Source organism: Amblyomma maculatum, chromosome 5 (assembly GCF_055883805.1).
Source record: "Amblyomma maculatum isolate TAMU_Amacu chromosome 5, ASM5588380v1, whole genome shotgun sequence".
NCBI lineage: Eukaryota > Metazoa > Arthropoda > Arachnida > Ixodida > Ixodidae > Amblyomma > Amblyomma maculatum.
In genome coordinates, this window is record NC_139348.1 from 136,466,431 (window position 1) to 136,754,788 (window position 288,358).

General features: G+C 46.2%; 7 protein-coding genes and 1 long non-coding RNA gene across 9 annotated transcripts; 5 read left to right on the top strand and 3 right to left on the bottom strand.

Annotated features, from left to right (window-relative positions):
• Positions 1–244: 244 nt before the first annotated feature.
• LOC146189676 (uncharacterized) lies at positions 245–43,251 on the bottom strand. 2 transcript variants are annotated; one of them, XM_084604449.1, is made up of 3 exons: positions 42,837–43,251; positions 11,565–11,684; positions 245–5,169 (listed from the first exon to the last, which is right to left on the bottom strand). In XM_084604449.1, exons 1-3 carry the CDS (start codon positions 42,943–42,945, stop codon positions 4,583–4,585), a joined length of 816 nt encoding a protein of 271 aa, XP_084460575.1. In that variant the 5' UTR covers positions 42,946–43,251; the 3' UTR covers positions 245–4,582. The 2 variants fall into 2 exon arrangements, with proteins under 2 accessions (XP_084460575.1, XP_084460576.1); XM_084604450.1 differs by lacking the exon at positions 42,837–43,251 and adding an exon at positions 35,087–35,359.
• Positions 43,252–44,039: 788 nt separating this feature from the next.
• LOC146189677 (TATA element modulatory factor-like) lies at positions 44,040–82,726 on the bottom strand. Its single transcript, XM_084604451.1, has 25 exons — positions 82,525–82,726; positions 81,049–81,182; positions 79,874–80,140; positions 77,165–78,301; positions 76,677–76,729; positions 73,732–73,835; positions 71,583–71,700; positions 70,476–70,531; positions 69,603–69,673; positions 67,823–67,919; positions 64,681–64,766; positions 62,896–62,957; positions 61,769–61,833; positions 60,518–60,616; positions 59,653–59,803; positions 59,005–59,059; positions 57,155–57,256; positions 56,404–56,596; positions 55,439–55,505; positions 53,971–54,063; positions 52,666–52,752; positions 52,308–52,469; positions 48,700–48,825; positions 48,089–48,199; positions 44,040–44,351 (listed from the first exon to the last, which is right to left on the bottom strand). Exons 2-25 carry the CDS (start codon positions 81,173–81,175, stop codon positions 44,322–44,324), a joined length of 3,519 nt encoding a protein of 1,172 aa, XP_084460577.1. The 5' UTR covers positions 81,176–81,182; positions 82,525–82,726; the 3' UTR covers positions 44,040–44,321.
• A 10,137-nt stretch (positions 82,727–92,863) lies between these two features.
• Positions 92,864–95,452, top strand: LOC146189678 (uncharacterized). Its single transcript, XM_084604452.1, has one exon. It carries the CDS (start codon positions 93,050–93,052, stop codon positions 95,165–95,167), a length of 2,118 nt encoding a protein of 705 aa, XP_084460578.1. The 5' UTR covers positions 92,864–93,049; the 3' UTR covers positions 95,168–95,452.
• Positions 95,453–103,385: 7,933 nt separating this feature from the next.
• LOC146189679 (uncharacterized) lies at positions 103,386–168,083 on the top strand. The gene is made up of 3 exons (XR_014707676.1): positions 103,386–104,105; positions 165,098–165,162; positions 167,799–168,083. It is a non-coding gene; the product is annotated as an uncharacterized LOC146189679 (long non-coding RNA).
• Positions 158,132–162,974, top strand: LOC146189680 (uncharacterized). Its single transcript, XM_084604453.1, has 3 exons — positions 158,132–159,476; positions 160,566–160,648; positions 161,175–162,974. Exons 2-3 carry the CDS (start codon positions 160,586–160,588, stop codon positions 161,646–161,648), a joined length of 537 nt encoding a protein of 178 aa, XP_084460579.1. The 5' UTR covers positions 158,132–159,476; positions 160,566–160,585; the 3' UTR covers positions 161,649–162,974.
• Positions 167,838–206,736, top strand: LOC146189681 (neprilysin-2-like). Its single transcript, XM_084605321.1, has 11 exons — positions 167,838–168,089; positions 171,278–171,472; positions 173,788–173,982; positions 177,916–178,134; positions 179,400–179,594; positions 181,131–181,349; positions 181,819–182,181; positions 186,462–187,627; positions 189,460–189,705; positions 191,355–191,631; positions 206,587–206,736. The coding sequence occupies exons 1-11, from the start codon at positions 167,838–167,840 to the stop codon at positions 206,734–206,736; spliced, it is 3,477 nt and encodes a 1,158-aa protein (XP_084461447.1).
• Positions 206,737–221,706: 14,970 nt separating this feature from the next.
• LOC146189682 (P2X purinoceptor 7-like) lies at positions 221,707–229,550 on the bottom strand. Its single transcript, XM_084604455.1, has 3 exons — positions 229,288–229,550; positions 229,004–229,204; positions 221,707–225,207 (listed from the first exon to the last, which is right to left on the bottom strand). Exons 1-3 carry the CDS (start codon positions 229,548–229,550, stop codon positions 225,048–225,050), a joined length of 624 nt encoding a protein of 207 aa, XP_084460581.1. The 3' UTR covers positions 221,707–225,047.
• Positions 229,551–274,060: 44,510 nt separating this feature from the next.
• Positions 274,061–276,483, top strand: LOC146189683 (uncharacterized). Its single transcript, XM_084605322.1, has one exon. It carries the CDS (start codon positions 274,062–274,064, stop codon positions 276,276–276,278), a length of 2,217 nt encoding a protein of 738 aa, XP_084461448.1. The 5' UTR covers position 274,061; the 3' UTR covers positions 276,279–276,483.
• Positions 276,484–288,358: the final 11,875 nt, after the last annotated feature.

Here is a 288,358-nt window from a genome sequence, read left to right on the forward strand (position 1 = left end):
GTACTTTTCTACGAAAGCTGGGCTGCTTAGATTGGCACAGTTAATACGACTACTATTTGGTCTGATATTATCAGCTCTTCAACGACTTTGCTGTACTGCGCGTCAGGTTCGTCGGGGCATTTGAAGAAAAAAAAAAAAGGAAAGAAAACTATCATAGCACTGATCAAGCGACACATGAAAGTTATGCGCCCGCATTTTAAAGGCGCTTTACAGGTGCGCGTTTGATGAGAAAACAGTGGCAATATTTCTGGCTGGCATACCTTTCTTTTATTACTCCATGAAAAAAACTCGACTCTTCCACACTCGTGAAAATATAACACACAACAAGCAATAAAATATATTTTTATAATACGCGCACACAACAGGCACATGTACTGTGATGCACACAGGCAAGAACAGCATAAGCGACACGTAACAGTATTTAAGTCCACCGCAGGCGCCTCGCTCTATACAGTTGTCGCGTGAGTACCTTAGCAATAAGTCGAGGCGCCTCAACGAACACTGAACACGACAAAGGCCCGGGCAAAACATAGCAGGTGAGAGGAAAAACGATTGGAGAGCACTCCAGCTGGAAGCCCCAAATTTGCATGCATGAGATGAATTTGCATCAAATGACCGCAGGCCACAGAGTGCTCTACATTTGACATTCGGCGATGTAAAACTTGTGCGAGACAACTCACAGATGAAATCGGCACACATTAGAACGCCCACGGTTTTCGTTTCTGCCAGCTTGCACGTACAAAAATGCTTCAAGAATGGTTATGACCGCCGAGATGTTACGTGCTCAAAAATATGATGGTGCTGCTTTTTTTTTTTTTTTCGCTTGGTGTGGTTACTTTAGTTGATAATACAGTCCACTGAAGTAAATGAAAACATGAATGAAAGAGCCTCGAAGCAAAGTGAATGAGCGTTGTGCGGCTTGACGTTTCTTTGGTCACCGAAATGGCCCTCAATACAGAAATGAAAAAGGCAACTGTGCCACAGACCAAGCAGCGTATATAGCAGTACTGTTCATGCAGGTACGAATGCGGCCATATGGGGAATTGAATGACCACCTTGAATATGGTTAGATTTGAAACATCCAGCTGACATAAAGTAGAGGCCGCCGTGAATATCGCAGCCAATAGTTACTAAGATTCTGCCACGGAGAGCAGCGCTCACAAGCGGAGAGCAAAAGCACCGATTCTTTTCGTTTTGAGACTGCTCTATTGCGCCCTCACGATGTCATTAAGCGGCCGCTATGAAGCACATCTCAAGTGTCATTCGACAAAGCTAAGAGATCATGGTTTCCAAGGGCAGTGGCTACACGACAGGACCCTCGCCCTCATAAGTTCGTAGGCGGGAAGATTGCCGTGGCAGAAGGCAAAACGAAGGACGACTTTCCGTTGAGGGCAAGCGCGAAAGACACCGCGTCACGGAAATATGCTGTCCAAACCGAACACTAGTCTAAAACAAAACATAGGGCTCGTATAAGGCACTGCCGCAGGTTCCAGAAAAAAGGCGCGAAGTCAACCTGCGAAGTGGAAGGGCGCGCTTGCACTCAAAACTGCGGCACATTGTACTTGCATATTTTTAATATCAGTGTCACAGAAGGTGCTCATAAGCGCCTATTCCATATCGAAGACGAGGAAACAGCACACGTCTTTTAATGTCTGATGTCACTTGTATAAGCGTGCCGGAAATACTTCCAGTCATATTTCTCCAGCAGCGAAGACTAGATGGCTGTGCACAATGTTGCGCGCACTTCGGAGCTTAAGGGTGCTGCTCTCTCTCTCGCGCACGAGGCGCCTCAGCCCGTACGCGCAACACTGTGTTTAATTCGGAAAGGAAAACCTTTGACTGTTGACAAAACATGCGATGGTAAGCAAATGAAAGGTTTCAGCACTGACGGCCTCGAACGTGCCCCTGCTCTTTCCAAGCGAGAATCAAGCGTGGTCATAGGAGAGCTCAGCATATAGCTACCGCCAGCCGCCAAGAATCCATGCGCAAATAGCCCCGATGTGTCATCCGCGCATGCGTATTGCAGGCTCGCAGTAGGGCTAATTGCCATACGTATTGTGTGCAGGGTCATCCACTTCTAGTTATAACACGGTCACTGCTTTCAAAGTAATATTGTCTCCGACGCAGGCGCATATCGAAGTAAAGCAGAGCAAGCACAAAGGGACTCGGGGGCGGGGCTTCGCATGGTTTGCCACTTAGCCTCATTGCAGGGTGAGGTCGCACGCAGTGACACTTTGAAGGCAGTGAACGTGTTACAGCTAGAAGTTAACGACCCCGTACATGCTTAAACCTCATGCCCCGGTGCTAGAGTATTTCTCGTCATAAGGTATTCAGGTTGATCCTATACGTTGCAAGACGCACGTAGAACGACAAATGCGCATCCCCGAAGGCACGTGATGATTTAATTTGTGTAGCATCTGTGAATTAGCAGTTCAATGTGAGCGGACCTGTAGACCGAAACCTACGCACCGAAATGAAGTGTTGCGTATGACCACATTAAAATGATAATAAGGTCCATGAAATAAACAATTGTGACCCATGAGTCTTGTGAGTCAAAGAAGGTGCGGCCCCTCCGGTATAGAAAGGAACAAAGTCTGAGCTTTCAGTTAATGATCATACTCCTACATTATGAGTGAAAGCATGTTTTTTCTTCCTGCTTTCCAACTAGGTTTCCTCTGGGCATACAATATCCAAAAACAATTTTCAACTTTAGCAGAGAAACAAACATAAAATAGTCTATTTGTTCCAAATAGTTGTTCCTTTTCATATGTAATGGAGGGACCTGAACAATATAAGGTAAATGGTACTAAGGAAAAAAGAGCACATGCATATATTTTTGAAATCATAAATGAGGAAAAGATGTATTCTTGATGAATGTAACATAGAGTAACTAATTTTCATATACAAATAGCTTGAATATGACTGTTCAAAAAAACAAGAACACACATACACATACTCTTGACATTTTCATGAAATGAAGTGTTTCTCGGGTATCGCGAAAGTGTACGCCAAAACTTTTGTAACATGAGAGGGTGCAAGAAACACAGAACCAAGTACTTTTTCTTCTACCCCTGGAGCTCCAAAAAGAAAAAGAAAAATGTACGCGTGAACTATCTACAGAATACACAAATCTCTAAAACAACATGTCATATGATAAGAGCAACGAAAGATGCTTGCTTCCTGCAGCTTCTCAGTTGATTGCTCAACTACACTACCGTTGATACTATTCCCTGCTTGGCAGGTGTACGCCTTAAAGTCAAAATCTGTTTAAGACAGCAGGGCTTAGCATATTGGAGCCGATGTTGCAAAAAGGAGACTCTTTTGCATCATAAAAACAGAACCATTGGGTACAGCCATGACCAATCCCAAGTCAGAATGGAAACAACCGTCCATATCTTTTGAAAAGAAATAGATTATTTATGTGAAATAAGAAAACGAAAATTGCATTTCTGAAACAGTAGTTTCACAGTTCTACATTAAGTGCGTCCCTCATGGCCTGAGTAGCTTTGGGTCGTTAACATAAACAAAGCTAGTTCTCCTTTAAGCATATTCTTTGTCAGTCGGATACCTTGAGTTTGCGGCACCTATTATGGTAGACTAATCACACCGATTTTACAACAAGACGTTATGGCCAATATTTTTTTTTGTAGACAGTAGATTTTGGATGCTGAGTGGAGGCTGCCCACAGCACTGTGCAGCTACATAGCATTTATGGCACATAAGCTCAGACGCTGCCAATGCTTCGGAGCAGAGGCAAGCGTTGTGTTGAGAGATGCTGGCAACCAATGCTCAAGAACACTGCATTGACTGTCATCCATTACGGCGATGACATCGGGAAGCATGAAAGAGGCACATTCTATCCCTGCATTGGCGTGCCGCAGTCAAATAATTTATACAGCGCCGTTACTGTTTAGAACAGTGTCAAATTTTTACCGAACATCTCGAGCTCCTCTGCATGATTTGATGCTCAACATGACATGCAGCAGTAGATAGCAACGATCACGGGGCTTGTGGCCAGTAAGTTTCTACAATTATAGATGGCGAACAATGCTTCGGAGACGACGCTTGCACACCCTAGGAGAACAAAGGTTCCCCCCTCCTCCGTCTCTTCCTCCTCCCCTTGGGGGCGTTATTGCCAAATTCTGCTGCCGGCATCCTGTGAAAACACCGGAAAAATAGATTCTGGTAACCGGCTGAAGAGGCTCAGGGAAGAGTGGGATAGCGAACAGACGAAAAACCATTCAAGAGAAGCTACTCGTATCCCTGACAGTACCGACCGCTATACGATCATACCCGTCACAAAATCCCTCAGAGGATCCTTGAATAATCAATCATCTTCCATGCATTTAATGTGGAAATCTCACCACTTTTGGCAGCCATATCAAATCTGTATGACTGCTGAAAAAAAAATATTTCGGGAGGCCGCCGACAGCTGCTTTTGGGTACCACCTGCGTCTGCTAGTTTATGGAAGCTGGCCATAGGAGTTTTCCCGATTTTCTACTCTTAATTTCGTAACAGGTATGATGGAAACACACTGCAGAGTACACCAACGATCGTCCAGACGAGAGCAGCCTTCATTTTCTACCGTCTGCTCTCCGCATCTGCCGTGTTGCCCCCGTCAGTGTCACGGTGACGGTGAATCCGTTGGTGGTTAGGCCTCTCTGTGGTCGTGGTCGTCGCTTCCAAGGACTCCCCACCGACCGCCTCTTCCTGCGTCCTGTGCTGGCGATGGTGGTGGCTGTGATAGCGGTTGTGCTCGCGTTCGTGCTGCTCCGAAGCAGACGGCTCCCCCTGTTCACTCGCAGACGACGCTCCACTATCCGTTGCAGACGACCCGGCAGCGTGCTGCTCTCTAGCAGACGACGCGGCAGCCGACGCGTAAGTGTCGTAGCGGACCCGGTCCCGGCGCTCCAGGGCCACACGGTGACAGCACTTGTGAAACAGTACGCCATGGTCGCCCACAACGCACTGTTCGAAGGTGCGCATTAGCCGGTGTCCGTAGTCCGGGATTCGGTTGCGGCCGTAGAAGCCCATCTTCCGGTTGTGAGCCCGGTTCCGGTTCCTCATCCGCAGCCGCGCGGCGTAGAACTTGGCGAAGCAGTGGTAGCCCTTGTCGCCGGCGATCTGGCCCAGCATGCAACACGTGATGTCCCGCTGGTTCTCCCAGCCTGCGAGAATCAACGAGAACGAAAAGAAGGTGTTGGAGGCCATTGAGCTTTCTTGTGGGTTTGCGTCCACAACGTCAGCAACACGCATCTAAATTTCAACCGTACGTTTCACCTGTTTAATTTCCCCTACTGCCTTATATTCGCACAGCAGTGATGTGCCTTTGTGGGCGCATATATATACTGCGCAGGACCAACCTCCTAAATGGCTGCCGGTTTCTAGTGCATGCATATTTCTCCCGCTATTTCGATGTACGGCTGGAGTGTGCTGTATGATGACAGGAGGGCGTGTGTTGGCATCACTAGACACTACTCGTGCATATAAGGCATTTTGCAGGCCAGCGAAAATTATTTCCACACAATAAAGAAAATATTGCGCCGATGGAGCAGTCTAATACAGCGGCTAACATAGCTGACTTGCTACCTTCGTGGCGGGTTCAATTTGGTTTGGTATACGGGGTACATATCTAAAAGAGACTCAGGCTATGAGGGACACCGTAGTGGAGGGTTGTGAGAATTTTGACCACCTGAGGTTCTTTCAGGTGCACTGACATCGTGCAGTACACGGGCAACTTGCTCTTCGCCTCCATCAAACAGCGGGCGCTGCGAGAACATGCTCTTTCCCATGAGGTAATGGTGCACTCTAAAAACTGCAACAGTGTCTTCGTCCCTGCTCGTCGCTCAGTTCGTGCTCATAATTCACGGCTCTATATTTGCGATCCGCCGAAGACTGTTGGGCTACGAGAGTTTACAGGACGCGGCCGTCGCTCCGAGGAAGGCCTCACACCCCTTGCGCGTAAACATGTTTTCCTACTCCTTCCGCGCATCGCGCACGCGAGCGAGACTTGTCTCTCGCGGTGGCGAGGGCACGTGGCGACCGATAAGTGCTCCACTAAAACGACCCTCCTCCGGACGACGCGAAAGTACTCAGTTTTTTTTTCTGTGCCAAAACATTGAGAGTCTAGAGTGTGTACAAACTTCATGCTTGAAAATAAAGGACGGAACTTACGGCCCTTAAAAAAAAAAAATAAAAAAAAATGAAAAAAGCACGCTCCAGAGGGCTCATTGACAAACAAACAAACAAACAAAAAAAAGCTACTTGTATTTTTTTTTTTTTTCTTTTCAGAGTGCTGGGAGATTTCTGGGCTCGCTATTTTTGACCTGCATAGCATAGCCCGCCAGTCGCAAGCCGCATATATAGTGCAGAACTGTTAGCTTATCGTTTTATCTCCAATGCTTTTTTATTGGGAAGGACACATCGTATCATGTTGACAGTACCATATAGTGTACTTCTGCACTTCCTCATCATCAAGGTCCTTCGATTTGCCTTTTTGCATTTGCATTGACCTTTGGTCATCGACCTCTGTCCATAGGTGTCGTCCCAATAGCGAAACTGCCGACTAACATCAGCAGTCGAGCGACGTAGCAATGTAACTTAAGGAAGCTGCCCTTTTGCGTGCCACGGCCGGTCTCGAGGTAGAGCGCGCGCTCTTAGCGCGCTCTCCCCCGAGACCGGCCGTGCGCGTGCTCGTCAGTCTACGCCAGGGTAGAGAGCGATGAGGGTCTCTCTACCATTTCTAAGGAGGAGTTCCGCCGGGCACGGCGCACTGAGATATAGCGGAAAAGAAGACGTAAACGTGAGTCTGGTAATCCCGAAGATGTGACTCGAGGAAGAACTTGCGAAGAGGCGACGGAGACGACAGGCAATGATAGCGGTCGAATCACAGGATCAACGAGCAGCTCGACTGGAGGTTCAGCGAAATCGTGATGGTGCAAAGAGAATAGGAACGGCTTTCGCAAGGATTTGCTGGTTTAACCAGTATAGACTACGACTAACCATCATTCACGCATCTGAGCGTCTTACGTCTGCGTGTTTTGGATTTTTTTTTTTTTTTTTTTTTTTGCGCGCGACGTTCGAAATAATCAGGTGCCCTAGCTACAACATACGCCTAAACGCGTTGATAAGTGTGATGGCCAACTGTCGCTCCTTGCGTCTAGAACCGCACACATGGCAGTGATAATGGCTTAGTGAATAAAAACAAAATGACTGACAATTACCATACTCGGTAATGCTAAATTCGAGCGCAGCTTTGCAGGTATTTTAGATTTGTAGGGCTGGGTTAAAGAAGTTGAAAGAGACGCTTTCCTATATAAGCTGTTTAGTACATCACACGTCATGTCAAACGTATGGTATGCAGTCGTTAGCTGACACATTATGTGAAAGGCCTCCTGACGTATATATTTTAGCCTTCCGAATGGCCTTGTGCCCCACATGTCTTTACTTGAGACTCGGAGGTCCCGGGTTTGATTCCCATATCACCTTTTTCCAATGGCACAGGTGAAGAGTTGACAGCTGGCCTATAGTCTATACAACCTTAATGCATGCAATACATGTGACCTGCCAACTTCCACATGTCAGGGACATATGCTCGGGAGTTTTCGCTGACGACGCCCGCCGCCGCTGCCTATCCTCCTCTTACGCTTTCCACCTTACACCTTCACCTTCCACTCTTCCATCGCCACCCACTTCATTCTCCAGGTGCCACAGAAGTATACCACCCACAATGCTTAAAATAGTTGCCACCCACAATCTCGGGTGAGTGCAACTAAGCTTCGCTTAAAAATAGCACGCGGTAGCGCTCAGCAGTCCATCAGGATCCCCACTCTCCCATTCACAAGACTGCCCGAGATATGGCTGAATTCCGGACGTGCCTCACCGGGTGCGACAACATCACAACAATGCGGGGAAAACCTTCCACGACCTAAGTTTTTCATAAAAACACACGCATACTGGCTGCCGATACGGAGGTGCTCCCCGTTAGCGTAAAGACAGGGACGATATGGGCAGGAAAGGTTGGCGCGAAAACCGTATAAAAAAGTCGGACCGGGGGTGATGAATGTGTTCAGCTATATATAGATGTCGACGTGTCACTATCTGCGAGGTTATCAACTGGTGGGGTGGCGGTTGTTTGAGTTGAGTGAGCGAGCGTTGAGCGTAATGATGCGTAAAGGCTTTCCAAATAACTGTGCTTGACCCGTAGCCATCCGTCTCCCATACGCCATGCAATGGCGGGCGTGGCTGCAGCCTCGGTGGCTTACGTTGACCAACTGGCGCTGGTCTGCTGAGCTAGAGAAGAACGTCTACATTGGTCTCCACACACACACACACACACACACACACACACACACACACACACACACACACACACACACACACACACACACACACACACACACACACACACACACACACACACACACACACACACACACACACACACACACACACACACACACACACACACACACACACACACACACACACACACACACACACACACACACACACACACACACACACACATATATTTGGCCTTCAAGAAAGTACTTTTCTCTCTCATCCCTTTCTCTATACTGCCGGCAGGCCTTTCAACACTTGGCAAATGAACAAATCTTAACGCGATAGAACATTAAGGGTCCCGTTCAGTGGGCAACCCGTCGTCGGCATGTAGAAAATCCGAAAATCGAAGCTGATAATAACGTCGCAACGTGACTCTAACATCGTTATGAAGGGAGGGCTTAGGGGAAGCCTCGACGCACTAACCAACGTTTCGACAAGAATCGTCTCCGTCTGGGCGTAGAGACGTTGGTTAGCGCACTGAGGTTTCCCCTCCACCCATGTTTATTACAATTTGTCCTTCCAGACTTCCAGAACACCACCTTCCAGCCTTTTCTCTACCACGAATCTAAGGTCTTTCGGACATAATAATAATGCTTTGTTCATTTCACGACGATGATTCAGGACGCGGACAAGCCAAAGCCACTATCAGGCTTGTAATAATGTAAATTAATTAAGCTGAAAAAGGACAATAAGATGGGACTTGAAACCGCTGCCCTTGGAGCCAGGGTTAGACACGGTACCCCAAGGCCACCGATACATTATTTTCCTTTAAGGTATTTATTGCACGTCTTTATGAGCAGAAACGAGCTAGTATTAGGTCTGACCTTATAGCCGCTAGACAAATGAGGCAATTTTGTCCTACATCGTTAAATGGAAGACGTGTAAAAAAATACAAATAAACAGCGTCCGTGACTGCGAAGTTGTAGGCAAAGTGGACTCCAGGCCGTTGAAGGCGCCCATCAACGTTATCGCTTCATATTTTCAAGATGGAGCTTAAGTGTCCCCCTACATTTCTTTTGTAGAGCTTCAGTGCCCCCGACTTTTCTTGACTGTTCTTCGCATAGCTTAAAATCCCTGGACCCTGACCTGAAGCTCCGCTTTCCACCTGGCCTACCCCGACGCGAAGAAAGTTTGCCGTGCCGCCTGTGGGTTGGTGTAGCATTCCCAAACTCGTGTTCTTTTATGATAGGCATGGCAAACAGCCCTACATGTACAAACTGTGGATGCGACGAGTCTATAGGCCACATTCTTTGTGAGTGCCCGATATACAGTGAGGAAAGGAAGTGTCTGTGCCGTTCGCTGGAGCTTTTAGATGGACGCCCATTGAGTGAAACTAAGCTTTTAGGTCCCTGGCCACGGCAATCGTCTGCGGCGAAGGCCTCCCAGGCACTGCTCCGCTTTATGAGAAGCACAGGCCTAATCGAAAAACTATGAGTTTGCTATGACATGACTGTAACGTGATGTGGCGTGTCTGTTATGTGACTGTATTAACTTCAACTATCCCTCTCTCACAACTTTTATATCCACTCATCCCCTTCCCCCAGTGCAGGGTAGCAAACCGGTTGCTTTTACTGGTTAACCTCCCTGCCTTTCCTCCTCATCTTCCTCCTCCTCCTCCTTCACGTAGCGACAGAGGAAACAAGCGTGTTTTCGGACGTTTCTTTCTTCTTCTGGTTGGTCTCAAGTGACCAAAAAATTCAGGGCCGCGATACTGCCAGGATGCACAAAGCTGTCTCGGAAAAGTAAGACTCCCCATCGGCTAGCCTCTCCCGTTCCCAGCGCCTGTGGCGGCGTCAAGCGGTGAATGCAAGGTTGAGTCGTCGCGGTTCACTTCACTTCCGGCCGAAGGCTGTTTTGTGTCGCCTGCTTCCGTTTGTGTCGTCTGCTTTCGTGTTCACCCATCCGACGGGTGACAGGCGCATTCATCAACCGCTAGGTTCGCTAGGTTCGGCCATTAGCTCGGTCAGTCCCCTTCAAACTTCGCTCGCGCGCCTCGTGCGAAAACATTTTTCTTCCACCGCGAAAAGCTCCAAGTAACCTCAACAGCGCTCCTCTCAGCAGGCGGTTGAAAGATGCGTGCGGAGACGACTGACAGGCGACTGGAATTTAAAGAGGCCAGCTAAGGAAGTCAGCGGGGCGTGAGGAGAGCAATGAGACGTCACGAAAAGAAACAACTCGGGAATAAGAAAAAAAAAAAAAATAAAGGGGGCAGGGAAGAATGAGTAGGCTTGTTCTCATGCACACCAGGGCAATGCGCGTGGAAAAACAAGAGGCTAACAAAGGCCACCACTAGCATAGAAGGAAAAAGTTGCCCAGGTGTGAAGAAACAAACACTCGAAAAGAGCGCGTTCAACGACCGGTCTTCGGAGACAAAGCTGTCAAAAATAAAACGCAGGTAAGAGACAAAATGATGGCAGAAAGAGCGATGACAACGGGCACAAGGCTAAAACGACGCGCGATGACAAGAAGAGAGAATAAAATTAATTACACACGGGACGTAACATGGGTGCTGGTCACAGCTTATTTATTGAAGGAAAGATTAGAGCATATATATGTTCGCACACTGCACGGGCGCCACATTAGAAGGAAGGCATGGTTGGTCAAACGGACCCTTTCCGCCACACCGGCCAATGGAGGACAATACTATATAGAGTCCCACGTACGTAGTAGTTAGAGCCGCGTGGTTAGCCGCGGTGGTTAGAGCGCTCGACTGCTGTGCTTAAGGATGCAAGATAGATTTTTCGATGGAGGCGAAAAGAAAGGCGCCCGTGTGCTGTACGACTGCACATTAACGAGCCCCAAGTGGTCGAAATTTCCAGAGCCTTTTACTAGGCTGTTTCTCATAGCCCGAGTCGCGTCGGGAAGTTAAACTCTATAAACTAAACCATACGTTAGCGGCTTCCGCAAAGAATATTATCATTGTCGAGTAAGCTAGCGTTCATATTTTTGACGCAACTCATTTCATGCTTACACCTACTCGGAACAGCGCAATCGACTGGATTTTTTTTTTTTTTTTTTTTTTTTTTTCAGTTCTCCACCGATATGCAACCTGCCGCCGGCATTCGGTCCAATAGATATAGATGCGCCCTCGTGTGCAGCTGAACTAGCCGAACACCGTGACAGGTTGGAAGAATTTCGCAGTTGCCCTGAGCAAAGTGATTCCGTTCGAGGAATCTCATACGTTTGCGGGTAGCGTCGTTTGCCTTTCCACACTTACTCGTGGTCGTGGAAGGAGTGGTCGTAATGCTGCGCTCCGCAGGGCTTCCACTGTCCCCTTCTGAGGGCGTATCATCCGTGATTATGGCCTGCTGGTCAGAGTCCATATGCCGAAGGTAATCTGCGAAAGTGAACAACAAAGGTGTAAGCAGGTAAGAAAAGGAACAACAAAAGCAGACATGCAAATTGACCCCATCATGCCATGCGCATAGAAAACATATGGTTCATGGCACAGACGCTCCTGTACTGTCCGGAACATCGCGGGATGGCAACACACACACACACACACACACACACACACACACACACACACACACACACACACACACACACACACACACACACACACACACACACACACACACACACACACACACACACACACACACACACACACACACACACACACACACACACACACACACACACACACACGTGTACGTAAGTAGGTACGTTAATATACAGCAATCAATTATCGCGCGATGCTGTCACCCCGCCTCCACGATCGGCTGAAGAACCGCAAGCTATATTTAGTCGGCGTTTGCTACACGAGAAAAGAACCACACCAGACGGCCAAGGTCCGGCGATAACGCAGCCGCGTTCAAAACACGTCACTTGGCGATGTCTCTCTGTGACAACACTATACGCCCGGCTGGACGGGTGCAGAAGCGATATGGTCGCATGCACTTGAAACTACGCACATTTTTGTTGCCCAAGAATTACGCAGTAGTGTGACGGTCTGGGCCGATTAAATGGTAGTACACATGACGTATATGCCCCAACGTCGCAGTTGTGATGCAATGGCGCAAAGCTGCACGCGTATCTGATTGGCTTATGGCTGCCTCCTCAAGTTTGCAATGCCGAACGCTTCGCGTTATACTACAAAATAATTCCCATGACGTCACTCGCAAGCTTGCAGAACGGCATGTTTGCGGACTAGATGGTGCGATTTCGTTTGGGTAGGCCATCTTAAGCATTAGGGCACGGACCCATCACTGCAAGAAAAGTATGACAGAATGTCATGTTTTCGGACTAGTTTTTACTGGTAGGAACCGACGTGTCCATTTTCACTCTCCGCGCCCACGTCGCAACGTTCAAGTATAGTCCACGCAATCTGTCCTGCTTGTCTTTCTATGTCCGTGCATCCATGTCCGTGTGTTCAGGGTGCCTCACTCACCCAGATGTGCTAAGACGGGACAAATCGCTCATTTGGAACAGTGTGCTACGCCTGTCAAATGTGCAGCAGTGTGCGAAAAAAAGACTGACAGTGAAAAGCGAGGTAATAAAAAGCGCCTTTGTGTGCGTTGTAAAAAAAAAAAAAAAAGCTTTTAGAGCGCTGCAGAACATGCACTGGAGAAATGCGAAAGCCTGAGCGTTGCTGCTGTAGTTGCAACACTAGGCGCGTGGACACCATTTTTTATTTTTCTGTTCTGTCATGCCGCCTAGTGGATTCGCCCGGTACTACGCTTGCGGAGCTCGCCCGCACTCGTCCAGATGCCGTATGTGTATGGCGTACTTAGGCTAAACGAAGGCGCAGCGCAGATTGAAGTTCATGATGACGACGATGTTCACTGCACAGCGCGAGAGCGTGTTGCAGTTTTAAACGAGGCGTGATTGGCTAAGGCGAGCGTCCTCCAGTGTGTGAGCCAGGGAAGCTGATGTGTTCGTTCTAGCGCGGGTTTGAAACCCTGTCGCAGTAGTGCTGTTTTCCTTAACTGTCAGTTAATGCGGACGCGCTCTGATGACAGGCTATGTCCACAGACACCCTGGTGACGTCACTTATGAGACAAGAAATGCGTTCGCGCTAAAAGTAATGCCTACGTATGCACAAAAACTGATGTGCACAGCATTCTACAAATTAAAATAATACGGATATTGCATATACACAGAAAATAACGCGGTCAGCATTCCAACCTATTTGTTTTCACATCACAGCCATTTGCTACACCCGCCGGGGTGGCGCAGTGGTTACGGCGCTCGACTACTGTTCCCAAGGACGCGGGATCGAATCCCGGCCTCGGCGGCAGCTTTTCGATGGAGGCGAAAGGCAAGGCGCCCGTGTGCTGTGCGATGTCAGTGCACGTTAAAGAACCCCAGGTGGTCGAAATTTCCGGAGTCCTCCACTACGGCGTCTCTCATAGCCTGAGTTGCTTTGGGACGTTAAACCCCACAAACCAACCAACCATTTGCTACAATTCCTTTCAATACCCGCAATACTTGTGTCGAAAGGCACTGCAGTTATTCCATTCTAAGGCCACGGTGTCTGCAATACCTTTCAATGCAATGCAATATACCGCTGCATCATGGCCTCGCATCATGTCAAATACCATACGTATTCGTCACACTTTGTTTGGTGTTTGGAGAAAAAACACCGTGCGCGTTGTTATAAAACTAGATAATCCTAATAAAAACAATTTATAACACAGTCTTATTCAGCTCTTTCTAATAACGCTTTTTGAAACAAACCTTCCTGCTTGAAGCATCAACAGAGCTGGCTCCTCATATGAGCGATCGAGGATATAATTTGCATCAGAATGCATCCGGCGTTTAGATCCTCTAAGCGACTTCCGCAGCGGTCAGGGACAACGGAAGTCCGCCTTTTGCCGATATCCTCGCACTGCATTTAGCAACGGGAAGCGAGAGATCGGGACCTGGTTTCCTTGTACGCAGACACCCGCAAAGCCTTGTTGGGATGCGCGCAAGCTGGTCCGGATGGTGAGACGTCAATAGGATATAAAACGAGACAATAGGACGAGGAAGAAGACGGCAAAACAGACGCGTCCTGCTAAAACACCACGAAAGGAGAGGGATTAAGGACACAATAGAAGCACGAGGCAGAAGGAAAGACACCACACAGGGATGACGATGGCGGACCGCTGACGAATCTTCCTCTGCCGATTCATGTTTTTTTTTTTTTTTTTTTTAACACAGCTTTTAAAGAGAGCGTTAAATGTACCGTTCGGCGGAATATCCGGTGTGAGCGACAGCGTGACAGGAAAATCCAGATTGGTCGGGAAGGGTGGCAATATAGTGATACCGCTACACGTAGTCACGCCGCTTAAAGAAGAAATGATAGCCAAGTACTGGAATAGAACCTCCGAGCCTGTCGGTCTCAAGTCCGGCACGCTGCTCTCGAGAAAAGTTAATTCATTTATCGCACAGCAGGCAGCACAACCGCACTGACAGTGTTCCAGGCCTAGCTAACAAGGCCGCATTCCGTGAACTCATCATCACATCAGTATCCTGTAGCACTCCGCCCGCACATCGAAATTTCGCGAGGCACACACATCTAATGAGCAAATGGCAGCAACACAAGAGGTCAACACTGCTCAGCACCCCCCCCCCCCTCCCTCTCTTCCCAAGCACTCTGATTACAGATTTCTATAAACGTGGCGACTCTGCGTGTCGATCTATCATGCGGCTCATCCACAGGCTAAAAAGTCCCATGAGCACAAAATGAGAGTCTTCTACTGTAGGCAAACATCTTAATAGCACAGGGCTTATCTGAATGTCATTCATGAGAGTCAGTTGAACAATGACACCCCCCCCCCCCCCCGAAAGAGGAAAAGAAACACAGACAAACAGCGAGATAATACACGTCCCTCCCCCGCGTCCCAACATGTTTACATGAATGCGACAGCTAGCGCATCGCATCGCACCGGGTTCCTATAGCGCATCGCACTGATGTAAACAGGGGTAATGCGCCAGGATAGCGCATCGCATTAATGCGTCAGGCAGGGCTGAATTGAGAGGGGTTCGACTTTCTCCGTGCATGTAAACCCGGTCGCATCGCACCGAGGAAAAGATGGCGGCGTCCGGCGAAGCGGCGGCCGCTACCGCCACCAATTCGTCGTTGCCGCTCCACTGTGTCTCGCGTTCGCTGCAAACGAGTGATGAACGAAGCTTTTTATTCGTTTGAAGATGCCCGCACCACGCAATTCTGGCAACAAAACATATTTTAAGATAGCTTCAGGAATCAGGCAGGTGATAGGCTTAGTAAGCGTTGTTGGGCGCCATGGACTGAAAGCGCGGGATATTCAAATGCCTTCGGGTTGTATAAACAATAGAGAAGTATTTAATTTCGCTTCATACGCTGTTTTGGTATTTATTCCAGCTTTCCTTTTATTCTTGTACGTATAAAATAAATATTAAACAAATTTGAAAATTTTACAACCTGGCGCCACTAATGCTTTCGATATGCGACACCGTGTGCCGCCACCGCCGCGCTAGAGATGATGCGCTACATGTAAACGCTGTCGTATCGCATTAACGTGAGGCGCTACGAAATGCGATGCGATGCGCTACTGTCGCCTTCATGTAAACACGGCTATAGAGTGGGAGATGGTTTCTAGTGCTTATAAGTGAGTGCACCAGCTTCTCCCGTGACGCGTAAGAGCATGAGCGCCGAACTGCGCCCCACACTATTAACGGTCACGACTACACATTCATATCAGTGTTTGCTTAGCAAAAACTACACAGTCGATCTCGGATATATCGAACACGGATATATTGAATTAGCACTTATATCGAACTCTCAGGATATCCCCTTGAAAATTCCATGGAAAAGTAAAAGAGTGGTGTTCACGTTTACCGAACTCCCGTACAGCGGAACATTCGATATATCGAACTGCACCCCGTGCCTCTGCAAGGTGCGCTTCTCCCAGCGGCGAGCTCACGATCATTTTTCACGTGCGGAGCCCGGTAGGCTGCGTATTCTTAGGCATTTGATAGCAGCGCTAACGCTGTTTAAGCTGAAAGTCGAGTCCGCTTTTAATCTGGCCTTCGGTCTAGCGTGTTGTTTTCATTGCCACTTTGTTATCGAGCGAAGTTAGAGTTCGATGCACAGGACGTTGTGCGGTGAAGCAAGCTTTGCTGACTGAAGGCTTGCGGTGGTCCTCACAAGACTAATTGCTTAGCCGCTGAAGGAAAGGAGAGAATCAGGTTTACCCTATCTAAATTGAGACATTATTGCGGTTATAATGCCAGAAAGAAAATCAAACATCTTATTATCTGCGGTGGCATGTTCCAAAGCCCCGTCCGCAGCAGCTGTGATGTGGCGCGAGACGCGAGGTGCGAGTAAGGTGGGCTCCGACGCTCCGCTGTCTCCCTACCGAATATTTGGAGCGCGCACTAGGGTGTCGAAGCGGAATTTTTTCGGGTTCGGTACAGGTTCGCTTTCGGCTCCGGAGATGAATTCCGTTGCGGTTGAAACTGATTCAACCTTGCTCGAACTGATTTAAGCAGGTTCAGAAAAAAAAAAAAAAAAGATCTTCGGATGTAGTTTTTTTTTTTAATCAACTTTATTAATACCGAGTTTTCTTTCCTGTTCCAATATTAAGAAAAGCTCGAAATTCATACAGTAGTATGTCTGTTGTTTTTTCCATCAGATGTGACGGGATCCACTTGGTTCTACAGACCTCACCAAAATGTTTATAATGAGTGACCGACGATTATGAAGGGAAAATAATGATTATTTCTATTGGCACATAACTAACGCACCCAAAGAAAGTTAAAATAATATTTCCTGCTGCACTTCTCAGCAACACAAAATTTCACATAAATTTTATTTTAGAACGAAACCTCTGTTATACTACATGTACAATTTTGTTTCGTCCGGCTCCCACTAAACGACTTTGAAATCATATCAAGGTCAAACCAAGCACACACCCCAAGACTAACGATGTATGTACCATATGTGTGACCACGCTGGGGTGGCACAGTGGTTAGGGCGCTCGACTACTGTTCCCCAAGATGCGGGATCGAATCCCGGCCTCGGCGGCCGCTTTTCGATGGAGGCGGAAAGCAATTAAGGCTCCCGTGTGCTGTGCGATGTCAGTGCGCGTAAAAGAACCCCAGGTGGTCGAAATTTCCGGAGTCCTCCACTACGGCTTCTCTCATAGCCTGAGTCGCTTTGGGACATTAAACCACACAAAACCAAAACCAAACCATATGTGTGACTATATATCGAACAGCACGCGGACGCCATTGTATTTCGCGTTTATATGGAGGTGGAAGAGCGGTTTACAAGCAGCCATAAAAGCGAAGACAATCGAGTTATACATTGCCAGCACAAATGGGTCACAACCATACCGCAAACCGGTTCTTTTTCCGGTTCGGGTTCAGTTCCAAGATGGCGGAAAAAAATTCGGTTCCGTTCAGTTCCGGTTCCGGGTGAAAACTCTGATTCGGTTCCGGTTTTCGGTTCGGTCCCGATTCAACACCCTGGCGTGCACACGCGTCCAGGGAATGAAACGTGAAGGTTTTGTCAAGCGCACCCGCTTTTCGACGGCTGGCGCAAGATAGCTCGGTGTACGGGTGCGCGCGCCTACGCCTCGCGAATTGCTGCCCTCGCGGCGAGCGCTGGGCTCCAGTATGCCGGCAGGCAGCGATTAGCTGCAGGAACCCTGCCGCTGGCGTGGGTGCACCGTATTCACGCTTCTGAGTTAGAGAAAAGCTCACATCTGTTAACTGACATTGACCGAATTATTGAACTATTTCGAGATTCTCTTCGAATGCGATATATCCAGGACCGACTGTAAATGTTTGAATTCATATGTATTAACAATTAACCCCGAGGTTTCAGATCAGATTCCGTGTACCGAGAGCAACAACGCGGGTTCAGAAAGAGACCACTGCGCCAATTTCCGGTGTCTTATATTACGGCGTCCATCAAAGCTCGAGCCTTTTTTGGACATTAAGCAGATATAAACCGAATCAAACCATTGTGCTGGCAAAAGCCACGCGCCAGACATTGAAGCAATGGATTCCGGTTGAGGTATTCCGTATCTGTCAGTTCTCGCCATTTCTGGGCGTCATTTTGAGCATTTCCCGCTCGTGAAAAAGTGCGGGGTGCCTAACAGCCCGACTCGCGCTCGAGTAGTACGCATCCGGACGAGCGCACTTCAGCTGGCAGAGATGCAGCTCGAGTGGCTGTCATTCAAGATAACGCGCCCGATAAGGTATAGGCCCATCTACTACGCGTTCGCCTCTACGGGCTCTTGGGTGATGTCTCTATCTCAGCGGAGCTGAAATACGCCCTGCAGGGCAGCTAAGGGGCACGTGGAATATCAGTGCACGACGTCTCATCCATCATCTGCGCGGACTACCAGGGTGCGACGACGAATAATCTGCCCTTTCGCGAGCGAGAGAAGGGCAGGGTGAACGGAGTATGAGAATGAACGTTTGATTGCGTAATGACCGCACATCATTCATTATCATCCGGACTATATATACCCACAGCGGCGAAGGCCTCGGCCATATTCCTCCAATTAACCCGGTCACACGCTAGCTGCATTCACTTGACCCCTGCGAACTTAATCTTAAACTCGTCCGCCCACCTCTTAATCTTAAACTCGTCCGCCCACCTAACTTTCTGCCGCCCCCTGCTGCGCTTTCCTTCCCTTGGAATATAGTTTGTTACCCTAAGCGACCATCTGTTATCTCCTTTTCGCACTACATATGTCGTGACCATGCTCATTCCTTCTTGATTTCCACTAGAATGCCAGTAACTTGAGTTATTTTTCTGACCCACTCTGCACGCTTCCCATCTCTTAACGTTACCCCTACCATTGTTCGTTCCATAGCTCTCTGTGTTGTCCTCAATATAAGTATAGAACCTTTTTCGTTAGCCTCCACGTTTCAGCCTCATAGATAAGTACAGGTAAGATGCAACTTATACTTTCCTCTTTGGCGACACCGGTAAACTGCTATCATAATCTGTGAGTACTTGCCAAATGCTCTCCATTCCAATCTCATTCTGGTAGTTATTTCCCCTTCCTTATCCGGATCTGCGTTACTTCCTGTCCTAAGTAGACATATTCGCCTACCATTTCGAGTGCTTCGCTACCTATTCAGAACTGCCGTACCTTCTCGAGGCTGTTGAACGTTACCTTAGTCTTCCGCATATTTATTTTAGGCCTGCCATTTTGCTTTTCCTGTCTAGGTTATCAATGATAAGTTCGCGTACAGCATTATCCTTTAAAAAAAAGAAAGAAAAACACTTCTTTAAAAGAGCTCTCAGTCGCACCTATAGCCAGTTCAACTAATGTAACGTGAAAGGAAGACGGACACGAACAACCGAAATATACTCATATCTTTATCCGAGAGGGCTCCTAACATAAGGTGATTCTATCAACTAGCACAAATTACACCTATCAGGTTGAAATCAAACGTCCTCAACGGAAGTCAGTGTGTACGCGAGTGGTTTAAGTTGAGAAGCACATATAGAAGGCCGCAACTTCTGGAAGCCGGTAGTTCAATTCATCAAATCTTTGCCGCGGCGGCAGCTTTTCGATTCGGGGCGAAAAAGCAAGGTGCCTGTTTACTGTGTGATGTCAGTAAACGTTACAGAACTGCAGGTGGTCGTAATTTCCCTCCACCACGGCATCCTTCGTATAGCCTGAGTCGCTTGGCCACGTTAAATCTTAGAAACATAAACCAGCAGAACACCCTGTCAACGTGGCTCAATCAGGGCAGTAGCGGCATGGTTGGCGTAACACATCACGTGGCCACTCACAAATCATGGCACCACATGCAGACCACATGCAGCGTGTTTGATTTATATACTCAGATGTATTTTTAGATTCTAAGCGATAATTCATACGTATTTATGAAAACCGGCAGTCTTTCAGCATGCAAAGAGCGCGTTGCTTCGCCGAATGAAACCACTCGGACGTGAAAATAGAGGTGTCTCATGGGGGCGTGCACTCTCCTCCGATACTGGGCGTGCCAGTCCGTTGCACGTCACCATACGTCCCATGACGTCGCGACGCTCCTCGGCTCCTCATTGGTCAGTCGCAGACTCCTCCGCAGCTGGAGCGACGCTCGCCCTGCGGCTAGACCGACGAGAATCGCAGCGTCGCAGGGCAAAAATCGCATCATGTGAAACGGGCCTAAGGCTTGTTGAACTCAAGGCTGCTGGTTCGAATCCCGGCCTCTTTCTGACGAAGGTGAAGCGCGAACACGCTGGTGTGTTAAGCGCTTTCGGCTAACTTCAAACAACACAGCATAGTCTAAATTCGATCTGGGGCGCTCCTCTGCGGCCTCTGTCAAAATCTGTGTGCTGCATGGGGACGCTGATTTGCATACACTATACGTGATGTCACCACAAACTGCTTTTTCGTGGAGCCCTACATCGAGCGTGAACAAATACAAGCCACATAGCCCTAGCTGCAGCATATTGGTTCATTTTCTTTCACAAATACTATACAGACAGCAACGCTGCCAAAATATAGGAGAGGCTTACAAGTGCGTCAATAATGAGTTTTAAAACATATCCATATCTGAGCCCTCAGCAAAGCAGGAAGCCAGGCAATTCCAGCGTCCCATTCCGTGGCGTGGTTTAATAGAGATGTTTACCTTGCCGGAGACGTACTATAGTTTTCGTTTGCCAGTTTACCGGACCGCTCTTAGCCAGGCGCAGTGGCTGAGATGGCACCCACCCCTGCCAATGCACATGCGCAGAAGGGGTCCGGCAATACGTCTACAATAGTACGTCTTTCTAACATCGATCACTGATGTAAACGTATCTGTCACATGGTAAAATCCTTGTGATTCATTCAATAATCTAGCTGTAGCCATTGGATACGATGGCGGGAACGCAAAGCCATGCATCATACTTAGGTCATGCCGGAGAACATGCGGAGCAACATTGGAGCGGCAGGGACAGCAGTTAAGATTCATCATCAGCATCAGCCTGACTATACCCACTGCAGGGCGAAGGCCTCTCCCATATTTCTCCATTTAACCCGGTTTTGTGCTAGCTGCATCCAGTTGACCCCTGCGAACTTCTTAACCTCATCCGCCCACCTAACTTTCTGCCGCCCCCTGCTACGCTTTCCTTCCCTTGGAATAATCGGACATGCTACTGCGAAAGAGGGGCATCCTTTTCGGAGACAGAGTTGTGCAAGCCTTAACACGTTCAAAGGCGCGAGAACTAGCTACACTGCTCATTCCAGAAAAATCCACAGCGGAGGAAACGGCAGTTAAAACAGTGGTCGATGCGGAAGATTGTTACTCTAAGCGACCATGGGTTATCCTCTCTTCGCACTACATGTCCTGCCCATGCCCATTTCTTCTTCTTGATTTCCACTAGAATGTCGGTAACTTGAGTTATTTCTCCCACCCACTCTGCACGCTTCCTATCTCTTAATGTTACTCCCACCATTTTTCGTTCCATAGCCCTCTGGGTTGTCCTCAACTTAAGTAGAACCCTCTTAGCCTCTACGTTTAAGCCCCATAGGTGAGCACAGGTAAGATGCAACTGTTGTATACTTTCCTCTTGAGCGATACCGGTAAGCTGCTAGTCATTATCTGCCAGTGCTTGCCAAATGCGCTCCATCCCAATCTTATTCTTCTTATTTCCTTTTCAAGTTAACATTATGCTCCATCTATCGGAAAGAAAGCTATAGGCGATGTGACCGGTGGCGGCGAGTCGACCGAGTTGTTCGTTGCTCGGGTTCGATGAACCACCGTGATCCGTTGACTGCCGACAGCCCAAACCGAACAGGTCGGTCGCCTGGACAGCAGGCAATAACTGAAAGTAACGCGATTACCAAGCCTGCTACTCTGCTTGAGCAGAGACCAAGCCCGCCCAGGAAGTTCCCGAAAACGATTACGGCCGAGTCGTGTCACTGCGCCAACAAACCTGTTACAATATAATAAAAATAGAGGGAGGGAGGTCAGAATGCGGTCGTTTGCCACAGTGCTTGCAGGAGCAAATCTAACCTCTAAATAGTTAGGCGGCGCGGTGACAGGCCGACGCGCAGGCACCTTCCCATGGCCGCTATAGAACGGTGCAGCTACCTGAAGGTCGCGAAACGAGCAGAGGCGATCGCTGCTGTACACATACAGCTCATAGAAACCCTAGTAAACTCAGGAAAATCGCACTGGCGTAGCACCGTGACACCAGCAGCAGATACTCGCAGCAGAAGCAGACGACTGTGCGGATTCTCACAGCCGCCTACTTCTGTTTCATGATAACATTACACTCTCTTTCTCGCTGGAGCAGCGGATACTAATTAACAACAGAATAAGACGATTGTGAGACAGCAACACAAAACACACGGTGACGAAACGGCAAAGTCGTGGCCTCTTGATCGTGTATGATGCTAGCGTCGAACAGCTCGCGTGACTTATCAAAGTCGCTAAGCAGGTACCCAAAGTTTTGAGACAAAATTTCGGCAGCGTTGCCCGTGCATGCTCAGTTAAAGGTTACAGCGGAAGGACACTAGACCACACGATGGAACAAATGTGTGTTCCACCCACTTGCTCCTTTCGCCGGAGTCTTCTTGCAGTGCAATCTAAAATTCCTGTGACCGCTGATTACACGTTAAAGAAACCAGCAAGAGAAGCAGACGACAGTGCCTTCGCGCGACCGTCTGCTTCTACCAGGGAGCAGACGAGCGAACACGCAACGGGCGAGGTGGTGTACTCCATCGCCACGCAGGTTACGGTAAACGCAGCAGAGCTTGAAACGTTGCATGGTCGTTGCGTGTCGGGCCCGATTGTGTGCCCGTAACATTAAGATACGCTCGAATGCGCTCGTAGCGCGGTGACAGTGCGCAGCCAGCGTGTCCGCCGTTAGCCCTAGTTTCTACGAACACTGCATCGTTTTATCAGTTCCAGCGCGAGAGCAACGGGGCATAATCGCTCTGCACTCTCGTACCACTCTCCGAGAGGGCGCGAAACCGCCGGCCGCCTCGGGGAGCTCCCTGGAAGTCAATTATTACGTCACACCGCACAGGACGCGCGAAAACACTGCTTAGGCACGCATCGCCAAGTGCAAGCGAGGTAGCACAGTGAAGGGGGTAAGAATGTGCGCGGCTTGTGTGTGCGGGAGGGGGGTGAAGAGAGGGTGCATTAGATTGGATAATGGCGGCCGGGGCGGGATCAGGACGGTTATGGGTGAGCACGTTGCCCGCTCATCCTGGACCCCCCGGGGACCGAAAGGCCAGCTAGGCGCGTGCGCGAGAGCACGTAACACAAGGGGAGCACCCTTGGAAGCCGTGCACCGTATAACTTCACGCTGTTTAAGCACGGTATCAAGACAGCACGTACTTCCACCCGTCGAGTTTACTTGGTTCAAGCAGTCAAGGATTCGACGAAAATTCGTCTGGCAATGCTAAAAAGTGAGAAAAGATACACAGTCACTGAGCAAGTAAAAAATTGTGAAAGACGTTTCGGAACCTATCATCATCATCATCAGCCTGACTATACCCACTGCAGGGCGAAGGCCTCTCCCATATTTCTCCACTTAACCCGGTTCTGTGCTAGCTGCATCCACTTGACCCCTGCGAACTTCTTAACCTCATCCGCCCACCTAACTTTCTGCCGTCCCCTGCTACGCTTTCCTTCCCTTGGAATCCAGTTTGTTACCCTAAGCGACCATCGGTTATCCTCTCTTCGCACTACATGTCCTGCCCATGTCCATTTCTTCTTCTTAATTTCCACTTGAATGTCGGTAACTTGAGTTATTTCTCTGACCCACTCTGCACACTTCCTGTCTCTTAATGTTACCCCTACCATTTTTCGTTCCATAGCCCTCTGTGTTGTCCTCAACTTAAGTAGAACTCTCTTGGTTAGCCTCCACGTTTCAGCCCCATAGGTGAGTACAGGTAAGATGCAACTGTTGTATACTTTTCTCTTGAGCGATACTGGTAAGCTGCTAGTCATAATCTGCGGGTGCTTGCCAAATGCGCTCCATCCCAATCTTATTCTTCTTGTTATTTCCTTTTCATGGTCCGGATCTGCGGTTACTACCTGTCCTAAGTAGACATATTCGCCTACTACTTCCAGTACTTCTCTACCTAATGTAAACTGCTGTTCCTTCCCGAGAGTGTTGAACATTACCTTAGTCTTCTGCATATTGCTTTTCAAGCCTACCTTTATACTTTTCCTGTCTAGGTCCTCAATCATTATTTGCAGTTCATCCCCCGAGTTACTTAGCAAGGCAATGTCATCAGCAAATCGCAGATTACTGAGGTATTCTCCATCTACCCTATAGGCGTTCGGAAACGTCTTTAGGCATCAAAGCATCCTTCTAGGGGCTATATGCGGAACGGCCTATACATAGAATCGCTGGTATGCGACATATAGCTTCTGTAAAATGTTAATTGGTTTATAAGGAAGGAAAGGCTTCCGAGAGCACTTCAGCGACTGCACTGGAGAAATGCTATAATAGCCTGAGACAGTTGCTGCTGCACACGGTACATCGCGCGCCCACACAGTATAAATTTAATTTCCATGGCACGCGTTAATTGCAGTGCTCCTGCAAGTTGTGGGAATGGCGGTATGGCGTCGCTCTTCGTCACGCCCCCTACGTTGCCATGGAGACGGCAGGAATGCTAGAAAAGGAGAACACATTTCGCGGACAGATCTCGCGTACGCGACATTTCACCACGAACCAAGAAAGCCTTTCGCTTAAAGAAGTAGTGTAAAACATTTATTTGGATTGCATGAGTTATGGGTTAATGGCGGGGTTGGTGGGCTCCTCAGTCCGGGACTCCGTTGGCTGATGCTGCTGCCCGAGCTCTAACCAGTAAGGTCCTTTTTTGTGCAGCAAGGTCGGAGCTGGACAGAACACAATTCGTCCACGTTTGGTTCTCTTTACGAGGTATGGCTTATTTTTCCCGGAAAGTCCATGCCATATGGCAAAAATCTTCTTTCTGGCCGCAAAATGTGCATTCAGGTGAGAAAGTACCCGGTTTGATTTTGTGCAGTCTAGCTGGGCTGTTGCAGGACAATGTTTGTAAACACATGAGGTGACACTCCTCCGATTTATGGAGTCCTTTAGCAGGTGCTGGGAATGTTTGTCTCGCTATGAGGACTTGTTGCAGTACCTCGCGATATGCAGAGAGGGGCTGGGGGTGGTCATGTGAGGCAGCTGGGTGTCTAGCAAACTCCTATTTTCAAAATACCTGACTTTTCCAGGTTCTCCCGATTATTTCAGTTCAAATTCCTTGACGGGTGAAGAGTGTAGCTGCTGATGACAACGAGCATAGACGAATAATTCGCAACAAAAAGGTTACTTATTAATCATATTCTGCAATTTACAATAGTGAAAAGGCTGTCACCACCGCCGTCACCGAGATTCCTCTCACCTCCTTGACGCGCTTTCCTGTTAGGTGGTTTTTATTTCATCCCCCCGTTCGCTCGCTACACGGTGGTTGTTCTTGATTGTTATTCCCTTGCCGTGTACTCGAGCAGTGCAATAAACTCTGTTCGAGTACGCAACTCGGTGTTTGTCCCCTCTGGCCCGAACCCGCCGCAGTGGCGATTTCTCGCACCGCGGGTTGGGGGTCACAGCTCTGTCTGCTAGGGACGTCGGGGCTAGAAGGCGAGTGTAGCGTAGAAGGCGAGTGTAGGACTCGTGGGAGATCGCGCCCCTCGAAAAAAAAAAAACAAAAAACAACAAAAAATACAAAAAAAGAAAACGTTCTGGCTACGCCACTGATGCTGATAAGTAATCACTCATTCATTGATCAAACCTATATCCACATATACCCTCAAGAGGAGCTTCCTTCTTACGCAAGAGAAGAAGCATGACTGCTCGCTGAGGCGCTCATCAAAATAACTTTGCTCGCATCGCCCCGCCTTGGCTGCCCGCTTTGCGCGGAGTTTATCTCCAGGGTCTTGATTCGAGCGCCATTAGATTCTTTTTCCCATATCTCTATCGGTCCGCATGCACCGCCACGGTGGTTCAGTGGATGATTACGATGATCGACTACTGAGTGCGGAGACCAGGGCTTGATCCTGGCCGCTTTTCGGTGGAGGTGAAAAGCAAGGGTCCTGTAGCCCCGTATATTGCGCGACGTCAGTGTATAGGTGGTCGAAATGACGTGGAGCCCGCCACTAAGTCGTCCCGAATTTCCTCAGCACCAACGTAAAACCCCGTGAAACCATAGCCAAGACTTATATTTTGAATTTTAATTAATTACAAGCCTGCTGCACAGACATTAAACGCTGCAACATCATCACCCCCCCCCCCCCCCCCCAATATTCCTTCCGTATGTAATTAGCGGCAGATGAGCCCTTTAGAAAGAACTTTTTTTATTCCTGGTTTTACCGAGTTTCTGGTTTGCGCGAGAATAGCATTAATTACAACCTTTTATGGACGCGCCTAGGGATGCAGACATCAAGAACAAGACGACTACAAGAGGCTGAGCGGTCGGCTACAAGGGATGAAGACCAGCACTTGTGGCTAATGGACAACGTTAAGAGCTTGCTCTAGTTCCTTGAAGACTATAGTCTACACAATGTACATTAAGTTAAAGACAGCCCCATTCTATGACATATGTCAAGTCTTCTTATAAAAAAGATACAAGAAAACGAAGATGCAGCAAACGAAGCATCGACAGGCGTTTTAACTTCTCCAGAAGGCAGAAATAAGAAGAAACGAAAAGAATTAAGCGAGCACGCACACTATAAAATATAGTGGAACACGTGTAGCGTAGTTATAGTGTAGAACACGTTACGCACGAAATATGAGGTGTCAGTGTGAAGCAACCCAATTAACTAGAACGGATCTCCAAGGCGGAGTGGGTTTCAGGTGATGCAGTAACTATGTCCAGCAGCGTCCACATGATCGCGCGCAGCCATCCAGATACACACATCTGGATACACACAGTGTATCCTTCGTAACCATATGGCTATATTAAAACGGGCACTGTTGAGTAATCCACCGACACACGTGACGAGCTGCTGGCATTGTTGCGCATAGTGATACACTCTGTAAAGCGGAGGACACACACGCTATACGGTTTGCAATATTTGTTTTCAAGCAGTGTTCTAGAGACTCCAGAACGAAAAGGGGGGAGGGGGGGGGGGGTTACCACTGGCTCTAGCATTACGATTCGCCTGCGCTATTTCCCCTCCCTCTTTTCAACTGAACCCACCGCTATCACCGCTGCACGAAGCGCTATGGCCCATTTTTTTTTTAGACCTACACCAGCTGCACTCGTGAGCAAAATACCATTGGAGATATAAGACTTATTGCCACTAGTGAGGAAAACACCATTGGGGATATTGAAGTATTTGCCCCTAGTGAGCAAAACGCCCTTGGAGATATTACAGTTCTTGCCACTAGTGTAGTAAAACACCATTGCAGATATTGAGGCTTTTGCCACATCAGTTTTAGCCACACTGGTGTAGCTGTTGTAGGTAAAAAAAGATGTGCCTCGGCGGGCCTGAGCGAAGAGGTGGTTTCCGCGCGCTCAGCTCTCCACACGATGCGCGCAACTACGAGTCAGCATGACGCACACCTTGCGGCGAGTGCAACCCAAGTTGTTGTTGTTGTTACTCGAACGGGTAGGAGGAGAGACAGAGTTGGAGAGGAGGGTGAAAGAGGGAACGTGGCGCCATCGGGTCACGCCACACGTGTTCAGCTTACGTTGGAGCCCCGACACGTGTTCTCGCGCCGTCCGACTCACCAGAGCGGGCAAGCAAGCAGCTGGCTGCACCGGTTTACGTAACCACAGTCCGCGCGGATGGAGGAGGTTGAGATAACACGTGACAGGGGATCCGCATGACCCACGCGCTCCTTTCAGGCGCGAAAAAATTGAGGACCGGACGAAGGTCACGGGGATCGTTCACACGTCAGGTCAATTCAGCAAATGCTTCTGGTGCTGAACAGCGCGAAGGCTGAATACTCTGCGTTGTTGCTTCGCTTCTGCTTACGTCAGTGCTGCCGCGCAGAAGCGTATATGAAGAGCGTTTCGTTTTATTAAATATAATTTTAAAAATTAAATTACCACTAAAATAGTAAATAAAATATAAACTTTGACTCACGGTTATCTGGGCTGACGGAGCACAGACGGACTGATAGCATTTATAATCAGTCTGTGCTGAATCAAAATGAAACACCCTGATGAAAACAACTACTCTCGTCGAAACATTTGCTTATGCTCTGAAGATTCCCCTCAATCACCGCCCCTTTTGCTTTCTATTATCCAAGAATCTTATCTCGCTGCACCCTCTATACCCTGCATATCACAATGAGCCCAAGTTCCAGGCCATATCAAGTAGCCGCCTGGCAGTTCGCTGCCTCGTCTCAGCGCAGATATCCAAGCAAGGCGTTCCGCATGCTGCCGACATATAAACTTGCGCATGTGAACAGATAAGTGAGCATTTTCTCTTGAACGTCACAGGCTAACGAAGCCATTTCTCCTACTTTTGCGAGGATCACCCTGGCCGTCTCGGTCATGCTTAGTCTCTCTAACTGGAAGACTCGCACTGCCTCCGCCAATTCTGGCCACGTCCCTATTGAAAAAACCCCTATGAGTCACAATAACATCATACAAATACTCATACTAAACTCGTACAAATCTCATATAAACACTAGCCTCATTCAGCACACCATAAGTATATGAGATTGTATGAGTTTTGTATGAGTTTGGTATGAGAAATCTGTATGAGGTTATTGTGACTCATACGGTTTTTTTTCACTAGGGGTGTTATGCACCCCGAGTTCGAGCACTGGGCATACGACGAGCGTCTGCAAAATTACGGGGAAATCATCGGCCATTATAAATAGGGACGTAGACTGGTACTCCCGCCAGATGTTAGACTAAATAATACAGAAGCTGTTGCGTGGAGGCGGCTACAAACTAATACGTTCATGAACCCGGTCTGGGCGTTTCACGCGCTACCAGACCTCGGGTACAATGATCAGTGCAAACACTGTGGCCCGTGGGGCGAGAGAGAGCTTCGACAACATAATTTGGGAGTGCCCACAGGGATAATACAAAATATAACAATTGTAGAGAAGCCTGGGATACCCTGCTGCGAAGCGCGGACCCTGCGATCCAGGCACCGTCCATCTGGCGGAAGAGGCCGCAACAAGCCAAGGGCTACCGCCAGCCTCTAATCCGCGGGCGCATGACTCCCCGTCTTCCTCAGCACGCGTGCCGGAGGCGGAAAAGAGGACGCCCATTTCTGATGGAAATAAAAGTTGAGCAACCAAGGCCATTTTCTCCTGACGCGCGACCAAAGAACGTGAACAATTCACCGTTCACGTGACGTGAGCGCCGCGATCGGCTGTTCACGCGGCTTTAGGGGCAGCCGGAGCAGATAAAAAAAAAAAAAAAAAAACGTGCGTTCGCAACGCAAACCTCGGCAGAGTGCTAGTACGTGGTAACCTACGCGATAACCGTGATATTCGCGTATCTTTTCCTCGCCCACTTGGCTTAAGCAAACACCGCGAACAGCATGCATGAATGCAGAAGACGCACGAGAAACGATATCACCCACTTCGTACGCGTCCCTCAGTGGCCCGTTACCTCGGCTACTAGCAGATTAGAGGAGTCCGTTGAAGGCGCCCAAACAGGTTTGTTCAGACATTTGCTTTGTTTGCATACGATGCAAAACACGTACTCTTCGCACTGCAGCAAACGCGAGAGGGGAGGTTTCTGAGGTTAGGTTAGGAGTCCCAGAGCGACTCAGGCTAAGAGGGAAGTCGTAATGGGGCGCGGCTTGCGATAATTTTGACCTCTGGGGTTCTTAACATCGCACAGTACAGAGATGTCTTCCATTTCTCTTCCATCGAAAAGCGGCTGGGATAGGACCCAGGTTCCACAGCTTATGGGAGTGCTATACGTAATTGAGCCATCGCAGTATAGGAGGCGAGCTGAAATGTAGCGCTGCCCTTTCCTCTTTGTTTAAACTGCTCTGACGTTACCGCCTAACTCGATGGACAATGCCGCTTCCTCACCCGGCACTTAGTCAGGAGGAGGCGGTAATCCTAAGGCAAATGCAAACCGGGTCACTCCTCGCCTCGGCAGTGCTACACGTCCCTCACCCAGACATCTACACGAATGATTTGTGCAGCGTATGTGAAGTGGGTTCGGCGGACCAATGGCACATCATGTGGGACTGTGCCAGGTTCCCGACCGAAGCTACATCCAAGACATACCCGCCCGAACTTCAAAATGCTGTGCACAGTACAGACAAGGACAGTCAACTATGGGCCGTCCAGCAGGTCCGGGGTGCGCTCGAAAAGCACAAGCCTCACGGCCCACCACAAACGGGCCAAAATGAGGTAATCCAGAGTAGGGTGTAACCACGGGTCGACGCAGCGTCACGACGCATTGAACCGTCGTTTGTCGGCATTTCATTAAAGTTATACACACCATACCACACATATTTTAACCATGAGCCCCGCTAAAGGGGCGCAGTAGCTAGGGCGCTCGACTGCTGCACACAAGGATGAGGGATTGAATCGTGGCCGCTTTTCGATGGAGGCGAAAAGCAAGGCGCCCGTGTGCTGTGCGATGTCAGTGCACGTTAAATAACCTTAGGTTGTCCCGTGGGAAAAACGGGAGGCAGCCATGTCTAGCTCGGATCTCGAGGACCAACAAGTCCTCGTGGAATGAGTGAGGGCGGCAGACTTAATTAGTCAACGGAATTCCGGACTAAGGATACGACCAGCCTTCCCATAAATCCCCCTCCCTTCTTCCTTCCAATAAAACGTTTCCATCCCCATCATCACCTAGAGCGCGAGCCCATTCCAAGAATGCCTCCGATTTTTCAGTACCGTTTACAGATCTACCCCGCCGGGGCTCCGCCGGGGCGGAGCAATTGTTATGGCGCTTGACCACTGTTCCCAAGGATGCGGGATCGAATTCCGGCCTCGGCGGCCGCTTTTCGATGGAGAAAAAAAGCGAAGCGCCCGTGTGCTGTGCGATGTCAGTGCACGTCGAAGAACGTTAGGTGGTCGAAACTTCCGGAGTCCTCCACTACGGCGTCTCTCATAGCTTAGTCGCTTTAGGACGTTAAACCCCACAAACCAAACCAAACCGTTTACAAATCTACCGGATGCCAGCTAATAGGAAGCAAAGGCGGTCGCCGGACACCAGTCAGTGCACTTAGGAAAACAAAATTGTCACGAGGAGTCATACGGCGGGCGGCCACAGGCGCTGACGGCGACGAGAAGCACGTCGGCGGCAACACCCCGCGCGCACCATATGCCCGCGGAGAGAGCAACCTTCGGCACGAATTCCCGAGCGCCAACGGTGGAAATTGCCCACTTGCGAGGACGCCGAGAAGCAGGCCAGCGACGCGGCTCATCACGGCGTGCTCGCAGGCGTCGACGGAAAAAGCCCTCGCCACGGCGAACTAATAGCAACAAAATTAAAGAGCACTGCAGAATCTGCATTAGAGTAATGCGAAAGCACGAATGCTGCTGTTGGCTGCTTAATTCACTTCGTTTACCCATTTTAGTCTTTGGTACTTTCAAATTGTCCCGCCGGGATGGTGCAGTGGTAAGACGCCCGACTACTGTGCCGGAGTACCCGGGTTCGAACCCGACCTCGGCGGCTGCGTTTCGATGGAGGCGAAACGAAGAGGCGTCCGTGTGCTGTGCGATGTCAGCGCACGTTAAAGATCCCCAGGTGGTCGAAATTACTCCGTAGCCCTCCACTACGACTCCCCTTTCTCTCCTTCCACTTTCACTCCTACCTTCATCCCTTCTCTTACGGCGCTCGAACCCGACCTCGGCGGCTGCGTTTCGATGGAGGCGAAACGAAGAGGCGTCCGTGTGCTGTGCGATGTCAGCGCACGTTAAAGATCCCCAGGTGGTCGAAATTACTCCGTAGCCCTCCACTACGGTTCCTCTTTCTCTCTTTCCACTTTCACTCCCACCTTCCTCCCTTCCCTTACGGCGCGGTTGAGGTGTCCACAGAAAACAAGTGAGACAGTTACTGCGCCTTTCCCTTCTTGTGAACATCCCCACGAAGTATGCTCATAATGCCGCCTGAGAGGTGTCCACTTAGCATGTACTACAGACACATTGAATGCCGGATGTCGTGCACCGACAAAAGGAGTATACATAATCGATTACGCACATTTATCTTTCCTTTTCACTGGCTGCTTACAGATCGCATACATACGGTATATGCTCCGCATAGGAGCATGCAGTTTGAAGAGAATGCAGTGTAAAGGTCTGGCTGAGGATTCTGCAGTAGTGCGGACATAGCACCCTCTCTGTCCGTACCCAGCCCATGTCTCCGCGTCACCTAGGTTATTGAGAAGCTGCCATGCAATTAGACATCTAGGACTACGCAGCCTATAGCCAGCCTCGAACCCTGAAAAAAAGCTACGCCACCATCGCTTCCTACTCACACGCACACATGCCCGCCCGCGAACACAAGAGTACACACACGAACATAGCAGCGAATGGAAGCCCGGAAAACGAGGATGCCAGCTGCAGAATGTCAGAATGCTGCGTTTTGAACGAAAGGCGCGTATTTTTCCTTGCATATACGTACAATGCGCCTCCTCCTTTGCTTTCTAGTCTCCTTTTTTATACTTATCTTGTTTACCTATCGCTAATCGTCCATCCTACCCATGACTGGCCGCTGCTGTCCAGGTGCCAGTCGTGAGAAAGGCCCGACTCGAATACCGCCGGTCTCCGTGCCCCCCGGGACACGGACAGGGTGCACGCATACGAACCACCCCCCAGCGTTTAAAAGCCGCCCCTTGTAGGTCGGTCCGAATGCCTAATTCATTCACGCTTTGAAGTGGGGTTATCTCGGGAGGGGATCCCCGTCGTCTCCCTGAAAGCAGCAAGGTGCCGGCGGGAGACGGAGTTCCCTCCTACAGCGACACCTGAACCAACGCCATCTGGGTAAACGTGTTGGATCACGGGACAAACAGTGCAGGGACGACTACACGGGACGAAAAACGGCAAAGAGGGCGCACCCGTTCATCTTTTTGTTATTTGTGCAGTGACAGCCCTTTGGATTCTTGACGCCAGCGTCGGTGCCTTTGCACTGTTTTTTCTTTTCTCAGCGGATGCCGGGAAACCATCAGTTCCACACATCCAAGTAATCTGCGGATTGCAGATCACGTGATTTCTCACGCCATTGTCCCTTCTTTGCCTGCTAAGCCAGCAGGCTACGTGCGCTTAAGTGGCAGCCCTGCAGACGTCTCCGACTGACTGCTTCTAATAAAGGGCGGCATCACAATTTTCGATAGAATCTCCCGTTCCTCCAGCCGTGGTTCTTCCTGGCGAGGTTGGCGAGAGTCTCTTTCGCTATCACCGGTGTAGATGGACAACACTTGGAAGAATGCGCATACTAGAGTGACATCATTCCATATAATAGTTATTTACGTTTCTTCCCCTTTCTCAAGCTCCTAAACTTCAATACGTGCTTGCACAGCAGCTCAATTCATTCCCTTTTCCATACCCCCAGGGCAGCCCCATCTCTCTCACTGCCAGTATAAGATCGCTCACTCACCTGCACAAACTACAGCCTTCAGCCAGCTGCGTAATCAATACATAGGTTTAATACCAGCGCTGCACATGCACGGGCACAACTACAGATTAGCAGAAGCGCCGAGCGGGGACAGTGTGAACAGATAAAGGTCTTCACTAGGAATCCCGATAGATGGCACCATAGTACCCGCGGTTCTATAGGAAGCGGCCTGCGCCGTCTGGAGCACAAAAAAAAAAAAAAAAAAAAAAAAAAAAAAAAAAAAAAAAAAAGAAAGAAAAAAGAAAATCGCGGAAAACCATCAAAAACCTTCCAGAAAATCGCTAGCTGGTTCTAGCCCGTGCACGCATATTGAAAAAATGACAAATCACAGAGGGCTCGTTGCTAAGTGCCGCTAGTAATACAGGTTCTCGCCGCTATTGCTTCAAGGTGCGTGCTGGCTACACACAACCATCCGCGACAGAAAGTAGTCCGCTGTTAAAGCGTTTCCGGTTAACTAAACGAAACGATAAGCGTCCGACAGATTACCAGCTCAAGAACATCGGCGTCCCTGTCTTATCTGGTGATCAATTATGGGAATGACCCATTAAAGTTCGTTAACATTCGCCTTCCTGTTCACCGGTTACGCGCCATGTTCTTGCTCCGAAAACGGGCGCCAAAAACATTTCATGCTTAAACAAAAAAGATGCACGCGGAGCGGAATGACGATATATGCACGCCCACTTCTTGAATGTTTTGCAGCAAGATGGCGTTTCGAAAGCTACTGTTAATTAAATTGTGCCGGGACTCAATGATATGTTGTGTGCCAAGCAGGGGCCAGTAAGAGGAATAGTCCCCCCCCCCCTCCCCCCATTTTTTTTTAAAGAACTGGAGATTGTCGCGGTTTTAGGGATTTTTTAGGGAGCCAAAATTGTCTCTGCGAAAATTGCCGCAGTTTTAAAGCTGCGCTAGAAGAAAAAATGGGACGGAAATAGGTACTTCAGGGTCTAAGTGACGGAATTTTTCGTTATAGGATGTGCAGTCTTCGCCAAAAGTGTAGAACCAAGGGGGTCTGCTTCTGAGCCACTTCCTGCAGCTTGTACTAAAATTCCAGCGTTCCGAATCTCTTGATGGTAAGAACATTTTTTGTTCTACCCACTCCAACGGGAAGGCCCTCCGCTAAGGCTAAATCAGTGCCACTACACAGCTCAGGAGCAGACCCCCTGACTCTTCTCTTTTGACAATGGCTGTACATCCCGAACAAGCGGTGAACTTCCAACGTTCAAGAAACAAACAAGAAGACAAACACCAACAGCAAGGAAAAGACTTGAGGCACCATAAGCGGCTTGCCGGAGAGACGGGACAGTCTTGAACGAAGCCACTTCGAACATGGTAGGCACCCACAGAGTTTTCTCAGCGACGAGTGTGGTCCCAGAAAGCGCGTGACCAGCGATATCGGGCAGCAGATAGCGTATGCGTCCCTCCTTCGAGTGCAATAACCACGATGGTGTCGACGCAAGCCCTGCCAGTTCCCCCCTGGAAACGAACCTCGGAAGGGGGAGGCTTATCCAGGCTGCGCGGAGGCCACGCTCGATAACCTACAGCCCCTCGCGCGCATACTGGACTTCGCCGTCACGTGTCGGGACAACTTGCCGCAGGGTCATATGTGCCAAAGCAAGGAACCGAGCGCTTTTCGTAGCGAAAGTGCATGTCGGCAATGCGAGCCAGCTGGGCGCCGCTATCGTCAGCTTATCGCCTGACCAATGCCGATAACAAACACCTCACGGTGGTCGTTCCGGTGGCTACCCTGTCGTTGGAAAGAACGCGTCATCAATCGCAACTGGCGAGCTATGCATCTTAGAGATAACGATCGTGAAAGCCCTAAAGCACAGATTCCTTTCTACGGTCTGTCCCTCTCTGCTAGGACGATATACGTGACGTTATCGGAGATAAATGTCTCTAGGAAGTTCGGAAAGTGATTTAGACCAGTAAACTTCTCATTTGTCAGCGAACACATCATCTTAATACTACAGATTAAGGAACAAATTTTGACTCTCGGTCCGGCAGCTTATAACTACCGGATTCGTTAGAGGCTCACGCCTCCCCAAGATGTTTTGTAGCCGACTGTCCATCAAGCCCGAACACACTCACCATCAAACGACACGATACGCTATTCAATACCCTGGGCGTCCTTAGCGCCATATAATCGAGACATGTCCCGGCATCAGATTCATATAAGACCACAGCTCTTTGATCATACTGCGCGACTCTCATGTGGGTCACATGATTCCGGCACTTCTCTTGGCGCATGACATGTCTGTGGAAAATGTGTGCACCATCGCGTTCGTTTTCCTCGCTCCGCAGCTGGCATGAAAGGTTTAAGGCAACGTTTTCTTTTTAGGTAAAACAGCCACAGCACAGCACAAAGCGGCACCCATTAAACGTCGCTGCGCTGTCCTCTAGGCCTCGCATGAGTGCACAAAAGGTGATAGTTCAACAAATTGCAAAAATTATCGCTTCCTGTTTACTTCGCTATAGCTTTCTGAATCCGGCTGCCGGCAACTATGCAAGATTTTGATCTGTTACTTAGAATACCGACGTTACGAATGCAAATATGCACGGCGTCACACAACTGATTGTTGCACAGGAAACGCCAGTCAGCGGCAGCCTGCCAAGAACCTCAGGCATGGAGAGGAGAAATGCCAGAGACCTTTCGCGCTATTTACGGCCACTAATACGAACTTTTCAGCGCTGCTCAAGACATGATTATGGTGGTGAAAGAAAATATTTGGGAACACTTGAGATCTGTCTTTAAGGGTTACGATGTGGCAGCTTTAAGAGTTACCGTCTGCGGCTCCCCTTGCGGAACCCTATTCGTGTACACGGATTTTGATACTCGCATGATCATTAATCACTTAATATGCGACTACATTATATCACACATTGTAATTAGTCCGAAAATCCCGCTAAGAAACCAAGGAAAGCGTAGGGGTTCTTTTTAAAATGCCAACTCGCCCGTGCCATCTGATTTCGTAATGCCACACATCTTGACCTACGAGTGTCTGGCCACGTCAACTGCCACATACATGCCGTTTTTTTTTTTTTATGCTCACAATGCCTCTCGGTCATCAAAGGTTCCTATACAGCCACAGTCAATGGAGAACATGTGGCATCACAAGACAGCACAGGCCTCTGCGAGACCAACGACGCTACACCGTTACCAGTCTACCACATCAGCTGGGATTCAGGGGTACCGGTTCAAGGGTACGCTGCACCAATACACGAGCTCTGCCGAACAATGTCATTATTATGCTGGCGCTTCCGAAGAATGCGCTATGTATCATAACAGTTGTGACGTTGGTTATCGCTGCAACCGACGAGCCCTTGACAGTACGTGCATGCTAGATCGTTGGACAGGAGTACGAACACCAAATTTTGGTGTCATTTTTCTCCTTGACAACGATGCCTAACGTATTTCTCTATATGGATCAACACATAATTTTCGCAAGTAGCCGAGAGATGGCTGTGACGTCACAATCGTCTAGGTCACGCGCGGGAAAAAAAAATTAAGACATAATCGCTGACTCTTCACTTTTCACGATTCCTGTTCTTGAGGCAGGCTGGCTTCAGGGTTGTAGTGAATTCAAACTAGGGCTGCGCGAATATTTGAAATTTTCGTAAATCGAATCGAATATCCTCGATTCGTCAAACAGTGGAAAGTGTGAACTATTCGAAACTGTTCGAATATCTTCGCAAAATGACGAAAAATTTTCGAATGCTCTTGCATTAAAGAACGCCTCGGTTAGCACCGACCACTATCTCGAAGGCAGCGTAAGCTCCCGAGCACGTACAGCTTGCTGGTGCAATAAACCTACGCGAGTACCAGGGATTACTGTCAGGGAGCCCAGAGGCTTCAACATGGCCGCTACGTGGTCTATTCGTATGGAAACATTTATATTGTAGGCATATTTATGATCGGCCATTTCTAGAATCGCGGAGGCCACTTCTCATAATCGTGTCATGGCTCACGAGTCTCTCATCTGCCGAGAAGTGGCGCTATATGCTTATCCACCGAAAATTTGATTCACTTTCATCATCAATAGTTAGGTTAAGTTTATAGTGCGTGCGGCGCAAGACATGAAAATTACATGGTTTTGTATTTACATACATTTTCTGTGTCAGTTCACAGCAGTGTTAGTGCCTTAATCAAAGATTTTAAAAATGTTTGATGGCTAGTCGGAGAGTCTCAAACCACGCGAACTCTACTTGACTTTATTGAGCAGTAATGTTTTTTCCGATTAGTGGTTATGGTACTGCGCAATCTTTTTTGTTTTTGAAGTCAAGGTTGACGCAGCTGTGCATTGTTGTGAACTATGTGTCAAACAGCATTTTGAATAAAATTTGATTTTAGAGACTTTTTCATGTTTTGTAATCCGCTCAAAAATGATATGAACATAACGTGCATAGTGTTGGATTCGGTTTTTAGTTACATTATTCGTATTCGATTCGGTTTGGAAAAAAAAGTACTGTTGGCACACCCCTAAATTAAAACGACAGAGGAACGATTATATATATGTTTTTTCATCCCTCACGTGACCTAGACTTGACTTTGACGTCACAGCCATCACTCGGCTGTTGAAACCAAAACCAAGACGGGTGGCGAATGTCAAGTAGTGATCCATGTACAGTAATGTCATACGCACCATTACAAACGGTAAAACACGAGCACAAAAATTACATGTCGATACTCTTTTAATATCACTGGAAACGGCGGTCCAGAGACAGCGCGCTCTTTGAGCAAGGGGCAGTGAAAAGTTGACGCGCCAACGCATTCCACACAGCCAGCGAAAAGTCGAGGTGGTATGCAGCCTATACGACAACCGCTTCCACAGACAGCGCTCATTCAGTGCATGGCGCATTTTACGAAAACATTCGGCGAAGCATTTTCGCCTCCGCGACACTTGGTCTGTTTCGGATGCCAGTTGACGTAATCGAGAACAGATGGAACTCGCGCAGTGAGACAGTTCTTAATCGCATCACAGTAAAGCTTGGCGTGCATAGGTCATTTTTCCGGGCGATTCGCGAGTCCCACAACGGCAGCGTCTGAAACATCCGCCCTCTAGAGGCGCCATCCAGCAGTGGCACAGAACAGTGGCGGCGAAATCGAATGCATGAAGAGGACGAGAAGAGAAAGGTACGAATGGGAGACAGAGAGAGAGAGAGAAAGAGAAAGACCACGACGACTGGGAATTTTTTTTTGTTTATCCTCTATTGCTCATTGATAAGGAAGAGATGGCAGCCTGGACTCCTCAGATGCTGCAGGAAAGGTAGAAAGCAATGGTATAATTCTGCGGGACGACGAGTCACTCTAGCGGGTCAATCCGAAGGTAAGCAACGGGAGAGGGGCCGCTGTACATACGGCAGCGATCGACTCACGTCAACACGTGGAAGCCGTGCTGCTCGGTAGAACCCATGCTTTGTCAGCCAATCAGGGTCCGAATTCACGAACGGACCACGACTGCGTATGGTCGGCGCCCGATTGCGGTTGCCAGTTGCGATTAGCTGATAATACCGTAGCCAAGGCGCCATCCAGAAACCAAAGGATTTTCGCATGTCATCAGCCAATAGAGAGATTCAGCTTACCACGATCCGCCACCGTGACTCTACCGCGCGTGGGCGGGGCGCTCAAGCTGATTGGTCCCGACGCGGTAGGTCTGTGTGCCGACACCCAGTATGTAGACACGTTCTAGCGCATATGAACAAGGACGAGAGAGATGTAGACAACACGAGCGCTATCTAGTATGTAGCGCCATCTATTGGCGTCAAGGGGCTCTGGGCATGCGCAGTGGAACGCGCGGTGGCGGATCACGGTAAGCTAAAACTCTCTAGTGCACAGCTTTTGAGCGGAAGGTACCGCAATGGCGGCTTGTCAAATCCGACAGGCCGTGCAGCCTTTTACGACGACATGCGCCCAAGCCCTCAGTCCATATCAGTGCGGTTTTTCGAAGCCGATACGGTCTTGGCCTCGCTGCAGACTGGCCATTCTACGCGGGGATTGTAGCAAAACACGGGCCGCATAAATTTCGAGAGAAGCAAGATAAGAAATAGATCCGCGCCCCTTTTGCTTTGCGGGGAAAAAGAAAAACGCAGTTCGCAATAAAGTGAAGGCAGTACAGACGACCAACGCTGACTCGACTGTGCTCGGCGCCGAGTCCTTTCTGGGTCTTCTTGTTGGTGCTGTAAATCTCTACGCGGTGCTCTGCTACGCCCCCCGTTCGTAGAAAGCAGACCATGCCACCCCTCCGCCAGCCATTTGGCGGGCACTTCAGCGGAGGTCCAAGAAAAACTCACTCAAGGTAGTTCGGCCCGGTCGGTCGTTCTACCCCAGATAAAGATTTGTGTCTATGCAGAGTTATAACACTCACCGCGTTTCACTCGTGCGTTTTAGAAAGGTCCCCAGAAACGCCTGTTTGTCAGAAAAAAAAAAAATATCGTAGTTTTCGATTAACTCTAAAATTTAACACGCATGTACGTAGCACATTTCATTACGTTTGACTCGCCGTCAATAAATGTGTGGCGCCTTTTTCTTTTTTTGAGCATGTCCATAAGTTGGAAGAAACCACACTTGGGTACTGCAAAAGGTTGGAAGCTGTCCGACGCAAGTTTCTGCCGTTATCAGGTTTTGACGCAACTGAGGCCACACAGTTTGCAACGTCCGAAGGCACACTGACTTTGAAATCGACGGCTGGGTGAAGTGAGCCACGACATAAGTGGCACCTGGTAAAGGCTGGCGCATTGACCTACTGCAACAGCAAGGAAGCGACATATTTCGCGATGTGTCAGGAGGAATAGCAACGCGCCTTCTTTTCAGTCACTATGACAGTTTCTCCAGGGCAACGTTCGATAATTGCCAGGCCACCTATACTTGGGTCTCCCAAGAATCTTGCAGTACTGCAAGGCTTAGGCATCCCGTTCCAATCAGGATCACGAGCACGACAATAGGCAATTGTGGTCCTACGCACCCCCCCCCCCCCCCCCCACACACACACACATTGGCGGGGGTGACATTGGGAGCACGACTCTCTATTACATTGCGCAGGGGCGAGAAACACTCTGCCTTTCGCAGTGCTGCAGATATCTTGTGAGACGAAGTATAGAGCCTCCTCGACATTAATTCACTTGCAGAGGCTGCAATGCAACACGATACGACGACCGGTCTATATTTCCAAAGCGAACTGTGCGCAGTGCTTAAAGTCTGGCTCCATCAGAGGGTCAGGCGGAAAGGAACACAGACAGGGAGAGAAACAAAGCGTGGCCTGTTTTGCACATCGTTTTATACAAAGGGGAGAAATTGTTCTCTCAAAACTCCCCTGACTTAAGCCCTGTTTGTGCGGTGTACACTGTATGTGTACATGTGTGATGAAGGGCAAAAGAAGCAGATTAAAAAAAAAATGGAGAGGGGGGTCCTACGCCTACGCACAGTTTTTGTCATAAGTTTAGAGCTCAGGGGGTTGGCTTATTCTGAGCTACACTATGTGACTTGCAAATTAATGCATTCACAGTGTTTGAAATTTCTTGAAGGCAAGATTTTTCTTTTGTTTTTTGTCCTAGCCTCTCCAACAGGAAGAACTGACATGGACACTAGAGTAGCGCCAATACACGGTTTGGAAGCAGACCCCTCTGGGCTCTAAACTATCGACATAGACTGTACCATCACAAAACAGCTTATTTACGGGTAACTGAGAGTTAAATACACCAGAGTCGGCTCAAGGTGTAAATATGCCCGCTGTACAGGCGACTGAAATGTGCGAGCGTCGAGCACAGAAAAAGAGCTCTCCGAAAGATAAGCGTGAAAACTTTTTTATTTATTTATTTATTTTTTATTATTATTATTATTATTTTTTTTTTTTTTTTTGGTGTGCCAGCGACACGAACACCAACAGAGATGCATCGAACAGAGCTTATGGAGCTGGGCTGCATACTAGAGCAGTAGTAGCACCCCCGACCGGAACCCCAGAATCTGCTGGTATAAAACCACTTCCTTTTTATTGAACTTCGGTTCTTCCTTTTCCGTCGCGATAGACAGCAAAGTGCACCGTGGGAAAGTTTGCCGGTACTCGATCATCTTGCAGAGAGCAAATTGGCCAACTGCGAAACTGGGCCGGGGAAAGGGAGCGGGGCACAAACACCGACGCGACGAATTACAGGCACAAAGGGCTTCTGAAGAGTGAATCGCGTCACGAATTGCACGCCTCATTCGTCTGTGCCAAACGCTTTGCCCTTGCTAAGGCAGCGGCGGAAGGCTGACGTGCAAGTTTCGTTTTCGGATTTCATTTCTGGCGGGCTTCCCGCTGTTGCTATGGGGGAGCGCCGACAGGCGCGCGGACGGCTGTCGTCTGCATTCGCGGATTCCTCCTGCTCTTTTCTAACCCACTACACCTAACGCCCATTTTTTTTTTTTTTCAATAAAGTTTATCAATCAATCTGGCGTGTATCGCGAGTTTAGCCAAAAACGTTTCGGAGGCCGCTAATGTGTTCAGAACGCTCTTGGTTGCATATTAGAAGCTTCTTCGTCATCCATCGTCTGGAGATGAAGCACTGGTTCTGAGTTGCAAAAAGCAGCAACGAGAATACACCACACTGCGCAAACCCAGACCGCACTGCATTAACACCTAACAAACAAGGCGCAGCACGTTGTTTACTTTTGTTATCGAGCACGCACCTTGCAGAAACAGTGTTAGGCCGAAGATAATTTACGCTTCGTAGTGTCTGCTGAATGAAAAAGAGAAGTATGTTGAACTCATAACGGCAGTAAGTCCTGCAATCCGAAAAGATTAGGCGTTAAGGCGTAAAAGCCGCTACCTCAGTAAAAAATCACTGTGCGGTGAACTGGCAGATATAAAAAAATAAAAATAAAATGACAACTTGGTCTCAGCAATGCTTGAACCGGCTTGCAGACCACGTCCTAAAGACCAGCTCTAAGTCACACTCGTAGCTCCAAGGAGCACGAAAATGCCGCTGCAGTACAGCACTGGCACGAGCTAGTACGAGGGCAGTATGATTACACAAGCGGCGCGCGCGCTCACCTTCGAAGTGTTGATAGCGGGTCACGCCGTTGTGTAGTCCGAGGCACGGAAAAATCGTGACCACCACCACCAGGCACCACAACGGGCAGAACACGGCACGGGACGCCATGGTGACAACTGACCCGTGGGCACAGCAGAAGAGAAAAAAAAGCACAAGACACGAACGACCGACTCAGCCAACTACAAGCACGGCTGAAGAAAACGTCTGTGTAGGCTCCTCTCCGCAGACCTGACGGGCAACGCGAAACCTTGACGCGACGATGCACTACACCGGCCTAAAACCGGTCTTATCGGTGTTCAAAGGGCGTCCGGGCCTCTTTTATACACAACTGGGGAAAGGGAGCGGCGTTCTCTCACTCGGACGTTCCCCTCACCAGCTCCAACAACGGCCGCGGCGCGCCACGGGCGAGGGCAGCGCGGAAAGTTGTTGCTCCGCAGCTGTGAGAAAGCTTTTGAGCTCGCGGTTGTATGGTTGTATTACGACCGCACACGACGGCCGCTCGGTTCTCGGCAATCATCCAGCTGACGCGAACTGTCGTTGGTCTAGCATGGGCAGCTTCAAGAGAGGTTCTTTCTCCACCAGCCTCCAGTTTCCAATGCCCCAAAGCCATAACATCATTGTTGTGGAAGTAGGCGGTCAGCTCGACGCGGGAGGCGAACGTGGTAGTAGAGGGCTTTGAGCGCAAAAAGGAAAAGACATATCTGCAAGCTGTCCGCTACTCGCTCAGGGGCGCTGTCGTCGTTAATGATAAAATTTCCGCATTTTCTTTACATTTACATTTTTCACTCTTGAGCACAATTCATTTGGATTCACTGTGGAGTTCGAACGTCATGTGATATAGTCACTTTTTTTAAAAAACCTTTCCTGAAAAATTAAAGATGCAAAACCTCAAGTGAATCTGGCAGCAGAAGTATCAAGTCACAACAATGCCTCCAGCAATCATGCAGCGGGCTGACGAAACTTCAGTGACACCAATGAAATCAGCTAACTGGGAACATTCTGCGACATTATGAACCAGGGATATTCCATTGACAGCGACCTGACCATTTCCTTATGTAAACGATTATTTGATATTTCAAATGAGACCCACATCTCATTACATGTGCCAAAATAACTTCATTCTTTCACAGCAAACAACAGCTAATTCTAACCATTTTCAAGCAGCCTACAATGGTTCAATACAAACATACACCACACAAAAATTTTGTAACAACCGCTGATTAAACATCTTTATTTGCAGAAAGATCATTCCTTAATGAGTCAACTAAAACCCTCCCTCACTTTCACAACGCTATACATTCTCTTTCACAGCTCTATACAATCACGATAGCTGTGTGCGCACCTTGTTTATGTACATGCCCTGCACCCAGCTTTCGCTTTCCTAATTTAATACACTCCAGTGGACGACATGTGTGCAGACACCGACCGCCTTCGCCTGCGATGGTGAGTGTCCGGTAGCGCTCCCACTGGCAATGATGCAGAACTTATTGTTTGGCATTGATGAGCTCGTTTATCTGAAACAAAGGTTAAAACTAAATTTACTAAAATACTTAAAAAGGGGTTCAAACTTTGCTAGCTAGTTGTTAGTCCTAATGTTTAGCAACTACAAACTATAAACAATAATAACAAAATTAATTTTGAATTTGCAAGTTCCAAAAATATTGTATTTATACTTCTGAAAATTGTCAACAACACTTACAAGTGCAGCACACGACTGTCATCGTTTTTTGGAGGAACTGAGCTCACAGACCGAAAGAAAAGCTTTGTCGAGCCAACCTCCGAGCCTTCAGGGGTAGTAATAATCTTCTACAAGATGCCCTTCACAGCATACTTCACTTACTATTTCATTTCCTATAAATCAGCACCAATATCGTTCAGTTCTAAAACGCAGCGTGGAGAGCACAAATTGGGCGTGCTGTGTTTTGTAGCGCGAAAAGTGAACGAATCGCTGCAGATAAAACAAATGCTGTACAGCGGCATAGATTAGCTACAATAAAAATAAAAAATATTATGGAATCATGTTTGAAAAAATGCGCTCGAAATCGTCGAGACCGATGAACATAGTGGTGATTTGGCGCTCTTTAAAATACAATATGAGATGTTAGCAAAGAAAAGGGAAAGATTTGTTTTAGCTTTATTTGTCAGACGAATGCCTTGCTTTTTGCATTTATCGAAAAGTGGCCGCCACAGCTGCATCCTTGGGTTTACCAGTCACTGAGCCACCAAGATGCGTAACCAAGGCGTGGAGAAGCATGCTGTCACGGGCGGTGTAAAGAAGAAGAAAATAAAAAAGCCATTGAAGGGTCCGAAATTACACTCACAAATTTTCTTTAGCGCAAAGGCTCAGTTCTAACAAAACCGATAAGAGCCGTGTGTTGCCCTTGCAATCCAGCTGCTTTCGACAGCATGGTGCGTACCCATGCCGTAGCAAACAACGCGTAGAGACTCTGCCTCTCAACCGTCCGCGCAGTCTGCGCTTGCGCGAGCTTCCTAGCAGGACGTGATTTCAGCGCTCCGAATTTCCGTCTGTGAAACACCCTGTACATCTGAGTGCCCATATTTATTTATGTATAATGAGAGATAATATCCAGGCTACCTTGAATAGTACAGTCAGAGAAGCATTGTAAGAGTCATCAAGCAGCTTCATGCTACTTTGCTAATAACAGTATAAACTGACAGTCTGCTGGAGGCAAGTTAAAAAAAAAGAAAAACAAATATTCTTCTACACCTTTCCTAATATAACAGAAATGGTAGAACTTGCGATTTTGCTGGGGAATACTGCGCTACTTGATAGACAGAGACAAGTGAAAGACGACACACGAATGAAGCGCAATTTCGTGTGTCGTCTTTCACTTGCCTCTGTCTATCAAGTAGCGCAGTATTCCCCAGTATGATCAACCAACTGGCCCCCGTGTTTGCATTGTTTGCGATTTTGGCAGGGATTTGTATTTCAAATTGGCAAAGAAAATCAAGCTACAGTTGATGGTTGCTCATGCTGTTTAAAACTTAATGGCTTTCTAAGAAGTAAGGCAACATTGTCTTCATTTCAACACTTTACAAATAGGACCGAGAGAAATATCGAGCACAACATTTGTTACAGTTGCAGGAACAAATTTTCAAAATATTATTTTCTTCTCTCGCATGAATTATCTTTTTCTCCAGAAAGCAAGGCTGCCAAAACGCTGCCATTAACAATGCTGCAGGCAAATATCAGTTGGTACTGTCTATGGAAGATATGATCAGTTTTGTTTTCTTGGCAGTACTGTTGAAACCATGTTAACGATCTCAAAAGTAGGTTTAATAAAAGCTATGTATCTCGGCTGAAGCTATGTTTATTACCTGCATTGCACCCTGCCTAGGCTAATGGAAGTCAAGTCCATAGAGTCGTAGAGAGTGAGTATACTCGATTTTATTTCACGACCACCAAAACCAGGGCTTGCAGATGCTAGTTACCGCAATCAAGCGAGACCACCCCAAGGAAAAATTAGCTTTTAAATTATTGTCTTTTTTCCTGGCTCCGCAGATGGAAACTCGTTAATTTGCACAAGGAGATCTCGATTGGAGCAGAAGAAATAGTATGGTAAAGAAATGTCAGTAGGCTGCCCCTTTAACACCTTCCATATACATAACTATAAAATATTTTTAGGCTTGATTAGGCTGCCAAAATTGTAACTGATCATGCAGTCTTCATCTCTGCCACAGAACCCTTGTTGTTATGAAGAAAACTCAGGTGTGCTTGAGTCGCCTTGGGACGTTAAACCCCATTATCCAATGAAGTGCGTGAATATTAAAATTTTCAAATACAAAATGAAGCAAAATTGCCTTTGAATACTGTATCAAGTATCTGTCCAGTGTGAGAAAAAAATAGAAAAAGTACAACACAGGCCAATGCTGATGTTATTATGTATGTATATATATATATATATATATATATATATATATATATATATTGTGTAGTCACTGCAAATGAAATAAACAAAACAACATCGATACAGCATAACAGAAAAGAAAAACATAACACAGCAAAAATGAATAGTGTTTACTATGAACTGACACAATAAGTAAAAAAAAAAGAAAAAAAGAAAGGCTTGATGGGTAGTAAAACCTCTTTGATTCAGTGTTAAGAAAATCAAAAGAAAAGTCTGAATTACTCAGAATTATTCAAAGGTTCAGTTGTAGAATATTTACTCCCCCTTTATGCTATTGGAAAGAAAAATTTGTTGAAGATGAGAAAATGTGAACCCTCGTAAGCAGGTTCTATTGCATAAGCAGCCCATGACAAGCATGAAGTCTCAGTGTGTTGGAAGAATAACAAGAACTAACCGAGCAAAACGACAAAAGAGCTTCTAAATAAATAAAAAAAAAAAAAAAAATTCCCCAGCCACATGTTAGTTGGTATCTAAAGGTGATAAGGTGATGTGCAGCTGTGTTTATCAGATGGCTGGCAGATGTGTGACCGATAGCTGCAGTCACCATGGACTGATGATGAAGCGCAGAAAAAAAAAAAAAATCCATGTGGCTGAGCTATTTCTTGGCCTAGCAACAGAAGCCCTCCCTGTCAATGTCAGGCCTGCTGCTACTGGCAAGTCAGAGGTGCATGGGTACCATATAATAGGCGGTATTTTATTGCCCTACCAGAGAAGCCTCGACTCGGCCCCTCTTCAGGAATGTCGTGCAAAAATACTGCGAACGGCCTTCCCACATATCGCAATTCACCAAAACAAGATGGCAAAGCTCACGCTAGTCCAAGGCAGCAGGATTGAAGCCACAGGTGTGGGTGTTACATATGAAGACCATTATGGAAGGATCAAGCGATTGCTTGAAAAATTCACTCGGCCATCTTGTTCTCGCCATGTGCGGCATGTGGGAAAGTCCATTTACAAAACTTCGTATGCAGTCCAAGCCTCGCATTGCCGGAACATGATGGGTTCACACGACAAATGATAGAAAAAAAAAAAGCGAGAAGCACATCTCTGTGCTGCTTTCCTATTTTTGGATAATCTGCCGAGATACTGCGGTACTGCCGCAGTTGAATTTATTAAAATCAGTGCAGTATTATATTGCTGCCAATACTGCAGAGTTATTAATAAGCAGTTTGCCGAATTGAATATGAAGAAATAACAACACTCGATTCACTTTCAAAATTTAAATCGTCTGCCAACCCCTAAAGAAAAAAAAATATATGGAGTAGTGGATGGAGATGCTAAGTCCTCGTCAGAAAATCGAAGTCTAGCCATCATGCTGGCCTTACCTGAGCCTTGTACATGGACTTGACGTCCTCCAGGTCGAGGCGCAGCTCCTCCGCTTCCTCTACCTTCTCACCATACATTTGGAGCAGTGTGTTGTACTTCTGGTTCACGTCCTGCAAGCAACGTACGCTGCTCCAGGAAAACTGTCCTCTTTCTGAGTGAAGTGCCAGAACCAGTACACTGTCTCCAGTGGTGCCTTAAGAATGCACAGCACCACTAGAGAGAAATGGCTTGTAGCACAAAAAGGATCTGTCAAACTGCCAATTTGTTAAAGTTAATTACAACTGAGGATACTTCTGCTCCATCAAAAAGCTGTGCGAAAGTTAATGTGCCTCAAACAGATGGATATTGGGGTAGATTTTTAGTGACTCTCCTTAAAGACTTGAAACAAGTTCTACTATGGTGCAATGTTTTTAGAGGCAAACAGAGGCAAACTTCAGACAAATTCTGCACAGACCCTGTGGATTCTCAAATATTCCTCCCAAAACGTGTGCATGACCAGTTCCAAGCAACATACCAGGCTTAAAGAAATAAGGGAAATGAAGCAGGCTTTTAAGGTATGTGCGTTAGCTTGCGTCAGTTTGTGAGAATGAGCTGTGGGCTTGAGACTTGCCTCGAACCGCACCCTGAGTTCCCGTAGCTCATCGTGTTCCTGGTCCCACAGCTCCTGCTTGGCCGACAGTGACGTCAACTCTCGGGAGAGGGACTCCCGGCAACGTTCCAGCTGGCCAATCTGAGCCTGCCAAGACAACAATACACATGTGCATCCTTCAGGAATAGGGGCCCTCGATCACTCTCTAGCCTTGAGGAACAAATGTGGTTTCCAAGCCGTCATGAGGAATCCCACATGCCTCGACTTACCTCCCTCCCTCCCTGTCTGTCTAAAGGCCCACTTGCACTTGCGACTCATAGAGGATGTGCGACAGTTTTAGTCGAAAAGCAAGTCGCAGGTCGTTTGAGCACCTTTCAATTTTGCAGCCTTGCGACTGCTGGTCGCTGACTGGTAGCCAATCAGCGGCGCAACTCAAACGAATGAAGTTAGTTTTACATCTGATTTCTTGTTACTGGTGAAGAGTCATGATTGAAAAGCCTTGTTCCAAACGAGACCAATTCAGAAAAGCGACTTTTGCAAGTGTGAACATCAGTCGAGCTGAGCAGCTCCCCGGTCACATGACCTTTGCGACTTGCAAGTGTGAATGGGCCTGAAGGTGTGGGCTGTGACAGCCCGCACACACTTGTGACAGTTCAGAGATATGGCGCATCTACCAAGTTTTGAGCAGGGAAAATATATTCCTGCAACAAACTGTAGGGAACGATGCAGCTACCTAGAGCACATCAAAGACCTAACCATAGAAAATACTTATAATTATCAATTCAGCTGATTTGAATTGGCAAGCTGCCTTGTCATCGGCTACAGCTCAATAGTGTTTAGCTCAACGTGAGAAAAAAAATAATCAGGGCCCATATGCCTAGAAAAATAGGCCAATGGAAGTGCCCCTACAGTACCTTAAGTGGGTGAAAAGTTTTGAAAATTAAATAATCATGCTGAATCGCAACCGAGAAATGAACTGTGATTCAGTACTATTTCAAAGTCAGAACAGCATTCTATATCAGGTCATTGTGTGGCAATCAATTACGAATGTATGGATAATGACGAACATCTGATGTGCGTGCAAAAAGAAGGTCAAAGTCAGCCCACGCAGATGCGACAGTGTCTGACTGCCAGTGTTGACACCTCTGTTGTCCAGCATTCCGCCAAAAAGGCCCGCTAAATATTTTTGAAAACCACCAAAATAACCAATAGCACGATTTACAAATGGAAGGAAATGTACTGATCCAGTGTCACAGTCTTGAGCAGATCAGGCTAAGTAAGCAAAAGCAAAGCCAGAATACGAAGCGCCATCTGAAGTAGCGTCTGCTTGTGCGTGCATTACAAGCAGCCCCATGCCGAAAAGCTGACAAATTGTATCGCATAGCTGTGGCTAATAGAAGAGAACGATTTCTTTGAGCGTTCATTTGCACTATTTTTAGCGCATATTGCTCATAGTCAGTGTCCGAGGCAGCTCACATTACACAGCATTGTTCGTGCCTTTCAGCGAGCATTCTTCCCTCTAATTTGATGCTCATATGCAAGAGAAACTGACAAATAGGCTGGCGATTGTACCGTTCTTAAGCATAGTGCACAGTAAATTGCTAAAAGGAAGATGTGCATTTTTTTCACAGGCTTTTTAATGAACATTTTGAAATAGAAATGAGGATTACACCGGATAGGAATATCATATCACACTGCTCGCAATTAAAATCAGAATGTGAGAGGGTGTGTACAGACAAGATTGGCCAAAAGCAACGCTTGAAAAGCCTTGAAACACACTCAAAACACAAATCGGCATCATCAGAATACTTGTCATACACCTGGGAAATTGGCCGACACACAGCACTTCCTGAAGTAGACGGCTCGCTCAGTCCGCTTGGTATCGGTCCCAATGTAGGGTAATCCTTTCTGGCAGTTTATAATCAAAACATCCTTTGTTTTTCCTCTTCAGTCCCGTTCTGATCGCCATAATGGTGTTCACTGTAGCTGGTGCGAGCCTGTTTTCTAGTTTTGTTTTTAGCAAGTTCAGTAGGCTGAATGATCTTGACGCGTTGGAGTAGGGTAGCACCAGCATTGATATAGCAAAGTCCGCTAGTTGACCGAATGGGTTTTCGCCAGAAGAGTCTCTATAATTTTTTACTTTACACCAAAGTTCTCAGTCGATGATGTATTTATCCAAGGGACAGTTGTGATGCTCTTCCATTGGGTTTCTGCCACATCTATCTTAGCTAGCGTTGCTTCCATGAGTGGTAAAAGTGCAGGCTTCAACACAGACAAGACTTCCTACATTTCCAGCATGTGCTTTTCAAACAAACAGCCCAAGTGCGGCTTTGGATCAAGATTGTCTTCTACTTTGGTCGTGATTATGTCGACACTTATGGTCGGAAGCACCACTTTTTTTTTATCAGGACAGACAAAAGTCGTACGAGGTCGTACAGGAGCTTTGTCTGGTCTGCATTTTTAGCTTCAAAGGACTTGTTCACTCTTTGGATTTCCTGAAGTATTGGCTTCAGGAAAATCAAATAAGCTTTTTAGCGTTGTCACAGTACATAGAGTGCAGCACTTCCATGCTGTAGAATTTTTCCATCAGCCTAACAGTTTGGAAGTGCGCCTTCAGCTCATCCCATTGGTCCAACACTCGCTCCACTGCTGTTGCGATCGAAGCCATCTGGTCGAACAAGCTTGCACGATCTTTAAAGGCGCTTCCCCGCTATATAGCAGGCCGAAAAGCTTCTTGTAAGCTTGCTGCCGGGAAAAAGACCTAGCAAATCAATTGTCTCACTAACGAGGTAATTTAAGCTTCTTGGTAGCCCTTCTTCAACAACGACTGATGTCGCTAGTTGGAGCGAATGGCAGACACGCAGTGAATCAAAACTTGGTGTGGCACACCAGCCTTTAGCTGCTGATGAACACTGTTGTTCACACCAGTCATCACACTTGCGTTGTCTGTTCCGATTCCAAACAAATTTTCTAGTTTCAGATAGTGGTCCTTTAATGCACATTTTATGGCGTCAACAATGCCGTGCTCATCGCATGTTTCTAGCACGCAAAGGGACAGAAGCATTACCACTATTAATGACATTGCTTCACTGTGGTAACTCACACAACCTGAAAAATATTTTGTCACCGAAATATCATTTGATTCATCAACAATGATGCTGTGCTTCCTGCAGCATAACCTGCAGCCATCTCTTAAACCGAGACGAATAACAGAACTTGACATTTCGTTCATATCCACTAGATATAGACTGAAAAAGCCTGAAATCCACCAAAACAATGAGACCTGCCAAATAATGATTCATAATCCGCTAGCCACTAAATGCAAATTTTTTCCATTAAGGCTCCAAAAAAAAAAAAAAAACCCACTAAATTTAGCGGGAAATCTGCTAAAATGGAAACACTGACTGACTGAACAGGGTATCCCTATACTCCTATGAAAACAAAAACAAAACAGTATAACTACTGCACATTATGTTCTTCTTGTTGGATTCCACACCAAGTATAACTAATCAGTTCCCACTGCCTTCACTCTTTTTAACTCTGTACATTCTAGCCAGAACTCCAGCAAGCAAGCAGGGCTGGAATACTGTCTCTGAAATGGGCCAGCAGATGGTGTCACGTTTCCCTACCTGCAGCTGACCAACTTCGCCTTCCCGCATCTTGAGCTGTGCCTGGAGCGACTCGATGAGAGAGCTGCCCCCAATACCACGCAGGCTCTCGTACAGTGATGTGTGGCGGCTGGCTGGCGTCACACTGAATGCACTGTTCGCCACGCTCAGGTCATCTGGCAGCTGTGTGCACACACACAAGCATTTTTGAATGAGGAACATATAAAAAACTGTTTAAGGCTTATCAATAGAAAATTCCCTCTCTGCATTTGAAAATTCCTCCCAATAGGCACTGGAATTAGAACATTATGACCTTAAGGTGTCAATTCGTGCTTGCAAACTTTCGCCAAGTGGAGTTCAAAGACAGGAATCAACTCACTGGGTTGCAATTGAAGGTGTCGCTGACGGAACTGTAGTGCGATGCAGTGGGCGAAGGCGTGGTGGAATTCTCCAACCTCTTCTCTCGCTGGAAGATTCATGCGAAGAACAAAAGTAGCCAAGGTCAGGAATTCACGCAAGATGTCGCACACTACTCTGGCGATGCCGCAATTCGCTCAGCTACATTTCATCAACATTACTGACATGACAGGCATTCACCTAAAGTGTGCATGCCGTGCTCTAAAACATAGCAGGTATCACCAGTAAGTTCTGCTGAGACTTTCCGATCGTAGCGCTGGAAAAATAAAACACTTGGTTCTCATTACAGGGCTAAACTCGCATAAACATGACCTTTCTTTAATTTTGATCAGCTACAGTTACAGAAGGATTCACTGTTTATAAAGCCAGGACATTTCATGGTGAAGGCAAGGATGCCAGAATTCTCAAGTTGTCAGAAAAATATGGCGCAGCAAGCATCACCCGAGCAGCTTGTAAATAAGCTTGAATTTGCATGGAATTAAGGCGATTCGAAAACCTTCAACATTATTGCACAAACAAGCCTAACTGCATCCGAGGCCTTTATGTACAAGCTAGTTCAATATGAGAGAGATCAAAGCTTGGGTCGCATACAAATGATTATACACCAATTATATGTAGTAGTAGTAGTAGTAGTAGTAGTAGTAGTAGTAGTAGTAGTAGTAGTAGTAGTAGTAGTAGTAGTAATAGTAGTAATAATAATAATAATAATAATAATAATAATAATAATTGGTTCACAGGAAAGGAAAGGTGCAGTATCTGTAAAACTTGTTTTGTGGACATCTCAACCCCACAGTAAGGAAAGGGAAGAAGGTGGGAGTGAAAGCGGAAAGAGAGAGAGGGGTGTCAGAGTGGGGGGATCCAGAGTAATTTTGACCAACTGGGGATCTTGAACATGCACTGACATTGCACAGCACACACTTCCTTTCGCCCCCATCGAAACGCAGCCGCCGCCGGCCGGGATCGAACTGGGTACTCCGGCACAGTCGTTGGGCGTCTTGCCACTGCACCACCGTGGCAGGGCATGTAATAAGCCCACATTTTCACGTTTGCAAAACAAAATTCCTCTTGGCACATAATATTCAAGAGTCACTTTTGGTTTTGGTTGAGAAATAACAAATAGATTTGCCATTTTGCGCAAACTGATCGCCACCTTTCACACCGAGTGACTTAGAGTGGCTTGCTAAAAGCGGCTATAGAGAATTCAACTGCTGCCCGCAGCTGCTCGCTTCGGAGAGAACCAAACAAGTGGAAACCTTCTGTTGCTCACCTCAGCTCGGAGCTGTTCTTGAAGCAAAGCATTTTTGTGCTGCTCGCTGGTCAACTCCTCCTGCACGGTGCTCAGCTGTGCTGACAAGGCGTCCTGGTAGGGTGGTGAGAAAAACAAATCAACAAAACAAAATAATCGAAAATTCAGGGGGCACTTTGGCTCACTAAAGTGCTTCAAGGCAGAAGCCTTTCCTGGCACATTGGCGCAAAAAAAAAAAAAAAAAAAAAAAAAAAAAAAAAAAAAAAAAAAAAAAAAAAAAAAAAAATATATATATATATATATATATATATAAATATAAATGAAGGGAAGGAGGTGGTACATTCTGTACTCTGCGACGATCTAAGTGGCTTGCGATCCCAGCATGCCTGCAAAACAATGACTTGGCAAAGCCACTCTTAATCCTTTAAGCTTGACACCAACACAAGGCAGAGGCAAGCATTGAGTGGGTGCGGAACTGTTTTTCACAACAGATGTCTCCAGAACTGCACCCCATTTCTGCCCCCAAAACAGGTTCGGCCGTCAAGGTGAAGAAGTCTTCGCTGTGCAGAGAAGTCGAGTCGCAAAGTTTTGCAAAGTCTACAACATTGTCCCCAAAGTGTGCCCGAGTCCTCAAATTTCAGAACTTGAACCAGCCTTTGCACCCGGCAATGGTGATGACGACCATACAAATAAATGACAAATGCCAACACTAACACTGCGCTGCAAATGTAATGACGCTTTTTCTGCCACAATTTTCAGTCTCGAAGCCTGGACCTGGAATGCCCTGCATACGTTTAAAAATGAATTACAGGCATCCTCACCAATGGCTGCTTTCGTGAGCAAAGTGCGGAAAAGTCAGGGCCAGTTTTTGGTTGCAAATCTTTGGCTAGGCCACTCCACCGCAAAATTTCAACGATGACAGCCGAGTGAGTGAGGTGAAAGGAAAAAACAAATCTTCTGTTTATAAACCCAAATTTTTCACCAGTAACATTGCACAAACATGAACAAAGCCAGAAAAAGCAAGAAACAAATTTCATTAAGAATAGATGGATGAAGCTGCCTTACAGTGTCCCTTTAAAACAGCATAATGAATACCACTTGCTGCCCGTGAAATGAGGCTACTTTTCTTTTTACTGCGACAGCTGCTTATAGCACAATTTAGCGTCACGGCATGCAATGTCAACTCCTGCCTTCTTTGCTCAGCATGAGATGGCGCTGCAAGTCTGCTTAACAACAGATGGCACAGCCACATTCTTTATGCCCTTGACTTGAGACTGTACCTTAGTTTGCTAAACATACCAAGACACTGTCAACCTTGCTCAGCCACAAGATAGTGCTGTTAAGCGAATATACAGCCAGTTGTCCTTATGTGGTGATAGTATAAATAGAACTGATGATTGGGTGGAAGACTGAGCTTGTGCCACCTCGGTTCCCACTGTGTTCATAGCCGATCGAGGTGATAAGCACATCTGTATTTTTTTAGGCTCACCTTCTCAGCCCTGAGGGTCTTCAGGGCCTGCTCGAGCCGTGCCTTGGTCGCCATCAGGCTGCTTTCTCTGCAAGTCACAAAAACAGCATACTGTCACAACAACGTAGACTAGGGTCTGCATCACAACTGTCATAAAACTCGGGTAGAGCCATAACTCGACAAAAACAGGTGACAACCTTCACCAATGCCCCCTCGAAACTGAGTACAGCAATGGTTTCAGCCATGTCACATAGCCTTTACTTGTAGTACTGCAACATTACAGCTTCTAGGTCTCACACCAGCTCTCATTCCCTGATCGTATAACCTGACCACATAGTGAATAACACAAAAGTTAACAATGCAACATATAGGACAGAGAAGAAGACATGGACGTAGGTGCTGTGTGCATGTCTTTTTCTCTGTCTGATTTGTTGCCCTGTAAACTTCTGTGTCAGGTACCAACTGACCCAGCTAATTCCTCTCGAAGGAGTAACCTCCCAACGACACTGTCACAAGACATTCCAAAGCTACAAACAAGCATTTTGAACAAGAAAAGAGCAACAAAACCAACTGGTGAAGAAACGAAGTTTAGCCAATTAGAGAGTTCAGCTCCTGTCAAAGCTATGCTTAACCCACTGTGGAGCTTCACATGCAAGGCTTCCATAGTGGGTTACACATAGCCTTGCCCTACCTTCCTTACTCCCTTCAAGCCTCAACCAAACTCTTTTAAATAAATTCTTTCCCCTCTCTCTCTCCAATGTAGGCACAGATCTATTTCAGAGGTGGTCCACACAATTTAGCACACAAGTGTAAAACAGAATCGCAGCAAATATCAAGGTTAACTCAACCTTTCAAACTTTAAAACTAAAAAAATTAATCTGTAGAGCTGTCTCGAAGAAACAGCAAATTAAATAAAAGGAGTAGGCTTCAAGTAACAAGATGCTATTTACCGGCCTTCCAAGCAAGATAAGGGGTGCGATTCTGACCTGCGCTCAAACTCTTCCAGGCTCCCCTGCTTGTCGCGAAGTGCGTCGCACTCGGAGGTCAGCTCCTGCTTCTCCCGACGTAACGCGGCGTTCTGCGTTTCAAGTGCGGTCAGCCGCAGCTGGAGGTCGGCGCACTTGTCGTTGAGGGCCCGTTCCCGCTCGGCCAGCAGCGTCGCGTGCGTCTGCGACTCGTCTGCCAAAAATACGGAGACAGAATTAACAGACCGGTCAAAGGAACAACAAAGGGCAGCCCCGTCCAATTCATGCTCCGAGATTCTTGCTCTGCGTTTGGCTCCCCTATGGCCATACTGATCTCTGTTTGGCAGTAAGAGGCTACATTTGTTGCTTGCAAAACTTAATTTCAAGGTTGAACATTGCTTTCCCTGCAATTTGCTTAAAACCTGCAACATCAATAAAAATGAGAACTTGCTGATCACCGTAAACTTCAGAGAATAGGGTAAAAAAAGAAAAATTAAACTGGCCTGAATTAAAATAGTCTCCTCGCAGTTTGCTTAAGACAGGAGGTACTGGAAGCAAAACTTGCATTTGAATTTCACATTGTAGCATATGAAATCTCCTTTTTCGGTAACAGGCCTATTTGTTTTCAGGACGTGGTAATCTACACGGACTGCCCAAGTTCAACTCGCCCTCGGCGTCCCTCTAAGGGAATAATGCACCCCAGTCACACTGAACACACAGTGATATATCAAAATGTCAGCAAAAGATGGCGCAAGAAAAGAGAGAGGCGTACTCAGGCGGTCTGTGAGGCTCCGCTCCACCCTCTCCCAGGAGGCTGACTGCACACTGAACGTTGACTGGAGATTCTCAATCTGACGAAGGAGAGGCCGCGTCGCTGCGACAAAGATGGCGGCTATTCATCACATGGGCAAACACTGTTTCTTTTAGGCTGGTTCATTATTAAGGCGAAAGCCTCTCTTGGATCGTGAGTGGCATCCGCAGGAATATGTAAAACGAGACAGATCCATAGCCAATCCGAAAGCGGCCATATAACAAGCCAACACTGGCTACTAAACAGTGTGTAATCAATAACCAAAAGCCATAAAAAAACAATAATAAGCAAATTAAAATTAATAAATATGCGAAAATAATAACAATTAAAAAAAAACAAAAAAAAAAACAAAAACAAAGGCTTTTTTTGTGACACAAAGAGGAACAGGGGAGGGGGGCCATGAAGGCACACGAAATAGGTGCTGGTCCTGTTGTTTTCATATGCCTTATTTGGTCCCAGTTTGCACCATCATCAGAGTAGTATTTAAGCATGGTGTAGAGGACCAATAAAGGTTAGTTTGGGTTTATGGGTTAACAGCCCAAAGTGACTCAGGCTATGAGACACGTCGTAGTGGAGGGCTCCGGAAATTTCGACCACCTGTGGTTCTTTAACATGCACCGACATTGCACAGCCCACAGGCAACTAGCTTTTCGCTTTCATCGAAAAGTGGCTATCCCAGCCGGGATTCAATCTTACATCCTTGGGAACAGAAGTCGAGCGCCCTAACCACAGCCCCACCATGGTGGGGCTGAGAAACAATCCAACCTCTAACTTATCCAAAAGAGCACGTGCAGGCATAAGAGTTTTAGCTGCTAACAGGCTGACATGTCATCATGAAGTGCAGTGATATGTGCCAGGGAGCCTCAAGTGATAAGGAAAGTGAAAATGAAGTTGAGAAGTAGGGGGGGGGGGGGGGGGCAAGAACGGCTCAGCAAATGAAGCACCAGTCGGGAAGAAAGATGTGACCATAAGCTGGGACCGTTCTGTGAACCTGTATGACATATAGATGTAACTGGAAATCACACCTTTTCAGCCGGTTGATTGAACCAAAAATCATAATTAGCTGGAATGTTCTTATTTCCAGCTGGAAAATTTACACCTTCAGTAGAACTCCAGCTGGAATCTCATCCCCTTTCAACTAGATAATGACAATCCAGCTGGGCATTCAAATAGAAAAGTGCATTTCCAGCTGAAAGAGGTGCCCCTGATGAAAGTCTGCCGAGTGTTCTATTTTCATCTTGGTTTCATGGGTTAGAAAAGTGTTGTGCTAAATGGTGTTCTCAGTTCATTACGACTATTCCCGACTGTGCCTACAGATCACAGCACCATTTAGAGATGGCCGATAAAAGCTATTGCCTACAGTAGCCATTAACTTTTAAAAAGATTGTTTTTGGCTTATTTACCTCTTAATTTATCTGTTGGACTGATGTGTAAACGAATTTTGATACTGCATCTGTTTCATTATTCTTTTGCAATGTGGTAATGCGTTTATGCAAGATTTCAGAAGTTTTCAACCTGGACGCAATTTACTTTAGTGGCCATAAGTGCTGCTGCGGTCTGCAAACACTGAAATTTCGGCCCAATAAGACTGGCGTATGTTAAATATGGACCCTACGGGAAGCTTTGTGAATGGTTAGATCAAAGCGTTCTACTAGTTGCCACAGGTCATTGTACTCACTACACTTGGACCTGCCCTTTGAGGCACACCATGCAGCACATAAGTGCAAACAGCACATAATCATGCATCACACAATATACAGGAACTACAAGCACAGAAGGAAACGGGAGCACTTGGCGATTCCAGAACTCACCCGAGGACAGGTTCTGTGTGATCTCTTGGTTCCGAGCCTCTGCCTCTTGAAGTTGCTGAGTGAAGGAAAAAACAAGTAAAATGATACAGCAAGCAGAGCACACAATGGTGACGGATGTCAATAAGCTAAAAGGCCCTAAGCTGAATTTCTGCACCAAACATGGTAACTAGATTACAAGCCCCTTCAAAGCAGCTGAAAATGGTGTGACGGTTGTTCAGTAGGAACACTTCTGCCTTCTGCATGTATAATGAAAGGCTTCCAGTTGTTTCGTGACATTCAGCGTCTGCACAGGTGTCACTTCACAACATTCAGTGTCTACACAGGTGTCGTTTCATGACATTCAGTGTCTACACAGGTGTTGCTTCATGACATTTAGTGTCTGCATGCGTCGCTTTGTGACATTCAATGTCTGCACAGATGTCACTTCGTGACATTGTGTCTGCACAGGTGTTGCTTCACGACATTCAGTGTCTGCACAGGTGTACCATGCAGCTTCGCACACAGACAAATGGACACACAAAAAAGTGAGCGGACAGCTGACAAATGAAAGCGCCAATGACAAAGTGTAACCACATGATGCACTTCATGCACTACAGTAAAAAATAAAGAAGGCCACAATGCAGTACCAGAACAGCCCAAGCAACCCACCTGCTGCAGTTCTCGGATGCTGGCATGAAGAAGCTCCTCGCGGCGCTCGCCACGCTGGTCCGCCATGGCAAGCGCCAGTTGCAGCTCCTCAATGCGCTGCAGTAGAGAGGTCTTCTCGGCGAGCGCCTCCGAGCGTGCCTGGTCCATGGCCCTGCATAGGCACTTTTAAGTGAAATTCCACATCCCCACAGTTATCTACACTTTCATACACGAACCATCTGACCATGCTACATCCCCAGGATGTTGTGCTCACAAGCGATACAGCCTCTTCACAAGTGGCCTGGGTGTGGGCACCTGTTGCCTGTCAGCGTCATGCAGCAGTGCGCATTTACCACGCACAACAAGTTGCCACAAAAAATGAAGATTGCATGTAGAATAATTTCTCATTTATTCAAACTCACTTGATTTATACCTCTGTTTTATTTCAACTGATGTTGTCTGCCTCAGGAACGTCGGCGATATTAAAAAAATTTGCATAAATTTGAACTTTGTACAATTTGGAGAAATTTCCAGTTCACTTTCAAGTTGGGATCTCGGAGGGTCGACTGCAATAAGGAAAAAAAGACTGCACAGAAGAGAGTTGCCGAAACAGTCCGAACACGGGCCCTGCTCTACTTGCTCGAAAATCGATGCAAAATGTATCGAGGCACCTCACAATGACACAAAAAGCATATAATTGTGGAACCACATTTCTATAGGTCCCTCAAGCTCTAACCACTATATATAAAAAAATTTTCAAAACTCTGCTGGTATAAACTGTCTTTTTTTTTTAACTGCATCTGGCCAATAGTATAACCTCGATTCCAGTTCGAACACTCACAGGAGTGAACAATATAATGTGCATTCTGTGGGAAACAGCAATTACCTGCGGATCTCTTCACCAGCAGCCATCTTCGCACTCAAGGATGCCTCTTCTGCTTGCCTTTCGAACTCTTCGTTGGCTTGCTGCAACATTGCCATCTCACTGCAAATATGCATGCACAAGAAAAAGTTATGTACACGTGAGTACTGAACGCCTATTCTCTCTTACGTTCCATCGCTTAGTAAGTGTAGGAAAGAGGACAGCACAAAAAAAAAGGAGGTAATAAGAAGAAAAGCATACACACGACAGTAAAAGCTTGTTTATTCGACTTTTACGAGGCCAAGAAAAATGTTCTAATATTCAAATGTTTGAATTATGGAATAGCCCTGAAGACTGCCAACACCATTTGCACTGCAGTAATCTTATTTAACAAGCGCCTGGAATAAGGCCGTCTATACATTTGTGATGAAACCTAAGCATAACGACGATACATATTTCGTAGTTGTGAAAATTGCACTGCAGAGCCCACAGAGTTACATGGGCATTGGCTAGGAGCGTGCTAAGTACTAGGCACCTATACTTTATCTAAGAAGCTGCTTGCAGCACTGCAAAAGGCAGCCCCCTAGACCTATCCTGGAACCTCTTGCCCCTAAGCACTATAACAGATAATTATGGCCCTGTAGACAATTGTGCCCCCGCTGTCACCCTCGCCAATTTGGGGGGTGAGAGTCGCATAGGAGCACAATTGCGCATCATAGTTTGCATGACCCTGATTGGGGTGATCCTCATTGGGCTTCTGAGATGGAGTATAGTTCTTCTGAATTTCCCAGATGAATTCACAAATTAATGTAGTTAAATTAGGTAACTAGATTTTGCCGTAACACAAATGGCAGAGAGCATGTGGAATACAGGCTCTCCTTCCAGTGCCAGGCCCTGCCGAGTGCAACACTGTGCTATAAATGTTACAATGCTCTCGACCAGACTCAAGGAAGTTCGGTGCAGAAAATCATGCATCCACGCAGTTCAACTTTTCACGCAAGCTGTCCCGGTGTAACTAGTAAGTAAAACTGCTTCAAAATTCTGTACCAAACTTCCATTCCAAGTGTCCTAATGCTATATGATAAAAAAAGAAGGCCTAGTAGTCTGCCTTTCATTTTACCAAGACTCAAGAGCTAATTTCGCGGAGATCACTACGTGAATGTCTGCCTGTCATGTACTCAGAGAAGCAGGGCGCGAACAACTCTGTACAGCGTTCATGAGCAATAGCGTGTGCAATGTTGCTCTAAGCTGTGCAATGCAGTTTGAGTACCATACCTGTAGGCAGCATCCAGCTTGTCTGTGGTATCTGCCAGTCTGCTGGTTGCTTCATTGAGGGACTCCTTGTGTGCAAAGAACAACAAAGGTGCAGTGTCAGGAAGATGACAGCCAACCAATTCAGAGCACTGCAGTTCCTGAGCAGAGGGTTTGCAGGCTAGATAGCCAGCATGATTTTGAGGTTCGGAGTGGAAAGGCGTAGTAGAGTGGCTACTTGTGAGAACAGAGAGAACGCAGTTCTCAGTTGGGCCCCAGTTGAAAAGAAGAAGGCATTCCACCAATGCTGGCCAGTAAGTATAATTTCATTTAAGGGAACATTTAGTCTTTAACTCTCTTGTCATTGACAGAAGTCTAGTTGCAAATTCTATGCACAACATTAAAAACCATGCAGAAAGCTGTGGGATGTGAAACAGACACAGACGCTGTTTCCTATACTTGGTCACAGAGAAAGCTACGGAGGCAGGAAGATGTAACTGCATCCCTCTACCAGTAAGTAGCTTGGTCTCCAGGAGAAATGAGCTGATACGGCTGGCATTTTTGCTACGACTCCCTAACTTTGAAAATGCATAGTTATGTTACAGAAGTAAGCATTAAATAACAGGCAATACCAATTTACTGGGTTTATCATTTTTTAGGAGGAAGCTAGTGAACTGTAGCCGGGGGCTATATTCCGCTGCATAGAAAGAGAGGCCACATTATAGCTGCCTAGCTCTGGCTACATTGCCAAGAAAAGCCCTTGCGGACATCTGCAGCTCTTCCGCAGGACATTTGCTCTTAGAGATTCATATTTAATGCCCCTGCAACTCAAGTTGAGCATTCTGATCTTTATCACTGGCATTTTCGTGAGCACCAGTTTGATATGCACAAAATTATGCGATAACTGAAGGTTCTTATTTTTTTGGTCAAGTATTCATTGGCTGCTTCGAAACACATTCGCATCGTTTAGTGTCATAAGTTTGCTATCATACTAGGGACTTGCATTTGAATAACATATGCAGGCATATAAATAAAATTCAAGATCTCAAGTTTCAATTTGAATGATGACTGATAAGAAGATGCACTATCCCTCAGGCTGATTACTGATAAAAAAAAAAAAAGAATATAAAGAATCTGTTGAGCTGAATCACCTGAAGTGCTGTCGCCTCCCTCTCCAGCTTCTGTGTTGATGACGTCAAGTGCCGAATGGTGTCTGGAAAAAAAATAAAATGCGCAGAAGCATGCAGCAAATACTCAGTTCTAGTTTCCAAGTGAAAAATTGCCCCAAAACAAAGACAACAAGATGATTTCCAGTCAGCTGTTATTGAACGTTGGTTAGTTAATGGCATTTAACATCCCACAACGACTCAGGCTATGTGAGACGCCGTAGCGGAGGACTCGAGAAATTTCGACCCCCTGGGAGTTCTTTAACATGCACTGACATTGCAAAGCACACGGCCGCCTTGCTTTTCGCATCCATCGAAATGTTACTGAATGTTCGTGGGCAGTGAAATCCGACAATAGAGAAAGATCGAAGAATTAAACCTGACTCTGCTCCATGTGTCCTGGTTTTGACACGAGTTGGTAAAAATCTGAACACTACATGAACAACAGAAGCCAATACTCCCGTCAAACATGGCTGAGAACGACCGTATAAGCAGTTACAGCAGACATGTGAAATCGGAAACTGTTGAATTTGTGTGCAGGACTGCAATATCAAACACGGGAGGTTTTGAATACCTAAACTAGTTGCAAAATGCATTGGAAATTCAATACAACTGAAATACATCCCAGACACTTCTTTGCACGACACAAGATATAACCGAAATAAAGAAAACGAAGAAAATACTGTTATGGCTTACAGCAAGACAGTAGAGAGTGTGGCATGGCAGACTGTAGAGCAGTAAATCCCAAGTTTACAGCAACCTTTCCAACAAGCATACTTAGTGGAAGAGTTGGCACAACCCAAACACAGCTTTGCATATATGAAGGTCACTGGTAAATTGTTTCATGGCATACAGAATGGTTTCATTTATGGTTTATGAAATTCAACGTTCTAAAGCAACTCAGGGATGCCATAGCGGAGGGCTCTGGATAATTCTGACCCCCTGTGTGATGGGAGTATAAAAGCCTGGAGGGCCCTTTGGAAGGTGTGACTGCCTCCTTCAGATAGAAAACTAAGGCCGCAGAATATGAGGTACTGGGGAAGAGGCCTTGTGTGCAGCACAAGTAAAAAAGGAATTAGCATATACACGTGCATAAAAAAAAAAAAGGCTCCAGTGTTTTTTTCAGCACCGATAAGGCATAGACTGCAATGGTTGAGCACAAGTATGTGACTGGGTTGCGATTAAATGATGTAAAGTAGCATGCATGGCAGAAGCAATGACGAGATCCCGCTTATAAGCACAGCTATAAAACAAACAAGCAAACAAACAAACAAACAAACAAACAAACAAACAAGCACTGACCACAAGGGGCATTCTCTGAACATGATAATTTCGAAACTGAGACTGCAGTGCATACTATACCGCATTCCTGTACTCCGTTTCCTAATTTTGACAGAACACTATGTGGAAACTATCTAATCAGTGCGCTGAAAGAAACGTGGCATCATTCTAGTGCAGCCAATTCTTCCTATTACACAAAAAGTATTCGGCAGAGGTGAGGAGGTTAAAGGGCAGGACGCCAAAGAAATTGCAAGGAACAGCTGATACACACTGCAATGCTCAAGTGTTTCCCTGCAGTCAAATCAGCAGATGCTTGCATTGTAAAGATCACAACACCAGCGATTAAGCCAGGTCTCATGAGCAGACTGTCGTCTTCTGCTTCGGACAGATGACAAAACATATTACAGGCAAAAAAGCCAGAGAAGGCAGATGTATTTTATTTTCTTTAGCAGCTGGCAAAAAAGTAGCAGTAGGGAAAGCAGAACTCACCAATGTGCTTCTTCTCCTGTTCATCCTTGGCGCTCAGTGACCGTCGAAGCCGATCGAGCTCCTTGCTCTGTTCTTCCAGACGCTCCCTGATGGCAAGGAATAAAGAAAGGCACGATTGAGACCAGCTTCAACACTACAATTAAGAAGCAGCATGGCCTATTCCTTATTGGAAATTAAAAAAGAACAGTGATAAAAGGCTTTTCAGTTTGCTCTTGAGAGTAGGACGTCTTATGAGGTCAGAGATCTGGACCCTATTCTATGAAAACCTATTATCTAATCTCCATTTCAGATTCATTTGATCTGACACTGGTAAATTTTGCTGGGATGGGTTTTCAAGTGGCCGCGAGAAGTGACGACCAAACTAGTAGCTCAGTGGCAACCAGACGTCAACGGCGGATACATGGTGCAACCAGGGGCGTATATGCAGAGTTGTAAGGGCTGTCATTGTCAATGGGGTCCGCTACCTTGTGATCTCAGTGATTAACGGCTCGCTGCTTTTATCTGATGCTACCGTCAAGCTGATGCGACACCAAATGAAATAAAAAGAAAACGGATGTCAATTTCAAATTGGCCAAGAACATGGGCCCTGGATCCGGTTTCAGAGCCGTATGAAGGAATGGACAGAAGCTTTAAGATACCCTCAATAGGTAAGAAAATACCAGAAATTCCAGAATTTAAAAGTCTTTTAACTTGTTTTTCACAATCCTGGAGCTTCACAGCTCAACCAGTATTTAAAGACATATAAAACTAGAATGTCTAGACCAATGATGCCACTGACCTAAACTATGCTGTGCATATGTAAAAACCCGCGTATAATACGAACCCGAATATAATACGAGGTGAAATTCTGGAGACCCGAAATGGAAAAAAAAAGTTTTTACCGCATATAATACGAGAGAGAAAAAACAAGACATTTATTGAAATCGGACCTCACACTTCAATCACTTTCATCTTCAGCAGCGCTTTCCTCGGAAATTTCTTTGTCGGACAAATCATCCCACAGGTACTCATCTTCTGTGCCATCGAGGGCGTTTGAGATGCCGCACTTCTTAAACGAACGGCGCACAAGCTCCTCTGGGATGCTTGCCCACGCGTCCACAATCCATTTGCGCAGCGTGGCTGGCGATGCTCGCTTCAGCCGCCCGGCCGGCGTCACTGCAGGCTCACCTGACCGCATCCATTCCGCGTAGCATCGCTTGACTGCGTCCTTGAAGGGTTTGTTGACACAAACGTCGAGAGGCTGAAGTTGTGAGGTCATTCCACCCGGAATCACAACAAGTTCTGTGCGGCAGTCGCTTAGCAGCCTCTTCACCGAGTCGGCCAAATGGCAACGAAACGCGTCCAGCACGAGGATGGATGGAAAGGACAACAGTGCACCGGGCCGTTTGCACCACACTGACTCCACCCAGTCGAGGACAAGATCCTCGTTCATCCAACCTTTTTCATGGCATCTCACGATGACATTCTTCGGCAGCTCCTCACCTTTCGGCATTGTCTTGCGCTTGAAGATGACATAGGGCGGGAGCTTGCGGCCGTCTGCCGTGCACGATAGCATGACTGTAACCCGCGTCTTCTCGTTTCCAGTAGACCGGATACAAACTTGTTTAGAGCCCTTCTCATGGACGGTGAGGGGCGATGGCATGTCCAGGTAAACCGGCGTCTGGTCAGCATTGCCTATTTGCCCCAGCTGAAAGTTTTTGGTCTTTCGCAAAGAAATCACGTGGCGCTGAAAAGCCACCAGCAGCTCTTCGAAGGATTCGGGCAGCTTTTGTGAAATCGAGGTTCGCCGGCGTAGCGAGAATCCAGCACGGCACATATAGCGATGTATCCAGTGCTTGCTTGCTTTGAAGGCGGAGCTCGGAATTCCCTTTTCCCTTGCAAGCTCCCTAGCTTTTGCCTGCATAAGCTCTACGCTCACAGCTAGATGCGATGCTCGCTGTTCTCGTACGAACTCCGTCAGAGCGAGTTCAATTTCCGGGAATGCGCCATTCTTTGGCCCGCGAAAGCTTCTTCGCATTCTCTTGCACGCGAAAAGGGCTTCTTTCTGTCGTTGCCATCCGCGAATGCTTCCCTCGGTGACGCCAAACTGCCTCCCGGCCGCACTGTTGCCGATGTTTTCAGCAACTAAAATCACCTTTCTCTTAAAAGCAGCCGAGTACTGTTTCCGAGACCCTGGCATCTTGCTCGTTCACTTAAAGAAAAAAGCGTGCACTTTTTCGCGAACCGTGGTTTGCACGAGAGCACATGCGCTGATGCTGTGCGCACTCGACGACTCAACAACGAAGAGACGACACCTCGACGTCGTGGCCACTGCAGGGTGCGGCCACGTTAGGGCAACGAAGCCAAGCCGTAGCCGCACATCGATAACAAAGCCAAGCCGTAGCCACGCGGCTACAACAAAACCAAAACTTCTCGCAAAACTTCGACATTTTGGTTGGGATCCGCAAATAATACGAGGCGGAAATTTGGAACGCTGAAAGTTGGAAAAAAAACTCGTATTATACGCGGGTTTTTACGGTATGTTAAAATTAAAAAGCTTTTATGAAAGTCTTGTTTTGCAAAGGTCTTAGAAGAGCAATAATGTAAAAATGCAAATAACATGCAGTAAAAGGTTTCGAATTCTGATTCAGTTAAGTATTCTGGCAAAAGAAGCTTGTAGAATTTGTAGAAATTGTAGAATTTCAGCAAGACTAACGAGATGTGAAAGAAAAAGGCACCCCAATTACGATACCCCAACCTTATGACATTTCTAACAGAAAAAAAAATGGTACATTAACTAATTTCCAGCTTTCATATGCCTGACGTCTCTCTTTAACAAGCAAACTGGGTCAGAGGCTAATCACAGAAACTACTTCTTCCCACCTGTGTTCGCATAAATAATCTGCTTCTGAAATCTACGTCTTAAGAACTCACAGGAGCAACAAGGTACCTGAGCTATTCAACAATAATAAAAGATCCGTTACCAAGCACCCAAAATAATATTTTGGCACTACTCTTCTTCGTGTCCTGAGTGTCCCAATGTGAACTGAAGCACATTAAGACATGCGTTCATCGTCGCTTAAAAAAAGGAGGACACAGGCAACAAACCTACAGAAAAGACACAACAGTCAAGGTTTGAAGGAGATGGCAAAGGCAGCCCTACTTGTGTGTCTTGATGAGGTTCTCCATCTCCCTCTCCTTGGTACGCAGCTTCTTGATGATGGTCGACTGCTGCAGATGCTGCTTGGAGAGCTTCTCACCTGCGGGATCGAATAGAGCATGCACCGCAACTCATCAGGGTCTGACTCACTAAAACACTGCATGATTCAATCTAATAAATTATCGTTTTTAAGATGCAAGGCTCACACGAACCGTTATTAATGCAGAGGGTTGTTCCCACTGGCATCAGTGGATGGAGTAAAGGTAAGTTATTTATAAACACATCTCAATTTACCTGCACGCACTGGCCACAGTAACCAGAGAAAGCAGAATACGCAATGCGCAGCTTTGAGCTACGTCCAGCTCTCATGTTCTGTGCGCTGCTGTACAAAGAGTCAGGGCTGAAGTAGGGACGTTTTTACATAGCGGCGGCTTCAAACAGCGAAAACAAAAAGGAACACAGCTACAGAAATAAGCAAGAAGCCGTACACAAAACACACTTGCATCTAAGTGCAAGCTTAAGCAAATCTTTTCCTGTAGCATGCACATGAAAATACAATTTCATAGCACTGTTAAGACTGCTTGTCATAAAGCAAGGCAAAAAATGTAACCGTTAAAAAAACAAAAAAACAAGCAGATTGTGGAGCGCCTAAGCCTCCAAGCGGTTTTTAGAGCGCAGCTCTTTGGCGGCCGTTCCTGGGTTTCGCGGCGGCGTCGGCCTCGTAACCAGTTCTGCCCCCCTTTCAGCCCCCCCCGTTCGAGCCGGCGCTTTGGCTACCGGAGCCTCGCAGGAGGAGGGGGGGTGGGGTACACTCAGCCGCGAATGATGGGGGCAGGAGCGCGCGCAGCTATTGGAGCACACGAGGAAAAAAAAAAGGGGGTCGCCGGAGGCAGCGCTAGCAGCGACTGAATGACGTCGCTAGCTAGTCAACACAACGTGCTGCGTAGAACACCGTCGCCGCCATGCAGAACGAGACCCCCCCCCCCCCCCCTCTTCCTGAGTGGAGGCGAGGGTGCTCTCCGGTTGTGGAAACGCCGACCCGCTCCGCAAGTATACGGGCGCACCGAGACGACCGGTCCGGAGGGGGATACAATAGCGCTCGCATCCTTCATCCGCAGAAAGCAACCGTACAGCGGCGGATCACGGTGCGTGCATCCCGTTCTCACTCGCTTCCAGGCTCGCTTCACTCGCTAGCGGCGTCAGCGAGTCGCTGCTATCTGTTCGTTGCGCAATGTTCCTATGGACCCACGCGCTGCCTCCCGCAACCTCCCGATAACTCAATTGCTCTCTTCATTTCTCGGACCACAAAGCGTCTTTCATGACAGCCAAGAACTGTTAGTGGAGTGTTTCTTGAAGGAATACGTGTGAAAAATTAAAAAAAAAAAAGAAGTATGTAATTGTGCTTATGTGCCTTGCTCGAAATCCTTGCCTCTTTTTTTTCTCTATTGGTTCACGGGAAAGGAAAGGCGCAGTATTTGTCACATTTGCTCTGTGGACACCTGAACCGCGCCGTAAGGGAAGGGAGGAAGGTGGGAGTGAAAGTGGGAAGACAGAAAGGGGAGCCCTAGTGGAGGGCTACGGAGTAATTTAGACCCCCTGGGGATCTTTAACGTGCCCTGACATCGCAAAGCACACGGACACCTCTTCGTTTTGCCTCAATTTATCGAAAAGATGAAACAGCTGATGAGCTGCGCTCAAATTTCGCATTAGGAAGTAACATAATCGTGGGCATTTTTTTAGTTTGTAAATCGTAGCCTGAACGATGAGAGAAAAAAAAATTCACCTTCTGACATGAGCTCAGCAATCTGCTCATCCTTTTCCTTGATCAGGACATCCATCTGGGAGATGCTCACCCTGAGAACAACAAAACAAAATGAAAGAGATGAAGGCAGATGTTCAATGTACACATTTTCCATCACGCGTGGTTTATTTTCACGCAAGCCCCTTGAGGTCAGTTTAATATTTCATTCAATATAACAACTGCCTAATGTATTGGTGTAGCACGTAAGAACAAGGTATACACACTATGTCTTGTCACAAGAGTACTCTATAATAAAGTTCACACATGACAGCAAGAGAATCTAATGAAAAAGACCTAGCAGGAAAACGAGGGCAAGAGATAACAGCTGAACCCATGACTAGCCGTACATACTATGCTTTTTTTTTTGTCAAACCTGTCGTATATGCATCTGTGATCCTTTTCAGTAGACGTATGGAGCTATAGATGCGCAATACTCCTAGATGTGGCCACTAAAGTAATGAGGCATGAGCATAGTTTTGTGTATATATGGGTCATACAGGCATACGGGACTTTTACGGCCTCCCATACAAGAGGGACATACAGGCACAGTTTCTTTTACTGGAAAAATAAGAAAAGTTGAAGACTTGAAACAAATATGTGCCATTCGTGCCAGCCAGGAGAGAACTATGCCATGTTATTTAAAAGAGCAATCCATGCCACAAGGCGGGAGAATAAGTTCTGCACCTTCCCGTGTTCCCCATTAAAAGCCCAAGAGACTACAGTGGCCCCCAGCTGCTTTTAGTTAGTCTCGTGATCTGATGAGCGCCCATTCTCCACTTACACATAATGATGAAGATAACTCAGACCTGCTGAAAAAACAAAGTTAAGGCAGCGTAGACAACAAGATGGACTCACTTGGACACAGCATCTTGCTGAAAAGCCTCAAGTTTTGCCTTCAGTGAATCCCTTTCCTACAGGGAAGAAAAAGAAAAAAAAAATGTTTCAAAGCAGATAAGTCAGCTACACCAAGCAAGTCTTGGTGAATAGAATATTATATGCGACTTGCTAGAGAAGTCTCATAACATACACCTTTCTTTTTGCAGAATACAGAGAAAAAGGTAAATATAGTAGCTATGAAAGAGCCAACAAGAAGGCTAGATAATTATACTATTCCTTGCTTCTGTAACAGTTATAGAAGGATACATACTTGCTCTGCTATAACGAGAAGCTCTCAAAATTCTGAACATCCTCCAGGTCAATGGGAATCGACAACGATAACTATTGCCCCAGCTATCACACCCGATAAGGGGCATGCAAGTTTCCAGGCCCCTATGCACGGACAGCCCATTCTCGGCACGAAAACGAACAAAGATTCATCCCAAAGTATCTTGGTCCATTGTGGTGCAGCTTTCTTTTCCAAAATGCTCCTGCTGCGCCAACTTGCCTACCAACGATTGAAGATAGATAAAGTGCAAATGAGAGACAGAGAAGCTTAGCTGTTAGCTAAGCTCCAATGTCAAATCCAGCCTTCTCGAAATAGTAAAATGCATCAGAGACACTTAATTTAAAAGGGATCGCTTTCACATATCGCATCGCATTCTACATTCAAAGAGCCCTCCCCCCCCCCCAGATTACAGAGGTTTTGAATTTTCAGCCATACTATGCGACCTTGCAGGAGATCACTGAGAACCTGTTGTTATGGGACAGCATGAATGATGCATACAGTAATGAGGGTTTTTTTTCAAAGCGTCGTGGGAAATTCTATGAACCTTGCTTATCCAAGTTTTTTTCTTCTTTGTGTGCATGCACGCATGTATGTGTAGTAAATGCATTTGGTACTGACGGATGGAAAGCTCCAATTATGGTTAGCAATAGATGCTGCTTTTAACGTCCATGAACAGCAACCTGAAATTGGTACTCCGCATACACTCCTGTTTCACAGGTGAAAGCCATGAAACAATCCCAGATACTTCTCACTTTCTGCCGTGCACCCCATCAAGAAGCTATTGCGTGAGCCCTCACCCTAGCCGTGTCCATGAGCTTGGTCTCGAGGCGGGCCAGGCGATGGGTGAACTCCTGTGTCAACCGTGATGTGTCCTGATTGTCCTTGATCCTCTGCTGCTCAGATTTCTGCAATGCACTGCACATCCAACAACAGCAGCAGCAACTTAGAGATATACACACAGAGACTCCTCACCCACAAAGGGCTCATAGATAGAACTTAAAGTAAGCCCAGCTATTTGCCAACAAGTGTGACTGAACTTTTCCTGTTTTTAAAGCTACTGTAAAGGAATAATTAAAAAAAAAAGACAAAAACACAGAAGGAGACATGAAAGGAAAAGGTGAGGATAGTGGAAAGAGGACAACAGAGGACATGACCCAGTGGTGTCCTATTCACTGAAGAGGACTCCTGACCCCACATGTATACGGGACTTGCCCTGTGTAGTTTACTTTCGCCGGCATAAGCTAGGAGGTCATTATGATAAAAGGAAACAACAACCTGCTGACATTCTGCATTAAGCTACGCTGCCCAAGAAATAAAGTGACCCTTGTGAGTAAGGTGTGCATGTCCCATTCATTTTACAACAATCCTTCAGAGTAGAAATGACAGTTGCCATCACAAAAATAACATGCCCTTATGTAAAAAGTTTTTTCCCAGTTGTATGTAGCATTAACTGCAAAGGGTAGGGAATGTCTGTACTAAACTTGCAGCCACTTATAACAGCACAATTTCTGACCAAGTTTTGCATGACCTAATTAACTTATCAAAGCCATACAATATTTGGCAAAACATTTAACATCGCATACTATGAACAACCTTACAAATCATAAGTTTCTACCTGGCTAGATATTACAATAAAATTAATAAGTCAATGGAGTAGGAATGACTGAAAGAAAGAGATAAAGACATCCTTTCTGGCTAGTAGCCAAGGCTTTAGTCCCCCTGCCCTACAATAGGTTGAAAAAATAACTGAAAGGACACCTATGCACCGCCTCTAAGGATTCTAATTAACAATGTGACAGCAATGATGGCTTCCATCTGTGGCTCTTCTTGCGAATTTTAGTTAGCATACATGCACTTTACTATTCACTTAATTGCCATCAGTTGCCATCACAAAAATAACATGCCCTTATGTAAAAAGATTTTTTTCCTAGTTGTATGTAGCATTAACTGCAAGGGGTAGGGAATGCCTGTACTACACTTGCAGCCACTTATAACAGCACAATTTCTGACCAAGTTTTGCATGACCTAATTAACTTATCAAAGCCATACAATATTTGGCAAAACATTTAACATCGCATACCATGAGCAACCTTACAAATCATAAGTTTCTACCTGGCTAGATATTACAATAAAATTAATAAGTCAATGAAGTAGGAATGACTGAAAGAAAGAGATAAAGACATCCTTTCTGGCTAGTAGCCAAGGCTTTAGTCCCCCCTGCCCCACAATAGGTTAAAAAAAATAACTGAAAGGACACCCATGCACCGCCTCTAAGGATTCTAATTAACAATGTGACAGCAATGATGGCTTCCATCTGTGGCTCTTCTTGCGAATTTTAGTTAGCATACGTGCACTTTACTATTCACTTAATCAGTGCCCGGCCATGTCCCCTGCTAACTACCAGCTACTAGAAGCATGCTATACCCTGTCTCGCAAGCTGTTTGCATCACTGTGGAAGATATGGGCTACCTGGTCCCATCTGTGTGGCATACACTACATAACTGTGGTCCAATGCCCATACGCTTTTGTAAATATAGCAGGTGGCTCCAACTATGCTATAAAAGGGAAGTAGCGAACGATCCACAGAAGGACCGCAGGCGATAAAACTGACCTGGCTGAAAACATGTTGCCAAAGGGTGGCATGTTGATTTCACCAGAGAATGGAATGGTCTGTGTACATTAAAGTACGCTTATCCGAACAAAGTTTTAAACTGCTTGTTTCATTTTCTGTGTTCTTGCAGTTCTGATTGGACCCGAGAGCTCTACATTTCAAAGTGCAGTAAACAACTTCTGAGTTTAAGTACACTGATATTTAGTTCCCAGTGCCGGCACTGATGATGCCAATGCTGACATTAGGTTTTTTAGAAAATGAAGCATTTAGTGCTATCATCCTAAAAAAAAAAAAAAAAGGCATCATTTCTTTCTTTCTTAAAACAGAGTCGCCACCTTTGAAGTGCGGCGTTGCTATCAGCCATCTCTGCCATCTCCTTGCTGAGCAGAAAGACCTTGCGCTCCCGGGCATCCAGCACACTCTGCAGCTTGTTCAGCCGCTGGAAAAGAAAAGACAGCTGATTGAAGCTGGCCAATGCATGTTGGGAGAGCAGCAAAAACAGCGGGATAATTATTTAACAGCTTTCTTGGGGGTACCTTCACAGTTCTTGTTTGCTAAAAACCTGCTTTGTGCAGTTCTTTTCAAGCTTTGTCAACATGAGCCGCATCAGCCTATGTACACCCACTGCAGAAAAAAAAGTTCTCCCATATCGCTCCAATTAATTTAGTCCCATGCAGACTGTGGCGGGCTTGTCCTGGTGGAATTCCTAACTTTATCCGCACACCCGACTCTCTCCACCATCCCTGCTTGCTTCCTGTCTCATGGCATGTAAGTTTCCTGTCCATGACTCCTTATACTGCTGTCAATTTAGTTTCAAGCCATTTATCTAGCCTCATTTCCGCCCTGTAGGTGAATAATAGAAAGTTACAGCTGTTACTTGACTCTTGCGCTTCTTAGGATGAGAGAAAAGCAGCAAAGAGAAAAAACATGAATTCCAAGTGTTCCCAGATGCTTTTTAGCTAACTTCTCACAAACTGATATTTTGATTTGCCTCACAGAGAGCAACTTCGCTGTAGTCTGCTTGCCTCCCATTGTAGTAATTTTTTAAAATAAAGACCTCTTCAAAATTCATGTCTGCATGCTACAATACCTTCGTTCAATAGAAATTATCCTTTCATGAGAGAACTCATGACTCTGGAAGAATACTGAACAAATGCCCAATGCGCATGTGGTTTCATGTATATTCTCCGTAATGAGGTCAGGGATGCCGCAAGTAATAAAATAAGTAGAGCAGTTAAAAAGTGAGGTAGTGAAGATTTTGTCACACAACATACTGAAAGTAATAAGGGAGTAATTACTCATTGACATCCACCCAAGCGCAGCCATTGACATCAATTGACATACTGAAAGCTATTAAATGATCACATTTTCTCTAGTATGCCCCGTGCAGCTGGTAATGACAATTATCTTACGTCACAAATTGGTAAGGTACGCAGAGTGTACACAATAACGTTTCCAGTTAAGATAACTTCGAGAAATCATCACTGTCACGGCAACGGTGCAGTACCTCTAACATATATGTGATAGTTACGCTATCATGCAACACAATATAAAAGCGACAGTTGTGGACACCACCAATCAAACAATCTCCAATGCCACGCATGGATCTGAGAGCTTATGTTGACGTGAGGCACAAGAGGAACCGCATGTCTTGTGCCAATGCTTTGTGTCTTCATGTCGCATATCCACCAGCCAGCCATCTAGGCCTCTGTGACAACTATTTCTGTAACACATCTACTAAAGCCATAAAAACAGATAGTGAAGCAAACACAACCTGTACGTGTTGTCATAATATGGGCCTCAGGAGGCACGCTAACAATGGGAGGCTGCAGCAGAAAAAAATAATGATCACTGCAGAATCTGCACTGTGGAAATGAGTAAGCCTAAGCGTTGCTGTGCTGTCTGCGAGATGTGTCAGCGGGATTTTGCAAACATCCACTGGACAGTATATCCTGGACTCCCTTGCAATCAGAATATCGGCTAACGACACAACCCTTCTCATCCCTCGACACATCCACCGAGAACTACTTATCAAGCCACTCCCGAAAAATATGTATCTATCCTACCATGACCACATCCGCACAGTCCGTCCAAAGGCGCTCCAAAAATATTATGGTGGTGAGTTGGATGCCGTATGGGTGGATGCTGCATGCACAGGTGATGAAGCGACCGCAGCCGTGGTGGATTCCTCCTCATTCCCTAACATTACCTCTCCCCCCAGACACCTCCCTAGAAGCTGCAGAGGAAGCCGCCATTGCAGTAGCCATATAACCCACATGGAAGTCCAGTACACTTTAACACATTCAAAAACAGCAATTCTAAGTTTTGCACGAGGCCAAGTCCATGTGCCTGCTTTTAGCATACTGGGCTCGTCTGATGCACCACCACCCTTCATGTGGAGCTGCCTGCGCACTCCGGAAATCCCAGAAATGAGGTTAGCAGCCTTTCAGCCCGAGGTTCTTTAAACAGGGCTCAGGTGACCTCTAATCTGGGATTCACGAAAGAGCCGATGCACTCGTCCAGAGAGCTGATGCAGGCCTGTCACCCCTTAACCTATACAACTACTATCCCTCGTTCCCTACTCCTGCCTGTACCCTGTGGCCAGGACCTTTTGCCCTCTGTCCGGCAGACCCTTCCCCGTGGGGACTAGAGTACTTCAAGACTTGGGAGGACTTGCATACCCTGCTGCACTCGGACGACCCAGCCGTGCAGACTATTGCGACTGGCCGGGCTGCCAGTGTTATGAGCCATATGGACAAACACTTGAGTTGCAATAGGGTCGTGTGGGGACCTGGGGACCTGTGCACCTGAATTCTTACGTATAAATGAAGTTTTTCTGTCTGTCTATGTATTCTATGAGTGACAGATACTGCGCCTTTTCTTTCTTGTAAACCAATTATAGAACGCTGGCAAGCTTTGATGCGTTCAACGGAATGCTGGTTGTGTTCGACAAGGGGTGCGCTATGTACCATGTGCAGCAGCAATGCTCAGGCTTTCGCTTTTCTGCACTGAGACATGTGACCAGAAGCTAAGAATTGAAACCAGTTGCTCTTAATTACACACTTATTTGGCTCTAATTAATAACCTAACCCATATCAACCATTTTGTCACTTGCACACCTTTCCTTGACGCTCTATTCGATGGTGCCATTCTTTTTCCGATACACCAGTTCCTCTTTTACAGCACCAACAAGGTCATGACCATGCGAAACCTGCTTACATAGCCATACAATGTTTACGCATTAATAAACAAACAAACAAATAGCAAAAGCCACACTTACTGCTCTAAGGTCCTCCACTTCTGACATATCTCCTAAATCTCCTGTGGCACTCTCTGCAAAAAGCAAGAAACAGTAAGGCGGCTTCAGAATGCCACAAGAATGACTCTGTGACAAACGAGACATAGAAGGGCAGGTCAATGACCTGCCAAATTTTAAGTTAAAATATGAATATAAAGAGAGCTAACAGCCACTGGAACCAAGGCAAACACAGATTATTTTTTTTTTGTGTTGATTAATGTGAAATAATAACTAATCATGGTGATAATCGATTTGAAATTATATTTTTACATCAAATCAATAAGAAAACAGCAGGAATCGTTATTATCGCTATCATTCTGTTTATAAGGCTTCTAAGCTTTCTCTTTTTTTGATGAGAAGAGAAGAAGCCAGCTAGAAAACTGAACTCACCAGAAGATGAGAAACTATTATGTAGACCCAAAAACAAGTGGTACATAAGATCTTGTCTTTTACCAATACAAGAGGCTCACCGAGAGGTAGGCCTAGCGAACCTTCCGACGTCCCTGCCGCTTCTGGACTCTCTGAGCGCTTCTCATCGTGCGCGTCGGACTGCATAGTCCACAGGTGCCTCGCTGGTGACACTGCACTGAATTGGTCGATACTGGACCCACCGTTGACTGACGAGATGATCTCGATGTCCGAAGAGGAGACCGTCTCCCCTTCCTCGTCACCTGATGGACTGCTGGACTTGCGAGAGTCTTCCGTCTCTTCAGTTGATATCCGCACAAACGAGGCCGACGAACTAGTTTCTGCTGAATGCGCACTGCCAGCAACCGACTGCGTTTCACACTCCTCCTTGACGGTGATGGCAGCGGTAGCAGTGACAGTGACAGGGTCTTCTCCTTTTACCGATGAAGAGTCACCGTCTGCTTGGTCACCGGGTTCACCTTCAGCTTGTTTCACTTCGGTGAGGCCAGTGACTTCACTATGCACCTCCGCCAACATCACAGGACCAATTACAGAGTCACCACCAGCACCTAGTGCATCAGCATCGTCGTCCTTCTTCTCAACTGTGTCTAAGGCAGCGTCGACAGCCACCCACAAGTCTTGGGAGAGGAATCCATCCGGCCCCGAGTCGGCTTCGGGCGCCTGAGCCACCTCGCTCGAATGAGGCACAACCACACATTCCTGGCCCACAAAGCTGTCCGAGAATTCAACTTTCTGTAGATCCGATACCCCAGGACTTTTCACATCTGCTGTCAACTCATCTCTAGATGAAGACCTGCTAGCCACCGCTGACGTGCAAAGCTCCTGATGAGGCACGGTCAGGGCAGCGCTATCTTCGGGAAGAGGATTGCTGGAGTCGTGAGCGGGTGACACGGCAGGGTACCCTGAGCTGGAAGCATGCTCCGGCTCACGGACGATCACACTGCCTCCATCCTTTGCTTCCTTGGAAGTGCCTTGCCAGTCAGAGAACGACTCTCGACTCTGACTAAGCGGAGAAGAACTGCTTGGAAATGACGACCCGATCAGTGTTTCCGTTGACCCGTCGGACTCGGCAGACTGCTCCAAAGTTGGGTAGATTGGCAAGTCGATGTTCAGCGGACTGTCCCTGCCTCCGCTCCCTGCTATCGCCAGTGTCTCAGAAGCAGCGGTCGGTGACAGCCCTGCACGTAGGAGTCGCAAAGCGTACATCATTTTACACGAAGCCCAAAAGAGTCCCCATAGAAAAAAAAAAAAACACTGGTAACATGCTCTGCATGTTAATGCTATAAAGAGTATTACTAAACATTAATTCTGTGTGTTGCGCAGATGGCACAACCTGCTCAACCTTCGTGCGCACATTTAGGGTGATACCATCTGACAACATGCGTGACGATGAACTAATGTACTGTTGGCACCATCTGTAACATTCCGGCACAATTAGTACAGGTACTGTTTAGAAAACAAAACATAAAGCACGGGACTTAGTTGTGTACGATGCAGAATCATCAACCTTAAATATGCTCATTTCCTGAGGTGGTTCAGTGACTTTGTATATCAATACTACAATTATCAGCTCCAAGTTCTCTTGCTTAGGGCATCATAAATCATGCACTGCATACAAAGAGAAAGCTACAAAATATCTGCAACACTGGATGCATCTTAGCTCTGCTGATATTAGTGATGAGCCTCTTTTCTTTTTTTTCATCTGCCAAGGCAGTTCTGAGGGCTATGAGATAGACACCGCCGCGGAAGGCTCAGATTCTTTAATATGCGCATTACAATCTGCGCATATGAGTGCACACTACCTCCATTGAAATACAGTCACCATAGCCACAACCGAAGCTGTGACCACGGACTCAAAACCAAACACCACAGCTGCTGAGCCTCAATGAAAAGGAAGCCACATTTCTAAATTCTTTGTAATGCGTGGACTAGAAAACAATGAGAGCAGAGTTAATAACTACCTGCCATGAGGCCAGGTCAGGAAACAAACTTGACAACATTTCGGACCCTTTACACCACTGTACAGGTAGGCATTAGAAACCACAGTGAGTTAGGAAACAAATAAGACTTTGTGACAACCTAGCTGAAATCAAGATGAGGAAATAGACAACGTTTTTTGATCAGTCAGAGAACTCCCCCCCTCCCTTTCACTTCCTTCTTTTTCAAATGTTTTACGTCAGAAGAGTCAACATAAGGCCCAGTGACCACCAGTGACCGTCGGGACCAAACCCTGTACATGAGGCAAGTGCTTAAATGAGTAGACACCGAGCATTCCTTGCATGTTTCGCTCCTTGCAATGAGGTACAAGAGAGATTATAATGTTTTCCTCATAATGTTATAGATTGCATATCAATCCCCAAATTATAGCTGTCATGTCAAGATTGAGTATAGGCCAAGTGAAACATGAAAAAACAGGAATATAGTTGCAGCTTTTTCCTTTACTATTATTCTGCATCTTAAAGCAGGCTTGCTTAATGCATCACATAACCTATACCAAAGTGTGAGGCCAAAGTTATGATCTGGCGGTTGAAATCAAAACCAAATTTGTATGAGAGAAGAATGTCTATTATAAGTGACTTAGCGGCTTTAAGTGAACACCATGAAGTGAACACCGTGGATCATGAAATGATCCACATATACTAGCGTCTCATGCATCATTACAAAGAAGGAAACAGGCAACCTGAAATTTGCTATCTATTAAAACCAATAGGCTAGTACTGCAGTAGATGCTTTGACTCTACTGAACTCACCTGTGTTGCTTGCCGGTGGCGGGATCTTGGTCGGCTGTAGGAGGATAGCCGAGGCATCTGAGAAAGGCTTAACCACAGCCGAAGATGTAGCTTCCAGGAATGACTCCCAGCCTGAGGCCAACTTAGAAGACTCGGTGTCAGCACTGTCTTGCCGGCTTTCGGGTTGTGCATCAATGTGGCGGGACGGTGTCGGCTGGGTGGATGTTGGTTTCTTGGACTTTGACAGCTCATCGCCAAGGCCAAATGACAGGAAGAAGGAGTCGGTGTCTGCACAAGCAGGGCAAAATATTCGGTGATAACGGCAGGGCAACTGATAAAATGGTGAACTATCATGAAATAGATACACGATAGCAAAGAAGTAAGCAGTTGTCACTGTGCCCATTCAGTATTAGATATGATTGCTGTTGTTGCATGCAAAATGGGGAAATGATAAGGGACACTATTATTCGGTGCAACACCCTCAAGCCCTCAATAAACCATGCCGTAGCAAAGATGAAAGCTGATCCGGTATTTAATGCGGTCGTCAATGATAGTATAAACAATAATCAAATGAAGGTTAATGCAATTTGAATAGAAGGAGCAGTGATCTTTAAAAAAATCCACATGGCAAGATTTAACAGCCAAGAGGAACTGTTAGCCTGCTTGATACAAATTACATGCTGGCATTCATTTGGAATCTGTCCGAAAGAAAGAATTATGCTTGAAAGCTTCACACAATGCATTGAAGACTTTAAGACAAGATGGTCGCCAGGGGTCCAGCCTGCACAGTTGCATATGACACAAAATGGCTGCTTTTAGTATAAGTGTGGTGTGTCCAAATACTTTTGGTGAAGTCTGTAAGTTTGTACTAGAGCTTGGCTTATAACCATTGTTATTATGTGTGTGACAACCTTCGGCCAGTCGCGACAATATAGTTGCACAGGGCATTTACAATGTCCTAGGTGCTCACACTTGGTGACCTCGTCTCCTTTTCTATTTTTTTTTGTTTTGTTTTGATTCTATGTAAGGGCAAGGAAATAAAAGCAGGGAGTGCGTAATGCTTGATGGATAAAGCACTACCACCTACAGTCAGCATTTAGTGGTTTGACAGGACTGCAATCAATGGAACTTTCATGCAAAAGTGGCAGTGAGGCGAAATTGTGGTTCCTACGACTTGTATTGTTGCGGGAACACACCATTAGGTAGGCTGAAACCAGACGCCTCGTCAGACTGGATGTCGAGTGCCCGGTCAATCCGTTTCTGGGCCGAGTTGAGGGCAGACTTAGCGAGGTTGGCGATGCCCACGGTGTCAAACCAACTCATGGGAACACTGCAAAGGAACGATAGCACATCTGACTATGAAACTCTAAGCACTTGTACTTGTACTTAAAGGACACTGTGATAAGCACGTCAACATGCCTTTGTTTACTCTTAGCAGCTTGCAATAACATAAAAAGTAAAACAATCCAAGTGTGACTGCAAAATCAGTGAAGCCGTGCATTAACAGAAGGGCAATGCCAGAATGAAAGATGCAACAAAATTGGTTATTTGTTAAACAACCACTGTTAATGAACTGCTTTTTCGGATAACTTAAAGTATCAGAAAAATTGGCACTGATGCATGAGACTGTCTAAGCGTCGGACTATGAAAAGGCATGATAAAAATAGTGAAATGCTATGATGACAGTTGCAAAGTCATGTGGGATTGTTTCAGCCATTGGTTGGTACTCATGTGTAAACTTGATTTTCCATAGCATACAGGCAATTAAATAGCTGCAAACTCACTAATGGTGTTCCAGGTCCCATAAAAGTTGGGTCCCTTGCTTGAAATGATCTGTGGCTGGGCCGCTTTCACTCTTATATGTGCAGGATGTGAACCAACATTTATGAGTATGCATGGAGATTCATTTTCATCTGCACTCTAGATCAAGTTAAACACTGCGTTGCGATTTTTTTTATTTCTCTTAAAGGCAGCGTTAGCCAAGCTTGATGTGGTGACAACAAGATTATTTCTATCGACACCGCAGTTACACTCCTTTGGTACTAACGAGTGGTCAGTTTCAGTACCGTAGCAATGACTGCAATCTCGACACAGCGGATATTTGTATAGGGGGCGCGTTTACTGGCCTGCGTAGCATGTTGCTGCAAACCAGGAAACGTCCACTATTATCAGGAGCGCATTTCTACAAACGTCTTATAAGAGGTTTCGGTTTACACTCAAGACGACAAGGTCGGCGTGCGGGACTTGCGATGAATGGGCTTCCTACGATCTCGTAGTATCACCTTAGTGTATATCGTTATGGGAAGGTAGCATGTCATATAATGACAAAGAAATGCAAGAAATGCGAGGATCTTGCAAGGTGTTGACAAAATAAAGGATCAAACACATGAGTGAACGACCTACATGAAGGTACTCGCACCGACTCGGCGCTGGTTTACACAGGAACACGAAACAACCGAACCGTGGGTTATAAACCATCATTAGGTCACAGACGACGCAATCCAGCGAACACGTTCATACGAATGCAACAGGGCGGTGCGCCAAACAACTATCCTTACATTACAGATACATTGGAAACCTGAAATGTCAAAACAAGGCTCGTGTCACAAGATAAACACGACTACGAGCACAGAGGCCATTACAGCGATGTCAACATAGGGAGCGTGGATCACCTTTTGCGGTCAGCACAGCATCGCTCAGAAACGACTGTGTGGTCCGCTGGGGTGTTGTATTGCCTCGCGGGACGAAGAAGACGAGGTGAGGACAGTTCCCTGGTTTACATTAGGATGCACACGTCGCCACGAAGCAAAAGTTCGCAACACATTTACCCGTGCTACAGCGGAACTAGGCGGAACGGCGGAACTCTGGGACGGGGGACGGGCTCTGTCAGCGTGGCCAGCCGCGTTTACGAACTACGCGCACTACGCGCAGTACCATGGCAGTAGGGCCAAGTAGGGCAGTACGGCGTACGGCAGTACAGCTGGCTGTACTGTGCTACTACTCGGCAAGCGGAAGCATATAGTTAGCGGAGGAGGCGAGCTCATTTTGGGGAAATATTAAAGTGTAAGTAATGCGCTGTAGTGCACTGACAGTATATACGCACGAAACGTAAAAGGCGCCTGTGTGCTATACAATTTCAGGGGATGTAAAAGATCTCGGTAGTGAAAATTTTACCTCTGAAAAAGAAGCGGTGACCACGCCGGCCTACACTTTAGGGATTGACACTTTATAACCTTTACCCCAACGCTTGTTCCTTCCCCCGCCTCTTCACGAACACCATGATGTGCCCGGCCTTCTTAACCACGGGAGTGTCTGCACTGTGGGGAAGGCTAGGTCCGATCGGACCTCTACCACGTAGGCGCGCGTGCCCTAACTATCTACAACGCTGCCCTTACCCCCAACCCGAACCCAAGGCGCGGAGGTCTGGGAGCTCGCCTGCTCCAATCTGAAAGCCCAAAAGCGACCGAACGAATGCATTGGTTCCGCGGACTCGAAGGGCACTAAAAAAGACCTAAGAGCGCCTGCATGTAACCCACTCTTTTCAAAAGAAATTAACGTTTTTGCTACCACCCCTTCACTACGGGGGTTACATAACTGTTCGGGAAGTTGTACCGTAGTCCGAAGAATATGTAGTCGAGCGCCGTAACCTGGTGCGCCATCCCAGCGGGGTTCGGTGCTAATGAAGCTGGCTCAAAAATTTTTGCGTTGGCGAGAGGATCTATGGAATATTTATTGATAGTGCGTGTTTTATACTTGTATTAAATGGCTTTTCATTTACCCTTCAATTCGGTTCCGGATGAGAGACGATCGAAAGATTTGCTGCTGTAAATGCACACATGCTTCTGACACGTTTTACACCTGCAATATAATCATTTAGTTCTGCGTTCATCCTTGGCTAAAAAACACACCTGCCGCGAGCGCGCTGAAGACAATTCTCGATTGCCATATGCGATGAGTGAAGTTTCTGCTTTATTTCACAAAGCAGACATTGGGGGCGAGTAACCGTATAACCCCTTGAAGGTGAAATCCTCCTCCCCTCTGACATCCGTGAGTTCATTCTCTGAATGGGTGGCAGACGTTCGCGCATGTATCGCAGCACTTGGTGTTTTGCTCGTGGTCATCCTGGCAAGATCATTGCATATTTTAGCGTTTGCAGCAAGTCGTCTTCGTCGCTTCGCGAATTTTTTCCAAGGTTTGCTTGCACAAATAGTTCACAACGTTGGTGCTTTCCAGTTCACTTTCACTGGCTTGGTTGGGAATATAGTGAACTAGAATACTATAGTTGGGAAGGAATGCCCTCATCATCGTGTCGGCTAGTTTGGTCTGTGCTCGATGGTGATGTTATACTTTTGCGTTTGGAGTATATCATACCATGCAGTCGTCCCGGTAATTGAAGTAGTCTTTTTTATGATGGACTGAAGAGGTTTGCGGTCACTGATGATCAGAGATGGGCATTTGACCACAAAAACCTGACCTCACCTCAAACTCAAAAATGTTTTGGTGACCTCATTAAACCTCACCCTCTTAAGGTAGAGGGGGACCTCGTCTCAATTTCTAGTGGGGTATGACGATCTCATTCAACCTCACCTCAAACTCAAATTGGGAGATTGAGGTCAGGCGTTCGACCTCAAAAAAATTGATACATTATTAAATTAAACCCCAACTAAAGGTAAAAAACGCATTTGTAAATGATCCTGCTACATATAGGCAAGCCAAAATAACTGTCATGAGAGGGGAACATGGACCCGGTTAAAAGGGGCGTCTCGCCGCGTCGGCGTACGAGCACCAGCCACTGCCTTGCTCGGTTGCTGCGCGTTGAGCGGCGCCGTCTCAGTGCGGATCAATGTCCGTAGCACCCTTCTTGACAGGGGCACCGATGATGTAGCCATACATAATGGTGGCCACGTGGCGCTCTCGCTGCCACGTGGGCCCATGACCGCATGATGCAGCGAGGCATTGGGCTTGAACAGGCGTCGCTCGCGTGGGGGCCACCGCAACGAGTGCAGCCGGAGCGCGGTAGGTATCAGTGGTGTGCCCTTGTCCAGAACACCGGGCGTATTGCAGATGGCATGGACGGCATGGTCAAACAGCCAGGGTCCTCCTGTTCGGGGAGATGTAGGCGGGTGGCCGGGACCACGGGGCACAGCAAAGCGGAGAGCCTGAGGATGCTCCCAGCCAAGGACGCCGCAACTACCGGGAGAGGGGACTCCATAGCCCTCAGCAGGTCGTCCACGGTGCGTCTGGTGTCGACCTTCATGACGAGCCCGGTAGACTGACTGCGCGGGGCCGTCGCCTTCCCGTGAAATGCTATGCCGCAGTGGGGGATAGTGGCAAGCAGCTCGCGGAAGGCTTCCGCACAACGAGCGTCCACCGCCACAACGTTCCGGGGCGAGTTGACCCGCTGCCAGGAACCCGGCCGCGCATACAGCTCCTTGTTGCCGGTGTGGTGGGTGCCACGTTGTCCGCAGCCTGAGCTGCGCCATTGGCGGTAGGCTTGCGGGCAGGGGGGTACAGATGACTGCTCGACAGTCACGTGCCTGACGTCCTCCGAGTTGCGCCGGGCGATCTCGGCTTTCAGTTGCGCCAGCGCGGCCCCGGGGCCGTAGGTCCCACTCGGGTGGTTGATACAGTGCTTCATGCACGGCCTGCGGCTTTTCCTCGGGGAATCATTGGGACGCCATGTGTTGGATAATGGCGTCTTTTCATCGATGATATCCACCGATCGACCTGTCATCCCCTTTTTTCTAATCATGACGTGGTGAGGTCTAGATGCGGCCGGCGTGCGCACGTGAGGCAGCCGCCGCAGTACGTGTCACGCATTTACTTTTAGCTCACAAACTTGGTTGGTTGGTTTGTGGGGTTTAACGTCCCAAAGCGACTCAGGCTATGAGAGACGCCGTAGTGGAGGACTCCGGAAATTTCGACCACCTGGGGTTCTTTAACGTGCACTGACATCGCACAGCACACGGGCGCCTTGCTTTTCGCCTCCCTCGAAAAGCTGCCGCCGAGGCCGGGATTCGATCCCGCGTCCTTGGGAACAGTAGTCGAGCGCCGTAACCACTGCGCCACCCCGGCGGGGTTTAGCTCACAAACTGTTTGCAGCTCTGCGAAAGGCTGAGGAGGCCTGGTTCGATCAGGATCATGCGCACTACAATAGGGAATCATGGTCCTATGCGCCTTTCGGCTCCTGAATTAATGGGGACAGTCGGAGCCCATTTATTCATTGTAGTGTGCAGGGGCGGGAGGCACTTAGAAGCCCAATTGCATTATAGTGCGCGTGATCCTGAATGGACCAGGATCCCCCATCCTTTCGCAGTGCTGCAAGCATCTTGTGAGACGAAGTATAGTATATGGAGGGGTAGGCCTTTCGCAGGAGTGCGGTATGGCGCGTCCGCGAACCCTGAACAGAATTCTGGAATTCAGGGTACCACCTCGCCAACCAGACTGAGACGAGCTTCCATGGGAACTTGTTTTCCTTTCAAGCTGAACTGATTAATCCTACGGTTGTGTCGTTCAAGTTGCTTGACCGCATTCATCGCGTGTGCATTCTGTCAAGCCGTTTACGCAGTTATTGTTGGATAGCTACAGCACATACAAACAAAAAAGGACGAGAGCAAGGAAGAGAGGCGAACGCGCAACACGGAGGGCCCGCGATCTCTGCTGTGGACACTCTCATCCATTCGCAGTCCGTCCGTATCTGATTCTGCTCATGCTGTTCGTGCCCAACTGTACCAATACTTCCCAAAAGCAGCGGCGTCTACGTGTCAACACTCTGAAAGGCTAACAGAGATTTGCCGTTTGCTACAAAAACAAAGAACTGAATGACCTCGCCGGTTGGTGCAGATGGGGATAGAGCGGTTGCAGCTGTCCATGGGCCTCAGAGCAAATGCCAAGGAAAAGGCCAACTGTGAGATGTGCGGCTCTGCTGGGCTGCAGTAAGTGATGCAATGTAACGTAGCGTAACCATTACGTAATTTACGCTATTTTAAAAAAAAGGAATGTACAAACGAATGTCACGTACCAAAAACAGGGAGGGGACAACTGCACTGCAAAGAGTGTACGTACGCTTAAAAGGCTTGGATCATCGACTCCCTACTACACTCCACAGCTCTAGCTAATGATCGATCTTGATTGAAAAAAAGAAAGATGAATCTTTGAATATATCATTCTGACGCCGAATTTTTTTTATTGTGATAGCAATACTGCGCCAGGTTTCGGCCCGTCGTTGTCTGTCTCGGGGACGCGTTTTATTACTCATTTTCTCTCCCTGATTTACATGGTTTCTTCCAGTTGTGGTTTTATGATGACAACTTGTTATGGCTTTCGGGATTGCGTCTAGTTTTCTTACCAGATGCACTCTTCCCGATAGCGTACTAGTGCTTCCCCAACGACACGACGTCTAGGAATTTTCTTACTATGTGTCTTGTGAAGTCCTTCTAGAGAGTCAACTACCAGGTCATAATCTATTGTTATGATACCCATGCTGTCTTCTGTCTTCCTTCCAATAAAAGGGGCGAGCTCATCTCCAACAATTACGAATTCTATAGGACATGCTTTTTCCAATCTTTGGCAACCTCAAGTTGGGCTATGCCTTTGGAACCAAATCTGCTTCCGTTCCACGTCTGCATTGCCGTTGCTCTCGCTCTCAGCTGCTGTGGCTGGACGTGTTCGGCTTTAATCGCATTAGCATCCGCTCCACTGTCTACTTGAAATTTCCCCTTGTTTCCGTTCACTTCTAGGAACGTGTAGACAGAGCTCGGCTTTTCACTGTTAACTGACCTCCAGACTAGCCACTACCCTGCTGCCTTAATTAGCATGCTGCTGTGGAGTGCTTCAGCTTTTTGCACTTCATGCACACTTGCTTATTACAAGCTTGGCAGGCCATGCTGAAACGGAAGAAAAGCAAATGAATGAAACTGAGTAGCAAGAAAACCGGCAATGTCCTGATGTGAGAGGGACGCGCGTTCCGAGAGCTGAGTAGGCAGTACGATACATGGGCTCCGTAGTTTTCACGGTGCACTTTATGGATACCCCGACACAGCTCCATATTGTTGCAAAGGCGAAGAAGAAGATCGGCAGTGGCGCGAGAGGAGCCCTCGCGCTAGGCCAGAAATCATCCTTCATCCTGTCGCCATGCTGTGCCGTCTTCTTGCTTGTCACTACGTAACAATATCAATGTTCCCAGCGATCTCTGAAGGCATCGGAATCACGTGGGCACCAAAATCGTACCAGTCCACCGCCATAAGCCTTATTTGCATCTCTTTTTTCCCAGACCAGGCCGCATACTTCCCCAAGCCTATCGAACTCGGTCATGGCGGGATCGCGTTCTCCAGCGCAGGGAACGCTTTCGCGCGCTGCCGAGCGCGATGAAGGCGATAGTTCAGGGCACGCTCCTCGCTCTCAAAGAATTTGAAGCCAGCGAATGGCTGAAACAAGTGAACAAGAGCCGTGAAGCTCGCACAACCAACGGGAACCCTATAACTCTCTCGCTTCCGGCTCTCAGCACCAGGTACGATCCACGCAAGATGAGAAACGACGCCCCCAAGACATTAAGAAGGCGGGCAAGCGTCTGCTTACCCCATCTCTAGATCGGTAAGAAAGTCGCCCCGAATTCTGTAGCCTGCAGACAAGACTTCCTAGCGACGCTCTGAAAATTATTGTATGCCTTCGATGAGGACGCCTTCTATCAAATATATCTAACCTTCAACCAATTCAGGCTGCCTGCTCGGCAGCACGCTTCACCAAGTCGGTCATTAGAGGCCAATACATTATGCAGGTCAATTACAAGAAGAACACGTTCGCGTACTGTACCCCAGCCGTGTAACGGGTCGAAAGGGTAATGCTTCTCAAGGAAGTAGTACTTAATGAACAGACTGGAGATCTCGGCCTACTACGTACTGGATGAGAGCCAAGGTCGCGGCGTGTACTTGCTCCTCGACCGACAATGGGTACAGGAAGAGCTCCAGGACCCACGGGCCACCCGTAGCGGACTTCCGCAACTCGGGAACACGATTTTTCTGTCCTACTGAACTTCAAACAACCCCAGGCTCCTATATGGATCTCCCTGTGGAACGTCCACCACAGAAGCAATCTGTTCAGAAATTCGAAGTTTGCTGCACATGCGGAGATCTTGGCCACCGGGCGGACGTCTGCACCAACCAGCACCGTCATCAAATGCAGGGGTTGCGACCTAAATGACTCCCCCAACTGACCGTGTCTGCACTCCAACCTGCCGCATTTGCGGGAAGCTACGTTTCACCAGATGCAGGGAAATTTCTTGTGCAACGTACATCTTCAAAAGAAGACAACGAGAAGCCCTGCACAAGTCGAGGCCGATAAGCAGCACCCACAGGCATCGCAGTGACGTGTGACCTTGCCGCGCCAAAGCTGATGGGATCTTCAGCGCTCCAACAGCGGCCAATGAACTCCCAGAGGTCAATCATTGCCCTTAATTTCATACTTTAGATAGAGGCTTTCCCAACAAGCGATCATCAAGTTGTCGAAGTCCAGAGTGGGCCCCACTGCTGTCCTGCCCCATTGACTACCACACTCTGGGACAACAGCGAGCGTGCACCTGGCTTCCATAATCGGTTGGCCAGGTAAGTGCGCTGGTATTGACTCCTCACACCACGACAAAGCAAGCTATCATAAACGAACAGCTCGTCTTGCCTTGCAGTTCGTGTAAAAAGTCAGTATACCACAAAACAACACATGGAAACATCAACTGAGGACATATCGCCCACCATAGGGGACTCTCTGGTCCAATAGACACCGCATCATCTCAACCGTCAGCTCCCAAACGCGGGTATATGAAGCAGCCGAGACAAGTCGGGTGATACAAAAGATCAAATCAGGCACCTCACTGGCTCACTAGATAATCCAACAGACGCATCACGACCCTAGAGGCCGCGATGGAGACGTACTTTCAAACACTGTCAGAACAGTTCACCCCACAGCTTCAAGCCAGACACTTGAGGCCCGTCGCAAGACCTTCGAAACAAACATTGCAGGCGCGTCGCTCCGCCCTCCTTCCACGGATGGGAGCCCACCAAACGATCACCGTCACGGCGATGTCAACGCGTATAACCATTTGGCAGTGGATCTATAGGGGCGCGTAAGCGCCCAATGCTCCAACAGTTCGATCTCTTCTATAAGGACCGACCCGAGATTCTAGCACTCCTGAAGGTGGAAAACGTGCACAGCTATCTGGCTACAAGACATACAAACAGATGTCACGAACTCCCAGGTTGCCGCTTAAGTGCTCTGCTTTAGTGTCATTCCCCCCGAATTAGGCTCCGACTTTCCGATAATCTTACGTGCAAACCCGTCAACATAGAACCAGCCTGTTTATAGCAACGTCTACAATCCATCACGTCATCTTCTCGTTGTTTTCGGAGCTCCTGTCTTCAGGGCTTGTAAAAGGCAGCAAATAAGGGGCCGTTTGTCATTCTGGGTGATTACAACGCTCATCAATGAGCCTGAGGATACCATTATAGCTCTCTCAAGGAACGAACTCTGGAGTGCTTGGCGATCCCTAGTTCCCATCCTGCTTACAGACCCGACTTACCACATTCGGAGCGGAATCGGCGCAGCAAGAGATAATACACCGGACCTTATTTTCAAGAGCCCAACCGTGTGGGCCACGTGCTGCAATAATCATCAAACTTTTGGTAGGGACCACTATAATCTAGAAATAGTGATCCAAGAATCCTCCTGGCAGCGTCTGCGCCCCAGTAAGCTCACAAACTGGGACCTTTCCGGCGCGCGCCGACGCCAGTCAGTGGACTCCTCTACCACAACCAGTATTGCAGAGGGGTCTACTACCCTATTAAGGCGAAGGCCTTACTAGGCTTATGGACCGAGAGTTGTGCATGGGATCTGTGCGCTGATTTGTCACTTGCTAATGACGGATGTATGAGGAGGGAAATTAGGAATGAAAGCGATTGATGGTGATTGGTAATGAATAGAAGCTATATAATGGATATGGATAGAATTAACGAATAAAGATAATAACTAATAAAATGGTCAGAAAATGACTAAAGACGGCTATGAGTGGTAATGACTACAATGACTGGGGATAACTCAGCATGACTCAGCATGATTAGGAACGACCAATATGTCAAACGACGATTTGTAATGGCCGTAATGAGTAAACATACTTAACTATGAGTGTTAATGACTACAATGACTACGCATGACTACGGAACGACCAATATATCAAACGACGACTTGTATTGACCGTAACTTACTGGAAATTAGTATTAGTGGTAATATTCTACAATGACTAGGCATGACTCAGCATGACTATACGAAACGACCAATATGTCAAACGACGACTTGAAACGACTTGAAATGACCGCAACTGACTGGAGAGGAAGAGTAGGCTTTCGCCGTTCTCCTCTTAAGAGGCATCTAAGAGACCCTCTGATAGACAAGAAAGGAAAGGAAAGACAGCGAGGTTGGTCGGAACGATTGAAATCCGGCTTGCTATTCTGCACTGGGGAAGAGTAAGGGGAGAAGAAAGAGGATCATGACTCTCTAATATTTTACATGTGCATGGCGTACGCCTAAGATTAGTAGAAAATTGAGACATCGATCTTAACCTGTGATGCCTATACGTCAGTCTATGGGACCACAAACGCAAGCTAGAGGTTCGGCATCAAGCCCGGCGATGGAATAAGTGACCCGACGCCTTCTTGCCCGAATTCCCCAAAAATTGAAAATCATGCCCTCGAGCTCACTCGTAAGAACTGGGACACAATTCGCGTACACATATCGACACATATATTATGCCCGATCCTGTGTCTTCCCTGATTACCAAGGACCTATCAACGAGAACATATATGCATCCATTAACATAACGGAAGTGAGCGCTGAACTCAGTCGTCTAAAGACAAACTCTGTAGCCGACGATAGGACAGCGCCAGTGATAAACCCATTTCGTGCTTACAGCTGCCTTCGGTTACGGGAGAGACAGTAATTATTTTTTGCTGTCTTTATTCAGCACAATGAAATGTGACTGAATTCCACTAGGAAGGCGGACAGGACAACCCTACTGAAAAAACTAATTGGCAGTAACCTCACATTTTCTCACACAATCTCACTCAGTTCACATAAGAAATCACGTACAAGTCGCATATAATTGCATAAGTTCTCATAGTTTCTTGTACATTATCATAAATTATGTACGATGTTTTATGATAATGATGTGCACCGTATGAGACTCTATGCGATTAAATGAGATTTTATGAGGTTATTGCCCCGTAGAACTTGTGGCTTTTCACTAGGGAAATCTTTATGCGAAGAAAGCCGTCAGCGTTGTAGTAGTAGTAGTCGGCACCGTGTCGGAAATATTCACGTAGAAGATTTCTTATTCGTAGACAAGCTTATGGCGTCACAAACACATGACCTCGTGCGGGAATTTCAAACACCGCACATTCAAAATAAAGCTATACAACTAAGAGCAAGGGTCCAAATAAAAAAAAAAAATGGCGAGGATCAATAAATTTCAGAAGTTTGAATTAATTCAAGAAAACAATGTTGTCGCCATTCGGGTTTGTGTTCTGCTTGCCAGACGAGGACGCAACGTCACGAAGGGTCGTTGGTACCAAGCATGTTAGAAGGGAACCTAGGAAACGCGTTATGGCGCGCGTAACTTATGCTAACGTGTGTTTGTGCTGTGTGCAGACGTTATACTAATAATAGTTTTAAAACTGAAATTATTTAAGCGAGGAAAATAAAAACATCGTGCAATGAAAAGGAGGTGTTCAAGGCACTTAAGCTTAAGCGTCCCGCTAATTATTTTTTTTTAAATATGGAACAGTCAACTCTCCCATATACCTGTTATCTTGAATCAATGAACCGAGATTGGAGTCGACGCGAGTGGTCAAGATAAGGTGGCCAAGGTTTTCACTTAGCGTATAAAGGAAAAAAAAAAGCTCAACGGTCTGTTACGTCAGCATAAAACAAAAAGGACGGGCTTGATATATACTTGCCTTTGAACGTCGCCTAAATGACACAAGATTTGGAGGGGCGATACCACGCTTGGAGCCCCTAGTGGCACACTGCGGAAGCTATGAACACGCACACTTACAAGGGGCGTGTTTGAAACACACAGCTCGGACCACCAACGCTCAGGTATTACACGCGTTCGCCACCGAAGGCCAGGCACCACAGACGTTCACGCATTTTCACATCATGCTCATCAAACTTGTCCGAAAAAGATCAGCAAGACTTGCATTTTTGGAATCCGATTCACCCGCAGAAGATGCCCCAGCAATTGCTGCCGAGGAAGCCATGGACGTCGACGTGGAAGAGAGGACAGGCGTGAATATTGCTCGCGCTTGCACCGCCTCGAGTGACGTCGACGACGCAGTGTGCCACGTCTTAGAAGAGCTCTCCTCCTGGAATCGCTGCCTCTGGTATGTGGGGCTGCAACTGCAGGAAATCACCGTGCCCGGGGAACTGTCTCTAGTGCGAGTGCGTGACCAAGGCTGCGGCCAGGAACAGGAAGCGCGCAGTCATGATGGAAGGGTTATGTTCCATGCTCTGCTCACTCGACATCGTTGCGTGGTGAGCTTAGAACTGAGAGAGAGTATCATCGAATGTAGCGAGTTCGGGGAGTGTCGCGACCTCGTTGTGGGCGCGCTTGAGCGGAACTCGACTCTGCGGATGTTGAGCTTGGGCAGGTTCCGAGACTACCAATTCGTACGGGAAGAATTATTCGCCCTCGTGGCCACAATGACTCAATTGCAGGAGTTCGAATGCCTCACCACTGGGCTATGTTTTGACCTGGTCAACCCGCTCCGAACCCTCCTGGAAGACCCAACGGCGAAAATCTCCAAGCTGTTGATACCATGTGTTGCCTTCGATGAGGAACACGCGAGACGACTGGTCACTGCGTTGAGAAGGAACGACACACTCCTGGAGCTGTCTGTGCACGTGAGCATACTCTCCTCGTTATCTCCTAACGGCACAGCAAGGTTCGCTCGTTATGTGGCCAACTGCGAGCGGCTGCAGGTTTTGACTGTGACTAACTTCCCCGAGGTAGAAATAGTAGTTTACCACGAACTGATGTGGATTGTCGAAGCGCTGATACCGCACGGAAATATACAGAAGTTCAAGCTTATCGATTTTCTATTGGATGAAGATTGCGCCTGTCTGTTCTCTCGACTCCTTGCCCGGAACGGCGCCTTGGAAAGCTTCGACATAACTGATTGTAAATGGTGCGCGCCGTTCTGTATCTATCCGGAGACACCACCTCGGGAAGAAGACTTTGAACTGATGCGCCCAGGGCCGTCTATTTCGACACGCGTTCGCCCGTGGGTTGAAGCGTTTATTGAAAACACTAACCTGAAGCACCTGGCGATCAACTTGGGTGGTTTGAATGCTAGTGACTTTGCGGCGTTCTTTCAAGCCCTCATCTCTTTGCGATCTCTCCGAACGATTGTAGTGGCTGGCGTCGCTCCGATTGACTTGTTGGAATTGGGTCGAGTAATACGAGACACAGGCATGTGCGACAGGGTCGACATCGGTAACGAGTACGTCGTTTCCGCGCCGATTTTCGACGCTCTTGAAGACTATCCGGAAGTGATAAGGCACGTCGTTGTTAGTTGCGAAGAAGCGCCTAGCATATATGAATGCCGCGAAACACTACTGCTGCTGATGACTTCGGGCTGGTATCACATAAGTACGTTACGACTGTACCTGTCGCAAGAAGTCCTCGACGACGTCATAGTTCAGGCATTGTGTCATTACTTGGAAGGGGCGGCTGCGCTATTAGAAGTCGAGTTGAGTGGCTGCGGCGATCCAGATCTGAGCCTCCTCACGGGAGAAGCGTCGGTCAACCCTCTTTTGGTGGCCCTGTTCTCCATCCCCGTCCGGACACTGTGTTTGTGGAAATTTCGGTTTGGCGCTGCCAACTTGCGATTCGTCGTCGAAACAGTGCTAATGAACAAGATGGTGTGCGAATTCATTTTCGACTCTTGCGACTCCGCCGAAAACGTCACGTTCCTCCGACTGCTCTCCCGCGACATTGCAGAGAACGAAACTATGCTGCACGTGCGCGTTGACTGGTCCAAGGTAGCAGAGACGCAAGCGAGCAGATGCGTCATCCAAGACGTCCTGAGTCGCAACATCGGGCTCGTCACTTGCGCAGCCCACTTTTTGGTTACTGGCGTGCGGTCCCTGCGCTGTGTGGATGCCCTAGACCGAGTTTGCGAGAACGCTGCTCTTATTGACGCAGTTAAAAGAAAGGCAAATGTGGGCGAAGCTGAAGCAACGGCTATTATTGAAAGCGTGATGGCCGTCACGTGAAGCCATCAGCGCTTACAGAATGACTCGACAAGCGCCAACTAAGTATTCTGCCACAGCCTGTTCACTCATCACTTGCGCGCATAAATTGTGCATGTATCACCATGCCGCTTGTCTCATGTTTGGCATATCTATGTCCGCACTGTTTGTGTTAAGCGGCACTTGAGTGCTTATGTGCATCGAACGAAATTTTATTGTGCATATCAACCTGCGCGTTTTATCACTGACGATGGAGTCATGTTTTCGATCCAGAAAAAATAAAAATAAACCATTTGTGCTGTATCCCCATTTTTGCCTTGACCAGTGTTCATCCTGAGCGTAGCATAAGATGAAGTGCTCTACTACTTCGTAAATTTTGCGCGCTAGCAGCACCCGTACTCTGAAAAAACAAAAAAAAAAAAAAACAAAAAAAACCGGCACTGTATGCACACAGCAGAGAATATATACCGCATAGCAGGCTTTGCCAACTCTAAGCTGTGGACCTTAGAGCGGGTCTCCCGCTAGGTTTTTCTGAGCATTAAATATCCAGAGGCTGAAATATCTGCTTACGTCAGCGCAATGCCTTCGTTTATACCAGGATGCCTAGATACAGTTATCTTTTGCTGTACGTTGATATCGAGGATCAATTGTGCACATGCTCAGGATACTGAAAATTACACACAGAAATAACGTGAACGAGATAAAAATTGAGCGGACACGAGTTCTGTTTTAACCACCTCGAACCGGGCATCGCTTCTAAAACAACAAAAGGAAAGAACAACAGTTCACGCGCCCATGCATGGCACGGCTATCACTCCTCTCCCCCCTCTCTCTTTCCTCAAATCATTCACGTTACCACTGGTGTTTAGAAATGAGAGCTATTGCTCAGGCGCAGAGAAGTGTTTATCGACTGATCTGTGTGGCAGTTTTAAAAATTACCATAGCTTCTACTATCACCCTTGTGGTTGTGTGCCGGCCCTTGCGAAAAAAGGATGTTTTGGGGGGAGGGGGGTAAGTCACCGCATTGGCTATAATGTAGGCTAATTTCTCTTGAGTTCGTTTCCTTTAGCTTTCTTTAATGTGCTGATGCAGTCTTGTGTTCAGGAACATTCCTGTTTGGCCAGAGCTGATGTTCTCGAATTACCAACGTAGTCACCGGTATGCAGGACCAACTAGCCAGTCACTTTTTTTTATGTGCTCGAGATACACAGATTTAGCGCGCAGGAATTTTCTTCCTCGGCGTTTAGTTACAAAATCTGGAAACGGTGTTGCATGCCCGAAACAAGTAAAAAGATATGTAGCAAAAGTCAAAGCAAACCACATCCAGAAAGTGGAAATATAGTTTTGCATGGACTTAAGGAAAGTCGCATAACGAACTCTGAACCCAGCCAACTGTGTCATTGGCCAATGACTAAGCTTACTGGCCTTCTTGCTTCTCCTTTTGATTTATTTTAGTAAAGCAGTACAGATTTGACCTAGGGCAGATTCATGTGTGCACTTTGTGTTCTGGGGGAAGGGAGGGGGGGGGGGGGTGTAGATGGCGGCATGCCTGGCACCAAAAGTTATATTTCCTTTCTCTTGAACTCCTTTGTACGTGAAATCGAGAATAATGTTGCTAACATGCCACTCAGCAATATTTTGCGGCATATATGTTTACAGTGCTTTTTAATTTTTAAACTTTTTAAAGAGAGAAAAATTTTAATTTTACTTTAATCGCCATGGAAAGACTATCTTTATGTACTTTTACTCCAGTTTGAACCGCAACATTTTGCGATCAGGGAAAGATATCTTGATTTTTAGGCTGATATAATGTTTGCCTGTAAGGTAGCGATGATTTTAACTATTCAATTTATTTTCGTGATTTCAGGATATTAAAATAGGTGATATAGTGTTCACTGAGGTAGCTTTGACAAACATTAGGAAAAGCAGACGTTCTTATTCATTTGCTCTAAAAATTATCAAGTAAAAATCAAAACGAGATCTAAACAAACCATTCTGCAGCTGTTACGTAAATTAAAGATGGCGACTGAAAAACTGGCTAAATCAGCCAGCCATTTTCTTTTTCTGAATATGGAAGCCCTCATGAACTTTTGCAGTACGTTTTCCGATGCTGCATACTACGTCACACCCCGCAGAAGGGAACCCTATAGTGAAGACGACAAAATGAAGTACAGGTCGAAAAACGAAATAGGACAGAAAGCCGTCCGCGAGAAGAGACACTTCTTCGCGAGATTCCGCCGGATACCGCGTGAATGTGACGTCATCACCTGGTAACCATGGCCGGATTTGACGTCATCATGACGTCACATCCGGTCACGTATAATAACAGGAATACGGCGTCATCATGACGCCACTCCCGGTCATGACCGATGACATCATCAGGCGATTCATGCATATGCGAAGCAGACTCCGCCGGGCGTCCGATCCGAGCGTCCGTGCTGCGCCTTTCATTTGCGCTTCCTCGAACTCCGCACCACACGGCATACAGAAGCACACACAGTAAAGCAGGAATGAGCGGAGTTTCAAACAAAGGCTTTCGGCTCATCGCACTTTAGTGCTCCAAAGTGCCATCCGAGGTTTTTGTCTGTATGTAGTACGCGGGCTGTTCACTACTATATAAAAGCAACAAGCCCGTTTACAAACCCTTTAAGCCCTGAATCTGTAGCTCAATTCTGGAATTCCTTAATTGCCTCTTTTAATTTCCCTGGTCATACTAACGAAAAACGGAACTTTTTGAGGGTATGACAATAGTTCCCATCTGCGGCCTTCCGTGTGGATCCTGGTTGCGTACACGCACATCGCTACTCACGTATAATCACCAGTACCTCAATTTGTACATGTTATCTCACACATAATCCTCGGCTAGGTTATCACACCATGTGCATAACAATTCGACATGGATATTGTTACGTAGCTCAGGGCTTGGTCCAGGGTATAAGACAAGGCGAAAGACGACTGTCCAGCACAGCACAGAGCGAACAACACGCGCTGCACTTCGTCCTCTTCGTTCACCTTCTTCGTATCATGCCGCCCAACCCATCATCCCCACCCCGGTGTCGGTTAGGCAGTTCCAGGATAGGGCGAATGGTACGGTTTTAGGCGCGACACAAGCACGATGTCAAACGGGGCAGAACTGCAAACGCAGACTCTAAGACAGCAGGGGCAGTCTCGTGTCAGCGGTGACCTTACGGACCGCACGGTATGGGACAGTGTAACGACAGAAAAGTCTTTGTGAGATTCCGATGCGGCGAGGTGGTGTCCAGAGCAAGACGAGAGACCCAGGAGAAAAAGAAACAAGAGGTGACGGCGATTGGAAGCATCCTGCTGCGAGGCTTGCGAGGTGAGCAGGCGGGCGGGCGTATGCATAAGGTGGGCCAGCAGACGTCTGAAGCTGCATGTCGCGGGGCATTTGTGGATCGCGGCCGTACAAAGATAGAAAGGAGAATAAACGGTAGAGTCATGGCGGGGATTGCGAGATCCCAGTCACGGTGGTCCGGTGAAACGTACATAACGAGCATGTCGGTGAGGGTGCGGCTGAGGAGCTCGTGTGGCCGTTCATTTGGGGACGATAGGCGGTGGTAAGCTTATGTTTGGCGGAGTAGGAACGGAGGATGTTTTCGGCAACTTTAGAAAGGAAGGAGCGGGCGCGATCTGAAAGGAGCTGACGTGGTGCGCCATGGTGTAAATAAGGTCACGAAGAAGGAAATCGGCGACATCGGTAGCAGTACTGGTGGGAAGTGCACGCGTAATTGCGTAACGGGTAGCGTAGTCTGTGGCAACGACAATCCATCGATTTCCGGAGGTGGACTCAGGGAAGGGTACGAGAAGGTTCAGCCTGACATGGTAGAAATGTTCGCAGTACCTAGATAGCGGCGTACAGAGCGATGAAGGTGGGACCAATAGAATCGACGACGCACGCGGTCGTAAGTGCGTTAGGTGCCCGATGAGCAGCAGAGGGGAGATCGTGCACATCTTGAAGGATTGCTTTCCGAAGGTGTTTGATACAACAAGGAGGAGGTCGAGGCCATGAGAGTTAAGATTAAGGCGGTTAAAGTTTCACCACAGAGAATGATCTGGCGAGTCGAGCGGTCAGAAGTGGCAGACTCGAGGCGGTCGATTATATAACGCAGCTCGGCGTCCTGGCGCTGCTCGTCACCGAAGTTTGCTAAATAGAGCAAGAACAGGTCGGCGTTACAGGCACTGGTTGAATTCTCTGGTGAGTCAACGGGATAATGGGAAGGCAGTCGGCAGCGGTGTGCTGCCGACCAGACTAACTACCGTGCACTCAAACTCTCGTAGTCGTAAAGCACGACGATCAAGCCGTCCCATGGGGTCTTTCAGAGAGGAGAGCCAGCAGAGCGCATGGGGGTCTACGACCCCAGTAAAATGACGGCCGTATATATAAGGGAGAAATTTCCCAATTACCCACACTAAAGCTAAGCATTCACGTTCAGTGATGGAGTAATTGCGCTCTGCGGTAGAAAGTAGGCTGCTGACGCAGGCGATGAGACGATCGTTCAAGGACTGCCGCTGAGAAAGTACAGCGCCAATTCTATGACCGCTAGCGCCAGTAAGGTCTTTTGTAGGGGCGTGCACATCGAAGCGTGCCAAGACGGGCGACGTAGTGAGCTTAGAGATGATTTCTGCAAAAGCTTTGTCTTGAGTAGGGTCCGAGGAGAAAGCACGTGCTTTTTGATAAGATCTGTGAAGGGGCGTTCGATGTTGACAAAACCTGGCACAAATCGACGAAAGCACGAACACAGCCACAATAAGTTGAGCATGTCGTTGCACGAACGGGCAGCGGAAAGTCTTTCACGGTTTGAAGCTTCGCTGTGTCGGGATAAACAATAGTGACGTCGATGACGTGGACGAAGTCTGTAAGCTGACGACGCGCGAAACGGTACTTGGAGGCGTTCTAGCTGCACCCACTTGACCCCTGCGAACTTCTTTACCTCATCCGCCCACTTTCTGCCGCCCCCTGCTATGCTTTCCTGCCCTTGGAATCCGGTTTGTTACCCTAAGCGACCATCGGTTATCGTCTCTTCGCACTGCATGCCCTGTCCATGCCCATTTCTTCTTCTTGAATTCGACTAGAATGTCAGTAACTTGGGTTATTTCTCTCGCCCACTCTGCGCGCTTCTGGTCTCTTAACGTTACTCGTACCCCCCCCCCCCCCCCCCCCTTTCGTGCTTGCGTATAGAGTGGGAAAGTAGGGCAACCTCCCATATCGGTGGTAATAAAGTTTTCAATCAATCAATCAATCAATCAATCAATCAATCAATCAATCAATCAATCAATCAATCAATCAATCAATCAATCGCTTAATTAGCCGTAAAACGTAGTTAATGCGAACAGACTTTTTGTGTTTGTATTTGCGGTTGTGTTTTACAATTATTTTAAAGCTCAGCCCCTGCCTCTTGTTATGTAGCCGAGGTCAAAACAATGTTGTAATCTGAATATTTCACTACAACATCCCGTCTAGGTAATGTATGTTGTTCTAAACAATAGAAGGGTTCCTAATATTTTATCAAGAATATTTCAGAAGCAGAATTGACTTTGGAAGATTTGAATGAACTTTCTTCAAAGAAAAATAACATACTGGAGTGCTACTTTATTATTTTTATTTTACTGTAACTACTTGGGGAGTAATACACGTACACACAAAATTTATCAACTAGCTCTTCCTTCTTTTGCGCAGCCGCAAGAAAGTTGGCGTTGCGCTTCCAAACAGGCGCATAAAATAGAAAATAGAATGACACAGCTGAACGTGCGCATATATAGTGACATCCATGTTTTGCCAAGTGTTAGCAGTAGCAACTCCTTATGGATGACATAATTTCAACTGGCAAGAACACAAGCAACGAACAAAATACATGATAACAATTAATGATCAATGAAAATAAACAAAGACGCCCTTTCATACCTGCACAGGATCTCATCATAATGAATTTGCAGGCAAGCACATGGATATTCACACCATGCGCCTTCCCCGAAAAAGCAAACACAGCTTTGAAAGATCACTAAAAAATTCAGGGGGCACTTTGGCTCACTAAAGTGCTTAAGGTGGAAGCTGCAATTAGAGGCTGGTGCCGTTCGGAAGTAAGACATAATAACCGGCAACCCAAAGTCCCAATTTTGTAAGCGTACACTTTCACTAATTGCCTAATACCAATGGCCTAATTAGCATAAGCACATTAATGAGCTAATTGGTGTATTGTACTTCAGTCAATTACCAGTACAAGGCATACTTATCATAAGCAAACCTTAGTTCCTGTTCAGCAAGCGCGAACTTGAGCTAATTGCCTAACTAGCACTATTCTAAGCTGATTAGCTAATTAGGGAAATTGACTATCACTTCGCTCAGTTGTAAGTACACCCTCGCTCGACCACGACCACGCTTAAGAAACTAATTAGTGGTTAATCGACATAATTAGTCTAATTATGCTAATTGATTAAATAAATAATGAACTAATCTCAGCCTCACTTACTTGGAGCATCACTATACCATCCCTTTAATTAGTTGCATGGTTAATAGCCAAATTACAATTGGCCCCGTTTGAAATTCGCGCACTGTGACGTCACGACCATTCGACCAATTGAAACGTGTGACATTTCTGTCGACAACACCTTGCTTTGAGCGATGAGGCATTAAAGGCTTCCGCATTAAAAAGCTTTCCAAGAAGGGACGATGGGATTTAATTCGATGGTGTTAAAAACCCATTCGCCGGAAAATGCGGCGTGTGTGTTGGCTTTGTGAGCGAAAAATCCGGAGCATGGTAGCTGGCAGCGGACATGGCCGCCGAATTGAGTGGATGTAAGGTTGCCTGAAGTTACATTTTGCAGGAGCTGCCAGCTCGGGCCTCTCCTTTCGTATGGGAGGGTGATATCAGAGTCAGTCTGCCAGCATACATGGCAAAATTACTTTTGAAAAGGAATTAAATTACATTACTAATTACTTTGCTGAAGATCGCAGAAAAGTAATTAAATTGCATTACGCATTACTGCTCCCCTCAAAGTAATAAAATTGCATTACAATTACTTTTACTGAGTAATTCAATTACTTTGAAATTACTTTGTAGTTTCCATAAATGCAAAAACTAAGTAAAGCTATTAAAAAAAACTTGTTCTCCAGAGTATTCTAGTTCTGCTTAATTCTGTCTCCTTTTGCCAATCCGTTACGCTGGCTTCGGATTGTAGCACGTCGTTCCTGCTTTCGCGCACTCTACTTTGTTGTCTATTGAAGGAGTGATGGCGCACTTTAGTCAAAGTAATTTCGAGAGGAATTAATTACTTTGCTGCGAAATTACTACCAAAAAGTAATTCACTACATTACTAAATTACCAAACCGAAAAAGTAATTCATTACATTACAAATTACCGAGAAAAGTAATTAAATTATAGTAATTTCATTACTGTAATTCAATTACTGCCATGTCTGTCTGCCAGGACATTTGAATTCACGTTATCCCTAGGCCACGTGGGCACGTTCATACGGCTTAGTGAAAGCTGGGCTTTATATGTGGGCTGGTATCCGCTATCGCGTCGTGCCCTTAAAGGCGGACCTTAAGTGGTCCTCGCAATTTTTGTTTCATCACGCTCGGGGAAAGGAACTTGAAAGACGAAGCTGTAACAAAGGGGAGGGGGGATTAATTGACGATCACTATACAGACAGGAAATTGAGCAAAACCATGAGACAGTGTATTGCTTCTTGAAGACATAGCGCAAAAAAGACGGAGACAACACAGATGTAGACAGGACAGGAGCTAACTGACAACTTTATTTTCGAGGAAAACCGCAGCACAATTTATGTCAAAAATCACGTGACAATTAAGGGGCCCTATACTATGACCAAGCACAGTTCAACAAAGGGCGGCCGAAAATCTTGACCCGGAAAAGCCATAAAAGAAACAAGAAGGAGGGCCGGAAAGCATTATCAACAGACTACATAAAAAACTCGCGCGAACAACATCGTGGCCAAGGGGCGGTGCCAAAGAACCCAACCAGTGTATTGCTTGTAATGTGAGCAATGCAGTAGTATTATGTTACATAAGTTTTATTATTGACAAATGAGGTAAAAAGAAGCTGAAAGAAAAAAAACTCAAACGGCCTACAGATCCCGCAATGAAAGCGCGCGGGTATACACCGGCCTGTTTTAATGCTATGATCGTTTCCACCCTCGATTACTCCACCGATAAGAGCCACAGGGGATGTTCTTGACCAGCGTGCGCGCAGTGTCGGATCTTGTTGCCGGGCTTCAAGGCCACGCACATGACTGTGCATGCGACGATAAGCCTTCGACTGCCCTCGGCTTCACCGTTGCTAGGGCTCGTTGCTACGTCACTTAAAGACGCTCTACCAGGCGCTAAAAACGTTGCTACCAGTGGGCAGCTGCCTCTTTGCCACCGGCACTTTGCCGGCACCACTGCTGCTGCATTCGTCGTCGGAACTTGATCCACTTAGCGCTTTAGACGCATTATCGTCGGCTTGCCGGACTGAAACGCGACGTTGTAGGTCTCCCGGGTGGAAGAAAACGGGTTGGTGTAAGAGCAGCGTGGGTTGTGGGCGGTGCTCGCTAGTTAAAGCTGTCGCTCTTGTGGTCGCGGTATCTTCGCTCCCGATGCGTTGCACCTGTGATTCTGCGCAGAACCTTTATGGCCTTCTCGACACAAGCACCAGTTCGCCGTAGTTAGCTTACTCGCAGCGGTCCGGCCGTTAGAACAAAATGGCGTTCTGTGCCCAAGGCGACCGTGAAATCGGTTTGCGTGGCATGGGGTACTAAACGCTGGTATGGACAGCTTTGCACAGGGACTTTTTCGAATTGTGATTACTGCTGCTCGGAGCCTCGAGATCCGAGCCGTCTGAACGCAAGAGAGGACATGGTCTTTTCCGGACATCACGGTGCTCGTGGAAGGTCAACATGGCGTCTCCTTGACTTTGGCCACGACGGATACTGCTACTTCACGGCAAGTTATTTTCAGTCTATACGTTTTGTTTTTGTTCTTTCTTTTTTTTTAAGGAGGCAGCGCTTGTTAATGGCTTTATATGATGTTTCGCTACGGCTGCACCGTACCCGTACGTGCCCGATATTTTGAGCCCGGTGGGGGTGGAAAAAAATTATGCTTAATGGCACTGAGCCTCAGTTTTTGAACGCCCATTTTCGAGTGTTGTGTTCACTGTTCGTACCTTGGATTCACATTGCTGGTGCCGAAAAATGGTTCGTGAGGTACGTGGTTTGAAAGTTGCCGCGTTCGCTCTTGCGGCACGGACAAATTAAGCCTATAACGCCATAGCGTTGAAGACTCTGTTAACCGAAAATTCAGCGTCCCGCCCTGGCTTTGGCGTTATGAGCGAAATATCACGAGCATGCTGCTGCCAGGCAGTACTGGCAGCTGACATGACCGCGCATTGAGTGGCCGTAGGTTTGCCTGACGTTAAGCTTGTCAGGAATTGGGGGGTGGTGACAATAAGTCTACCAGGACATTTTAATTAGCGTTAACCGCTGCGGGTTCGTTTCCGCTGAAAGTATATACCTATAGTATACGTGCTTCAGTAGATCTAAAGTGGTTTTCTGCAGCGCTTTCCGCAACGAGCTTTTATTTCAGAGCGCAGCTCTTGGTCGCCCGTTCCTGCGTTTCGCGGCGTTACCGTCGGCTTTGTTTCTCGTAACCATAGGCAACCTGCAATGAAGTTTGCTGTGTCGATCGCCGCGCCGTAACACATGTCCTAGCGAGAAAAGCAAATGCTTCTGAGGCGGCTTTTTAGGGTGTTTTCACGCCACCTGCATGAGCTTACAGGGATAAGATTGCACACTCTGTCGAAGCTTTGCGTGGCGTGTGTCGGATAACTGGACCACATCCAGAGCGCCTGGACAAGGACGTTATCTGTCACACGCGTATCTATAATGCTGCTGAACATGCTCGGTCGTCTATCGCGAACCAAGCGGCTAACAGCAGTATTTTTGAGTCACGCTGCGGGACAATTGCAGCGCTGCCTATGCAGTGCAGGTTCCCTATGCATCTTCGTAGCTAAATCCTGTCGCATCGGCCTTGGTGCGACTTTTCAGGCCTTGCTAGGTGCCTGCGAAGAAGGCAATGAGGCAGTTTCTTATCGCTGCCGTCACGCTGTCTGCGATATGGTGCTCCCCGGGAAAAATACGAAATTAGCTCGCTTGTGTAAAAATTTGGTGGTTGCGAAGTTGCTTCTGTCATTGCTACTAGGTAGGGTGTTCTTGATTTTAGCAAGTCCATCGTTTTCTCGCTCTGCCTGCGGCCAGCGCTAAGTCTGGTTGCGCCGTTGTGACACAATTTTTGTTCCTTTCAAAGCGCTTCGCTCTCACAAAAAATTGAGCTTCCGGCATGCGAAAGACTGACGCGCCGTGAAACGGCGAGGACTGTATACGTATACGTCGGTGTCACTGCATTGTTTCACGCGGGACTTTCTCGCGTGAGCTCCCATCTGTTTCCGAATCTTTCTTGCGTATATTTTGGTCAGTTTTGGCTTCGTTACACGTATTGCCGGTACGCTTTATCGCTATTTGTGGGCTTGGTATAAGGCACGAATATTTTAGGGCTATACTTGTTCGACACTCTATTGCGAATTGCGTGGTTACGCTAGCGCTTTACAGATAAGGCTGTACAAGTATGCTGGCCTGCCCCTTTCAAAGAGGTGCTAGTTTTCTCTCTTCCTGTGTCGTCTTCTAGTTGCTGGGTTTGATTGCCAACTGCGTTCAAGTAGCAGGATTCGAGCCCAATAAAATGGCGAATGTTTTTGAGCCTTGAAAGGTGCTCTTCAAGAGGATATGGCCCCGAAAACACGGCAGGGTGCGTCCAGAAAAATGGCACTTAATAATTCGCTCCATGGGTACACGTAGTCCTGACGTCATTCAAAGTCATTAACTTTAATTGGCCCCCCAGTTGCATTGCGTCAAAGGTCGTTAGCGTTTGACGAGATAGTGACAGCTTCGAAATGCGCGCTTTCATTACACCCCACACATGTTCAATAATATTAAGGTCGGAACCTTTTGGCGGCCACACAAGAGGCGCGACCTCTCATTCACCAGTTTCACGACACTATGGAGCGGGGAAAGATCTTGCTAAAGGTAGAAACCGTCTGGAAATGGTCCATTCAAAACGTATACGGAATCAGCTCGTCAAGTATAGTGCAGAAAGCGAAGCTGTTGAACTTCAATTTTCGATTCTTACGTCACAAGATGCACGGAACAGTGGAAGATGTTTACACCACGAGCCAATTATTCTACACAAATTATTATACACTGTGCCAACACTTTTAAATTTGTTTCGTAAATCCGGTCTGCATTTTTGTGTTTCATGTGTCTGCATTTTTGTGTCATGTATACGAGGTTTACGTGAAAGATTTGTTACTCAATCTTCCTTAAATAATTGAGCATTTTTCATTTGATTTGCGTGTCTTTTGTTCTTATCTTGTGTACATATTTCATACGAATTAAGTCAATTATTTGTCTTTTTTTTTGTGTGTCGTTGCTTGCATTGTAAAATAGCCTGCAGGGTCCAGTCAAGTTGCTCTTTTGCAGCGACTTATACCCTCGGTCTTCCCAATCATGGATGGAAATAAATTATCAGAAACACATCAGTGGACAGCTGCTGCGCAGCTTGTGTAAGAATGTCGACTGGCATGCAAACACCGTCGCTTCGGTGCAGGTGTCCTCTGTCTTGTCAAAGCAACCTGCGGGGAAGTAGACCTAACGACCTTGTGGTTTATTAGCGGAAAATTTACTGGTGGCTTTTCTGGTGGTTTATTAGCGGATGTGCTTTTAGGAATATTTTTCCGCCTTTTTCCAGTTTAAATTGGTCAGTTCTAAGCTGCTTTGTATCCGGTTATCTTGTGTTGCTCCCTGATTTGCGGAGGTTACCCTATCGTCGCTTTTAAATGACTCTGCTATAACTGATGTAATGTAGTTCACTGCGTTGTCTCCCTTTAAACAATTCCCCTTGTTATCTTGAATCCGGTCCTGCTTTCTTTGAATCTTTTTACCTATACCAGCTTATGTTTCCAGAACATTGCAGAATATTTATATAATAGGATATTTCAGAATATATGGTTCCAGAATTCTTGGTCCGCCTTCAGTGGCAAAGTGGATTTCAGCTATCGGTGGACTGCTTTATTTTACTTCGGACTAGGGCCTGTGCATCCATTTTCCTTTGTCGATACGATTTCCATTTTTGGTCTATTTCATCCTGAGATACCTGTGCCTTCTTTGCCTCTCGGTGTTTCCTTGAAGCTGCCCGTATTCCATCAGCTCCGTGGCTTCCTCTTGCCACTCCAGCGGTTTGCTACTTTAACCTCAACTTTTGTCTATGAGTAGTACCTGATCCGAATATTCCGTGGGGCTTGTCTCTAATGCTTTCCCTGTGACTGCTGCTATTTGCACTATTTGATCGTCGTTTAATTTCGCGTTTACTTTATGTCTAAGTTCCATTTCTCTTTTTATCAAGGGCCCCATCTACATATTACGTTTATGATCAGTTCCCAGACTACACGTCCCTTTTATTTCCATCTTAACGAGGTTTCTATGAATTCCCTGCGACATTAGGCAGTAGTCAATGGTTGTCTGCCTGTTCCGGAATTGCCACGTAATTTGTCCCTCACATTTTGTTTCTCTATTTACAGTACCAATAGATTGTATCGCTCACAGAAAGCTGGCATTAGCTTCCCGTTACAATCCGTGTATCTAATCGATATGGCCGTTCATGTCCCCCAGCAGACTAATATCGGCCCCGTCTCCAAACTGGCTTATGTCGTCACTGAGACATTTAACGCGATCCTCGTTTTCCTGCCTGCTTTGGTGCCCTGTTCCTAAATAAATTACCCCTGCCATGTTTTTATGTCGGCAATTATTCCTGATACCCAGATATATACTTTGTAAGATTATTTTATTCTTTGCCAATTTGATCCTTGGTCTATCAACACACATCAATATTTGGCATATTTGGCAGCAAATATAACTATTTGGCACCTCTCTAGCCTTCCGTACAGAAAATTATAAAAGCTGTGCTGTAGTGGAAGATAGCAAAATTTTAAAATTTGAAAAATTTTAAATGTCATTATGCCTCAAAGCTTTGGGGAAAAATGCGACAGGGTGTGGGAAAAAATGAGACTCCCTTAAAGAACTAAAAACTGACCCCTTATTTGTAACAAATACACACGTAGTTCACTCCGTGGGCACTACCACAATATTCGTGAGCCCATTGCCCGCATGAACAAGACAGACCCCGGAGTTGCTTCCTTCCATGATTATTCTATTGTTTTTCGCGCCTGCAATGACCATCTAAAACTACCATCATCTTGCATTCATGGCTGCATCGGACATGCTCCATAAAGTGCTGTAGAAACCAGAGGAACATTTTTTTCGTTAGTCTAGTCGTTGTCAGACGCGCAATGCTATGTGCCGGGAGGAGCTTCTGCCGTCAGAAAGGGCCGAACCTGTTTCCGTGCACACACCATCACAGGTGGAAGGACAAACCCGGTTGTCCTTGCGCAACACACTACAGTTAATTCTTGCTCTTTCATCACTTGTTACTGCCGAAACAGCCTTTTTTTCTTGTCGATGCAATACCTTTCGAAAGCTCGTGGACAGTCTGTACGTCGGTCTCGTCCATGTTGAAGACGCGGGAAGGCGTGATATGCTCACGACAGATTATTTATTCAAGATGGTCGAAGTATCTGCTCACCTGATGCTTCGAAAGCTACTGCGCTCTTGGCAAGGAGAGTGCCTCCGGCTTCCTGAGAGAAATGACCTTTTTGTTCCTCTTCAAGAACACACTAACCCAGTATAATTAAGCATTTTCTTTTCTCTCTTGAGCGGATGGGCAATATCATTCGACTCGCGCGAGTTGTAATAGAGCTTCTGGACGAAATTATAAGTCAAACCGAAAAGTGCTTCCCCCATGGATAAAATATGCTGCACAAGCAGCTGTTCTTGCGCGACAGAAAGCGTGCGCCGCTTGGACACCAGAACACGCTTGTGTAGCTCTTTGGCTTGGCATTTCTTAATTTTTGTCATTCTTCTGTGGAGTGCATCTTTCGGAATGCCAAAATGTTTTGCGGCACCGCGCATGGAATATCTGTTCTCCTTGACGTGCTCCAGCGCTTTTTTTGTGATATTTTCATCGCGCAAACTGCCAATTCTTGTCTTTATCTTGTACGTCCGGACCATCCTAACTAGCAAGATCGTACACACAGATCTTAAAGCGCCAGTTACAAAGCTATTGCTGTTACTTTAAGCCATGGAGCGTACACAATGTCGAGTTTTGCCACATGCGTAGACTCCTACTAAAATAAGTTTGCCGTTTCAACAGGCAAAAAAAAAAAAAAAAAACGCAAAAACTTCCCATAAATAAAGGATAACCAATTGTAATACTTACGTGAATCCAGAATGTTTGGAAATTCAGCTTGCACTTTGCCGAAAATTGAGGCGTGCAGAAATCCGCGCCTCTTCCACAGCTTTCTTGTTCACCCAAGCGCACTTGTGAATTTTTTTTCTCTTCAAGCAGGACCAATGACTTCAATATTTTAAACGTATACAGTAGATATGTGACGGCTTATGTTGCCTAAATACCAAACAATTATGATTTTATACGCTAGACGTCGCTAAGCGTCTCGACATGGCGCTAAACGCGACATTTTAATGTTTTTTGCCTCATGTCGCGTATTGCCCCAATCTCCCCTAACTGTCACCACGTCCTTTTAAAGCTTTCCGTCCATTCCTATAGCATCTCCGGAACTGTGCACACAACGATCTGCGCTTGCTGTGCCATCGTCCTGATATCAGTTCCCTGCGCTAACCTTTATACCACTCCTGCAACGTCACCATTGTGGACATTGTTCAGCCCCGCTGCTACTATATCCAAATGACCCCTGCAGAAATTTTCCCCATACAAAAATTTTTATTGTCAGCTATAGAAAGTTCTTTGTCTAGTCTACTATAATTTGTCCAAATATCTATAGCCATTCCTCTGTTAGTATTTGTTTTGCGATTGTCTATGCTATAGGAGACTAACATTTTCTATAGATTTCTGGTTGCCCTTGCTGCAGTCTTAAGCTTTTCTATGGCAATGTTTAAATTTTGTGGCAGATATGGAAAATAGTTTATGGTCTGCTGTAGATGTTGGCCCAAAAGTTGTAGCCTGCTATAAAAGTCCTTCTAGTGTCCTAATATATTGCAGTCTTTAGCATTTCTGTAGTCGGCTATAGAAAATTCCTCGCGCACGCGTGTGTGCCTTCGTGCGCTTGTCGTGCTCATTCCTCTTTGGACATTTATTTTCAATTCTATGCCGAAATAACTGAATCAAAAAGTGGTCATTACGGTGAAAATCACCATTGGTCGGAGGTAATTACCGCAGGCGGATTACGATGCTGCGACAGTACTCCCACCAGTTTTATGCAATCTGTGACGCAATTCATTTCTCGTACAGCATTGCGGCTGATGTTATACGGTTCACCGTACCGTATAAACAATATTCTATAGCAAGCTAAAGCAGTTTATATGGCTTGCAGTTTGTAGCTTTCAATGCATTTATACGCGCATAGGCGGCTTAAGATAACTACGATGACTAGTCTACAGCTTCAGGAGCATACTTTTCTATAGCCAGCTAAGACAGCTGATATTGTCTGCAGTATATATTTTGAGGCATTCACATATCTGTACAGAGCAGAATGGAATTGTGACTAAGTCTATAGCTTCAGGAGCATACTTTTCTACAACCAGATAAAGGATTTTGAATGGTTCAGAAGCTATAGCCAAAGTGTATACAATTTTCTATAGCTGCCTATAGATATTCTAATGGAACTTCGTGGCTGACTATAAAAGGCCATAGATAGACATAGCAGACCCTAAACGTTTCCATTGAAGTACATAGACCATTTTTGTATGGATTGGACAGCTATTGGTCTCTTCCAGCACTGCGTTCATTGTCCTCCCTGGGAATATGGTCCCACTGATACTTGCTTATCACCCTTTACACGTTCCATGATCGCTCGACTTCACATGCTAATGTTTAAATACCCGCCGATAAGCAGCTGGGTGTTCTCTCTCCCTCCCAATTGCCTGCTCCTGCCTTGTATTCTGTCCTCTCTGGGAAACTGGAAACTTTTGTTCCCTGCTTCATTCTTCCCCGACTTAGCAGCTACTTCTAAATAGCTCTGTTGGTCTGCACCTGACCTATTTGCCTTCACTATCCATGCCAGTGCCGGCCCCAGCCACGTGGCCCGCACTGTAATGTCCGCCATTGTTGCTTCCAAGGACAGTGTAGGCCATGTTTTCTTCCTTTTGAGGAGGCTGTATCAGCCGTTTCTCATTTTCTGCCCTTAATATGCCTACTTCTTTTTCAAAGGCTTCCACACGTGACACTGGACCGGCCGCTTGTTCAAACCTGTCTAGGCGCGCACGCATAACCGGCCAAAAAGTCAGTGCCTTTCGTCTGCTCTACCCAGTCGAAACGCGTTTCCTTCAGATTTTCCTGCGCGTCACACTGCCCGCACTTTTCTTTATTTTGGTTGCCTATCTTAAGCTTATATCAGCTGGACTACATATCAATTGGACTATACAATAAATACACAGGTTAACATCAGCGCGCGATCTGGCGCGACTTCCTTGATGTTTTCTTCGCTGTAGTGCGTGCATACGGCCCGCTACGCTCGCTGCCCTTGGTCGTTTTCTTGAGAATGTGGATTGGTCTGAGAAGACTCTCTTCTAATCCTGCACACACCATTCCCTGAGATTATTGGCAAATCTGATGCGAGAAACCTTCATTCCGTTAAGGATGACTTCTATGCTCCAGCACGCGTTTTCTTAACCCGGCCTCTTTTGTAGTCTTCGACGGACCGCCGTGTCTCTGACATCGAGGTGAACAGCTGGGCGCACATCCTTCGCCGTCTTGAAGGGGTTTGCTCTCAACCTTGTTTGCAACTTTGTTTGCACTCAATATATTTATTCCTGTGCTTCTTCGTGCAGGTTTGCTTCTTACAGAGAAATGATTTGTCATTCTACATAGTTTTGAGAGCTTGTTAGGGACTGAAAATAAAACTCGAACACCTGCTCACTTTCCCATCTTTTTAAATTGTGTGAAATAATGTGCATTTACATAATTACTGCTACTTTCTTCCAATTATCGGGCACGCCTTTACGATTCCTGCGAATACTCTCTTCGGCTACCGCGATATCAGGATATCTTGAGAATAACCGACTTCATGTAGCCGCTCTGCTTGCTTCTGGAAACTAGCTTCGATCAGATGTCCACATGACGTTTCTAGCGCCTTCTTGAAACACTGGTTTAGAATGCCCGTTTTTATCGACTTCAAGTGCGCCGATTGAAATGAAAGCAAGGACTTGTTAACCAACGCTAGAGCTATGCGCCTTGTGCTGTCTTGTTCCCACACTATTTTTGTACAATCAAGAATTATTAGAAAACTATCAACATACTTAAACACTTTTTTCACATTGCAATAAAATGGGCGATCATTCAGTGTTCTAACATTTGCTAAATACAAGTTGCTCAACACAGCTGCATGCCAAGACCAGTTGGCATGGTTGGTGAGCCCTCAAAGAGCATCGGCAATAAACAGGTTATATCATACGTGAATTAAGTGTTCCTTCATTTCACCGGAAGCAGATTCCGTTACGGTGAACTGTCTGGCGGCACCACAGCGATGTTTGCCAGTGTCGGATATTGACGGATCAGGCGCAGCCAATCGGCGTTCAGGTTGCCCAGCTGCAGCCGGCCGCCGCGTCGTTCTGCACACCACGCGATTTCGGACCACACCGGCTGCTCGCAGGAAGTCCTCCCTCTCCTGCATGCCTAGCCACTCATCTCGCACAATCTCCTCGACATCACTCTTGCTAGGCAAAGACGACAGCGCCTGCGCCATGTCAAGGAAGGCAGGGCTTGTGGCCACGGGTTCGAATGCCTCGGCACATTTACGTTCCGTGGAAACGCCGGTCACGAGCCGCGCCGCCCTCTTAAGCAGCATCGCGTTGCGCCGAACCACGTCCTGGACTCAAACAATCGAAGGTAGCCTTCCTCCTCCTCCTCCTCCCGGATAGAGGCGCAGCAGAAAGAACTGGAGCGACTCGAACCAAAGGGGCATGAAACTCACACTTCAGATTCCGGCTACACCGTACAGCGCTGGCAAGGAGATCCAGAGCTTCCGCAGAGAACATACCGAAGAGCACGGGAATTCGCACGCTTTTGTTCGCCGCGATAGCTGTAATAAGCATGACGTTCGTCTCGCTATCACGCTGCTCATGATCATTGCCGATGACACTCAGCTCGCGAAGTGTTCACGTTTGCTGAATGTAGCTCGTAAACAGCACGCGGGCTTTTGCATCGAAGTCCACTGCATCCATATCAAGCCGCAGAGTGGTCACGTGCAATATGTCACGCACCATGTGAAGCGCTTTGCTGACACAGCTCATATTGCCGAAGGTTTTCACCACTTGCTCTAACAGGTCAAGGTCTTCAATTTCTATGGTCGAGACGCAGATAGTTGCAGCGTAGATCTTTGGCGCTGTTCGGCCTTCGTCGCGAACGATTTGGAGCACTCGCACTAGTCCCTTAACCCACAAACGCGCCACGCACTTTCCTCACTGTTGTTTGCCGTTAATCTATGGTAGAAAGGCTCGACTACTGCCAACGTCAGCCCAAATATGCAAAATATGTCCAACGCGAGAAGAGTTCGGTTGTTAGCGAACGCTCTGGCCGATGACGAGTCTCCAGAGCCGCGAGTTCCACGCGTAGTTTCACGGTTGGCCGGCTGTTGCTCAACAATTAACTCACTGACAACGGCATCTACGCGCTAATTTCGCACCACCACATATACAATACACTAAAGTTTTTGTTGTGGGCGACCAACTCGGCCACCAGTTCAAAACTTTCAGTTGAGAGAGAGCCGACGGACAGGTGGAGCTCTTCCAGAGTCTTTCTCGAACAGCGGCTCCAGTTCGGTGGTTTGTACCCGACGTTTGGAAGGTTCCTCGAACTCCAGCTTCCTCAGTGTCCGGTAGTTGCGCAAGTAGTCGGCCATCGCTTCTCGTGTTCGTCCCTCGGCTCGGATAATAACATTGTTGTTCAGGAACAGTTCGGTGATCGTCGTGTTGCTCATGAGAGCATCGACAAGCTCCATCGGCCTGGAAAGGCGCAGCCTGTGAAACACTCAGGCTTCGAAGACTCGAAAGGCTTACGATACTGAAGTGTGACCGCACGATCGTAGGCGGATACCAGCAGAGTTGGTAAGCGATGTTCCACCTGTGTCATGCATTTGAACACGTGTCCTAGATCAGCGGTACACCGGTCCCTGTAGTCATTGCTGTGAGGCACATAGAGACATCCAGAGGGCAACCCTAGACAGCGGGCAATTGGCCGTCAGCAGAGATCCAGTGATGTGTACTCCGGTGACACACCGGTGCATGGTCATCCAATAGAGCACTGGCGCCACAGCCTTGCGCTGCCGCCCGGACTGTTCTCACCGGTGGCGGGTTCTGTTGTCCATCGGCAGGTGTCCTCAACGGTGAGGCATAGTTGACCCACTTGTTCAATGGATTCGCCGAGCTCCAGGCTGCACTGGCATAGGAATGCGTTTCAGGCTGACAGGTCCTGAATTAAGTGACAAGCTCGCGTGGCGTTCCCACTGCAACACATGTCGAGCTGTATTGGTCTCCCCGTGTAGCACGAGGCGGCTGGTAATCCGCCCAGCAGCCTGAGTACCCTGAGGGTGCAGGAAACTATGCCTCTGTCTTCTGATGCAATCTCTAATGGTGGCGGCTCGGGATCCGCTTTCTAGAGCAAGCGCCGTTTTTCACTTTCCCTCGGTTGCCCGCCGCTGCTACTCGAAAGTCTGTTTGCTCCACTTTCCCGTGCAAGACGTGTGTAAGCGACGTTACTTCCTCGGGAGCTGCACCGAAAGAGCCTCTGAGGGTATTTGTTGCTCTCGCTTGCCAGTTAACAATATGATAATGATGATGATGATGAGGTCTTTGGGGTATTCTTGGGGCGAGGATACTGGACGCGGGTTATGCCGGCCGACGTCGTGGCGGCACTCTTGGCGTCTAAGAGAAGTGGAGATGGGATGTTGGGAGGGGGAGGGGGGAGGTCATCGTCTTGAAGCCGCTCTCGATGTCGTATTTCTTCGCCAGCGCCATGTTCAGCAGGTCCGGTGGGAGACTAAAGATGAACAGCCAGGCCGGACTCTTCCAAGAAGGCCAGAAGGAGCCGGTAGGCTGCCAGGAGTCCCCTGGCAAGGCAGTCTTGTTTTTCAGTATCGACGATCAATGGATGTTTTTATCGAACTATGCAGTCTGGCGTCCTAACACACACAATAGTGTCTGTGGAAACTATAGTGTCCTAACATACCAGGATAAACTACGCACTGTGCCCCTAGCCTACAGGTGTGGAAAAATAGCGAGAGAAGGGGCTAGCGGAGAAGACAGATAATTAAGCACGCACTCACAGGGTTTGTTTATCCAAAAGAGGTAAATGCGGTTTCAATATAGAATGTGCAACTACGTGTTGTGGAGAAACTCGAAGATATAGGAAATTTGTTTCGTAAACAACTTGTTGAAACATGCCTTAACATGAATACTTGATTCTTTAAGTATGAATACTTCCCCATTCACAGCGGCAACACAAGCACAACAGCTTGTGTTGTCGTCGTTCGACCCAGCGTCCAAAACATTTTCGTCGTCTTCTGGCATCTCGGCTACGCACTGTAACGATACTGGCGTTAGCTACATCACCCATGGGGATAGTATTATTCTTCACGTCAAGCACGTCTTACTGAAGCCTGACAGAATGGAGAAAATGTAGTCTCTTGGTTATTAGTGCGGTTCAAAGGTGAACGGACAATATTGCCTATTAGTTCTGTTGTCAACTTTGCAGTGACCCTCGATCGCATCACTGAGGTACTCCAAATCAACACAGCGCCATAAATAAAATAAACCCAAGACCATTCAGACACGCAGATAGAACACTGAGACAGGCATGCGGGAAAGAGTTGATATCACCAATTATAAAAAAAAGAAAGTGATAACTTCAAACTATCGCAATAAGACAGGTTGCACAAAATACACAAACTAATATCATACAGGTAGTGACAAGGCGAATTCAGGTTCTGAAGAGCCAGTGGGCAAAGCGCCAGGCGAACGTTCGTACACTAGTCAATTAAAGGAAGAAATTGATCGATGTCGCTTGAACTATGTCTATCCAGTTTGTTCCAATCCACTACTGTGCGAGGAAAGAAAGAATATTTGAATGTATTGTTTCTTGTGTGAAAACGAGCATAGTTATCAATGGCGACGTTTTTCGACATAACCAGATGGGAAAGAAAGTTAAATATTGCGAGCTGTTGAAGCCGTTTATTATTTTAAACATGAAGTCGATAGTAAAACGTCTATATATATTCCGGTCGCTATAGTCTAAAAGCAGCCGAGCACGCAGGGTGCTCGAGCCCTTGTTTCTGCTTTAACTTATAACCTGCGTATGTCCAATCCAATCGCAATAAATTCCGGAAACTGCGCGAGATGTTGAAATATTCGAAAAATAGCAGACGTATTAGTGTAAGCAAACAAGCGCACGGCTGGTTCATTCAGCGAGAGGCGGGTTCTGGAGTGTCTTTATCGTAATTTTTGGTCTCTGTTTATGCAGAAAATCATGCGCCGTCAGTTCCGATGAGTATAGACGTTTCTCTCATCATAGCCAACGGACGGGAGGTGAGCCTTCGATCGGCGTCCGATATATCGCGCCGGAAGCAACTGATCACTTTCAATCACTGTGTGCGGAAACTATTCTGCCAGTGTGAGGTACTGACGGATACGGAGCAGGGAGTCGGCGTTAAAGCTGTCCAGCTTAACGCGTCCGGCGCGCCTTTTCCGCACACAAGGCCCATTGTGACGACGCCAGCTGCCCTCACGAAGCCCTTCATTCCCGAAACGCCTGACCTAGTTTCTCGCACCTTCGCTATCGGCTTCGCTTTCACTTTGGGAAGGACGACAGCCGAAACACTGCATCCACGAGGGCACGACTTCAGGCCACGAATTCGTAACCCTCCGCACTGTACACTCTAAACAAATATTAACCATATATAGGAGTAAAAGGAATGGCATGCCTTCTAATGCACTCCCTTGCAGGGACGCGGTGTTCTAAGCCCCGGGTAAATTGTCACCACAAAATGTGCGGAATTCTGCACTATTGGCAACAGAGGTATATTACCTCAAACCTAACTTATTTCGTGCAATTAGCAATGGCGGGGCACTTTTAATGGCTGCTCCAGTCGTTTTGAACTTGGCAATTATAATGCGTTGAAACTTCGCTTAAAATGTTGCTAATTGCTGGAGCTTCGCATTTCCTGAAGTCAAAATCTTGTTCTTTTGCAGCGATGGAAATGTACCCCCAGAGCTTGGCGAAAATACTGTCCTTATAAGGGTGTGCCCCGGAGGGCATATACTTCCTTATGGACTTATTCATATTTTGAGTGTAGCGTTCCTTGGAGGTACCAGACACGTACCGCGCCGCCTTTGTTGCAGCACCTTGTTGCGCCGAAACACGTCCTCGACCCTAGTCGCTCGAAGCTCATGTCAGTGTTAGTACTGTGCCAAGAATGTAAGACCAGAAGAACGAGGGCGTAGTTACCATAGGAGCCCAGGGATAAAACAACCAGAGACACCTGTAGTGATTGAGGATCAGCACCGGATAACCGCAGTGGCGTACAGACACAGCATCAAAACCTTCGGCTGAGCGGGGCTCTGTATAAATCTGTTACTGGCCCTATTTTGTATGTGATTCCTGCTCTCCATCCCGAAAAGAGCCCTATAACCGGGACATTATTGTAGTTACCATAGGATCCCAGGGACAAGAAAACCAGAGAACTGTGGTGATTGAGGATCAATTAGGAAGGAAGCAAACTTACACAGGGTATGGCTCTGCTACACAACGCTTGCTCTGAGTACGAGAGCATCGGCAGCGGACAGGTCGATCAGCTTGAGAAACCGGGCACTTTTGCTAGTCGCGACAGTTCGGACCTGCGAAACGTCCACCCGCTCATCGTGGTCAACATAGTCGTGGTCAGCAAGCTTCAATGCGAGAATTATTTTAATAGGCTTCAGCGCACAGCCACCCACAGACTTAACACGAATGACTGAACGTGTGGCCTGGACTGCCGTCAGCGCCGCGAAGCGATAGTCATCGGGTGCGAGATGATGCTCGAGGTACGTTTACTGCGGCTGACGATAGCTGGTGCCCATATCGATTAGACTGCTTTTTCGCTTGTGGGAGATCCCCGCGTCGACAGCGTGCTCGTCACGGTGGCGTTTCTACGTTTTTTGGCTCGCCGAAGTGTCCTCCCACGCCGGGCAATGCGCCTTTCTTATCGCGGCCACCAAAATTGCGCGCTCAGTTGCCGCGGCTCGCGCTCCTTGAGTTTGGTCCCAATACTGCGGACATAACATTTGTTATGAGAAGCGCGATGAGCTTCCAAATTATTTGCACTTAAGGTCACAGGTATTCTGTCGTACAAAGTATGCAAAAAGGAGCAGCAGGGAAAAGCTAGCTAGTGGAGCCTGCAAGCTTTGTCAGGAAATAAATCTGCCGCATGAAAATATGTCAGTTCCTTTTTATTTTCCCACACTTCCACACCGCACGTCTGTTAACGTTTGCAGAACAATTTGCCTTGATGTCCTACTTCTTCTGTACTGCTCTAGTGATCATAGATTCATAGATTCGTACGATACGTGGCGAAATAGTTGCGCTTTTGCTGAGCATGAAACGTTTGAATGGCGTCATGTGGCAAATATTTGAAAGGGTGTGGAATATACTGTATACACATACCGAGATATATCAGTGGTATAATGAAACATTAAATAAATAATAACTAAATAAAAATAAATCTTTATTTCCATCAGGTGCTATACAGATGGAGGGCTACGGAAAAAATGCTGCCACTTGGCGGCTTGACGAGTCCGCAGCCCCATATATAAGGCAGCGTCTAGGCAACACCAGAGAATCAACACGCGATAAACACAAAAAGTAAACAAGCGATAAGCATATCAAGACACTTGTTCTATGCAGAAGAAAAGAAATGCTAGATAAAACAAACACCAGAAAAGATCGTCAGCTTAGTCAATCAGCAAACATGTCTCTGAGTTAAACAGTGGAACAGCTAAATAAATCAAAATTCAGTGATTGATAATAGTTTATAAGAGATGGCAAAGAATAACACAAACGCTCCATACCAGAAGTCAGGCGTGGTGCAGCAACCTTCCATTTTTCTCCACGTCTAGTATTATAACACTTCTCATTTGTTTCTAAATGTGCCAAGGCGTCCAGGCTGTGAATATTTTTTTTTCGCTTCATATTTATACCGAGCACTCAAACGGTAGCGGTATAGCTTGTGAGCTATAATAACATGAATGAAAAGGAGTTCCGCGAAGAAAGCGTGTATTGATCATTCGGCGTGATTTTCCAAAGATCCAGAAAGAAAACGCATAAATGGGTGCCACATTCTGAAGAACACAACACTAGCTCTGACCAATAGTTTCATTTTATTTGTTGACAAAGAAATGAAGGGGCTCAATCAACAGAATGTAGCATGTGAGCCTGATTATTTTTACTGCAAAAAAAACTGTTCACCAGAATATTTTACATAACATTGCTGTTGCTGATCTGCAGTTTGCAACCTGCAAAGACCTATATCACCTCCAGAACTATGCACATAATCTGCGCTTGCTGTGCCATCCTCCTGATATCGTCAACTCCCTGAGCTAACCTTTCCACCCCTCCTGCACCGTCACTAGTGAGGACATCACCAGCGGCGTGAGGAATGTTTCCCAAAAATTTCCTATCGTCATCTATAGCAAATTCTTTTTATGGTAAGCTATAGACATTTGGTCCAAAGAGCTAGCCATTCCCATGGTAGTCTTTAGGTTTTGCGACAGTCTATGCTATAAAAGCCTTTAACCTTTTCTATAGATTTCTGCTTCCCCGTGTACCGCAGTCTTTCGTATTTTCTGCGGTAAAGTATAAAAGTTTGTGATCGAATATGGAAAGTCCTTTGTTTGGTCGGCTACAGATATTTCGCCCAAAAGCTATATCCTGCTATAGAACTCTAACATGTGGACTTCTGGTGTCCTAGTGTCCTGCAGTCTTTATAATTTATATAATCGGCTCTAGAAAATTTTTCGCGCGCTTGCGTGTCCATTCTTGCGCATATCGTGCTCATTCCTCTTTGGACATTTATTTTCAATTAGATGCCAAAATAACTGAAAATTGACCAGTTGTCACCGCGATGAAAATCATTGGTCCGAGGTACTTACCGCAGGTGGACTACCATACGGCGACAGTTCTCCCACCAGTTATATGAACTCTGTGACGCGTTCCATTTGTCGCACAGCATTGTGGTTGATGTCATACAGTTCACCGTACCGCATAGCATATATTCTGCTAGTAAACCTCGAGGCAGCTCGCGAGAGGGATTCAAACCGCATGTACCTAAATAGAAAGATATGTCTCCTGGTCTATAGCTTTGGTATATACAATATTCTATACCCAGCTAAAGCTGTTTTTATGGCTTGCAGTTTGTAGCATTCAATGCATTTGCATCTCTATTGACCCTTTACAGGGCAGTTCCGCTGCCTCCAACAGATGGCGCCACTAAAACAGCTGTCATGTCTGGCCTTTAGAACGCATCGGTGGGCAGTGCGGACAGCGTTAGCGCAGCTTTTCTAAGAATGCCGACTGGCGTTCAAACACTGTCGCTTTGGTGCGGTTGTCCTCTTTCTTGTCAAAGCAATCTGCGGGATAGTTGAGCTAATTACCTTGTGGTTTACTATCGAGAACATAGAAGACTCTTTCTACTTACGGTGGACATCATGACCTAACAAGCGTTGAAGTGCAGGCTAGTTGGTTGCTCATTTGGAATTAACATTTCGAATGACCCTTCTATTGGATACGAGGGTGCTTCTGAGTTGTAGGGAAATTATTGTAAACCTCACCCGCCATCCGATCTCAACGTCGGCAGTAGCTGCGGAAATGCGAGAACGACCCTGACGATTGCTCAGGAGTCATATTTCGTCTGTGTAGGCTGCCGCGTCATTTCCGTAGAATTTTAGAGTATCTTGGTGTGACTATTAATATCTGCGCATTCGTAATGAATTCATTGGGCAGAGAGGGAAGGTTATCGTGTGCATGCCTGTGAACCTAGCTACATTCATGCCTATTTCAGGCAAACACTGATGCAATACATGTAATAATTGCTGCTTTCATAAACTTAACCACGGATCAATGGCGAATTTTAACATAAGACTTTTATATTTCCGCTTGATCGCGCTCGCTACATCTGCGGGTGCTGAAATCCGGTGTAGTATCCAATCTCTTGCGCCCGAGCGCAGGCGAACGTCGCTGAGTGCCTGACGTGGCCTTTGATCAGCGCGTATTAGTCTTCGAAGTCAAAGGTTACGGGAGGTAAACTAGTATCTGGCCAATTGTCGGGGGAATACATTTGCGTCCATATTCAGTGCTAAGTATATGTTGTGAACCATGTTTTATGGTGATCGTATCCTTAATAAGTGCGTTCATCGTTTTCATCGTTCAAGCAAATATATTGAAAAGTTTCAGATGATAATCGGCACGTGACCTCCTTAGTTTTAAGATAAAGTGTATTATCCACAAAAAGCGCTAGAGAGAATTGACTAAAAAAAAACTCGTCAACGGCGGATTGGTTTGTCGACACATCCTATAGCCAATGCAGGCATTCAGATGACTCGGTAAATGGGCTAGGTGATCATATAACACATATTTTAGCGTATGCACATACTATGTGCATTCACATGAAGTTTCTGTGCTATCTACAGCTCGGTGTCACAATAAGCTGGTGCGCAGCACCTTCTGCCGGGTGCCAGCGCACGGGCCGCCGTCAAAACCAGAAGGCCTGAAGGCCGGCGATGGAGGAACGGCCACGTGACCAAATATGGCAGCGACAAGGCTGTCAGGCCGTAAAACGTCTATAGGCGGAGAAAGATAACTGTTGTCTACTGATCTAGCTATAGCTTCAGGGGCATATTTTTCCATAGCCAGTTAAAACGGCTTATATGGCTTGCCATCTTGATTTAAAGGCATCCACATTTTTATACAGAGCAAAAGGTAATTGCATGACTACTAGTCATAGCTTTAGGGGCATACACATTTCTATAACCAGGCAAATAGATTTGTATGATTCAGAAGCTATTGTATAGAATTTTCAATAGCTGCCTATATATATTCTTACGGCAATTTGTGGCTGACTATAAAAGTCAGATAGACATAGCTGACTAATTACTGTTCCATTGACGTACACAGACAATTTCTGTATGGGTTCGACAGCCTATTCTTGGTTTTTTTCAGCACTGCATTCATTGTCCTCCCTGGGAATGTTCAGTCTAATACTCGCTTATCACCCTTTGCATCTTTCATTATAGCTCGACTGCACCTGCTCATGTTGGAATCCCCGGTGATAAGCACCCGGGAATTCTTTCCCAACTAGCTGCTCCTGCTTTGGGCTTATGTCCTTCTCTCTGGGTATTTCTTTGTTCCCTACTTCTTCCTTCGTTCCCGACTTAGCAGCTACTACTAATAGCTCGGTCGGTAAGGAGCCGCCTGCCTACTTTGTCTGCACTGTCCGTGCTATAGTGCCGGTTCCAGCCACGTGGCTGCAGCACTGTAACGTCCGTCATTGTTGCTTCCAAGGACAGTGTCGGCCATGTGTTCTTCCTTTTCAGGAAGCTGTCTAGGCAGTTTCACATTTTCTGCCCTTACTATGCCTAGTTCTCTTTAGAAGCCTTCCACACGTGACACTAGACCGGACTTTCTTGTTAAAACCTGTCTAGGCGCGCACTCAGCACGCAACACCGGCACAAAATCAGTGCCTTCCGCCTCTACCGACTCGAAACGAGTTTCCTTCAGCTTTACCTGCGCCACACACCGCACGCACTTAGACTTCTTTTGGTTACACATCCTAATTCTATATCAACAGGACTATACTGGCAGAAGGAAACGACGATATTCCTATTGTCCCAGGGCAGTAGTACCCGGATGATGGATGAGGAGCAAGCGTTCGAGGCGAGGCCCCCGTAGTCAATGCCTTTTAAAGGATGTCATCTGTTGATGCTCACGAAAGCCATGAAGTCCACCCTGTAGGCAGCGAAAAGTTAATATTTTGAAATCGATCTGCGTGAAGCCAAATTCTCTCAAAATGGCCATAACCGCCGGCGCCCAAATCCTGCAGTATGAGATGGTAACCACCGATAGTGCTTCTATTTACCGGGTAATTGTGAAATCAGTTCTTGTATTCGGTATTTCATGGCTTTCAGGTCATGGGCCTGGCTATCAATGATTTATTCCCGGTACAGAGTCTGAATACAAAAAAAGGCATGTATACAGAAAAAACACCGGTAAAATGCCGCCGCCGGCCAGTTTCCAGACATATTCAAAAAAATTCCTGCATTATGTTCTGCAGGAATTCAGCGTTTTTTTTTATTGAAAACAATACAAACACCATATGTCCTTGGCGGCGGCCTGTAAGTGGCTGTGCAGAAAATACGATAAAGTTAAATTTAAGAAATATACAAAAAAGAAGACAGAAATGAAGAATAAATATACACAATCCACTTCAAGCAGTGGCTAAGCCACAGCTGAATTTTTTGAAAGGGCTCCTGTAATGCACTGCAGAAGCAGGGCCTGGAAATAGGGAAAGGTTGCACTGCTTAAAGAGCAGAAGCACACAATCAATAACAATCAATATAAACAAAAAAAAGAGTGAAAGATGCGAAGTCTCGCAAATCAAAAGATGAATCACTCACACGGTAAAGGTGAACAAAATGATAAAAAAATGCACACTTATATATCTGTGGCCCCATATACTCTCATACATGACGCCACACACAAACTGCGCAAAATAATAAAAACAATATATAAAAAAGAAAGAGGGAAAGAATAAAGAAAAATAAATAAATAAAATGACTGTGAAATGGGCTGGTAAGGAGGGCAGCAAAATTATACTAACTGAGCAAATCTGCTGAGAATAATTAATGTGCCAATTAGGCCACGAGTGCGTAGCCAAATTATATCCCTAACCGATAACCCTATTTCCTTTGCTGCCTTCCTGTAGTACCAGCACAAAGGAGCCCACGTGATCCAAACGAGAGACCCAAAACCTTACAACGTTTCCCCCTGGCAAGGACCTCTATCAAGGTGGCGTACTTCTCTCGTTTGATGCGACACATGCGCTCCAATGTCTCGGTGTTGTAGTCCCAGGCGACTGCCACATCCAAAATGTAAGTGCAATGGGTTAAGCTTAGAATAATATCTGGCCTAAGCCTAGTCCCATTGCGGTCAGTGAAAAGCTTTTCCCTTGTCACTTGGGCACCGGAATGAACCTCTCTCAATTTGTTAGAGATTGCATCTGCAATGAAGTTATGACGCGCGACTCGAGGGAGGTTGACTGCCTCACATTTGCCCGTAATGTGGGGAACTGTCTCGGGCCTTTTTCTACAACACCGGCAAATGCGTGACCTAGGATCTCTGGACTGTTTATTTGATAAAGATCTGCATGGGTACAGTCCAGCCCTTAAACGTAATGCTTTGATCTTGTCATGTTCGTCCAGATACTTAGCCCGAGGCTTGAGCCACTTGTTTCCGAGTGGTTCTTTGCGGAAACCAGCTATATCCTTTGATACGTAGTTATCCTGCCAGGCTGCCAAAGTCCGGCGCCTGGACTCCTTAAGGGCCTTCACCACATCTGCTGTGTCGGTCACACCGTTCGGTACATCGAGGTAGTTATATAATCCATCCTCTCTGTCTTTGAGACACTCCTCAATGATAGTGTCGACACTCTCGGAGCCCAGACGGTGGAGCCTGGCAAACGCCTTTAGCTGCATTTCTGGGGCCAGGCGCGTAAGGTTCAACAGGTAAGGCAGTAGTTTTTGTGTGGGTTTCAATCGTGCCAATCGAAGCCCGTCGCCTTTGAATTAAATTATTTGAAACCCAGGGTGGCCTATTCACAAACAATTCCACACCCAAGTACTTTATAGGCTCGTTTGGAGCCTTTGGTTTGACCACCACACCCCCAACGGTAAGATCGGGGATGTGGTAGTCACACCATTTCAAGTCATGGGCATTGTAGCGCCACCCAATATACTGGGTCTTTGCTGCGAAATGGCCCAGTATTGAAAAGATCTCACTTGCAACATCCAGGTTTCTTTGAAGCTCAGCGAGGCTGCTGGCGACGAGTACGACGTCGTCAGCATAGGCTAGTGCTGCAATGTTAGTCTGGTTGATGTGGAACCCCCGACCAGACTCGTTGAGCTCATGCATCAAGGGATCAAGCACCAAATTGAATAGGTAGGGCGACAGAGGGTCAGCCTGATTGATCCCCAGCTGCATGAGCACACGAATCCCGTCTGAGGCCCCTGAATATGAGAATGTGGTATGCTGCAGGAAATAGAGGTCGCGGATCGCATCGACAAGAACGGCACTGGCCCCTCCCTCCTCCAAAGCCTGAAAAAGTGCACTATGACTTACGCTATCAAAGGCCTTTCTAAGGTCCAGGGATGCAGCATAGAAGTAAGTTTTATTTACTTTGCTCCATTTCATCAAGCTCTGAAGTAGGAGATTGGTTTGCGCCGATCTATCATCCGAAAAGCCGCTCTTCAGTGGATGAAAAGAATGCCATGATGTGAAGCGCTCTAACAAGAGCCTAGAAAAGTCTAATCCAGACAGAACTGATAGTTATAGGCCGTAGGTCGCTTGCGGATAGCGGCACATCAAGTTTCGGGATAGAGACAGTCCTTGAGAGGCGCAGTTCGTTCGGAAGATCATGTGTAATCAGGAAGTTATTGAGGACCAAAGTTATTATTTTCATGGGAATTTTGCCGAGCTCGGACACCGTCAAGCCATCCGGGCCAGGAGCTGATCCCTCTCTCATGGCTTGGTAGCACATGAGTACCTCACGAACGGTGAAGCAAGGGACGTCCCGAGGGAGTATGTTAGGAGGAACCCCCACCCACTCAACCGGCGGTGAGGGACTCTGAAAGAGATCATCATATTGGCTATGGATTTCAGGCAGTGTAATATCAGAACCTGGTGAACCTGTTTTACAGAGTTAATCTATAAGCACTTTCGGTCCCCTATGAAAAAGGTTTCTTTTCATATTTCCATCGCACAAACTGCCAATTCCTGTATTTCTTTTGTATGTCCGGACCATCCTAAATAGTGGGAACGTACACAGAGACCTTAAGCGCCAGAAACAAAGCTATTATTGTTACTTTAAGCCATGGAGCGTACACAATGTCGCGTTTTGCCACGTGCGTAGCCTCCTAAATTAATTTTATCGTTCCAACAAGCGAAAAAAAAAACAAAATGCAGAAACTTGGCATAAAGGATAACAAGTTGTAATAAATAAATACTTACGTGAATCCAGAATGTTTGGAAATTCAGCTTGCACTCTGCCGAAAATTGAGACTTGCAGAAATATGCGCCTCTTCCACAGCTTTCTTGTTCACCCAAGCGCACTGGTGAATTCATTTTTTTTTTCTTCACGGAGGACAAATGCCGTCAATCTTTAAAACTTATACAGTGGACATGTGATGGCGGATGTTGGCTAAATACCAAACCATTGACTTTATACGCTAGAGGTCGCTAAGCGTCTCGAAATGCGGCTAAACGCGACATTTTCATGTTCTTTTTTTTTTTGGCCTTATGTCGCGTATTACCCCGCTCTCTCCGAACTGTCACCACGTCCTTTTAAGGCTTTCCGTCCATTCCTATAGCATCTCCGGAACTGTGCACGATCTGCGCTTGCTGTTCCATCGTTCTGATATCAGTTCCCTGAGCTAACCTTTATACCACTCCTGCAACATCACCATTGGGGACATTGCTCAGCCCCGCTGCTACTATCACCAAATGCGCCCTGCAGAATTTTTCTCATAGAAAAATTTTTATTGTCAGCTATAGAAAGTTCTTTGTCTGGTCTGCTATATTTTGTCCAAATATCTATAGCCGTTCCTCTGGTAGTCCTTGTTTTGCGATTGCCTATGCTATAGGAGCCTTTAACATTTTCTATAGATTTCTGGTTGGCTTTGCTGCAGTATTTAGCATTTTCTGTGGCCATGTATGAATTTTCTGGCAGATATGAAAAATTGTTTAGTCAGTTGTACACGTTGACCCAAAAGCTGTAGCCTGCTATAAGTCCTTCTAGTGCCCTAATATATTGCAGTCTTTAGCATTTCTATAGTCGGCTATAGAAAATTCCTCGCGCACGCAGGTGTGCGTTCGTGCGTGTGTCGCGCTCATTCCTCTTTGGATATTTATATTCAATTCTATGCCGTAATAACTGAATCGACCAGTGGTCATTACGGTGAAAATCATTATTGGTCGGAGGTACTTACCGCAGGCGGATTACGATGCTACGACAGTACTCCCATTAGTTATATCAAGTCTGTGACTCAATTCATTTGTCGTACAGCATTGCGGCTGATGTTATACGGTTCACCGTACCGTATAAACAATATTCTATAGCAAGCTAAAGCAGTTTATATGGCTTGCAGTTTGTAGCTTTCAATGCATTTACATGCGCATAGGCGGCTTAAGATAACTACGATGACTAGTCTACAGCTTCAGGAGCATACTTTTTTATAGCCAGCTAAGACAGCTGATATTGTTTGCAGTATATATTTTGAGGCATTCACATAACTATACAGAGCAGAATGGAATTGTGCGACTACTAGTCTATAGCTTCAGGAGCATACTTTTCTATAACCAGATAAAGGATTTTGTATGGTTCATAAGCTATAGCCAAAGTGTATATAATCTTCTATAGGCGCCTATAGATATTCTAATGGAACTTTGTGGCTGACTATAAAAGGCCATAGACATAGCAGACCCTAAACTTTTCCATTGAAGTTCATAGACCATTATTGTATGGGTTGGACAGCTATTGGTCTCTTTCAGCACTGCGTTCATTGTCCTCCCTGGGAATATGGTCCCACTGATACCCGCTTTTCACCCTTTACACGTTCCATGATAGCTCGACTTCACTTGCTAATGTTTACATACCCAGCGATAAGCAGCTGGGTGTTCTCTCTCCCTCCCAATTGCCTGCTCCTGCCTTGTATTCTGTCGTCTCTGGGAAACTGGAAACTTGTGTTCCCTGCTTCATTCTTCCCCCACTTAGCAGCTACTTCTGAATAGCTCTGTTGGTAAGGCTGCACCAGACCTATTTGCCTTCAGTATCCATGCACCCCGCCGGGGTGGCGCAGTGGTTACGACGCTCGACTACTGTTCCCAAGGACGCGGGATCGAATCCCGGCCTCGGCGGCAGCTTTTCGGTGGAGGCGAAAAGCAAGGCGTCCGTGTGCTGTGCGATGTCAGTGCACGTTAAAGAACCCCAGGTGGTCGAAATTTCCGGAGTCCTCCACTACGGCGTCTCTCATAGCCTGAGTTGCTTTGGGACGTTAAACCCCACAAACCAAACCAACCAACTTCACTATCCATGCCAGTGCCGGTCCCAGCCACGTGGCCCGCACTGTAATGTCCGTCATTGTTGCTTCCTAGGACAGTGTAGGCCATGTTTTCTTCCTTTTGAGGAGGCTGTCTCAGCAGTTTATTTTCTGCCCTTAATATGTCTACTTTTTCAAAGGCTTCCACACGTGACACTGGACCGGCCGCTTCTTGTTCAAACCTGTCTAGGCGCGCACGCAACACCGGCCAAAACGTCAGTGCCTTTTGTCTCCACTACCGAGTCGAAACGCGTTTCCTTTAGATTTACCTGCGCGTCACACTGCCCGCAATTATCTTTATTTTGGTTGCCTATCTTGAGCTTATATTAACTGGACTACAAATCACATGTACTGTGCAATAACTATACACGTTAACACCAGCGCGCCCTCTGGTGCGACTTCGTTGATGTTGTCTTCGCTGTAGTGCGTGCATACGGCCCGGTACGCTCGGTGCCGTTGGTCCCATATTTTTTGGGAATGTAGATTCATCCGAAAAGACTATCTTCCAATCCTGCACACTCCATTCTCTGTGATTATTGGAAGCCCTAATTCTGTTAAGGATGACTTCAGTGCCCCAACACGGCTTCTTAACCCGGCCTCTTTTGTAGTCTTCGGCGGACCGCCGTGTCGCTGACATCGAGCTGGGCGCACATCCTTCGCAGTCTTGAAGGGGTTTGCACTCAACCTTGTTTGCACTCAACATATTTATTCCTGTGCTTCTTCGTGCAGGTTTGCTTCATTACAGGAAAATTATTTGTCATTCTACATAGTTTTGAGAGCTTGTTAGGGACTGAAAATAAAAGTCGAGCACCTGCTCACTTGCCTAATATTTCAAATTATGTGAAATCCTGTGTCTGTACACAATTACTGCTACATTATTACACTTATCGGGCACACCTTTACGATTCCTGCGAATTATCCCTTCGGCTACCGATATCAGGTGTTCCGATATCGGGTACCGATGAGCAGGTGTTCGACTTATTTTTAGTCCCTAACAAGCTCTCAAAACTAAGTCGAACACCTGCTCATTTGCCTATCTTTTTAAATTATGTGCAATCCTGTGCATGTACACAATTACGCCTATTTGCTTACATTTATCGGGCACGTCTTTTCCGATTCTTTCGAATACTCCCTTCGGCTACCGATATCAGGATATCTTGAGGATAACCAGTTTCATGTAGCCGCTCTGCTTGCTTCTGGAAACTAGCTTCGTTCACATGACGTTTCTAGCGCCTTCTTGAAACACGGGTTTACAATGCCTGTTTTTATCGACTTCGAGTGTACCGAATGAAATGAAAGCAAGGACTTGTTAACACACGCTGGAGCTATGCACCTTGTGCTGTCTTGTTCCCACACTATTTAAAACTATCAACATACCTAAACACTTTTTTTCACATTGCAATAAAATGGGCGATCATTCACTGTTCTAACATTTGCTAAATACAAGTTGCTCAACACAGCTGCATGCCAAGACCAGTTGGCATGGTTGGTGAGCCCTCAAAGAACATCGGCAATAAACAGGTTATATCATACGTGAATTAAGCGTTCCTTCATTTCACCGGAAGCCGATTCAGAAGTATAGTGAACTGTCTGGGGACACCACAGCGATGCTTGCCAGTGTCTGATATTGCCGGATCAGGCGCAGGCAGTCGGCGTTCAGGCTGCCCAGCTGCAGGCGGCCGCCGCGTCTTTCTGCACCCTAGGCAATCTCTGACCACACCAGCTGCTCGCAGGAAGTCCTCCCTCTCCTGCATGCCTCGCCACGCATCTCGCACAATCTCCTCGACATCACTCTTGCTAGGCAAAGACGACAGCGCCTGCGCCATGTCAAGGAGGGCAGGGCTTGTGGCCACGGGTTCTAATGCCTTTCCACATTTACGTTCCGTGGAAACGCCGGTCACGAGCCGCGCCGCCCTCTTAAGCAGCATCGCGTTGCGCCGAACCACGTCCTGGACTCAAACGTTCGAAGGTAGCCTTCCTCCTCCTCCTCCTCCCGGATAGAGGCGCAGCAGAAAGAACTGCAGCGACTCGAACCAAAGTGGTATGATACTCACAGTTCAGATTCCGGCTACACCGTACAGCGCTGGCAAGGAGGTCCAGAGCTTTCGCAGAGAACATACCGAAGAGTACGAGAATTCGCACGCTTTTGTTCGCCGCGATAGCTTGAATAAGCGTGACGTTCGTCTCACTATCACGCTGCTCATGATCATTGCCGGTGACACTCAGCTCGCGAAGTGATCCAGTGTGCTGATAGTAGCTCGTGAACAGCAAGCGGGCTTTTGCATCGAAGTCCACTGCATCCATATCAAGCCGCAGAGTGGTCACGTGCAATATGTCACGCACCATGTGAAGCGCTTTGCGGACACAGCTCACTGCCGAAGTTTTCCACCATTTGCTCTAACCGGTCAGATCTTTCATTTCTTTGGTCGAGACGCAGATAGATGCAACGTAGATCTTTGGCGCTGTTCGGCCTTCGTCGCGAAGGATTTGGAGCACTCGTACTAGTCCCTTAACCGACAAACGCCCCACGCCCACTTTCCTCACAGTTGTTTGTCGTCAATCTATAGTAGAAAGGCTCGACTACTGCCATCGTCAGCCCAAATATGCCAAATATGTCCAACGCGAGAAGAGTTCGGTTGTTAGCGAACGCTCTGGCCGATGACGAGTCTCCGGAGCCGCGAGTTCCACGCTTAGTTTCACGGTTAGCCGGCTGTTGCACAACAATTAACTCACTGACAACAGCATCTACGCGCTAATTTCGCACCACCACATATACAATACACTAAGGTTTTTGTTGTGGGCGACCAACTCTGCCAGCACTTCAAAACTTTCAGTTGAAAGAGCGCTGACGGACAGGTGAAGCTCTTCCAGCGTCTTTCTCAAACAGCAGCTCCAGTTCGGTGGTTTGAACCTTACGCTTTGAAGGTTTCTCGAACTCCAGCTTCCTCAGTGTCCGGTAGTTGCGTAAGTAGTCTGCCATCGTTTGCAGTGTTCGTTCCTTGGCTCGGTTCATAACTGTTCAGGAAAAGTTCGGTGATCGTCGTGCTGCTCATGAGAGCATCGACAAGCTCCGTCGGCCTAGAAAGGCGCAGCCTGTGAAACATCCAGGCTTTGAAGACTCGAAAGGCTTACGAGACTGAAGAGTGACCGCGCGACGGTAGGCAGATCATCAGTGTTGGTAAGCGATCTGTTTCACCTGCGCCGTGCATCTGAGCACGTGTCCTAGATCAGCCTTACCCCGGTCCCTGTAGTCATTGCTGTGAGGCACATAGCGTAACGCCAGCCTGCGGAGTTTCGACGGATACTTCCAGAGGGCAACCCTAAAAAGCGGGCAATTGGCCGTCAGCAGAGATCCAGTGATGTTGACTCCGGTGACACACCGGTGTATGGTCATCAAATAGAGCCCTAGCGCCACAGTCTGGCGCTGCCACTGGGACTTCTCTACACCAGTAGCGGGCTTTGTTGTCCACCGGCGGGTGTCCTCACCAGTGAGGCATAGTTGACCTAGTTGTTCAATGGATTCGCCGAGCTCCAGGCCGCACTGGCATAGAAATGCGTTTCAGGCTGACAGGTGCTGAATTGACAAGCTCGCGTGGCGTTCCCACTGCAACACATGTCGAGCTGTATTGGTCTCCCCGTATAGCACGAGGCGGCTGGCAATCCGCCCAGCAGCCTGAGTACGCTGAGGGTGCAGGAAACTATGCCTCTGTCTTCTGATGCAATCTCTAAAGGTGGCGGCTCGGGATCCGCTTTCTAGAGCAAGCGCGGTTTTTCCCTTTCCCTCGGTTGCCCGCCGCTGCTACTCGAAAGTCTCTTTACTCCACTTTCCCGTGTAAGACGCGTGTAAGCGACGTTACTTCCTCGGGAGCTGCACCGAAAGAAGAGCCTCCGAAGGTATCTGTTGCCCTCGCTTGCCAGTTAACAATATGATGATGATGTCTTTGGGGTATTCTTGGGGCGAGGATACTAGATGCGGGTTATGCCGGCTTACGTCGTGGCGGCACTCTTGGCGTCCAGGGGAAGGGTAGATGGGATGTTGGGAGGGGGAGGGTGGAGGTCATCGTCTTGAAGCCGCTCTCGATGTAGTCTACTTATTCGCCAGCGCCATAGTCATCAGGTACGGTGGGAGACCAAAGATGAGCAGCCAGGCCGGACTCCTCCAGGAAGGCTAGCCGGAGCCGGTGGGCTGCCAGGGGTCTCCTGGCCGGGAAAAGCACTTGGTTCTCCGTGGCAGCAGGGAGTCCGAGGGCTCGGTAGCCTGCCTCTATCTTTCGACGGTGGTGGACGTGTGCTGGGAACACACAAAGGAGATGCCGCAGCGTTCCTGCGTCACCACAGGAGGGACATGCAGGGGAGGGAGCCCGGCCATGGACGTATATCTCCGTGGGAGTCCAGGAGCCTCCGGTAGTAAGAGAAGAGCTCGCTCCGTGCGGGCTAGCTTATCGGAGAAGCGGTGGAAAGTCTTCCCCTCGGCCGCCGATCTGGGTGCAGGGCCTTTACTGCATTCTTGAGAGGGAGCCTAAAACATTCAAACACAGATACATCGTTAGACATACCTAACTGATTGGAGTGGGCCGCTTTGGCGAGTGCGTTGGCCTCATCGTTGCCCGAGATACCCGCATGGTCCGGGATCCAGTGCAGTGACAGAACGAAGCCGGCTTCCTCCAGGGCCTCGAGGCGCGCTCGTAGGTGACAATTCGATAGCTGGTAGCAGGACGGCTTGAGCAGGAGCTGCAGTGCCGGCCTCGAGTCACACAGGATGGCATAGGGGCCTGGGGTCTGGCCGTTGTCCAGATAGTCCGCCGCCACGTGGAGTCCCGCCAGCTCGGCTGCAGCAGAGCTGCCTGGAAAGAAGAGCCTGCAGGAGCTGAATTCCCTCGTCTGTGGGGCCGTCATGGCCGATGCAGCCTGGCCCGTGGAAGGCAGAACCGAGCAGTCGGTGAAGAGCAGCGTGCTCCTTTCGCACTCTTCAATCAGGGCTGCGGCAGCCTGGCCCAGGGAGCGACAGGGGAGCGGTGCTTGCTGACCCCACCCAGGTCGAGGGTGACCTGTAAAGGAGGACGTGTTGGCGGTGGAAGATGGAACACCCTGGAGTTGTTCCGATGAGGTCTGTGTACACAGCTGTCAGTTGTCCCATCCGGGAATGTGGGCGCTGATCAGCCATGCCAGGAGGGAAACTCCGTCAGGGGCGTAGTGAAGGTGATCCACGTGAGTGAGGCCTCTCTGGAGCAGCTGCAGGGTCAGGGGGTAGACACCGGCTTCCGCAAGTGTTGCCGCAATCCTACAGCGCTGCGTTGCTCCCAGTAGGCGTCGGATCGATTTCCTGCGAGCTCTGTCCAGGACGTTCACTCTGGTGGGCCTGAGGGAGATAAAAGGGAGAGCATAGAGAATGGAAGAGGTGGCAGCCGCCTCGAACAGCCGGATCGTCCATGTTGAGCAGCCGTTGCTCCTGGCGAAGAGACGTTGGGCTGCTCGGCCAACCCGGTTCAGATGATCCAGGTAGGCATGTCCACAGGGATCCACGTTAGGCGGTGGGCAATCACGAGCCCAGGGTACTTGAACTGGCGTCTCCAATGCAGGCTGGTGCCGTCAATCACCAAGGTAGCTGCATAGGCTGAGGCTCGCGCTCCCAAAGGATGAACCATTAGGGCCTCCGACTTTGAGGCAGAGAGTTTGAGACCCATTTCGAGGAGAAATTGCTGCACAGTCGAGGGCTCGTTGCAGGACTTTGCTTGCTTGAGATCATCCGTCTCTTTGAGGTCTGGACCCAGAGCACCACGTCGTCAGCGTAGACAGAGGTCAGCACTCTGTGATGACCGTGTTTGATGGCACTCGGGAGGCCAGCTAGGACCAGGTTGAACAGGAAGGGGCTGTGAACAGACCCCTGGGGCAATATTGCCAGCGATTGCCGTTTGCGAGGAGCGCGGAATCATGGCTATCTTCTTGCTCACGCCTGAGGGAGAGAAGCAAACCAGCGGGAACAGGACCGGGAATGGAACACTGGGATTCTAGAAAGGCGTGGAGAGGCGACCCGTGCTCCCCTAACCCTCGTTGCCAAGCTTCTTCGGTCCTGGGACCAGACGCCATAGTTTGGCTCTTGGCCTGGAGCTTGTGCGACGGCTCTGTAGGCAGTGAGCAAAACCCTTGTTCACTTCTGATGTTTTGTTGGATACGCCTGCCGCCTTCAAGTGCCCCATTGCCCCCCCCCCCCCCTTCGTACAACGAATATAGAGCCGTTAACGCGGCAGGAAAAAAACAAAAAAAAAAAGTGCTGGCATCCCTCCCTTTCCTCCCCGTCATTTTGCACATGCCGCCGGTGCGCCACGGACTAGTCACGAGCGAAGTGTGTGGGTGATTGCGGTGCAGTGAAAACACTGTTCACTGAGCCGCATCGCTCGATGCTCGAGCTTGATCAAGTTCAATCCACTGCCTTGTACGCGATCGCAGACACGCTCGTGCGGCCGCAGCTCTGTGCGTGAGATCAATGGGTTTGAAGTCTGGCGCCGTTTTTTTCATCGCCAAGTAGTTGCGTGCAGTGTCCTGACATTCCAGTCATGGTATCTGAAAATATGCAGCCATGGGGCCCCACGCTGGCCGTGAAGTACAATTCTGAGTCATTTTTTTTTCCAGAGCATTTAAACAGGCGCGAGGGCGTGCAATACGAATGGTATGACCCTGCATGTAGGTGTATGTTGTTACCAATTTAGTAATTTCCCCCTCCTTTCTGAATTGTATATGTATATATACACTGAGGGTAAACTAGATAAACAAAAGTAGCGCAAGGAGACAAGCAAGGACACACACGAGCACTAACCTCCAACAGCTTATTAGGAAACGCAGGTCGGTAAATCAACACAATGTGGCAATGTACTGCGCAGGCGCAGAAGTACAAGCAATTTTCAAAAGTGTCTCAGGTAATTTAGTTCTTGAGATAAGCCAACAGACTGTTTCGCGATGCACCAGTCACCTAAGCTATCTATAGCTTCAGCTCCGCTTATTTAACTGGGAAGTTTGCTCAGGTTCTTGGTGATCACCTCAGTGTTGCGCACAATACCGCCCCCTTCCCTCTCTTACTGTCCTTTTCCCCTTTTCGTTATATTTTCTGGTCTTCGTGCTTGACATTGTCCGATAGCAGAGGCAGTGAGCACTCGTGAAATATTTTCCGTCTATTTCCAAGAAACCAATGAGATCGAATACCAGGCAGCTTATGACCGAAGATCGCGTGTCGCCGTCGCATTTAGTTCATCTGTTGCCGTTGTCAGATGGGAAGGAATCAACGGAATCAATTAGTCGAAGTCGAAGGAGGCAGCTGCCTAGATCATTTTTTGGAGAAAGAATGCGAGAGTGTCATCTGGTAGGGATGATACTTTAGGAAAAAAATGCATAGCAGAAGCATGGCTTAGATTTTCGGAAAAGGCCTATTGTCGCTGAGTGAGGAATACTGCACCACCCAGACCACTGCGTGTTATGTTTGCCCCTTACCCTACAACAGGTGAAAGGAAAATGGCATTGACCTATGCAGACATATCAGGATAACACCCGCGAGAGGTTTGAAAATCTATTTTGGTGCAATATGCGTGTAAAATGTACCTCATTTTCAACCCCCCTGGGGAGGGGTGCGCTGTATCTTATATCTGATCAGCAAAGATCAGTCTCCACAGGAAAGAAAAGGGTTTGACGTGTCCCGAGAAGTATGCAGCGAATCCAGATTGGAAAGATTTGGTTCGCCTCCTCCAAACTAATCCTTGCTCGTTTGGAGAACAGCCTGAATAGCTCCGTCGGTAAGGCCCCGCCTGACCTCTTTGCCTTGGCTGTTCATGTCAGTGCTGGTCTCAGTCACGTGGCCCGCACTGGAATGTCAGTCAGTGTTGCTTCCAAGGACAGTGTCGGCCATTTTTTCTTCCTTTTCAATAAGCTTTCTGAGCAGTTTCTCTTTTTCTGCCCTTAACATGCGTACTTCTTTTTCGAAGGCTTCCGCACAAGAAACTAGACCGGCCTTTTCTTCTTCAAACCTGTCTAGGCGCGCACTCGGCACGCAACACCGGCACAAAAAGTCCGTGCCTTCCGCCTCCTCCACAGAGTCGAAACGCGTTTCCTTCATTTACCTGCGCCGTACACAGCGCGCCCTTCACCTTCCTTTTGTTGCACACCTTAAGCCTATATCAAGCGGACTATACTGAACTATGTCAATTGGACTGTACAATAACTGTACAGGTTGGCACCAGCGCGCCCTCTGGGCGCGCCTTCGTTGACGTTTTCTTCGCTGTAGTGCGTGCATACGGCCCGCTACGTTCGCTGTCGTTGGTTCCGTCTTCTTGAGAATGTAGATTCGTCCGAAAAGACTCTCTTCCAATCCTGCACACTCCATTCACTGTGATCATAAGCAAATTTGAGGCGAGAAGCCTTCACTTGGTTAAGAATGACTTCAGTGCCCCAACACGGCTTCTTAACCCGGCCTCTTTTGTAGTCTTCGGCGGACCGCCGTGTCGCTGACATCGAGGTTAACAGCTGGGCGCACATCCTTCGCAGTCTTGAAGGGGTTTGCATTCAACCTTGTTTGCATTCAACAAACTTCATCCTGTGCTTCTTTGTGCATGTTTGCTTAATTACAGGGTCTTCTACGGAGTCTTGAGAGCTTGTTGGGAGCTGAAAATACATCTCGAACACATGCTTAACTTGCCTATTTCAAATTACGTGAAATCCTGTGCATGTACACAATTACTCCTTTTTGCTTACATTTATCGCACACGCCTTTACGAGTCATGCGAATCATCCCTTCGGCGACCGATATCAGGATATCTTGAGGATAACCCAATTCATGTAGCCACTCTGCTTACTCCTGGAAACTATCTTCGATAAGACGTTCACATGACGTTTCTAGCGACTTCTTGAAACACGGGTTTACAATGCCTGTTGTTTTTATAGACTTCGAGTGTGCCGAATGAAATGGCAGCAAGGACTTGTTAGCACGAGGCGCGTAGCTCCGCCATGTGTGGTCTTGTTCCCACACTAACTTGAAGTCCAGGAAACGAATTTTCTTGTTTTCTGGAAATTTACGTGTCATCTGAAGTAGCTGCAGGACTTCCTTAAACACCGCTACTATAATTCGAGGAATTGTTTCCGGGCCCTCCAAGGTACAATCAAGAACTAGAACAAAATCAACAAAGCTAAACTCTTTTCACATTGGAATCAAATAGGCAGATATTCAGGATTCTGCCAACGTTTCCTATATATAAGTTGCTCAACACAGGCGCCAGACAAGGCACAATTGCAAACCTCCTCTTTCTGCATGTAAGGATTTCCTTGCCAGCTGATAGCACCTTCCGTACTTTATCCGGCCAGATCACTTGATTGGGGACGTAAGGGGGTCCCTCTGATGATGTCTGTCTGGTAGGCAGACGTGGAATATCACTGAAAACTTCCGTCTTTATAAAGCATGTGCTTGTGTGTGCGTGCTAGGAATAAGCACTATTTAGTACTCAGTTTGTTCGGCTCTATTGCCTGGGGCTTGTGTATATCTTGCACTCTTTCCCAATAATTCAAACGTGTCTCGCGTACTATAATAGGGCCTTTGCTCCTAATAAGCACCTGCCTCGACCACGCTGGAATTTTCATCATCTCGCGGAACCCCTTGATGTAAATCCGCAATGCCATGGGAGAACCAGTTTACAGACCGGAATGTGGACCAGCGTTATTTAGTGGTAGTTGCGGAAATGAAAGGGGCGAAGGTAGCTTGCGTGTGAAAGTACAAATCTTTCAAAAGGCACTCTTTGCTGTATAACGGTGAGTAACTGCACTGACATTGTTCTTGTTCTTGGTATTCAAAGACTCCACGTACGCTGTAACCAAGACCTGACAGTGAATGACTGTCAAGACAGTCTTGTTTTTTCAGTTTCGACGGTCAATGGATGTTTTATCGAACTATGCAGTCTGGCATCCTAACACACACAAAGTGTCTGTGGAAACTATAGTGTCCTAACATACCAGAATAAACTACGCACTGTGCCCCTATCCTACAGGTGTGGAAAAATAGCGAGAGAAGGGGCTAGCGGAGCAGACAGATAATTAAGCACGCACTCACAGGGTTTGTTTATCCAAAGGGGTAAATGCGGTTTCAATATGGAATGTGCAACTTCGTGTTGTGGAGAAACTCGAAGATATAGGAAATTTGTTGGGTAAACAACTTGTTGAAACATGCTTAAAAGAGCAGCTGCATCACTTTTCGAGAATTTCGCAATATTCAAGGATTCAAATCTATATAGGCTGTGGGTCATGCACGCAAAGTGTTTTTGCGCTAGCACTCAAACCGATGGCGTAATCTACGATTAGAACTCGAGCTTCTCCTCACAGCACTAAAGTTATGCGGTGGAGTTCGGTGATGACGCCACTGACGGTAATATTTCTTATGGTCGTTGCCTTCGTCCACATCCTGTTGTGCATTTTCTGATGGTGCTAATCAACATTTCTAAGGCATTGCTTTCAGCAGTTTTGTTTTTACTTCTTAAAATCAACTTGTCTATGCAGAAAACGTACCGACACCGTCAATGACGTCTTCATGCACCCCCCACCCGTCGCAGTGCATTGCTGATAAGCCTGACAGCCGTCGCGGTTTTAATCGCCAATTGCGCCATTGTTTCAACTACTAGCGTCAATATATTTCGCGTGCTTAAACTGCAAGCTGCAATCATTCAACTGCTGGAAACTCGCCGAAATCTCAAACCGGTGCAGCTTCCCTTTAACATCGATACTTGATACTTTAAATATGAACACTTCCCAATTCACAGCGGCAACACAACCACAGCATTGTCGTTCTTGTGCCCTCAGATAATGTCGTCGTCGGTCGACCCAGCGTCCAAAACACCTTCGTCGTCTTCTGGCATCTCGGCTACACACCGTGACGATACTGGCGTTAGCTAAATCACCCATGGGGATAGTATTATTCTTTACGTCCAGCATTTCTTACTGAAGCCTGACAGAATGGAAAAAATATAGTCGCTTGGTTATTAGTGCGGTTCAAAGGTGAACGGACAATATTGCCTATTAGTTCTGTTGTGAACTTTGCAGTGACGCTCGATCGCATCACTGAGGTACTCAAAATCAACACGTTTAAATTGTTGTTTATATTACCAATAACACAAGAGGTGCGGTTGCAGGGTGGGAAAAGACTAACTCTGACATTAGAGGGTTTTAAATAGAAATAAAAATACTCAAGGCTTTAGTTTCCACTTATGGATAACGAACAAGATTTATGCACGTATTGTATGTGACTTCTTGCACATGACTGCACTCCACACATTTATGTGACTCCACCACCACCACCTTGTTACGCCCTGTGGCAAACTCAGCGCCATAAATAAAATAAACACAAGACCATTCAGAAACACGGATAAAACATTCAGACAGACATGCGGGAAAGAATTGATACAACAAATGCAAAAAAAAAGTGGCATCTTCAAACTATCCCAATACTAGACAGGTTGCACAACCGTATTTCATGGATTTCAGGTCATGGGCCTGGCCATCAATGATTTATTCCCGGTACAGAGTCTGAATACAAAAAAGGCATGTATACAGAAAAAAAATCAAAGGTAAAATGCCGAAACCGGCCAGTTTCCAGACATAGTAAAAAAATTCCTGCAGTATGTTCTGTAGGAATTCAGCATTTTTTTTTATTAAAAACAATACACACATCATATGTCCTTGGCGGCGGCTGGTAAGTGGCTGTGCAGAAAATATGATAAAGTTAAATTAAGAAATATACAAAAAAAGAAGACAGAAATGAGGAATAAATAAAAATACACAAACCACTTCAAGCAGTGGCGAAGCCACAGCTAAATTTTTTGAAAGGGCTCTTGTAATGCACTGCAGAAGCAGGGCCTGGAAATAGGGAAAGGTTGCACTTAACGAGCAGAAGCTCTTTTGAAAAATCTACACATGACAATGCCATTTAGAAAGTAAGAAAAAGAGAGAAGGGGAAGGTGATAAAATGCACACAATCAATAACAATCAATATAAACAAAAAAAAAGAAAGTGAAAGATGCGAACAGTCTCACAAATCAAAAAATGAATCACTCACACACTAAAGGTGTAAAAAAGAAATGCACACTTATATATCTGTGGGCCCATATACTCTCATACATGAGGCCACGCACACACAACTGTGCAAAATAATAAAAACAATAATATATAAAGAGAGAAAGAGGGAAAGAATAAAAAAAAAGAAAAAAGTAAAATAGCAAATAAATAAATTGACTGTGAAATGAGCTGGTAAGGAGGGCAGCAAAATTATACTATCTGAGCAAATCTGCTGAGAATAAGTAATGTGCCAATTAGGGCGCGAGTGCTTAGCCAAATTATATCCCTAACCGATAACCCTATTTCCTTTGCTGCCTTCCTAGTACCAGCACAAAGGAGCCCACGTGATCCAAACGAGAGACTCAAAACCTTACAAGGTTTCCCCATGGCAAGGACCTCTATCAAAGAGGCGTACTTCTCTCGTTTGATGAGACACATGCGCTCCAATGTCTCGGTGTTGTAGTCCCAGGTGACTGCCACATCCAGAATGTAAGTGCAATGGGGTAAGCTTAGAATAATATCTGGCCTAAGCCTAGTCCCATCGCGGTGAGTGAAAAGCTTTTCCCTTCTCACCTGGGCACCGGAATGAACCTCTCTCAATTTGTTAGCGATAGCATCTGCAATTAAGTTATGACGCGCGACGCGAGGGAGGTTGATGGCCTCACATTGCCCGTAATGTGGGGAACTGTCTCGGGCCTTTTTCTACAACACCGGCAAATGCGTGACCTAGGATCTCTGGACTGTTTATTTGATAAAGATCTGCATGGGTACAGTCCAGCCCTTAATCGTTAATGCTTTGATTTTGTCACGTTCGCCCAGATACTTAGCCCCAGGCTTGAGCCCGAGTGGTTCTTTGCGGAAACCAGCTATATCCTTTGATACGTAGTTATCCTGCCAGGCTGCCAAAGTCCGGCGCCTGGACTCCTTAAGGGCCCTCACCACATCTGCTGTGTCGGTCACACCGTTCGGTACATCGAGGTAGTTATATAATCTATCCTCCGTGTCTTTGAGACACTCCTCAATGATAGTGTCGACACTCTCGGAGCCCAGACGGCGGAGTCTGGCAAACGCCTTTAGCTGTACTTCTGGGGCCAGGCGTGTAAGGTTCAACAAGCCTAATCCCCCCTCATTGTAGGACAAATGAAGGTGTGGAAATGAAAACGGCAAATGCAGTAGCCTTTTGACCTCTTTGCGGGTGTGGCGATCCAGGTATGTCCCGCATGCCTTGGCTGCAAGAATACTGGATGTTGCATAGAGCAATTTTGGAACCAGAACACTGGTAAGGCAATAGAGGTTTTGTGTGGGTTTCAATCGAGCCAATCGAAGCGCGTCAAGCTGCCTTTCAATTAAAATAATTGAAACCCAGGGTGGCCTATTTACAAACAATTCCACACACAAGTACTTTATAGGCTCGTTTGGAGCCTTTGGTTTGACCACTACACCCCCCACGGTAAGATCTGGGATGTGGTAGTCAAACCATTTCAAGTCATGGGCATTGTAGCGCCACCCAAAATGCTGGGTCTTTGCTGGGTTCAGCGAAAGGCCCAGTTTTGAAATGAACTCGCTTGCAACATCCAGGTTCCTATGAAGCTCAGCGAGGCTGCTGGCGACGAGTACGACGTCGTCAGCATAGGCTAGTGCTGCAATGTTAGTCTGGTTATGTGGAACCCCCGACCAGACTCGTTGAGCTCATGCATCAAGGGATCAAGCACCAAATTGAATAGGTAGGGTGACAGAGGGTCACCCTGATTGATCCCCCGCTGCATGAGCACGCGAATCCCGTCTGAGGCCCCTGAATATGAGAATGTGGTATGCTGCAGGAAATAGAGGTCGCGGATCGCATCGACAAGAACGGCACTGGCCCCTCCCTCCTCCAAAGCTTGAAACAGTACGTGCACTATGACTTACGCTATCAAAGGCCTTTCTAAGGTCCAGGGATGCAGCATAGAAGAATGCAGCATTTACTTTGCTCCATTTCATCAAGCCCTGAAGTAGGAGATTGGATTGCGCCGATCTATCATCCGAAAAGCCTCTCGGCAGTGGATGAAAATAATATGATGTGAAACGCTCTATCAGTTCTGTCTGGGTTAGACTTTTCTAGGCTCTTGTTATAGGCCGTAGGTCGCTTGCGGATAGCGGCACATCAAGCTTCTGGATAAAGACAGTCCTTGAGAGGCGGAGTTCGTTCATAAGACTGTGTAATCAGGAAGTTATTCAGGACCAAATTTATTTTTTCCATGGGGATTTTGCCGAGCTCGGACACCGTCAAGCCATCCGGTCCAGGAGATGATCCCTTTCATGGTTTGGTAGCACATGAGTATTTCATGAACGGTGAATCAAGGGACGTCCCGAGGGAGTATGTTAGGAGGAACCCCCACCCACTCAACAGGCGCTGAGGGACTCTGAAAGAGACCATCATATTAGCTATGGATTTCGGACAGTGTAATATCAGAACCTGGTGAACCTGTTTTAGAGTTCATCTATAAGCACTTTCGGTCCCCTATGATAAAGTTGTTGGTGATAAGAATAAAGTGTCATAAGAAAACTTCTCATAGACTCGTTTGGACGTTTAACAACTTTGGCTAACTTACGCTTACCCCCCTTATTCTTCTTGGGTGTTACCTTAAATATATCATAAAGAAGTGAGAGGTCTGAGGCAGTGGACCATTTATCAAGTTGGCCACCGGGCCCGAAGATTCGAGTTGATATTTAAATAAAACCTCGAGCACATCTTGGAATTCTAAAGTAGGAATCTCTGGAACCTATTCCTCACCACGAGGGGGGGGGGGGGAAACAAGTTGGTTCAATACACGGCAAGGCCGCAACCGGGATGCGCATAGCCACAGATGGTCTTTTACCATGTACCCTACGCGGCCCACGTTCTGCCTCTAGTTTATTGCGATAACTGTCCCTATGCCGTAAACAGCGAATCGCATGCACAGACCTAATGCCATGTTGATCCGCAATCGCTGCGTTTGTGAACCGTTCGCCAGGCGGAAGATCTAGTTCTATGCCTATGATGATTCGAACCTCGGCCTCCGTCCATTGGGCGTGCGAAAAAGCATGGCGCCTTGGAGACACTGTAAGCTCCTCATCACTCGATGACTGTGTATCCTTCTGAATCACAGGCAACACACTTACACCCGCCCTCCGTACCCCTTCCTTGCCCACCGTCCAAACCACACTCATTGTGGGAGAACTCCTGTCGCCCTGTCAAATCCGGTGTCCTTTTCAGGACGCCCGGCGGTCGGGCAGCTGAAGCGCCTGGACTCATTGAGCGATCATGCTTATCACAATTGGACTCAGCATGCAACCAGGGTCGCGAAGAGTCTGGGCTCCCCCTGTGTCCCGCATTAGAGAAAGTGGCGATGAGCCCGTGAGGACTCTGACCCTCCTCATAAGAGGGGGAAATCCTATCTACTTGAGGCCAAAGGCCTACCGTTGAGACAGGTCTCGAATTGCCCACTCTGGCCGTAGCCGGATGAAAGTGCAGGAGTTTGCGTGGGCTCATCCCTGAGAGATGTAGTTATTTCTATTGGGGTATCCAAGACACAATTTGGACCATTTAAAACCCGTTTAGGCCCTGAAGTAATACGGAGATCGGACGAAACATCCGAGGGCGGTTCTACATGGTTATCATCATCCTCGACGTGAAAAAAGTGGGGAGCATCGTCTCGACTGCACAGTGGGCATAACCTAGGCCACTAAGGGTCCGTCACCCAGGCCATAAGCAAGAGTTTAGCTCGCCAAAAAGTTTCCCCCGGGCTTACATAGAATCGCCCAGGCCGAGCCCCTTCCCCAGAGCTAAGTCCCACAAAATGGCGGACACCCACGCCGGGGACCGTTCTTGTCCCAGTTTACGTCTGGTCATCGTAGAGCTGTAAAACTCATCCTGAAGCTCTCCCATCGCGCGTGGCGGACTTGTCAATACTGCCACCGCGTTGGTCGTGTTGTGGGTCGCACCCACGTGCTCGGGCAGGCGGGATCGCAGCACCCGCGGTGCACTTCCATGACGTGCACCCCTGCCAGACGCCTTCGCGCACCCGACTTCGGTAACTCTCTTCGTGCTGCGCTCCTCGCGAGAGCCCGATTCTACCAAATTTTGTTAAGCGTCTCGGATTGGACGCCGGCCCCGTTGCAAAACTCTTTTAGGAACTACCGCCTACGTACCGGAAGCGCGAGTGGAGGCATCATCCTCCACCCCTCTGGTTTCACAGCGGTACTACTGACACTCTCAAAGGTTGCTTGCACCCGTTCTGCTTTATCTTCGTCTTCACTCTCTTAGCCTGCTGAGATCCTGGACGTCCCTGGCGTACGCCGGAGGGGGAGTGAAGACAGTTCCTAACAGCGCCCCCGGGCTGGTTTACACAGGGTTGCCCCTACCCCTGATGACATTAGTCAGCGGGGATTCCCCTGCGGCGTCCTTACCTAGATACTTAGCCGCAAAGCCCATCCCTGGACTGCACCGGCGGGTGAACAGACTCTTATTTGCCGCTACGAGGAGTGGTCATCTCCAACTCCAGCGGCTTCCGCCTTGGATCACAGGGAGTCGGGAGCTCTCCAGCCTTATCCCTAGTCCCGTTTATCAATAGGGTATATCATCAGTAAAGGCTGTCATTTTCGATGGGCCCCACCGTAGCAGCTCATAAGCCCGAGAATCTATCCCACTTTAGTTGGATAGACTTCCTCGGAGTGCGCAAGGTTCCGAGGTCCCATTCGGCCGTCTTTGCATTCACCGGCGTGGCCTCTCTCGATTACAGGAGCGCGCCATTGCTCCCAGCCTTATTCCTCCGGGCTTCATCGCCAATGGTTGCACCCCTCTCGGTTACAGGAGGACGCAGCCCCTCCCAGTGACCAACCAAAAGTCAATCCACCCATCATCGAAAAAACTGCGTTAGTTTGCTCGATAACAAATTAATGCCACCAGGCTTACCTGTCCCTCTTTATCAGGTCACAGCTGAGTCCTCTCCGCTTCCGCGGAGGGCTCTCGGGTGTCTGCTCACCCGTGTTGTAGTCCCGCTCCAGCCACCCAGAAGCTTGGATTTACGGGCCCTCGCCAGACATAGGCCTGGCTATGGGAGGAGACTTATGCAACACAACTCCGTCCCAAGAGTTTTGCTCGCCAAAAAGTTTCCCCCGGGCTTATATAGAATCGCCCAGGCCGAGCCCCTCCCCAAGAGCAAAGTCCCACAAAATGGCGGACACCCACGCCGGGGACCGCTCTTGTCCCAGTTTACGTCTGGTCATCGTAGAGCTGTAAAATTCGTCCTGCAGCTCTCCCATCGCGTGTGGCGGACTTGTCAACTACTGCCACCGCGTTGGTCGTGTTGTGGGTCGCACCCACGTGCTCGGGCAGGTGGGATCGCAACACCCGTGGTGCATTCCCATGACTAAAAAAGCTTTCTAATACTAGCAGAATCCTCCGTTAGCAGCAACCACTCTTGCCTAACGGCACGGCATAGACTCGTAGAGGTAACGGGTGACATCTATTTCATCGCGAAGCCTATAGTCCCACTCTGGATGGCTGCCCACAAGACGTCCTCGTTGGCATTCCCAATGTGAGACCTCATGAGATTGGCTGTCATAATGCCTGTACATTCCCTATCTGGTTCATGTGTGTTCCCTTCGGAGGCCACGGTGGCTGTCGCACGCCACGTACTTCGAGAACAGCACTAACTTTTCGTGATGTATGCACAGGATTCCTGTCCCTCTGCAATAAATAGCATTCGCCAGGGAAGTGGTCCGTCAAGGATTTAGGGCAGGAAGACGTTGCCAATAATGTCCACATACGAATTCGAGATAAAACGTCCGCCTATCTTCACTAGGGGTCCGAGGCCATTTGTTGTCATGACGCCCCATACAGCCACAGAGCAGCGGCCGCTGGAAAACACACTTTGCACGCATGCCTACGCAAAGAAAAAATGGTACCACGCCTTAGGTTGACACCTGTGACAATGGGTTTAGGGACAATACGATGTTTTCATTGAATCGAGCTTTAGCGTGGCATATAGCACACCGCGCGGCGCGGACCGGAAGAGAGATGTTGAGGGTTAGGACTTGCTGAATGCGGTTGAGGTATCTCTCTGCAGTAAAAAAAGCAATGAGTGTTCACCGAAAGGATGGCGCAGTTCTTGATGAACAGGACGAGTGTAGGGCGCCAGTGAGGATCACCTGCTGCCCTGTTGCATAGGTCCATGAAATCCGCATCACTGGAGGCGAATCCATATAATCAACTGCGCTTCATAGCTGATCAGCGGATGATCTGTGCAGTCCTCTTTTACAGAGCTGGAGTTTTATTCTCCCCCACATATTTTCGATTATGTTGAGGTTGGCTCCTTCGCGCACCCACTGTAGACACTGCACACTTCGTTGGTCAACGAGCACCTCGACCACCTTTTCAGAGTGCACACGTGAGATGGCGTGTTGGAACAGGAAATGTAGAAAGGACCATCCAACGCTTAAGGAATCATGGCATAGTGAAGTATGTTGCAATGCATTGTCGATGTCAGATGTCCATCAATACGATGCAAGACAGAAAGTCTATCTCGCGACGCAGCTTCCCACACATTCACCGCAGTGCAGCCGTTAGATGCCACTTCATACACAGAGCGGGGGTCGTAACACGGCACGATACTCTGCTTTTGATCCCAGCGCATTGTGAATGTTGGCTCGTCGGAAAACATTACCATTTTCCAGTAGTCGGCGTGTTCACTTGCAAACTTGCAAGGCTTGTTTGCATCTGACAGGAGCGGCTTCTGCGCTGCCACATAGCTGTGTGTTTCCTTCCGGCAGCCTGCGCTTCGCAGACACACCGGCAGCAGCACTTATCTCCTTGGCGGTGCTGAAGGGGTTTGCCCGCGCGGCGTTTGCCCAAGATAAATGGCAGTCCACTTCGAATAACATATTAAATATTAAACTTAATTTGATAAATCCTGTGTTGGGAGAATGGAACGTTAAGTGGTATAGGCCACACACATCTCACACTGTCACACATAATTTCCTACTCACAAAGCAAGACAAACCCTTATGCGATGTATCCAGACAACCTCACTCTAAACCACGTCTCATACTGAGGCAAAAAATTTGAAACAAAAAAAAAAAAGCATTTAACAAAGTTCTGCAACGAATTTTCCTTTTCACCCAGCATTGGTTCTGGGTGAAAATACCCTTGTCAACTTATCCTGCATTAATTTTTTAAAAGAATCCAATATCCTAACACAGTATAACACAAAACAAATTACAGTTCATAAATACACCAAACTGTTTATTTTTTTTTTTTTAAATCGAGCTTGGCGCGTGATAAACTCAGTTGCTTATGCGCCAATAAACCCAACACAACTATTATTCTCTACTAGCAGCCACTTTGACACATAGGAGTCCGCGGGGCTTTAATCCAGCATTCTCTATTAAGAAAACGATGAAGCGGAATGTGACATACCTGATAACGCCGACTGTGCGGACCGAGGCAGGCCAGTTATCATTTTTGAAACTGATATCAAAACAAATCTGGTTGAGGGTGACCGTCAAATCAAGCAAGCGGAGGTAATGCGAGCTTGCTGAAAAAACACCTTCTCCAGATAGGTCGAAAACACGGCAAAATTGGTGCCACTGTACAACTATGCGAAGCGCTCGGCCATATGCTCGCGCAGTGTAGCTCATACTGAGCACGATAGTACACCGTCGCACTCGTTTTATATCATTTTATATCATGTACCATTTAATTCTTCACTTTAAATATGGGATGACCTCCTTGTATTAATTGGCGATGTCATGCACTATATATCTACCTTCAGAATTAAATGAATGTTTTAATCCCTTAATTTCAGGATGACTAGTTGCAGAGATCTGGCACCGAGCGGGATCGCGTCGTAGCCAAGCACGGTAGGAGGAAACTCCTCGCCCTCTTGCTCGTGCCAACGCCCTGCTACTGGCTTCCATTTTTTATTTTATCCTTCGATCCCAGTCGTTTAAACTGCAGTTTAGTGTCGGTTCTGACAGAACAAATCAGTTTCCCTCGTCATCTCGCACATCACATAGCCAAACATTGTTCTGACGCTCTTTGGCCTTAGCCGCCCTTGCATCATTAACTTCCAACTCCCAGTTAGCCAACGCACAATGTAAATGCTGCGAGCTGAAATTATTTCGTCAATCTTGCTTCAGAAAATTGTACTGCAACAACTTCCCAGAAGTTCCTGGTCTCCCCTCTGCAGATTGGGCTTTCGAGAAGTCTTCCGTTTCATTATCGGAGCATACTTTGTAGAGATATTGTATAACCTGCCCAAGCGTCTACCTTGTCTTCTGTTTTCACTCGCTCTTGTACGTGGGGGAAGGGGGATGGGTGGTGTCGGCCGAGTGACCTCAATTCGTCCTCCACAATCTTCGTCCGTACGACCACGCGCACCGTGACATGCTTGGGAATAGCTTCTCACACGAGGGCTATCTGGTTTCCTATGCGTAACGAGAGAATCGAACAGTGCGATGTTACCATATTGTCCACGGAAAGTCGTTGCGGACACCGCCGTTCACGCGAACGCAAGCATTGCACCACGAGAATCCATCGCAAGGCACCAAATAGTTCTCACCACCACAACCTAAAATCAGTGGATCGGAGATAGTTATCAGCTGCGCATACTTGTTAGCAAACACCCGTGGTGGATTTGAAAATAATTTTCTATGCACACTGCTTAGAAAGATTACGAGTTCCAAATACTGATGGTTGTTTCTGTAATATTTTTCATGGGTACAAAAGAGATTGACCACAGCGAAGAAAGGCACTCGACTGATGTCGTTATACAGATGCGTAGCCGACTGATGTGTATATTTTACTCGCAAAAACAGAAATGTTCGAAATAAAATGATCCAAATAAAAATCTCGTGTAGCAGGAACTGGGCCATGAAGTGGGTCCCCGGCAGGTCCGATGTAAGCAATGCGGGCCAGCCCCGGTGGGCTTTATGCGGGTACTGCTACGCGGCTCGGGTAGGCTGCCCACAAACGCGGAAAGAACAGAGCAGCTGAAAATGTCAATTTCTAGACGATAGCAATGTTAAGGCCTCCATGTTTTATCGGCAGCAGTTTTCTATTGCGTGCATCCCCAACCCCTGCACCCGTGCACCATGGTGACTGCTCTGCAAACAGCCCAAGTCATGTAACACTGCATGACGCGATAAAATAGGCAGACTCGTATGCAGTGTCATTTATGTAGGCAGTTTAGAATTTGGCGCTGTTTGCTGGCTGGTATCAAGGGTGATGACTTCACAACGTTGTCTGCCAAATCTTAGTTTTCCTAGACCACTTTTGTAGATATCGGACGCTGCGTTCGGTTGAAAATGTGTGATGGCTAAATTGCCTGTGCTGGAACTTAGAATACGGATTGTCACAAACTGCTCCGGACAACGGCTGCCAGGCGCAAGCCGTGGAGGCACAGGGTTGCTTTACGCCAGCACCTGACCTCAGTCAGCTTTGACAACAGAATTTATTAGGCCGGTCTCCCCATGTAGGGTTCACGTGTGTGGTGCGTCTGCGGCGGGCCAAGGGCCGAACCTCTCCACATTGTCGCCTCGTGTCGCCTTTTGTCCGAAAACTGGATACGAAGAAGGGACACTGAACGACACGCTGGAATGCGGGGAAGACGTGTTAATTAATGACTGCTACACGTGCGCTGTTTCGGGGATGGCGAGGGTTCAGGGAACGAGAAGAAAGGACCCGAGGTGACAAGGAAAGCGGCAGGAGGAGGGTGGGGCAGAGAAGAACGAGAGACGCGCTAGAGCAGGTCGACCCAGCCTCGTCTCCCGAGGGACGACTGCCTGAAAATACGAAGACTGCTCGCTAGTCTTGGCGGCGCGTATATTGAGCTCGCCGTATAAATCGTCACCATCAGCGCTGCCTGCAGCTATGGCCATCACCTCCCACCTCAAGCACCGGATCACCGCAGGGGCGTCCAGACAGCCTCAAACCGTCGGGTGAGTGGGGGCATCCAGCTCTGATTATATCTGTTACTGGCCCTATTTCGTCCAATTCTGGCTCTCCACCCCGAAAAGAGCCCTATAACCGGTACCTCACAAAGATCATATGACTTCCATTTTTATAAAGGAAACTTTGTTTGTGTGTGCTGGCTTGGAATTAGCGCCATTTAGTGGCCAAAGTCTGTTCCGCTTTATTTTTTTACTTCGACCATACTATAGTTTGCAACTTCTCGCTGGACCACTCGATGTAAATCTCCAACACCCTGGGAGGACCGCTGTACAGACTGCAACCTGTGCCAGCATTACTGTTTCGGAAATCAAGGCGCGAAGATACCTAGCGTGTGACAATGCATTTTCTTCAAAAGGCACCCTTTGCTGAGCAACAGCACAAACAAAATACTAAGGTCATGAAAACACCACGCACGCTGCAATTAAGATCTGACAATGAATGACTACCACATCATTCTTGTTTTTCAGTTTCGATGATCAATGCACAATGCTTTTATCGAACGATGCAGTCTGGTAGCCACGCGTGATGCGTGCGCAAAGTTCATCCGGTTTCTTTTTTTTTTTTTTTCTTCATTGGTGGACTGCTCTATAGTTTCCTAACAGCCTAAGATACCACAATAAACGACGCACTGTGCTCCTATTTTACGTGAGTGGAAACGTTACGAGGAAAGGGGTTAGCGGAGTACACAGGCAATTAAGCACGCAATCACAGGGTTAGTTGATCCAAAGAGGTAAATGGGGTTTCTGAGAGTTTCGTTAGAGAATGTAAACCTTTTTGTTGTGGAGAAACTTGACGACATGGGAAAATGTTTTCATCAACAACTTGTTGAAACATGCCTTAACATTGATACTTGATTCTTTAAGTATGCCATTAGACGCTTTCCCATCCACAGCGGCAACACAAGTGCAACAGCTTGTCGTCGTCGTTCGACCCAGCGTCCAAAATATCCTCCTCGTCTTCTGACATCGCGGCTACACACTGTAGCAATATTGGTGGTAGCTACATCGTCAATGGAGATAGGACTATTTTTTTTTCATCAAGCCGTCCTTATACCCAAACCTGACAGAATGAGTGGAGAAAATTAATCGCTTGGTTATTAGTGAGGTTTAAAGGTCAACGGACAATATTCCCTATTAGTTCCCTCGATCGCATTAGAGGTACAGACTGTCAAAGTGTAGAGCCCGAGGGGTCTTCTCAGCCGTGTATTGGCGCTAATTTAGCATTAATGGCAATCGCTCCCATTGAAGAGTGTAGCACAAAAAATCTTACCAGCAAGATATTTGGAACATCGCTACCTCGGGGTGCTGCGGACGCCTCCACAACATCTAAAACCAAAGAATGTATAGGTACCTTTAGGGATGTAACGGACAACTTGAAGAAAGACCGGAGGATATATCCGCCACCGGTTAGATCCCTGAGTAAAAAGGAATCGTATGACTGGAGAAGACTCCAAGCTCGAAATTTCTTTTCGCCCCTGTGGAGGAGTTGGACGGGCGCCAGAGGGCGGAAGAGGGACGGTGCAGAAACCGAAATTTGTAAATTTTGCGGCCACGTGGCAACATTAGATCATATAATATGGAGATGCGTTCGTGCCCCAGGGCGCAACGCGATTAAAACTAGCGATGAATGGGAGACCACGCTAAGAAGCTACGACGAAAAAACACAGCGATTCGCCGTCCGCCTGGCGGCCGAGGCTGAAGACCTCTTCTCCTAGACGAGGCCGGGTGTCCTCTGGCCGCGGTGTGACAGACTGCCTCCCCGGACGCCTGCGTGCGGACTCGTAGGTGGCTGCTGCACCATATTCGGCGGAAATAAATGTTCTTCCTCCTCCTCCTTGCAAATGCATTACAAGCCGCACGACGTGGCTCAGAAGTAGACCCCCTGATCTCTACACTTTTGTCAAAGGCTGTACACCAACAAAGCATCATGAATAATTGTTTTATATATTTACAGTACTGCTACCCCCAATAGAGGGGCTGTTGCAGAGTGGGGAAGTCAATAACACTGATATTAGAGAGCGAGAGGAAAAAAAATAGACGTAAGGCCCCTCAGACAGACATGCTGGAAATAATTCATACCACAAATATAAACAAAATTACAAAGTCGAACAATAATCACAATATTTCACAGGTTACACAAAATACAAACCAATATCATACAAATAGTGACAAAGTGAATACAGGTTCGGAAGAGCCATTGGGGGAAAGCACTGGGCGAACGTTCATAAATCATTCAAACGTGAGAAATTTTTCGATGCCACTTTCTTGAAATATATGGCTATACAGTTTGTTAAAATCCACTACAGTTCGAGAAAAGAAATATTTGAATGTATTTTTTTTTTGCGCGAAAAAAGTAGTGAGGGCGTAGCCCCTTTTTCTGGCATAACCAGATGTTTCTAGAGTTAAATATTGTGAGCTGTTGAACATAAATGGCCCTTTAATATCTTAAACATGAAGTTAATAGTAAGGCCGTCAATATTTATTTCGTTATAAGTAACTCGCATAAGTTCACTTTCGTTCCCTTCATACCAGTGTAGCTGCAGATCGTGATGGGCAATTGGTTACAGGCGGCGTGGAGCGCTTTATACATGCCGTATTACCAGAGTTAAATGTCCTTCGACACGTACTCAAACTTGCTGAACTTCTCCGCTTTGGTGGCATAATCGTGAGGTTTCACAATGCAGACCCTTGGCTATGTTGAGTGGGCGTCATGAATGATCTGCGGCACATTTCTCACATTCCCTCGCCAGACATAAAACGCACATTCCTCAAAGTGTCGCTTGGCGCCAGCGAAAGGAAGATTGCATCGCATTCAGCCGATTTCTGTTCGGTAGATCGTGAACAAGTTCCAGCTATAAGGCTGTGGTTGCCAGTAAGCGCCCTGGCACAGGACAAGTCTTCGAACTCGCGATCTCTCCGGTGGGGCACGCTTTCACATTTTGTGTGAGCGGCAGTTTGGTTAATTCCTCTTTATCTCTGCTGGCGGGTCGTCGATCAACAATACACTGGCATCAGTCCAGATGGCAAAAAGGCTCCAACTTATTAACAGCTCTTTCAGGCTGTTACATGCGACCAACTCGGCGACTACATGCTAACATTCAGTGGAGGGAGCCATAGGTACAGTTCCTCCATGGTTTCGTTAAGGAACAGGAGCAACACAAGTGATCTTATTTTAGTGGCGTTCACTTTGCAGTTGGAGTTCGTGCGACCACGAGCTTCCTCGGTGTCCTGCTGTGGCCGCCAGAAATCGGCGATTGCCTCCCGGGTTTTTTCCCTCTATATCAGGTCGGTTTCGAAATCTTGTTCGGTGACAGTTGAGTTGCTCGAGCTATCAAAAATTCTGTCTCGGGAAGCGCCTTCTTTGACGTCCAAACAACGAAGACGATAAGAATAGTTCACGAGGTCGACTAGGGACCATTTGACTGAGTACAGCGGAAATCCTACACGCACTCTTCCAGCTGCGTCATGAATCCGAGCACACGTCTGAACTTCGCAGCGCACCTGTTCCTGCGTTCGCGACGAGGCAACGAAGACACTAGCCCGCGGAGCTCATGTGTTCTGTATTGCAGTTAAGGCCCCCGTGAAGTTTGCGCCCAGGAGGGAATCGGGGAGGTGAACTTGGCCACACACTGGAGCATGGCAATAGGCTAGAGCACGAGAGCAGCAGCCTGGCGCTGCCGCTAGTACTGCTCTCGATCTTGGGCAGGCTGTATTGTCCACCGGCGGGAGTTTATCACGGCGAGGCGCAATCGACCCAGTTTTGGTGATTTGCGGAGCTCGAGGCTGAACTGAAGGTCTCATTTCAAACCGAGAGCAGCCAAATCGGATGACAAAATCGCTTGATGGTCCGGGTTCAAGGCATGAGGAACTCCATTTGTGTGTGCGAATGACAAGATGTGGCTGGAAGGACGCCTAGCGGGCCGAGGGTGCTGTAAACTATGTCCAAGCCGTCCGATGCTCTATAAACCTTTCAAGGCGCTTGTGATTCGGAATACGGAAACACTCCTCTTCGCTTCAAATCGGACATTTTTGGCCCGCTGCCACCCGAAAGGCTGTGTATATGCTTTAGTGAAAAGTATCACTATGAACTGACGCGTGATATGGCCGAGTTGTGATAGGCCACATAAACTCGGGGCGCGATTGGTTGCTCGCTATTACGCGACCTTCGCACTCCGCCCCAAGAATTCAGCACTTTACACGGCGCCTGCATCTAAACTTGTCTCTGACGTTGTGCGACCAGTTTCAGTCTATTCGTTCCGGTATCAGAACAATAGGAAAACTGAGATGGAGCGTAACGAATAGGCCAATATGAATCCACGAGAGCGGATTCTGTTAGTCATGGCTTACTGTAAAGTAAAATGTTGTTACAGTCCAAGTATCTCGTCTACTATTCTACTTATATCTAGATGGTATTAAATATTTTGCCCTTTCAGTATCTGTCTACAAGCAGCTTTGAAGCCGAATTGCGAAATTGTCATTTTGCAGACGGAACAAAATCCCTATTTCCTTTTAGGAGAAAGAATGTAGAGCGTCATCCGGTCGGAATGATATCTTTAGTTTCGCCGCGTGTCATTTACATTTTAAGCGCCCTACAACAGCTAAGAGCTGATCGGTACGAGCTATGCAAACATATCACGGTAACGCCTGTGGGAGGTTTGAAAATAGATTCCAAGCACCCTTTTCGGAATAATTACGCTGGATAACGCCAATGTCTCAGCCTCCTTATTTTACCGGCAGGCGTTTTTCATTACATTCATCACAAACCCGTGGCGAATCTCCCTCGTAGGTGTGGGCCACCTCTGAAGGAGCGGCCATTAACAACACGCGATGGTCAATACGGAACTTGAATCTTCATGTAAGGGAAATTAGAGCAAAACACGGGAGGACTACGGCACAAAGCGATAGCAAATCGATTTCCGGACACTTGCAGGCACGTACGACGAGGGGTGACTATCAGCGCAATTTTAGGTAATCAGCGCTAGTTGTGTGATCTTACTACTTCTCCTCGCCTGTCGCGATAATTTCGAAGTACTATTAACGAACTCACAGACCAATATGATTGCCTCTTAAAGCCAGAATTGGGCTGTCATAAGCTCCTGTTATACTGTTGTGAGTATTGGGAAGCTATTTCGGGAAGCCTGAGTTTGCAAACAATAGCCTCGGGGACATTATACCGTTGACTGGGTATACCACAAAACAAAATTCATTCGAAGTAGTGGCGGATGACTGAGCAAATAAGAACAGTGAGCTTGCAGTCACAGGGAACGTTCAAACAAGAACCTGATTCAAGGGGGTGCCCAGGAATTTTTTAATGTAACAATTGACCTTGCTAACTACCACTTTGCTTACATACCTATCTACAAAAAGAACTATATAGCATCTAAGTATTGAGATTCTGCAAAGAGCACAGAAGCGTGGCTTACAACTGTCCTTTCTGATCTGTAATTATAAGCCGATGTCACAACAGGATGTCTACAAGTTTCAGTGTGAACAAAAATATTTTTCAGTTTGTCTCTATCATGCGTTTGGTAACATGTAGTTACAAAGGATTAATATTCTGACTATACGTTCACTTCATATGAGATCGGGCTACAAATTTCTACGAAACGTTAAGGGATGTATGGACCCCTATAACACAAATCATGCAAAACCTGTGTATAATATTACAGGAAAACACTGCGAAATGTACATTAATGTACCTTGATTGTGGCGTTATGTCGCCACTACATTCATGCATTCATAGTCCTTTCATGACGGCCTGCCATAACACAATCACCCATATCAAATCATCCCCTGCTGACTATTCTTGTTGTGTTTGCAATGTTTGCAGTGTTTGTTGTGTTTGCAGACTATGTACGTCATTTATACTATAGATAAAAGAGCGATTTTATTAGTTTACTTTCGTGTTATCGTCAGTCGTCATCATTTGTCGTGCCATTGGATCAAGGTGACGAGCGGTTGTAATCTTGAAAGTTTATCTGTAATACGGAACAACTGCTTCGTACGGTCATCCACCGTGGAAAGCATTTTTTTTTTTTAATGCCAAGTGGCTGTTTACTAACTTCATTATCAGCTTTTGGTGAATATCCGAACAGCTATGCCGTGCTTTCTTCGTTTCTTGCTGTTTTCCATAATTACGTTCATTACCTCAAATGGTGGTGCCTTCGTTTATGAAAACTGATAGTGGGCCTCCGATAAGTCCTTCTCGCAGAGTAAGAATTAACACAATCCACGTCCGCTACAGTTTAACGTTAAACAAGTTTCCCACGAGCATTCATGACGACCTCCGTCTTTAACGCAGTGCTCAGAATGGTGTGTTTTCAAACAATACCGCGCGATATCGACTCTTTCCTCGCGGTTTCAAAAGAGCTGACTGCGAGCTCATCCGGTTAAATCGAAGCCCATGATGTAAGTATTGCTCCCTTCAACGTCCCTCCCCCGGAACGTTTGTCGCAATGTTAACTTTTACCTCAGTTCCGCAGTGAGCTACAGCGAGAAACCCAAAAGAGCAACGCTAAAACAAATTTGACAGCAAAGAAGCCTATAGTCAGCAAAACTGGTATTACAATCCTTCTTTCGACTTCATTAGTGTGTTATCTTCCTTTCAAACAGGTCATGTCCAATTCCTCTGTCCACTTTCGCAACAAAAAATTAGTCAACTACAACTTTCATGGCTACCGTAGGTCAAAGACTCATCTCGTTAAAGGGACCGGGAGTCCAAATCTCAATACATCACGCTAAGAAGCATGCATTACAGCCGACAAGTATTTGCAGTGCGACAGCGCGAAAGAAGAGAAAAGAATATAATTACCGCATATCATTCGCCTTACTTGTGATGCATCCTGTTGACATTGTGATGCTGTGGGTTGCCAGCACATGGTTCCGGGCGCTAACGAAGTGAGGCCGCGTGCGGGGGGAGCCGGCGTACAGAACCACGAGCGCATTGAGAAGAGATGTGTGAGCGCGTATGATCGGATGAGCGCCACCGAACTGCCAGCAGTTGTCCACCTGAGGCGTACGGCAACCGGACATCGGAGCCACGTGTGCCTGAAACCACAGTAGGACAGTTCTTTTAACCAGTCTTTGTTCGCCGTAAATTGTAATTAGGCTCGTAGTGGGCATGAGTGTGCTATAGCGTTCAAAGTATATGTAGTCTCTTTGCCCTAGTCACGTGAAGTCACGTGAATGAAAAACATTGAAAAACGGGCACACGATTTCGTCACAGATATGCGTATAACTTTTTTCCATAAAAGAAGTGACTTTTGTCGCCTATGTGCCATTTCTTGCTTGGATTCCTTACCGTTTTCGCTCTGTTTGTCCACTGGCCTGTTAGCACACGAATGTGTGTGTGTGTGGGGGGGGGAGGGGGGGGGGAGGAGGTTGAAGCTCGAATGGGTCCGGTAGGGCATAAACGTAAAGGAGGTGACACACGGTAGATAAACAGTACACTTTCATCCGACGGTTCGGCCGGGGTCCGGCCTTTGTTGCTTATGTGCTATAAAGCGCCCATGTCACCTATAACCATCTGTAGTAGGTAAACACGCCCTAATTTTTCACGCGGAGCCCGGTGACGCAGCGGTGGCTCACAAGTAGCCAACGGAAAAGTGGTGTAGAGCGGTGAATGCGACATTCACGATATGCTTATTGGTTCTCCGCGGCGCACACGTCGACCCTGAGCTGCACACTTATATGGCCGAGGATAGAATTACATTGTTCCTGTTTAAGCAGCAATTCTCAGCCGTGTGCACTGCCTTGACCGCAACGAGCTTTCAGGTTGCCTCCTCGGCAGCACAGTGCCGTCTGTAGCTCTTGCAGCCTGGTGTACGCCTCTTCTGCAGACAAGAACAGCTCCGGACGCTGACATCTCAAGTGGGCCGCAGGTCGCTGCAGGATCTTGTCTTTCGAAACCATCGCCTGTGAGGGAAAGGGGATGATTTCAATGCTGATAGACCTTCTGTTCGAAATGAAAGTGCTTACTACTGTTGCGGAATGATTTATGAACAGCCCGTAGGGGCACCTTGTGTAAACTAGGTTTTGGTGCCTGGCTGGCGCCGTCAGACCCTGAGCCCCCATACCGAAGCTGTCATCCGTACCGTGGCGATAAGTTGTAAGGTGCAGGGTAGAAACCGTGAACAGGGGCTGTCGAGACCATGGTCAAACCTCTGCTGAAGGGCTCCTCGTCTGTCTACCAGGCACCGCTCTCACAATCTCTCAATTTTGAGACTGTGTAGTGAAAATAACTAGGCCCATACATGTGAAGTGTGAGGAATCGCGGAATCAGCCAGTTACAAGCAAGGCTAGGGTGTTTAATAGCAGAGGCTCGCCCCTGAAGTTTTTATTTGCAGGATAGGGCCCGCATGATAACTTTTTCGGGAAAACGCAGCAAATAAAATTACAAATCTATTTACCTAAGCGACATAGTGTGAAGCTAAAAACAAAACTGCAACTAAATATAGAAGCATTTTTAATATTACAATTAAATGTGCTCTTGGGTAACTATTTTCGCCGCGAGTGTCAGCTGACGACCAATTCATCATCATTCATAATTATCGTGAACATGGTGGCCTGCCAGCGAACAGCTGATTCCGCGTATAGTGTTTTTTGGTGGTCATCGAAAATCAAGGTGCTGTATTAACGTTTTAAGCATGCAGAAAAAATGTGGTAGATACTGGAGGTCTGCAATGATATACTCTCAGGGACCACTGGGCCCGAACGTCTACGAAGACAACTTGTTCAGGTAAGTCAGCGTTGTCAATTGGGGCTTGCTGTCGATTGTAAAAGTGCTTTAAGGGTAACATGTGACAGGTATGTGAAGTGTGGTTGTGCAGTATTTTCTGTGCAAAATACGGGACGATGATGAAGCTTAGTGTCAGGAATAAGGAAAGGAAAGTTGTGTGGTAGCATAATGGCGTGTTTATGTATGTCAGCGGCACATAAATGAATAAGTCGTTGACGAACACGATCGGGACAACGAACAAGGGCGAGCAGAAAGATTAGGTGGACTATTGCAGTAGTCTCGGTCTCTCTTGCTCCTTCCTAACTGAAGTGAGAGCTCGCGCGTATATAGGCATCCCTGTAGGTTGTGTTGTCATGCTAAGTTGCAGATTCCCTACATTCCCCTGTGTGCAAAGTTAACGTCCTTACAAAATTGTCGCCAGGGAATTGTCATGATAAACTATTAATCATTCAATGTGGCTTCGAACGTGAAGTAGTCTGCGAAGGGGCCGGCGCGGATGTCCCGCGGCCAACTCCTGATCATATTGGATTACCTCGAGCAACACCCGCACTTGGCACGCGCCGCTTTCCCTCTGTCCCCTGAATATACGGCTGGCCGCAGGCGCCAGCTCTGGGAATAGCTGGCGTCTACATTGAATGCCGTAGGCCTGGTCCAAAAGTCAGTTTCTTTTTGGCGCAACGTGGCACTTGTTGTGCACCCGCACCAAGCAAGAAGCTGCGAAGTTGAGGGCGGAGCAAGTGTGAGCGTGCCAACTTGCCTTTCCATATTCTTTCGGAGGGACACCACCGGAGGCGGCCAGCTATTTGGGCCTGGAGGTCGTATAATCAATTAATGGGCAGAGTGAACGGGCAAGACGGGGTTCCGCCCCTCTTCCACCCGTACAGGCAAGAGCAGTAGCAGTAGTAGTTGTGTAACTTGTGTGTATTGTCGTTAGTAAGGCGCGGTGACGTTACAATGGTAATGTTTGCTTCTTGCTGATAATGAAGGTTTTTTGACTGAATCTCATAGCCATGTGCTGCGAGCAACATACCTATGGAATGAATTTCGAAACACTCATGTATGAACGTGTGGTGCTGTGCTCTTTCGCAGAGTCAGACGACCCCTGCGGCATGTTTCAGTGGGCAATCCGCCAGGAACCAGTGGCTTGCAGGCCGAGGCACCCTCACGTAATGGTAAGTGAACTATTTAACCTTCTGTTGTGTTAAGCATTTCAGCTTTTTATATTGGTTTACCTCGCTGTGGGTGTTTAATCTGGAAAAGTATAGGAATGTGTAAACTGGAATTTGCAAATGCAGCCTTATTTTATGTACAGCCTTTGTCAAGTGTAGAAGTAAATAGCCCAGGGAGTCTGCTTCCGAGACGTGGAGTGGCGCTGATTTAGCATTAGTGGAGGTCTTCCCCTCTGGGGAGAGTAGGACAAAATAGCTTCTTGCTATCAAGAGATTCGGAACACTGTAAATGCATTACAACCCGCACGAAGTGGCTCAGAAGCAGACCTTTTGGGCTCTATACTTTCTATACCTTCCTTTTTCCTTCCAGTGCTGTTCTTCATAGTACCTCTGTACCGAATAACTGAACTTCACATTGATACAATGCTGCAACTGTCCATTGACCAGTTATGCCCCGGCGCCTCGTGAGATGGAGCTAGGAGTGCCACAGGGTGTTGTATTGTCGCTTTTTTTTTTTTTTGTCCTGCAGGAAGCTCTAGTGGCGGTGAGCTACTGTTTTCGCGGCCTAGGGCTGTCGCTCGGCGCGGACAAGTCCGTCAAAATGTCCTGCGTTCCGGGTTCGCGCAAGCGGCCACCTCCGCACACATTGGACGGGACTCTCCTGCCTATATGGCGACGGTACTTGGAGGTGGACATAGATCAGCGCATTTCCTTCCGTCCCACGGCGACCGAGGCCTGCCTGCAGATGAAGAGAACCACCGCTGCCGTACACAGGCCCATTGCTCGAAGCCAGGGCATCTCCCAGCAAGCCGCGCTGCGGCTTTACAACTACGTGGCTCTGGAGGCAGTACTCTACGCGCTACCGCTCGTCACGCTACGCAAACCATGCTGGGGGAAGCTGGAAGTTCAGTATCGAAAGGCGCTCCGTATTTGCCTCGGTCTCCTTCAGAACTCAATACGCAGCTACCTTGGCCGAGGCAGGCACATAGCCGTTACAACTTAAGTCCAAGCTGCGGGCGCTACGTCACATCGATCGCCTCCAGCTCTTGCAACGACTAGGGCAACATCGCCACTCGCACATGGGATCGGCGCTGGTGCTGCTCGAGTACGAACAGCTCACCAGCGCCACGCCCTCCTATGGCCTCTGCTCTGCCTGGCCTGCTGCTGCGGAGGTCCAGCGAGAGATCGTCGGCATCGCGGGAAAGTGCACAGCCCCGCTTTGCGCAGTTCACCAGCGGACCAGCGCCGTGATTTACGAGGAACTTCAAGAATACCTCCTCGTTTACACTGACGGCTCTGTGGCCAGAGAAGGCTGCAAGCTAGCAGCGGCCGCTACTATCCCCGCCCTGCAACTGCAGACGCGTGCCAATCCTGGGTTCCTCCACCACGGCGGAGCCGCTGGGCCTGAGCCTAGGTCTCGATTTCCTGCTCGAGCTCACTCCGCCGCCACCCAGGTATGCCCTGCTGTGCGGCTGCCACCCCGCCCTAAGCCTCATTCAACCCACAGGCCGGAGAACCCCGCTGCTGTGCCAGATTCGTGCGTGCCTGGAGCGCCTGGCGGAACACGGCTGCTACTCCATACGAGCACAGAGGATCCCTGGCCACTGCAGCATCGGAGGCGACGAATGCGCCGCCGCGCTAGCAAACACAGCACATCAACTTCCTCCCAGCGACGAGCCCTTCACCCTGGAAGACATGCATGCGGTTGTCGACGATCACCTCCGAACGCAGCACCCCACCGCCACCCTCGCCCACATCCTGATCCAATGCCCGGCGGATCCTCCCCCGCGGGGTCTGGAGCACCTCACCACGTGGGACGACTGGCACACCCTGTTGCACTCTGATGACCTGGTTCTGCAGAAATCTTTACAGACTGAGCTGCTGATGTCATGATTTATAGGAACATGAACGTTTCAGTGTAGTGGGGCCGTGCGGGGGCCCAGGCGCATACATGCCCCAAACTCCTTTGTTTCAATAAAGTTATTACTACTGCTGTTGAAACTTCGTGACAAACTTGTGCTCGTTTCATGTCAAGTGAAAAACCGGGTTCATACGATACATGGCTACTAGTCCGCCAGTTGGAGGCGTTCATAACCGTACCTTCCTGCAAAATTGCAATCGTTTATTGTTTAAATTGTATAGCTATACTTGCTGAAGTGATTCAGGCAATTAGGGTCACAGTAGTGAAGGGCTCCGACAATTTCGGGCACATCACCTGCAATTGTTTAACATCCACTGACAGCGCACAGCACATGGACCCCTAATACGTTCCGCTCCCATCGAAATGTGGCCGATGTGGCTGGTACTGTACAGTGAAGCGCGGCGGGTGCAGAATTATAACATTCTTTGAAGACGAAAGCCTAAGGAGACCGCAACCGCTAGTTAGTGGTAGTGATTGATAATGATTGTGGTGGTTGATAGCGGCAGATTATGACAGACATGACTATGATGTCATCACCCGGTGATGTCATTACAAGTCGTGACGTCATGATCTGATGTGACTTCATGACGTTCCATCCGGCCGTATCTAATAACCGGAGCTGACGTCACAATGCGTCACATTAGGTTATGACGTCACTAGGCAATTCACGCTTGAAAATTACAGGTTAAGCAGGAGACTGGTACCACCACCGGATAAAAGTAAACAGGGAGGCAGCCGCATAGCGGCGCTTGCAAGCTGGGAACTTTGCAAACCCGGTCACAGGGCATATGTCCAGATGGACGATAGAGAAAACGATAAATGCGAGTACTGTGGGGAGAGAGGGACCCTCGGCTATTAATCTGGCAATGTACATGCTAGCTCCCCAGGGGCTACAGCAATTAAAAATTGTAAAGAAGCCTGGGAAGCCCTACTGCGGAGCGAGGTCCCTGCCCCACAGCAACAAGCCATCCGCCTGGCGGAAGAAGCCGCGAAGAACAAAGACTTTTGTCTGTTTCCGATCGCAGAGCGCTCGGCTTCCGTCCTTTAGGCCCGCGTGCCGGGGGCAGGGATTGGGGGCTTCCTTATCTGGTGGAAGAATAGTTATCATCATCGCGCATATAAGAAGCTGATCCCGCCGAGCGTCCGATCCAGGCATATGTGCGACACCCTTCATTTGGCTCTTACTCGAGCGCCGCACCACACAGCACACACACAGCAATCGGCGGCGTTTCGAATTTGTTCACAGGAAAGAACGTGCAGTATCTGTCACAAACTTTAGCCAGTAGCGAACATTAGTTATTAGCCAGTCACTAGTACCCAGTAGTCACAACTGTGGAGTTTATATAATTGCAGTTGGTTCAAGGTGTGGTTGCTCCTGGCCCTGCGGGGCTGGGACTGGTAGGTCAGTGCAGCTTGCGGCGGGGCTATCCTGCCACCGCATTTTTATCTGTTGTAGACCGTCATTGCACGCGTTACTGTTTCGGTGCTGGACGACGTCTTTTGCGACGCGCGTCTCTCTCCCTCTTCTTTTTCTTCTCCATTTTCCCTTCTGTTGTTGTTGTTGTTGTGGCTGTAGGAAGAAGGAAAAGAAAATGCACGGGCCTGCTACTGGCTCTGTAGCTGAGCCATCTCCGCTGCCTCGTGCAGACAGAAGAGAAAATAGAGAAAGAAGAGGGAGAGAAAGACGAGCGCCGCAACAGCCGTCGTCCACCGCCGAAGCGGTGGGGGTGCAATGACGGCCTACAACAGATAAAAATTCGGTGGCATGCTAGCCCCTGCCGCAAGCGGCGGTGACCTACCTGTACCAGCCCCGTAGGGCCAGGAACAGCCATCCTTCACCACCTCCCCTCCGCGCGTCGAAACAGACGTCGTCCAGCCCTGAAGTGGTGGCAGGTGCAATGACGGCCTACAACAGATAAAATATGGTGCAGGCTAGCCCCCGCCGCAGGCAGCGGTGACCTACCAGACCCAGCCCCGTAGGGCCAGGAGCAGCCATCCGTCCCGCGGCTTTCGCCTCATCGCAGTTAGTGGTCCAAATTGCCCCCTAGAACTTTTTGAATGCCTCGCTATTTTATGTGAAAGTTTCTAGGTTAAACTTTCTTAATTACTTTATGAGATAACAATTCTATAATATGCCCATTCTAAAAATAGCGTGTGCTCCGTGTTTCCGCTTTTTCCGACTTTGCGTGCTGTTTGATTATTAAAATACATGCTTTCAGTTTTCCCTCTCGGAACTCCTTTTCGACTGTGCTCGAATCACTGGTTTATGCAGTAGTTACGCATTGCCGAAAAACGTAATTACTATATATATATGTGTGTGTGTGTGTGTACTCTCAGCTGTAAAATGGTGGGAGAACGAGAAGGCTCGGCAGTTCTCGGGTGTGTGAGGAAGAAAAAGAAACACGAGCTGCTCGTTCGTCCCGGTAAAGCTAGGACTCGAAACGAGGACGTGCAGATCGACGCAAGGCCGCCCAGACTGCGTAGAAGCCATAACTGCGCCCCAACTGACCTGCTCCTATTGTTCCTTACAGAGCACTGCCCGGCGCGGCCACGACTTTCGACATCGGGTGCAGGAAGAGGTATTTGCACTAGGCAGGTAAGTGCATTGCTACTAAGGCATGGCTGCGCTTAGGTTGATTTCACTAGCACTGGTGAACACAAGGCTATAATTTCGCCACCGAACGCGTCGCTTCAAGTTAACGTGACCTGCATAATACAAAAAAAGGCCGCGGCTTAAGTAACTATTTTGTAATGTAGTCGCTTTTTGCCTCCTACATAGTTAAGTCTGCAAGAATCCCGCGATGTATCTTCACCTGCCGTTTGCGCAACCATTAGCCGCATTTCATTGCACGTGCCTAATAACTGATTTGCGCTGAGGGTACGCTCACCTCTTTGATTTCCTCTACCCCTTCCTCGCTCTACCCTTTCCTCTACCCTTTCCGCCACCTCAGTTCAGGTGCTTCAGATATCAGATAGCAGATACCGGGGGGTGGCAAACATCGTTTCCTTCCTTTTGTATATTAAATAAAATAATCCCCACTACTGCTACAGCAAGTACGGGGAATTTAAACATTTCTGCTGCTGCCGTCGCTCGCGAAAATGACTTTTTTTTTTCTCGTGTCGATGGCTTGTTTTGTAGGAGTGGTCAACGGGAAACCAACATGAACCCAAAGTATGTAGAGTCTATTCAGCAAACACTAGCCAAGATCTCGGCTTCACTTTTTGAATCACAGTTATGTTAGGGCATTTCAGTTGATTGTAGTTTTACGGTGCATATAAGTACCAAATGTGCGCTGATAAGTGCGTTACCTCCAACGTATAAATGACTTCCTTTTGAAAAAAAATATATACGAGCGCATACTCTACTCCATTACATGTATCAAGATATTACCGGAGAGGTTCAGTAACGCGATAAAGGCATATGCTGTGATAGTTAGTCATTTCGTGTTCACAAAGTACGAGCTCCTGGACTAATGGCGTTGTTTATATTTTTCACACAGAAAAAGGACTTCCACTATCGGAATGTCGCTATGACCGTGATTAATTTTACTGAAGCTAAAGGAAGTAAGCCATAAGAATATTTTATATAACTTTGCTGATCGGCAGTATACTACTTGCACACTTCTGGAAGCCACTATCAGGGAGTATATATAGCTGTGCTCGACATGCAGCAGATGTGAAAAAATTAGTTGTGGTTTAGCTCTGTTAACCCTAGTTGAATTCGAAAGCAATGGCGGAAGCTTCTTTTGCCTGCTACATTGCTGCACTATCATGCCCTGTCAGTGTAAGGTGCTACATTATTGGAAACACTTAAGCTCGATCATCCTTTTATGGTATGACGCGAGAGTATAAGCTACCAGCCCACATATAAAGTCACGCTTCAACCAAGCCGTATGGACGTGCCTGCGTGTCGCAGGGGTAACGAGAATGCAACTGTTCTGGCAGGCTGATTCTGTTATCACCCTCCCACATAAAAGGAGCGACCCGAGTTGGCAGCTCCTGCCCGTGGCATAGGGGTAATGTGAATTCAAATGTCATGGCAGGTTGATTTTGTTATGAGGAGACTAGCTACGCTTCTTCACGGCGTAGCTGCGGCGACCCGAGGTCTCGTTCTGGCTGTGGTATTGCTTTCGCAATAAAAATCATCGTTTTCGCAGTCATTATTTGTTATAGTCTTGAGCGTGAAACTGCTGCATGCTTTGCAACACGTGGGTTGTTTGTGCATCATACTTAGGAGTGCATGTGTTTGATTTGGCTCCTGGGGCTTAAAGTCCCTAAGTGACTGGGCGTTGTAGTGAGGAGCTGAGAAAATTTCGACCAACTGGGGTTCTTTAATGTGCGCTGACATCGCAGTGTACACAGACGCCTGGCTTTTGCATACCGCCGTGGCAGGGCTAAGAGTGTATGTGTGAGAGTACATATTTTACGTGTGTATTTAGAACAAAACACCTCACGACCAGGTTGAAGATCACGGACCATAGGTTGCGGTAATAAAGTCTGAACGTCTTAGGAAACTGAATCGGCACTCGATCGTTCATCAAGTACACGGATGCGATTTATTTTTGCTGTAGCAGATATTCATGTGTTGAACCGGACCAATAATTTCAAGGTTGGCTCAACGTAAACATAACTACAAATACTGTTGATCGAGTATGCTCACCTCAAACACGATGGCCCTTTTTTCTTTTTTAAATTCAACATTGCTTCAACGTTCTGTCACAAACGGCTGTTTGTGTTTCCAGCACAAATTTCTGTGTTCAGTGTTCACCGTGTTCTGTGTTCACCGTTGAATGTTCAAGTGTGAACAAGTAATATGTAGTCTCGCGTCTCATATATTTTTAATTCTAATGAAGTACTAATAGAAGCTAGCCACGTCGTAGTCTCATCGGCATGAAGGTTTCCCTCAGGCACCAATGCAGGTGTGTTAGTGATGACGCCTGGCGATGAGACCGCAGGACACGCGCCTGGTCGACGCGGCGCCGTTCATTGCCGTCACACTACCGTGTTGTGTTGTGGCTAGTATTCGCTGATATACTGCCAGCGTCATAACTATCGCACTAGTGATCTGTTTCGATCGTGAGCAAGTGCAGTTAGCTACTCTTTGTGGCAATATTAAAATATATTTTAAGTGCTTGTTGTGTCCAATACTTGGTCGTGGGTAACCTGACACCATTCACGGCCTTATGTACTACGGTAACCTTACAAAATTCTGCCTCTCTAAACCCTTTTTAGCCCTACCGAGTGAGGCCGCTTTCTCGCCTGGATCAAGAGATGAAAAAGGACACCCCAGACCAAAAAGTAAGCGGTCAAATAGACAGGCCGCAGTGCACTCTGGGAACTGGAGCTTTGACTGACCACTCCAATGAGCCCCAGGGGAAAGGCACTGCAGTCAACGAAGACTACACCTCTACCAGTCAACCTTGCAGCCCTTCTGGGAGGGAAGGACCGACGCCTCCGGGACAAGAAGTCGCCGAGGCGTTGCAGTCATCGCAGTTGCCACGCCAGGAGTCCCAGCTAGACAAGGTGGGGCTAACCGGAGCAATATTGAACTTAAATATCAACTGCCCCAAAATAATAACATAAGCAACTCATAAGGTCTGTACGTTCAAATATACCAACATAACATCAATGCATAGTGATTTCGTTGTATCCGAAACTCCTAGTTTATGGGCATCGCCTATTACAGCCAGAAATTAAGCTTATACCAAAAATTAATATTGCTCTAAAGCTGCTGTTTATTTTTTTTCTATAACTCTTTCATGGCGGCTTATTTCAACAGACCAGCCGCGGTGCTTTTCAGTCTTCACGGAGTGGTTCATGGTCTCCTTGTCGCGACCCTAGCTGTCAACAACTTGCTTTAGGGGCGGAATATCTCTAATCGTGGTTGAACAGGTATGAGGCAATAACCTCACATTTTCTCACCCAGTCTCACTCAATTCACGTAAGAAATCACAAGTCGCATATAATTCCGTACGATCTCATATTTTCTTGTATATTAACATAAATTATGGGAGATATTTTATGATAATGATGTGCATCATATGAGAGTCTGTGTGATTTGATAAGACTGTGTGAGGTTATTGCCCCTAGAACTTTTCGTATTCCAGTAGAGCAGTCCACGCAAATGTTGTTACGTCGACCGTATTAATGATATTTAAAACGGTATGGGTACCCTTATATATACTTTGAATGCCATGTCTGCATCAGAGCATGTCTCTGCGATTTGTTGTTTGCAGAAACGCATGCATCTGAAGAAACATACGCCGTGTTGCCACTAACACGATTACGCGCATTTTCAACCGGTCGTCCGTCTCCCCCTGCAAACATTCGGTGACGAAAGTTACACAGCGCACGTCTCCTCTGTGTAAATTTATGCATGCGCATATGTAAAGTAGCATCACGTAAGGTGAATGCCAAGCAGGTGACCGATATACCATGCACGTGGCCTTCGTGGCCACAGCACGGCATTACAACTTCTTAAATTACTGCTTTTAGTGGTATCTACAACCGTATCTAACCATATCCAAATCATACAACCAAGGAATAAAGAACATCAATTTTTAGGTATCATCATCATCAGCCTGACTATACCCACTGCAAGGCGAAGGCCTCTCCCATATTTCTCCACTTAACCCGGTTCTGTGCTAGCTGCATCCACTTGACCTCTGCGAACTTCTTAAACTCATCCGCCCACCTAACTTTCTGCCGCCCCCTGCTACGCTTTCCTTCCCTTGGAATCCAGTTTGTTACCCTAAGCGACCATCGGTTATCCTCTCTTCGCACTACATGTCCTGCCCATGTCCATTTCTTCTTAATTTCCACTAGAATGTCGGCAACTTTTGTCGGTATCAGATTTGACAAAAAACTCACATTTCTTCCCCACATAATTAAACTTGAAAAAGAAAGCTGCCCTAGCCCTTAACGTGTTAAAAGCGCTTTCACGGAAACGGTAGGGGTCCGACCGATTATGCCTTTTACAAATCTATCGCTCTGTGGTGCGCTCGAAGTTAGACTATGGAAGCGTAGTGTACGGCTCAACCAGACCACCCTATTTGAAATGACTAGATCGCGTACATAATCTTGGTTTACGGTTATCATCTGGTGCGTACCGAACATCTCAAATAGCCAGGCTTTGTGTAGAAACAAATGCACTCGGCCTAGAAGATAGAACCGCACTAGCATGTACATTCACCCTTAAAATCCTTTCTCCGCCAAAATATGCCATGAAATGTCCATCTAGAACAATCAACAAGCCTCTTGTGATTAAGCCGTTGCTCATGTGGTTTGAACAAAAATTCAAGGACTTAAATATATTAAATGAAATGCCAAGCATTGCCCCAAAGCATAATCCGCTCTCACAATGGTACACCTTCCACACAGATTAGACCTCACTCACGCAATTGGGAAAACAAATACACCCTATGAGCACGTATTACAAGAATAACTAGCACTGAAAGAAAAATATAAAAATTACAATGCATTTTACACAGATGGTTCAAAAACCGAATACTATGTTGGTAGTGCAATAGTACAGGACAAAACAGAGAAAGCAATACGATTGCCTCAGTGTGCATCAATTTTCATTGCTAAATTTGCTATGCTGTCTATGTTGCTGTGGAGAAAGTAATGGATGACAACATCGAAAATAGCTTTATTTACACAGATTCATTAAGTGTCATCACCATAAACTCCGTAATTGCTGTTGAACCATTCAATAGGAAGCATTATACACAACATAGCAAAGATAACAGGAAAACATACTATATGATTATGCTCGGTCCCCAGTCACGCTGGGATGATGGGTAATGAAAGAGTAGGTGAATGCGTTGCGCGGGCAAAATATTTGCAAATAAAACAAATCAAGATGCCTCACAGAGACTTAGTGCACAGCAAACGGAGAGCTAAGTGGCAGGCCGCTTGGGAAAATGAACTAAACAACAAGCTTCATAAGGTAAAACCCATATTAGGGTAATGGCAATCATTCCAACCTCAGAAACGTTTCATCGAAGTAATTTTATGTCATTTACGCATAGGACACACGTACATCGCGCATAATTTTCTACTAATAAAAAAACAAAACCAGTGTGCGAAATGTGTGGTGATGAGCTCACAGTTGATCACATTTTGATGCCATGCTCACAACTCGAGGAACTCCGAAAAAAAATATATATATATATATATATATATATATATATATATATATATATATATATATATATATATATATATATATATTTCACAATGAACACATTCCATTTCACCCTGCATTACATTTAGGCGAGAAAGCGCTCGTCAAGTTTTCTCTTGTTTTCACGTTTCTAAAGAAAGCGAATATTTAAAATCAGATGTAGGCATCGTTTATCATATAAGACCATATAACCTTGTGTTTGGTGGCACACGATAGCCGCAGCTGCTTATGCGCCAAAAGAAATTACATATAAATAGCTAACTTCCCGCTGCTGTTTCGGTTTCAGGAAGCAAGCGATATAGCTCACGTGAAACACGAAAACAAAAACAGCAATCTACTCACTGATATGCATCCCATTTTTGTTCGAGCTCATGAAGAAGGCTCGCTTAAGCATTGTAAAACTGTTGACACTTTCCTCTCAGAAACCTAAAATACAGAAGTTATGACTCCCCACACACTTCGCTAAGAATAACTTCCCTGGATCCAATTCATCGGTTGCTATGCATTTCACTGTTTCTTACAGAAGGGTGACGTGAGAGTCGCGGACATAATGGCTCAAGAAACGGGGAACACAGCAGGAGAGTCCGCTTTTGATATCCGCGAGCCAATGAGCCACCGGTTCTCGTTAGACCAGATCATATCGATGGGGAAGCTGATCCCGACCGTGCCACCACCCGGTTCTCCTCTACATAGCAGTTGCTCTGCTACCCACGCCACTGTGAGTACTTCTAAACTTGTTTGACGTTTCAAATTTGTGTTTGTGGCAGTGGTAAACGTCACTTAGGTGTCTTGTCTTTCTATCTTTTTTCTTACGTCTCCTTCAAATTTGTATCTGCGGTAGTGGTAATCCTTTTGTTTCATTAACGGGGCAACAACAATAGCAGCAACAGCATGGCAGCGGCGTTTATTCGCTGTTACGGCTCTCTGGAGCGGCATTGCTGGAACCAGAGCGCGGCGGCTTCCAAAACAAAAGCCTAGCCAAACGCGCATATCTACAACCCTCTTTTCGCACTCTACGCCATGCCTACAATTCCTTTATGTCATACGCGGTCAAACATGCAATATGTGATGATGTTTGGCTTCGCACATCTTCCTCCCTCCAGTTCACGGTCTGATCCCCATTTCTCTGTGGACACCTGAAGCGCACCATAAGGTAGGTGGAAGGAAAAGCGGAGAGAAAGAGGTGACATTGTGAAGAACTACAGAGAGATATCAACCACCTGAGGATCTTTCACTTGCCCTGACATAGCTACGCAGCATACAAAGGCTTCCTCGTTTTGCCTCCATCCGACCTCGGGGGGATTCTTGCCCTGATAGGGTAGGGAAGGGTAGGTCACCGCCGCTTGCGGCGGGGGCAAGCCTACCACTGATTTGTATCTGTTGTAGGTCGTCATTGCACCTGCCACCGCTTCGGTGGTAGTGGACGACGGCTGTTGTTGCGGCGCGCGTCCTTCTCTCTCTTTCCTTCTCTATTTTCTCTTCTGTCTGCACGAGGCAGCGGAGGAGGCTCAGCTACAGAGCCAGTAGCAGGCTCGTGCATTTTCTTTTCCTTCTTCTTACAGCCACAACAACAACAACAACTATACATGAATACGCGGCTTAGGAGAGGAGTGCAACAGCCCCGAGTTCTAACACAACCGCGGCGGCCGCGTTTCGCTGGAGGAGGGTCGCAGAGGTGTTCGTGTGCTGTGCGATATCAGTGCGCATTAAGGGCTCCCAGGTGGTAAAAATTATCCCCCAGCCTTCCACTATGCCATCTATTTCTTCTTTCACTCCCATCTTTTCTTCCCATTAAGACGTGGTTTAGATGTCTAAGGAAAATACTGCATCTTTACTTTCTACAAACAAATTACTTTTTTTTTTTTTTCACACCGGCACATAATAAAAAAGGCTCAACTGTTTTAATCGCTTTAAGTGATTGCCGTGACGTTTGTGTTCGACTATTAAGGAAATACTGACATCAATGTGAGCTGTATACTTTGAACATGTTGTGCTTCCCATAAATAAAACCGAACCCCGTTCAGAATTGTGATGGATCATTTAATACCACTTTACTGTGTCGTATGTGACTTCAGATCTTGGCCCCAAATGCACTGTCATTCTGAGAATACGCAGTTCAACACAGTGAAAGAAGAGCTTCTAAAATTGATGTCATAATAAAGAATTTGGAAACATAGCATCCCGGCAATAAACAAAAGCGCAGCGCCTATCGTCGCTTGAGCAGGACACTACTATACGCCTTCTTATGCCACCTTAAAAAAAGGCGGCAAGTGCAGCGTCAAGTGCGTTTTTTCGTATGCAAGAGCGTACCAGCACAAAGAAAAAAATACGCAATAGGATAGAATTTTCCTGCATTCGTAAATCTTCGCAAAAAGGCCCAGTGGGCCTCATGCAGGAAGCGTCTCTGGTTGACGATAGATCCCCGGTGAACTATCCGGTCTCCCTAAGCTACTAAAGCACTAAGGACGCCTAATTTTAGCTACATTTGTACCTCTTTAATGATGCATTAGTCGTTGGAACATTATTTTATAACTCAAGTTCTTCTGGTTGCTGTTTCCGTTTCAGGGAGCGAGTTATTGCGATCTCTGTTGTTTACGAATGCTTTAATTCTCGCGAAACACCAAAACAAAGAGCAATCTACTCACTGATATGCATGCCATTTTTTTTTTTTTTTGTCGAGCCCTTGAAGAAGGCTCGTCTAAGCGTTGTATTAATTAAAACTGTTAACACCTTCCTCTCAGAAACCTAAAATAGAACCCCACCGGGGTGGCGCAGTGGGTAGGGCGCTCGGCAGCCGCTTTTCATTGGAGGTGAAAAGCCAGGCGCCCGTGTGCTGTGCGATGTCACGTTGTTGAAATTTCCGGAGCCTTCCACTATGGCGTCTTTCTTAGCTTGAGTCGCTTTGGGATGTTACACCCCGCAAACCAAACCAAACTTAATATAGAGAAGATATGATTCCCCACAGATATTATTCCGCCTGTATAACCCTGGGCCCAATTCATCGGTTGCTATGCATATCACTGTTTCTTACAGAAAGGTAACGTAACAGTCGCGGACAGTATGGCTCAAGAAACGGAGAACACAGCCGGAGAGACAGTTTTTGATATCCGTGAGCCAATGAGCCACCGGTTCTCGTTAGACCAGATCATATCGATGGGGAAGCTGATCCCGACCGTGCCACCACCCGGTTCTCCTCTACATAGCAGTTCCTGTGCTACTGAAGCCGCTGTGAGTACTTGTAAACTTGTTTGACGTCACTCCGGCCTCGTGTCTTTCTATTTTTGTTTTCTTACGTCTCCTCCAAATTTGTGTCCGCGGTAGTGGTAATCGAGCATTTGAAGCCATTTGACTAGCCCGTACATTCTGCTTTTGTTTCATTAAAGGGCCACAGCAGTAACTGTACGCTGTTGCGGCTCTCCGCAGCAGTCCCCAGAGCGTGGCAGCTTCCAAAGCGCGTCTTACCGAACGCTCATGTTTACAGCACTCATTTCACATTTTATGCCCTGTACTGAGTTTTTTTCGTGCCATACGCGGTCATATATGTACTGTGATGGTGTTAGGCTTAACGCACATCTTCCTCCCTCCTGTTTACGGAGTAATCTCTATTTCATTCGCCGGAAGACGCATATTTCTTCTCATGCTGTCGTAGGTCGCTCATCCTCCCTGCACATCTGGGGACACAAATACTTAATGGCTGCTTCATCAGACAACATAGGCATCCTTTTCGCTGCCCTGGCTATATTGAAAGCAGGTGGAAATCTTTAAAAACAGAATCCATTTAATATTGTTTCGCGAAAAAATGGGATCATGATGAATAACTTTATTAAAATCCGTCAAGGAAAAGATTCCTCCCCTTTCAGCAGGCTGGAATCTCTTGGGATTCAGTGGTGTCCAGAGCCAGATGGATGATATTTGTTTGGACTTCTTTATGGCTGATCATTAAAGCCTCCCAGGACTCCAAATTCCTGTCTGGTTCGTTGTAGCTGGGGCATGTCCACACCATGTGTATCATACCTGGAAAAGTTAGTGTTTGCACAGCGGGCCCTGCATCACCGGATGCCATCTTCTTAGTGCGAGTGGGTTGGGAAAAACACCCGCTTGCAACTTTCTCCATATAACCTCTTCTTTTCTGCTTAGAATTTTGTGCGCTCGTGGCAGTGTCTTTCTTCCTAATCTGTAATGACTTTAGAATATCATGGTATGTTTTCAAATCTTCGCTCTAAAGGGGCTTTCTGCTCGACGAGACCGCACTGGTATCCCGGCGCGTATGTCCTCGGGCCAGTGCGTGCGCTGTCTCGTTTCCTCGCAGGCCCTCGTGGGCCGGAGTCCCGGTGAGGTTAATCAGCTCTGCCAGTGGCGGTCCGGCAGCCAGAATTTTAAACGCTTCGGCCGATATCCTGCCTGCGTTGTAGTTTCGGACAGCCGATTGGGAGTCTGTTACAATCACCCTTACATTCTTTTGTATTAGGGCCAGCGCAATGGCCACCTCCTCAGCCACTGTTGCGTCCCTCTGCCGAATGGTGCAGCACAAGACCCGGTCCCCATCCTCCCTGGTCGTTAGGGCTACGAAACCCGTTCTGCGTTCGTATTCCGCCGCGTCCGTGTAAACCACCTCCTGTCTTTTTCCTAGTTGTTTTCTGTAGAGCTTTCACTCTCTCTTTTCTTCTAGACTCATGGTGTACTGGCTGCATGTTCCTTGGAAGTGGTGGGATTCTAATTTTGTTCCTTATGTTTGTTGGGATATCCTCAGACTGTGTTAGCCTTGCTCGAGGTTCGAAGCCTAGCTTTTCTAATATTTTTAGTCCCGATCGGCTGCGTAGGAGTCGTTGCTGCTGTGCTACTTCAGTAGCCTCAATCAGGTCGTCTAACATGTTTGAAATCGCCATGTTGAGAATTTTCTGGTTGGATTATGCGAAGGAAGGGCCGGGGCGGTTTTGACACATTTTCTAATTAGGATTTCAATCTTGTTTTTTTTTTCTGCTTTTGCCAGCCGTAAATGTGGTCCTACTTATGGAATCCTACTGATTACAAATGAATGAATTAGTCTGAGTAGGTTCGCCTCTTTCATTGCCGCGTGTTTGTTTGCTATTCTCTTGATTAGCTGACACGTCTGGCCTACAGTCGATTCGAGTTTTGTATCGTTTCGATGTTCTTATCGTTAGACTGGATCCGAAGGCCCAGCACTATAATCGTTTCTACCCAAAGTATTTTGGCCCCATTTACCGTTAGCGTTATCCCGTGTTCCTGGGGCTTTCTTTGTCAATTTTTTTCGGCCGAGGAAGAACGCTTCCGATTCGCAGAAATGTTCTCGGCAGAACATTTTAGTCCTATTTGGTTTAGGTACGACTCAATTTCCTCAATCGCTGTTTGGAGCTTGATTTCGATGTGCGCATCACTGCCTCTGGTAACCCAGAGGGTAAAATCGTTCGCGTATATTGTGTGGTTGAGTCTTTCTATACCTGCCAATTTTTTAGGTAGGTCAATCATTGCAATGTTGAAGAGTGTTGGTGATAAGACTGAGCCTTGGTAGTACCTTTGTTGCCCAGTCTTATTCCTTTCTCTTCCTTCCCTCCTAGGTAGATATTAACTCTTCTATTTGAAAGTATTTGACGTAACTATATGTCTTCCTACTTACATTTAGAGTTTCTAGGCGTTCTAGTATGACTGAGTGGTCAGTGTTGTCGAAAGCTTTGGCCACGTCTAGACCCACTATTACTCTTATGTCTAACGTTTGATTGTCTAGAACTTGCTCATTAAGTTGAAGCATGACGTCACATGCGGAAAGATGTACCCTGAATCAAATCATCGTGTCTGGGAATCTGTTAAGTCTCGTTTTAATTACGTGCTCCATTAATTTGCCTGCACATGAGGTAAGCGTAATAGGTCTCAGGTTTTCTAGGCAGCTTTTTGCCTGGTTTCGGAAGAACTAGGAAGCCTCTTTCCACGCCGGTGGGATTTGGCCCTTGTCCCAACATTCCTGCATATACGTTGTTAGCTTAGCTATTGATGCATCACCCAAATTCCTTAGCATGCGATTACTGATTCTGTCTGGACCTGCCTCCGTTTTTGTTCTAAGCATGTTTAATTCCGTCCTAACCTACCCGATCGGGATAGGCTAATCCAGAATGGGATTCTCTGCGCCCTTGTACTCAGGGAGGGGTGTGGGGGCCGTCCTTCTCAAGTGCCTGTCCCTCACTTCAGAGATCAGTTGGTCACTAGTGCCTTCGTATTTACATACGAGTTTCTGTAGTTGTTGGCGTGCCTCATGTTTTGTCTTATCCGGGTCTAAAAGATGCCTAAGCATTTTCCACTTATTAGCTTTGCTGATTCCGCGGTCCATCTGCTCGAAGATGTTGCCCCAGTTTTGTCTAGTTAAGTGCAGCGCATGCTCCTCAATATCTCTGTTCTGTTTGGCCAGGAGCTTGCGTACATTCCTGTTCCTCTTGTTCTGGGCAAGCTTTGCTTCTAGCTCCCTTTTCTTGCGTCACAGACCTATCAAGCGCTTGTCGACCACTTCTTGTACTTCGTCTGCTTACACCTCTTCTGTGGCTTTTTAAACTGCTTGGGTCATCATGATTGAGTGGGGTGTGAACGATAGAAAATGATGTACTTAGGGCACATAGGCGGTGTACGCCACACCAATCATTCCTGGATCACCTTAGGAGTACGGGCAAATACAAGACGATTAACTTAAATACATAGTTAATAAGAAAGAATTTTCATCAGCATCTACTCGGGCGAAACCATATAGATAAAAAGAAAAGCTATATGGTTTCCGCTGAAACTTTGTAGTTGAATAATCTTCCTGATTTACACTGGACCAGTACGAATTTTTCTTGAACTACGAGGTCTCAGCGGAAGTTGTACCTTTGTAGCTTTATGGCTCCGCTTTAATTGATGCTAATGAATAATTTGTCACACCTTAGGGATCCCACTAAAGCATTGCGCCAATTGTATCCCTGGGTATGAGCAAGTACATCTTTATTAAGGGAATATAATTATTCCGTGTAATTACAGTAAAAGACGTGTAATGTACATCTTTGCAGGAACACAGGCCAAGCTATTTCTGACAAGCAACGAATAAAAACAATTGCCGAAGGAAGCTGTGGAGATACTTTTAATTCCTCCGGCATCACGCGTGTGTTTGTCTACTTGTTCCAGAGGGGCGTCCTCGTCGCCATGAGGGATGCACTGGAAGACATGCGCCAAGATAGCTATCCAGAGCCTCGCCCCGATCCCCGCGAGCCACTGAGCCGGCGTTCCACCATAGACCGATGCATTTCTCAAGGCATTGTGATTCCCACATCGCCGTCCCCGATGTCACTCGACAGCTACACTGGCAGCGCTGCAAGTCCCCGAGCAACACTGGTCGACGATCCGGTAAAGCTTCTCGCGAATAAACCATACTGTATGTATGGGCGTATAGTGTACCCTAAATAATAAACTGATGGAACAATCGTTCACTAGCATCCACACAAAAGCAGCCGTAGTGTTACAGTAAAAAGACGTGTAATTTTTCAGACAGTTCATAGCCGGAGAAACATTTGCCCTGTTCCGGTGATCAAACCTGAGCATCCACCTTCGCGGTACGGTTGTTTTTCGCAGTAAGTTAAGAGAATTTTAAACTTCACTATTAGCAAGTGGTATAGCTAATTAGTCACTCGAGGTGTGATTGATTTTATGTTCGACGTTCTAAAGGATATCTTAGGGGGTTCAAAGTTTTCCCTTTAATTATTATTTACCGTGTCATTTTCCGGTTAATAAGCCAGCCGTACGAGTCCTAAGTGGCAGCCATTGCTGTTGTGCTGTAACCTGTGACTGAGTACATCATAGTCGCATTGCGAATAAATGAATGTATTGATCTCGACCCCATTCTCATCAGATTGAACCAAGGCGCATGCCTCTGGGCTCTGTAGACCACAACTGTAGCAAAGGCTTTCTCGACCCCTGGAAGATGGTCACCATCAGTCTGATCGCGATCGTCTTGGCGCTGGCCGTGGAGTCTAATTCGTTTCCTGACGTCCTTGACGTCACCTTAATTGATTTATTTAATTAACTATTTTAGTATTTGATATATTCAAATATGGCGTACTTTAACATTTGTTGCCTCTAATTATTTACCTAATAACTTATTGACCTAATCATTTTTTCGGACACATCATTACATCACCCTCTATCGATTGACACCCTCATTAACCTCTATCACTTCTCAATTACTCGCAACTGCTGCGGACAACTTTTATATCATTTGCCTGTAATTATTTACTTAATTTATTGCCTTAATTATTTTTATGGCAGCAGCATTACGTCATCCTATATCGAATGACACCACTGATTAACCTCTAACACTTCTCAATTACCCACAACTGCTGCGGACACGAGTTTGCTGACGCGGACTGCGGGTAGAAATTTGTGAACATAGCGAAATAATGCTTTTGCATTAAAACAGCAATCTACTCACTGAAATACATGCCATTTTTCTGTTCGAGGTCTTGAAGAAGGCTCGCATAAGCGTTGTACTTAAAACTGTTACCACTTTCCTCTCAGAAACCTAAACCGGGAAGTTGACTTCCCGCACACTTAGTTAAGAATAACTTCCCTGGATCCAATTCATGGGTTGCTATACATATGACGGTTTCTTACAGAAAGGTAGCGTGGGAGTTACGCACAGTGTGCCTCGAGAAACGGAGAACACAGCCAGAGAGCCGGCTGATGATATCCGCGAGCCAATGAGCCACCGGTTTTCGTTAGACCGGATCATATCGACGGGGAAGCTGATCCCGACCGTGCCACCACCCGGTTCTCCTATACGGAGCAGTTCCTCTGCTACTGACGCCGCTGTGAGTATACTTTTAAACTGGTTTGAGGTCACTCCGGCCTCTTGTCTTTCGATCTTTCTTCTTACGTATTCTTCAAATTTGCTTCTGTGGCAGTGGTAATCGAGCGTTTGAAGCCATTTGACCAACCCGTGCAATCTGCTTTTGTTTCATTAACGGGACACAGCAGTAACTGCATGACAGCGACGTTTTTTCACAGTTACGGCTCTCCGCTGCGGTAGTGATGGAACAAGAGCATGGCAGCTTCCAAAGCGCGTTTACCGAATGCGCATGTTTACAGCACTCATTTCGCATTCTATGCCCGGCACAGAGTTTCCTTCGTGCCATACGCGGTCATGTATGCACTGTCTTAGTGTTATGCTTAGCGCACATCTTCCTCCCTCCGGTTTACGGAATAACCCCCCTTCATTCGCTGGAAGACGCAATTTTTTTAATCGATATTTATTGCCTCAGGGCATCAGTTAGGGTATGAGATGAAGGATGAATAAATGCATAAACTAATGGAAAAAGGTTGGCTGATTCTATGAAGTCCAGGAGTGAGCGATGATGAGGTCACTGCGTCCAAGCGACATATGAGGCAGGATTGGTTGCTGAAAGGCCAGCTATCCTCAGGTGCCGGATCCGTGTTGGTTTGAGTGCTTGGTAGTTTCACAGCAAGTGGTGAATGTCGGCCTCAACATCTTCGTTTTTACAGATCGGGCACCCTGGGAAGGGATATAAGTGTTGGAAGTATGACCATGTCCTAGTTACAGCTGGTATGAGGGTAACACCAACCCGGATCCTCCTAAGCGCAACCTCATTTGCACGGGAATACGCAAATTTTTTCTTATGTTGTCGCACGAATGCTTAATGTGCACTTCATCAGACAACATAGGCATCCTGTTTCCTGCCCTAGCTATGTTGAAAGCTGATGGAAACCTTAAAAAACAATCAATTTTTTTTAATATTTTTTGGAAAAATATTGGGATGGAGTTTTTTGGCTCATCGTGGTTGTGGACTACGATGGTCCACAACCGCATATGTGGACCATCATATGGTGTGGACGATAGAAAATGATGCACTCAGAGCACTTAGGCAGTGTACGCCACTCCAATAATTCCTAATTTCAAGCAAATACAGGACGATTAACTTACATAAATAGTTAACAAGAATGAAATTTTCATCAGCACCTACCCGGGCACCGCCATATAGATGCAAACTTGCAAAGCTATACGGTTTCAGCTGAAACTTCATAGTTGAATATTATTCCTGGTTTACACCGGACCAGGACGAATTTTTCTTCAACTACAAGATTTCTGTGGAAGTTCATAGCTTTTCTCTGTAGCTGGATGGCTCCGCTTTAATTAATAATGAATAATTACACCTTGTGTATTCCACTAAAGCATTGCGCCAATTGTATTCCTTGTTATGCGCACGTGCACCTTTGCAGAAACATAGTCCAAGCTGGCAAACAACAAACGAAGAAAAATTGTCGAAGGAAGCTGTGGAGATAATTTTAATCTCTCCGGCATCACGCGTGCGTTTTTTCACTTGTTCCAGAGGGACGTCCTCGTCGCCATGAGGGACGCACTGGAAGACATGGGCCAAGACAGCTATCCAGAGCCTCGCCCCGATCCCCGTGAGCCACTGAGCCGGCGTTCCACCATAGACCGATGCATTTCTCAAGGCATTGTGATTCCCACATCGCCGTCCCCGATGTCACTCCACAGCTACGCTGGCAGCGATGCAAGTCCCCGAGCACCAGTGGTCGACGATACGGTAAAGCTTCTCGCGAATAAACCATACTGTATGTATGTGTGTATAGTACACACAAAATAATAAACTGACAGAAGAATCGCTCACTAGCATCCACATAAAAGCAGCCGTAATGCTACAGTAAAAAGAGGTGCAGTTTCTCAGACAGCTAGCCGGAGAAACATTTTGCCTGTTCCGCTGATCAAACTTGAGCATCCACCTTCGCGGTACGGCTGTTTTTCAAAGTCAGCTAACAAATACTTAACCAGGATTATTAGCAAGTGGTGTAGCTAATTAGCCGCACGAAGTGTGATTGATTCTAGATTCGACGTTCTCCCCTTAAGTCTTCCCCTTAATCATTGTTACCTTGTCATTTTCCGGTTTAAAGTCGTAAGTGAGGGACAATTCCCGTTATACTGTAACCTCTGACTGCGTACATCACAGTCGCGTTGCGAATAAACGAATAGATTGATATCGCCCCCTTTCCAATCAGATTGAACCACCATACAAGCCTATGGGCTCTGCGGACCACCATCGCCTCAAGGGCTGGCTCGCCCCCTGGATGATGGTCACCATCGGTCTGGTCTCGCTCGTGTTGGTGCTGGTCGTGGTGTCTGTCCTAGTCGTGCACCACACGTACCCTCACATCGACTTTCCCACCTCTAATGTCTGCGAGAGTGAGGATTGTGTGCTGCATGCAAGGTCTATCCTGGCAACATTAAACCAGAGCGCCGACCCATGCACCGATTTCCACGCCCACGTCTGTGGACGTCGCGAGGTCAAGCTTCATGCAGGGGACTACACCCTGGCACACGCCTACAACGCACAGGTTTTGAAGTCACTCTGGGACCGGCAGGTGAGCGTACCTAGCGATCGTAGTCGTCGATTGATTGGTGTCTTGACGCACGTTACTTCCCGCCATGCCCAGTGAATCGATTTTGTTTGTTGCTTGCAAGTCAATAGCACTTCCGTTCACCATTGACTTTGAGCCGAGTTTTTAAATGGGTCTTTGATTTGTTTTTCTTAATAAACATTCGTGTCCAATTCAGGCTCTTGTATCGGGTGGTGGAACGAGAGAGTTATTCCAGTGAATTTTGGAGTACATTTAAAATGTTAACCACTCAACGGCGTTTCCATGAGCGCAGCCTGCGGCTAAGAAAAGCTATACCATTTTCTCTGAAAATTCGTGATTTGTAAAACATTCTCCCAAGTTTAGCAATCGCTTTTGTTTCCAGCCTATCTCTGCTTTGTAGCAAATAACTGGTAGACGTTAATGAACAATTACTTCCTAATGGTGAGAGAGGTTTTTCATATTGCTTTTTCATTATAACCACTCAACCGAACCACCAACTTCTTTAAGAAACCGCACAAAATTGTTTAGCTTAAGGTGGCGCTAATTCGATGATTTATCGTAGTGTTCAAAACCTCGTGTATGAAATTAATACAAGCATTCATTAGATTCACCAGGTCAAACAATAGACATTTTTATCTGCATGACATAGCGGGTTCTCCGAGTTGTATACGAATCTTCAGTTTATATTTGGTTTACTTTTCAATTGGATAGAACCGATGCTAGGTGCCATGACATTATAACTTTACAAGGCTTCCTGTCTTATCCATTTTTTTTTTTTTGCCAGTGGTATGCAGCCCATGAACTGATTAAGTCGAAAAGATGACAATAAGAAAAATATTGATAAAGGCACAAAAATAATTATGATCAGCACTAATGCGTCTTATCAGAAACCAGCATATATATGATAAGCGAGGCTCCGCCAATGTATACTGCGTCACTTTCAGTTAAGCCTGCTTCGGTTTGTTGTTCCAAGCGCACTAGCTGTGTGGGAGTTACACATGCAGCACAAACATTGGTCCAATATTGGCAATATGCTGGTAGTACAGTGGTCCTATGTTGGACCTGGCATTGCCAACACCACTCCAACCTTCAGTTTATTTCGTTATCTGGGAGCAAAGAATCACGAGCACTATGAGGGGAGGGGGAGTTTATAATCGCAATGCACACGGCAGGTGTTGCATGCGCCGCTATATTTTATTTAACGGTTATTTTCTTCACTAACCCAAACGAATTGACTATCAAGACATGCGTGTACAACACGTAACTGCGATATACGGATTCAATTGCAAAGGGAACGAAAGGCAACTGCAGCACACACGGATCCCATCGCAAAGGGCACAAAATGCATAAGACAGCCCAAAAGAAAACTCCAGGATTTTTTATGAATGACGTCATTTTTTCGGAAACTTACAATCGGCCTTCTAAACTTTCATGCCAAATTTGAAAGCAGGGGAGCATTTGGACTGAGCATAGGTTTTAAAATTTCGCGTTGCGGGACCCCAATCAAGCCTATTACTACTGGAAAGTTGATGACGTTACAAAAATTATTTGATCGTTGAGATTCCCTCAGAATAAGTTGAATTAAAAAAAAACTAGAATTATTTTGTCTTATGAGAGAAATAATTGCAGTTCGACAATCAGCAGTTAACCATTCAATGCGCGCACGGGAGGGCTATCGTGTGCCATCATTTCGACCATGTCATCATTTCGAGACATCCGTGGCTATAATCTTACGTTGAAACTACATTTCGGTTTGCTTTTTGCTGATTTAAAAATGTTAATTTTTATATTTAGAACTCATTATCGCAGTAAAAGGCACATGTACAAGAAACATACCAGGTAAAAATTGTAAGGCTATCATCAATGTGGTCGTTTGATCGATCCATGCAGAATCGAACGTTTCACGCGGCTTATGAACGATTTCAAAACTCAATTTCGCACTTTGTGCAAAGTTCGTATTACTGGAACAAGAGGACTGGCTAGTGAAGTAATATTAAATGGGTCCTGAAACCCAGTTCCCAAAACTTCGCTATTGAAGAAACCGTATTGTGTATTCCTGAAAAAATCCTAGTAGCAGCAGTTATTACTACACGTCTCTCTGATGGTTACTAACCCGGTAATGAATGTTTACGACATAATATACAAGCTAGTAGTAAGCGGGCTCATTATTAGGCAACATACTTTAAGCAGTAGCGATTGCTAGCTGAAATAAAAATATCGAGTACCTGCTTGACCTGGACCATAGTACTGAATATCCAGCGTTAAAAGTAATTTTATATTCTTGTTGCGTGATGTCAGATATATTGTACGATATTGCCGCGAGCCATTTAAAACTTGATTTGTTGTTTTTCAACAACCGTTAGCATTCAGCCTTATCACTTAGTGTATGGAGCGATTTTACACTCACTTCATGCTCGTTGTCATAAGATGTGGCGTTATCATTTTTCTTTGTTGCACCAAGATGTATCGTGAATTGTCCCAGCCACAAAAGTCTTTGTTGGGAAAATGGAAATAAGTTTTCACCAGGAGCGTTTTAATGAAGTGGTTGTATGTCGCCTTCGTATAGTCCCCCACACCTCTCACATACTTTCCTACTCACAAAACAAGACAAACTCCTATGGGATGATGACCTCACTGGAAACCATATCTTATACTCATGTAAAAGATTTGAAACACTAAGGAGAAAACATTTCACAAAATTCTACAATGAACACATTTTTTTTTCCCCCGGCATTAGTTTTAGGTGAAAATTTCTGTGCCAGCATATCCTGCATTGTTAGTTTTTAAAAGAAGCTGATATCATACCCACAGTATAGCCCAAAACAATTAGTCCAATATACATCAAACTGGTTTTTAACCTCAAGCTTGGCGCATGATAGCCTCAGCTGCTTATGCGCTATTAAAGACAACACAGTACAAATTAGGTCGTTACAACATTGCAACTAAGCGTTCTTCCAGTCATTTAAAAATGCTATCGGCGAAAAGTGACGCTGGCAGCGGCGTCAGCAGCGTAGTTGTTTTGCACACACACAATATGTTAGCAGTGTAATGTCCTCATGTCTATCTAAAACTTGTGTGGCCCCACGGGGCAGAGTATTTAAAGGTATACATAGAGACAAAAATATATTCCCCGGCATGCACAGTAAGCTTTTCGCACTTATTCGGGTTACTCCGACTTGATTTTTATTCTCTGCTATTTCGTTTTTGCCGCTAGGAGTTTCTCGTTGATTCTAGTGCCTCGTACACTCTAAGCGCTTCATTTCCAGTACGCATGCTTCATGTTATGTACATATATTATGGTGAGGCTGCCCAAAAGTAATAGAAATTAATATGCCAAAGTCAGCATCAAATGTTTAGAGTACAGGGCGTCTGCTTCTAAAATGTGGGGCGCTCGTTTAGCATCGATGAGAACTCTTGCCGTTGCAGAGAGTAGTGTGAAAATTCCTACTTTCGAGAGATTTGGAACACTAGGGAGGCATTTCACGCCACATGGTGCGACTCAAAATTAACCCGCCTGGGCTCTAATTTAGACAAAGGCTGTAGGTACGCTGTGGCCTCTGCACTCTCAGTGGTGGTGGGTAGTTATCACGTTTAATGTGTTGCTTTCTGTTGTTGTAGTATACCGAAATTAACTCGTCTTTCCTCCATTCCATACTCTAAGCATTATACAGCGTATGCCAGATATTTCCTTTTTTGTTGAGAACCACCACATTTGCTTAGAACAATATGGTTGTTTCTTAACCATAGTTTTAGAAATGTATGGTCAGTCACCGCTCTACTGTTAGTGCTTCTTAATATGTTTCGTTGATTAAGTTACTTAGGGGTACTTGCATTTTTACTACTAACACTTGCTACCCTGTCGTTTACTAAAACCTAGCCACATACTTATGTGACGAGCTGCGACTAAATTTGCCTTAATAGTTGTCAAGACCTGGCTTTTAATTGTCGAATGAACAGCGGTTTGTATAATTGATTGGTTTGTGGGGTTTAACGTCCCAAAGCGAATCAGGCTATGAGAGACGCCGTAGTGCAGGACTCCGGAAATTTCGATCACCTGGGGTTCTTTAACGTACACTGACATCGCACAGCACACGGGCGCCTTTCTTTTCGCCTCCATCGAAAAGCGGGCGCCAAGGCCGGGATTCGATCCCGCGTCCTTGGGAACAGTAGTCGAGCGCCGTAACCACTGCGCCACCCCGGCGGGGTGCGGTTTGTATGATAGTTGCTCCGTATTTCAAATGCAAAAGCTGATCCAACAACTGCGTTTGCTTTCTTCTACGCAGCCCGACCTGGCCTCTAATCACAGCTCCTCAGCGGCAGCCAAAGCCTTCGCTGCTTTCTCCAGATGCATCACGGATCGACGTGATGCCACGAACGTCAAAGACTTCGTGGGCTTCATGCGGGAGCGTGGAATTCCGTGGCCGTATCCCACCGAACCTTTCAGAAAAGGAGCCGACAGTTCCAAGGTGCTGGACATCCTCATAGACCTCGCCGTAAACTGGAGAGTTGCTCTATGGTTTGACGTGACCGTGGCCGTGCGCCACGATACTCCTGTCATCATCATCGGAGACATCGGGGAAATACCCACTCTGCGCATGCAACTGCTAGCAAGCGCCAATGACGCTACCTACAGGGCTCTTGTTCATAATTTGTCACTCTTTCTGAGTGACAGCGAATTCACTCTGAACGATGAGCAAGTGAGGGAACTGCGTCAGGATGAGATGGCCTTTAAAACGATCCTACTTCCTGATGACGTCCACGATGCAGAAAAAAGGTTCGACGTTCTTCTTCCGTTAAGTGATGCTACTATGATCTTCGGAAATGATGTGTCTCCGGACCAGTGGACAACCTTGCTGGACAAGTACTTAAACACCGTTATCAACATTTCAGCCTCAACGACAGTGCTTATTTTCAACGAGCAACAATTCACCCGTGTTGGCCACATTGTGGATTCGCTTACATACAGTAGACTTCTAAACGTCCTTGGCTGGACGTTCGCGTACGCGTACGCCTGGGTCGTGAACGCAGACTTCGGCGTGCTGTCGCCTCTAGCGGGTGACACTAGCATGCAAGTCCAGTGCTTCATCGCAGTCCAAGAGACTTTCGGAATTGTACAATTGGCGCCCACGTTTGAAAAGACGTTCGATGCCAACGAGAGGAACAAAGTTATCGCTGCGTTGAGCTGGACGTCTGCAGCTCTCGTGGAATTAGTGAATTCGTCACGGAGAATAACAGATTCAACGAAGACCGAAGCCCACAACAAAATCGCTTCGCTAATGTCGAAGCGGATATGGCCGCCCGAGCCATACTTGCACTCGGATTCTCTCGACGTGCTGTATGCCAACTTTTCTGCAGTCGCGAATACGTTCTTTGATACCTGGCTCCAATCACGGAAGGCGCTGAGGGCAGCGCTGGGGAGCCCATACTACGGTAGCCTCATGACGTCCAGGTGAGACATAACCGAATCTGTGCAAGTTATGGTGCTGTGAACATCGCCAGTTGTAAAATATAATGACAGTCTGACACTGCCTCATATTCCACAAGGTGCTCGCAGTTGTTATCACGATGGTTAAGTCGCGGACTCTAAGAAGTTAGGGGTAATTGTTGTCAATTTGTGGTGTTCCATAGTTTCATAGCAGGAAATAAATACACCACACTCGAATTATTTTGCATAGTTTTGCGAGTTCAGATTACTTCCCCTCTTTTACTAGTTATTCTAATAAAGGTGTTGGTATTACATTGTATGGCAGACGCGACAGTGAGCTCCTGCGCTCATTCGGCACCATGTGGTAGCCATAGTGAAAGTGCACTAGAGTTCACTATTTAGTGCACTGACCGCCGAGAGAAAAGACGACGTTATGTAGTTAGCCTGAGAAAGAAAGAATTGCGACCTAGCATCCCTCGCGGGTCAAAAGAAATAGACGATTGAAAACAAAAATGTAGAAGAAAAAATTCTCTGTAAGAGCTCTAGATCATGCTCAGAGGGATAAAAGATGGAAGAAATGATTAAAAATAAGAGCACTCCTCAAGGCAAATAACAACGTGGTACCTACCACATGACGCCACTGCGAAATTTTGAAGGGAACTTGGACAGACTATATACGTTTTTGCAAATAGTGCAAAGAATCCGCTGCCGTCCGCCCTTCAGTGCTCGAGCAATTTAGCTTGGGTTTACGAACAATGCTGCACTATGTCAAGAGACTCGGCTAGTTTCAAAGTCTTGCGTTGAGAAAGCATTGAGAAAGCGTTGAGAAAGCACCGTTGTAGATGGGCGTAAAGGGCTATAGTCGTGATTTGTTTATATCCGGCCTGTCTGAATTTGTGAAAAAAGTGTTTTGCCATGAAATTTCCGTTTGGTAATCCATAATGTAATTCTCGTTCAGTTAGATCCGCTCCTGGTACCGGCGGCTGCGTTTCGATGGAGGCGAAACGGAGTGGCGTCCGTGTGCTGTGCGATGTCAGTGCACGTTAAAGAACCCCAGGTGGTCGAAAATTCCGGAGTCCTCCACTACGGCGTCTCTCATAGCCTGAGTCACTTTGGGACGTTAAACCCAACAAACCCCTAACTGCATGATGTGTCATATATGATACAAAACAATATCTCGCAAAATTGTCGCAATCGCGTAGTCTTTCTCAGAATAAAGGTTGATATAGACACTTGCGTCATGAATGGAGCACACTAATTTTTTGGGCAGAAAAAGAAAGTTGATGGAAGCAATTAAAGCTGTGATACATGTCAAAAAATGGCTCTAACTTACAAACGTCAGCGCCACTTGTGTCGCGACGCTTACGAATATCTATCCTTGATATTTGTCTTCGAAGTACGCAGCGCCAGAATATGGTCAATGACAACAGTCTTTAATAAAAGCATTTCATAAAATACCGGCCGTGCTCACTTCTGGTAGCAGTTTTCGCTGCCAAGATGATTGTATCGCCAACTCAATAGGCGGCTTATTTGTAAAATAGTGCAACTAAATGATGCATTGTAACAAAGTTTCCTTAACCTTTGTGTACGTTCTAATAGTAAGTGAGAGCGTAATGCCGGTTCCGCCTGATGCCATCGGTCGCTCTGAGATGACACCTAAAGATTGCTCTTCTCTAAACCTCGATTGGAACTTATAATTTCTTGTTCTGTCAGAGAAAGAGCTCAAGTTGCAAGGTGATGACAGTTTGCATGCGTCACTACAGCATTAATGTTCAGCAAATGTTTGAAAACTGCCAGAGTTGTTTTCTGTGAGGCGCTTGCGAGCTTAAATTGGACACGCGTACATCCTCTTCCAGATACCGATGGTGGTCAGGCAGCGTACAGTACGTGTACACTCTGAACGAGCTCCAGGTCAGCCTCTCCGCCATCTTCCCGCCGGCGTATTTGCCAGGAGGATCAGCCGCCATGACTTACGCGGGGCTAGGCTTTCAGCTGGCCAGACAGCTGGTGCGTTCCGTGGATCTGCGCGGCCGAGAACTAGACAGGCTGGGTCGGCACGCAACCTGGTGGCTAACGAATAAGCACCACCAGCCTGCTTGCAGGTATGCTTCTTTCCAGGCAATATAAAAGAGCAAGAGAGCTAATAGACTCCTATGCCATAGAAATATAGCGAAAAAACAGTCATGCATCTTAGATGTATAACTTTTCAAAATACCGTGTGCAACTCGACTGCACCTTGTTTTATTTCATGCTCTGTGAATTTCATGTCGCGAGATACCCACGTTTCCGAAGAACAGCAGAAATCAGTGAGAGGTACGACAAAAAATATTTCACACTAACACGAGAGACAGCCTAGCAAATAATGCCGACAAAATAGCTTCAAATTTGAGGTGCCTAAGAAAGTAGAGTAGCGAGATGATATTTAGTGTACGTTAATATGGCAAAAACATAAAGCTAAGAAGATGCAATATATGCACGGTTCTGTAACCGATAGCTGGTAAGGATGAATGAATGTGATTTAACTTCAGGGAGGCTTAACGGCAAGGATAGGGACTCAGTTGTAAATGTGAGGATGAAAAGCTCGCTTAAGGTTTCTCATCGCTTCTAAGAAGTGATTTTGAGGCCACACGGTAAGGCCCCTATCCTTAAGAAGCCACACTGCAGCTGGTTATGACACTCGCGATCATGATTTAAATTGGAGAGGAGCCTACAACTTTTCTAATAGAAATTAGCCGATATTGTAGCAGTGTATCTTTCGCTGCGAATAATCATAGCTAATTCACTTAAGATATGTACAAAAAAGAGGCAGTACAGGAGAGAGAAAAGATAATTCTTTAGAAACTTGTTCAGTTTGTTCTGTAGTTTGCTGCTGCTATAGACTATTCTAAAAGAACGTGAGAGTGTTGGTGCTGTTGAAAGCTGGTGTTCTGATGAACGCGCACCTGGCGAGCATGTTTGTGCTACGAAGGGCTTTCTTGCTAACAATGTTCACCCGGACAGCGTCACTTTGGTGAAGGTGGTAAGATATGACTTCATCAACAGGTTGAATTCAGCAGGCGTATGGTCAGGAACGTCGATTGGATAAACTGTGTTTTTTGGCTGAGTCTACAAATGCAGTCGTAGAGTTTCACTCACCGACTGATCTGTCTGTTATAGTTGTCATCACGAGTGATCATCTTCAGATGATAAACTGTTGCTTCTAGCCGTGCAGAATATTCATGTCAATGTATTGTTTGGTAGGAAAAATGCTGAGGCGACGTAGATGGTGGTCCCACGATGGTCGAGAAACAGGTTTTCTTGAGAGCTGCGATGTCATGTATACAATATCAATACGGCAGGGCCTAGATGAATCACGGTGATATGCTTCATGTTGACCTGTACCTTCTTCAAGGCTATATGTTGAACAAGATAACCACGCATTCAGTAATTACGCATTTAAGAAAGACTTACTAATTTTGTTGACGTTGTTTTTGTTAATTAGATGTATAAGCATAATTGTGGCTTTGAGAACACAATGGCTTCAAAAGTCTTGCAGAACTCACTTCTATTGTGTAAATGCTGGGTGCGGAAAATGTGTTTGAGCATGCGGGGAAACCTATTTGGTTTCCGGACGACGGGTCCACCCCCTGCTTTAACCCATAATCCATTTTTCCCAAAAATGGTTTTTTACTACTTCTACATTCTTTCTTGCAAATTTGTCGCATATAGGGACAATGATTATGATGAGAGATCACTGCTTGCTTGTAAACAGGCTGGACCAAGCTAAGTCTGCCAGGGAACGCCGGCTGCTGGGCGACCTATTCGCCCTAGAGGTGGCACTGGTCGCAATGCGGACGAGCTCGGCACAGGCCCCGGGCGTGATGCCGCTGCGTCTAAAGTCACTCGAAATGCTGACGACCACTCAGACATTTTACGTCAGCTACTGCAGCCACCACTGCGGCCAGCTCGACGCGCGACTCATGTGTAACCTGGCCATGAACGCTACCGAATTCCGTCGATCTTTTATGTGCGACACAAAGCGACCCAAGGTGGCGCCAAACTGTGTTTTTGTGTAAAAGAGAAATGAAATTGTCTATCTGCAGCTTCTGTCGTTTCTTTACGCTGTTTTTGTCGAGATGAAACCAGACCTTTGGAAAATGCGGTCATTTTTCGTCATCTCTTCCACAGCCAGGTTATTTCGTGCTCCCGCAGGATTTTTTGCACGTGCAAACTCTATAAGAAACAAAAATTCTATATTTCAATAGGCTGCTGTAGGGTGTTAGGTGATGTGGTATACGCTAGAATTGGATGCGCTTTATGGCTGCCTAGAACCGGACAAGAGCACAATATGGTTGAGGCATGGGCACTGAAGTGCAAGGAAAATGATGGGGTAATATCTCCTTAATGTAATAAAAAATAAACTGTTACATGGCTGCAAATAAAGGCTATTGGGTGCGAGATTAAGCCACCTCTGATCAGCGCCTGCCTGTCCGAAGTGGGATCATCATCATCATCATCAGCCTGATTATACCCACTGCAGGGCGAAGGCCTCTCCCATATTTCTCCACTTAACCCGGCCCTATGCTAGCTGCATCCACTTGACCCCTGCGAACTTCTTACCCTCATCCGCCCACCTAACTTTCTGCCGCCCCCTGCTACGCTTTCCTTCCCTTGGAATCCAGTTTGTTACACTAAGCGACCATCGGTTATCCTCTCTTCGCACTACATGTCCTGCCCATGCCCATTTCTTCTCACTTTCCACTAGAATGTCAGTAACTTGAGTGGATGGGAGTGGAAGTGGGATAACACGCTTTAATCTGCTGCATGCTGTGCTAGGCAGTTTAGGTGAGCTTTGTTATGGAGTTTGCTACTGCGATGACGAAGTGCATCGACCAGCTTTGTTGATGCCGTTCTTGAACAAAAACTCACACACAACCAGACAAAGGTAAGCGGTCATTGAAGCACGACAATCTAATTACAGTGCGATAGGGGCGGAGTTCCGAATGCCTGACAGATGCAGAGCGCTTCCGTCGGTACCAGGCCGGATGCGGCATCGTTCAACTGCTCCTTTGAACGTAGCAAAGTAAGAAAGTTAAACAGCAGCTACGAACAGGAGAAATATATTAATCTGTGAAAAGTTGTGTTCCATGCTGCGGATCCTTGCTCTCTAACTACAAACATTGACACTCGGTCTTCGGGCGGATATTTGTTTTTCCCTCGATATTGAGCTTTATCAGGTTTCTTAGAGGAATCACTGAGGCGATGGGGCAATGACTCCTACGTTACATTGGCCGAAGCGCAATCTTTTGTTCTGTGCATGCGAGATGGTACAGAGCGTCTGCAGAACGCGGAAAATCGCGTGCCGGTGAATTCTTACGAAGCCTCGAGGCAGTGAAGCCCCTCTGCCGTCGTCAAAATATGTCACGCACTGTGTGATTGGCGAATAGTAAATAAAACAAACAGCATGCAGTCACAAACGTGATTCAAACCTACGACGAAGTGCGCAGGTCAGTTATTCTGCTCGCGGCCTTAAGCATGTGCACGTGCTAAACAGTAACTTTCTAGCTCTGTGCATCGCTGCCTGAATTTCGTGCGCAGGTCCATTCTCATTTCTAACAGTCATATCTCTGCCCAAAGTGTCCTGGATGAAACCCCCAGTATGTAATGTGGCAGATATATTCACCGCCTACTGTGGATTTTCCGCGGCGATGGTGCCAGTGAGGATTCGGCACTTCACAGTAGCCAGACCCCCCGCAAAGTAACCTGTCCTCACATATTGCTTGAACGCAGAGGCCACGTCATCCCTCTCTCCTGGACTTCTTGCGCGGCCCGCTCCACAGTCGACTGCTGCACTTTGGCCCTTAGAACTTTTGGAAGATTTTTACATGCGTGAATTTTCACCCCTGTGGAAAAGTTACCTTCATGACCGTGGAACATTGGCGATTTTCGGAAATGAAGCGGATGGGTACTTTTAACCGTGACATTGTCCTGACGCATGCTGATGGCGTCGCTGTCAACGATGTGCCCCATCTTTTTGCAGGTTGTGATCTGCAGTGTCTGTCGTTAATGGCGGGAAGGCCTCCGCTGTTTTCTTGTTGCCACAATGCTGGACTTATATGCTGTCACTGCCGTACTCCTCGGTGTGATGAATGTTGGTGATCCGCCCATACTAAGGAGGAGTGCATGGTGTCGTACACTGATAAGCTCCGCACTGGCAGCCATGTCGTTGACGACATTTGCAAGAGTATTTTGAATGCAAAAGAGGTTTTGAATGCTGTAGGTGTCATGTCGGCCATTAAACCTATCAAATCTGCGACGAATCTACCGGCCCATAGCCACGTGAAAAAATTCTAGTGTTTGGTGCCGTTACTCTTATTCAGCGTGAGCTAACCTAAGCTTCAGGGCAGGATCAGCTGTCAGCAAACGTCTTTTGGCAGATGTGTAAAAGCCTGGTGAACCAGTCGCCTGTAATTCACTGCGCCTCTGATTACATTCTTGACGTGCGTGCCTGTTCTGTGCGCGAGCCGGAAAAATACGGGGACGGCGTTGTGGCTGCGGCGTCGAGTTCCTGAACTGCCCGAATTCTTAATGCCACGGTCGGCTGTACCATCTAGGCATCTAGCGCCAGCCTAGTAGTTTAAGCCCTGACGGAAACGTTGGTTTGGGTGTGGATGTGTCATGTTCATGTATGGCCTCAAAGCGTGGCCTGTTAGCGAGTTTTTTTTCCTCTGAAGAATGCATAGTTTCCGAGAAGCACGACCTTTCCGCACCTTCAGATCGGAGAGAAAGGGTGCCAGCTGCAGAGAGTTTTCACCTTCCTGATTGGCGAGAGATATTGCTGATGCTTGACTTAATTGCACGTTGGTCGCCATGGCGAGCACTCATGCGAGCTAGGCAGAAACAGTAGAAGACTTTATTAGTAGTAGTAGTAGAAGACTTTATTCGACAGAAACAGGTACGGCTCCACCAGTTGATTTTGTCCAGTAGACTAGGAATTGTAGCTGCTCAAAAGACTGAGATAAAAAAGGAATTCGACACGGAGGTAGCCTTGCGGGCCTTCTTTAGCTGGTTACAACGTGTGTCTCACTCGGGTCGCTTCCTGTTATTCAAAGAGAGTATTTATGTCATGATTTTCTGCACCAATTTGACGCAGAAGGGCGCCTTATTATTATTTTTTTTTTACTTTTGGCGGCATGGCGAATCGTGGAAGTTTATCAATGTGTATGCTTTAAATAATTGGGTGCAGCGAGCAGGGGGTTTTTCGCCGATATTGTACGCCTCCAAGTTTTCAATCGCTATTCAGTATTGATATGGGCGGATGCAATTGCGTTTGCGACACACATGACAGTACAGGACCTAGTCAAAACGCCGATAAGAGCATTCATGTTTTATCAACTATCACTGAAAGCACAGGTTTAATTTATGCTGGATTTTCATCCACCTTAACATACATTAGAGAAGCCTTACATTCACGCTTTGACCAATCTCCACGGCGCATTTCATGCGATGTCAAGCCGTTTTCTTTCTCTGATAATTCCAGGGTAATTGTTCCGATTAGAGTAAGTCCCCGTCCAACGTTACAGCCGCAGTGGGCGCTGTGGAAGTTGAACGCTTCGGTTTTAAACGAGGGCGACTTCGCGCAGAGAATGAGGGCAGTTTTGTATCCTTGCTTCATTGACTTAAGTTTCCCATAATTCGCAGCTTAGGAGATATTTAAGCAAGAAGTTTTTGACAGAGCTATTGAGATTGGTACAGCCAGATCTTCAACTATGTTTAACATTAACACTAGCTGCATAGCCTTTATTATGTGTACAACCTTAAATGCGAGGCTCCTGGCCTGCACATAGAGGAAATCGGTGCTGTAAGATGTCACCCTCAAAAGTTCGGTGCAGAACGCTTTAGAGCAACCCGTGTCAGATCAGTCACGTTTTTCAAGATGAGTAGTCAACTATGGAGTCATTGCTGGATGAACGTCGCCTGCGGCTGCCAAACGAGTCACAGTATTCTTTTGGTATGGTGCCTTGCTCACTGATTCAGATGCGATGGTAACCAAGTATGCAAATCATAACAGTTATCTTTTTTTTTTGGACCGCAAGTACTGATGATGATGGTTACGTAGAGTATATTGTGTTTATGATCCAGCCGCGCTATCAGGATGAGCGCAAGGCGATAAGCTCCTCATCTGGAAGACGTAATTGATCGTAAGCCACTTTCCAAAACCCTGTCACCTGACGGTCTTTCCAGAAAATTTCGCAAGTCATGTGAATCTCTTTTAGCCCTTTTCCCCATCAATTTCTTTAGATCAGTATTGATGCGGAATTTCTGTCATAGTCCTTTACAAAAAACCATACTGTGTTAATATTTCATTTCATTTCATTTATTAATACTGTCAGCCACCATAAGGGGCTGTAACAGGAGTGGAAAATACAAAACGAAAAATGAGCAATATAGAACACGATCAAAATCAATAGTCAATCAAAAATTGTCTCTGAATGCACACACACACAAACAAAACAAAAATGAATTACACTGAAATCGGAACAACAGCCATCCTACACAACAGCAATAGAACCTCATCACCATAGATCCATAGATGAAATTTTCTAAATGGCGTACAAATTCAGATAATGATGATGATCGAACAGCAGAATCTGGAAGAGAGTTCCAGTCCTTACAAGTTCGCGGGAAATAACTAAACTTGAAGCAATTATTTTTTATAGCCGGCAATGGAATGAACCTACTATGACGATGCCTTGATGTCTCGTTAGTTTTGATCTCAAAGTAGTCTGATTTATTAATTTTTAGATAATTATAGATAATGAGGTAAAGAGTTTTTAGTCTTTCATACCTGGTTCTGCTTTCTAACATTGGTAAAATATAAAAAACTTATGACATTTGCTGAAGCCCGCTGAGGCAGAAAACTGCTCAAGGTGGTGGAAAACAAATCAAGAGCGGAAATGTGCCTTACAGAGACTGCATAATAATGGTACACCGCAAGCTAAAGCAAAAACGAAAGTCAGCATGAAATAGAGAAACAGATAATGAACTACCCTTGATAAAGTCCACTTTGAGGGACTGGGCATTTTATAAACATCAAAAACGTTTCATAGAAGTGATTTTATACCGTTTCTGCATTGGACACACATGCCTGAACCCAATATTTTTGTTCACAAATTAAGGGAAATCCGTATGTAAAAAAAAAAAAAAAAAAGGTGGAGATGAGCTGACCGAGATTGGCCCCTTAGGCTCAAGACTTTACAGACTAAACATAAAAATTTAAAAAATACTCAATTATGCAATGAACACATTCCATTCCATTCACCATTGTTTTCGGTGAAAGTTGACTTGTGCTTAAGGCTTGTGCTTTATGTTTATATTTGTTTTAAGTAACTGTTATTGTTTCTAAAGGAAGAAGACAGCTCAAAAACCTATCGAGGAAGTCACCTGTACTCCACCGTACGCGCAAGTTTTAACCTCGGGCTTGGCGCATGGTAGCCGTAGCTGCTCATGTGCCATTAAACCCAACGCAACAAAGCACAGCCCCAAGATTTCATGTTCTATAGAAACGTCCGTAGGGACCACGCAAAACTCCGGTCGTGACGATATAGTAAGAACAAAACTTTCCACTCATCCACGAGCTGTGGTGAGTCGTGACCAGAGACGTAGCAGGTACAACCTCAAATGAGTGCTTGCGCGCGCTACGATGTTAATCAATCCTGCTTTATAGGCGATGAGCCTTTAAAGTCAGTTTATTGCAAATGTGTCAGTGAGAGCTTTTCAACGCCAGCGCCCAAATTATTTGAAACAAACTCTGTAAGACCACCCATCGAAATTATGGGAAAGACTGAAACACATTTTCTTATTGTTTGATTCAGAGACATTACTACCCGCATCTTTTGATTTCGCCGGCGTGGCTACGAGTCTCCTTCGAGCAACCGTCTGAAAAAAAAAGAAACTCGCCACAAGTGGGTTGAGAACCCAAAACGCGGCAAGGAGGAGGAGGAGGAGGAAAAAACTTTATTAAAAAAAAAATGTAAACACTCCCAGGAGGACCTCTTAGTCCAGGAGCCCTCTGGCTGTTCCTTCTAGCTTAGCCCGCTCGACCAGCCGTAACTGATCTGCAGGTTGCGTGGCTAGAAGGGCAGCCTCCCAGGAAAACGCGGCAAAGAGATCATGGCCAATGCGTTAGCCCACGGCGCCATTTTTTTTTTATTGCCAAGTGCTTAACCCGATTTTACACACACAGAATATTACGCGGCAAATACAACAACATGGGTTAAAAACCACGCCAGCTCGGGCTGCGTGATCCATTAAAATGTCTCTTGAAAACATCACTAATCCTAGCCACGGACTCTAGAAAATACTGCCGTATTTTCATCGACACCATTTCGCGTTTCTTTTATTGGGTGATATTGTAATTTAATTGTGATTTTCACAGCACTGCCTTTTCGAATGCAAACAGGAAAGAAAACAAAATATGACTGCCTTCTTGGTAGCCGGTTTCTTATTCCGCTGCGTTTCGGATGCCGTAGTCTTCGCCGTCCTCATCTCCTGTGAACAAGTTGCAACGAAGACCTTGACTAGGCCTCCTTCATACTAATAAAAGCCTAAGACACCCGTTAAAAATTTGGCTACACATGTCAAGACGTGGGAAAGGAAAGCTGAACGGTGCAAAATTTAGCTAGACGTGTTCTAAATAATGCTTCGTTTGTATACTTGTGCTTAGCAAAGCTAAATCTTTGCTTAATTCTTCGGAGTAACAAAGGGCCAGTCTCACACCGTCTTATAGTGCGGTGTCCTTTCCTTCAATAATCGCATTATATCTTTCATGTCACTGTTGCACACTGTCGTTTTCTTTGGGCCTGCAGCTGTGACCTCTGCTCAAGGAGCACTAGTCAGCCGATTGGCAATCGTTTTTAAGCCTATCAATAATGATGCATTGTTCACCAATGAAAAGGTTTCAATTAGAAGAAAAATTTGACACCAACTTAAGAATTTGCGGTAACACAGCGTGAGTTTCGGGAGGGTGGGAAAGAGAGCATGATTTTGGCGGAGGAGGCAGCTCTTTCATTCGCCTATACGTGTCAGTTGTACGTATATTTAACAATCGAATACTTGTCAGGTGTTCTGTTTACGGCTGAAATATATTTCTAGATTTTACTTTCCGATAGCTTCAGCTCTACCGAATGAAACGATGCATCCATCGTCCGACAGACAAGTTTATTATTTTTCTAGATGCGATATCTTCTAAGAAAAGTCTCAATGTGCGTCAATAAACAGCTGGCTCACAATGTTTTTTTGTTACAGAAAAAACATGCATCTTATTCACAAAGGGCGGAACCCACTTGCAAAAGTAAACTCTCAGGGCGTGATACACGATTCAATTCATTTGATACAATCCCCGCGTTCAGCGCTGTCGCCCTTTCTCCGTTATGACGGTTGTAGCTTCTCGGAATTCAGAGAGACGCTGTGCGCTTCCAGAGTCCAAATTCACGAAAACGGCGCTAGCTTTGTTTTTACTGATATTTTTCTCCAATCCATTGGAAGTCATTTCAAACCCGCACTGAAAAAGCTGGTAGACAGAAAAATACACACTACGCCTGACAGCTCAAGTTCTGAGCTTCGTTCAACGAGCGATAGAAGGGGTAAAAAAAAATAGCATGCTGCAGCGCCATAAAAAAAAAAAAAAAAAAAAATCTTAACCTGCCACAATTGCGCATATCAGTGCCAGCGCATACGTACTGTTCCCAATTGCAACCAACCTTCTTTACGGTGTTCCGCATAAGAACTTTACCCATCTATTAAAAAATAAAAGTTAGCTAAGTTGGACAAATGTGAGGTCTGTGCGCTAAGACATCGAGTTGCACTTTTGCTTCCTGCTCGAGGCAAAGATTTCAAGGTAAAGTTTCAGCCAAAGATAGGTGATATCGCTGATTGGGGACGTTAGCGGCAATGCATTAAAAAACGTTTTCAGCACCTACTGCGCCATAAGAGGGCAATGCACATTTGCGAGTTGATGGAAGTTGACCAATAAGACCATATGCAATACACAGCGCGAGAGAGTGGCATTATACAGACTACTTTTTTCCTTCCGCTCGTCTCTTGATTCGACTGTGGATTCTCCATGCATCTTAAACACCTTCCTATCGTTGCTCCCTTCATATTTGAGCCTTGCACATATGGTATGGGTACCAAGTAATAACAGTGTGACAGTCAATGAAGTTGTTTCAACATAGACTTTTAATTTCAGATGTTCTATATGCGCATGCTAGTAGAGAGGCGCAATCCCATGTTGTGTACTGGATCCAAGCGTCTGAGATACGAGGGTCTCGCTGAACTATACGCTTCCATAAGCTAGGGTAGAGCGTATATAGATCGATAAATACGTAGAAGGCACATCCTGTCGGACCCCCATTGTGTTCTTGACAGTACTTTAAATTTGTTTAATGATTGAGATGCTGTCTTTTTGAGGGCGTTTATGTGGGGTAAAAAAGTCAACTTTTTATCAAATGTAATGCCCAGAAATTTATGTAGATCTTTTCAATGGTAGTACGGTTTTCTTTAAGTTTAAGGTTGGGGCGGTATGCACGCCTCGTTTGAGGGTTAACAGAACAATTATTGATTTCTGTGGAGAGAATTGGAACCCATTTTTATCTGCCCATGTGGCTACTCTATTTATAGTTAGCTGTACTTGCCGCTCACACCAAAGTTCCCAGGCCCCAGGTTCTGCTTCTGGTCGGCGTATTCTGGCACTTGAGATACCATTAAAGCAATTAATTATCTCGGAGATTGTAATAATGCTTCTTGTACACTGCACAGATATTTTGAGACTTGAGGTTGTCGTAGCTGCCTAACTATTCTGCTCAGAAGAAGTCCGTGTGGCCTGGGAACTTTTGACTACCCCTGTAAATGCAATCTGCAGATCATCAACATAAAGCGAGTACATATTGGATTTCGGGATTTCTCTGGTTATTGATTTAAGGTTTACAAAAAGCAAAGTAGTACTACTTAAAATACATCCTTGGGGAACTCCGTTCTCCTAAATAAAGCTCATCGAAATGGTTGAGCCCAAGCGTACTTTAAATGAAAGGTTTGATAGGAAATCATTTAGACAGTTTAACATCCGGCATCGAATACCTAGATCTGCTAGGTCGCGTAGAATACCTAATCTCCATCTTTTAAAACTGGGAAAAAACCCAGGCGCGAAAAATTCACACACACAAAAGAGAGAGACAAAGGGACAACGGACAGGCGCCTGTTCATTGTCCCTTTGTCTCTCTCTCTCTCTTGTGTGTGTGAATTTTTTGCGCCATGGTTTTTTTCCCCAGTTTTGAAAGATGTTAGACCAACTAGCCCGGCAACTTGAACCAAATCTCCAGGTTGTGTCATATGCTTTTTCTATGTCGAAGAAAACGGCAAGACAGTGTTGTTTACGTATAAATGCTTCTCGGACAGCATTTTGAAGTCTAAGAAGAAGGTCTGTCGTTGAGCACGCTTTTTTAAAAACCACTGTGATGAATGTTTAGAAGTTTACGTGATTCTAAAATAAAGGTTAACCTAATGTTCAAAACACTTTCGAAAGATTTAGCGAGGCAACTCATGACCTCATGCCTAACTCTAGGGGGCTAAATTTCTTTACTGAACTTGAGGGGTCTAGAGGTAGCACCATTATGGTTTGTTAGCTGCCTGCCTTTCATACTAGCTGTAGGGCTCGTTACTCACACCTTCAACTGTTTGTCTCTGCCTTGACTTTATTGCCTGTCCTTGGTTTTATTTGACACGCTGCTAAACATTTGGTCTTAAATGTCACTGTTCACTTTTTGCTCCGTTATTGTTGGCGCTTCACTTCTCTATCTCATGTGTCATTCTGGTCGCGGTGTTCTGCTGTAACTCTGTCGCGCCTTTGTTGCCTGTTTGACTTTTGGTTCTATCAGCGCGCTGTTAAACAGTGGTTTTTAAACTCATTGTTCACGTTTTGCCGTGTTATTGTTGGCGTTTCATCTCATGTTCTCAGTGTTTATCTCGTCGCGGTGCCTTCTTTCTTTCCATGCCGGTTTCCATGCTCACTTCCTTTAAGGACGTCCTTTTTTTCTTTTTTTTTCAGGAGTAAGCTGGTGTTTTAAAATGAAGTGTCATTCTGTTTTTTTTTTTTTTTCGTTTGTCCATATTTCTTATCGCCTTCCTCGCCTTGTTGGCTTGCATGTTGTGGTACATTCGTTTTATGTTTTATTTTTATGTATTTTTCCTGATTTACCTAGTGCTTTTTTGTAGTCTAATTATTTCTCCATTGACTGTTTATTCACTGTGTGGGCATGACTTTCTCTGCTGGGAAATGCCGTCATATGCAGGGGCAGCCGCCCCGTCAAACTGCTCTTCGAAGCAGCTTTTTAGCGGCTGCTCCTTTCGTTTCCTTGTAGCAAAGGAAAAATAAATTATTATTATTATTATTATTATTATTATTATTATTATTATTATTATTATTATTATTATTATTATTATTATTATTATTATTATTATTATTATTATTATTATTATTATTATTATTATTATTATTATTATTATTATTATTATTATGTTCTTTCGGGTGTTGCTTTTACACTAAAGGGTTTTCCAAGTGCGGTGATCCGTTCTTTGCTTGATAGCAGATCTAGTGTTCATGAACGAGATGTTTCTTATCGCACCTAGCCTCCACGTGATGCCGAGAAATGTGTTCTTCATTTTTAGGAGGCGTGTTGCTTTGTATGAATTCGACGTCACGACAGCCTCTTAATAACATTGAAATTTGGCGCTCGTCTTTGTGTGTTATCTGTCCTCGTCTCTCCCTTCCACGTCGTTCATGTCAAGTATACGGGTCAGCAAGGCCTTCATATCTGAAGCGCTTGAACTCTGTACATAATTGAGGTTTTCTTCTTTCAGCTGGCGCTTATTGGACATCACCTATCACCAGTCTTTATGTAGACACAAACGAATCATCCCTAGAATTTAGAAAGACCATGCTCACATTTTCATATATCCTGAAAATACCAAAACATATATACTACCCTATTTTGACGTGTGCATACAGAATATTGTTCAACAATAGGCTTCAATCAATCAAACCCTTGTTACTTGGATTTGAGGATAAATTCCAAGAACTAGAAATACTAAGTGTCTTCCCTGATATTGTACCGAGACACGATCCACTTCCACCATGGTACAGCCTTTGTATTGTTTGCTATTTTTGTTTACAGTTTTGTAAACAGAAAACACCGCAAGAACACATTCTGCAAGAATTCCTAGTTCTTAAAGAAAAATATGACAATTGCTCGCAATTTTATACGGATGGCTCTATAGACAACAAAACACGTTTGAAGTGCAGTAGTACAAGGATCATCATCTTCGTTATGATCTTTTTCACGTTGACGTTTTCAGATACTGTGAACACGTTTATATGTTTGTTTAAGCTCATTTCGGGAAGAAATAAAGGCGCAGTACCGGTCTCACCTCTTGAATAACACCGAAACATGCAATTCCCTGCACACAATTGGAGCCACATATGCCGTCGGTGGGAATCCCTATCGCAAACTAGCCTGTGACTTGGTTAGCAGGTGCATGAGAAAAGGGAAGCGAAAATGGTATGGCTCCAACCTAAACGGTGCAGAAAGCACAGTTGTGACATAATTTTGATGCAAATCACACCTATTTTGGCCGCTGGGTTTGCAACAATGCCAAGCTCTTCTCCGACAAAGCCGGGGTACAGCTACGGCTTTTCAGCTTAGTATAGTGTCGCATAACGACTTTTGCAAGTGCCCAAAAATCTTAGCACCCCCGTATTCCATGTATACGTCGTTAATTAATTTTACCTTCTTCCTATTTTGCAAAAGGGGAACAAAGAAAAAATGAACCCATCAAAATGTTTTCATCTCTCATTTTCACCTACGTTCGCATGACTAAATGGATGTTTCATATTTTCTGTCTTGAGTTCTCAGTGACTAAAGAGCTCGACTACTGAGCTGGTGAACAAGGGTTCGATTTCGGCGACCGTGTTTAGAGGGAGCGAGACGCATTGCACCGTTGTATTGTGCGATGTTCTATGATGTGCACTTTAAATAACCCTTGCTGGTCGAAATAAACTCTACGCCTTCCACTAAGGCTTCCCTCATAGTTTGCGTTGTTTTGGGACGTTATAATCTGCGAAACAAACAAAGCCACCTTTTCGTTTTGTCAATCTCCATGCACTCACTCAACGTACCATTTCGAAACTCTACTGCAAGCCAGCACCTTACACGAGGAGGAAATGATGAACAATGGCGGCAGTTGTATTGCCGATAGAACGTGTTCATTGTCGTAATGTCTTTGTCGTAATGTCATTGTCGTAATGTCATTGTCGTAATGACAGTGAGAATGAAACCTGAGAAGAAGGAAACATCAGTTATTTGCGCTAATGTTCTACAATGACGTCCACGCTCAATCACGTCGAAAATTTCCAGCATGCTGACTCATTGTTCAAGACGCCTGCTGTTGCTACTTAAGAGTACGCCCGCATAGTAGGCTTTCACCGAATCGTCTCAGACTGCTGCTCCATCAGTAGCAGAACGAGATGAACGCCCGTCTTCTGGTTGTTCTCGCATTGATTCTGCTATCGACGGTCGCTGCTGGTGGGGGCAATAACCTCATAAAATCTCATTTAATCGCATAGAGTCTCATACGGTGCACATCATTATCATAAAATATCGTACATAATTTATGATAATGTACAAGAAACTATGAGAACTTATGCAATTATATGCGACTTGTACGTGATTTCTTATGTGAAATGAGTGAGATTGTGTGAGAAAATGTGAGGTTATTGCCCCTTACAGTTTTTTCAGTAGGGTAATGACAAATATTTATCTGTGACATCTCACATGCAAGGCTGGCCCGCTAACTAGAACTAGTGGCTAAATAAAGAATTGTTACAGGCATCGAAAAATAGGACGGTAGCGCTAGAAAACGCCTAGGCGTCTGTTACGCATCCCTTGCACATAATCATTTCGAAGTTTAGACCACTCCCATTAGTATGTGCATAACAGTATTTTACTACTATGTGTTGCCTCACAGTTAAAAGGGGTATGATAATCATGGACCTGTGAACATCTTTCGGCCTCTTTGTAGCTTGCTATGATAAAGTTAAGGTAAAGTTTTCTGCAAGTAAAAATTTTAAGATCAACATGTTCCAGGTTTGAGCTACCACAGTCGCGCGTTTGAAGCTACAAAACTTTAGAGAGAAACCTCAATTCTGTCGGTGGGAGTCAGTTGAGTCAGGGGTAGAATGAAATTGTCCACTAATGCATCTGATATAACGTGCGAAGTAAATAGCTCGCCGTTCCTGGTCTGTATAAGCGAGGACGCCATGCAATTACCTTCGCACAGCGAACAATGCCTTTTAGGGCAATAATAAACGAGATCCTGTCTTGCTTCCGAAGCGATTTCAAGACTTTTGACTTTAAAAATTATGACAAGTTCCGTTCTAACAGCAACGAGAAATCTCAGTCCGATATGAGAGAACCCCTCGCACGCAAGTATCGCGTTGTCGTAAAGCTTTTTGGTTTCTGGCATAGGAAATGAATATACTTGCTTACCATTCACGAGTCTTAAAGGGTACACGATATGAGAATGGGTGCCATTATCGAACGTACACCAAGGCTAATTACTCTTAACATTCATTAGCCAAGGCATGGTGTTTACTGGTGTCTCATGGAATTTTGTCCTATACTGAAGTGACCAAAGTTAGAAAAAATTAAAATAATTAGGGTCCGCATGCCATGACTCCACGAAGAGGGTTCTAATTGAGTTGCGGACAACGCGGAGGGCTATGGAACGAAAAATGGCACAACATTATGAGACAGGAAGCCTGCAGATTTGGTCAGAGAAATAGCCCGAGTTAATGACATTCTAGTGAAAATCAAGAAGAAGAAATTGGCATGGGCAGGACATGTAGTGCGAAGAGAGGATAACCGATGGTCGCTTAGGATAACAAACTGGATTCCAAGGGAAGGAAAGCGTAGCAGGGGGCGGCAGAAAGTTAGGTGGGCGGATGAGGTTAAGAAGCTCGCAGGGTTCAAGCGGGTGCGGCTAGCACAGGACTGGGTTAACTGGAGGAATATGGGAGAGGCCTCCGCCTTACAATGGGTATAGTCAGGCTTATGATGATGATGATGGTGATGACGATGACGATAATGCATATCCTCAAACAAATAATCTAAGTTATACTAATGAGTGAAATGTGATTAAAATATTTACTTTATGCTACAGCATGACGTTATATAAAGCTAGATAGCCTATTTCGAACATACATGCACTGTATAAAATATAAGCCTGAATTAAGTAACGTTAATTAGTCATATTTACTCGGGAACAGCAAGTAATATACCGCTTACAAAGTATATTACTTCACTGCACAGTACAGGAACACCCAGGTTCAGACATATTCCTGGATCTTTCATTTGCTCACTGCATATTCTCTTCCGTAGCTATCAAAGTCAAAATACTGCAAAAGAATTGGCCGGAGAGCAACTTACAAGATATTCGCTCCAGCCACTGGTTACCACAGAGAGCATGAGGGTCATGATAGTTATAAAGTAGTCTAAAGATTCAATAGGTCTATGTAGGGAGTCGTGGCCGGCGCAGTTAGCGTCCGATCTAATGTTTCTGCCTAGTGAAGTTCAGCAATAGACGAAATTTGCTTTTTGAGTAGTGCGTACACTCTGTCTTCATATTAATATTCTCGATAACGATGTTACACACTAACACCAGTGTTGTATTATCATGATAGCGTATTACAATTAAGTATATGTAATGCTGTAATCTGCGATACATCAGTGGTGAGGAGACACCACTGCTGTTGGTCACACTTCAATTTCTGTGGTGTATATTGTCTGTAAGCATCTGCGCTTATTTGCAAGTTAATTTTTCTGTTTCCACCTCCTCTAATTATAAACAACTGTAACTGTTTCACAAATAATTATTTCCTGAATTTTTTTCAGCTCCTCGGGGTGAGCATGGTGGGCACCATGGCGGCCACCACGGTCACCACGGCCACGGAAGCCAAGGAAACCATGGCGGTGAAGAGAACGGTCACGGTCATGGCCACTCCGCACCGAACGGAAACAAGCCATCCCCGAATTGTACTCTGAATGCCACGGGTAGAGGCAATGGAGCAGAGAATGGCTCCGGTAACGGCGCTCATTGTTGATGTCACCTCCGGGTCAAACAAACGTGTCCAGCGCGAAAGCCATTCTCTTCGCAGCAACTAGAGGTTAGCGAGTATTCCTGCTTAACGAGCTTTACCTCATAATCAAGGACAATTGGGTTGAAAAGACACCTGCTGTCTGGTCAGGCGCAGTAGTCAGACCGTTCTCTGCTTATCGACGGCCACACCAGTCTTGCAAAGTTTTACTACAGCGCGCAATTCCACGGACTAAATTATTTAATGACTGCTTTATAAGCCATAACGTTCAAGAGAGCTCTGTAAATGCCCAAAAGAGGTGCCCGTGTACTAATTTGTCAGGTGGACATAATAAAATATTCCTTGGAGGCACTTAGATCTCTCTTAAATGCCGTAAGGCGAAAGCCTTTTCTACGACTGTGTTTCGTTTCCTACGACTCATTTGTCGCTTTTTCATTCATTTGCTTTTCTCTTTTTAGAGCGCGGCTCTTTGGAGCCCGTTCCTGCGTTTTGCGTCGTCGTCGCCGTTGTCCCTCGTAGCCAGCTCCGCAGCAGGGGCAGCGCGTGCTCCTGCCGCCACTGTGCGCCCCTGCGTGTACCCTCCCCCCCCCCCTCTCTTCCTCCATGGTGGCGACCACGCGTGTTCTCCGATTGCCGCTGCGTCATCCCGTCCACCTCTTCCTGCGGGGTGGCGACGGCATTCTGCGGTTGCCGAAGCGCCGGCTCGCTATCAGTGGATCACGGTGCGCGCATCCCAAGCCGAAACGCAGAGCCACGTTGTCTTGACTCGCTAGCGGCGTCAGCGGCACCAGTCAGTCGCTGCTATTTGTTCGTCGCACAACGTTCCTAAGGGCCTCCGCGCTGCCTCCCGCAACCTCCCGATAACTTCATTGCTATCTTCATTTCTCCGACCACAAAGCTTCTTTCATAACAGCCAAGAACCGTTAGTGGAGTGTTTTTTGAAGGAATACGTGTGAAAAATTAAAAAAAAAAGTGTTCTGTAATTGTATATACGTGTCTTGCTCGAAATCTTTGCCTCAATCTATCGAAAAGGTGGAACAGCTGATGAGCTGCGCTTAATTTTTCGCACTGGGAAGTAATGTAATGGTCGGCAATTTTTTTTTACTACTTTTTTCCTCTTTTACTTTTGACTGACTGGTTTCTATGTTGTAACACAATGACGAGGCCTGACATTGAAGCTTTGCAATATTTTCGGACGTTTTTTTTTTTTTGCACAATTTATACGAATTTCGTCATCTGCGGTTATTTAAAGTCTGCAGACTATATCGACGTCCATGGCTGTTTTGACGTGAGATTGCCTTTTGGCTTTGATTAATTACTCCACATCAATTACATTTTGCACGTAGAGGCATTTTTTCACCATCTTCTTCATACAACCATTCTTTTACTCATAAGTCACGTCATTCTTTGACGTGGGTGGTGTGACATCTTCTGCGGACGGACACTTTCTGCGCTCCCCCAAGAGCCTATAAAGACTTTCGCCGTAACTGCAAGTGATCACAGTTGCAGTTTATTTGATGTGGTGCGGCAGGTTGAAAAATCTAGAGTGATACGGGGGGTACGAGACGCTGCAGTTAAAGACACCCTTGTATTGCTTTAAGCCACCTTAAGTTCTCAATAAAACCTGTTATCGTCGCACAGAACAAAGCTGGTTCTTTTCGTCTCAGCGCCTTTGAAATTCGGCCACCATGGCCGAGATTGAACTCATGACTTTGAGATGTCAGGAGGGATTCATGGTAGAATGTACTCGTGTCAAGCCGCGATGCAGTCTATCTGATATTTTTGTCTGACAGTAAAGACGTATGTACAGGATCGTCCACTATTACGGTGGACATGGTAGCAAGCGGTTTACCTCTTTCAGAAGCCGTTCCGCCCGACATAACCGCACATCAAATCAAAATGGCTCACGCACTGATGGACTTCGAGAGGACCCCGCAGGGGGCATCTATTAAGGCATATGTTTGCGTGTACTGTGAGACACCACAGACCCCGAGCACCCACGTTTAGCCGTGTGTGGCATCGCCATGTCTAGTCTAGAGAAAAGGGGATCTTGGTGATTGAGCCGATGCCGAGTATTTGACCTTTAAGGCCCCTTGGCGGAGGCAGCACACCACTTTGGCCCACGCTTCCCATCCTCCGGGCTGACCCACCCGGGGGAAATCGGCAATAGCCTTTTCCTATCCTCCCCTCCATCTTTCACTTTCCTATCTTCTATCCTACAACTCTCCTGTCCTCTACTCTCTTCTCGGTTTTTCCTTACTTCCAGGCGGAGGGTTAACCTAGTGTGGCTGACTACCCTGAGTTGCGCCATATTAGGTTATATTTACGGTGTACAGCTGACGTGGACAGGACTTGCCTGCCAATTCCTGCCTCGTCCCTTCGCTGGGTTATATGGTGGGCTGGCACTGCGGCCGAACATCATACATTATTTATCGCTTCTTCCTCCAAACAAACTGATCGCCTTTCCAAGAAAAGGCGGACTGATGTGTCAGCTCAGTTCTTTTCATCGAAGCATGAAACTTTCCCGAAATACCATGTGATCCACAGTGAAAGCCCTGCCAAACAAGCTCGGCTAATATCTCCTTTAGCAGTATCCAAGTCTCTCACAACGATACACCCCAGATATAAAAGTCAGTAAACTGGCTAACGGAGATATCCTGCTTGAGCTTCAAAACAAACACCAGTACAGCAACCTTCAACAACTTGCCACATTTGGGGACATCCCAATAACAGTCAGTGCCCGTAGATCCTTGAACACAGTCCAAGGCGTGATCTCAGAGAACGACTTCCTGTCACTCACCGACGAAGAACTTCTAGAAGGCCTTTTCGAGCAAAATGTAATCGGTGTGCACAAGATCAAAATACGAAAGAACAACCAAGAAATACCAACAAAGCACATAGTTCTGGCTTTCAACTCTAGCAAACTCCCTGAATCCATTGAAGTTGGCTACATCAAAGTAAACATCCGACCCTACATCCCAAACCCCAGACGTTGCGTCAACTGCCAAAGATTCGGTCATGGCTCCCAGAGCTGCCGGGGCCAACAAGTATGCGCAAAATGCGCCTCAAATGAATATAAATCTGCCGAGTGTGAAGCTGCACCACACTGTGCAAACTATGCAGGTGAACACTCCGCATACTCATGGTCATGTCCTTCTTGGAAGAAGGAAAAGGACATCATTAAAATAAAAGTAAAGGAAAGCATAACAGTTAAAGAGGCACGACAGCGATAGCTTGTTGGACAGGGCACTTTTGTATTCATAGCCGAACCAAACTATGCCAATGTAGTGGAGCGTGGGGGCGGCACACCACAGCAGGATTAGGACTCCGCCGAGAGTAATCCTCAGGCAGAGCCATCTCCGCCCCCGGCAGCAGCAGCTAAAGCTGCCCTGCCATTGCAGAAACAGGGCAAACTGGCCCCGCCGTCAGCAGCCCAAAAGGCTTCTCCCCAAAAGGAGAAGCCTGCAACCAAAAAACCAATTCTCCCGAAACGTCATAAGCCTCCGAGTAGGTAATAAACACAACCCCTTCTTCATCCCCGCTGCAGCGGCAGCATAAATCTCTGGAAAATAAAACGGAGAGATAAACTCATATAACAGGACCAGACAAACCTGAAAACTAATTTCGGGTGCATTCTTAAAAAAAAAAAAAAAAAAATGCCGTTCCTCATACACTAGAGCTGCCGAGGTCGTATAAACAACTACAACGATATAAAATACTTTTTATATTGATTTTTTCCTGTAGTTCTACAGAAAATTAACTCAGGACCCCACAAAAACATTTTAAAATGACACAACGTCTTTCGCTGCGATTGAAAAGAAGCAAATAGGCTAACTGGAGGTGTCACTATCGTATAGTGCAGAATGGAGTTGCAACACGTGAAATTAGCCTCAAAACCAAGTTCGAAGCTGTTGCTGTCTCTATCATTCATTATAAAACAACAACTATATACTCACCGTATCTCCAACCACACCTAATTTAACCCTTCATGACCTGGAAGAGCTTTTAGAACAACTGCCAGAGCCAAATCTTGTTGTTGGAGATTTTAATGCGCCCTCCACTTTTTGAAAAAACTTTTTGAAGAAACGATCAAACAGATACCAGAGGCCGTATTTTAGAGGATTTTAAATTAAGCATTGATGTCTGCCTGCTAAATGATGTCTGCCCCAAGCACGGAGAAAATGAGCGTTTTAGGTTTATCGTTTAGCTCCCCATCAATTTATACTGATTGTAAATGGGACGTCCTTGATCATCCTCTCAGAAGGGATCATTTGCCTGTCATTATTAGCCTAACACCCTCACCCTCCATCACTCTAAACAAACCCAGGCGGTGGAAGCTGCACCTTGCGAACTTGCTCTTAGAAGTGATCATTTGCCTGTCATTATTAGCCTAACACTCTCACACTCCATCACTCTAAACAAACCCAGGCGGTGGAAGCTGCACCTTGCGAACTTGGCTCTATTCCAGTCTGCAGCCAGCCTGGAAAAGGTCTTTTCTGAAAAACTGAGTGTTGACGAGGTAAATTAAAAAAGTACGGCCAGCATCGTTGACCCGGCGCTTGTAGCTATACCGAAGTCTTCAGGAGTGGTATTGAAAACTCTCAAAGTCTGGTATTCTCGGGAGTGTATAGAAGCAAAAAAGAAGCAAAACAAAGCTTGGGGAACCTTTCGTAGGTACCCAACAAACTAAAACTTCCTAAAATTCAAGCAGGTGAGAGCTAAAGCACGGTATGTCAGCCGCAACGTCCAGAAGGCTTCTTGGCAAAAATACATATCACCAATAAATAGCTCAGTCACATAAAAAAAAAATATGGGAGCTAGTTCACAAACTAGATGGAAACTTCTCCTCTTACACAATCTCATTTCTAACAACTCCTGGCACTCAAACAAACTTACAGGAACAGGCATAAATTCTAGGCGAGCATTTTTCTGAAATTTCAAGCTCTCTACACTACCCGAAATCTTTCATAACGTACAAAACCAAGGCCGAAAAACAAAAACGTCCAACAAGTGGGAGCACAAATGAAGCATATAACAATCTAATAACACTACAAGAAATAAACACGATTCTATCTGCCGGCAAGAAGACAGCATCTGGCCCAGATGAAATTCACTATCAGATGCCTGCACATCTTTGTACACCTGCTGTAGAAGCACTTGCGAACTTTTTGAGCAAAATATGGGTATCCGGGAGTATTCCTGAGGCCTGGAAAAAAGCTGTTATTATGCCTTTCCTGAAACCAGAAAAGCCACCAACGGACCCCGGCAGTTGTAGACCCATAGCTCTCACAAGTTGCCTTGCAAAGTCTTTTGAAAGTGTTTCAATACCAAATTAGCCTTTGTACTTCACTCCTGAGAACTCCTAGACATCTGCAAGTGTAGGTTCAAAAAAGCATGTTCTACAACGGACTATCTAGATGCCTTGAAAACACTTTCCGTGAAGCATTTATTCACAAACAGCACCGCCTTGCCGTCTTCGATATGGAGCAGGGGACAGCAGGGGACAGTTCGCCACGCGGTACCCAAATTTGTTAACGCTTCTGGTAGCATTCCCTGCTAGGTGTGCAGATTGTGCTGGTCCTCTCCTTCAGATTCTTATTGGGTGGAAATTAATCTTGGGCCTTTCATTAGGGCCTTTCTTCTATCGTATTGCATATTCATATTGTCACCGGGAAACGCGGGACCAAAGTGATGTGCTCACTGACAAAGACGACGACACGACGAAGCGTTGAGAAAGAGGACGACGCTGACAGAGTGGACACTGCACGGCTACTGAAGTCTTAGCGTCGAGTTCAGCCCATCTCAGTGCTGTTACAGTAAGTACATCCCCGTAACATCTTGGTGGAGGTCGCGGGTTCGACACAATCTGACGCTGGATCTCCGCAGTGGCCGTCATCTCGGAACCGTCACGATGACAACCGACGCGGCTCCATCTACCTCCGCAACTCCAACTGTCGTCGTAACAATATGTATTAGTATGTATATGTTAATCTCATGTCAAGCTGCATTATACCCATTTCTGCTGGATTCATTGTGTGGCCAATCCCCCTTTGGGTATGTGTCATTATCTAAGGGCACAACAACGTGAAGCCATGGCTGGCGGTGATGTTCTGTTCTAGATCCATGTAAGCTGGCCCATCCTTCGCTCCTGAGGTATTCGGCCTACAAGTGGCGACATAAAACTACCGACACGATGACTGATCAAGGCAATACCAGCACGAAGCGGCACTCGCACCTGCAGGACGTCTCGTCGCTCCAGCTTAGCCGTTCCCCCTTATCTGGCCCTTGAACCCGCAAGTCTGTGTTTTTTTTTTTTTTTTTCAGTCTGAGGCGCAGTTTAACATCGCATTAACTAGAAAACGACGCGCTACTACCGGGTCATTAATGCGCTTCCTCCTGAAGTTTCCTGTAAGCTCGCGAACTTAGTCTCTGAACCCGCGGAACAGACGCCAAATCAGCACCTCAAAACCAAGAAGCTAGGGAGAATCATGCCTTCAAACCGCGCCCGCCTCCAGCAGTTCCTTGCCGGAGAGTACCTTTGCGACCAGCTGCCCTCTCAACTCCTGCACTGGATGCGGCAGTTTCTAGGGGACTGCAAAGTCTCCATATATGGCGTGTTGCTTCGGGAGCTCTTCCTTCAATGTCAACCAAGCCCATTCGCCTTATTCTTGCGGCGGCCGGCGACATATTCCTAGATCGCCTGGCGGAGCTCGCCGTTTGAATCAGGATATAGCTAAAAGCATCTGCGGTGCAAGAGTTTCCTGTTGTTTCTCTTGTTGCGAAAATTTCACTTGAAAGGCACTCAGTGAGCCAGGCGAGCTGACCGAGTACTTGGCCATAAAATCAATCCCTTGTTTAAGTTTACAGCTTGCGAACTTTTGAAGAAGCAAACAAGCTGCTTACCGAAAACCTGCTTTCCTATAGTATTTCCAGCTTCATGTTGTAGCACTCAAAGATACTTCAGCACTACCGGGTTCATTATCCAGGAGCGTCGCAAATGCTTCAATTCAATAGATAACTTGTTTTTGCGCCATAAGTTAATTCTACGCGCATGCTGTGCCCCTATATATTTTCAGGGAAAAGTACACAGCGGTAACCACCCCAAGCAGCACACCAATATTGGACCGACGATGGTCTATTGGTGGAAGAGAAGAGTAAGCGTACTGGAGCGCGGCGTCAAAATCTGCGCTGAACCAACCTCTTGTATTTTCTTCACACTGGGGAAGAAACTAGCAGTTTACCTATACCTTGAGTTGTGCACTTGTCTTCACCGTGTTCCTGCCATCTCATTTTCTACAAAGATAAATAATACCAAATCATAAGGAATTAAAAGAGCATTCAATTTCATATACGAAATATACAGGTGGGTGGCACTCAGTAATATCCTAAAAAAGCGGCTTGCCCTCTGTTCTTGACAGAAATCGCATATGTTGCTTTAAATTATTCTATCAGTTAACGGAGAATAACTTCAGCATATTAACACCTCCAATATCCTATTTATTTCTCGTGATATCAAATTAGAAATCAGCATTCTTTTTCAATTTCACCATTAGATTCGCGATTTAATTCTTTTAAATATTCACTTTCCCAAATGATCATTACTGATTGGAATAACCTCACCGATGATGTTGTTAGACAGGTCCCTGCATTTGTTTGAAGAACAGTAGAGCGAAGAGCTGTACCAGTTGGTACATATTGGTAAAGATTGAAACCAACGGAAGGAAGCAGATAAAGAGGTGTGCACGAGACTATGCCAGTGTTTTCCTGCGTATCTCTCTTTGCATCCTTCCGCTGGTTTCAGTGTTTGTAGAGCGCTTGAATTTATTGATGCTTTTAACGTATTTTCTTGCTATGTACACTTCTGCTTAGTTTTGTATGCCTGCCTTTTATTTTCGACACTATGTTCCTGCCTGCTATCCTCCTCGCAAATAAATCAACAATCGATATATAATAGCTCATTCTTATCGCTGATCCCGAAAAAGCTTGCATGGTTACGGAAGTACATCGCGGCACCTATAGTCATTTTTGTACAAAAAACATATGCTTAAAGGGGTCGTGAAACGAAAATGTAGCTGCCCAGTTGTAATTTTCCTTGCTTCAGTAAACATTAGGCACGCTGATTCTAAAATATCTCGCCGAAATATTGCTTCTGGATTTAATAATACCGTTCTGAAATCACAGCTTTTTTGCGTTCCTGAAGCGACCATGCGACCCTGTAGGCCGGAATCAGAAGTACTCGCCTACGTCATCGTTAGCCGTTTGGAAACGCAGATATTAATCGTTGTTGTCCTAAAATAATAGGCTCCTGTTAAAGTTAAAAAATAAGAAAATAGTATATCAACTATTCGCTCACGCAAACGCATTTCTTCAACAATCTGCCCACGTTACTGTCACGTGACGCGTGGTTGGCGGCGGCGGCGGAGGACGGGTGTCGTCTGCTTCTCGCTGCGCGCTGGAGCAGAGCGAGAGACGACGCTCAAGTTCAGATTTTCTCCGCCGGGTACTCCAAATGACAATGGTTCTAATCTCATTTGTCGTTATTTTTTTTGTGAACATTCCTGATGGAGCACAACAACGTCTTGAGCAGTTTCATACCACCGGTACAACTTACCAGGTCAAAGCATCGCTGCATACACCTTACGGGTGCTGGTTGTGCGGCCGCTGCTGTAACTTTTATTTTGTTCATTCTTGGCTTCATTAAAGATACGATGTAAATACAGTTTCAGGTCGAAGAAATCGACAAGTGTGTTCAGTTCGTGTAGTGGCTGGAGTGTTTCAGGAGCGGGCGCCGCGGCACGTACTCGTATATTGCTCGCCTCCGCGCTGCATCGTTGAGAATAGCGTGTCGAGCTTCGCTTTCTTTATTTTGGCTCGATGACCTGAACTATGGCACTGCACGGAAAGCCGGAAACAGAAAGAAAAAAAGAAAAGGTAGGTACAATGTACTTGGGTGGCCCTTTCACCCAACGCGTTGTCGCGTGCACATGTGCTTCTTCGAGGCGCCGGGACGGGAAGCGATCGCGCATGCTACACACATGTTCGCAATTCTCTAAAAGCGTTTACCGGGTCCGCAAGCTGCACCGTGCCATTTCAAAAAAGAGCGGAGACCCCGTTCACCGGCACTCAAACATTGTAGTGCGGAAGAAAGCTAATGAGTTTTGCTCCCCCATCTTCCCGACGCCTCTTTCGTTATCTTTCTCAAAAAAAAAAAAAAAAAAAAAAAAAAGAGTTGAAGGACCACCCTGCTTCCAACACCCTCGGGCTGGTAGCCGGCGCCCGTGCTCTATGCTCTCTGAAAGCGTGTTTTTCCGGGCAATATTCAAGCGTTGAAGCAGACGAGACTCGTACTCCGTGCTGGTCTCGCGCTCGGCTCTTTCCGTGTGCCCGGAATCCACGCTCTTCCATGCAAATCTGTTCCTTCCGTCACTCGCTGCCTCTTCCATCGTGTTTGCTATTCGCTCCTCTACGTTGTGGCCCCGTTAGCTTTTGTCGTTCTCGGCGCGTTGCGCGCGTGTGAGGAGTGGTCGCTATGCCATCCGTGTGTATTGTGAGACATTTGCAGCACGAAGTACCGGAGTGGAAGTAACGTTCGGTTCCACAAGTTGCCCAGTGATCCCCAGCGAAAAGCCGCCTAGCTTCGAGCCATTAACCGCGATGGTCCCAGCGGTATGGACACACTGACGGGGTTCGTGTGTACAGATCATTTTTTACCAGAAGATTATGAAATGAACCTCGATGTCGCTCGAAGCCTCGGCATGGAAGTGAAGTACGCTCGCCTCAAGCCAGACGTTGTACCGACGCAAAACCTTTGGCTTGGTACACCACCAAAAAAGCGGAGGAGGTCTGAGGTAAGTTCACATGATAGATGTCAACTTTGTTGCAATTTATACATATTTTGCAGTTGCTAAGAACTTTTCCTTTTCTTAGGAACTACTCGACTCGCAGTATGAAGTCTTGACCGCTGAGGAAGTGCAAACTTCGCCTCGAATGGTGGACAATTCAACGCAAACCACCAGAAGTGTCTCGAGTGCTTGCTGCCAAACTGTCGGCAGGGATGTACAAACGCGACGTAAGGTTTTCCTCTTAACAGTAGCGTGCTCATTTTATTTCCATTTTTAACAAGCAGAAGTCGTGTCATAATAATTAGGCCATAGTTTAACCACGGCCTAACCTAGGGTGTTTCCAATCTTCAATATGGGAAAAGCAAGCAGACATTTGTTTTCCATATTGTCTTGTGGTATCAATGAATGCTAAAAAAAATTCTGGGAGCGGCAGTCAGGTGGTGTCGGTTACAACCTGTATAATGTTGTGGCGGAATGTTAGAACAGTTTTAAAGCCAGCGAAGAAAGCAATCATTCATTTCACATGCAGGGTGTGACAGACGATATCAAGCTTGACAGTAATGTACCCTTTACAAGCTGATAATGAGGCATTAATCTATGATATTTAGAGAAAATTTATCTAAAATATATTGTGCAACTAGATCATTGATGTTGCATTTGCATAAACAAATAGCACTTCACAGTGCATGTATTTTATTATTTTTTCATCAACTTACAGATACGCAGGTGAACTTCTATGTTTATTCAAGAAGAGATATGCAGGTGCAGACAGATCTCAGGCAATCCACTGAAACATACCATGAGGCCAGCAACACTGCAAGTGCACCTACCCTTGCACCATGTCTTTCTCTTCCTTTACCACCTTCCTCCAGAACAGGATCCTCAATTCCACTTGATCGAGCACTCTCTCCGATCACATTCATTCCAAGGCAAGCCTCTAGTCCTGTACAATCGGAAGCCTCAGACTTTGAAGAGAAGGATAACATGGAGCACTCAGAAGAGGATAACATGGAGCACTCGGAATTCTTCCCATCATTTAACGAGAGCTTCCTAGGGTAAAAATTGACTTTATGTGTGCCGCATGTTATTCCATTATGATCGTATGATTATCAGATCAATGACTTAGGAAAAACAATGGCACATAAGGGTGTGCATCTCTTTCATGAGCAGGGGGATCAGAGGCATCAGTGGGTTAGCATACCCAGCCCAAAGCACACGTAGCAAAAGTTTCCACTGCTAAACATAGAAGTCTTTAGTTCCATTCCTTCCGCTACGTTTTTCTATTTGTATGAGTACCATTTGTCTGTGCTTGCGTGACTGAACTGTTATTGTGTACATAGTATTTGTGCTCCTCATAAACCTCACTATGCATAAATATTCACCAAGCAGGTCTTGATCCATCAAACGCTTTCACAATATTCAGTGGCACAAGCAGCTGCTCAGACAGCATCAGTGTAACATTATAAAAATTCTTGAAGCTCTGTAAACCTGTGTTTACACTATTTAAAAGCAGAGTGCATGGTATGCAAAAATGTGCACTAAAACACCTTAGATGCAGTGCTGATTTGGGCAGCCCTTATATTTACTGCTGCTTTTAATCCTGTTAAATTCTAGCCTCCAATCAGCTCTGCAGAAAAATACTTCACAATTTCACGACCCGAACTTTGTATTTTTTCAGACTTGACTCCAGCACTGAGGAGGCCCTTCCACAGGATGAGAGGAAGTTCATCGTGTTTGAAAGCTGCCTCAAGGAGCTCTTCACAGTATGTCGTGAATGCTATTCCTGTTGCAAAAGCGTAAGTTGTGTGACTGGGACTTTGCTGCAAGTACAGACAATGTGCGCGAACCACCACTGCCTTACATGGAAGAGCCAGCCAATGATGAATGGCAAGCCAGCAGGCAACGTGCTACTGTCAGCAGCCATGCTGTTTGCCGGCACCAGCCCCACCTCAGTGCTCCGAATGTTTGAGCACGTGAATGTGCAGGTGTTCACGCCACGAACATTTTTCAACTACCAGCGAGGCTACCTGCTTCCTGCGATTGACAAGGTAGGACAAAGGTTGTGTGCTGCCAAATGAACTACTGAACCAATGCTTTACGATTAGAGTTATTCCAGCTTATGCAGTAAAGCCATCACCATAAGCAAAAGAATTTAGCAACTGGATCATATGCCTATACAAGAAATGATTCAGAAGGTGGTTGGATACACTGAACTCCCATTAAATTTCAGGATGTGCAGCCAATTATTCGTTTTTTTTCTTTTTTTCAATGTTATTGAACAACATATAATAGCCTAATCCCCATTGGGTGGAAAACCTGCATCTGCTCATGTGCCTGTAAATATGAGAATGCTTCTTAAAAGACACCAATTTGTTCATATATGTGTTCATGTAATATCTGGTCAGTGAAAAAACCCTTTTCTCACACCAGATCTGGCAACAGCAGCAGCAGGAGTTGTTTCGCCAGTTGCAAGGCTGCAATGTTGACCTGGCTGGTGATGGACGCTGCGATTCCCCAGGGTTTTCGGCAAAATTTATGACATACTCACTGCACGTCGCCCAACTGAACAAAATTCTCCATTTCGAGCAAGTGCAAGTTGGGGAGGTAGGTCAGAGCAATTGTAACAAAGTGGCTTTATGTGACTGTGCATTTTTTTCCCACAAAAGTGTGCAGATGTCAAGTCAAGCACCTTGATGGAAAAACATGCCTTTGTGAAGAGCTTGACTATGGTAAAGGAACAGGGGCTTAATGTGAAATCCATAACAACAGACCGGCACGTCCAAGTCACAAAGCACATGCAGACCAAGGAGCCCACCATCAAGCACTACTTTGATGCTTGGCACATCTCAAAAGGTAAAACTGAGTATAAAAAGACTTCCCCCATGATGTATTGCAAAATGCGGCTACATGCTATATTAAATTTTGTTGGATTCCGTGGTGGTATTTAACCATGAGGAGACCAATATCATAGGGAAGTATAGTAGCAAAGGGAGGGTCAGAAGTTGAAAGCACGAGGAGAAGCAAAGGCAGTGTTTGTTTTTTTTGGTTGTCTGACATTAATGATGATGAGGGATATGGATGCCATACATGCACTGATACATGCAGATTGCAGCTAGGGACACAGAATTTGGTGTTTCTATCCAACTAATTGCATGTCAAAAATAATTTGTAATTTTTATCACCTACCCAGAGATCCTCCCTAAGCATTACCTACAGCAATTAACATATGTATAACTGATTAATATCCATTTATTACAATTTGGTTCTAGGCATAAAAAAAAAGCTGGCTGCCCATGCAAAACGAGCTGCATGCAGCATACTGGAGCTTTGGATTCAGCCAGCCAGCAATCAACTTCACTGGTGTGCTGCCATGAGCGATGGCAACATCGATTTGCTGCGAGACATGTGGCAAAGCATGGAACGGCATGTCACAGATGTGCACTCAGACCACCCAGGGCTCTACACACATTGTGCCCATGATGATCTTGGAGATAGGCAATGGCTTGTTCCAGGTCAGTATGCCGCTATTCGAAATCAAAATAAGTTTTTGCAGACCCCTCAATGTGCCTTTTATGTTGAATGTATGTTCTTGTAATCAAGCATGACTTGCAAAACGTTTAAAGTTTTGCCAAACAGTTGAGGTGCCCGATTTGAACTAGTGGTCAACCTTTCCAAAGCTACTATTTGTTACCTCAATGCATATACAACTATATTAATAATTATGAGAATTATGTGCACCTAAAAATATGCAATTGTACTTCATTGTGGTGCCATTTGAAGAAGACTTATCCAGAATTTTTTTTTAATATAGGGACACCTGCACACAACAGGTTTGTCGAGGTCGTCATGGCACCCCGTCTCGTTAAAGACATTGGAAAACTGGCACCCAGCACACATACTTTCAGCTTGGAGGCCTTCCACAGTGTGCTTATAGGCTTTGCACCAAAGTCCATATGTTTCTCATCTGAGGGCATGCGTGCAAGGTAGGTGGTGAAAGAGACCTGTCGAAAATTAACATTTGAAGAACTGTCGGATCGTCTGTTTTCAGAACACAGCTGGCAATACTCCACTTTAATGAGAATGCCAGCAAAGGACAAGCCACCACAGCTGAAGGCCTGTCTAAATGGAAAATAAAGGACCCAAAAGCAAGGAAGGGCACAGCCGTTGCCTGTCCTGTGAAAGCTGAGCCTACATATGGTAGGTAGTATGCTTAGCACTAGGAAAAAGAAAAGTACAATTTTAATGTTCGAGATCTCAGATATGTAATGGCCAAATTTGTTACATCTTTTATATGGTATGTTCAATCAACCGTTTATTTTTCAGTCTGTACACTCCAGTTTAAAGGTGCAATGTGGCCGAGGATGTCCATATCTGTGACATGAAAATTCTCAGCCACCTAGTGGCGTGAATACAAATAAAATTTATAAATTGGTGGCGCCTAGGACTATGGAACACTGACAGCAAGCCCTGATATGAAAATGGTCTTTGGCCACATTGCTTCATATGGTACATTACAGGCCTTGCTTTATATACCTGCATTACAATGTTAACTCTAATCTTTCATCTAACTCCCAATACTGGCTTTAGAATGAGGCGTCACCAGTGCTTTTGTGCCATATTCAACCAGAAATCAGAAATAACTCCATGTCATCTGAGAGTTCTAGTACAGGAGTTTTCATGCTAAGTACAGCGGCATGCAATCACCAATAAGAGGGCTTTGCTATGCATGCGTTTGCAGCATACTGTTGTAAGACTGATTAATGTGTGGTATATTTCAAAGGATAATGCTGACCCTTCATCACTTTTTGTTCTCTGCGATTGTCCTGTTTGTTTATTTGCACCTTTAAATATTCAGAAAGGATAACACTCGTATATGCACTCCTGATTTGCAGCCTATGTTGGCCTCCTTCTGGATGAGACGGCACGCTGCTGCGAACAGTGGCCATCTTTTAAGGCTGCTTTTGCAGCAAACCCTTCGACTGCACCACCCCCCATGAGTCACTCTTTCCCGAGACCTTCCAAAGGTGAACTCGTGGCAGCTAGAAGGTCTAGGTTTGCCAGTGCCACGGGGAGCACCACCCTGTAATACAGGTGGGCATTCTCTAATACTACCAAGTCAGAAGTGTTGAAAGAAAGACGTTTTAGTTTCAGAATAATTTATTGGCTGGCCACAAGTTCATTGTCTACAATGAAGCATGCCAGAAGTTCAAAATTTTCAGGTTGTAAGGCAGTTCACTTGGAGCAGAACATCTTTATTCATGCTTCTTTGGTGCCTTACACCTAAATATGCAAACAAGTATATACAGCTGCACAATTATCATGATGTATTTCAGGTCATTACTCACCCATAAAGCATTCCATCTTGAAAACTGCAGGTGGAGTAGAGTACACAAAATATATTCTAAGTGAGCCTCCTTTCCCTCATATGCAATATCAGCACATTGAAAGCAAAACTATAATGTTAACAAGGTGGATGCAAATGCAATTTTATATAATTATCTACCAGAAATGGATAGGCTGAAATCTGGCATGTTTAAAAACAACACTTCTGAAAAAAAAAAAAAAAAAAGGGGAAGAAGGGCTCCCATGTGTTACTTCTTTGAAATGCCTTGGCACACTTTGTAGTCACTTGTCCTATTTGTGCATTGACCCTCTTGTGCACTCCTCGATCTGCGTAATATCTGGCTAATATGGACAGTTCTATCCAGAAAAATTGTAATGTGACTGGTATACAAATAACAAGTAACACATTATAGCCAGTGAGCATGATTTTTACTGCAACAAAACAAGCAATTTATGTGAGAATGGATACTTCAAACCCCGTTTTTTGGTCCAGTGACTGGAATACATTTAGGTTTCATGAAGCTTTGACCCTCCAAAATTAATGAGGCACTCTTTGCTTTCACTTGATTATGTAGCAAACAATATGAATAATCACTGACTGTGCTCTATTATATTTTTGAACCTTTCTTTACTTCAGCTGAAACTGAACTTGACTTTTACAGCTCTCACCACCTTAGTTTAATTCTACTTTGTGGTTTACTGCCTCCTATTACCTATGAAGCATATTGCCTTGCCACATGCACAAAAGGCACACATGACCAGTGTATCCATTACTTATTTGTCATCAACCACCTGCCTACCCACCACGCCAATGTTCGTTTAGTTGTGTGCCCCTCAGGAAAGGAAGTAATCAAAAAGGGTGCAGCCGATTTCATGCTGCTATTGCCTTACTTTCTTTTTCTGCCTTTGTCAGCCTTGTTTACTAAATCTGTGTACACAATGGACCTCCTTCATAAATGTTAAGTCAGCTTCGCCTCAATGCTGCATGACCCACTACTGATGGAACAGCAATTTTTGGAAGCTATACTATAGCCACACTGCATGTGATCTACGCAGCAGAATAAGTTAACATAGTTTCCAAAGCAGCACTATCTGCAGAGCAGCAATAAGCAATTTTAGCAGTTTAGCTTTGTTTAGAAAAATGAAATTACAGAATGAGAAAAGGAATTTAAATTCAGTCAAATTGCATGTCTTGTTTTTAGCACACAAATAAATAATTAATATCTAGGCAATAATTAGTGCAGCAGAATGAATGGACAAAGATCAGTCCCACAAAGTTTTATCATATTAGCAAGACATGACTGTAAACAAATTAGCCCAGAAGTTCTGATGAAGTATACCATATACAAAGTAACCAGGACAATAATGAGAATGGCAGTAGTGCAGGGCAATCAGATGTTCAGCTAGTAACGAAGAACAAAGTAAAGAAAGCTTTAGAACCTATGAAAAGGGGGAAACCAGCTGCAAAAGTTCAGGAAACTATACATTTATCGAAGGATGGTGGGAATTTCATGCTAGAAAAACTAGCCACCCTGCGCAATGCCTCAGGACCTCGATTGTAACAAAATCTTGGAAAAATGCTAATAATATTTTAGTCCATAAAAAAAGGGGCGTCAAGGACTTGAAAAATTACAGACCAACCAGCCTACTATCCATTACGCACAAAGTATTTACTATAGTTATTGCTAATAGAATCAAGGCATTAGACTTCTATCAACCAAACGATCAGGCCTGCTTTAGTAAAGGCTATTCTGCTATAGATCATAGCCATAACTATCAACCAGGGGATAGAAAAACGCTCAAATATAACCAAAACTTATACATAGCTCATAGATTATGATAAAGCTTTTGATTCAATTGAGACTGCAGCAGTAGACAAGCCATATGTGGAAGTACTGAAAGGTATCTATAGTGGCTGCACAGCAACCATAGATCTCCATAAAGAAAGTAATAAAATTCTCATAAAGCAAGGTGTTAGACAAAGAGACACAATCTCCCCAGTGCTACTCATTGCTTGCTTAGATGGAGTATTCAGAGGGCTGGATTGGGAACAACAGTTAGGGATAAGGGTTAATGCAGGCTCTTTCAGTAATCTGAGTTTGTTGATGACATTGCCTTGCCGAGTAGCTTAGGTGAAGAATTACAAAGAACGATTAATGACATAGGCAAAATAAATCAGTAGGGCTAAAATTAATATTCAGGAGACTAAAGTAATGTACAGTCGACGTCACCCTTGTGTAGAGCGCTCGGGAGACACACGTCCCTGTAAATAAGGCCAGATATCGGCCGCAGCTGGTAGGTTCTTGCGGCAACACTCGAGTGAAAGTGGTGCCACAGATAGCCGCAACCAAGGCAGACACTAGCACCTAGCCCAGAAGTCTGGAGTTGGAGTCTATTTTCAGCTTTTGTAGCCCGATATGCCTTGCTCGAGCGCTCTACACAAGGGTGACGTCGGCTGTACAACAACCTCGGAAAGGAAGTTTTTTGCGACAGGTAGCAAGACACTGGAAGTGGTAAGGGAATATGTCTGCTTAGGATAAGTAATATCAGCAGATCTGGATCATGAAAGGGAAATAAGAAAGTATCAGACTGGGCTAGAGTGCATTCAGCAGCAACTATCAAATCATGAATGGCAGGTTACCTATGTCCCTCAAGAAGAAGTTATACAGCACCTGCTATCTTACCAGTACTTGCCTATGGGGCAGAAATGTGGAGGTTAACGAAAAGTTCAAATTAAATTGAGGACCACACAGAAATCTATGGAACAAAAAATGGTAGGTTTAACAGGAAGCGTGCCGAATGGGCAAGGGAATAGTCACTGGCTTGTGTCTGACAATGGCAGATCCTGTAATGCAAAGGCATGATAACCAGTGTGTCACCCATATGGGTGACACACTGTATTCCAAGGGAAGGCAAGCATAGTAAAGGGCAGCAGAAATGTGGGCAGATGAGAACGGAAAGTTTGTGGGGTAAAATGGATACCGGTGGGACAGGAATGGGCAACTTGGAGGCATATAGGTGAGGCCTTCTTTACCCTGCAGTGGGTGTAGTGAGGCTGGTGGTGGTGATGACTTCACAAACCTTGTGCATACTGGAAACCAGTGTAACCTTCGGACGGAAATCTCTCCCTTATTTGGTTTACAGCACAGGCAGGGAGGACCTTCCGGTGATTTCTGCCCAGGCGTCCCCAAAGCCAGTGTGCAAGCTGGCTGTAGCTGACGTAGCGGTACCTCCTGTTGACAAGAGAAGGAGCAATATTTTTTTTTTCACCATAGCAAAACAAAAGTCTGGTTTGGGGCTTTTACCATTGAGTTACTCAAGTTTCTGGCATCTGTACAATTAATTATAATCTCGCAGGTTGTATGCTGTAAAATGCCATTCTGTGGCTTGGCTTTGTTTGTAGGGTTTAACATCTGGAAGAGACTCAGGCTAAGGGAGATGCTGCAGTGAAGGGCCCTGGGAATTTTGACCACCTGGGGTTCAACGTGCACTGACATCGCACAGCACACGGGCCCCTTGCTTTTCACCTCCATCAAAAAAGCGACCACCGCCGCCGGGATTCGATCCCATATCCCTGGCTCGGCAGTTGAGCCCCCTAACTATTCAGCCACGGCGGCAGGGCCAGTGCAATTCTCACTGTGGATTTATTCTTCCTGGCAGGATAGTGAACTCTGAATTTCGCTGCAGGTAACTGAGAGAAAATGTGAGGTAAGAAAAGTAATGCCTCAAGGCAATGCAGTTTTTGTCAGACAGAACATGGCAGTCATCTTGCACTTTGTATTGTGTCTGAGATAAATGTGGATGCCGCCATCATAAGCATAGAAAGAAGTTTAGGGTGTGCAGATGAAGTCATTCTGTTTAAAGGAGCAAAGAACACCTGGTCTGTTCCTGTCAATTCAGATGTTTCCCCACAATATTCCACACTGACAACAATTTGGTGCTGAGGAAGGCTACAGTCTGTAAGCACACTCAGTAGCAGCGCAACAAACGCGAGCATAGCAACCTGACTAAGCGACTTCTCAAGGCAGATGAAGGAGTTCAAAAGTTTGTCTGGTGCATCTTGGACGACATGGTATTGCTGACTCAAGTTTTTTTCAAGTGCAATGGTGCAATGGCATGACTGACCCAGTCAAGCAACATGTATACCTTCTTACGTTATGTGGAGCTGAGATTTAAATTTCACTTGTGCACCTCTGCAGCCAAAAATGCCAGACCAAGTAAACCGTGTCAATATCACACAGGCACTGAAGATGCACTTTGACCTCCACTTATACAACATTTAGTCATGCTATGTTTCAACGTCGACACCAATTGCCTAGTGAATATATTACACAACTGCACTATGCAATTTAGCTTCGAGTTGTAACTTCGGGATTTTGTCAACAGCAACGGCAGTAATCACGCAAGGTGCTACGTCTACAACTACTACTGCTACAACTACTGTAATGAACGCTACATCGCTGCAGACAGATGTAATGCTGTGTGACAGGTTTGTTTCTGGCCTAGGTGACGAAAGCCTCCAGGATTAGCTCTTTGCACAGTATGACCTGACATACTTCAAGGCTCTCAACTTCGCCATTCATGTAAAAACTGTTAATCATGCGTTTAAACTAAACAAAGCAGTAAGCAACACAGGCATCAGAAGTAATGGCAAGATTAGCAAGAAGCAAGCACAACGCTGTTCGCACTGTGGCCACAGTACAAAATCATGCAGGTTCGAGAGAGCAACATGCCATTACTGCTAAAATTCCAAGTCACACTGAGAAAGCCGGCATTTCGATGCAGAAAAGTCTACCAGCAAAGCAACTACTTGGGGAAGTCAAGGACCTCACAGCCAGCAAAGAATGTCAAGTACAAAGCTTCGCACTCTGTTGGATCTGCACGTTGCAAAAAAACTGTGGTTCTCAATTTTCATGGCAAGCATGTGACTTCTGAAGTGTCTTCTTGCATAATGATCAATAGTGCCACGCTTTGATCCATTTGGACTGGAGACCAACCCCGCAAACGATGACGTACACTTGCACACCTGGTTTGGACAGGCACTGCAAGTAGTGGGAACAGCAACAGTTCCTGTCTGCTAAAGAAATGGAACATTCAAGCTTCCGTTGTTAGTGGTTAACTACTTCTTCATGATGACTGGCATTCGATACATAACCTCACATCCATACCAACCCCGTTACCAATGGACAAACCGAATGGTGTGTGTGGAAGTGAAGAAACCTATGATATGAGATTCACAAGAACCAGTAAACCTTGTAGTGGCAGCACTGCACAGTTCATTAAACAACAGGCATCAGTCCTGCAAATGTTTAGCTGTGAAATGCCGACACAATTGGACCACATAGTACCCACACCGGAGTAGCCTGGCATTGAAGAGAATTTGCACAAGAATTGCCAAATGGGTGCAGGAGGAAAGTAATGTCTGATAATTCCTTCCAGGAGTGAAATGGATGTCTAGAAATATAGTGAAGCTGGTGGGCCGACATTCTTAGCTGGTTCAGTGCTCTGAAAAGATGGTGCAGCATCATCTGGGCCAGATAAGGAAGTGCGGCCACAGTCAAGGTGAAAGACGAGGAGCAACAGCAACCCTTGCATGAGGAGTTAAGCACAGTGAACGGTCTGTTGCTGCCAACACAGCAGGGGAACAAGTACCACGCAGATTGCAGCATACAAGGTGACCATCACAGCAATATAGAGCTGCTATCTTAGAGGGGAGGGGTATTGAGCCTGAGATCAAGGTAGGCGATGCAATCATCAGTACAGCACAAAGATGTTTAGCGTGTAACCTATGTGTGAAGCAGGAATGTGCATACAGTTGTCCTGCTTGAAAGAGTAATAAATGTTAGGTCCATTCCTGTCAATGGCTGTCAAATGTTTCCTGACAACATGCCACACTGACAGAACGCATAACCAACACGTAAGGAGGTAGAAGTGAAATTGTTTGTTTTCAGTGCCAAATTTTTGCACGTGCCAGCAATAGCAAGCGTTGCAAGACTACTATATGATGTAGTCTTTTTGTCAACTTCATTTGTTAACTTTAAAATGCCCATTGCTTACTCCCGCTGCGGAAGTTTCGTTAGGTTGTTACACTCGGAGGAATAATTTTTTTTTTTTCAGAGAATCTTTTTTTAGTGCGCTTCAGCACATGTTAGATGCCGGAATCAAACCATTTGAGAGAGTTTACTTTGCATCTACTCAGATGCAAATTGTATGTACCATGCTCTGCTCTGAGCATCTACAGATCAGTGGAAGTGGTGATAAAGGTTGCAATGAATTCAAATTATGTCTCGTACACTCTACCACATTGTCACCTAATGCAAGTTGGCAAAAAAAGTTAAAACTTTAGCAAATAAACCGCGCTTAGATGGTGACCGTGGGGGGGGGGGGGGGGGGGGGGGGGGGGCAGGTTACCGTGCCATGTGAATTTCACTCCAAACAGTATCCTTTGAAATAAAATATTATATGTACCTATTTTATTGTCTTATGACCATTCTTATGTAATCGTTTGTTCAAGTTCTGCAACTGTTGAATATGCCTCCCCAACTAATAAAACAAGCTTGTGTGTGTGGACAGCAACTTTTTTTTTTTTTCTTGCGATTACCTCGCAACTGTGTGCATGCTCTTCAACACATGATCGCAAGTTCAAATGATACATGTTACATTTCCTTGTTTACTGGTGCATGAAATAAAGCAAACCAGTAACCTGCATGGTAATGCGTCGCGCTGATGCACACCTCCTACGGAGAAAAGGATAAAACTAACGATGCTGTGTTCGCGCCAACGTGCCGCGATGTCGACACTCACTGACACACGGCGCAAACACAACACAGACGCTTTCTTTTTCTTTTTTTTTTTTTTTGTGCATTTTCGTAAGGGACACTGCCAATGATCGAGAGAACGTAACGCCAGAGTTCCAGATTTGTTTATATATATATCATTTTTTTTTTTTCGTACAGCGTTTCCCGCGTGAGAAAACGAAAAACGGGCAGTCGCTTTTTTACGCTGTCGCCCTTTGAGCACGGTTATTACCTTGTGGCCTCGACGCGCAGCCCATGGTCAATAAGCGTTTCAAGGGCCACGGTCAGTACCACTTCATCGAGGCACAGCGTAAAAAAATGGGGGTGCTCCGTAATGCAGCCAGACGGCTGCTTCCTAGTCGCCGCCGGGATCTCGCGGCAACAGATGCTTTCGAGGGCAGACGGCATCGGCACGCACCGCCCGCAGCTGCACCTGTTCGAATATATCGGTTAGCGATTGCACTTTTCTTCAACGCCTGAAAGTAGGCTAGGTTACATGGCTCGAGCATCACATACCAATGCGTACTCCCGAGACGGTCGGGTTCGGGAGGCTGACGATCGGGACTTCTGCAAGGCGAAATGTTGCCGCGGCCTCTCGGCACGACTGCTGCTGGCCCGACGCAGGCTCCGTCTTCGCCTTCGCCTTCGCGGTTGTCGTCGTCGCTATCGTCTGAACCTTCCCGATCTCGCACTCGTAAAGGTGCATCGGCATAAGGCTCAAAACCCAAGCACCGACTCCTTTCTAAAAGGCGACGCTGAAACTCAGGGAGGTCGGCCATTTTTTATAAAACAGTATATTGCAGCAGAGTACGATTAGAACCCCTAGAATTGCGCCGAGCTCGGTCAACTTCGGCTCAGCAGGCTCCGACAACAGGAGCTTCTCATTGGCTTAGCACTATGACGTATCTGTTTGAGTTGAGGAGGAATCGCGCTAGGAAACCGAAATTGTGTTTTTGTCGCTATTAAATCAACGCGGGTGATGAAACGAATCGAGGTATATTATATGATGAAGGATACGGATTCCATTTACACAAGCTGTGCAAACAAGTGACGTCATATGGCGCTGACAAATGGCTTTGCAACAATGTCCTGGACACACTGCGATGCACGATCAGCTTCTTCGTTACATCAGCAACACAGTTGCAGAACACTACCAGAAAACTCAAAAAGCGCGATGGGAACCCACGAGAAATAAAGGTCGAAGTACATCGTCACTATATAGGCGCCGTCTTGTAGCGATCGCACGACGTGAAACTGCACCGTGGTGCGCCCCTGCCGGCGCAGCCGCTGTCTTTCCATGTTTGCTCACTAATGTTAGTTAAGGTAGTCTGTCAAAAGTTTAAAACCCATGAGGTTTGCTTCCAAGCCGTTTAATGAGGCTGCTTTAGGATTCGGGGACGCCCTACCTATGCGAGAGGGCAAAATCAAAAATCTCCTGATCTTACGGAGATTTCGAACACTGGGAATTCATTGCGCGACCAAAGATGTGGTTCATAAAGAAACCCCCTACTCTTCACCAATGGTGAGCGTTCTTTCTACATACATTGTAAAAAGCAGATGAAAAACCTTATGGTTATTTCGTTTAAGCCAGGTTTTTAGAGTGGTATAAACTTCTTTTACCGAGTTGAAGGCTATGTCTGTGGCCCGTCTGGTACAGCGAGTTGAAAGGGGTTTATCTTGCCGTTAGGGAAGCGTGGGCAGAGTGCAAAGTACTTCTTTTTTTCCAGGGACGTTCCCTGATGACAATTTGGGCGTTGCATGTGCGGTTTCTCAATTACACTCCAAAAATAAATTTTGCGCCATGATTTAATTAGACGCGAGCTTCCAGCAGTGAAATCAAAATTTAGATATCATTTGGTTTAGTGAAATGCTGCGAATTTAATTACTTTCCTAAGCCATGCCTGTTACTATATATGTTATACGTTTACGTAAAAGCTACGTTACATATGAAGCACAGTTCTACGACTGAAGGAAACAGATTGACTCTCTTGTCGCTTATTTCTGCCAGAACGAAAGCATTTCTATACGCCGTTTCGATGGCCTATGTTGTCCCTGCGAGTTCACATCGTCACAGGCGCCCATGTCCTAGACCATAGTGTTTTTTGTTTGCTTTTGACAAGGAAGGTACAACATGCCTTAACGCGCTTGTTTCTTCTTATTTAAGCTCGAGCGGAGGTGGCATGAATGCTTAAACGTTTGAAAACCGTGCAAAGCCGCAGTCAAAGTAATTTGGCTGCGACGTCCGGCAAGACTACCGTTAGCCGCAAAGCCGGAGACACTAGCTATTTTGAAAGAAAAAATATATTTCACGACCAGCACCTTTTCTATCTATCGGTACTAAGGACCAATCAGGATTTCGATTTTTATCAGTTTTTAAGTCTCATTCTCCCCCTGCAAGAAAATACATGGTTTAGTTGACACCATGCAATAAGTGACGTAATAAAGCTTCCCTCTTCTTTTCATACCTTGGAACGGAAAATAAAAAAGGGGTGGGCAGGAGGTGACGCACAGAATCATTTTTTTTTTAACCCAGAATTTTCAACGCAATAGATATGAGTGCGCACAAACAAAATGATCCAAATGTCACCGGCACTCTTCGCGCACAAAAATACCTGGTTTCTGATATATCATTTCGTTCTCTTGCGTCTTATAACTCGCAAAGGTTATTCGCAGAGCCTTCACGGCGAGGGGGCAATCACAAGAGCGATGATTGTTCTGTGCTGCACTGTAGGCGTTGTGAAGGTCGATAACCCATTCTAAACAATAATAGCAAAATGTTTATCGTAAAAGTGTATGCCTGCGGGAGAAGAACAATATGAAGTTGCAACTCCCAACAACGCAAATCCTTTACTGGGAATGGCATCGCAATGCATCATCGGCTTGATTGCGCAGGAAACTGGGTTTATTGCAAAAAGGTGTTACCTTGTCTTAGTGAAACGTAATCATGTTCGGAGTTTCAATAATGCACAATGCAAGTGCGTCTGACATCAGTAGACGAAGCACGCTATTGTACTCTGAGAGCGGTCCCACGTGTCCTAGAAGGATTATTTGTTCGTTTTGTGGGGTTTAACGTCCCAAAGCGACTCAGGCTATGAGAGACGCCGTAGGGGAGGACTCCGGAAATTTCGACCACCTGGGGTTTTTTAACGTGCACTGACATCGCACAGCACACGGGCACCTTGCTTTTCGCCTCCATCGAAAAGCGGCCGCCGAGGCCAGGATTCGATCCTGCGTCCTTGGGAACAGTAGTCGAGAGCGTAACCACTGCGCCACCCCGGCGGGGCGGTGTCCTAGGAGGAGTAGAAGAGATGATGATACCCTTAAGTTTTGGACAAATTCGGGGAGAAATGTTTTTGAATGCTCTTCTTAATATACTATCTAAAAGCATAGTAATAAAGTAATAACGAATATACTCCAGAGCATTCGGCAGGCCTGTATTTCATCGCTATAAAGATTTCAAAAATAAACCCCATTTATTTGATATGGCAAGCTTCATAATCATTACTCGTTATGAGCGCTGGACACAATTCAAAAGCAAGATTTTACTTCGCACTGACTGCTTAGACGATTCTACTAATTTAGTCATAGATGTTACCTAAACTATTACACAGCTGCCTCTCAGTTTCCCTAAAACGCAGCCTGTTGGTTTTCTATGGCAGCCGTAACTTCTAGGTGCCACAGGAGCAAAAACAATAGTGTCAAAACTTTGCTACTCATCGCCAGCTTAGAGCATTTTAATTAAAATGTGCATAACAATAGCTTACAATATTTCACATTTGCCCCACAATTAGGTGTCCCACTAAGGTGGTCTTGTTCTAAGTCCATTAAAGAAGTGCACCAGCGATCAATACCGCCGCCAGAACCTGTCAAATTCCTATATTATTCCAAGCAAAGCATAATTAGAACGAGAACGCTACTTGAATCGTCCATTTTCTTCAGATGCGAAAATAAACAAAAAAAAAAACGTAACACACGTAGCGGATAAAAGCGTACACATAGGGGCGACTAGATGAAATATTCTTGGATTAACTCTTTTTTTGTTTGTTTGTTTTTTTTTGTTTTTTTGCGACAGCTTGTGTCTTTTAGAAACGAAACTGGTGACATTTCCTTTCATAGTGAGCAAGGAACAAGACATCGCTCTTGCCTTTGAGAACACTAATGGCGACCCTAATGTAGAAACCGATTACTTTTCGGTTGCTTATTTTTTCGGGCATTCAAAATTCAAAACAAAAATCACCATGCCTATGATGCAGGACTTTGAAAAGGGGGCGCTTTCAGTGAGACCGGCTCAGATGCAAATGCCATTTATTTCTATAAGTTACAATTATTTAACATTTAACGAAATTGATGCCCCGCTGTGGTGGCGCCGTGAACTAGTTTAAGGACCGGTAGCAAGCGGGGCTGCTTAGTGGTTCCTTGGCAAGAGTTTTTTCAGCGCATTCAAATCTTTTAATAATTTTACTATGAAAATATCATCGATTTTCACTCCGTTCACGCCTTGATGCGGGCGCGCCGCTTTCACGGCTTTCAAATAGAAGCATCCGTTCACCGAACAAGCTTTACCTGGATGAGTTCTCCGCTCTCTCAACACCGGTAGAGGGCCGGCATGCAAACGAGTTACAAAAATAATTGCTTCCGATTCCTTCTCAATGTTTATTGAAATCTCACTCAGTCTGTGCTTTTAAAATGCACCGTTCTGTTTCTGATAACGACGTACAAAAGGCCGATACACGACACAATACACTTCACTATAATAGTATGTCTGTTAGAAGTCTTTGAAGGAGGGCCGCTACTGGGTGAGAGAGGTCTTGCATGCAGTAACTGCTTCGACGCAGTCTCCAAAATTGACGCCACAGTCCAACACATCCACACACGTAGAAGACCGCCCAACACCGGTGGTCAAGGCGACAACCGTTTGAAGCGCTTTCGCGCATTTTGAATCAGGTCTGTCACTGTGCTGCAGCGTCAGCATAAGCTGACGCTGTAGCAAAGTGACGGACGTGGCAAGTGGATGTATACATTCTCAGGGAGTACTCAAACGCGCTGCTTGTCCTACATTCTTGTGAGATCTTCCTCTCGTGGTAGCCACATGCGCTTCTCCATCGTTCTGAATTTCAATGCCGTTACCGTTACAGCTGCTTAAGCCGACCTATCAAGCCTGATGAAAGGAAAGGTAGGAAGAGTCTTTTAGACAGCGGTCTCTTTGAAAGCTACACTGCGAGGCTGAAGAAAACATACACTCACCAAGTGCTGAAACAAAAAATAGTTTAAAACATGTCGTTTCGGGACCCCTAGGAGTCCGTTGATCACGGGGATCCCTTGATCCCTTGATTGTGATCAAGGGATCCGTAGGGTCCCGAAACATCGTTTTAAGCCTTTTTTTTTTTCAGTACCTGGTGAGTGTATGTTTTCTTCAGCCACTATGTTTGCCTCTCGCTAGACAGGATTCGGTTGAGCCTTTGAATAAGCTGAAGACTTCTCGTCCCTGCCGACAACGGCATTATTATGCGGCCCCTCAGGAAGGTGGTGGCGTGGTGCAGTGTATTGCGGTGGCTTGTGGTGGCTTGTGGTGTGTTGTGCACTAGCCACTTTCAAAATTGTGGCTAATACCAGCGGCAAGCAATGTGCCATGTCCGTAACCACATCATGCTTACATCTGCTCTCAACTACGGAATAGGCAGGTTTTATTTTTTTTTATTCTAAATTGGCGTCTCACGCTGCGTGCTCGACATAAAACGCCGAATTGAAGAGCCTTATTTGTTTGTTTTGTTTTGTTTTTTAACGCTACAGGAGCGGCGATAGACGAGCACTTCTAACAAAGTTGGAGCTAAAGGGCAAGCAAAAAAATATAAAAAAAATAAAGCGGTGAGACAGGTTTAGTTAAGTCGGCGATGAAGTATACATTCACGCACAATACCGCGCCGACAAATTTTGCTTCTCCTGTTTAAATTCTTCCCTTCATCTGCAAGCCAATGCAAGAACGCAAGCCCGCGTCTACTATTCGCGCTCTCGTGCCTCCAAGACGCACCCCGAGATCTCGTCGCAGTACACAAACGGGATCCAGCTTGTCTCGAGGCGCTCGAGCCCAACAAACAAAGATAGCAAACAAAGAGCGACCTCACAGCATGCAGGTGCTAGATTTTTATTCTATGTGCTCTCTCTGAAGCGATACTAAATAGCAGTAAAAGTAGAGAACGAATGCATTGCCCTAAATCCAGCAGGTGCGGATTAGGATTTGTTCCGCAGAACAACATACAAGCTCCCTGAGGTAATCTTCTCATGAATGCACTCAAGAATGTAGAGATTGCGTGTTCGGCTCGAGGGATGATCGCACGTAAATATTTCTGGAGCTCAGATTCCTAAATTGAAATTCAATCAGTCTAGAACCGAAAGTGACACCATTGAGAATCATTTTAGGCTTCAGTGTCATGCAGTGTGCTTTCTCAAAGCATTCATTGCCTGTACTGACGTACAGAGACATTCTTCGCTGGGATCTTGACTGGAGGCGGACAACGATCGTGTCCAGTTTCTCTCGCCAGTTGACGTTTCCATACACAGGCTGCCAATTTCTACTTTGCCATGGGTTCTTTGTTTAAATGGACTGACACAAAGGGTTTATGTAAAACTAGGCCCTTACTTTCAATGAAATATCGTGATTCAATCGTGCAATCAAGAACACTTTTCATTGCGCTCAGGTTGATCACAGACAGAGTTATTCATGCAGTTGCCATATTCATGCTGCCATAGTTCGTGAAAATTGGCAATATACTTTTAGATTAAACACGCGGATTAGGGTTTATACCGATACGTTTAGAAAATTTTTTAAAGGACTCGGGGTTGAGTTCAAGACTTTAACTGCACGCTCTTTACCCTCTTTCACTATAGATCTCTAGACGTGTTATAGACTCCTTCCCTTCGCGCTCTTTCTTTCCTTTTTCGCCCTTCGTTCCCCTCCCCACGAGTAGGGTAGCCTACTGCGCATCGCCTGGTTAACCTCCCTGCCTTTCAATTCTACTTTCTCTCTCTCTCTCTTATAGAATTTTCGTACAGCTAGTTGAGGCTCATGCAAAAGAAAAGTTTCAGTTTAGTTCTGCAAGGAATCGTAATCGAAAGCACCTTAACGCATACTAAACAGAAAGGGAGGGTTCTTGAGGAAAAAACACAGATGTCTCCCTGAACACCTATCATCTGCTCCTTGACTCTGCATTCGTTACGGAAAAGAGGTGAACTAACACACTATAGCCAAACGGGCGAGTTGGTGGAACATATTGGATGGAAAAACAGCGCGACAGACGAACACCACAGTAAAGGAACACAAGACGAGCGCTGCTCGTCTTGTGTTCCTTTGTTAAGTAAACAGATGTGATCAACAAAATTTCCATTCCAAATATTTCTTTTCATTGGATTTGACAGAATTAAAGACCCGTTGACTAAATCTCAGTTGCGCAAAGTGCTTCTGAAGGTATTGTCTGTCCACAGGTCAAACTATGAATTTTCTCTTTTTCTGATGAAAGAAATTCTGTGGATTGTTGCTAACTCTGTGCTGCCATAGTGCGTGAGTCTATCCGATGTACAGAAATAAAATATGCTACGGCAATCTTTTTCAATGTCTAAAACCAGCTTGCACCTTATATAAATATGCTGTGCGGTGACAAAATCCGCAGTGGCATCATAACCATGAAAATAATTTAGGCGTACAACCCCGTTAAACTTAATTAGTAGGCAAAGAATAATCGTTATTTGTATATAAGTAGTGCCTTTTCTTAATAACTCTTTTTAAAATGTTGGTCAACATAATAATCGTTCGATCTTTTTTGAAGTCTCTGTTCACGATCTTGTGTTTTTCGACGAATAATGACGCTAATAAAAGCGGTAATCCAGTCGGAAGGCTACGTCTCTTACAGTGGGGTTTCAAAATATTCTGAATTTGTGTCTACCTACCTGACTCACAACCTCTTTGTCTTTTTCATATTCCTCATGAGATGGAATTCCTTGAGCGTACACTGTTGGTCAGGGATAAATACCACCCAATATCGCAAAATTCCTTTCGAACTTAAGGAAATCTAAGGTGCCCTTGCCACGGAGTTTTGTGTATGAAACAAATCCTATGGCAAGGTTGCGGATAATTTAACCAGCGAGAATAACAAAGCAGTGCCTCAGAGTTTTCCCTGTGGCCACTATTTCTTGTTTCGAGATACATCGCACAAATATGTGCCGAAGAACAAATTTTACCATGGGTCTACCTCATGCTGCCCATTCCTCTATACACAGAAACGCGGCTCTAAGAATTTATTTTCATTATAACGCACATAATGCATCCACAAGAGCGAAGTTCTGCATTATTTTCCTTTAAGGGTGTATTAAACAAAATGTCGAGCTATCTTTTTATAGTGGGAACTCGATCTACACTCCTTGAGCATTCTTGCAGATTTCAAATTATTATTTTCCTTTACTTTCCTTTTATTTATTTTACTTTCCTTTCAAAATCGGGTCAAACGTCCCGACTCCCGCGCATTTTTTTTTTTTTTACTCACCCCAGGGAGAGTCAACACGTGGAGTGTCTTTCAGGTAACCGCATGGAGGCTTGCCGCTCTACCGTCGGCGGATGAATGCATGGAAAGATCATGCGAACATAGTCCGCTTGCTTCAAGCATTTTGCCTCTGTGGTACGCCCTAACTGCAACGTATCAGTTCTACCGAAATCCTATTTATGACCCGTGATAAGGGATTAAAAAAATACAAATTTGGGTATTTTCACGAATTATAGTACCTATATAATTATAGAATCATAGCGCGGGTGTATTTTTTGCAGTGGACTAAATTCATGTCTCGTCCTCCCCTTTTTATCCGTGTGCAGCTTGCGCTGTTCCCCTTTGCGATGAACTAACCAGACCGCAACGTTTTGTTTTTTTTCCTCTAGACATCGGCTGTTTAGTTCACGTCATCTATTATTGTATTTTCGGCTCCATGAAGTGTGTTTTGTAGGTAATTAAAGGAGCATCCGCTATAGGCCAGAGTAACCCAGAGCAATTATTGTGTGCCTCCGTAGGCGGACGGCCAGCCGAGGATTGCCCGCGAGTCCAATTTTGGAGGAAAACTTCGAGCTGTTTTCGCGTGCCTTGTATTAAAGAGCCACTTTTTTGGATGCACGGTTCTGACCAAAGTCAGACTGAGCGCTTTCCATAATCGCGCCACAAGCTATAAGCAAGACAAATGAAAGTTCTGCTGTGATTCAGCGCTCTTTTGTCGTTCAAAATCCTAGAGCGGCATGAATGGAAATCTCAAACAGGAGAAAACAGCGTCCACAAAAAAAAAAAAAAAAAAAAAAAAAAAAAAAAAAAAATACACGTTATTACGCAATGGCTTTTGTGAATTCTCACGGTCTCAACAGCGAAACGAAGAACAGAAAGCCACGGCTGCAGCCCGTTTCATCAGGGACCCGTTTAGCATAAAAGGGATCGCAGCAATGCTTACTGATCGCAATTTGCAGGCGGACCTCCTCAGCGTACCATTGTGCAGCTGGCCGAACGAGACAACGATGAGGGCCCTTGTTCTGGCTGCTGCTGCGCTGATCATGGCGGAGATGGTTTTTGCTGGTCAGTACACACTGAAGTTTCCGGAAAATTTATATGCCTTTAGAGCCTCGCTTCCAAGCGGTGTCGAGAAAGGCAATTATGCTCATGTTGTCTGGTATGTATCGCCACCAACATAAAAACAATTCGGCGCCTTGCGTCTACATCGCCACCACGTGAAATGCCTTAGTAAAATTTCGTAGCCTTAATTTTCACAAAAAAAGCGTTTCGTTTCAGCGCCCTTGCCTCTCGGCTGGCCGTATGGGTTATCAGAATTTGCGCTAGCAACAATAAATTGTTGAAACAAGCGCAAAGAAGTCAGGCGCTTGCAGTGATGGGTGTGGTAAAAATCAAATTAAACGGAGGACCAAAAGTTCGGGGCAATGGGTGGATCGGCGACCAACGGCAGGAGCGTACCCTGAAAAGCTGTGCGGCGGGGAACATGTATTTATCTACAATAGGTGTGCTTAGCCTATTTCTTTCGTAGGCAGGAGGAATACGGGGCTGGATATTTTGTTATTTATTTAATTAATAGAGTACAACATGGTATTAATTTCGCTATGCGTTAGACATTGCGTTATGCCTTGTATCCGTGCCATTAATCCCTGAATTATATTGTTACGAGTGGAAATCACGCACCAGTGGGCAACGCCACTCTGGAATCGACGGGCACCGCTTAACCGCACAACTCAACACTCAACGTCGTCTTCGTCCACACACCTAGACACATCGTTCTTCACTTGCTGAATGCCAGCATGGTACACCACATTACATTACCCCCGCCGCAGAAGCACAGTCCCGGTGCGTTCTAGGTAAACGAAGCAGGACGTGAATAATACGGCTTGAGTCGTATCACATGCACAATGTCGGAAGCTTGTGATGCAGAAGACTTCGGGTTCAGAGGTTCAATTTCGTATGTGACGTCGGTGACTCATCGTAGAATACGGCAGGGACCTGTGTGCCGTGGAGAAGTTTTTCGCACAAGCCCACCCGGCGGGATGGGAGCCAGAGCAGAACGAGAGAGCCTGGGAGGTTGTACACATCGCGGTGGCGACTGTTATAACGGGATTGCTGGGAATCTTGGGAGGCAGATAGCTTGTCGCGAGCAATGTGGCGAGCATCATCAGCGCATGAGATGGCATCACGAGCGTAAGCACTGCTGGGCTGGCGGCGTCAGTAGTGGGTAGCGATGTATCAAAGGGGAGTAATGGGTGTCGGCCATAGAGCAGATAAAAGGGAGAGTAGCCAGCGGTATCATGACGAGAAGAGTTACAGGCGAATGTTACAAAGGGTAGATTAATGTCCCAATCCCGGTGGTCGCCGGAGACATACATTGATAACATATCTGTGAGCGTACGGTTGAGGCGTTCTGTGAGGCCGTTGGTCTGAGGACGATAGGCGGTGGTAAATTTGTGGCGGGCGGCGCACACACGAAGTAGCTCGTCAACCACTCTGAAGAGGAAGCAGCGTCCACGATCCGTGAGTAGCTCACGAGGGGCACCATGTTGTAGTATCACTTCGTGGAGGAGGAAACCAGCTACGTCTCCAGCGCAGCTAGACGGGATCGCGTGGGTAATGGCGTAACGCGTAGCAATATCTTAGTTTTTGCCGCGATAAGTTTTACTTTTTTTCAGTACTTATCAATCTAAACCATCAGAATGGCAGCTGATGTTTCTTCAGTAATAAAATGCGTTTATTAATTTTTTCAACCTTTTATACTTGTATTTTTGAATCGCCCTTTTGTTAAAGTTCGTCCAAAGCGTTTTTGGTCGCCACAACAAAGTGTATAACATTAAAACGCCGCAGTTTGAACAACTCCTGAAACGTTATTTAATTCCTTTTTTCCTTTCGTCAATGCGGCCGTATAGCCTGCAAAATTTCTGATGAAATTTATAAATTATTAAATCAACGTTTCTAGGGGTCCATATAGGACTCAAGTTATTATAAAACCTTCATTTGCGGTGCAGTACACCCGTACTTTCAAATATGTGCAAGACAAATTTGAATGACCACCAGGACGTACAAGATAAGAATTTTGACACATACTTGCGTCTTCCTCGGAGCGCATCAACATCTGCAACCATTACATTCGTCCTTATTGACCACCCGCTTGCGCCGCGTATTACCGTTGACACTCTGCGAGTGCACATACGTCCCCTCACTGCAGTTCTAACTTCCTGCCGAGTGCCGCAACTCGTATGCGAAACCGCTCGCATTGAGCTGAAATTTTAACGCACATATCTCAGGATGCAGGCGCGTTACTAAAATTCTGCCCAATCGATTAGTCATCAAATGTTACTATACGCAATTCTCAATAAAAACATGCATGCATCGTAACTTCAGTGAATCGCATTTATCTATAATGGTTTCCTACTCAAAATTATCCTTTCAGTTTTGTCCGCAAATCCCATCCAAAAATCTTTTATGTTGTTGAGCTCTTTGTATTTATTTTAAAGCCTTGAACATCTTTTGTACAATCACTACAAAGCGCAAGTGTGACTCGGTCGGCCTTGCAATGCTGCCAGCTGCCGCCAACAGTCTACAGCGCTACTTGTGGAGGGCAGATTAAGCTCATTGAGCTGATTGAAAAGGGTCGCAGAACACAAGTCTGGATAACGATTTATATCAAACTCTTGGTCACATTGTTGAAATAAGGCCCAGCGGAGCACCGCGGCTGTCCTATGTACAATGCCAGCAATGCGAATGCCGCCCGGCAATGCACTCGGCGACCGACAACGCCATTCACCAAACATTAACGCGCCGTCGGCGGCAGCCTTCACAAGTTTTGGTGAATAACAATGGTCACCGAGTATTGTTCCTGCGGCAGTGCACTCCCAACCCCAGACTCTCCTGCCACAAATCGCACTTATGTGAAATAATGTGCACAGTTTTACATGAATGTTCTTTTTTTTTTTAAGAGAGTATATGATTTCTTCCTTTAAATTCCCTTTAGAGAGATGTCAATTTTGAAGTTCTCACTTCTGCAGAATAAATATTTGTGCCCGATGTCTCGATCAAAAGTTATTGCGTCAGTCGCGAGACTACATACTCTTTCAGCCTAGTGATATGTTGTGACCGTAATGCATATGCAACCTAAAGACTCTGGCTGAAATTGCGACAGTCCAATGCACTGTCAGTATATTCGGTGGCTCATGCGACCATGCACATTCAGTCGCACTGAGGGAAGCACGCGGAATTTACCTCATATATCGCAAATATTAGACGCTGATTACGCGGTCTTTATGTGAACCATAAGGATTGAAATGTGAGGACTTGCAGGTTACAATTTATGCGGGTGAGGCGGTGAACGAGCGCTGCTTTCCATGCGCGTCAACGGCGGTAGCAGACGCGGAGCGGTGAGGAGGTTGCGACCCCACAGAGGTGCTGCGGTAAGGTGTAAACAAGCCCCATTGCGAAGACAGTAAAAAGAAGCGCACTCTCCCTCGAGACCAGCCACGGAAGTGTAGCGTTAACGGCGCAGCTGCGAAGCAGCTGCGGCAGCTCCGCAGAATGAAGGTGGGGGACACATGTGCGAAAAGCTCACGCTCACACTACGCATGTTGTGCCCCTGCTATCATCGTGGAATGTACCTAAGTGACACCAGTGATGACTCCCGTCGCTAGCACAGCCGCCGCCGGCGAGTCAGTGAACATGGACTGATGTCATGGTCCGCGGTCGGTTCCGATTGGCTACTCCGTTCTGCGGGGCAGGAAAAATAGCTACAGGCCCGACCGTTCCGCGGGACGTCAAACAAACCAGCCTGAGCGAAAAAACGGAGTGGGGCGCGGAAAACGTCCTGCGTTTGGGCGTTTTTCCGTTAGTGTAAACGGACATGGCAACGTCCGTGTTTTGTCTTTGGAAAAATTGCGCTTGAGGATCATCGTCGCCAGCTCTTTTGGATGTGCCGATCAATTCGTTCACCTTAGCCCAGGTTTGACAAGCCATTTTTGCTGTCTTCAAATAGATGCATCGTGTATTTCCTGATGTAGCTTCGCCGGTAAAGTTTGTAGGCTTGCTCTTTGTTTTTGTTCGCCAGACTCTTTCCTACACTTCTGCCACGCTTCGTCTCCTTGAAAGCATGACTCAACTATATCATGCGTAAAACGCTATTATAGGTTTCCTCTATTTGATTATTACCCTTTTAGCCGACTTTAAGTTAATCGTCCTGCATCTGTCAATAATCTCTGCATATAAGCTGACATGCTCTAAAAATAAAAGCGCATGTCAATCAGTGTTCATTACGTTTGGTTAGATACCATTTGCTTTTTTCATTCTGGTGTGACAACCTCATTACCTTTATCCGACGGAACATGAAAATATTAATGTAATGACCTGCTAGTGTAATCTTAATTACACTGATTTTACAGCACTGGCTTTTCAGTTGGATGACAATATATGATCAATCTACGATGTTGTTATCTTCGAACCAAGTATTTCTCTTCTGCACAAATAATTGCACTTAACAGCCGGTATTCTGCTGGTAAATCAAGATCTTCTCTCACAGACTACCTCTATTCTTGCATTACGTTTGTATTCATGTCCCCAACCAATATAAACTGGTGACCATTCATGTATTCCTTGATTTATTTAACAGAAAATTTAGTTTATCTAGGAACAGATGTGTTTTCATGCTACCGGCCTCCATATCGCAAATACAGATAGGTAGCATCTATTTTCCTTATGGTGGCAATAACATCATCGCCAGAATTAAAAGTTACTTCGATATTATGAAACACTGAGTTATATTTTGCAATTACAACTCTTCCAACTAAGAACTACTCTCCATTATGTGTTAAGCATTTTAGCTTCCGTTCTCGGCTAACTAAAGGGACATACATGCAAATGGCCGAAAAGTGCCATGAGGCTACGGGAGCGAAAGAACTCGCCTCAGGTTGTAGCAGTTGAGCGCATCATTAAAAGCAACGTCGATTAATAATTTTGGGGCATCAAAATCGCACAAAAACAAGCTGAAGTACTACCTTGAGCAAGAGTCTTGCCCTTGTCTGTGTATTCAACCACGTTGCTATATCTCAGTAACATAATACACTTTTGCGTAGTAAAAATTAAAACATTTTCCGCTCCACTACAAGCCGTACAACCTGCTTTGTAAATACAAGCTTTAATTTTTTTTTAGGGGTGTTCATGTTCGTTTTGTAATAGTTAACGCTATCTCCGGTGCGCCCTTCAGTGACAAGTAAAAACGCTTTCCTTTCATAGCCGAAAAAGTGCCTTAGGCCTTTGTCGCAAGTTGACGATGCAATGTATTGCATTTCTTGGATGATGCAGTAACCAGAGTCCAATAATACTTTCGTCTACCAGGCGTATGTCAGTGTGCCGTAACAACACGGGGTATGAGAACTGAACTTCTTCGCACCAATCTATACTAACACTGTGTATTTTTACTCTCGCAGGTTAGGTTTAAATAAGTTCTCGATGCATCACTGGTGACGGCCAACAACCTTCGTTTCACTCCATGGTCATGGCTTCCACAATCTGTATAATAGTGGGGAAATCCACAGTTCAAGAAGTTTTTGGCACAAATCTATACCGCTTCTAACAAAATCGCTGTAGAATATAGCACATTTAATCAGTAAGTTCCCCGCGGCGCCTGCGGCAACTCAAATTCAATTATCGATCCCTTTAAGGCGAGCATCGTCTGAATCTGGAATGTCACAAAAGTCATTCAGCATTGTGCAAACCAGAGCGGCCGATTGCCGTTCATCAGTGGTTTAAAAACAAAGAACTGTACTGCGAGCGAGCGTCTACAACTAACTAGTCTGAATTAAGTTCGAAAAAATAACAATTCTGCCTGATGACTTGCTGGCTCCAGCTCTGGGCTCATCGACATAGTGCTCTTTTAGGAAATAGTACACAGTCTAAGTTAGGCCCTTTCTTTCCACACTTTATAACTGCACTGAAGTTGTTTAACTGCTTCGCCCTTCACCAGCGGTCCTTCCTCTCTATCTCTGCAGGTCCTGAAAGGAGAAACGCAGGGACTACCGTAGATTGTCCAGAAAATGAAGAATACAAAACTGGACAAACAAGCTGCGGTGAAACGGACTGCGGCAACAGTTTAGCTAATAAGGGTTACTGCACTAAGTCCAGCCTTGCCGGCTGCTTCTGCATACAGGGATACCGCAGGAGATCAAGGGACGACAGATGCGTTCTTCCACAGGACTGCAACTCGTAGCCAAATAAACACCACTATTAAACCGTGCATCCCGGTACGCATATTGAAGATCGAAGATTGGCTTGCTTCTTTATGAGAAAGTGTACACTCAATAATGTGGGACTAAATACGAGGGGTAGTGATGACAAACTATCTGGGAGTACATGTTGGCATAATTAGTTCTGTATCGCCTACTCCCGGCGGCTTAAAACAAGAGTCAATGAATGACAGGGTACGTATAACATTATAGCGAATTTCAGCGGCCACCACGTGTAGCCTCGCTTAGAATCCACGAACAGCGCAGAATCCACCGCAGTACTGGGAACTCCACACTGTAAACGACACGCTGCTAGTTTTGCGAGGAAATCAGTACGATAAAACTGAAGAGGGGAGTCTACTTATCCAGAGCTGATATTCAAGTTCGGAATCCTAATTGTCCAATAAGATACCAATGTCGACTGAAAGATCGATGAAGATATGATCTGAATCACCGAATAAAATTCGCACATATTAACGCCTTTATTGAAGTTGACTGCAATTGATGAACTCTGAGGAGTTCGAGTCGTAACTATTTGAAAACATATTGCAAATATAGCACTTCTTAAATAATAATGTTTCTCTTTTCAACGCATTTGTTTTCATGTTCTCCTGCCACCCAGTGTTTTTTCAATAAACCTTGAACCTCCAAAAACACTTGGCATTAGGAGTGTCAAACAGGTACTTCAACAAACACCTGAGCGGAATTTGTATTTTTGTCTGAAAGAGGAACGAAACCAAACCCGCGTTTTTCTTCATATTTGATTGCTGAACCCAAGCAGAAAAGAATATGAGAAAACCCTTTCGAATATATTATAAAAGTAATTCAGTAATACTTTATATATATATAAAGATGTCAGGCAAGCAGGCACGATCTCTCCAGTACTGTTCACTGCTTGCTTAGATGACGTATTCAGAGACCTGGAATGGGTGCAGTTAGGGATAAGGGTAGATGGAGGATACATGAGTAATCTGCGATTTGCTGATGACATTGCCTTGATAAGCAACATAGTGATTGGTGACCTAGACAGGAAACGTAGAAAGGTATAGGCTTGAAAATAAATATGCAGAAGACTAAGGTAATGTTCAACAGCCTCGGGAAGGAACACCAGTTTACGTTATAGATAGCGAAGCACTGGACGTAGTAGGCGAATATGTCTATTTAGGACAGGCAGTAACCGTAGATCCGAACCATGAAAGGGAAATAACAAGGAGAATAAGACTGAGATGGAGCGCATTAGGCAAGCACTCGCAGATTATGACGAGCAGATTACCGATATCGCTCAAGAGGAAAGTATATAGTAGTGTCATCTTACCAATACTCACCTATAGGGCTGAAACGGGGAGGCTAACCAAGAGAGCTGTACTTAAGTTGAGGACAACCCAGAGGGCTATGGAACGAAAAATGGTAGGGGTAACATTAAGAGATAGGAAGCGTGCAGAGTGGGTCAGAGAAATAACTCAAGTTACCAACATTCTAGTGGAAATTAAGAAGAAGAAATGGGCATGGGCAGGACATGTAGTGCGAAGGGAGGATAACCGATGGTCGCTTAGGGTAACAAACTGGATTTTAAGGGAAGGAAAGTGTAGCAGGGGGCGGCAGAAAGTTAGGTGGGCGGATGAGTTTAAGAAGTTCGCAGGGGTCAAGTGGATGCAGCTAGCACAGAACCGGGTTAAGTGGAGGAATATAGGAGAGGCCTTCGCCCTGCAGTGGATATAGTCAATCAGTCAATCAATCAGGATTTTTCACTCACGTCCATCAGCGCCGACGATAACATATAATTTTCTGCGACATGGACCCTCAACGCTGTGAAACGTCGGCGACTTTAGGTCACAGAATCACCTTATTTTTACTTTTGCTAGGGAAAAAAAAAGCACAGGTTTAAGGAATTTTGACACCAACTATAAGCTGCAAGGTCGTAAGCGCATTAGCATTAGTCTGTGAAGGCCATGGTCAAGTTAGTAAATGCATTTTGCTGCACAAGAGGTGTCTCGTTTATTCCTATATGACATGAAAAATGTACTTCATCCCTTCGGAGTACAATGTAAAAACAATTCTGCTCCTTAATTTTCTTGCTTTCTTTCACTTTAGTTAAATTATTTAACGAAAATATTAAAATGAGTTTCTCACAATTCCTTTTCTGCGTTTCCCATATGCAATAAATACAATAGTTGACTTAGGTGGCTAAAGCACACTGAATCCGGTGTTTTGGAGTTTATTTCCAGAACATGGTTGTGATACATGTGTACAATGCATGAGAACACAATGGGACTGCCAGATTTGCTAGCTGGAAAATATTTTCGCACTCTAATAACGGCAATATCTTCAAGTAAAACTCTTGTTCGGTCTAGTTGGTACATTTTGATTCGGAAATAATACGGCGCGACGGTCGAGGCCAAAGAAGGCACAAAAACGACGCGAGTCTAGTCGTTTGTGCGCCTTCTTTGTCCTCGTCCGTCGCGCCATATTATTTTTGAATCTAATAGCGGCCTTCAAGTTTTACTCACAAGCCAAGATTATTTGCAGAAAGACTACGGGGGCAGCTGCAACCTGAAGGGCTTTCATTCTTCTGTGCTGTCCTCTTGTGACGGTCAACCACTCACTCAAAACAATAAACAAAACACACCCTGGTTGCGAGCGCACGCATGCCGGATAAGTGGCGCTGTAACTCATACCCCTCCCCTCCCCCCCTCCCTATGCCAGAGTAGTTATTCGTGACTGGAAGTTGCAACACAATAGCAATACAGCGTGTATGTTGAGGCTATTATACAAGAACGAAAATAAAGAGTAAGGCATAACGTAATTCATCTAGGAAATTAAAGGCCTGATGGACAAGCTCACGGCACATGAAAATACTATACATGGAGCAAGAGAACGCTTGCTTTGTCGGAAGCTGCGGGATAAATATAACCGACTCGCCTACTCAATTCGCAAGCCTCTTAAAGAATGGCATGAGCGAAGAATAATTAATACCAGAGTCCTAATCTTTAACACTCAGGCGCCCCTCATGCGGGGGCAGCTTTCTTGAACAGAAAATAGAAAGCGCCGAGTTGCTGTCACTTACTACGGAATAATAGCAAAAGGCAATGCTGTGTAGCAGGGTACTTACCGTAACCTTCAATTTCAATGCAAGCTTTAACTTGAAATCCTGCATAGTAATAAAAATGCGAGACGCTTTTTTTTTTATTTTTCAACTCCGCACAGCTCGATGGTTATTTCTATCGAACGGACTAATTACATGCTCTTTACTATATTTCGGAATGCTACTGAATACCTTTATAGTGCAAAGGGGCTCCTTCGCCACTTCGCTTAGGCGGGCGCGATTGCCTGGACGTGCACCTTGGCCTTCTCTGCATAAGGCGATGATTTTGACTTCAGCCAGAGCCAATCAACAGTCCTGCACTTTCCTATTCGTTCAGTGGCCCAGTCACAACACCACTGTGCTTTATCAGCGCTTCTTGCTGCGTCAGCCGTACGTAGCTTGTTGAGCGCGCACCGCTTTATCTCGGACAGTGAAGCGACAGTACTCTTTTCTTCTTTTTTTTTTTTTGTTTCAGCGTTCTCACTGTTATTGCGGCAACTGTCGTACGCTACGGCAATGTTTAATAAACGTTGTGATGAAATTCCTGACTTAAAAAAATTAAAGTGCCTCAGATGGAAAAATTAACTAGAATCACCAACTGACTGATCCTGCATATAAGACCCATAAACAATAAGGCATACCGGTCTATCAGACCCATGAACCAATATATACTGATCTACAAGAGAAACATTTACATGCCTATAAGATGTATAATTTTTTTTAATTGTCCGATACTTTTCGTATACTACCGACAGATAAACGTGTAAAATCAATGGCGCTGCCATATAGGACAAATATGCACAAGTCATCTTTATAAGATGTGGCTGAAACGTAGAAGCTAATTAAAATGACTTTGCTTAAGTTGAGCACGACGCATAGAACTATAGAACGGAAAATTGTGTGTCCAAATTTAAGAAATAGGTCGCGGGCAGGTTTGGTCAGAGAAATAACCCGAGGTAATGGCATTCTAGTGTAACTTTACAGCCGCCTTTCAACGAATGAAACCGGAACAGCAACTGCACGAGATGAAATTCAATTATAAATAATTTAGTTGGCGTAGGTGAATCTCACGTCGTGCATTTGGTGCAGTATTGTCTTGCGCGCTATTAAAAAAAAAAAAAAAAAAAAAAAAAACACGCATCCAAATTTTCGGCGTGCCAAATCCTATAAGGGCATCTCGCGACGACGTTAACAGAACTAGCTCTGTATAGTTAACGTAGAAAGACGGGCTAGTTGGTCTTGATAAGTAGAGTGCATATTTTGTCAGCGTAAAATTAAAGACAGGACTAAAGGAGAAAGACAAGGGACAAACGCCGAACTTCAACTGCTGAAGTTCAGCGTTTGTCCCTTGTCTTTCTCCTTTAGTCCTGTCTTTAATTTTACGCTGACAAAATATGAGCTCTGTATAGCTTCTGCGGTTACTCTTGCGGATCCTCGATAGCTACTCCCACGTACTTGTCAGCATACAGTTGTACGAATTCCTTAAAGGACCGCTTTAACCTAGTCGTCAACCTGCCTGCTTGGCCTCAGGGTTGTCTCTCTGAATATGAATTCTAGGCTCGAAGGCTCGATTCTCACCGCTCATCTCGATTCTTACCGCTCATCTCGATTCGATCCGCTCATCTCAAAAGAGCTGCAAGACTCTGGCAGCTCCTTCCAGTAACAATACCCAGAGAACTTGAGATTATTGAAATACCATAATTTAAACATCGGTGAGACGTGCGTTTAAATTGCACCGGTCTCTTCTACGGCTAAGCAATATGCATGTCGTTTTAGAGCCAATTACGTTTGTCTTTATGTTTCTCGTTATACTCTATTGCCAGCGCGTCTGTGTGCTTACTGTTCGATTACGTCTTCTTTTTCTTGTGTTACTCGACATTCATTTTTTTACAAAGCTTTTTCTCACATTTGCTGGTAATCCGATTCCGTTACCGGGATGCTTGCAGCTTAGGGAAAGAAACATATGTACATGCAATGACAAAGTAAAACACTAACGCAGAAGTTCAAACTATTGCAAAGTATTCGATCCATCCTGAGAAGCGCCTAAATGAGGTGTGGAGTAATCGACATCAGGCTTCGCAAATGTGCAGCCTTTGTCATAAGTGTAGAGCCCGGGGATTCTGCTTTTGAGCCGTGTATAGAGGGGCTGATTTATCATTACTGAAGGTCGTTCCCATTGGAGAGGGTACGACAAAAAATCTTACCATCAAGAGATTCGGAACACTGGAAATGTGTTACAAGCCGCAGGAAGTGGCTTAGAAGCAGACCCTCTGGGCTCTACACCTTTGACAAAGACTAATCGCAAGGTAGCTATCCCAGTCAACTATTGTTGCAGGAAGGAATGCGTGCCCTGATTATCTTATAGGGAGAGAGTTAATGGCTCGCATTTGTTCGTGTAGTGACGCAGCCCCTCAAGAAAAAAATTAGGGACTTCTATCCTGTGTGGCTAATTAATTATCTGAAAAGAGTTTATACTCTAAACACAATTATTTAAAGTATATATCGGCTGGAGATTACCTATCACTACGGGTTAGAGCACAAAATTAAGTTACAGTAAACTATCGACACAAATGAAGACGCCCATCTCTGTAGATCATGTACCTTATAGATTTTATCTTCTTGTCGCCTTAATAAAGCTAGAGATCTTATGTAGCAGAAGCATACTACGAATTAAGCAACGTTTAAGCGCGCCGTAAGCAAAAGGCATAAAGCTTTTAAGCAAATACATTTTTCGGTTTTAGTGCGATGCTGCAGTGTCAGTATGATTATTCCAGCTAAGTAGCTGGTAATCAATGCCTAATTAGTTCACTTATGTACTTAATGGGAATACTGAGGCTTTCGTTATACCGGAGCCATCGCTATATGCAGACATTCATTATAATTCACGCCTCTCGTGTTTAATTTGTCCCTACCGTCTCTCTCCTACAACAAACGAGGGTGGATTTTTCATTTTGCATGTTGCTGCTTGTCAACCACAACACGTGGCCCTTCTATATACTATAAGGAGCAGGAGTCAAGCGGTTGTTATTACCTGCCATGTGGCAGGAGGACAGGGCTTTACGCTCACAGTGGAGTGTTGGGCCAACATGGCATTTCTAGTTCTTTCGCATTAAAACCCTGCCAGAAGCAGATTTTTAATGCTTTGAATTCATGCTCGTTATTTTCTGCCCACTCCGATTCTGCAAGTACGTTGTGCTCGATAAACATGGCATAGAACCCAGCAAACGTTACACTACGTGAATTGAGACTGTTTCGCATTGTTTCGGACAAAGCAGAGCGTCCTTCGACAACATATCGATCTAGCTAGCTGCCATTGAATTTTGTTTCTATTTGTTATTACATCAAAATCAGAATGCCAAGCCTCGCTCTGCTGACAACTTAAGACCAACAGGAAAGGATATAGGATATGAATAAAGAAAAATGTCAATAGGATTTATATCGATTTGTATTGTGTAACGAAACCTGCTACAACCTTCGAGAAGCCTCAATAGAAGCTATTTACTGCAGGACAACACGCGTTCCAACAACAAGCAGTGCTCCTTTGTTACTGCTGCTCTTAATACTCAATATATATATATATATATATATATATATATATATATATATATATATATATTTATATATGAAAGGGTCGGCTGCCCTGACTATAGAGGAAATCGCCACGAGTACGAAAGGACACAATGAGGACCGTACTGCTTGTCGCCGTCACCTTGGTCATCCTGGGAGTGGCTGTAGCATGTAAGTAGTGGGCGCAATGCACAGTAATCGGTTCTTTGTAGCCAGTTTAGGATAACTTTATTTAGCCGAAAGGAAATATAGAGCAAATTTCGGAAGCTTCGATCCCAAAGCCTTACTACAGGGCATATACGAGAGGTGCAGGCATTTATCAATGTTTTAGTGCAGCCATGGTGGCCTTAAACAAATGAGCTCTCGCACTCGGTCGAAGCAGCATGTGACAAGCGTAAGCAAGCTGGGCTGCGCGTAAAAAAGCTAGGCAAGGAATGTTAGCCTCCCAATGGGGGTACGTAATGGTTCAGAATGAAGCCATGCATGCTTGTAGCGGCTCAAGCAGCTGACGGGGCTGTGTTTAGGTTCCGAGCATAACAAGATCAACGCCATAGGTACACTGCTGGATTGGCTCTAATTTCAGTAAACAACCGTCGACAAAAAAATTAGTTGTGGTTTAGCTCTGGTTAACCCTATAGCTGAATTGCGAAAGCAACGGCGGAAGCTTCTTTTGCCTGCTGCATTGTTCCCCTATCACGCCGTATCAGTGTAAGGTGCTACATTATTGGAGACACTTAAGCTCATCCTTTAAGGGCATGGCGCGAGAGCGTGAGATATATATATGCCAGCCCACATTTAAGTCACACTTCAACCAAGCCGTATGGACGCGTGCCTGCGTGTCGTAGGGGTAACGAGAATGCAAATGGTTCTGGCAGGTTGATTCTGAGATCACCCTCCCATATGAAAGGAGCGACCCGAGTTTGCAGCTCCTGCTCGTGGCACAGGGATAACGTGAATTCAAATGTCATGGCAAGCTGATGTTTTTACGAGGAACCACGGACACGGACACAGCACACAGCGACGAGCGCTTATAGACCTGGCGTAGTATTTTCGCAATAAAAAAATGGTCTAAAATTCTCTGAAAGCAAAGCACCGATTTCAGGACTGCTGTCGCTATCACAAAATTCATGTTAAGTGATGTGTGCATAACACGGAAGTCTCTAAAGATGTGAATTTTGCTTAAATTTGTTTATCGTAAAAAGGCCAGTGGTGATATTTCTTGGGTTTAAGTCCCAAGTCAACACAAGCTATGAGGGACGCCGCTGTGGAGGGCTGCGGAAATTTCGACCACCAGGGGTTCTTTAACGTGTACGAAAAGCGGTCGGTCGCCTGGTCCGAGATGTGAAAGAGGAAGCCAGGGCAACGAAGAGTCAATTCCTCCGACAACTCGGGCAGCTGTAGTGTCCGTGCTCGCGAAGAGCCTGAGCTGCTCGGTGTCAGTCGAGAATGTATGCGGGCGTTGCGGCGAGGGCAGGAACCGAAGCAGAAGAAGTTGGGCCTCGATGCACGCTGGCTTGAGCCTCTCCAGCGCTGCTGCATCTGATGCTCCTTTAAGTTGATTGCGAAAGTAAGGAATGACGCTCAAGGACACGGAAGAGTCGAAATGTTGTTGGAAGGAACCGCGCACAGAGCCTAAGACAAGAAAGCATGCCTTGCTGTGCTTAGGTCTGTAGTCCCGTATTGTGGGTGGTCTCGCGTGTTGTAATCGAAGATGGCAAAGAACGAAGGCAACTGAGCAATGCATGCGACTGATGGCGCCTGCCGGGGTGTTGTCGACACCACTGATGTGTCAGATGTCCGTCGTGAAGACTGAAATGAAGGTGCATCCTTCGCGTGGCTTATAAGGTTCACCAACGCAACTTGAGCCAAGATTTAAAATTTGAAAGGCACTTCGGGTTCGAATTCACACTAGATACTTAATTCTGAAACACGCCTAGGTAACTCAGGCTTTTTTTTTTATTCGCCATCTTTACTCACTGAATATTTTGAACAAGAACTGCGGACTCCAAGCGTGATACGTGAAGTTGTACAGCGCCTTCTGAAGCCATTTAACAAACTGTTTCCTGCGTGATACATCTCACATAGTCCTTTTTTCCTTGGTCCAAACAATGTCTGGGCAATATTAATAAAACAAGAAAGCCACATGACGGAGCGCTTGTGGACTACTCTCAAGACCGCGATGGACGAAAAGGATAGGCGGCGTTGTGACTGTCCAAGGCGAACCCTTAAAAAAAGAAAAAAAAAAGAGAGAGAGAGAGAGAGAGAGAAGAAGCTTAAGGGGGCTAACGTCAACTTTAGTCTTCAAAACGCGCCGTCAGCTCCTTAGTATGCGCATGTCCCGCCTCTATCCAGGAACATGTGCCATGTGCTCTTAAATCTCTGAGATGATGCGATGCCATACCATTTTGTTAGGAATATTTGCTTATTTTCAATTCGCCATTGCCATTATTGGGGCAACCCTCATTGTTGGATATAAAAGCTTTACTCTGTGCTATTTGTTCAGAGGTGAGTGCAAAAGTTGTGCTGTCTGTGGTTTTTGCAAGCGTTGAAGTTGTGTACCATCACGAGTAATGGGCAAAGAATGTCGCATACATGTTTGATATAGGTTTTTTGAATGCTTATGAAAGCTTGTACTAACGTTTATATTGCCAACTGGTGGTTTCAGATAGCACCTGAGTGACGAAGAAGTTAGAGACTCCCATGCGCTTCTTCTTCTAGCTGGGACTCTTGGCTCTGCCCTCTTACCTGTTCCCGTAAATCAGTGTCTTCGTGACAGTTTTGGTAAAGCCAGCTAAGTATCTGGCCTCTCCTAGGGCGGGGCCGCTAAAAGTCAGTACGGTGAATACTCGTCAATATATTGCACTGCTCTAGCCGGAGTGATGGACGGCGCAATTGCAAAAGGTTCGGACGCTGAAAGCAGAATTTAAAACCAGTGCATAAATGGGCACTGAAAGCATAAAGAAATGAAATCTTCACGTAGAAAGCTATAAGTTTAAGTAATATTTCTGGCCATAAAAATTAAGTTATAACGAATTAACACCATTTGTTCTGCCTATTAAATATTGTTTTATCACGATTGTCCAGCAATAAGGCATCACCGCGTCTTTGTAATGCTTCGAGTCTCACTAGAACAGTAAGGAAGAGCGCTGAACAAGTGGTGAGGCCCAGACGAAAACAAGTCCATTTGTCGAAATGTTGGCTCGACTTGCGAACTGGGGCTCCCCCTCAGTCCTTGTTCAGTGCTATTTTATACTGTGTAGCCATTTTCTCTTGTTTTACCCTGCATATAAAACAGTAAGAATAATTCCCTTGTGCAGAGTAAGCCTTCAAACAACGGTCGCACAGAACATTGTAAACTTGAGGCTGGGAAATTCTTGCCACACTACAGCATTTCATTCCAGAATAAAATGGCGTTATGCTGCAAGACCTATGCATTTTTGACGCTAAGTGCATATTGGCAAGAACGCGAATCTATATAACGAACACAAGTTCTGGGCAGAAAAAAAGGCCCTAATGTTGGCGTTACAAGTCAAGCATTCCGAACTAAAAAAAAAGAAAAAAAAAAGGACAGCTGCAGAGGCTGAGCAAGAAATAACCCTGTCGCCTATCGATGGGGATGATCTTTTTATCGTTTATGAGGTAAAAGCAATAAAATACGTACAAACTTCAGCCTGTAAAGATCGTTTACTTTTATATACGGCCTATCAGCTATGAGGTACAAAACCGCGACACACGAAAATGTAGTAGCAGCAAATATACGTAAAGGGCTTTCCCCGGTAAAATTTCGGTGATTTCAGCTCAGGAGGATCGCTTCTGCTAAATGCTCTGGAATATATAAATAGGTAGGAAGCCAGCACCAAGCCCTTAAAGACAGGGTTTTTGTCGTCCGATACAGCTGAAGGCCTTAGAGTCACCCCAAAAGGCACAATGGAACTTCTTGCCTATCTGACTGAATGCGTCTGATATAAGTATTGCCAACTTCTCGTCTCAGCCGACACACCATTCAAAAATTGTTTGGAATAATTCAGCAATTTTCAAGTCATTGCAATTTCTAACGGCAGTCAACTGCCTTAGTTTTCATGAAAACTAAGGCAGTTTTCATAATATGGCCAAAGCACTAGACCCGGGAAACTGTTCAGGAGGTGCTGTGATGTCCTTAGTCGGACTAAATGAAGACTTCGACCCTGTGAACACTCTAATTGATGCAGCAAAGCATGATGTGGCTTCAGGTGTTCTCGATAAGTCTACACTTGGTGGCCGTGTCTACCCATACATGAGCAGCGACGCAAGGTTAACATATTACCTTGCTGGATATGTAGCTCGAAACAAGGTGGTGGCAATGAAGTGTCAGGAATGTTTTCAGCAGCTTTTAACATCTGCCGACGCGAATGAGAGTCTCTCCTCTCTTACTGCCTTTTGCGACCAAGGAGGTATTCTGTATCCTTCAGTCCAGCTATTTGCATTTGTGGAAGTTTCAGGAGGTTTGTTTCCGATGTGGTTAAGTTGGAACAAGCTTCAGCCAGACAGTATGACAGAAATTCTTCCCATCATACAGAACGCGCTTCGTGTCGGCTGTCATGCACACAAGGCGACCAAGTCCCTCAAAAAAGATCGACCTCCAGCAAGCGAAATAAGGAAGCATTTGAGACTGAGAACAACTTGAATGACATCTGCTCATGCCAGGGCTATCCGGCGTCATTGCTTGTTTTATGTTAAATGCCAACCTTTTGAAAAGGTTTCCAGTAGTCTTCTGAATAACAACAGCCATAGTGTTTGTGAATTTGTTTGATACTTTAGTGCAAATTGTTTGTGCAATAAATATTACTTGTGCACCAGAAATTCGTTTTTTGCTCATTAAGGAAAAGCCGCCAGATAGAGCAAGCAGGTACATATTCAAACTATTATACAGCTACCAACAGAACGTATTTCACCAATTCGCTTTATCTGAAGCCAACATGCCAGCTTTCCCTTTCCAAGTATTGCGCACTCGTAAAAGTGCCTGAACTTTGATAGCCCGCGTGGCCATTTCGGACATGCCACAAACAATGACACCTGCGGTTGCAGTTCATATGTTCAAGAAAAAGAGATTGGGCTACTGAATGTGTGCTGCATCCTCATGCTAAAGTAGTCACGGGGTAGATAGAAACATGCGAGGTCTAAGAGCAATCTTCAACAGTGAAATTCACGATGTAAAAACATTACCTGACGAAAGTATTTGCTGAGATTGGCAGGGCATATGTGGCTGCAAATAGAGGTGGTATGTACTTGTTCAAGTCGCAGTAAGATTAGAAAGATCGAACCGGTGCTCAAAGCCCGTCGCCAAACTCAGTCGAACAACTGCGCGGCGAGCAAACGACATCGCAGCAACCTGACGGGTAACAGGGTGCGAGCGCCCCCTAGATTTCTCGCTCCAGAGAATCGCGGAAGGGCTTCAGAGCCAGCGGAGCCGCCCGCACACTTCCCTATTCTAGCCAATATGTAACATTGGCAAGCCATAAATATAGCATGGCGATTTGTACCACCACTGATTTACAAGCATAATTCCAATGACATCATGCCATGGCAAACTTGGCCCGCTGTAACCAGCTTATATGACCAGCATTGGGAATAGAACAGATACTCCGGCCCACTGTTGTAAATGATCAAGAATGGTATATCCTATATCAGAAACATAAATATCCAATATCGGGCTGGTTCACGGTGCCGCCTGTGTTGGAACAGTTTCAGGTGCCCTGATGAACCATTCCAAAAGTTGTCGTACGCGGTTTGGATTGAGGGGATCTAAGCCAGCGGAATATGTGGGCGTGGCACGGACGAGTGTACCGCCCAAGTACCTTGACGTGCCATTAAACGCGTACAGGCGCAAGGAAATCTCAGAAAAATCGGGTTGTTTTTAGCAACAAAATTTATTATGTCTTGTAGATTATTAATTACGCCAGGACTTCTATTGAGTGATTTCATAGAGTTTTCCGAATACCTTTCCCAACGAGTCAGCGCCGGTAGCCTATAGACCCTATTCACTATCAGGTTTAGCAGGCGGCAGTCGTGGCAACCCTGTATTGCGGAGACGCCATAACGTTGGGCGGTTCGAAACTAAAAACGCACAAAAAAATGTTTCCGACGCGTCGGCGCCGGTCCACCGGCGTCCTCCGTGCTGCGCGCCGTTCATTTGTCGGACACTTGAGACGCCGTTTGCAACGCCGTCCAACCAAAGCTCGGATTTCACCGACGCCGTGTCGTGATTCGCCGTAGGCCCCCCTCTCTCTCTTTCTTTCCTTCTCTCCGATGTTGCCATGGTTGCCAGTAAAGCTGCAATGACGTCACGTGAATAAGCTATATAGGATTAGTCCATCAATATGTGCGTCACATTGCTTTCCGCTTTATGTTTTGTTCGCGATACATCCCGCCCAATACTCCAAACTTTTTCCAGAAAAATTTAGTTAATGCTCTGTCTACATTGATTGTGCCCTCTAACTTCGCTGACCGTCCTTATTTAAGAGGATTTATGCACGAGGTATATTTCGCGGGACATTTTCTGAAAGCAATTTTTTTCAGCAGACCTTGTTTTCAGTGTCACGAAAACTCTTGCACAAAGTCCTGATTTCGATTAATTTTCCACCTCCCCTTTAGCGCTCGATGTATATTGAGTTGCCCGGACATGGCGCCCTCACGCGGGTCCAAAAAAGGTTACTTTCAAGTTTCACCTTGTACAACGACTTTCTTCTAAACTCTACATACGGTGTTCTGATCGGGCTTCTAGTCGCGGCTCCTGCAGCGGCCGGCGACTGGGGTCGAGCGGTTGCGGGCGAGCGCCTGACGCCCGCTTACAAGCCCGACGCTGCTCCGCATGGCACCGGCGCACTTAGGAGAAGCCTCGGCGTCTCATGTTTCTGAGCTTGTCTGAGCGCCTGGCGCCTCAACAACCGCCGGCGCCCCGCCAGTGCGCCCTCATCTCCTACCTCCTCGTAACGCGGCGGGCACGCAGCGCGCTCGTTTGGCCCTCGGCCAACTACAGCTGCTACAGCGTCCGGATTGGACAGTTTGAAAACCAACGGCTTTATCACCCCCATAAAAGAAGGCGCTCGGCCGGTGGTCGGGCTAGGGTGCCTTGATGTAGCGCTGATATCGAGGCACCCTAGGTCGGGCGAAACCGATCGTCGTGAGAGTCGTCGCGTGCCGTGCTGTGCACCTGAAGCAGACGTGGCATAGTCTCCTTGGCCGTCACTGTACGAAGACAGACGCGTGAAGCCCGTAACTTTCAGCCCCTATGCCGGTATTGTTTTACCTTGAACCATGACTGTGAATATTGTATAAATTCATATTTCGTTCACCTCTTCGTGTGGATTGGAGCCTTAATACCTGGTCACGGACCATAATCCAATCACGGACCAACGGGAACATCACCTGGGAAGAATCGGCTTCCCTGTCTTCTCTGAACTGCCGCCTTTGTAATACTCCTAAAATAATTTGAGCATTGCTTTATCAATTGCAAGTACTCAATTACATATTGGAATGTCTTGCAACGGACCCTAAAAACCAAATTTATTTGACTTCATATTCCATTCGATACCTCCCTGCAATGCAATTTTTGATGCACCTCTTGATATGATTATTTCTAATCGAACTAAAGGCCTTATGGAAAACTAGAGTTACGGTTCGACAATATGAATCAGGCGTTTCGACAAAATCTCATGCCTGGCTCATTGTTTGCAGGAACTGTATGAACAGACAGACTTTGAGCGCAGCGGCACTTTATTTTTTATTTTATTTTATTTTTTTTTTTGCGGATTTGCCTTAACCATCTCTAGTGCGTTTACTGTCTACTTTGAGATATATTTCATGGTGTTTCATAAAGTATGCGCGCACTATAAATAGTTCCCGTATATATGGCATAGTTTATTAAATAACATGTTTAAAGAAAAGTGACACGGAGATGTGGTTAGCGCGCTCGGCTAGGACACGAAAAGATGGCTATTTGATTCCTGGCGCAGACACGGTTCTCTTTCTAAGTGTCAGTGCATGAGAGCATGCTCCGGTGACACTCTCTGATAACATGTGTCGGTTAAAGAGGGCACGCTTTGGTGAACACTGTGATGACGCCATTCATGAAACAAGAAATGCTTTGATTAAAAAATACGGTGATGTCATGCTTCCATTTTCCTTAAATGCTTTCTTGCAACTGCAGGTTGCTTCGACCAGGTCCCTGTGACCCTTGTATAAGAAATCAGAACACGTAAAACTTCACTAAAGCCAAAAAATTAATATTACTCCTCCTTAATTTAAATTCGAGAGCGCGGAGACGCGCATCCGCACGATGCACCGGTCTGACACTTCACTCCCTTTTTTCGTCGAACATTCCTTCACACCGCGAACATGGCCGGAATCAAACAGCTTGATCTCTTCAGGCATATTCGCGGTAGGCTGCAAACCTGCTGCCGGCGCGCAAGCTCCTTTTGGCATGGTCGTAAAAATCACCAGCTACGGCGCGAAGTCCTGTCTCTCGGTATAGGTGAACTGGCCAATGGTGGCGATGGACGCAGCGCAGCCGATGCAGGTGCTTGTAGGGCGCTATACGGGATCATTACTTCAGCGTGACAGTCCTCATAGAGGTTAATGCCATCAATGATAGGGTTACCCTGCGCTGAAGGCACATTTTTTTATGGCCACATGTTTTACTTGATGTCACAGTAAAGATTAGCAACAGTTTGAGGCGTATATACGAAGCTCATCTTGCTGTATGGTTTTCAACATAACCTAAGCCCAATTGTCACTGAAAGGAATACTCTAAATAGGCTTCTGCTCTCTTATTTCAGGGCATGACAAACCATGCGGTAAACACGAGTCGTACGCAGAAACTGGCAAGAGCGGGAGCTGCGGCGAGCACTTTTGCGGTGAACCTAAGAAGAGGATATGCACCAAGGATGCGCAACATGCATGTTTCTGTGATTCCGGCTATTACCGAAAAGGGGGAGACAGAGGCCCATGTGTCCGCCACAGCGAATGCAATAAACGATAGGTAGAACGACGTGATATTGATTGAAGTACCGTGTATTAAAGCGGGAGCAGTAACCGTTGCCGTGGTAGGCATGACGTTTGTTGCATTTCAAAGCACGTGCGAATCCGGTGTAACTGCACACATGTGCTATACAGTGTACGCTGGGCATGACAAAGAAAATAAAAATAATAATGCAATAAATTTACATTCGCTTCTTTTTCAAGTTGTATTTTTCTTATTTTAAACGCGGATAGTTTGAGGTGCACTGGGAACTTGTACTTACACAAGAATGGAAACCGAATGCCTAAAAATTATACTGCTGTCCATCACGTTTTTCTGCGTATGCGTGCTCAATTGCAACATCGGTGACAGAGAAGCACCGAAGCTTGGCGTACGACAGACAGCTAAGCATATATCCCTCTCTGCAAAAAGCTCGTTTAAAACAGCCGCTTTTAAAGCTACAAATTTAGTGTGATTTCAGCGTTTGATATAATCATGTTAATCGCGCAAAGGTAACATTCAACCAGCCCGCCAGCAACAACTGCTCAAGCGAATACCGCTGGTGCTGGTGTGGCAATGCGACGCAGGAATCGAAACGCGCAGAAAAAGAAAAGAGGTATAGACGGCTTTGAGGAATCCCACGAGCGCCCTGAAATAAATGAAAGCTCGTGCGAACATCTTCAGTTGTAGGGTGGGTGTTTATTTCTAAAAGCTTAAGAACTCAAGTAGGCGTAACAGCAGCCCGAGATCTGCGAGACCAGCGAGGTACCAACACCAAGCGATGACCATGCGGCTCAAGCGTAAGCCCGTCGTTTCTTTATAATTGCTCCCGGTCAGAACACAAGGCGGCGGGGTCATAGTAAGGCTTGCGCCGTTCCCAGTCTCGGGGTCGTGGCGACGGAGATCGGCAGACGGCGTTAGTGGCTCAACAAGATAGTTCACTGGAGACGTCCACTTCAAAACACGATAGAGATCTTGATATTTGAAAATAATTTTCTTGGAGATGTCCGGTGTACTGGGAGGTATTCATAGCCAGATAAGAGAGCCAGGCGAGAAATGTGGGGCAGGTGGATCTTCGTTGCGGGGTTTTCGGAGGCATTGGGTAGCTGTCGTTATAGACCGGGCGATCTGGCAACGTTCTTCAGCGTACTGGACAGCTTGTGAAGCAGTGGTGTACTGACGTCAGATGTATCAGGGGGGTATGAGAGCACAGTATCGACGGGGACGGAGGGATGACGGCCGTAGAGAAGGAAGAAGGAAGAAAACCATGTAGTAGACGTTATGACAATCTTGTACGCAGTTCGGAGCGTCATCAATAGAGGACAGAGGGTAGACATCTTTTCTTATGATCCTAGTAATGCGGCAGTAATCTAACGGAGCCATCCTTCTTCGCGGAGACTTCCGATGAGGCCCATGGGCGGTTGGAGGGCTGAATAACTCCATCTTTGAGTAGTTGGTCCACCCATTCTTCAATAACTTAGCATTCGAAGAAGGAAACACGATATGGACGTTGACGAAGGGAGGCATGTGTATGTGTAATAATAGAAGCACAAATCGACTATATTCATATATATGAACAGCAAAATCAAGTGTAAATTTTGCTATAACAAGCAAAACAGTGGCTGAACAGTTGTTAAAAGTGATAGCTCACCTAAGTTGCATTTGACCTAAGCATGCTAAATCGTCTTTCATGTTTTTCTTGCAGATCACGAAATACCGTGCGGTAAGAATGAGATGTACAAGCAGCACCAGAGCAAAAATTGTGGCGAGAAAATGTGCGGTCAGAGCTATAAAGAGATAAATTGCACGAATGACGACGAGAAAGGGTGTTTCTGCAAAAAACATTTTTTCCGAAAGGATGGGGCTAATGGTCCGTGCGTCCACAAGACGGCTTGCTTAACGACCGGAGCATAAACGTATCGGAAGAAACCTTTGGCTTGTCCACTGAGCAATAAAGTACGCACAACAAACAACATGGGTCCTATGGTCGCAGTGAACTGTCCTCGGCGGCAAACTTCGTAATAATGTCACAATTGGCCATAGACACAAAAAGAGGACCCAGATGTGATATTACTGAAATCAACTCTTTATTGGGCTGACTTGCACCCGCAAAAGAACTATAAGCAACTCGGTGGCGGCGATAGCAACAAACGTGCCCGTCGATCGACGAACTAAGAATGCCCGTTTCACTTGTCAGCACTGAATTTAAAGGCGACGGGGAAAGTTGAAGTTGAAAGTTTATTTTTGAATCAAAAAACAACTTACAAGAATATACAGCGAGAGGTCCCATGGTACAAGACCGCAGGTGGGACCTCCAATGGTAAAATATTTTGATAGGCAACATAAAGAATAATATTATTGTAAGAAAATTTATGAAGCAACACTGAAAATAAATAACGAAATACATAATAAAGGGTGCGTTGCCGACAGATTTAGATACAAAAACAGAATACAGAAAAAATTACAAAAACACTTGCAACACAGAAGATAAATAAAGAAATCACAAATTAAGAACACTTTTTAATTTCAACTTGAACAAAGAAAGTGTATTAGTTTGCTTAATGTCGAAATTCAAAGAATTCGAAAATGATATGGACGCAAATTGAAGTCCTTGTTTCTCGTAGTTAGTATTGACCTTAGGTAGTAGAAAATTATTACGTAGAGCGAACCGTGAAGCGAAGATCTAGATAAAGCCGCAAACGGTACATAGCATGACCTGGAACATTGTAGAAAGCACACGCGACGCGAGTGGCTGGAATCTTCGAGATACGTGCCGACGCATCTTTCGGGACAAAGAAAATGATAAAGCGTCGTATCGCGACAACGAGAATGAACAAACGCGGGATACAGAACCGATAAACGAGCTAGAATCCCAATGATAAGGCCGCACCCCAGCGGCTGTCGAATAAGAACAAATAAAGATTCAAATAGTTCACGGCAATATGAACGGTTATCCGCAAGAGCCAAGAACATGCACAGGTATTTACAAACGTCCTTTTTGCGACCAAAGCTGGCGCTATAAAGTCGGCAGCAAAGCGGGGTGTAGGCAAAAACACAATAGGCCAACACTGCATGCGACGTAGCGAAGCTGCCTTCAAATCAACGCGCATTTGCGAATATCTTAAAAGCGTGTACGTTGCTTACGGTTACAAGCATCCTTTCTTGCGTAAAACTTTTCAAAAGTTTGGTGCACATTTTTCAGTCCAGTCTTACCAAAACCTTTTCAGGCCAGTGATACTGCGATCTTAAGCTCAACAAACCTTATAGGGGGTATTCACGTGACGTCACAGCTGACGTCAGTAAGCAGCCGACGCCATCTTTGCGTCCTTTCTGACTAGTACTAGTACGGGGCGGCGGTTAGCTTAGCTGTTCGGGCGCGTCCGTTTACTCTGTCACTCTGCTTCATGCCAGCACCGTTATGAAAACTCAATCGGCATCATGAGTGAGTTCGATTTATCGGCAAAGTGTGCGCGATGCGGACAGAGACCAGTACGAAACAAAACTTAGGTACCGAGTCCCGACCCGTGTGCAGTCGGTATGCGCAACTGTACGGTAAGCGTCGGCCTGTGCCTACGCATAAATATATGCGAAATTCATGAATTGCTTGTCCTACGCACGAGCTTCGTCACAAGAAACCAATCGCAAGCTTACTGACCACTCAAAGAACGCAACTACGTTACAAGCGGCTGGGTTAAGAGCCGCGGTTGAAGGAGACGAACTCGCTCTTTGTGCAATTACGTGCGCACCATCCAACGTTTATACCAACTAAACCGCAGAGTTTTTGTAGCTGATATTCTGCATAAAAATGGCGTTTGGTAGTCAGTATCTTTATACAAACCTTGTTTGGTGTACTTGCCTCAATCGATCATATGAAGTCGGATGTTTGCATCGTCTGTGGCGGTAACGAAGCAAAAGAAACCGCTGCCACAGGCCACAGCGATGGCACCGGTGGCGCCACCTCGTTGCCTTGCGGGCTCGAAATAACTTTTTGCAACAAAACTCTTGAAATACAGTGCAGTTTTGGCCAAGCTAAACTTGATTTGTTATTAGAGATAAATAAGTTTATAAAGTTCTTCAAACCTTCTGCAAAACAACTCCGCCCGCCTACGTACGTTCCTTCGCCGAATCTGCATGCGGTCTGCTTTGATTAGCAGCCGACACAGACGATGCGAACATCCGACTTCTTCTGATCGAATGAGGCAAGTACGGCAAACACAAAGTTTAACGAGCCCCCTTTGAAGGATTTTATTGCAGCAAAACACGACGAGGTTTTGGCGGCGCGCTGCATGCATGCGCATGACTGGAAGCGATACATTGCCGCGCTGCTCTTTTACCGGGAATGTGTCTTCCGAGTGCGTGAAGAACAGTCGCGCACGGATAGTGACAAGAGCTGCATGGCGGCTAGGGCACATCCGGAAGATTCCAGTCCAGCCCATTTTCACATACATTTCTCATATTCCATGATACTTCTGCGGTTGAGCCGTGCCAGCCATACGTGACGTCGCATCTCGGTGAGGTGTGATCTTCCGAAACCTTAAAATGCCGAGGTCGTTCGCGCAGCTCTTCAGCTTCCGTTATTTACACTGTGCACGCGTCTATTACAGTCTACCATAGCTCAATAAACAACATATAGCTGCGGGTGCCACTGCTTGTAGAACCGCACGACAGCACTTGATACGTACGTTCGCCCTGTTCCGTGGACACAAAAATGGCCGACTGCGCCTCAATTACCCACAATGTACCACGCACAGCGCGTCAGTGAATACCCCCTATACTGGAGTCTCAATCTTCCCTTGCCAAGTTGTTTACATGAAAGAAACCAGAATGTTCGATTCATGCGATTTAAAATGCAAAGCAAATAAGGCTATGAGTGACGGCGTAGTTGAAGGCACCAGATAATGTTTGACCATCTAGGATTCTTTTTTTTTTTCTACCTACACTGGAGTACAAGGCCGCCTACTGCTTCACCTCCATCTAGAGACAGCCCTCGCGGTCGGGTGCGAACCCGGATCCCCTGGCTAGGTGTGGAATGAGAGAGAAAATGATTTTGGTGTACTTCTGTATTTCTGTGTATGTGTATTTTTGTTTGGAAATAAAAAGTTGGATAAGAATGGAGCCTGATGTTTTCAGCAGACTTCTCCAATTTTACAACCTCGAGATGCCCGCTGAGCACTTGTTGCGCCGCGAACGTGTTCCGAGACAGGACAAATTTTCTCGACACGTGCTTCTGCAGCTGCGTTTAGGCCGAGCTCCTACGCCCTGAGATACAACACCTGACTCGTCGGAGCGGCGCTGTGGGCACTGGGCAGCGAACTGCTAGAGTCACTAAATAAATTTGAGAACTTATCCAGTGACTCTACGAACTGCTGAATTCGCTGGAACTTGGAAGTACCGCAGCTTTTTCTTTTCTTTCTCTCTCTATTCGGCGCAGCGTCGCTTATAGTCCAATTACGATCACGTGGTCTGGTGTCGGCATGGACGGTCTATTCGCTCAAGAAACTAAACTGGGGCGGTGCTTCCGCGGCGGCTGTTCGGCGGTTTGACGAAATTGTTTTACTCTGTGTCGCTCGGTGCGCTTAAAGACACGCGTAACATAGAACGTATATCTGGATATCAAGTAATGTCGAAGTGTTGCGCTTTCAAGTGTGGCAACAGAAGAAAATAAAGCGCTGAGGGCGAGCAAACGAAAGCTTGTGTGGGTGCATCGCATCCAGTCAGTGCGGCAAGTTTTTTCCAACACAAGGAACCGGCTCATGTTATAAATGTCACGCAAACTCATCGACTATGTCATAAGTATTTTCCTTTATCCAGAATTTTGCCATTTGAGCGCATCACTAACGGCTCCATAAAGATCGCATAGTTCCCTAGATGTTATAATTTGTAACACCTGTATACATTTTCGGAAAAGTTTTTTCTTGAAGCTTTCCTGCTGCTCACTATATTGCCAGCTGAAGATCGTAATTAAACATCCACCTTATATTACATGTTGCTCATGTGAACTGCTTCCTTTGAATCAATATTTCAGCAAATTATGAATGTATTCTAGTACACGAAATTAAAAAAAAATACCGATAAATTGCAGCGTAGTAGATAATATATCAATTCTTTGTCGATGTGCAAAAGTGCAACGCAGATTCGCACACTTCTAAGAAACTATGGCAGAGCCCTTTACCTTGTTTTTATTGGCAGAACTACTTTGCTGCCATGCAATAAAATATTGATTACTATATTTGGTAACTAGAGGGCAGGGCTTGTGGCCACGGGTTCGAATCTGTCGGCACAGTAGCGTTCCGTGGAAACACCGGTCACGAAGCGCGCCGCCCTCTCAAGCAGCATCGCATTGCGCCGAACCAAGTCCTCGGCGCAAAAAAAAAACGCTCGAAGCTGACGTCATAGTCCCTTGGAAAGGTCAGTTCACTGAGGGTGTGATTCCCAGAGAAGCCCGGATAGAGGCGCAGCAGAAAGAACTGAGTCGACTCGAACCAAGATGGCATGAAAGCCACCTTACACAGGTTCCGGTTACACCGTACAGCGCTGGCAAGGAGATTAAGGGTTTCCGCAGAGAACAACATACCGAAGATCACGAGAATCCGGACGCTTTTGTTCGCCGCGATAGCTTGAATAAGCGTGACGTCCGTCTCACTATCACGCTGCTCATGATCATTGCCGATGACACTAAGCTCGCGAATGCTGTTCACGTTTTGTGAATGTAGCTCGCAAACAGCAAGCGAGCTTTTGCATCGAAGTCCACTGCATCCATATCAAGCCGCAGAGTGGTCACGTGCAATATGTCACGCACCATGTGAAGCGCTTTGTGGACAGAGCCCACATTGCCGGAGTGTTCCACCACATGCTCGAAATGGTCAAGGTCTTCAATTTCGTTGGTCGCGAAGCCGATATTGGTAACGTGGATCTTCGGCGCTATTGGGTCGGCGTCGCGAAGGATTCGGAGCACTCGCTCTAGTCCCTTCACCGACAAAGGCCCCGCGCATACTTTCCTCAGCGTTGTGCTTGCTGTCAATCCTCGGAAGAAAAGCTCGATCTCTGTTAACGTCAGCAACACACTGCACCACGGGAACCTTTGACCCTGTTATCCCCACGTACTCAGATATACTAGATCTTTACAAAGGCCAGCGAAAATGCTTTGTAGCCCCACACAAAAGACTAACCCAAGAGGAAGCAGTAGACTGGCACAGATTACAAACCGGCAGTTATCCACACCTACACGAATTACACACGATTTTCTCTGCGCAATATGTAGATGAATGCCCATGATGTCATGGTACACCGACACTTGAGCACGTCCCATGGACATGTCCTGATGCACTCTTGGACCCTGAAGTAGAAAACCCGAGCAGTGGGAGCACTTGCTGGCCAGTGAGGACGGGGAAGAGCAAAGATTTCTCGTAATCCGAGCTACAATGGCAGCAGTAAAGTGAGGCATCCTGGACCGAGGATCGACCATGGCGCACAAGTGACCAGCAATGGTCACAAAAACATCGAATCTGTAGAAAATAAAGTTTTTTTTTTTCCATCCAGCGCGGGTTTGAGCAGAGTTCGGTTGTTAGCGAACGCTCTGGCCCATGACGAGTCTCGAGAGCCGCGAGCTCTACGCGCAGTTTCACGGTTAGCTGGCCATTGCTCAACAACGCACGGGAAACGGCATCTCTCCACGCTAATTTCGCACCACCACACACAACACACTCAAACTTTTGTTGTGGGCGACCAAAAGGGCCACAACTTCGAAACCATCAGCGGAGAGAGCGTCGATGGGCAGGTACAGCTGTTCCAGGGTCTCATTCTCTTACAGCGGCTCCAGAAGTGACCACCGTTCGGTGGCTTGTAACCCGGCGCTTCAAAGGTGCCGCAAAACACCAGCTTCGTCAGTGTCCGGTTGTCACGTAAGTAGTCGACCATCGCTTCCTGGGTTCGTCCCTCGGCACGGTCCATCACTTTGGTGTTCAAGAACAGTGCGGTGATCGTCGAGCTGCTCTGGAGAGCACTGACAAGCTCCGCCAACAGGTCGGCCTGGAAAGGCGCAGCTGCTGAAACATCCAGACTTAGAAGACGACTCGAACGGCGAAAGATTTTTTTTAAAACGCACAGCGTAACAAACGAAGGATAAGCGAGCAGACGGGAACAGCGCTGACTATCAACTGCATGATTTATTGAAGGAACACGTATATGTATGAAAATGCTCAGATAACGAAGTGCGCATGTTCGCAGATAACAACAATTCACTACAACCACTTTTGTCAAGATATCGCGGCGATGAATGATAAACGATGGGGTGCTTACGCACGTGCCAGAATTCTTGTGAATGAGATAGGCCTCTTTTAATTCTCTTGTTAATTTTTCTCTGTGTTTGTACAACAAACAGGGGAGTGCAAGGAGGGTGCAAAGGGGGCTTGTGGCTACATGTTGATGATGATGATGCTCAGGGCCATACCCTTTGAAACGGGTTGGCACCAAAACTGGTGCGCAGGCCAAAAGTGAAAGGGAGAAAGAAGAAAGTTAAAGAAAAAGAAGAAGAACAAACAAACAAACAAAAGACAGAGGACTGGGAGAAGAGAAGCACGAACAGGATGACGCCAGTCACGCCACACCCTCCCAGGTGAAGTTCGGGGTGGGGTAGCTGGCTCCACACTACACGCCTACACCACGCCGCACCACAGTCACATTTTTGGTGTATAGCGCCAGGTTCGAAGACAGGGCTTTGTCTAGGGAGTTTTCATATTCTCGTTGTCTTACGTTGATTGACCAATGTAATTTTTGCCGCATGCAAGAGGTGCACTGTACATCGCTCCTTCTGTGCACGGAACAAAAGCTACATTGTTTTACCTGGCATCCCCCACGGCATGCACGTCGTTTTTTGTCATTTATTTTTCGGTCTACCTTAGCGCAAATGCTGCCAAGTTTTATGGGCGCAGAAAAAATGACCAGTACTCTATACCTATCCCCAACTGGCCATAGGCTGCGAGAAATTCCAAGAACATACGGTATGACGGCAATATTTTTCTTTTTAAGGGGTGTCTCAGGAACCTGGCGTATTTTAGAGGCCTTTACTTTTTTCAGGGCCTTGCTGCATGCAAGCAACATTAAGTCATCGGGGAAGCATGCTGACCTCAATCTATCTATAATCTAATCTTTGAAACTATTCGGCATGGTCACAGGATTTGAAAATTGCTGACCTTATGTATAACACGGCTGTACCACACCTAACTAATTTGGAATGGCCAGATTTAAAATTGAGCACAGGCTTCTTCGATTTTGGTGCAAACGCCCAGCAGACGTAATTTTGCCCAAAATTCAACCTTAAATCAAGAAAGAATATCACAAGACAGGGTTTCGAATGTGAAGTTCGCGCCATTTCCGCAGTCTTGAAAAACTTTTAGAATGTCTTCGACGCACTTTGAAAGGTCATGAGTTTCTACAAAAAGAAGGTAATCGTCCACATATCTGAACACTTTTTTTTTACAAAGGGACCAACATTATTATTGATGGCTTTGTCAATATAACTTAGATCAATTTCACTTAGAATTGTGCTATACACTAGACCCAATGCACACGCCTGTTTTTTGTAGATACAATTGACCCTCAAACTGAAATAATGTGGATTCCAGGTATAATGACAACAGTTCCAGAAAAGACGCCACAGATATATGCCAACACTACGAATTAAATTTTGCTCGTCATTGTCATCTGTTATGCATTTTTGAACACAAACCAAGAAATGATCATGCGGAAGTGAATAGTAGCGGTCTTGAGCGTCTATGCTGAAGGCTTTACAGGCACCTGGGTTGTATTACGATAGATAATCGACAAGAACGGTGGAATCCGACAAACGAAAAGGATCCTCTATTGTCAGCATGCCAAGACCCTCCTGCAAAAACTTTGACACCGCATTTTGCCACGTGTTTCTTTCAGTAACGATGCATCGAAATGGAATGCCCGGTTTAAGTGTCTTAGCGGCAAAAAATATTTCCAAAGAATAGATTTTTGCACTTTGTACTGATGAATACAAGCGTTACAGTCACTGACTGCTCAGTAACTGTAAAGCTTTTGCCTTATATTTTTTTTTACCGTGACATTTACAAGCTTAAAATTCTTGTTGATGGCTAGTATAAATATTTTCTTGAACATGACAATCACAAAAAATTCTTCTTTGTCGGAAAGAAGTGTCCTCAGTTTCTGAAAGAGTGAATCAAGAGAGATAGGCTAAAGGCCTTGTTACTTTTTTCCGTATTAAAACTTACAGCTTCAACACAGTCAACAATGGACCTAGGTCGTTCGTCCTGGAAGCCTGTTCAAGCAGATGTTAAGAACATGTGCGAGAAATGTTTTTTGACCATCGCCATGTGTGTGAATGCACTCCCCGTCTGAGAAAGCATGTGGTTTTTAAATGAGCATTACAACAGGTTAATACGTAAAATAACTGAAATGGAGTGAATTGTACCTTTAAAAGATGACTGTCTAAGCAGCCCTTATGTCGGACGACCGCTAAAGGAACTTGTGTATCCGCCAGATGCACCTTTTAGTGCATGCAAGATGGTTCCCCGTGATCATATGATAGTATAAAACCACCTTTCTTTTCTGAAATAAACATTTGTTGGAAGTTAGCACTGTGTGCGTCTCCTCCCTGGGTCCATGTCTTCTTGCACTACATATTTTTCCTTTGAGTTCACTGAACAGCCACATTTTGTGGGACGCTTCCCCGCATGCTCTTATAGCCCATGTGGTGAACCATTTTGAAATAGCAGTTATAGCTGTGAAGAGGCACCACTGCTACTGCGTTGCACTGCGAAAAGGTGTGCGGAGGCACTCACAATTGTGGATCATTACTTGAACATTTTCAACAGCGTGTGCAAAAGCAAAACACTAGATGAAACAGCGAAAAATGGTCCTTGGCACATGGTTCTACATAATATTGCGAGCGTTCGTTAGATAAAATTACATTAACGCTGTTGGTTCTTGGCAGTCTTTTATAATAATTTGACTAAAGATAGAGCGCACAGGAAACACACACAAGAGAAGAAGACACAGGACACGCGCTAACTTTCATCTGATTTATTTCAGCAATAGCAGCAAATACATGCTGAAAAGGAGACATGCGCAGTACATACCGATGGCATAAAGACAGATTCAAAACAAGGAATATTACAAAGCACGATCAAGAGACTGAGCTCTGCCTTCCAGAGCCGCACCGACGTATCGCTAACGCACCTATCTCCCATTTTCCTAATATGAAATGCCTCCAATAGTTCACGCGCTGTCTTATCTCGGCCTCTGCCCAGAATCTTAAAGGGCTACTCCGGAGGTTTTTTGACATTCGAATATTCTGTTAAAACTTTTGCTGTAGATTTTTCTTTCCGTCCTGACGCATTATACAAAAGTTGGGCGCCGTGCCATAATCCATTCGCACTCAACACGACTTTAAATTATGCAGTTGTCATGGCTTCAGTTGGGACGATTTCTGCGGGCAACACTGTGTTTTGACGTCACAAACATTATACCGGTGTTACTGTCCCCTTCCCGCGTGATTATAAAATTGTGAGGCTTATACTATTGAACTACCGCAGACATTTTATGCAGTGCGTCATGATTTCCATACTTTATTTCCACCATCCAACGCACGTACGAGTGTTTTTCTAATACTGAGTGTGACGTCACCATTTCGTCAAGTGGGACGTCGTTTCTGTTGAAAGCAGTTTCGGTTTCGATTTTCTGTTTTTCCTTTTTAAAAATACTTCTAATTGGGATTTCGAAAACGGTTTTTTGTGTTGGAGTCAGGACACGCCAAGGAATGTAATTCAATCAAAAACACAAAATGATGAAAAAAACGCCGGAGTTGCCCCAGCCGCGCCTCACGTCATTAAGATTCTGGGCAGAGCCACATAACAGTGACTGTGATCATTTCAAAGGTCAACTCACTAGTGTTAAAGCACCCGGAGCAGGCTCAACAACCTTGGTGAAATGCTGCTAGCTCCTCAGCACCTTAAAAGGATTTATTTGTCCGAAGTCCAAAGACGTCGACTGTTTCAAGCTGCACGCAGCAGGATAGGAACCGAGAAGTACACATGACAGCAGTTTCTGACCCACTTTTTTTGGCAGTCAGGGAAACATAAGTTCAGTAAAAAAAAAAGTACGCAAAATAAAATAAACAACCTTGTCCGAAAGGGAAGGAGAAGGGTCGAATACAGAAGCAACAGTCCCGGGTGGGGTAGATCTTATCTGCTCGCACCCCGCTGCGCGCTCCTTTCTCCCACTCGGGCTCTCTAGGGCAGTCGTGGAGTGTTTGTACCGGCCGGCTGAGATGCCCCCCTGCCCGGAGACGGCGGCCGGCGGCTAAAAACCGAAAGCTGCGACGCCCAGCAGCGCCCTTGTGAATGTCGCTCATGGCGGCGAGGGATGCCCGCTTCGTCCCAGAGCATTCTCGCAGCCCACCGGCTACGTTGACAACAAGTGATGGAACAGTTGGCCTGCAGCGAAAGGCCGATGCGTGGCGACATTGCGGTCGGGCCGCAGAACGGAGCTGGCGCGGACCCATCGATGTTTGAAAGAAGCTCACCGTAAAAGAGAAAAAGAAAACAGCGTCTTCTGAAGGGAGACGAAGTTCCGCGGACGTTTCCGTGTCTGTCGCGCGCCCCGGCTCATGTTTAACTACATGCAGGGGCACACCATTCGCAATGCACGCCCTCGCGTATGTTTAAATGTGAGTTGCTCTGGAAAAAAAAAAAGTGGAAATTTTTTACTATAGGAAAATTTAAAACAGTGCTAACACATACAAACACAAAAGAAGAGAAACGACGTTCTCGTTGTTCGTCTTCTTTTGTGGTTGTGTGTGTTAGCGCTGTTTTAAATTTTCCTATAGTCAAAATGAACCAACCCGCCCAAAAAAGAAGTGTAATAAAGTGGAAAGGAAAACACGCAGATAACTGCTCTGGACAGCCAGCGTGCGGCCACCTGGCTGCGTATCTTTAGATACCACAACTGGAATGTCAGGACGCTGCACGCAACTACGCGGAGATGACGAAACAGGGCGTCAAACTTCAAACCCATCTGTTCTCACGCACAGAGCTGCGGACGCACGAGCGTGTCAGCGATTGCGTACAAGGTAGTAGACTGAACTTGATAAGGCTCGAGCATTTCGCGACGCGGCGTGAATCAAGTTCTCTCGTGTTTCCACTGCTCCGCAATCACCAACACACTTCGCTCGTGGCTAGTCCGTGGCGCTCCAGCGGCATGTGCAAGACGAAGGGAAGGAGAGGGGCTGACAGCACTTTTTTTCTTCTTTTTTTTTCCTGTGGCGTTAACGGCTCTAGCCGTTGTACGAGGGGGCAATGGGGCACTTGAAGGCGGCAGGAGCATCCAACAAAACAGCAGAAAAGAAAAGGGGTTTTGCTCGCTGCCTACGGAGCGGTCACACAAGCGCCAGGGCTAAAGCCGAACTATGGTCCCTGGACCCCGAACCATTGAAGCTTGTCAACGGGGGTTGGGGAGGGACGGGTCACTACGGGTCACCCCTCCGCCCCCTTCCAGGATCCCCCTGAGTTTCATTCCCGGTACTGATCCCGCTGGTTTTCTTCTCTCCCTCACGCGTGAGAAAGAAGATAGCCGCGACTCCGTCCTCCTCGCAACCAGCCATCGCTGACAAGATTGTTATCGGGCACGCCTCCTGCGAGAGCAACAGCTACCCACAAAGGCTCTTCTTTCGGCCCGCAGCTCCCGAAGTAGGAACGTCGCTTCCACACGTCTTGCACGAGAGAGTGGAGTAAACAGTCTTCCGAGTAGCAGCGGCGGGACAGCTACGGCGCTTGCGCTAGAAAGAGGATCCCGAGCCGCCACCATTTGAGAGAGCATCAGAAGACATGGGCATCGTTTCCGGCACCCTCAGGGTACTCAGGCTGCTGGGCGGCTTGCCAGCCACCTCGTGCTACACGGGGAGACCAATACAACTCGACATGTGTTGCACCGGGAACGCCACGCGACCGTGCCGCTTAATTCAGCACCTGTCATCCTGGAACGAATTCTTATGCCAGTGCGGCCTGGAGCTCCGCGAATCCCCTGACCAACTGGGTCAACTGTGCCTCACCGTTGTGGACCACCGCCGGTGGACAACAGAGCCCGCCACCGATGCAGAACACTCCGGGTGGCAGCGCCGGGCTGTGGCGCTAGTGCTCTACTTGATGACCGTGCACCGGTGTGTCACCGAAGTCCACATCACTGGATCTCTGCTGGCGGCCAATTGCCCGGTGTCTAGGGTTGCCCTCTGGATGTCTTCGTGGAAACTCCGCAGGCTGATCGTAAGCTCCGTGCCTCACAGCGATGACTACAGGGACCAGTGTGCCACGTATCTAGGAGACGTGCTCACATACATGACGCAGGTGGAACAGATTGGTTACCAACACTACTGGTGTCCGCCTACCATCGCGAGGTCACTCTTCAGTCTCGTAAGCCGTTCGAGTCGTCTTCAAAGCCTGGATGTTTCACAGGTTGCGCCTTTCCAGGCCGACCTGTCGGCGGAGTTCGTCGATGCTCTCAAGAGCAACTCGACGATCACCGAACTGTTCCTGAACACCGAGTTGATGGACCGAGCCGAGGGGCGAACCCGGAAAGCGATGGCTGACTACCTACGCAACAACCGGACACTGAGGAAGCTGTTGTTTGCGGAACCTTCTGAGCATCGGGTACAAGCCACCAAACTGCGGTCACTTCTGAAGCCGCTGTTCAGGAATGAGACGCTGGAAGAGCTGTACCTGTCCATCGACGCTCTCTCCGCTGAAGGTTTCGAAGTGGTGGCACTGTTGGTTGCCCGCAACAACAGTTTGAGTGTCCTGTCCGTGAGGTGGGATGGTAGCACGGAAAGATGCCATTGCTCAAGCGTTGTTGACCAACGGCCAGCTAACCGTAGAACTCGCGGCTCCGGAGACTCGTCATGGGCCAGAGCGTTCGCTAACAACCGAACTCTTCTCGAACTCGAGCTGGACATATCTGGGCTGACGTTAGCAGAGATCGAGCCTTTCTTCCAAGGATTGACAGCAAGCGCAACGCTGAGGAAAGTATGCGCGGGGCCTTTGTCGGTGAAGGGACTAGAGCGAGTACTCCGAATCGTTCGCGACGCCGACCCAATAGCGCCGAAGATCCACGTTACCAATATCGGCTTCTCGACCAACGAAATTGAGGACCTTGATCACTTCGAGCAAATGGTGGAACACTCCAGCAATGTGAGCTGTGTCCACAAAGCGCTTCACATGGCGCGTGACATATTGCACGTGACCACTCTGCAGCTTGATATGGATGCTGTGGACTTCGATGCAAAAGCCCGCTTGCTGTTCACGAGCTACATTCACCAAACGAGAACACTTCGCGATCTGATTGTCATCGGCAATGATCATGAGCAGCGTGATAGTGAGACAGACGTCACGCTTATTCAGGCTATCGCGGCGAACAAAAGCGTCCGAGTTCTCGTGTTCTTCGGTATGTTGTTCTCTGCGGAAGCCCTTGATCTCCTTGCCAGCGCGATAAGGTGTAGCCGGAACATCTGCAATGTGGGTTTCATGCCACCTTGGTTCGAGTCGCTGCAGTTCTTTCTGCGGCGTCTTTGTCCAGGCTTCTCTGGAAATCACACCCTCATTGAACTGACCTTTCCAGGGGACTACGGCATGAGCTTCGAGCGCTTTTGCGTCCAGGACGTGGTTCGGCGCAACGCTATGCTGCTTGAGAGGGCGGCGCGCTTCGTGGCCGGCGTTTGCAAGGAACGCTACTGTGCCGAGGCATTCGAACCCGTGGCCACAAGCCCTGCCCTAGTTGACACGGTGCAGACGCTGTCTTCTTTGCCCAGCAAGAGCGACAGCGAGGATATGATCCGAGAAGCGTGGCGAGGCATGCTGGAGATGGAGGACTTCCTGAGGGCAGCTGGCGTGGTCAGAAATCGCCTTGTGTGCAGGAAGAGACGCGACGGGCGCCTGCAGCTGGACAGCCTGAACGCCGACTGTCTGCGCCTGATACGACAATATCTGACACTGGCAGACATCGCGGTGGTGCCGCCTGACATTGTACTGCAACACTGGATCGGCTTCCGATGAAATGAGGGAACCCCTAATTCATGCATAATTAGCCGATGCAGTGCTGTTTTTCTTTGAAGGCTTACCACCCGCTGTATGAGCATGCCAAAATATTCCGGAATGCCGTGTCCTGTGAAACAGAATGCACGTGATCGCTACTGCAAGAACAGTTAGTGGACATAGTAGAAGGAAGTGCCACTGGAGGAACCGCATCCCGCTGAATGAACCAGCTGTGCGCATGCGAGCATACGTAAGTGTATCTTGCTTTTTTTTGCGCAGTGTTTCAAAGCATTAGAAATGAGAAAGACCATTTGGCACGAGTCGTGACAGGAGGGCTGGATAGCGGTCTAGAAAAAAGTGTCAGCGATATGAACTATACAGGAGTCCAGGCTAGGTGTAAAAATTATCTCTGACAACAAACAAAAGTAAGGAAAAGTAATTGGCAATACTCCTGTGTGTGTGTGGTCTGCCATTTCAGGCACAATCATTAATCATCATGTAGGCGCGCTGAACTCTATCTAACCCGAGACAATTCACTAACACAAGACAAGACTGGTACGTGCGCGAACTTTCAACTGTTTATTACAAGTACTTCTCTCCTTATATACAAACATACAAAGAAAACATGTACAAACACGTGTCAGAAACAAGTTTATAAGTGCAATTCATCAACCCGTAACACCTGAAGCACCGCTTTCCATCACGCTGCCTGTTAACAATTGGATCTCTCTGCTCGTCAACGCTATCAACGGATCGCTTACGCATTCCGTAGAACCGGCCCGTGCCATTTCATATGCTTCAAAGATTATTATTTCGCGCCGGTCTGTGAAATGTCCGATTGCAGCAGTTTCTTCGAATATTGGGACGCATTTTTTACAGCTATTAACGTGCTTGGCGAGGTTGCTTGGGTCGTTATTTTTGCCGCAGTTCCTTCGATGCTCACCCAATCTTATGTTTATGCATCTTTCGGTCTGGCCGCAAGACAGAGGAATGCTGTACACAACACACTTATCACAGTTTATATGATCTTCTTTTGGTGGTCTTGTCTTGGTGGTGTACCAGTCTTGTCTTGTGTTAGTGAATTTTCTCGAGTTAAAGTTCAGCGCGCCTACATGATGATGGAAAACCAACTAGTCGCCATTACAGCATTGCTTGCAATCATGAATGGGTTTATTCATTTTTCTAGTTGCGACTATTCTGATCGAAAGTGCGTTGTTTTCTTTTATAAAAAAAAATGCATGTTAACGTTCTCTGACAGTATCGACTGTTTATTTTTTTTATTTTTATTTTTGCACGCAACTTGGCCAAGGTAAAATAATTTCTTCCCCGGTTTTCGCGCAGCTGCCAGCCCGTCCGGCGTTTCCAGGTCTCGTCACCTCGTGGCGCTGATAAAAGGTTGTTTGACTTTATTTGCGAGTATACGTCACGTCAACGCCGAGTATTCTCTTATTTTAATCCACGGTGCTAATGTGTTCACTTGCGCAGTTTTCAGTTGCAGGTTGTGACGCTGCTGCCTTTGGAAAGACTGGGCTCTTTGAGAGGAGTAACAGCGCTCAGTATATGCGAACAATTGTGATGCTGCGTTAAAAACTGCCAAAACGCAAACTGCTCCGCTGGCATCACTCTGCGACGGTTGCTCATTACACTGATACGCAGTCATTACTGGGCGCATATGGCAGCTAAGAGCGTATCCGGCAAACCTGTGCGGGAGGTGCCTGAGGTGAGCGTCGGCAGAGACGATCAGCCACGTGGTTTTGGACTGTCCAGCGATTTTGCCGGCCTCCGAGATCCGAACGTGGTCAGCTGCCCTTGGGTTTGAGGCGCCTGCGGGAGTGAAGACTACAAAACGACGTCTTGAATTCTGCTGGCAACGGGTAGCCCTTGCGACCTCGGCGGCGGATGTGCGACCTGTGTGCTTATGACCGTGGCGTCTAAACGGCAAATTGACAATTTTTTTTAATTGTTCGCTCTGCCGCGCTGGAACGCACGGCGACCCGCTGCTAAGGGCAAAGCCACCATCACCGTCATCAGGTGACTTTCGGATGATCATTTTGTGAAATAATATTAATATAAATGAAATAATGCATGACAGTCTTTTTTTTTATGTTCGTGGTGAAACCACGCCAGAATTAGTGTACATATCGCAGTGTTTACCTGAAATATTATACACATGTTTTGCACGTTGTGTATTATAGTGATCCAATATGCCCACAAACGTTTCATAGACATTTGTAGCCCGAGCTCTCGTAAAGTGAACGCCGTCAGAATATTAATCCTTTGTAGTTACATGTTACCAATCGAGACTGCAACTGAAAAAATGTTTTTGTTTACACTGAAACTTGTAGATATGCTGTTGTAATATTGCCTTGTTATTACAGATCAGAAGAGACAGTTGTAAGCCACGGTTCTGCTCTCTTTGCAGCTTCTCAATAGTACTCAGATGCTATTTCTTTTTGTACGATGTATACATAGAGGTACTTAGCAAGGTCAACTGTTTCGTTAGAAACTTCCTGGGCACCGCTTGGAGCAGATCCTTGTTTGAATGCTTGCTCCCTGTGTCTGCAAGCTCACTGTTCATATTTGCTCATTTCCCGGCGCCTTCTTTTAGTGCCTCATTGTGCGGGGACCTGATTTTGTGTTTAGTTTGGTCTTCGCATCTTGTAATCGCAATAACAGAGATGACTGTCTTTTATATGTTCCAAAAGCTACCCTAATTTCATTTCTGACATGCAGAACTATTTACTGCATTGCGCAGCACGTAACCGCATACTTCGTTATATTCCGCGAGTGTCGGTTTTTAACTTGTCTTATTCGCTGGAGTTCACAAATATTTTGCTTTGTCGCTACTTTGAGTGAATTATGTTTCGTGGTATACCCAGTCAACGGTGTTATAACAGGTAGTCGGAAACAGCTTCTCTATACAGGACTGTTAATTCTCTTATAAAAGTATAATTCGGGCTTTGAGAGACAATTGTACCTGAGTCAGTAAGTTCGTTGACACTCCGAAATTCAGCACTACAAACGAAGAGAAAAAGTAAGAATTTGCAACCAGCGTTGACTACCTAAATGTTGATCTGGTAGTCACCTCTCCACTCGTCGTACGTGCCTTCTAGTGCGCAGGAATCGAGTTGAGTTGGATACAACCTATCTGCAGTAACCGCTATACCCAATTTCTCCGCAACAGAAATAAGTACGCGGTTAACACCTTTTCTTGTTGCCTAAATAAAAACCATCAGGCCAAATTAAACCTCAAGAATTTCGATGCCTCTGGCTTGTTTTGTTCAGTCAGATATTAAGAGCTGATCCTGTTTGCTGTTCAGCGCAATAATACACACACCGCAGGCTATTGCCCATAGTTAGGAACTGCTGTTTTTATAAGTTCTATACCATTATAGTGAGTGCTTTGTGCCGTCGTCCTCATTGTCCTCCCGTGTTCTGCGCTCTTTTTTCTTACATAAAGATTCAAGTTCTCTGCACTTGTCTCGTGAGCTGCGCGTAAACTCGACTGACACATCTTTTCCCCAACAACCAACCCGTATGCTATGGAATCAATGCTGTTCTGTTTTCTCTTCAATTATGACGTTACTGCTTTGTTGTCCGCACACCTTGAAGCTAGCGTTGCGCAGTGTGTGGAATTTATTATCAGTAGTTTGGACAATCTAGCTTATCAGCGAAATTCCAAGCAGCAAGTTTTCACTGTTGGTTACCAGAGTGTAGTGATAAAACTGTGTACTACCTTTTTTGTTTTTCTTACTATACGCAACCATGTTGCCGAACTGGTGTTTGTCAATAAGAGATGAAACCGCTACCGAAACCGAAAGAGATGAAGCGCTTCAGAATAAAGTGTAGAAGGGGACACAAAAGCTCCGCCTCAAAGGCATGACGCGATAGTGGCCTGTGCTCTTGTCTAATTATACACATACTGACTGGTGTACAGATGTAAGATTCCGTTCTACGTACGTGAAATGCTACACGCAAATACACGTAAAACCCAGTTTATTTCCAAGACACCCAAGCTTATCTTTCCGTGTCTGGTCGTTGGCGTGACGGCAGGCTCACAAAACCTAAGGTCTTGGATTCGAATCCACCTAAAACCTAAATTTCTTAATTATTTAAACTCAGTAACCTTATAAAGTTTAACCATTTGAGACATGCGGTGTCACTTTGCTCGTATTACATGCCACGCTTCAACCACATTCAATCCGCTCGTGACGTCACGTTTAACGTGAGCATTGTGGAGTGTTTCAAATTCCTGCGTGAAGTCATGTGGCCGCGACGTCATGACATTGTCGACCTATCAAATTTCTTATTTTACGGCCAATGACGCTGACGCCATCTTTCCTGTCATTCTGGGTCCTCAACGCTATCCCGTTAAAAGGATACGTTAAAGGGCCACTGTCCAGGGAAGGCCCTTTTAAGAAAAGGAGCCCAGTGTTTCGATCAGGTACCGGAGATAGTCTGTGCAAAATTCTACAGCGACACGCGCGCCGCAAAGCATCGAAAATACAATTCAAAGCTCCCTCATGATCTCCTTTGAGAAGCCAGCTTCACCGCTTCCTGCGCTGGCCCGACGGCCCCCGATAATGACGTGCGTACCGGGAACGACGTCCATTGGTCCGTCTCGCTGACTGACGGGAGAATAATGGGTATCTACCGCTCGCAGCGCGCTTTTCCCTCGCCACGTCCACACTGAACCCAGCGGCGCGCGCTCCCTCGACCGTTTTTTTTTTTTTTTTTTTTTCGCTCGCGGAGAGCCACGCCCCACCTCCCGCCAAACGCGGAGGAGGAAGGGAATTTGTATTGCGGAGGCTAGACGACCTCGGGCAGGAGAGTGAAAAACTTTTGCGAGGGAACGGAAGGAGAGAGGCAGGATAGAATCGGGTGATTGCGGTGGCTGTAACTGCGTTATTAGTTACTCTTTTCAAAAACATTTTGCGGCCTTGCGTTCCAGGGGCGAAGTTTCACAGTCACCGGGGAAGAAAATATTTTCGACCGGAGGGTGGACAGTGGGCCTTTAAGCGCTGAATGTCATCTTCCCTTGATTGCTGAAGCTTCCGCTGCATGACATGAAGCGTGGGAAGCGATTGTTGCAAGGCGTTAATGATATCACCGGTTTGCATATCGTCGCTTCGCAATTCCGGCGTGGCCAAGCAGGAAATCTGCTAAAGTGAAGCGCTCGTTCCTAGCAAGCTTTCGTCCAATACTAACAAACAGCATTGCATCCTGCCAGAACCTGCGCAAAAATGTACAGGTCCCGTTAATGTGAAAACAAAGATTGAGCACGAATATTGTTTAATGCTCAAGCTCTCCTTTTTCCTGACCAGTTCGCTTCCTGGCGTATAATATATAAAAGCAGCCCTCAACTACAAAAGTTATAAAACAAGCCTGTTTGTGCTAACATGGCGATTTGCCTTCGTAATCTAGGGACCTGCTGGAGGGCCTTTTTTTTTTTTTTTTTTTTTTTACTAATAGGGTGCACATTTACACGACTTGTCTAGCGCTCTAGTTCGCTTGCTGTCACTTCCTGGTGATTAGGAATTTTTTACCGTCGCAAATGCGCGGAAATCTCCATTTGGAAACTCAATCAACTCCGGATCCCGTCATCCCATACCTCTCGCGGTGAAATAGTTTGATAGGTTTGACGCACTCTAGGTGGTAAGCTCGAAGTTTTCGTGGGAAAAGCGCGTGTTCATTTTCTTTTTTCTTTTTTTAGTATCCCACAATCCTGCTCTTTTCTGCATGGAGAGCAAATTTTGCCACTTAAGCCATGCTTCATTTGTTGCTTATTTCAGCTCTCTAAATATATTGTTACCGGGCGACAAGCCCTCCAACTCTCCAGGCCCGACGGAACATGCTTAGCGTCGACGTGGACGGGATCCGGCACGGGAGCGAACGTCTCCGTTATGAATGCCCGTCTCCGCCGTCGCCTAAGGAAAGTGTCTGTCGTATTAATCGTTGTCGTCGTGTCTGCGTTGAGATAATTTGGTCACAGAATAAAACTGCGGTGAAACTTAACAAACTGATGTAATGGCTACATATGAAAGAAACTTTACAGGAATTCAAACTGACGACAGTTTCGTTGGGCTTCTTGCAAGCTACTGTCCGAGTACGGTTGGCCGTGTTTCCCTCTCCAGGCATTCACTTGTTCCTCTTTTTCTTTAGAGGGGCCCCCGCTTGCGTGAGCCCTTGGAGCCTGGCAGTCGCGGCGCTCGTTCGGCGGTGTCGATAATAGAGGAATCCTCCTCGTGTCCTCGGTGCTGGCCCGCAGTCCCCTCGTAAGCTCGAATTTCAGGGCAGGCGGGCGTCCGCGTTTTGTTAGGCCCATCGCTGTGCCCGCTAGGTTTCCAAGAACCTCTTCTGCCGACATGTGGTGCAGGCCCGCCGAGTTTCGTGAATTATGGCCCCGGCTGTGTCCTCGACGGCGCCAGTGGATCGGGACGCTTTGAGAGGCGACGAGCCGTTGGTCGACTGGCCGGCAGTGGCAAGGAGCAGCCGTGCCATTTCCGAAAAAGCACTGCGGCGCGTACACACATACACACATACACGCGCGCGCGCACACAAACACACACACCCGTGAGTGGCCGCTCGGCCGGCGATCAGGGGGACGAAACCGCCGTCTCCTGACACGCCCTTCGGTTCTGGCCTTTCTCTGTTTTTGTCCCCGACAGAAAGTGCCTACTCCTGCCCCCTCAGCTGTTGTCCGTGTCGCTGATGGTAGTACTTCTGCTGTCGTTGTACAGCTCGTCTGTTAATCGCCGGCCGTCATACTTCTGTTCTCTTCACTTCCTTGAACACTGTCCCCATGACCTAATTCTCGGCCTTGACTTTCTCTCTGAACATTCTGCCCTCATTGATTGTGCCACAAGTGTTGTTCAACTCGACCTACATTTTACGGACGAGCCGCCAAATCTAGTTGCGCACCGCCTATGTACTGTCGATTTCCTCCGCCTGGACCCCGAAGCCGTCACCTATGTATCGTTCTTGTCGTCCCACCAGTCCCCGTTGACCAGTACATCGTTATTCCAGCCCTTGATGTACCTCTCGCATGGAGCGTTGCCTTTGCGCGTATAGTCCCTATGTTTGCCAACCAAGTGTACCTTCCGGTCTTCAAACTTTACATCGCACGTTCAGTCGCTTACCCAAGGCATGTCGTTCGCCACACCGTGCCCTGCTTCCGAATGCGTTGTATCAGCTGTTATAGGTAGCGTACCCCTCCCCCCTCCCTCGGCGAATCGCCGCGTGTCAGACGTCCCACCATCTGACGAATACACAAATATGATTGCTCCTGACCTTTTACCAACACAAACTCACGATCTCAGATGTCTTCTTTCCTCTTTTCGCGATATATTTGACTTCGATAACCGCCCTTTGGCTTGGACATTTTTGGTTACGCATCGCATAAACACCGGTGACGCCGCTCGTATTTACAGACGTCCGTATAGAGTGTCCAGTACGGAACGCAACATCATTCAGCAGGAGGTGAACAAGATGCTTACTAAAGACATCATAGAGCCCTTGTCAAGTCCATGGGCCTCACCAGTTTCCTTGTTAAAAAGAAGGACGGGAGTTGTTACGGGGCGACAAGCCAATGAACATAAAGAACGGAGGACAGAGAGGTGATGTTCGATGACCGTGAGATGATGTTTAATGAAAAGATGTTGGCGTGCCTAGCGCGAGCGCTCCTGCTCGCGCCACTGCCCGCTTCTTCCTCGTCCGTAACATTATCAATGAGATGCTTTCGTAGTCTTTTTTAGCGATCAAAAAAAAAAAAAAAAAAGAGTCGATTGCTTTTGCTACGTCCCCACAGAGAATACTACCGGCTTTTCGCTGTGACGACATCGTCCCCTTGGAAAACCTGGCTACCCTCTACGTGCAAGCGTTGATGCTGTGTTAAGAAAGACACCAAATAACTTGGCTTGCACAAACATTTACATATATTTTCCTAATAGAACACAGAGGCTGGTGTGGTGAAGTGCCTTTGGATGCGTTGCTGCCTCGTTGACCCTCCCGTTGTCTACTGCATCCTTCTCGTTCTCGTTCCTGCTCCGAGAATAGCCCCTACGTCGCTCCCGTACGCGGCGTCTCTCTTTTTCCCGCGCGCTTTTCTTTCTCCAGCCCCCAGACCTTTGTTAGTGCGCCTTCCTTGGAGCCCCGATCAGCAGAGGTATGGCAGAGGGTCCTTGCTCCCCGGCGTTTAGCCAGCGTCGAATCTCTAGCTGGCCAGCTGCTAAGTCGGGCGGCGGCAGATGTGCGTCACCCGCTGCTTCAGCCGGCCAGTCGCTCCCGTGCAGGGCTCGCTCGCTCTTGCTTTCTTCTTGCACCGTCCCAAAAGGGAGAGGGGGGAATCGGGGGTTCAGTGTCGCTCTTGAAAGCCCGCGATCAGCCACGGCCCACGAGCGGCCCGCAACCAGCGGCAACCACGTGCAGCACTGTCAAATGCTTCAGAGCGATGCGTGCGTAGCACTGGCACAGTACTATCAATACTGCAGTCGATATTATTACTCTCAGCAGTCCAATCTATAATATTACTGTCCACAGCATTTTGTGAATAATTACGCAGTTGTTGGCTAGTAATGTTGCCAAAATGTCAGCTATATCGGACTCTGATATCAGCAATACTAAATTGATATACTTTATTAACAAAAGGAAATAAACTTGCGCAAAACGTAGAAGAAGAAAGAGACGTGACGACAGGACAGAGCGCAAACTTCCAACAGGTTTTATTCGGGCACGTTAATCCTTCGTGGGGTCACTTAAGACGGATCTGCAAAAACCTCAAATCTGAGTATTGGCACCAAGTTCGACTGCTGGAAGAATGGCTAAAGATATATGTTATTGAACACAGTCATTCAACAAGACAAGCTCACCGTCTCGCCGAATTCAAGAAGCTGATCACTCAATCTACAGAGTTTCAGTGGCGCTGCATTGTCTGCAATTTGCCTCGACAAGAAAAAAGTAGGCGTGCTACGTACACGCTCGAGCTCGTTCTCGGAGATGTGCGGCTACCTGATGACGTCAGAAGAACGCTGCAAAAAAGGACCGAAGTTCAGTTACGAACCAACAGCCAGCAGACCCCAATTACTGAAACTTGTAAGGACCGTGGCAGCGGGAGGCAAAGAAGCTAACGAGGTGCGAGTGATTGGCGACGGCGTTGACTGCTTGCTACGAACAGTGGACGCACTCCAGGGAAGGAAACCTCCCATTATGAAGATAGCCAAGGCAATACAGCGTTGTGGAGACACCGCACTACAGGCTGATAAAGGAGGGAGCTTTGTGGTCATGCCTGAAACGCTTTTTAAAGAAAAAGCACTTCAGTCATTAGAAAAGAATTTCGAAGAGGTTAAGTTTCACTCCAAAAAGCAGAAATCTATTGCTGTGCAGTTGCTGCAGGATCTTTCCCTTGAGAGAGTTAAGAAAGTCGCCAAAAAATCCAAGAATCACTTCTTAGAAGTGTTCTTTTCAGGCAAAAAACACAAGCCTGAATGCCCACTGAGGACAATCGTGTCGGAAAAGGGAACATGGCAAGCCGCAGTGAGTAAGTTCCTGCAGCAGCAGCTTAAGTCTCTGCCACTTGAGGATCCCTTCATGGTTAAAAGTTCTATTGACGTAGTCAAAGCTCTTCAAAAGCCGGAAATCAGCCAAGACAGCCTTTTCTGTAGGCATGGAAGATCGTTATTATTCTGTTCCACAAAAAAGGCTCCTTGAAACGGTCCGGGAGAAGACTGCGTGCTCTAGTGAAATCAGCTTCCAGAACTCATCAGGGCTGAGCACCAACAACTTCCATTGCCCTCCTTGAGTTTTATCGCAATTCCACTGCAGTATTCCTCAACGAGAAATTATTTGTCCAAAAAGAAGGCATATGCGTAGGACCCTCTGTGGCACCGGTGTTTTGTGACATCTACTCACGGCCTACTGTCGTGCATCAACTTGTCTGCCGTGGACCGACGAATGTCTGACTTCCTGACAGGCATGGGTGTTTTGAAAGTCCTGAGGTATGTGGATGACTACCTTATCATACTTCAAGTGATGCCTGGATGCGACTTGGTTACCCTTGTGGCCAAAATTGTAGGAATTGTTCACTGCCGAAGCAAAAGGCCTTAAGTTCACCTGGGAATTCCCACATCGTCAGGAGATTCAGTTCCTTGATTTACTAATTACCTTCAGCGAATCCGGATGCGGCCCTTGTTTCAAATACAATCCACGCAGCAAAAAAAGCTTATTGGCCTATGAAAGCGCCCACTCGAAGCTCATCAAACGTGGAATTATAGCTGGTCTTCTTCAAGCTGCCAGAAGCTGTTCACAAAACCTGAAAAGCAACGTCACAATCCAGATCAATCGTCTTGAAAAAGCAGAGTAACCCGCCAATGTAATCCGCAGTGTAACAGCAAGTCTACTGCAAGAAGCACAAAGGAACGGCTGTATAAGAAAGCCTCGACTGTGCTTCGGCCAAGACAGCAGGGTCAAGTCATCCCTTATCTGCACGAAATTTCGCATAACCTGAAGAAGATTTGAAATTGGAAGGAAATAATGTACGAACTCGAGGAAAAAATAGCAAGAGAGCTTCTTGAGGCGTCATTTATCCATAGATTAGGAACCGATAAGTGTGTAAGTGAAACGTCGGTTATTCTGTTGAAAAAGGAAGCTTCGTTTTTAAATGCTGTGCAAGTACCTTTGTGTGGTCCCGGTATTTATTTTTATTTTTTCCTGTGTTTTTTACTATATTTTTTTCTGTTTTATCTGCCTTTGGGTGGCCCTAGATTATCTTGGTTCAGTTCGGATTATCTTTCCATTCATGCAAATTCAGCGCTTTATAGAGCATGCGCACATATTTTCCCCCGAGTTCGTACATTCAATATCAGTTGTAAGTTAGCGCTCGTCCTGTGTGCCTCTCTTGTCCTCGTCTGTTCCGCGCTAACCCTCCCAGTAATCATGTGAAAAGAAGCATGACACTAGGTTCATCGAATGCTCCACCAATGCACATACATATAGAACAGACGAGTAGATGCGTCAATGACCGTTTCATTGAACGTTAGAGGAATGTGAAAAGATACAAACTTTGGCAACCTGTATGACCATATTGTCTGTCATAAATGAAACCTGTGTATGAGGGTACATAATTCTCGCACGGGGCAAAACCAAAGTGCAGAGAGAGAGAGAGAGATCATTGAGTCCTTTTTAATAACGAAAAGCGGTGAAAAATGTATTAGCTCAACTTCTTTAACACTCCTAGATAAGGTGCCAGCCTTTTTATGACATGTGAGATCTGCTGTTTCACTTGCTGTTATATTTCTATTTATTTGTTGTTGATTTTTATGACTGCCGCGGTTTTGGCCTAGAAAATCGATTTTATTCACTGAGGTTTTTAACCTTTTGGTTGTCTTATCATTTTTAGTTTGCGACTGCATGTTTTACTTTGTTTTTAGGTATGACTTGGCTTTGCCATAGAAATGCGTTGTTACGCGGCGTGTGCTTGTCTATTTGTGTGTGTATCTGTGTGTGTGTGTGTTGGTTGTTTGCGCGTGCGCAGTATTGCATGCGTGTGTGCCTGTCTGCATTTGCTGGTATAACCCTGTCTTCATCATTCGGCCTTCTTAGTACTGCAAGCAACATTTGGTCTCAGCGATAATCTGAGATTTAAGCAGTTTCTGCCCTGTTTGGTAGTGGATTTTTGCTGGTTGTTTGATCAGGTGGTTAATCTTGGATCGCTGTGATATGATTTCAATTTCCTATACATGCAGGTACAGTTTCCCAAATAAAACCAGTTGGAAGTTTGAGCTCTGTGCCGTCGTCTCTTCCTTCTACTTTCTGTGCAAGTTTATTTCCTTTTTCTAATATGAAGCAACTCGCCCAGAAGAAATTGTACTTATTGAACTTTATTAACAATTTTTGGTGAACGCCGAAAATTTCATTCCGCAGCTGAAGTATACTGGAAAATGTCCATCAATACATTCATATTCTAAAAATTAACCAGTTACACCATAGAAAAATTTAGTCATTCATTTTTCCATTAATTTGTAGCGGTGCAGTTCGGCACTTGTAGTGGCTTCGTTTCGCTACAGCTGAACATATCCAGATTGTCGCGTGTTCGTTGAGCATTGGGA

Excerpts from the sequence above, each read along its gene's own strand:
- LOC146189683 (XM_084605322.1), top strand. The coding sequence starts at position 274,062 with ATGGGCATCGTTTCCGGCACCCTCAGGGTACTCAGGCTGCTGGGCGGC.
- LOC146189677 (XM_084604451.1), bottom strand. The coding sequence starts at position 81,175 with ATGAGTTGGTTTGACACCGTGGGCATCGCCAACCTCGCTAAGTCTGCC. Across the intron at positions 78,302-79,873 it reads GCCACCGGCAAGCAACACAG|GGCTGTCACCGACCGCTGCT; the intron begins GTGAGTTCAGTA and ends TCCTACGTGCAG. Across the intron at positions 73,836-76,676 it reads AAGTGGAGGACCTTAGAGCA|CGGCTGAACAAGCTGCAGAG; the intron begins GTAAGTGTGGCT and ends TTTCTTTTCCAG.
- LOC146189676 (XM_084604449.1), bottom strand. The coding sequence starts at position 42,945 with ATGGCGTCCCGTGCCGTGTTCTGCCCGTTGTGGTGCCTGGTGGTGGTG. Across the intron at positions 11,685-42,836 it reads CCGCTATCAACACTTCGAAG|ATTACCTTCGGCATATGGAC; the intron begins GTGAGCGCGCGC and ends TCACTTTCGCAG. Across the intron at positions 5,170-11,564 it reads CACTCCTTCCACGACCACGA|GCTGGGAGAACCAGCGGGAC; the intron begins GTAAGTGTGGAA and ends TGATTCTCGCAG.
- LOC146189682 (XM_084604455.1), bottom strand. The coding sequence starts at position 229,550 with ATGGCCGACCTCCCTGAGTTTCAGCGTCGCCTTTTAGAAAGGAGTCGG. Across the intron at positions 229,205-229,287 it reads CGTCTCGGGAGTACGCATTG|GTGCAGCTGCGGGCGGTGCG; the intron begins GTATGTGATGCT and ends ATATTCGAACAG. Across the intron at positions 225,208-229,003 it reads CTGCGCGTCGAGGCCACAAG|GAGGTACCGCTACGTCAGCT; the intron begins GTAATAACCGTG and ends TCTTGTCAACAG.
- LOC146189681 (XM_084605321.1), top strand. The coding sequence starts at position 167,838 with ATGAAAAAGGACACCCCAGACCAAAAAGTAAGCGGTCAAATAGACAGG. Across the intron at positions 182,182-186,461 it reads AGTCACTCTGGGACCGGCAG|CCCGACCTGGCCTCTAATCA; the intron begins GTGAGCGTACCT and ends TCTTCTACGCAG. Across the intron at positions 191,632-206,586 it reads GCGACACAAAGCGACCCAAG|CTCCTCGGGGTGAGCATGGT; the intron begins GTGGCGCCAAAC and ends AATTTTTTTCAG.
- LOC146189680 (XM_084604453.1), top strand. The coding sequence starts at position 160,586 with ATGTTTCAGTGGGCAATCCGCCAGGAACCAGTGGCTTGCAGGCCGAGG. Across the intron at positions 160,649-161,174 it reads CGAGGCACCCTCACGTAATG|GAAGCTCTAGTGGCGGTGAG; the intron begins GTAAGTGAACTA and ends TTTGTCCTGCAG.
- LOC146189678 (XM_084604452.1), top strand. The coding sequence starts at position 93,050 with ATGCTCATCAAACTTGTCCGAAAAAGATCAGCAAGACTTGCATTTTTG.